Source organism: Panthera onca, chromosome C2 (genome assembly GCF_046562875.1).
Source record: "Panthera onca isolate mPanOnc1 chromosome C2, mPanOnc1 haplotype 2, whole genome shotgun sequence".
Classification (NCBI taxonomy): Eukaryota; Metazoa; Chordata; class Mammalia; order Carnivora; family Felidae; genus Panthera; species Panthera onca.
The window spans coordinates 86,992,504-87,233,723 of NC_138347.1; the positions used below are offsets into that span (position 1 = coordinate 86,992,504).

General features: G+C 37.6%; 1 protein-coding gene across 10 annotated transcripts; it reads left to right on the forward strand.

Moving 5' to 3' along the window:
- The first annotated feature begins 7,426 nt into the window (after window positions 1–7,426).
- PEX5L (peroxisomal biogenesis factor 5 like) lies at window positions 7,427–233,990 on the forward strand. 10 transcript variants are annotated; one of them, XM_060639275.3, is made up of 16 exons: window positions 65,567–66,698; window positions 68,203–68,274; window positions 132,538–132,603; window positions 134,938–135,042; window positions 143,588–143,699; window positions 151,599–151,793; window positions 155,075–155,198; window positions 156,105–156,201; window positions 166,865–166,960; window positions 214,452–214,568; window positions 216,827–216,970; window positions 219,859–219,929; window positions 221,457–221,654; window positions 222,318–222,483; window positions 222,874–223,031; window positions 229,122–233,990. In XM_060639275.3, exons 1-16 carry the CDS (start codon window positions 66,606–66,608, stop codon window positions 229,324–229,326), a joined length of 2,019 nt encoding a protein of 672 aa, XP_060495258.1. In that variant the 5' UTR covers window positions 65,567–66,605; the 3' UTR covers window positions 229,327–233,990. The 10 variants fall into 10 exon arrangements, with proteins under 10 accessions (XP_060495265.1, XP_060495269.1, XP_060495270.1 ...); XM_060639278.3 differs by lacking the exons at window positions 65,567–66,698; window positions 132,538–132,603 and adding an exon at window positions 7,431–7,920; XM_060639279.3 differs by lacking the exons at window positions 65,567–66,698; window positions 68,203–68,274 and adding an exon at window positions 7,431–7,920.
- Window positions 233,991–241,220: the final 7,230 nt, after the last annotated feature.

Sequence of the window (241,220 nt, forward strand, 5' to 3'; positions counted from 1 at the left end):
TCTTCATGAGCTGCAGAATCAAAATCATTTCCATTAAAATAAGGTAAACTTTTGGTCCTATCACATTCCTAAAATGCCTTTGAAGATAGTTAGATTTTCCTAAGTCTAACTATTCATTCATTGCATTTCCTCCCATAGGATACTAATTCATTTTTTTTTATTCAGATATCAGCATTTTGTGGCATAAACTGAACTCTATCACCATTAGTATACTTTGAGTTGATCATACTCTCAAATTCCTTTATGCAGTGTTGAATAGAATTACTTGTTCCACATCAGTAAAAGCACATCAAGAAAAAGACACTTGACTTCATTGGTCCTCACAATCTTTATTTGAGAAAGGAGGAAGTCAGACCACAGAAACTATAAGCTTTTTTCCAGCCTTAGCATTGTGTGATTCTACATAAAATCAGCAGTTTCATTAATATTTTATTTAAAAAAATATATCTGAAATGTGCCTTCAGAGTAAATCATTTTAAAATTATTTTCAAAGATTTTATACTGTTCTAAATACTTCTAAAATAATTTATGTTATTTAATTATTATTGAGAACTTTTTACACTTAACATGTTATAAGTTATTTTAACAAAACACAAAATAAAACAGGGTCCTTGTCTCTATCTGCCTACATCTGATGAGTAAAGAAGCACTGAAATAATTAAACAGGGGAAAAACTTTATGAATTAAGAAAATTTTGTGCTATAAAGGAGTTCCCAGCAAGGGGGTGTATTCAACTGGAGGATTAATGAAGGCTTTATGAAGGTAATGGAATTTGAGACCAAACTTGAAAAATGAATGAACTTTCATTCCAAAGGAGTAGGAAGAGAGAATACATTCTAAGACAAGGAAAGAGTATGAGTATAGCTTGAACTGTTTGGAGATTAATATAATAGTATAGGGGCGCCTGGGTGGCGCAGTCGGTTAAGCGTCCGACTTCAGCCAGGTCACGATCTCGCGGTCTGTGAGTTCGAGCCCCGCGTCAGGCTCTGGGCTGATGGCTCTGGGCTGATGGCTCGGAGCCTGGAGCCTGTTTCTGATTCTGTGTCTCCCTCTCTCTCTGCCCCTCCCCCGTTCATGCTCTGTCTCTCTCTGTCCCAAAAATAAATAAAAAACGTTGAAAAAAAAAATTAAAAAAAAAATATATAATAGTATAGTTATTTAAAAAGTTAGGGAATATACAGAACTGAAAAAAGACAGGGGCCAGTTTATAGAAGACCACTGTATTAATAGTCATTCTTTTGGTTACACATACAGAAAATTCAACTCAACCAGAAAAGAAAACGTATTAACTGAAATAACTAAAATTCAGAAGAAGACTAGCTTTACATATGGTTTATTTAATGGATCAAATTTTGCTCCCAGGAGACTGACTAGACTATTTCTCCCCCACGTTAATTTTCTTTCCAATTTTAGAGTGCTAGATGCTGGCAGATTCAAGCTGACATCATTAGTGCACCCAGTCCAGAAGAATCATTCTGCTCTGAAATAGTCCCAGAACTGAGTCTATTTGCCCTGGTTGACGGACTTGGATCAGATGCCCAGCCCCAGCTGTGACCAGTGGGTATTAAAGGCACTGTTTGCTCAGCCAGGGTCATTTGTTCCACCCCCAACGCCTCATAGTAAAATGTTTTCCACCACACAAATGGGCAAGAGTGGGGAAGAGAGAGTTCCTCAAAGCAGAGACAGTTCTTCCTCCCACTAGAAGAAGATATGGCTTTGGGTGGCAAGCTATATTCCATGACTATGAATAAAAAGCTAAAGTTTTAGATATTAGTAGGCAATAGAAAACCAATAAGGTTTTTGAACTGAGCAGTAAATATGATCAATGCTGGTCTTTATGAAATTGGTCTGGCTGCAATGAATATGACTGGCGTGGGAGATGGGTGGAGGTGATAAAAGTAGCCTTGAGACTGGTAACAAGTTTAAAGAGTCTGTGGTAGGATGGCGGTAGTAAGAGTAAGAGTAAGAGTAGTAAGGAGGAGTCAAAAGCAAGAGAAATTTGTGGGGTTTTTTGCAAATATTTTTTTCACCAGGACTAGGAAATTCTCAAAAGTACATTTAATATTAAATGCAATATTGGATTGCTGAAAGAATATTGTCATAAAGAAAAAACAAATGTAAATTATTTTAGTGTAATTTCCTAAATTGGTTTAATAGGAAGCCCAACTCTGAAGCCTCCAGCTTGTTTATTCATTTGGAAGAACATTGCTATTGCTGCCATCTCCTAGTCACCAGAGTCCATGTACTTTTCTTCCATCATAATTCCCCCTGGCAGCCTGGGGTCTGCTGTGTGGGCTTCCAAAATTCTTTCCAGGTCTAATGCCCTGAACACCAGTTAATCCCATTCAATGTGTCAAAGACACAGAAAGGGCAAGTGGGCAAACTTTAACAAAATGTTCCTCCTTCTGATTGAACAATAAAAACCAATTAGTCATTTTAATTTGGGTCTACAGTTTTTTGACTTTTGTTCTCTCCTACACCATCTTTGAGCAGCAGGGTTTGAATTGTACAGATTATAAAAGAATGGTTGAATCACCACCAAAAGACTATTATTAATGATTTTTTTTAAGTCCACAAGCATACTGACATCATCATTATTACTCAGCTTTTTAAAAGATTTAATAATACTGAATTTTCAATAGGCATTTAAAATGCATGAGGATTCACTTATTAATAAAATTTAACTTGATCAATACAAAATGTATTCTGCTACCACTCAACTCTTTAATTTAATTATAATGATTAAAACTAAAAGCAGTATTAGCACATTTCTTGCTGTAAGAAAGCTGAGCGTGCTATGATTTTATGTCAAGTCCTCTGGCCACTGAAAATACAGTGAGATTATCTTATAAATAGAAGAGAATATGCATTGTGCTTTTCTCTTGCTACTGATGTTGCTCATGACTGTCATTGCAAAAGGCAAGAGCTAGCTTTGCCATACACTTACATCAATAAATAAACCACCTAGGCCACAGTTGCTGCTCAAATTTGATAGTACATACAAAGCACTTGGGGTTCTCGTTAAAACGCAGATTCTGATTCAGCAGGTCATGGATGGGGCCCAAGAGAGTCTGCAGTCCCAGGAGACTGATGCTACCGGTCAGTAGACCACACTTTGAGTAGGAAGGGTCTTTGAATTTAAAATGAGACTTATTTTCTGGAACTGGGACCTGGTATTAAATCATGCGCATTTTAGGCTGCAAAACAACAATGTGAAAGGAATGAGATGTAAATTATCTTTGTTTTCTTCAGATGCATTGCATGCCTTAATAATATGAATTACTTTGAGTTTGAGTTTAGCTGGGCAATCATAGCCCAACCACTTCTAAGTCCGACTGTTGCTAATGGTGGAATTAAGGCCAGTGAATTCTATACCTGTGTACAGGTCGGTTAGAAAAGATTCATTAGTAACCATTCTTTGCACAGTGTGTACAGAGACTTTATTTTGCTTCCTATGATGGTATTGTTTGAGCTTGACACATATTACCAATTCATCTTCAAAGCTGTTTTTCCATGATTCTAATTTTTAATATGAAAACTAGAAAATCCTGTGAAAGGTCAAATAAAGCATTTAGATGTTTAGCAGAGTTTTCCATTTTTATTCAAATATTTCTGGTAATCCAAGTGTCAGACACATAAGTGTCTGCCACTTGTCTTTGTTCCAAAAGAACCACACCTTTTCCAAACTGCTGTATCTCTGGTTTGTTTGCCTTATGTCAGTTTACCTTATGATTCCCTGGAGTGAACAAGATTACACAAAGAGATACTTTCTCACCATTACTGAAATCAGAGGATAGAGAAAGTTATGCATATTTTCTCCTTTCAAGATCTTTTAAAAACCGCCTATTTGCAATTCGTAGCAAAAAAGATTTGCACAAATATAATTATATTATGATTCAGCTTTTTGTTAGGTGTATCATAAAATCCTTAGCGTTCACTGGAATACAGTTCATACCTGATTTATCTTATGGATTTTCTACTGGTATATCTATTTGCACATGAAAGTTTCTTTTTTGCACCAAAACACCATATTACTTAGCCAATATCCTAAATTTGGATGGCAGTTTTTGGTCTAACCAAATAAGATGTATAAATTGCTAGCTGGTTCTGTGAATCAAAAGTATCTTGAAATACTGACACTTGAATTAATAGTCAAGTTTTTGCTCACAAAGCTTTTATTTATAAGCTGCGAAGGAACTTTCTGTGCTGTGAAGAGGATTAAAGTTCAAAAGTGAAGGGGAGGGGCGCCTGGGTGGCTCAGTCGGTTAAGCGTCCGACTTCGCTCAGGTCATGATCTCACGGTCCGTGGGTTCGAGCCCCGCATCGGGCTCTGGGCTGACAGCTCAGAGCCTGGAGCCTGTTTCGGATTCTGTGTCTCCCTCTTTCTCTGACCCTCCCCTATTCATGCTCTCTCTCTCTCTCTCTCTCTCTCTGTCTCAAAAATAAATAAATGTTAAAAAAAATTAAAAAAAAAAGTGAAGGGGAAATATTTGACTAGAAGAGGTTAGATGTAAACTTTAGAGAGGGGAAATGGGAAGTTGTGGAATCTCTGTAGAGGTTTGCTTGTTTATTTATTTATGTATTTATTTATTCATTTAAAGAAAAGTCTAGGTAAGTTTATCTTTCTGGGATGATATGGTCTTATTCATCAATGTATTTCTGCTTTAGCACAGCACTTGCACATACTAAGTTCTTAATAAATATGAATGAAAACAGGGATGCCTTCACAGATTCACTTACATTCCTGAGATTTGTGAATGTAGGGAAAACTAAATGAGTTACTTAGGTTTTTAATAAATTATATACATTTGGGGTGCCTGGGTGGCTCAATTGGTTAGGCATCTGACTCTTGATTTTGGCTCAGGTCACAATCTCACATTCATGGGATCGAGACCCGCATTGGGCTATGTGTGGAGCCTGCTTGAGATTCTCTCTCTCTCTCTCTCTCTCTCTCTCTCTCTCTCTCCCTCTCCCTCTCCCTCTTCCCTACTCTCTAAAATAAAATTTAAATTTTTTTAAAAAAATTTTAAATGATATATTGAGTTTTATCTCCAACTCTAGGTAGTTGCCATGCTGTGATGGCTCCTTGAATCTGTCATTAGATAATAGGAAGCATAGTATGGATTGGAATAGTTTGGCTCCACTATTACTTCATAGAATTCTAGCACCTTCAAATCAAACAGAAGAATTTCCCCAAGATTTTTATACCAATATGCTAGCATTTTACAATAAATATTTCCCTTCTTTTAAATTTGTAGAGCTTGACATCTCAGAAAATGGTCACTCATCTTCTCTGGAATGGAAAAAAGTCTGTTTACATAATCACATATGGTGGCTTATAATTTACAACTCCCTTTGCATGCATTCAGTTCTCAGCAGCCCTGTGTAGTAGGCTGGGAAGATATTTGCCTTACTTCAAAAATGAGGAAGTAGGGGTACCTCGGTGGTCCAGTTGATTGAGCATCTGACTTCGGCTCAGGTCATGATCACAGAGTTGGTGAGTTCTAACCCCACGTGGGGATCTGTGCTGACAGCTCAGAGCCTGGAGCCTGCTTCATATTCTGTGTCTCCCTCTCTCTCTGTCCCTCCCCTGCTCATGCTCTCTCTCTCTCTCTCTCTCAAAAATAAATAAACATTCAAGAATTTTTTAAATGAGGAAGTAGAGAATTAGTATACTTGCTTAAAAAAGCAGTGAGGTAGGGAGATGGAATTAGCATTTCTGCCTGCAGACTCCTATCCAGTTCTCTGTCCTATAAAGAACAATAAGACAGGTGGTACTTTTACCTTTTACAGTTCCTATGAACATGTCTCAATTTTCAGGATAAAACCATGAGTTTGTCATGCAGTGTTTGGATATAAAAAAGCTGAAGTCTAAAGAGGGTAAAGGATATTTCCCAAAGTTAACTATTGGTGGAATCTAACAGGAATCCACATCTCCTGCCTTTAGAAGTCTTAATCATTTTGTGGTTGGCTGGTTGGTTGGTCAGTCAGTCCATTGTTTTTGGACCACAGATGTATTGGATTAGATTAATCATTTCTTTGATTTATGCCACTCTTTCTTCACTAGTCCATGCATAGCTGTGTTTTATTTATATAGCAATTTTTATTGGATAATATACATCCGTGAGTCACCACCCAACCTAATAGCTAAGACATTGACAATTAACCTTCATATAAAATGCCCCCCCCATTTCTTTCCCCTGGTTCTCTTTCCCCAGGATCACCAATATTCTGAATACTATATTCCATATAGTACATGATATATATTTATGTTCTTAGGGAGTTGATATATTTTTTAACTTTATGAAAGGTATAACATACTATATGCACTATTTGGGGGATTATATTATGTTGTATATAACTTGGGGGGCCGGTTGCTGTGTAAATGGAGATCTTATTACCTACCAAAACTAGGTAGTCACAGTATACATATACATATACATATATGCACATGTATATATTGTATATATATTTATAATGTAGAAGCTCCATAAAACTATCCAATGTCTTTAACTTGAGATATATCTAAATGCACTCTACCTGTATATTACATACTAAAGATCCATTCATTCAACAAATATTTTTAAAGTACCAACCATGTGGCAGGAGGTATATTGTGCTGATACATCCGTGCAAAAGCAGATACACTCCTCTCTGATCGCATGGAAATAACATTGCATAAAGAGAGACAGACAATAAATAAAATATGTAAAATACATGGGATATTAGATGATGTTAAGTGCTAGGGAAAAAAACAAATCATGGAAGGCCTCTAGGGACTGGGGTTTGGAATTTTAAATAGGGTGCTCAAAAATGAATTGAGGGTGGGGTGAAGTGGGGCGAGTCTTTATTCACTCAATGATAGGTAACTTGTGAGAGCTAAATCAGAACAGAAGTAAACTCAGGGACACCTGGGTGGCTCAGTTGGTTAAGCCTCCGACATGGGCTCAGGTCATGATCTGAGGACCGTGAGTTGGACTCCCGCATGGAGCTCTGTGCTGACAGCTGGGAGCCTGGAGCCTGCCTCGGATTCTGTCTCCCTCTCTCTATACTCCTCCCCTGTTCGCTCTTTCGCTCTCTCTCGCTCTCTCTCTCTCTCTCAAAAATGAATAACCATTAAAAAATTAAAAAAAAAAAAAAAAAAGAACAGAAGTAAACTCTTCGGAAACCCCCACGCTCAGCCCATTATGTCTGTGCGATGACAGGCTCAGTCGGTATGGATGGCCCTGGAGACACAATGCATTTTCCTCCCACTTTTCTTACATCTGACCATCTACTGTGCCGGAGTCTCCGTGCATGCGGCCGCCGCACCTGAACGCCTTGCGCGACCACCACTCACGGGCACTTTGCCGGCCGCGTGCATGCACCGCCTTCGGGCCTCTCACGGGCCCGCCGGGAACGCGCGCGCGTGCCCGGCCCCGCGGCCTCTCGGCAGAGACGCGGCCGGGAGGGCGGCGCGCGCCCCGCTCGGCAGCTGCTGCGGCGGCTGGTGTGGGCGCTCACGTCAGGGTTGGGAGGAGAAGGGGGTTCGTGACGAAGATAGAGAGACATGAGGCAGCCCGGCAGGAAGCGAGAGAGTTCGGTGGAGGAGTGAGTTTTAGAAACGCCCGGCAAAGCAGGACCTGAGCCTGCGGGTGAGCTTGGCCGCCTGGGCTCCTCATCTCCTCCGCGCGCTCTCCTGTGTCCGCTTTCAGCACCCCGAGCGGAGAACAGTTCCCGGCAGCCTACAGAGCGGCCAGGGGGCCACAGTGGCCGGGCTACCTGGAGCCTTCCACCCGGCTCAGGGGCACCGTCTGAGAACACACTGTGCACGCCGTCTTCTCCCCTCTGTTGGTGTGCAAGTAAACACGAGGGAAAGCATCCGGCGGCCTCAGGGAGCCCTGAAGAAGCCGAAGCAGAATGTACCAGGGACACATGCAGGTAAGACATTTCCACCGAACTGGAAAGAAATCTTGGGGGGCTAATTTAAGAGCAAGGTGGCTCACTAAGTTATTGTGGTCAGGCGCTGCCCTCACACAGTTCAACAAGTGAAGTGGTGCAACATGACCATGACATTTCTGTCCAGTAAACTAGACAGGTTTCTGAGGGTGGGAGAAAGGGAGGAACGACCTCGGAACTTCGATTGGGGAAGTTTGTTTTCTGTGCATTCCCTGAGCCTGTTTCTTTAAACAAGATCAAGGAATCCAAACAGAGGAAACCTGGAGATGACTGTGTTTCCGTTGTAATCCTCTATTGATGCAACTCGGCATGTATGTCAACTGAAGGGCAAACAATAATAGAAAGACAAAGCTTTTCCTTTACCATCTGCAAAGGTTTCTTGACAGTTAGAACACTTTGCCACTTTTGTATAATTTTTTAAAGTGATAATTTTTTAAATGGTTTGTGCTGTATTTTCCCCCTTCAGAGAGTGGGACATTGTCACCTATCTCTACAGTCACAGGATGACTTGGGAGGATGAATTTCAAACATATGTCCAAGAGAGTCTAATGTTTTTCAGGGAAGATGCTGCCTCTGGTTGTTAATGCTCATCTGAGCTGAGCCTCTGCTTCTCTCTGATGCACTCTACTCTCTTGGGAAAAATTATTTTAACCTTGACTTCAGTTCTCATTCACATGGTTGGTTCTTCCTTACAAAGGCAGCTGTACACTTTGGGGAAAAAAAATACTAACTCAGCTTCCTAAAGTATGAACTGAGCTCTTTTTGCTGTTCTAAATGCTTTAGTCATCAGGTTTGATGTTTGGAGTTCCTTTCCATTCCAAAGATGGTCAAATATAGTCATCATATGTGGTATCTTCACACTAGTGTGTAACATGTGTGAATATTGACGGTGTTGCTTCTGTGTCTTTGGAGCAATTGAAAATAGGTAGATATATTATTGCATTCATAATTTAGTATTACCAAATATTTAATTTCTAAGTCTGTGGGGAAATTCTCTTAGACTGTAATTTATTTTTATATAAAACGGTATTAATCAGTGTCATAAGTTTTGTAAGATTTCTGAATCAGCACTATCAGAATTCCAAAACCATTTCCCATATTACTGACATCATCCTGTTTGAAAATTATTAATGGAATTCTATCACAGTTGATGGACAATAATTAGTCACTGAAGTATATTTCTAAGTATATATAATAGATATGGTCTACATGTTTCTTATTAAAGCTACGTTAATTGGAAAGTTTAACAACAAAGGAGCATTCAAACATTCAGAAATGTTGAATTCAGACTGCTGAAAAAATTAACAAAGGATCATTACTATAGTTTTATGTTTCATATGTCCCTAAGAATGATACTTACAATTTTCTATATTATCTATTTATTATCCCTAAGCAGTTTCTTCACTGGAGTAAAATAGGAAGGTTTTACTGAATAGTATCAATCTTCAGAAAATTGCTCATTCACACAAAATTCACAATTGGTTACTCGGGGAATTTACAAAAACTTTTCACATTATTTTTTTGTTGTTTAAAATACGTTTTTGTGAATGAAGAATTGAAGCAACAGTCTGGTAAATCCAGGCACCCAAAAACAATTCTAACCCAGTTTTCTGAATATTTCGAGGGAGGATGTTAGTGAAACTTGAATCACCTAGAGAACAATGTCTGAGGGTTTCATTTTACTTTGGAAGAATAAACAATATGTAAGATTCTGCACATGCTCCCAACTTCACGTTTTTGGTTTTTTTTGCTTGTGCACTACTGTAACAGCAAATATGATGGCTTGCAGTAAAACTCACAAATCTTTGCTGCCAAGCTTAACTTGAAAACATTACTAAATAAAGACTGTAATCAATATGCTTGCCAAAATTTCAGAGCACAATACTTTTTTTCCCTATTTACTATTGACCATTAATGTTAAATATAAAGCTTCTATGGTTTTAATAGTGTAGTAGCTATTAAATGATATATATGATCATCTGAGTGGGATTTCCTCTCCCCCAGAAATAATGCCTATTACAACCTGATTTATAATATTTGCTTACATTTGAAAAGGCCAGTCTTATTCCCAGAGAATAGTATTGAGCCTGTAGACAAAATCTCCATTGTGCTGATATATTCAGGGTAAATAAAGAAGCCTTCCTTATCAGAGATAGCACCATCTTTCTGTGTGTCCCTGATGGTAATCACAAAGGAGCAGACATATAGTCCAAACACTCCAAAATTTTAATTTTTAATTTTTTAATTTGTGATTAAAAATCTGAATATTTATTTGGTAAATTGGACTAGGAATGAGTAGATTTACTAACACTTCTGCCAACTTTGGAGTTCATTTGAAACACTGGTGTTACTTGGCTGATATCTTAAAATGAGAGTGAAAAAAAACATTTGCAATCATTAGCTGTGCCTTCTAATTCTTCTCTTTTCTGTAGAGATTTTAAAATAAAATGTTTGTAAATAGGCAGTCTTGAGTGGGGAAGGTATTCACAAGAAGCCTTAAAAAATAGTTTAATTTAAAAACTCCTGGAGTGCCTTTGTTTTTACAACTAAATGATTTTGTAAATAAAATCTATTAAGACTTTCACATATAGCTAATTTTCCAGTTTACCATAGAACCTGAATTCATTTTAGAAGCCACAGACTTTCAAAAGCATACTCTGCTAGCACCTTTGAAGATAAAAGTTGACATCCATTGTAGATAGATAAAGCAGAGCATGGCAGCATATATTTCTTGGTTTCATAGTAAATGCCACAGGTATATTTCTTAGGAGCAGGGTCCTAGAGTTGCACTGTTTTCCAACTGCCTCACTAGTTATTTCCAAGGGGAATTTATCACCCAAGCAACTTAAGCAAAGCTCGTTTCCTTAGTGACTATTTTAGATTTACTTTTTTTTTTCCTTTTGACCAAGAGGGCCAATGGTGATTAAATATATTTTAGAATCAGTTCAGACCAAACTCTTTAATCCTATTAGATACCCTTCAGTCTTAATCCTTTCAATACCTCTGTATGCTCTGTACTGCAATGCTTATTTGTACATGTGCATGTGAATTAACAGTGCCAATTAGAGCAAAATAATTACATGTCTCTGAATATTTCCTTTGCCGAACTTTTTTTTCTGGGAAGGTATAAATATAGACCAATGTAATTTCAATTTTGAACTGAGGGTTTGTTTTTTTTTTTAATGAAGCATCCTCAGTAATCCTTTTGTTATAAAAGAAAATTATTTCAGAAGGCAGTCAAACAAAAAATCTAATTGTAATGGTAACTGATCTTCATTATGAGCCTTCAAACCAGACGTTTTTTTATTTATTTAAGCTGGCTAAGGAAACATTCCACATCCTTTGGCTTCACAAGACATTAACTAAAGAAAATTGAAGTGACAATAATTGTAAGATTATTAACAGCTCTAAAGTAGCCGTTTTATTTGTTTTCCCCAAAGGATTTTTGTGTTTGTATTTATTTTTGACATTACTTAGCTTTAAAAAAAAATCTTCATGAAGGGGAACAGGTTGGGTAACATGAATTATGCTAATAAAGTAGATCTGGCCACAGGAGATTCATTTAGTTTCACTAGAAACAACAAATATAAGAAGCCAATCCAAGATAAGATTATAAAATGTTATTTCAACATCTGTGATAGTAGTTTGTCATAATTGAGACCCTCAAGCAAAACTGTAAACTAAGTAATATTTGTCATGGGTATTTCCACTTCTCTAGAAGATCCATTTTCTCTTCCTTGATGCCACCATTTTCTATCCTATGTCATTCCCTTTATCAACCTTTTGCTAATAAAGATATAATTAATACTAATACACCACATATACACATACACACACCCTGCAGTGGTATTTGCATTTTCAGAGGAGAATCTTTGAAGATTAGCTTGCTGGAGGGAATGTTTTAAAGAAAATGAGGTAATGCTGACCTGAGACTGGGGTTGGTTGTTTTGGTCAGATGTAGCTGCTGCCTTTCCCTTTCCCCCATCTCAAATGGCACCTGCCCAACCTCCTCAAGGTCTTCCTATGAATGATAATCAGCATTAATACTCATTTATTGAATGAATGTATTGTCTGAAATAGTATTAACTAGAATTCTGCTGAAGGAAATGCATGTACAGTGGGGCTCATGCTCAAATTATGACACAAGCTCCAGCAAGATGTTGAAGTGCTTTCTGATATATTTATAGCAAATATGCTTGATATGGGAGTAATAGTGAGCTTCTAACACTTAAAATTATAATACTTATGGTATAATATTGATTAACCTGAAAACATCATTCCCCAGTCATACTGGCCAACAGTTTATATAATACACTTACTAAAAGACACACAATATGTTCTTCTGAGATTTTGTTTATGGTTTATAAACATTCTTCCTAAAAACACAGGTTTTAAGGAAAAAACCTCCAGCACATGAATGTTTTGATTATAACACATTTTTAAAGTAAAGACTAAGAAAAAGTTAGAAGAGAACTTGTTAATTTTAAAATCTTGAATATCTAGTATTACTACAGCCAACCTAGGAAACATTAAGGTGTGATGTATCATGTAGTCAAAACATCTGGCAGTCTCCTTTTTCACACTTTTCATTGAGATCACATGTTGCCAACACAGGCATAAGCTAGAGCTGTTTAAAGGTTTTATATTCTAGAATTAACTTCTTGATGCACCCATGGAATAACTAGTGTGCATTTCCTACATTACAAGTGAAGGTAAGCCCCACTTTAATGTTTCCTTATTAAGAGACTTAAGTCCAATCTGAGTGTTTTGTGGCATCTAAACATGCTATAATTTCAAATACACTGATAGAGGAAATGGGGTTGCTAAATTTCTGAAAATGTATCACCTTTTTATAATTCAGAATTTATTTACTACAGCATGTAACCCACGTATCAGGTACCAAGACCAGAGTGCTATGAATTAAGGGTTACATTTCTGTTAATGACCCCTTCCTTCATCTCCACCTCACCCATTTCCACCCCTCTTCCCTGTGCCATCTCCTTTACTAAGGAAACCAAATGGAAAACTTCTTTCCCCATTCTATTCAGAAAAATTTTTGTGTTTTATATATTAGCATATTATACAGGAAGATAGTTAATACCCTATTGGTTAAATATCCAGATCATTGCTGAGTGTTGAGACCTCAGAGTATAATATAACACACTGCCAGTGTTGTCTTAGTATGTCATTTTTGACTGATCTTTATAAGTACCAGTATACTACTTCTGTTGAAACTCCATTAGATAAATGACCATTATTATTCTCCGTGTGAAATTTTACTAAAATGATCATTCCTATGTACAATTTTTAGGCAATCACTGTTAGAGATTGCACAGATGAAAAAAAAAAGTGAGCTCATTTAGAGAGGAAGAGGCTAGTTATCCACCATTTCATTCAAGAGTAACATATAGAAGCTTGCCAGCAGCTCTGAAATGGGGGGAACCTGAGCCAAGTGGGAGAGTTTGCATTGAAGGTGCTTACAGAACTCCCCCAAACCCCTGCTCATGCATAGATTCCTCTGAAAAACAATAAAAACAATAACAACAACAGGAAAACCCTGCAAATGGGACTTGGTGTAGTGAAAAAAATTTTTTTTCCAAATAGAATGCCATATGGTGATCTATAAAGTCATGAAGATTCCAAGAGATGATTGGTGTTGTAATGCCAGAAATCTACCTAGGTAACCACAAAATTCCCACTCTCACACACCCTCTTAAAATTTGTGTATTTTTTAAAGCAACTGGTATGGTAGAGGAATTCAAACCATTTTATATGATTAATTATTGAAGGAACTGGAGATGTTTAGTTTGGAAAGTAAAGACTCAAAGAGACCGCGATGACTCTATATAAATGCTTGAAGAATCATCATGCAGGAAGAGGCTAGAATTGTTTTGTATGGTCTTGAGGGTTAAAACTGGTATTGTATCAGGGTGAAATAAAAATCCCTGTGATAATAAAAAGACCCTGGATACATTACCCAGTTGCTACTGAGCGAGATGCCTGTTTGGAGATGGACAAAGCCTAGAACGAAGGGAAGAGAGCTGAAGGTAGGCATGGGTCCCTGTGCACACACAAGCTTCTGTTCCTAGGCCATTATGCCTTGTGGGAAAAAATCCAATAAAAAGCACCATAAGATGGTATATGTGTTTGTGTGTGCATGTCTGTGTGTCGTGCCAAAAATAGTTATAGTCGAAGTAATGATCTAAAATAATCAAAATTCATGATATGCTGGGGGATTAATTCATGGCTGCCTAGAAGTAGACAGAGCCATGCCAGTAGGCAAAATGATCAAAAGTAGTAAAAGGTCAGAATATATGGAAGCTCTTTAAGGAAAAAAGAGACAGGAAAACATTTAAACATCATGAGAAGACGAAGCTGCTGGAGTTGTGAAACATCTTTTTACCTCCTTTCACATGGGTGTTAACTGTAACATGCATGCTTATACTGAATAATATCCTTTGGTCACATGGGAATGTAACATCTGATTGGGCAGGTGATTATGTGCACATGAAACACTTGGGAGTTTGTTGGAAATGCAGAATCTCAGTTCCCACACCAGACCTACTGAATCAGAAATGAAATTCCTCAAGATACCCAGTGATTGATTGATATATGATTAATATATATGTATGTATATATATGTGTGTGTATATATGTATATATATGTATGTATATATATGTATGTATGTATACATACATACATATATATATGTATGTGTGTATATATATATATATATATATATATATATATATATATAGATGTTTGAGAAGCACTTGTCTGAAAACATTTACATGGAGAACAAGGCCTGATTTGTTGCACTGAGACCCTAGCAAAAAGCTTGATTCTTGGGTAGCTTTCTGAGATCACAGAGACATGATGATGTCCCTGACAGAGGGGCTGATAAAAGCAACTATCACAATTATGTTTGAATAGAGTTTCCTCCTTATATCAGTTTCATAACCTCCACCCAGTTGGTTGTAGTTTTTCAGTCTGGAGAAACACAAAAAACCTATTATATTCCACCTGAATAAAACAAACCTTCAAGTAGCTAGAGAATTATCATGTCCTCATCCCATTAAATCTTTTCTTCTCCAAGATAAACAACCCAGTTCACTCAATAATTTTCCATGATGACATTTTTGATGTTTTAATGGCTCCACGAAAGTATGGCCCTCTGAGCAAGATACACTACTCAAGAAGTGACCTGACCAATGCCAAGCCTGTGAGACTGTTTAACTCTTGGGAAAGACATCTATTCAGACAGCTTTACGATCTCTAGACTAAATTGTTCTCCAAATTGTTTTGATGTTTCTATTCTCTGAATAACTTGGGAGTTATCTCACAGTTGCTAATCTTTATATCAGAATAATCTTGGATCCAAATGTCCTCATTAGAATATTCTAGGTTAACAGTTCCTTATGTCTCCAACAATTGCACTCATGTTCAGTTTTGGGGTCATAAAATCCTGAGTTTGAAAGACTCTTGAAAGTGTTGTGTTCAACCATCTCATTTCACAGATGATGAAATTAAGATTCAGAAAAGTAAAAAAAATTGCTCACAAAGTCCCACACAAGTTAGCAGAGCTAGCACTTGAGGGAAAGCTGCCTTCCCCCAGTGTGCTATTTCCATTAAACTATTTTTCTTTATTTCGATATTTATTACAAGCAAAAAAAAATCTAAGTGAAAAATAAACAGTATAATAAACTGCTCAATATCCCCAAATATCTTGGTGTTTAGCATTTAGTCACAAAAATTGATATTTTTCTGCTTTTCAGTTTTAGTCTATTTGATATTTTATATATTCAGTTTGGTAGTCATTTGGTTGACAGTGGAAGAAAGTCTGATCTGTGCATGTGTTTTAAAAGTGGAATGAGGCACGGTGAAAAGTTGTATCATTTGTTAAAGGTGTTTCTCCTTGGACTGACTTGATTGACCATTTGAGTAAACTGGTTGGAGTCTTGGTGGTTTGATAAGTTCTTGGAACTAGCTGCCTAAATATACAAGTTAATCAGCCTTGGGGTTCTTAGCTGTAAGCATTGGAAACCAACTCTGGCTCCTTTAAGCAGAAAGGGGATTTATGAAAAGTATATACTGACAATTAATAAACATAGGAGGAATGATGAAAATCAAAAAATCACCATTTTGCAATCCTCATAGTAAAAATTGATTCAAGCAAGAATGATAAATGGATGCTGAATCTGAGCTGAGGAAGGGGGCAGTTCGAGGAGAAACAGGACATTTATATAACATCAAAATATCAACCATCTAAATTACAAGAGAAAAATATAATAACTTTTCAGTGAAGAAATTGGACAACATCCTAACTAAGTAATCAAAATCAACATCACCAATATGGTAGTCATCTGCATATTACCTCTGGATGTGATGCCCTGAGAAGGACACAATATCACTCATATAATATTACTGCTAAGAATTAGCAACTTGAATCTAATCATGAGAAAATCTCAGACAAACCCCAAATGAGGGATATTCTATAAAATAAACAGATTATTTTTTCAAATGTGTCAATATCTTGAAAAACAAGGAAAAACTGGGGCGCCTGGGTGGCGCAGTCGGTTAAGCGTCCGACTTCAGCCAGGTCACGATCTCACGGTCTGTGAGTTCGAGCCCCGCGTCAGGCTCTGGGCTGATGGCTCAGAGCCTGGAGCCTGTTTCCGATTCTGTGTCTCCCTCTCTCTCTGTCCCTCCCCCGTTCATGCTCTGTCTCTCTCTGTCCCAAAAATAAATAAACGTTGAAAAAAAAAAAAAAAAAAAAAAAAAAAAAAAAAAAAAAACACAAGGAAAAACTGATATATTTACACATTAAAAGAAGACTTAAGAGATATGACAAGTAAATGCAATATATGATCCTGTGTTGGATCGTGGACTGGGAAAGAAAATTGTTATAGAGCACACTGTTGGCATAATTGAAATATGAATATAGACTGGAGATTAGATTAATATTAGTGTTACATTTCCTGAATTTGATAACTAAACTGTGGCTGAGTAAGAGAATACCCTTGTTTTTAGGAAATACATGCTGCAATATAAGGAGGTAAAGGGGCGTAGTGTATGTAACCTACTCTAAAGTGATTTAGAATAATGTAAATAATACTATGTATAATATAATTACATAAAGAGAGTGGAAGAGAGAGAAACAGAGAAAGAGAAAGAAAAATATAGGAAATGTTAAGAATTGGTAAATCTGGGGAAAGGGTATTATGGAAGTCCATTGTTCTATACATGCAGTTTTTTTGTAGCTAGATATTTTTTCAAAATAAAAAGTTTCTAAAAGTGTTTTTTTTAAGTACATTGGGGCACTCACAGACTTCTAGAACTAGGCTTGGGATGGAGAGACCAGGCATCAGGCAGGGCACAGCCTCAGTCAAACCTCAAACCAGGCTAGTGCAGACCCCACTGCTGTCCTCACAGAAAAGAAACCTCAGTTTGCACCCTTATACCCTAGACTTGGGCACTGGTTCAGCTGTTCCTCACTGCTGCTGCTTCCACGGAAACCCCTGTTGGATCTTCAGCTGCTCCCCCACCCATTTCCAGGATGAATTCTCTACTGTGACTGCTTCTGTGTGCCCCGAAAATCCCAATTCAAAGTGGGGACAGATGTGGCTGGTTGGTGGAGCTGAATCACACATCCATACCCTATTTGCAAGGTAGTTTGGAAAAGTTCATATCTGCTTACCACCAAGACTCCAAAGGTAGGCGATTTTCCAAATACAGAGTTTATTTGGGAAAGTTAAAAAAAAAAAAGTCAATGCCCACTATTACATGTTACAGATATTGCTTGAAAGTAAAATAGATGCCTCTCTATATTGACTTGACTAAAGTCAAGTCTGCCTTCAGAGAGAATAGTTAAAAGAAAATAATTTTCTTTAACCTTTTGTTTGGTGCTGCCTGCTATTACATGCAGGCCTATAGAATACAGTAAAACTAGAATATATTGGTTTATTAAATCATGCAGCAAAGAAAAACAGAATGATCCCTCCATCATCCATCAATGTCCATCTACTGCTCACTCCTATTCTTTTTGAAAAATTGGAAAGAGCTCTGTGAAGAATTTAGTAATTAATCAGGGAATTAAAATACATATCATGTACTTTAGTGATAAGAACATTTTTTTCTCCATATGCAGGAATTTAATGTGGAAAACTGGACACGTTGGTGTTTCATATTCATTCAAAGGATGATTATAATAAAAATGTCTTGTGTATTTGAGTCTTTAATTACTGATATGCAATCTATTATATAAGTCTTTAGTAAGATATATGTAAGACAAAAAAAAAGTGTTCTTAAGCTTGAGGCAAGATTAAATGAAAATAGAAGCTTAGAAATATAAAGGTCTTTGAAGTTCATATAGCACAACTTTTTCACTTCATATATGAGGAAAGTGAGGGCTAGGTCTTGATGGAACTAATTGCCTCTCCTCAAAATGGAAAAAAAGTATGCTGAAAGCCTTTTGATGGCATGTATCATACATCACTTAATAATCCTCATACCTGAAGAGGCACAACATACTTGTGCTCCAGGATCAGACAGCCCCAAGTCCAAACCCTGGCTTCCCTAACATATTGTCTGTGTGATCTTGCTCTAATAATGTACCTTCTCTAAACCAATAAATGTACCCATACATTGTGATGACTTACTCAGGATTAGCTCTTTTGTTTTTATGGAACTGGCAAAATGTTTTCTATACATTGTGTGTGAAGGAAGAGGTTCTGCCATAGCAGTGCCTGTCATAATTGGTTGTCTGCAGTAGTGGCAGACGCTTGATTTTCTTGTTCTCTCACTGTGCTGCATGTCTTTTTCATTTCCCCATCCCAAACGCTTGCCTTCTGTACACTGAATATTCACTCATCCTTCAATATTGCACTTAAATGTTATCTCTTCAGTGAGTGCTCTTCTGTGCCCCCACCAGTGTTCTCCCATATTCTCCCACACAATGCAGAATTAGCGATCTCCTCCTCAATGTTTCCTTAACATATTAAATTCATCACTAATACAAATAATTACCATATAGCTTTAATTACTTGTTTCTGTCAATCTCCCCAACTAGTAAGCCTATCTGTGGCAGCGACTATATCCAATATATCTTTGTATTCCTGGAGACTATTAGAATTAGGTACATAGTATTAATGTAGTATTTACTGAATGAATGAATGAATGAATGAATGAATGAATGAAATACTGAGAAGAGTCCCTTACTGTCCTGAATAAGGACTCCAAAGTGCGATTGGGATAGTCTTCCTGATTCTAAGACACACACAGCCCCAGAATCTGGTCTATTCCCATGATTTTCAGGAGTGAATGCATATGAAGTGAAGTTTCCACACACTTGAAAGGGAATCAATTACAGGGAAACCTTATAAACCTTATAATTAGATTGCCACTGTAATTAACCAACACTCTGCTGTCAAAGCAGTCTACGCAATTTAATGGGTTCAAACCCTTTAAAGCCTGAGGACAGTCTGGAGCTGCAGACTTAGAAATGTAATAGATTCTCCTAATGGTTTCTAACTATATCTCTAAGTGACCAAGGTCATTTGGAATTAGAATCCATGCCTCTAAGGTTCTAGACACCTCTTCACCAGCTCAGATAGTTGTCAACAGAGATGTTGATCATAGTGCTAACACACACACCCGTGAGACCGCTGAGATGACAGAACATCAGTTAGAACTGCCCTAGGAGGCCATCATTTGCTTACACCCAGTTGTAAGAGGTTGCTTATACCTCCAGACCTCACCTCCCCATTTACACACACACACACACACACACACACACACACACACACACACATTATTCCAAGGATCCAAGGAAGGAGCTGCACTCACAATGGTCATCCAAGGGACATGTCAATTTTGTAAGACTATCTGAATATGGAGATCTTCTTATGTTTCCCACAGTTATTTTGACATGGGAGCCTGAGATATGTAGGAGCAATTCTTCCCATCAGGTACAGGGTAAAAAGATTCAAACATTACATGTCAAAGCTTTCTCTAATAAGAGAGAAGAAATAACTATGCCAGTGATATGTGTCCCACTTCTGATCAGATTATAAAAAGGGATCTTCCCTGGGGAGCCAAATACATGGACTCTCTTTTTTCCTGGAGGACACAGTCTCACACCCAGTCACATGATTTAGAAAGTGGAGTTAGGGGGTTGGATTTCAGACCTGACTAGTGCCCTCTCATCCAGACATCCTTGTACAACCAATATGTACAATCATATGTATGACTCTGAAGAGGGTCTCCTCTATTAACATTCTAATCTGTGGTGTGTGTGTGTGCGTGTGCGTGTGTTTGTGTGAAGGGGCATGATGAAAGGTGAAGAAGTGAGCTCTATTTTATCAAAGATATTCAAACACAGATTGGATGTGGGTTTACTAGTCTTTATGGAAGATGGTTGGCTTAGAGGATTACTGACTTTCCTTCCAGCTCTAGGATTCTATTTTTATCAAGCCCTTAATTAGTGATACAATACATCTCTGAATGTTGGTCAGGGCAGATTTCCCCAGTTCACTAATAACAATATCTTGGAAAATAAATTAAAAGGCTTTGCTAACATCAAGATACTTGTTATTTCTTATGAAGTCAAAGATCAACCTTCCCTAATTCTTCAAGGGATGTAATGCTTGGGAGGATCCTGCCATACCTCTTCCCCTACCCTTATTCTGCAAATGACAAGAGATATTTTTCTGCAAAGCTATCCTCAATATGGAAGAACTCTCAGCTATAATAGAATACTGATTATCTTTGCTACAATAGTCACATTTTGTGAGAGCCTTATAAAAGTTAATCTTTAGAATGCTTTAGTGAGGTTGGCATAGGATAGATATTTTATCTTTGTTATGCTGATAGAGAGAATGCAACTGACAAGGTTTGAGTGCCTCACCCAAACCCCTACATCAAATCAGTTGGGAGACCAAAATTTGGGTCTATCTGGTTTTTTTACTCTATTTCTTGAGCCTACATAGCAAATTCAGGTCACATCTCTACATCAGTACCTCACCTATTCCAAACTGACTCAACTAACAGGGTACAAAAAAGATTTTGCAAGTTTTCTGGAATATTGCATGGTCTTGGAGGGTAGAAATCTCTGAGGCATTCTTTCTGTCATTTATACAGGACAAGTACTAAATCCATACAGCTTTATCAGTTCTCTGAATTCAGCATCTGCATATATTTATTTAGTACCTTGAGAGTACCTTTGTGTGTGATGGGGTACACTCTCCTAGTGGAGTACAGGGCAGCTGTGAAACATCCATATTTTTGTACAGAAAGCCTCCCTAGAATCAAAATACCCAGCAAGCCACGAAAATAGTGAAGCTGTGGGAATAACCAGAGCTCAGAAGCCCAGTGTAGAGTCCCTCTGTGTTGCATGTATAGAAGCAGAATCTTGGGTTGTGTGTATAAATTAAGCCAAGATGTCCCCCCTCCAAAATCTGTCACTTACCTAAATATTTAACTTTTATGTTTTACTTTTTATTTTAAAAAAATTCAAGGGGCTCCTGGGTGGCTCAGTTAGTTGGGCATCAGGTTCTTGATTTTGGCTCAGGTCATGATCTCATGGTTCATGGGATCGAGCTCTGCATGGGGCTCTGTGCTGTCACACGGAGCCTCCTTGGGATTCTTTTTCCCTCTCTCTCTGTCCCTCCATTGCTTGCATGTGCATGCGTGCACTTTCTCTTTCTCTCTCAAAAAATAATAATAATAACAATAATAAAAAAATAAAATAAAATAAAATAAAATACGTGACTTCAGTATTGAAAAATTAGTCACTGTTTACTTGGGGGAGGTCTCTTATTTTCTTCCTCTCTTAGACATCCGTTTTTTCAGGGAACGAGCAAATTCCAGCTTTGTTGAAAGAGAACTTCTAAATGGCAAGATCAAGATTACTGTGAAGGAAATATACATAGCTCTTACTAATCTCAATTGATGTTAAAATATCTGTTTAAAATGGAGACACTGCAAAGCATAAGAGACTCTTAAAAACTGAGAACAAACTGAGGGTTGATGGGGAGTGGGAGGGCACCTTTTGGGATGCCCTGGGTATTGTATGGAAACCAATTTGACAATAAATTTCATATATTGAAAATAAATAAATAAATAAAAATAAAAAATAAAATAAATAATAAATAAATAAATAAAAATTAAATGGAGTCACTGGTCCCTGATTTCTTGAAATTGATTTTGAACTTTCCATTACTTTAGGAGCAGAAGGTCAAAATTAACATTATAAAAATCAGAATGTGATAGTATTGATCAACTAATTCAATGTAAAATTAAAAGTACCAAAATAAAAGTCATAATTTCTTTCACAGTTGATTTTATTCAAATTAATCTTTCAGGGATCAACTCCCAGCACGTTCATGTAATTTTTCCCTGGTTTCAGAATCAATGATAAAAGAATTTAAATGTTCTGTGTTATGTAAAGGAAGCATTAACTAATGTTCTGTCTTAAGAGTTAAAGTACAGTCTTTTGCACCTAGTTTGTCAAGTTATTTTAGCTGTAGCTTGTACTGTACATAATTCTGCCATTTTACTTACTTTTTAAACTAATTCTTCCATTTTTAAGAAATGGATAGTCAGCCTGTTTGCAGGTAAGGAAATGTTAAAGTAGCTAAGCTGAAAACATAGTTAATCTGGCATCTGTGCTCATCTTAAATATATATCTACAAACAAGTTATTTTTTTCCAACTAAATACCAGTATCACTAACTGACCACCTCTACCTGGTCCAACCCAAAATCAATATGTCTCAAACTGGATGTATTATCACCACCAACAACCTCCACAGTCTGCCTCTTCTCTTGTTTTCCAGGATTGTTTAATAGAACCACCATCTACTCAGTTACCTAAATTAGAAACCAGGAGCCATTCTCTCCTCTTCCTCCTTCATCTGTACTCCTCTTTCTTTCTTACTCCCAGAATCAAATCTAAATGTTCTAGCCCTTGCTTCCTAATTCACTCCTACCCTGCGCTGTCTCTCCATCCTAACAGCCATCATCTTAGATTACTTTATCACCCTTACCTAAAGAGTCACTCTGTGCCCCCCCACCCCCGCCCCTGCCTCCAGCCCCACAGCTAGTCCTTTTGTTCAGGGTCACATGTATTCTACCACTATCTTTGCTACAGCATTGATTTGATCATATCACTCCTCTATTTAAAGTCCTTTCAAGGTGCAGCATCATCTGTAACAGTGTTTTTCCAAATGCAATCTTTGATTGAATTGTTATCTACAATATTTGTTTAAAATCCAGATTCTTGGACCCCACTGCAGCCCTATCGAATCAGCCTCCATGAGAGTAAGGCCTGGAAATTTTCACTTTAACACTGTGCAGGTGAATTTAGTGCACACTGAAATGTGAAAACACTGGCCTCCAGAATAAGATACGACTTGAAGGGCCCACTTTCTGGCCTTCTCATTTACAGCTTCCCCATGAGCACTCTGGACCCTAGTCTTGCTAAATTTTGGTGTTTCCCCAACTGCACCTGTGCTTCCATGTCTCTGGCCTTCTGTAATGATGTTCTCTCTGACCAAAACACTCACCATCTCACCAGCTTGGTTAATCCCTCTTCATCCTTCAGAACTCAGGTCAAGGGTTATTTCCTACAGTGAGTCTTTCCTGAGTTGCCAGGACTGAGGTAGATACCCTCCTCTATGCTTTCTTACACCATGTGCTTGTGCAGACCTGTGTCTTACCTCCCCTCACCCTATTCTCTGCTGAGTTCCCTTGGCTGTGTCTTGTTCATTTTTCAATCCTGGTGCCTAGCACAGAGCCTCCTTATGGTGAGTGAGCAATGCATGTTGGATTAAGTCATGAATCACTGAACTAATTCATCTTTTAATTAGCCTAAATTCATCTATTCAGTTTGATTTAAACTTCTGAAGTTTCTCGTAGACCAGTATAGACTGAACATCTTATCTGGGAACTTTGCAGATAGAATTAAATTAAATTATGAAAATGAACTATAGGCATACCTCATTTTATTGCACCTCACTTTATTGTGCTTCACAGGCATTGTTCTTTTTACAAATTGAAGGTTTGTAGCAATCCTGCATTGAGCAAGTCTAGTGGTGCCATTTTTCCAACAGCATTTGCTCACTTCATGTCTCTGTGTCACATTTTGATAATTCTCACAATATTTCAAACTTTTTCATTATTAGTATATTTGTTATGGTGATTTGTGATCAGTGACCTTTGGTATTACTATTGTAATTGTTTTGGTGCACCACAAACCATGCTCATATAAGACAGTGAACTTAATCAATAAATGTTGTGTGTGGTCTGACTACTCCACCAACTGACCATTCCCCTGTCTCTCTCCTCCTCCTTTGTCCTCTGTGTTCCCTAACATGCACAACAGTATTTAAATTAGGCCAGTCACCCTAGGATGACCTCTAAGTGTTCAAGTGAAAGGAAGATCACACATCTCTCACTTTAAATGAAAAGCTAGAAATGATTAAACTTACTGAGAAGGGTATGTCAAAAGCTGAGATAGGCCAAAAGCTATACCTCTTGCACCAAACAGTTAGCCAAGTTGTGAATGCAAAGAAAAAGTTTTTGAAGGGAAATTAAAACTGCTAGTCCAAGTGAACACATGAATGATAAGAAAGCAAAACAGCCTTACTGATGATATAAATCAAGTTAGAGCAATATGGATAGAAGATCAAACTGGCTACAATGTTCCCTTAAGCCAATACCTAATTCAGAGTAAGGCCCTAACTCTCCTCAATTCTATGAAGGCTGAGATAGGCAAGGAAGAAGCAGAAGAAAAGTTCAAAGTTAGCAGAGGTTGGTTCATGAGGTTTAAGGAAAGAAGCCATGTCCATAATATGAAAATACAAGGTAAAGTAGCAAGTACTGATGTAGAAGTCACAGCAAGCTATCCATAAGATCTAGCTAGAACAGTTAATAAAAGTGACTACATACACCAAATAATAGATTTTCATCATAGACAAAATAGCCTTCTATTGGAAGAAGATGCCATCTAGGACTTTCATAGCTAGAGAGAAGTCATTGCCTGGCCTCAAACTTCAAACACAGGCTTGACTCTCTTATTAGGGGCCAGTGCAGCTGGTGACTTTAAGTTGAAGCAATGCTCATTGACCGTTCCAAAAATCTTATGGCCCTTAAGAATTATGCTAAATCTACTCTGCCTCTCTCCTATAAATGAAACAACAAAGCCTGGATGACAGCACATCTGTTTACAACATGGCTTACTGAATATTTTAAGCCCACTATTGAGACCTTCTGCTCAGAAAAAAAATTCCTTTCAAACTATTACTGCTCATTGACAATGCGCTTGGACACCCAAGAACTCTGATGGAGATGAACCACAAGATTAATGTTTTCTTCATGCCTGCTACCACAACATCCGTTGTGCAATCAAGGACTAATTTTGACTTTCAAGTCTTATTATTTAAGAAATACATTTTGTAAGGCTATAGCTGCCATAGATAGTGATTCCTCTAATGGATCTGGGCAAAGTAAATCAAAAACCTCTGGAAAAGAATTCATCGTTCTAGATGTCATTAAGAACATTTGTGATTCATGGAAAGATCTCAAAATATCAACATTAACAGAGTTTAGAAGATGATGACTTTGAGGAGTTCATGAAGGAAGTAACTGCAGATGTGGTAGAAACAGCAAGAGAAATAGAATTAAAGGTGAAACCTGAAGATGTGACTGAATTGCTACAATCTCATGATGAAACTTTAACAGATGAGTAGTTGAGTAGTTGCTTCCTATGGATGTGCAGAGAAAGTGGTTTCTTGAGATGGAATCTACTCCTGGTGAAGATGTTGTGAAGATGGTTTAGAATACTACATATACTTAGTTGTAAAGCAGTGGTAGGATTTGAGAGGATTGACTTCAATTTTGAAAGAAGTTCCACTGTTGGTAAAATGCTGTCAAACAGCATTGCATGCTACAGAGGAATTGTTCATAAAAAAGGGGTCAGTCGATGTAGCAGATTTCATTATTGTATGATTTTAAGAAATTGCCACAGCCCCTCCAACCTTCAGCAATGACCACCCTGATCAGTCAGCAGCCAGCAACATCAAGACAAACCCTCCACCAGCAAAAAGATTATGACTTGCTGAAAGCTCAGATGATGGTTAACATTTTTTAGCAATAAAGTATTTTTAATTAAAGTATGTACATTGTTTTATTAGACATAATGCTATTTATTATACACTTAATAGACTACAGTATAGTGTAAACATATTTTTTATATGTACTGTGAAACCATAAAATTCATTTGACTCACTTCATTGCTAGCTTCTGCAACCGAACATGCAAGATCTCTAAGTAATGGCTGTATTTCCTTTAAAAAACATTAATCCTGGGACGCCTGGGTGGCTGTCAGTTGGGCATCTGACTTCGGCTCAGGTCATGATCTCGCACTTCGTGAGTTCGAGCCCCACATCAGGCTCCATGCTGACAGCTCAGAGCCTGGAGCCTGCTTTGGATTCTGTGTCTCCCTCTCTCTCTGTTCCTCCCCTGCTTGTACTCTGTCTCTCTCGCTTTTAAAAAATAAATAAACATTAAAAAAAAATTTTTTTTAATCATTAATCCTGGGTAATGCATTCAAATTTCTGTCTGATTAATGAAGAGGGGTGGGGCAGGTGTGAGAAACCAAATAAAAGGAGCCAGTGGGCAAAAAAATTGGATCCCAGGACTCTTTTGGCCTAACTACTATAGGATTTGGGGAACACCTTTGAATCTCTGAGAGTCCCAGTTTTCTCATTCACAAAATAACTAAACAGAATTTTAATTTTTCCCCAGTACTATTATTTTATTATTCTAAACCAAAATTTAGTAAATTAGCATTTTGAAATATTTTAATGGAATAAAAAAGTAAGTTCAATAAATTATATATAGAGTTTATCATATACATATGTATATATATGACATTTGATTTTAGGGAAAAAACTATTGATCCAACTTACCAAAACATTAAACCAATACTATATTTACTTTTTTTTCCTGCTTAGTTATAATATTTTGTCATGTGGGTTTATATTTGCATGATTTACTTATTATATGAAATGATAATCATCTGTTATTCATCTCCATGAATTATATTGCTATGAGTGAAATGAATATCATAGCATTATTTGGCTGCGTAGATGACTTTCGCATTTTCCTTATGGTTTTCATAGACGGGGAAAAATTTTTGAAGGAGGTATTAATTTAAGTTATAGCATTCCCTATCTGTGTGACCTTGGACAAATTTCTTAACCTCTCTGAACATCTCAAAATAGAAAATTGAAACATGCAATAAGTGATACAAAATCTTGATTGATTTCTGACTCTTGATAATAAGAACACAGATTTGTTGCCAAATTCTAATACTAGATTCTCTGTTTAAGAAATACCCTTATATTATTAAGGGTGAAAATGGGTTGTTCACAGTATTTAATTAACATGGAGTGTCTCATTAAGGCAGTGACTAGCACTTTTTAAAAACTCTACAATAAGATTATCATAATGAAAATTAAACCTTAAAACTAATTAATGGAATAAGTTGGTTGCAGTAAAAAAAGTATTTCTATGCCCTTTCATTCCTCTGATTTCTTCTATGAACCCCAAAGAAATGTGGGTATGGTTGTGCTGTTCACCTGATACAGCTCATCTATAATGGGAATGGGAAAGTAGACCCTAAAGCTATGTTTCCACTTTGTATCACTAAAATTGCCTTTTTGAAAATTCAAAATAAGCTGACCTCGTAAGTAAAAAGTAGAGACCAGAAGCTAAAACTCTAACCAGAGCCAGGAGCTCCCTTTTATAGGAAGCTAGCAAATTTAATATCTCAGGGCAGTGAAAGTTTCTGACTAATATTGATTTTATTAAAGAACCAAAAAAACTTGATCAAATAGGAGGCATACTTAACAATCACACTTGTACTCTAAAAACACAGAGACTTTAGAGTTCAAATTCTTCACTTTATTCCCAACTATGATTCCATATGGCCTAACATAGCCTATTTGAACCATTCCATGGCCCTGTCCAGAGCTTGTTTGATGCTATCCCACTTAGTAATGAAAAATTTATTTGTCATTTTTTCCCTCTCACTTCTCACCCCCCATGCACACAATTAAAATAGACACCAATGCATAGAGCTAAAAGAAATGCTTTCTAAATATTGACTATTTACACATGACTGTAAAATGTAATTGGTTGCACCGATCTCTGTGGCTCCAAAATGCCTCTACTAGAGTAGTCCAGAAACCCCAGCCCTACTGTTCTGGATCATAATGAAACTCCCTGACAACTTGAACAAACTGAATTTTTGCAAGTCTCCACGAGCCATCCCAGAGGCAGGGGGAGCCCTTTGAGAAGCATAGCAACTGGATGTCACCAAACAGGACAGGCAGGCGTGGATGACAGGCTTGTTGGGAACTGTCTAAATGTTGTACTTCAAGCCTTCTGTGAATTGCAGTGCTGCTTTTCAGAGCAGCAGCCAATCTCCTGTTACAGTGAACAAGGTCTCCAGGCCAACAGAATCTCTTTTCCTCCTACCTAAAAACAGACCAAACAAAAGGCAAGTTTGGAAATAACTGCACAGTCACAAATGTTTTCATTGTTTTTAACCAGAACTTTTTACTAAAAAAGAAAAAAAATAATGTTCTGATTTATATCATAGTTTATATTCACAATACTGTGGTCAAGTCAGAAGGACAGGTCATATCACTAACAGAGGCACAGATTATTAGTTACTTGCCATTTCTGGTAATTGTCGGTTACAATGGTTAGTGGTAAAGCCAGGACTAGCCTCCCAATGCTTGTATGAGCTACACACTGCCCATATTGGTTCTATCCCACTCAGTAATAAGGTTAGCAGACCTACCAAAGGATAGAAAAAAATTGAAAGTATAAAACTAGTTATAATAACAATTAATGTATTTTTTATTTATGAGAGGAATACAATATACAGGTGCAAAATCAGAACACTACCTTTAGAGGTAAAGGACATTCTCATGTAATATATATGTTCCATACAGCACCTGACACACTATACAACCATAACAAATATAAATCACTGAAATCCAATTTATTTTCTGGCTACACTCCCAGGAAAGCTTATCTGATTTCCAAGCTGTGGGTGCTAAAATAAAATCTGAGAAACACAGAGCAGAATAAGAAATAGATCTCTTCTGCATATCTGATATCCACCCAACCTGAGTCCTCATTCTTCGTCTTACTTTTTCTTTATTTTGAATCCTGATTCCCTTCTCTATACCTAAATCTTTTATGCAAGGTGCATATCCAAGTTTTGTTGATGGAAGTAAATGCCCACTTATTCATTTATTATCAAATATTTTTGAGCATCTTCTCTTTTTATAGAAACAAATCTTTATAATCCCTCTCATGAGGGAATGTAAACTCTATCTGAAAAGATGCAAGAAAACTTGCATATACAAAGATCTGATTTAAATAAAATAAGAAAACAAAGAACATTCACAAGACAATATAATTAAATGTGGAGTATATGGAAAATGAGTATTTAAAATATGACTCAGTTGTGCAGGACGTATAGAAGTAGCACACTCAGTCTGAGAGTAAATTAATAAACTATATATGCAGCGTATTGAATTAAATATCAAAAAATAGTCCCAAGACAAATAGATTAGTTTTTTTTTTAATTCCTCTATTGAAAATGGCAGCTTCTCACATCGTTCATACTGACCACAGCTTTAAAATATATTTTAAGAATGTATAAAAGGAGAGAAACATGTGAAGGCATTCTGGGGCTTGAATCAGTAATCCATATGTAATTTTTTTAACATTATTTCATAGCCTAGATGTTATGTGAAGGAAAATGTCCCTTTCCAAAACCAGAGAGAAAATCATGAAAGATACTACTGTCTGGAGATAGGTAAACATTTCAGTTTGGTAAATGGCCATTTCAAGCTATTCATAAGTCAAAAATATAGTGGTCTAGTGGTTTTCCTGCTATTTTTCATAACAAAAACTTAGACTCAAACCTGTAAACAGATCTTTTATCCTTTTATCATGACATAGCAATTTAGCCACTAGAGAGAATCTTTTATGGAAGTTAACCCAGTATGAAATTTCAGTATGAAAATATAGTTGCTTATACAGATATAACATGTTAATGAACATTATTCACTCTTCACTAAAAATTTTAATAATAATATTTTAAGTTAAATATTTGACTTAATGAATTAGTAATGCTCTATTCTTCAAGATTCCCATTGATTTAAGTGTGTTGATTAGCAAAGCAAACAACCCAGACAATAAATGCAAAATTATGTACATTATAAAAGCATTCAGATATTGATGTGAATAAACCAACCAAAATAATAAATAGCAACATTTAAGAATAATACTTTAAAACTACATATAGTATTTATATCCTAAAAGTGATAAAAATCTATCAGCAATCTTCTGAATCTTTGGAAGCTCAGCATCATTCACCTTGGAGGTGAAGGTCAAGTCCAAAAACACATCACTTCCAGAGCTAAACCTAGATCCAGTTGCTCTGGTAGTATACATCTACTTTCAAGAGAGAAACCAGCAAGAATTTTCTGTGTTGTTCATCCTTGGACAGATAACCCAAGCAGATATATTCAAGGACAAATTAAACAACGATATTAAAGGTCCCTTGGGGATAGAAGTTCCACGTGAGCACCTTTTAAGTCTCATCTATTTTAAATTAAAAATTCCTTAAAGACAGCAGTAGGATCTTATTCACATATAGAGAGAAATAAATATAGATATAAAAAATATTTCATAGCACTGAGCTGACATTTAGTTAATAGGGTGTTAACTTAAACATTAGAGATAGCAGCAAGGATTTATATAAAACTTTGAATCCTATTATCTAATGATCCATCAAAGTCATTCTTCTCCATGGTATGACCTGCCACATTTTCTGTGAAGATAAGATTGAGATGCCAGAATAAAATGAAGGATAGAATTAAACTCAAAAAGATGGAATATTTCATGTTATGTTGGTGATGGTAGTAGTAATAGCATTTACTTCTTGCTTTTTATGGAAAGAAATGCTTTTTCCTCAAAGTAGTCATGCCCATTTGTTGTTGCCTAAATTACGATTAGCCATTATTTTTCTGCCTTTATAAATTTAATCCCAGATACTCCCATTATATTTTTCTATAATTTTACATGTTGATTATTCATTCCACTTTTACTCTTTTATTTATTCATTATACATTGATTGAGTGCCTAGTATGTGTCAAGACAAAAGTCCAGACAATTAATTTCAAAACTCTGCCATCATTGCCTCCCATTTTTTCTAACTTGGGTCCTTTCTACAATTTGGCGTTCTCTCCTGTATAGTGAGGAGATTAGCATACAGTATGGTCTGAGAGAACCTCCAACTCTGAAATTCCGGGTCAGTAAAATAAGGCATCAGGGATTTTGCTTTGATTTAGTTTTTAATAATACAGAATTATGATCACTTTAAGAAAATCTTGCTATGTGAGACAATTATGGATGCTTGTACCATGAATGATGCTTGTTCTTCCTATTCTTCCATTATACTGAGAACTGATAGTATATAACATTACATCAGAATTAAATTTTTTTGTTGTTTTGCTGTTGTTTTCTTTACTATTTTTTTAATTTTTATTTAAATCCAAGTTAATTAACATAGAGTATAATAATGGTTTCAGGAGTAGAATTTAGTGATTCATCACTTACATATAACACCCAATGCTTGTCCCAACAAGCGCCCTCCTTAATGCCCATCACCCATTTAGCTCATCACCACACCCAACACCCCTCCAACCTTCAGTTGTTTTTCTCTATTTAAGAGTCTCTTAAGGTTTGCCTCCCTCTCTGTTTTTATATTATTTTTGCTTCCCTTCCCCTATGTTCATCTGTTTTATTTCTTAAGTTCCACATATGAGTAAAATCATATGATATTTATCTTTCTCTGACTGAACTTCACTTAGCATAATACATTCTAGGGGCGCCTGGGTGGCTCAGTCCGTTAAGCATCTGACTTGGTTTTGGCACAGGTCGTGTTCTCATCGTTTTGTGGGTTCAAGCTGTGGTTGGGCTGTGCACTAACAGTGGAGCCTGCTTGGGATTCTCTGTCACCCTCTCTCTCTGCTCCTCCCTCACTCACACTGTCTCTGACTCTCTCAAAATAAATAAATAAACTGAAAAAAATACATTCTAGTTCCATTCATGTTGTTGCAAATGGCAAATATATATATATATTTACTTATATATATTATATATTTTTTCATATATATTATATTATATTTATATATTTATTTTCTATATATTAATAAATATATATTATATTTATATAGTATATATTACATTATATATATATTTATATATATATATTATATATTTATATATATAAATGCAAATATATATATATATATATATATACACAGATACATACCACATCTTCTTTATCCATTCATCAGTCGATGGACATTTGGGCTTTTTCCATAATTTGGCTATTTTTGATAGTGCTGCTATAAACATTGGGGTGCACGTGCCCCTTCAGTTCAGCATTTTGTATCCTTTGGATAAATACCCAGTAGTGCAGTTGCTGGGTTGTAGGGTAGTTCTATTTTTAATTTTTTGAGGAACCTCCATCCTGTTTTCCAGAGTGGCTGCACCAGTTTGCATTCCCACCAGCAGTGCAAAAGGGTTCCCCTTTTCCACATCCTCATCAACATCTGTTGTTTCTGAGTTGTTCATTTTAACCATTCTGAGAGGTGTGAGGTGGTATCTCAATGTGGTTTTGATTTGTATTTCCCTGATGATGACTGATGTTGAGCATCTTTTCATGTGTCTGTTACCCATCTGTATGTCTTCTTTGAAAAAGTGTCTGTTCATGTCTTTTGCCCATTTCTTCACTGGATTATTTTTTTGGGGGGTTTTGAGTTCTTTGTAGATTTTGGATTTAGAAACCTTTATTTTGGAGGAAACAAGTTGTCTGTAAGTTATAATTAAATTCCAGTAGCTCATTCTCAAATTTGACAAAGGTAGGATTTGAGTCCAGAAAATCTGGTTCCAGAGTCTATTCAATTTGTGTACACTATTATTAAACAACCATGTTTTAAGCATTTTCCAGAGTGTTAGCAGTAAAAGATGCAAAGATGAATGAGGTATGGTCCTTTCCTCAAGGGGTTTACAAAATCAACTCATCTGTCAGCAAAGCATTTCTCTAAGGCCCTGGTAAGGAGGAAGACAGAGCCCTCTCTGCCCAGAATCCCTTTCCTTTCTCACAGCACTTTTACAAGTGGGTTATTGTTATTTGTGTTCACCTCTTGGATCACTTGCTTGAAAGGAATATACCTTATTTGCGATCATTCTCTGTGTTGGCACTGAATAAAATAGTTTTAAAATGATGGAAGTAATACACTGATATTTAGATGTAGTATGCATCTTATGGTAGGTACAGTGTAAGGATGAAATAAGAGCCTTTGGTGAAATAGCTATAATTACAAGATCAAAATCACCATAATAATCCCAGTTCAGACTTCAGGATGATTGAGTTTTTTCTCTACCAGAAGAAAAAATATTTAATGGAAAGAGATTAAGCTTATTTTTCATTAAGTACATCTAAGACAGACCACACTTTTTATTATGCATTTTTAAGACTATTCTTATGTGACTTAAGAGTTTAGCTCCTGTTAAGCGAGACTACTTTCTGTTATCTTGTGTGTGTGTTTTTAATAAGTTCCCAGATTTAAATTTCTGATATGCTTTCTGGAAGATACAACCTCTTACCTTGTTTTTAAAGTTTTAATTAAAGTACGAGCTCTGTATGCCTGTTATTTGGGAATTTTGTGTCTCTTTTCTTGGCCTTTTCTTGGCACGTAAGTCATGTACTTTGCACATTGTCCCTTAATTGAAGCACAGAATTCAGAAGAATGGTTCCCTTCTCAACTGTTTCCTAAGAGAGACCTGCTGACATGTCACAGAAAACATTAAACATATTTCATGAATTTTCAGTCTGCTCTCAGACTCTTCAAGGACATAAGCTTGGGTGCATCATCACATTTCCCATTTGATGATGCTAAGATTTCTCAATGTCATTAGTCCACACTTAACAGTTATGGCAGTTCACAATGGAATATGATAAATAGATGTGCTAAACAAGTTCAACAGAAGTTAAAAAGCAATTACAAAATTGAAATTTGTTTTTTTATCATAAAAGCCTTACATGCTCATTGTAGAAAATGTGGATAATAAAGAAATAATACAAAATCATCCTCAATACAATAGTTATTAATTTTTTAATCATTTTCCTGGACTATTCTTTCCATAAGTGGAGGTGAATATCCCCAGGAAACCATGAAATACCAATTATATTTCCTACCTGGTGTATGCATAATAATCATAATAGCCAAATTTTATAGAATATACCAGGCATTCTACTAAACATGTCATATACATTATTGAACTTATTTCTCTCTGGAAATGAAATTCTTTGTAGCTCCAAACCCCTAGGTAGAGTCAAAACTAATTGTTTCAGTCACAAGTGATCTAAAATTATGGTAAATAAGTATTAAAATGATAAAGATTGGGGCACCTGGGTGTCTCTGTCAGTTAAGCATCCAACTCTTGATATTGGTTTAGATCATGATCTCACAGTTTGTGGGATTGAGCCCCACGTGGGGCTCTGTGCTGACAGCGTGGAGCCTGCTTGGGATTCTCTCCCTGTCTCTGCCCTTCCCCCACCTGCTTGTGCACATGTGCACTCTCTCACTCTCAAAATAAATAAATAAATGTTTAAAAAATTAAATAAAATGATAAATATGAAGACATGCATCTAAGGAATTTCTTTCTGATAAAAATAAGAATTTTAAACATAGTAAAACTTAACCTTATCTATTATTGTTATCCAAAAAAAAATGTTCATTTTGATTTACCGAGACCTAATTGGAAGAAAAATTAAAGTATTGAGAATTTTGAACACATACCTGCATGCACACACATAGGGACTTATACTAATATGTGTTACATTAAGTTAACCTTTAACATTGGTATTTTAGCATTAAATTAGCATTTAAAATTACTAAATGTATTATAGATAGTACATTGTTGTGCATTTTCTTAATTAGAAACCAATCATTTATAGTTTTGTATTTGTATAAAAGCATTCATGCATGTTTAATTATATAAAAATAAACACTAACTTATTCAAAAGAACAAAACTGATAATTTTTCCCAAGATGAAAACAATCTAGCAAAAAGTACTGCTATGAAAACTACAGAAAGCCCAAATGAGAAGCATTTGCAATTTCATACTGAGGATTGCTGAATAATTTAAAAATTTGTAATCGTAACATAATTGTGAACAGAATTCTATTCTTTTTAGCTCATGGAATGAATACTTGATTTTTTAGTGTGATTAAGAGAGATGTATTTTAAAATTAACTGTATCTCAAAGAATAGTCTGATCATATAGTCAGGAAATATATACTAAAATAAAAACACTCAAAAGGATTATCATAGGGGCGCCTGGGTGGGTCAGTCGGTTAAGCATCCAACTTCGGCTCAAGTCATGATCTCACAGTCCATGAGTTTGGGCCCCACATTGGGTTCTGTGCTGACAGCTCAGAGCCTGGAGCCTGCTTCAGATTCTGTGTCTCCCTCTCATTCTGCCCCTACCCCGCTCACACACACTCTCTCTCTCTCTCTCAAAAATAAACATTAAAAAAGATTTTTTTAGAGATTTTCATAGGTAATTTAATTTATTCTTCATATGTATATTACATATTCCATATACTGGAATTTATCATTCTCTTGCATAATATATATTTCATAAAATAAGGACTATTAACCTTTGTATTTTCTCCTTATTGTTGAAATCTTTTGTCTATTACATTATGTCCTTGTCTTAATAAATAAAGTATGTTAAACATAAAATTAAAAACAATTTAACCCTCTTTTTGTAGTGCCTGAACCAGGGCCAACATTGTATACACCTATTCTCCTTGCTGAGTGCTATAAGCATATAATCTTTCTAAGGAAGATACCAGGCTTAAATCACAATGACTTCCAGATAAAACTACCAGTTTGGGTTTGTTGCTTTCCTTTTATTTATTTACTTATATGGTTTAAACGAAATCTCTATTATCAGTTGGTTGTGAAAGAGATTATGGGAAAAGGGATCATTTGCCGCTTTCTCATAAAAAGATTGTACAGAAATACTCTACTTAATTGAATATTGTTTTATGCCAGTGTTCAAGTAACCCTAAATTGATCGTGGTTGATAGATGCTAGCATGAAAATTTGGATAAAGCAAATTATCTGTCTATTATCATAACATTTACAAATAAATAAGGAATCCTCTTCTTCCATGCTCATCTCAGAGTAGTTTTTAAAAGTCTAATTACAGATTGTATCACTACTCTGTGAGGAGCTATTTACCAAACCTGGGGCAAATGGGATTATCATGAAGGTGATGGATATAAAGCCATTAAGGATTAAATTATTTTAGGCTCCATGATTCCTTTCCACTAGGCAAATTGCCATGAGATGATAAGAGGAGAAAATAAAATTAAGAGGGCAGGTTTGTTTTATTTCTGTAAGTGTTCCAACTGCCAAGTTAGATACTGAATTTTATGGTTTCTTCTTAGGTAGTGCTAAGAAGCTATACTCCTCACCATTCTTACCTTGCAAAGTTCAGCTCCTAGTTGCTTTCTGTCTTCAAAAAGACTATTTTTGAAGTCTTCTAGAGTTTAAAACATAGCCCTTTTTTAAAAGTTTATTTATTTATTTTGAGAGAGAGAGAGAGCGTGCAAGCAGGGGAGGGGCAGAGAGAGAATCCCAAGCAGGCTCTGCACTGTCATCACAGAGCCTGACATGGGGTTTGAGATTGCTGTGAGATCATGACCCTAGCGGAAACCAAGAATCAGGCATTTAACTGACTGAGCCACCCAGGTGCCCCTAAAAATAGCCCTGTAGATGTGTTCTGGTGTCATTTCTCTGTAAAGGATAAAAAGAAAAGGAGAAGGAAGAAAAGGATGAAAGAGGGAGGGAGGGGTCACTAACTAATTGAAACTTATCATTCAATAAAGAGTAAAAAAGACTGTATTAGCAAACTATATCTCATTTGCATTCAAAATCTAACATTCTATTTCCTTTAAATTCACTTAAATTATCACAAAGACCTACTAAACAATGCTCTTTATAATCTTCTATGATGGTAAAATATGGGAAGGAGAAGGTCATATCATCAAAATGCTTGGCAACTTCTGAATTATTAAGTATCTTGTGACCATAGTCGCATGCATTCCCCTAGGTCATCTTTTCAGGGGAGGATGCTACTGTTTTCTTACAATATTGCTTACACTGCCCTTTTCAGTAATTAGTGCAATTTGACTCATTTTAAGATAATGAAGCCACCTGCTCTGAATAGCTAAATCACCATTAATGCTGAAAAGCTTTTCTTTCATCAACAAAAAGGTATGAAGCAACTCCTAATCCAACTTTGCTTTTGAAGTTTCATTTCCCAGAGAATTTTTAGAAGCATCATGATGTGGATGTCAATAATACACTGTAATTGACAACTAATGTTTTCTTTAGGTGGAGATTGCCAAGGAAATTTTTCAAGGTGTATTAGTTTCATTAGTTCACAGAGTATTGATGGGAAGGAAGGAAAGATGTAGTGGATGGATGCGGTCTTTTACTACGGCAGGCCCTGTGAGAGGGGTGTCACTTTGAACCTCATTTAACTGGCACATTTTGCCCAAGACCACATAGCTAATCAGTGAAGAACCTTGTATTGAACACAGGTTTCCTATTGGCCAGCACCTTTTCTACAACCCTTTACCAACTCTCTTTTATTATTTATGGCATTTCACAGGGAGTGGTTCTTAAATTTTTTAAATACTTCAATGAATCACACAAAATTAATGGCAATTAATGCCACAAAATGTACACAAGAAAAGTCAGGTGGCAATGGCATAGAGCACAGATGAAAAGAGAGGATATTATTAAAGTTTTTAAAAGAAATGACAGTTTTATACAGTAAAAGCATATAATTGATACTAGGTGTGAGAGAAGTTAACTGAGAAACATGTTTTACCCATATATTAAATTTCAGTTGCCTTAAATGTAAGTGGACTAGAAGAAGCATTAGTTGAGTCATTTGATAAGCTACACCTGTAATTCAGTTTTGCCTCTTTAGACTAATTGTTATCTTTTCTCAGTGAATAAATCATATAGAAAGTCAACTAGAGTTTCTCAACATCAGTACTATTCACATTTTAGGCTGGATACTTCTGTGTTGTCAGGAGCTGCCTTGTGTATTCTAGATGTTTAGTAGCATCCCTCTTGTCCACCCACTAGATGCCAGTAGCACCCTCCCTGTTCTGACAATCAAAATTATCTCTAGACATCACCAAATGTACCTGGGGTGGGGGGCAAAAATCACCCCCTGGAGAGAACCATTGGAGTAAACAAGCATTTATTTATTGAGCACTTACTATATAAGGCCAGGCATACAGAAATGACCTAATCAAAGACACTGTTATCACAGAAATTACAAGACAAAAAGACTATATAATGCAGTGACAAGTGCTGAAAAGAAAAATAAGGCATAAAGAATGATGTAGATGACATTTAGATCAGCCCTCTCTGAGGAGGTGTCTTGAGCAAAGACTTGAAGTGAGATGTGAGTATCTCGGGGAACAGTGTTTCAGATGGTTGGAATAGCATAGCAGATGTAAGGGCCCTAAGACAGGACCTAATTTTAATTTCTAAGAACAGTAAAAGGCCAGTTGTTGCTAAAGTATAGTGAGTAAGTTGAAACGAGGTAAATGATAAAGTCAGAGAAGCAGGCAAGGATCAGATCATGCAGACTTCTAGATCAGCACTTCCCAGTAAAACCTGCTGCTGGATGGGAATGTTCCTTATACTGTACTGCCCCAAACAGTAGCCACTGACCACATGTGGCTAGTGAGTACTTGAAATATGGCTATGTTAACTAAGGAACTGAATTTTTAATTTTATTTCATGTTAATTGATTGAAATGTACGTAGACACATGTGGTGAACTACTGTATTGAGCAGTCTAAGTCTAGTCCATAAGGACTTGGGATTTTATTCTAAATATGATAGAAAACTATCAGAAGATTTTGAGCAGAGGAAAGATATGATCTCCTTAACTTTAGAAAGATGGTAAAAATAATAAAATCCAATATATTTTTCTCCATTTTAGGAGACCAGATCTAAATCTAGTGAGAATTTCAAATAAATAACTTGCATTGGGTTCCTATGATCTTCCACTTCCCTGGTCCTTTTAAATGGCTTTCCTTTTGTTTTTGTTTGTTTGTTTGTTTGTTTTTGCTTGCTTAATTTTGTGAAACTGTTTCAAATCCTTTTTGGAGTAAAGATAAATATAATCTAAATTAATAAATGGTAAATTAGTGGTAAAAGGTGGCCATAAATCCATTAATTAATGATTGCTAAAATTAAGCTATTGTGCTTTATGAGGACATGTAACAGGATAGAACCAAAAATTGAAAGATACTAAAATAGTTAATGAATGTGATCATGAAACAACCCTCTATAGTTACACATTGTAGTTACCTATAATTTTTAAGTAAATGAATCCATTTAAAAAAAATGCTGTCTACAGACTGTTTCAATTCTTATGACCAAAATATGGAGAAGAGAGCCTAGTACATAAAGGTTAAATTCTGGTGAATGGAAAAAATAAATTATCTAAAAACTGGAAATTTTCTTAACCAGTTGGAAATAACAATGATGAGTAAAATTATCATTTACCCATCAACATTATGTTTATTATACACAATGAAATGAAGTTAAATTTCTGCAATTATTTGATTAATCTGAAGTATGCAAACAAATTAGTCAAACATACTATTCTAAAAATCAGCTTTTGAGCTGAGGGAAAAAGTCAGAAAATGGTACCAAAAGAGTCTGGCCATTAGTAAATATGATTTGAGGGTTCATTTTCACTTTTTGTGTTCGTCCCAGTGGCCTTCATTCCTCTTCCCCTAACTTTGTTATTTAAGAAAAAAAAATAGGCACGTCTATCTCTCACAGGCTTAGGACACCCTTTTGACTTTGTATGTTTGCTTACTACTGCATGGGTTGGGTTAATGTACCCTTGTTAACAAGAATAATAAATAAGGAAGAAAGTGGTGAAGAGAATGTAAGACCCTGATATGAATGGAAATTAGGTTGCTGAAGTAATTAATTAAAAATGTCATAGACTGCCATTAAGGGGAGGATTAGCAATTAAAGCAGAGAGGTTTTGTTAATTACTCAAGGTTGAAGCACAGAACAACCTGAGAGCGATGAATCCATTAATGAGTATCACTTCAAGGGAAAACTGGGTAAATGTTTGTGTCACTTGATTAAAGGTGTATTGAATAAGTTTGAATTAATAACAAGAGCAGGAAACTTCTCAAAGATAAACATGAAAAGATGGATGCCCTTATGCCTAGATATTGCGTGTCTAATAGTCACATATCACATTTATAAAAATTTCAATTTTGAACAGATAAGAAAGGAAAGTATGCCTGTGCTAGGAGTAAATTAAGACTCATCAATTCATTTACACTTAGTTATTTTCAATTTTATTTTTCTGTTCTGAGAAGTAGTAATTTAACGCATGGTAATTTGTTAGAATTTCACCATTCTTGATGTCTATTTTTAATACATGATTTCTCTTCCAATCATAAAGATTATACCCTCCTGCTATATATTGTGGGGGGGAAAATATTAGTGTCTTATGCTTAAACATTTACACAATAAGAAAAATATGTTCATGAGCTAAATTTTATTTTAAAAGTCTTTAAAAGCTTTTGGAAGATTTCATAAAGTTACTTTAATATATTCTCGATGCTGTTTTTATAAAATGTTAAGCCAATTTTCACTAGTCAGATTCATATGAAATTCCTAAGTTTTAAGTAATTCTAGTCTGTATTTTGCATTTCTTTTATCCAAATTCTTATAGAGTGATTCAGATCAAGGTCAACTATATACTCTGCTTTGTCAAAGTCAGAGACGTTCAAATTTGAGTCCATCTGGAGTGCTTTTGAAAGCACAGCTCCCTGGGCCCCATCCCGGGGATCTGACTTCAGCATATCTTGGGTACAACCTAGAAATGCCATTTTTAACAAAAATCTAGGTAGTTCTGATGCAACAAGATTTTGAACCTCTGCAAAAAATCAACAAGTTAGATAACTCACTAGTAAGTTTCCATTTCATTTTGTTTGGCATGTGTTTGGGTCCCTGTATATATTTGATATCATGTTCATTCATATTAATATGCCCAGTTATTTTGGATACTATTTCAATATTTTATGAACCATATATAGTTCTCTTTAGCTTGACAAAAAAATTTTATGTTCAGTTTGAGTCTCCTATATATCTTCTCTCCAAATCTTACCAAAAGATAACCATGAAGTAAATATTCTTAATAACTAAAAAATGAATTTGGCTTCCCTGTTATGAATATGAAACTATGAAAATGTGATCTGAAATGCTTTCCCTAAATTTGGACATCTCTACAGCTAGCAAACAGACATCTCTAGAAACATTAAGTTTGAGGACCATAGAAATCTACTGGTAAAGTGTTCAGGATTTAATTTCCCAACCATTTTTTTATTCAGTTTAAGAGCAAAAAATAAATTATAGGATAGCCTTTCTAAACTCTTACTATTCAAATAATATTACTTTCAAATTGGAAAGGCTATTTCAAATAGCACTCTCTTCATAACTGAAATTGTCAGATGAAGGGAAAAATCTAAGATTCCCTATATAGACAGTCAAGGGAGATATGGATGGGGATAAAAGCAGTGATCAGTAGCACTTACTAGAGCGTTACCACACATGCCTCATTGGTAAATTCAAATCATGACTGTGCCTTCTTCACTTATTTGCACAACAGATTTCTGCTAGATTTTAAGAAATTTAATTACTCTTATAATATCACTTTAGTAATCAAAGGGAGCCAAAGTAGTCTTTTAAGGAGCAATTGGTAAGATGCAACTATTATTTATTTGCTTTTGTTCTTCTTAGCAACTTTTAAGTTAAATTCACAACATTTCATGTAAAATATATAAAACTATCTTCCAAATAGAAAAACAATTGTACCACAATTAAACTTGAATCAAAGATCTGAGTCCTCTGGAGCTTTTAAATATGAAAAGGTTCTATTTTTATTGAAGTTTATATTTTCATTAAACCTTTAACAGAATAAATACATATAAACATAATTTTTGAGTATACGTAAGTTTAGATACATTAAAGGATTAAAATATCAATAATATAAATTTGATCAAATAATTATATCTTGGCTTGCTGCAGTTTGGTATTAAAATGTATATGGGTGCCTGGGTGGCTCAGTTCGTTAAGCATCCAACTCTTGATTTTGGCTCAGGTCATTATCTCACAGTCATGAGTTCAAGCCCTGCATCAGGCTCTGTGCTGACATCTCAGGGCCTAGAGCTGCTTTGGATTCTGTGTCTCCCTCTCTCTACTCTTTCCCTGCTTGCACTCTCACTCTCTCTCGAAAATAAACCTTTGTTTTTTAATGTATGGCAGTTTGGGGTTTTTTTGTATTTGTTTTTGTTTTTAGTACATAGTCTGAGGCCACAGAAATAAGACAGTCCTTTAAGCATAGAGCATAGTACAGATTGTTCTAATAATGGATTAAGACACAGATGTTTTTTGTGTTTCGCATGATAGAATAGAGTGAGCTAAGCTCCCTTTGGAGACAGTTTTCTGAATCAACTTGTTTACAGAGCTGCTAAGCTTTCTGGCTTTATTTAGAAAATTCTCAATAGGGTATTTGAAGCCAAGCCCCAAATTCTCACCTGAATTGTGTCAGTTTACATCTCCGTGAATAACCCAGAATGGATCAGATTTATATCACTCTTTTCTCTGTTTGAAAAGGAAAGTCGTTGGTCTCATCTATCATAGTTTCCTAGCCTGTGAAATGAGTGAGAATCTATCTAAAAATAACATTTAGGATCCCCTCCAGATTTCACATGCTATGAAGATATAAGATCACTTAGATCTCTTATGGGACATTCTGTATTGTTATTGCAATTGTTTCCTGATTTAGCAAGATTATTGACTATACTTGTGAAATTATTCTGAAAGGAAGAGTTTTATTACATTGCCATTATCTCAAGTCTTCTCTTATAAAACACTTTGTTAGGTGGTCTCTCCACAATTCTAGGAGAGCTGACTTTCAGCGGTTGAAACTGAAGTACATAAATTTTTTGATGAAAAAGTTAAGAATATGCACCAAAGAAGATAAACATTTGTTAGACAAATACAGGTTTGGAGAAATATCTGCAACAGTTCACAAAGGGTTAATAGCCATACTGTGCAAAAAGCTCTCAGAAATTGCCAATAAACAGACCAACAGCCTGGTTAAAAACTGGGGAAAAGATACAAGGGGACTTTTCTAGGGGAGAAACTCCCAATGGGCAGGCAACAAACGAAAAGATGTTCAAGGAATTGACAGGGAAATGTAATGAAAAACATTTACATCCATCTGTCCAAGAAAAAAATATTAAAGCAATTTATACCTATTTTAAAAAATTAAAAGTATGTATACTCCTTTATTCAGCAATCCCACTCCTAGGATCTGTCCCACAGAACAAAAACAACCAGACTTAAGAAAAAAATGCACAACGATGCTAATTACAGCATTGTTCAGAACTGAAAGAGAAAGGAAACCAAGTGAAATGCCCATTTAAAATAAAGATTGAAGGAGTGCCTTGGTGGCTCAGTGGTTTAAGTGCCAACTTCACCTCAGGTCATGATCTTGTGGTTTGTGAGTTTGAGCCCTGTGTCAGGCTCTTTGCTGATAGCTCAGAGCCTAGAGCCTCCTTCATATTCTGTCTCTCTCTCTCTCTCTCTCTCTCAATCTCTCTCTCTCTGCCCCTCCCCTGCTCATGCTCTGTCTCTCTTTCTCAAAAATAAAATAAACATTAAAAAAAACACCTTTTTTTAAGTTTGAAAAAGTCATGGGCATCCATGCCTGGGATAACATGCAAGCACTGAAAAAAAAGAAAGTTGATTTAGGTGATTGTTTATGAGATGTTTATGTAAGAGGAAAATAAGACACAAAGAAGAAAGTATAATATCATACTATTTGTAAAACAATGACAATCCCAACTAATGTATATATGTATATGATTAAATGTATTTACTTACAAATATGTATGTTTGACTATGACTGTGGCTATGATTGTTAGTTATGCATGAAATGGGTAGAATGATATAAATATATTGGGAAGCAGAAGATGTAGGCAAGCAAGAAAATAAAACAAAGAGTAGACTATAAAGCATATGATATTAACCCATTAAAGTGTCAAGTTACATATGTTACATATAATATATGCTTAAAATATTTCATTTAAAATGATTAAAACTTAATGTTTTCAAATCAAATTTGCACATCATTGCTTGAAAGAATAATGAAAAAGAAATGTAACTAACATTATTTATCAACTGCAATTCAAAGGATGTACATGTGGGTTTAACTACAAGGACATGGTCTGAAGTCTTATTTTATGAACAATGACAACAAAACTTAATAAAAATTTAAAACGTCCACCACTAGTGTTAAACTATGTAACACTACACAGCCATTGAAAATGACATTGTGAAAATACACATATTTACAGGAAGGAAGCTCATGATATATTAAATTAAAACAGTTATAGAAATATATATATATATTACAGTCCCTTTTTATCATTTATGTATCTATCAAAAACTCAATAGAAAAATGGGCAAAATCAGAAATAACTGATAAGCTGGATTTCATTAAAATTAAGAATTTCTGCTCTGCCAAAGATAAAGTCAAGAGTCTTAGAAGAAGCAATAGACTGGGAGAAAATATTGGCAAAAGACACAGCTTATAAAGGACTGTTATCCAAAGATACAAAGAACTCTAAAACTGAATGACAAGAAAACAAACAATTTGACTGAAAAATAAGCTAAAGAACAGGAATTAAGCAAATAGATTTACATTTCAGCTTTAAAACTGACTAGCCAAGAGAACTCATGGAAATGGACCCAGTACCTTTACCTCTCAGTTTTCTCATTAATAAAGGAGGTATAATGAAAGTCCCAGGAGGTTGTTAAAATTAAATGAAATAATGTAAGTAGAGTGCTGAACAGAGTTCCTGGGACAAGGTAGGCACTTAATCAATTATTGGTACTAACAATCAACAGTTTAGATATTATCATAATGATAGAACATAATGAGAAATAGGAACTAATGGAATAAAAAAGAGTTTATTTTGAAATATAAGGGGTATATTTAAGATATGTTATTTTGAAATATAAGGGGTATATTTAAGATATGGCCAGGATCTTTTCTCTATTGAAAATTATTGATAACAGTACCAACATGAGATTTCTAAATGCTACGACCAAAGAAACATTTTTTATTAGCATAGACACATAGACTGCTGGAGCTAGAAGACATTAGAAATAATCTCATCAAGAAGGGCCTGGGTGGCTCGGTCAGTTAACAACTGACTTCGGCTCAGGTCATGATCTCACGGTTCACGGGTTCGAGCCCGCATCGTGCTCCGTGCTGACAGCTTACAGCCTGGAGACTGCTTCAGATTCTGTGTCTCCCTCTCTCTCTCTCTGTCCCTCCCCTGCTCGTTCTCTGTCTCTAAAAAGTAAATAAACGTTAAAAAAATTTTTTTAAAAAGAAAGAAAGAAAGAAAATCTCATCGGATCCAATCCTTTTACATATAAGAAAACCAGGGTTCAAATGCTTCAAGTAACCAGCACAAGGTCAAATGGTATTGACTGATGGTGGCAACACTATGGGTGATGGGGATTAAGGAGGGCACTTGTTGTGGTGAACACCAAGTGTTATATGCAAATGTTAAATCACTAAATTATTACCTGAAACTAATATACTGTATGTTAGATAACTGGAATTTAAATAAAAACTTTAAAAAGACAGCAAAGATATATCTTAATGTATACTTGACATATTTATATCAAGTGTTAGTGACTATATTAATCAATTTTTGTTTCTCATTAACTTTGCCTTATGCATTTAGATTATAAATATTCAATCAAGATATCCTGGTTTCTGTCAACAAAGCACTATCCAATGAAACTACATCTAATGTTTAGCTTAATTAAGCCATACTTAACACTATAATAACTGTCCTCCATGTGAATGTTGGGAAATACGTGGTAAGGGGTTGATTAGAAAGTGACAAAACCAAATGTGATTTTATAATATCCAAAAACATACTCTTAATTTCAAGGCACCTCTATACTGATACATGAGTCACATTTTTATCATCTGAGTTGAAATGTACCTGTGAAAAACAGCTAAGTTTGATTCCTTTATGGCATTCTTTTAGGTGACCACTTTTTAAAACAAATATCATGGAATGATTCAAGTTTACTAGAAAAGTCACTATTCCCCATGAATCTTTTCCGTGATCTAAAATTTTTGAAAATTTTATATATATAGAAGGTCTGTTCAAAGTAGCAAATGATTAGTAGAAAAAGTCCCATTTAAAGTGTTATCATGCTCTCCTAGGAGATTGTGGTTATTGTTTATGTAATTCTATTAAGTATCTACACTTTAAACATTTGCTAAAGAATGCATTTAGGATACCAGGCTGAATATATTGATTTTTATGCTAAGATGACTACATAAAAATTGTGTTTATATGAAGATCTTTGAGTAATTATTCATAGCAAGATGCCATCTTGTTAGGATGTGGAACAGTGGGAATTAAAGTTCAGAACATTTAAAATTTGTGTGATATGGGGGACACCTCATTTATTGACAGTATGATGGCTTGAGGAAAAATGGTAGCTGTGGTACCACTCGGCTTCCATTTAATATTTAAATTGAAAGCCATAGATAATCATAGCCACATCAAACTGGGGCAGCCAGAGCTCAGTTGCTCTGGTGTGATAAGTGGTTCATCCACATAGTTAAAGACAAAGAAATCTGAAAATATCGCTTAGCCCTCTGTGGACAAAGCTGGTCTAGGATACATTGGTCTGTCCAAATATTCTATAGTTATATATAATTAAGGTAAACTCCCTCACTCTATCACAAATTAAAAACAAAACAACAACAAAAAAACTATTGGCCCTGAATGCAAAACCACTAAGTTTTAAAGTTAGCAAAGGCAAGTTTTTGAAAATTGGCCATAGTTCTTCAAATAGGAAACTTATAAGAATCACTTTAGTTCTAAGAAATCTTGGCTCATACCTGAATCCTGAATCCATAACCTTGCCTGTTCACTTGTCCCATTGGTTTTTTCTGATGGTAACTACCTCTCTGTGTGCTCTCTGGAACTTTTTCCTGCCACACAATCAGGCTTTGGCATTCTACCTAAGTTTCCAAACCCCAATATTCTGATCTGCCAACCTGATTTAGTTTACCCCATCCAGGCCTACAATGATCATTATACCTGACCACACCTTATGGTGCAAAAGGTGAAGGAAATCTTTAACTGTATAGCCACACATTTAGAAATTTGTGTCAAAAAGGATTTCAGTGTATCAGTTTTTACTTTACTGGACTGCTATAATACATGGAACAGCTGATTCTATAGACCCAGGCTAATGGGCCATTAGCTCCCTTTTTCCCAGTGCTTCACCTTTCTGCTGCAGACATTAATAAATCTACCCTATATAATTTGGCCAATTACTTAATACAGTAGACTCTTAGATTTCATGGGGTCTACAGACTGATCTAGATTGCCCTAAATTTAATAATTTCTTACACTAGTCAGAAATGCAATTATTCTGATTGTGAAGCACTGCTTAGTTAGGGATACTGGGTTTACTTATGTAGTTTTCAACCTTTAGCTTCACATTGGAATTACCTGAGGAGTTCATTTAAGTAATTATCCTTTTAAAGCAGTACTGATGCCCAAACCCAGTCTAGACCAATTGTATCAGAATCTCTGGGATTGGGACTTAGTTAGGCATTTGTGTAGATTCAAACCCTCACTTTTCCTTGGGAGAGCTACTTCTCTTTTTCTCAGTTTCCTCATCTGTACTATGAAGGTAATAAAGTTCTCAGATGGTTATAGTGAGAACTAGATGAATAAATGTATGTAAAACAGAATAGCCTGGCTTATCATAAATATTAGTTATTATTTCCTAGGGTTATAATGAGAACAAAATGACTAAAAGTGTTCAATAAGTATTAAACTTATGGATAAAAGAATTTTGTAAACACTAATATGCTATTCAAATGTAAAATATTTGTAATATTTTGTATTGCATGTGGTGTATGGGTCTGAATATTACAGGAATTTAAAGTGTACTTTAAACTTTACATTGCTATAATGCCAAGCACAATACATGTTCTTAATTCAAATCTTAATTTGGTTGCATTTTAAAAGATTATAACCACCAGAAATAATTCTGTAATGACTACTGAAAATCTCTTGACAATACAGTGGAATGGGAAATTTTTGGAAATAGTTTTATCTAGATAGTGAGATAGGGTACTGGCCTAATTCATTTCTGTCTCCTGAGTGTTGTACAGTGACTGGGACATATTAGGAACATGATAAATAAAGGAAGAAATTGAGAGGTGTGGGCAGAAAGGGTGCATGTACCTCTCTTCATTGAATGTATGAGCCCAGAGGAAAATATTATGGAATATATTCTTAAGGACATACATTATCTACTTTTTATTAATTTTTATTTTAAACAACTTAACTTTTCTGTGTGATTCAATTGTTTCATCTTTAATATTAATATTAGCATAAGAATTAGTGTAACTATTCAACATGATTTAAAAATTTTGAATGCATTTTGTAAAAGTTTAACTTTTAGTTCAATGGTGGAGAAGAGGACAGAGAACTGGAAGGGCGGGTTGGTTCAGATTAATTCAGTTGGTTTCATCAATACAACAGTACTATTTAAGCTGGGGGTAGGGAGAAGGCCAATCTTTAGCAATCAAATAGTCAACTTTTAGTTTTATTGAGTGCCTGCTCTGTATCAGAATCTATAGTCAGTGCTGGTTGGACAAACAAGGCAAGTATAAGCTATGGTCCCTGGCTGCATGTAGTGGATAGTCAGGCAACTTATTTCTGTTCCATGGCCTAAAACGTATTCCTACCACTGAGTTGCTGGTTTTGTTGGGAGGCCTGTGCAAAAAACATGTCAGTGAATTTAGTCAGTTCCAAGACCAATGCCAGAAAAAGTATTCCAAGTCAATCCTCCATTCTTCATGACATAATATGTCTGCCTTTTAAAGTTTTATCTTGATAATGGTATTTTACTGATTTTTCAGTAAAGAATCTTCCAACATAGCACAAAGAATATACATCCAAGTTTATTCATATATAAACCCCGACAGGCCATGGCAGTTTCATTCCTCTTGCTGATATCTTCATTCAGGCTTGTTACCTGTGATTTGGCTCCTAAATACATTTGTGTCTCCACTTTTCACTCCGTTCAGTGAATTCTACACCTTAGTGGCCTGATTAGTTTTTCTGAGCAGCTGTTTACACATACACATAAAAACAATTGAACACCAACATATTCCTTCTTGAGAAATATATTTTCACATCCAATTTCAACTACTTCTATTTGTTGCATTAGAATAGAGACTCAAGCTTGTTGTAGCCCTTCTAGTTGGTCAGGAAATATTGATTTTGAAAGAAATGAAGGAACTGTATGGAGCAGCTTGTAGAAAGCACTAAATCCCCCTCAGTATTTTGAATTAATGTTATATTTTATTAGGCGTAGCCTCTTTCTTTAATTAACAATTATCCTCTTTCTTAATCACTTTTACTAATTAAGTGACTTGCCAATAGTTTAAAAAGAAATAATAGAATTAACAACATTAAAGATCATCTGGTACAAACCCCAACTTTGAAAGTCAAAAACAGCTCAAAAGAGTTGAGATAACTGGCCCTCTAGGAAAAAACTGATAAAAACAAGGCTAGTACCCAGATGTTGACAAGACCAAAGTCCTTCACTACCTACTTTCCAAATCCATCATCTGTAGTCATTCTTTCTCTGTATCCTTAATATTTTGCACCATCCCTGAAACATACTATAAAAATCCAGTTTGTGTTAAAAGTAGATTTAACAAAGAGATGAACTTGAAAAGGGTTAGCAACCAAGGCTCGCTGCTGGGGTCCTGCTCCAGTTACTTGACAACAGCATCTGAGTTCGGTTTAGTCAAGCTTTTTGTAAGGGAGACATTAGGCCAGAACCCTTCATGTTGCTTGGTTTTAGGTTCACAGGAAAGTGAACCGTCAAGGGGATGTTTTGATGTATCCATGAACTGCAGCTAAGCCATTCAGGGTCTTCTTAAAATAAAGCTCCGCTGGGTTTTCTCAGTACAGCCTTCTAAAAGTTGACACAGCAAGAATTGCTTCTCACCAGGTTCTATTTTTAAATCCCAGTCAAAAAAATTTTTTTTAACTTCAAGATTGAGTTTGAGACATCTTTGGTGAGTCTTACCATCTTGCTAGAAAGATTGCGTAGTGCTTATACACTGTCAACTCAACCTGTTACAAGAGGGATGGAAGAAAAGGAGGGAGGGGAGAGGATGAGGGCAAGAGAAAGAGGGGAGACGTAGGGGAGGGAGAGGAAGGAAGAGAGGAGAAAGGAAGGAAGAGAAGGAGGGAAAGATATCAGCTAATAATAGCTAATATTTATTGAGTGTATTAAAAGTGTCAAGTACTGTTCTCAGCACTTTATATGTATTAATTAATTTTTTCCCTCAACAACTCAAGGAGATAGGTTCTGTTAATTATTCTCAAATGAGAAAATTTAAGCATAGAAAAGTTACATAATTTGCCCAAAGTTATATGGTAGAGCTGGCTTTACCAAGAAATCTGACCTCAGAGGCTGACCTTTTACCTCTTTACTATATGCTCTGAGTTGGAAGTTTGTCTAAAAAAAAAGCACAAAGGGGTTGTTGGCTTTCCTTATTTTTTTCTTTTCTACTTAAGCTGTCAATCAAATGGAAATATACTGGAGGCAGGGAGATGTGCTGAAAAGAATCCAAACTTTTGGATTGGTCAGAAAATCTTATGTTCCGTGTTTGATACTTATAGGTTGTATGACTTTGGACATGACCCTGAAAAATAATCCTAAGCCTTTAGGACATTCCATATCCTTATTCAAAAACTAAGAAAAAATATAAACAAACTCATGGTATTAGTGAGAATTAAATGAGATAACATATGTAAAGTCTTCATTCTGATGGAGAGCAAACCATCCTCCACAAGGTGAATTTATTATAACAAACTGAAACTCTAAATGAGTCATTATCACCTTATTATTGTTACATGAAGTTGTATTTATATAGGAAATAAATCTTCCTAGCAACATGAGATTGTTCCTATGAGAGCTAGCTGTTATGATCATTATTCTTATTTGGTATCAATATGTGCATGTACTGTGTTGGGATCAATATACAGGTAGAATAATACATTAATATTTCTCTGCTAATGGAGGCACCTGGGTGGTTCAATTGGTTGAACATCCAACTCTTGATTTCGGCTCAGGTCGTGATCTCACAGTTCGTGGGATTGAGCTCCATGTCAGGCTCTGTGCTGACAGTTCAGAGCCTGCTTGGGATTCTCTCTCTCCCTCTCTCTCTGCCTCTCTCTTTCTCTCTCTCTAAAAATAAATAAATAAGCTAAAAAATATTTTTTAAAAAATATTTCTCTGCTAATGAACTACTCTTTCCAGAAACTCTTAGCTCCCTTAACTTTCAGAATCTGTCTCATCTTGTATCCCCAGACAAATCTTACCAGCATTGCCCCTGAACATCAGGTAGTTGAAGGGCTCTGCAGGAGCCACCAGGAAGTCTGACTCATGCTGTCATACTGTGGGACTTCTTTTTAGCCCTTTAGTGCTGAGTCCTCCTGCATCTGTAAGTAGCTCTCAGAAGCCTAGGTCAGAAGTAGGTTTCCTTGTTTGCAAACAAAGTGGGACTGAGGTGGAGGCAGAAAGGCCCCAGAGAGACACTAATCAAGACCTACTGCATCTTTCTGAAGGAAGTAAGTAGAGAGGGGATCCAGGTGTAAAACCAATAGGACCAAAACTAGGAAAACAGAGAAAATTGGGTTTAAAGCTAAGATTGGAAAATCTTGCCTGGATTCTCAAGGCTCATCATGTGACTCCAGCAGCCTGAGATGGTGGTAGAAAGAAGCCATTAAAATGGATGATGTCCAGCAGCCATTCAATGCTGGTTTATACTGGGCATGGTAAGAAGAAAACAGATATATTGCCCTATCTGCTCACCTCTAAATTTGAATGCTGAGTTGAGGTGTAGGTCAACAGCATATATAGAATGACCTCTGGAAACTGTTCTGTTGTTGTTCAGGCCTGCAGTTGTTCTGGAGCTTTTTTGTATGTCATTCATCTATTTCTGTCTTATTGACTGAGCCCTTTCATATTTGACCTAAGAGTTGGGTGAAACCCAAGCTACTCTGGCCTTATGCAGGGTAACACTGTTATGCTAAGTAGGAAAAATAATAATAACAGGACCTAATATATACAAAGCACTATTCCATGTGCCTTGGCTGGGAGAAGTCAAGACCTTTTACCAAATTCAAAATACTCAGCCCTTGTTTCTATTGTACAAGAGCTGAAGTGCATCGTCTATGCTGATGATAACCATGAGATATTTTTTCCATCCAAAGATGCAAAAAGAGCACAGGACCAGAAGGTCAACAGACCTGAATTTGATTCTGTGTTCTAGCATTTTCTAGATGAATGAAGCACTTTTTGTCTCTCATTATCCATTTCCTCAGCTTTAAAAAGGAGAATAATACCTACCTTCATGGAATGGCCAAAGAAAAGTAAAGGATATAAGCCACGTATGACTATTTGTAAATGTTAAAGCTATAGCCATTAAGTGTAATTCAAATATATACTAAGTAACACACAATTAAATTTATCATAAGACTAACTGGGTAATTTTTGACATGGTCTATTATGTTTTCCACCAGAATCCAAAAGAGATAAGTTGGCTTTATCGTTAAGAGAGAAGGAAAATAAAAACTAATTTTCCAAGGCCAAAGTGTTTTACCACCTCAAAACAAGTTTCTAGTCTTTCTAATTATAAGTGGTTTTCAAACTTTTGTCTCAGAGTCCCTCTGTATTCTTAAAAATATTAAAGACCCCAAAGAGCTTTTGTTTGTGTAGATTATGTCTTATTGGCATTTATTGTATTAGAGAAGAAAACTTAAAAAAAATTTAACCATGGATTTATTAATCTTTTTAAAATAGCAATAAAACATATTACATGCTAATACCACTAACAATTTTTGTAAAAACTCTGTTTTCAAAACAAGTAGAAATTTTAGTAGGAAGTGTGGTATTATTTTTCATTTTTGCAAATCTCTCTAATAGAAGAGCTTATAGAAAGTTGAATTCTTATACCTGTTTCTACATCTAATGTGTTGCAATTTTTTCTTTTTGGTTGAAGTATAAGAAAAAAAATCTGTCTTCACAGAGATATATAGTTGGGAAAGGAAGTAGTCTTTCCATAGTCTTAAATACTTAAGGATATTCTTTGATTCTGCACCAAAACTTAACAGGTGATATTTCTTAAAGTTTAGTAGCACTGCAGAATCTAAAATGATATCAATGAACTTTTTGTATCTTTTACCTATTAATATCCATTGGTTTTCTTTACACTCTGCATGTATCCTTAACTCATGCATAGTTTTGATAACCTACCATGCATTGGTCATTTGGAAAATATTGGCTCACTGAGTTATCCATATATTCAAGTGTTGCCATACTTCATTATATAATATCAGAAAAATTCTTCATTAGTACCTCTGATCTCATCAGAAATGTCTTTAACTAATGAGAAATTATTAGGCTGGCAGTGGTAGATATGTTTTTCAAAATTCTAGCTTTCATTGAAAGCTTGAATTTTGGCAACAAATATTGTTGTTTTCCTTGAATTGAAAATCTCCTTCATTTATTTTCAAGAAAGAAAGTGCCAGATTTCTAAGTTTATGTAAACATAGTTTGTCCATCATTTTTAAGTAACAATAATTTACATTTATTTTTAAACGGCCAGTCCTGTTCCCAGCTAGTAGTTTGGTGCCACCACCTTGATTTATGCTAAGGTGCTAATGGTTTTACCCCCGTTGCTTTTGCACTATCAATACAAATTTCAACATAGCAAAAAGGTAAATAATGTTTCAATACTATTATGAAAATAGCTTTAACTTCACAGACCACCTGAAAGAATCTTGGGCACCACCAGGATTGTATGGACATACTTATGTGTTATTTTCTTTTATGTGTTAAATGCATTCTTCATTCTAATGGTTTCCAGGATTTCTTAAACTTTCTTAACAAAAACTGTTAATGTAAGCTGGATTTGGTTGTGTAATGTAGATATGGATGTGTGTTAACTTGAAAAGATATTCACAGGGGCGCCTGGGTGGCGCAGTCGGTTAAGCGTCCGACTTCAGCCAGGTCACGATCTCGCGGTCTGTGAGTTCGAGCCCCCATCAGGCTCTGGGCTGATTGCTCGGAGCCTGGAGCCTGTTTCCGATTCTGTGTCTCCCTCTCTCTCTCTGCCCCTCCCCCGTTCATGCTCTGTCTCTCTCTGTCCCAAAAATAAATAAAAAAAAAAAAAAAAAAAAAAAAGAAAAGATATTCACAATATATTGTTAAGTAAAAGGAGTAGTTTAGTATTTGTACTACAATCACATTTATGTCATAAATACATATCTATATATATATGTATTTATGAACATATATTTATACGTACATTCATATCTGTATATGTCTGTAAACTTTTTTTCTTTGGAATGCCATCCACTAAGGAAATTAAGAGGGGCTACAAGTTATGCAAATAATTAATCTTTTTTATTTTTTGTCACAAAGCAAATGTATTTCATTAAATATTTACTGAGTACCAGGGCGCCTGAGAGGCTCAGTCAGTTAAGCGTCCTACTTCAGCTGAGCTCATGATCTCACCGCTTGAGAGCTCGAGCCCCGCGTCAAGCTCTGTGCTGATAGCTCAGAGCCTGGAGTCTGCTTCAAATTCTGTCTCCATCTCTCTGCCCGTCCGCTGTTGGCACTCTGTCTCTTTCTCTCTCCCTCTCAAATATAAAAAAAACTAAAAAAGTAAAAAATGTATTTACTGAGCACCACCAATGTGATAGGCACACTTCTGTACTTTAAAAATAACTTTTTTAGTGTTTCTTATGAGGAGAAGATGTTGTTTTATAAGTTTAAAAAGCTTTTTCCATTTGGGGCACTGTACTATCCATGGCAATTTAGCTGTTCCTTAGTAAAGCATTGCTTCTTCTCTCTTTAAAACCCCCACACTCACCTACCCAGGACAGTTTTACAAGAGTGCAGTAGTTTTTAAAAGACTCTTCATTAAATTCAGTATCTACTTCCAAAGATGTATTTAAAGTAATTGAGGATCAGTCATTCTTCTGTGTCTCAGTAATACATAATCAATATATTATTCACATTGGGACATTAATCTGATATTGCAAGGAGAGTCTTCAAAGGAACCCTTACAGTTCTCTCAATCAAGTTCATGCTCTTCATCATTGATGAACATCAACATCTCTGCTCTGTGTTGTTCAAGAAATAATTCTCATCGTGTCTTCAAAATTTTGTGATGACTTCAATCATAGAAGCGTCTAAGATTTGAGGTTTTATTCCTGAAGAGGAGAAAAAAGGAAAAATGCGAAGATTAAAATTGAAAGAAGACTTTCAGTAGTCATCTGTACTCCCTGGGATGCTGCAGTCTTCTAGAAAGAAGTTCATTCTGTACCTTTTAGGTTTGCTTACACAGCTGAATATCCTTCAATATTTTTTATGTAACATGTTAACTATTTTTGAATATTGAAACAAAACAATGTCTCATTAAGTAGCAAGAGTCTCCAAACTTTGAGCAAGAAGATAAATACTGCAGTTGAGTCTGCCTTACTCTACCTTACCTTACTCCAACTTTCCCCCCATTAGAGTTTTATCCTCTGACAAGTTAAAAACAAGTGAAATGCAGTGGAAGCAACTGTTTTTGTTTTTTTAACCAAGCTCTAAATATGCCATCTCCAGGGACACCTGGGTGGTTCAGTCAGTTGAGCATCCGACTTCGTCTCAGGTCATGATCTCATGGCCTGTGAGTTCGAGCCCCGTGTTAGGCTCTGCTGTAAGCTCAGAGCCTGGAGCCTGCTTCAGATTCTGTGTGTGTATCTCTCCCTGCCCTTTCCTCCTCCCCTCAAAAATAAATAGAAACATTTTAAAAAATTAAATATGCCATCTCCACTCTTTTAAAAGCATATTACCGTTTGATGATATCCCAAATACACCTGAGTAAATATACATCTTTGCAACATTTTATTAATCCCTGGGTGGTAGAGTTCTTAGGTTTGCATAAAGATGTAAAAAATCACAATAAATCCTTTTAGATGTGCTGCAGCACTGAACAATTTCACATTGTATTTTCTTAAACAGTCTCTGTTTTTCTCCAATAACAAGAAACAACAAGAAAAGTTTAGATATTGCTTTAGGACTTTACAGAGTACAAAAATATGTATCCTTTTCTTAGTGCAAAATGTTTTCCTATCTTAGTCAAATTATATTACATCTCTCTCTAGCTATCCATCTATCTCTGTATCTCTCAAAAATCTTTTTTTAATTGGATTTTTTCTAAAATAATTTTGCACATGACCAAGTTAAATGAGTGCCTAGAGTGTGTCACTTGTTGGCCCGTTCACTGTTCATTTAATTCCTGACTACAGAAAATGTAGATACTTCTGTTACTTATAATGGCCAGTATTGAAGAAGTAATCTCATGATACAGAGTGTGATGAATTAAGCATGTCTTACTAAAACTGATGTGTGGTCAGCTAGCTCAACTTATGTTTAAATGGGACCCATGACTATCACACACCAACCTCTTCAGTAGCCCCCATTTGCTCTCCTTGCCTCCAGTCTTCTTTCCTCCAGTCCATTTCCCACCATTTCCCTGTCCATTTCAGTAGGGTGGGCTTCCTAAAGCACAGATACGATAATGTCACTCTCCTGCTTAAAACCCTGCAACTGCCGCACATTGCCTTAACATAAAGGCGTGATTTTTAAGACTCCGCCTTCCTGCCAGCCTCATCTGGCATCCCTCCCCCAAACCTCCAATCTGCGCTAGCCACACCATCCTCCTGTCAGATGTTAGAAGGCCCTTCCATCTCTTACCTTTAGTCTTAACTCTTCTGCACTTGCTTCTTCATCACTCTTACTCACGCTTGCTCCCCAGACCCACACACACAGACCAGCCCTTCTGTTCCACTGGGATGGCCTCTCCTCATTTGGATCGCAGTGTTGTGCAAAGTATAAAACACATGAATAAAATGAACATACTTCGTGTTCATGCTTTGGAAAATTGAAATTGCCATATTTAAGAATCTTCTTATATCCCTTATCACCAAACAAGAGAGGTTTTATAACTGTTATTTTTTTGAAGACCAGTTTCTTTCTTATTAGCTGATAAAGTCATATAAAATTTCCTGTACGAATCACCAAAGTGCCAAGATACCCTGTGTATTCAAATGCATTTGTGCTTGTTTTTTCCAGTAATGGAAAAATGTAATATCAAATTTGGTAAAATGTCAGAAGTAATCCACTACCTATTACCTTTTTTTGTGATAGCAACACATAACTGTATTGAATGAATCTAGCTAGCTCCCCTAGTGCCAAAAGGATGACCATGCATCAACATGAAGCCACCGTTGTTCAAACTAATACAATTCTGCCTAACAACCTCAACAGGTACTTGAATGCCCAACATTGCCACATAATCTGCTTTTTATCTTCTTAAATTATTCTTGCCTTCATGACTCAAATACATAATCTCTAGGCATTAAACTCCTTTTTACTTGAGCCATGATTCACAGAATATTTGAGCTCAGGTGTTTGGTCACAATACTTTATATAAGTGAATTATTTTAACTTTGCCTGTAATTATAAGCAGCTGTGTTTTCCCCCTAATTAGTAGTAACACTTTTTATATCAACCAAGGTTTTAGTTGATGTTTTTCATAAAGTAATGTATGCAATTGGCTATGTCCTCTAGACTCTGCTGTTTTAATTTTTCTTTGATTACCACGTGTCCGGTGGATAAACAAGCTGTCTGTGGCCCCAGATCTTTCTTGTCCCTGTGACTTTGAAGAGCTTCTTCAACAAGTAATTACCCGAAAGCTTTTACCCATGAAGAAAATGGATAGGACCCCCAGACCTGCCCACCCTTTAGGGATTGCCATGTCTTATTTGTAACATTGTCATCAGTGAATTTATAAACCACTGGAGAAAAGGGATGAATTAAAGAAGCCATAGGGAGATTGATGGAGAAATGATGAGAATTGTGGTGTGGATTTAGGATTCTTAAGGTTATTAAGGCCAAGTGGGAGAGCCCGAGATGAGAGTAATGGCTATGCCTCCGGGAAATGTCACTTTCAGGAACAGGAGGGATTTATTCAAAGCTGTCATGTCTGTCATGTCTGTGTGTAGATCCACATGGAGAAAAAAAATCCTCAAAATTCATTTGAGCCATAACAGAAAAGCTACTTATAAATCCATCAGTCACATAGATGTAGCTTTAATGGTAACTTAAATGGTAACTTTAAATGATAACTTTTTGTATGGATTTTATAGCCAAAGCACAAACTTTGGTCTGGCTCTTCTTGGAAACAAAAGTTCATGAAACCAATTATTCTTGAACATGTGTCAACGTGTCATAACAATGTGCTTGTGTAGAGAATGTTTGACAATAGAGGAATAATATATTTAGGGGGCAGAATGCTTATGGGAGCAACTCAATTTTTTTCTTTATTTTTATTAAAATAAAAAGACTGCTCTTTTCCTTTACAAGGCATAAAATCATCATGCTCAGATCAATTGTTACAAAGAAAGTCAGTGGCAGGTGTATGCCAGGTGTGCTGACTACCAGCGAGAGAGAAAAGGACCACTGGAGAGGCTAATGATAAGCACAGCTGTGTTTGAGATTGGGTAACATGGTTCCATCCCATCCACTAGGGCCAATGCATATAAAAATAGGAAATTGTGTCAACAGGGATCAGAAGAACATCAAGTAATAGTTTAGTTTTAAATGGATTATTTCTTTTTTTATTCTTCAAGCGGCAAAGATATAGAATACATAGTTTGCCCTTTTATTCAGTTGTTGTTGTTGTTGTTGTTGTTGTTGTTGTTGTTGTTTTTGTAGGGGGCAGAGAGGTAAATGTTTTAAAGTGATAGTAGTATTCATTTGCCATCTGGGGATCCAAAATAATGACAGTTCTCCCAGGTTCCTTACCTATCTTACACCACACCACTCTAGTCCTGCTGTTTGAGTGATGACAGGTGAAATTGTCAAATGGGACTACTTGTTAGTTTCACCTTGCTTTAGAAAGAGCACCAAGACTACATAATGCCAAGAAATCTAGTAGATTAAAACATATCGTTTTTCAGTCATTGTCTTCAGCAGACGGAAAACAATTTTTTTAATGTATTAGTCATTGCATGCTACATACCACTGCACTTACAGTTTTAAAAGCTAAGTCTACAGAAGATGAGAAAATTTATGTTTGTAGAGACAAGAATCTTCCAGATGAAAGAATTGGACTCAGAATTTTCCTGTGAAGAAGGACATCATATTTTGTTTGTTTTCTCTTTGAATGTAGTTTTGTTTGATTTGGGGACTGAGGGAGGGCTAAGAAGAGTTTACTTATTGTCCTCAAAGTAATGTGGAACATTGCTGAATCTGACATAACTGAAATTTCAAGTTTAATTTTTGTTGTCTGCCTACTTAATCTCAATAAGCCACCGGGACACTACTGTTTCTCAGAGCATATGTAACCTTTCTGAGTAGGCATTAGTCTTCCTAGCCCTGTTGAAGCTTGCTACTTCGGTTGCATGTTCCAGAGGTGAATGCTTGTTGTTTAGCCCAAAGTGAACTTGTTTACCAGAAACATTGATGACAAAAGGATATGAAATTGAGGACATGATGATTAGTATCAACTGGAACTGCCTATCACACCATGAATTTGTCCCTTCAAAAAGTTGAGTTGTTTGATCACTTGCTTTTTACAGAACTATAAAAAAAAAACAAAAAACAAAAAAACAACAGCCTTTTGATCAGAAATCCTCTTTCCTAATTCTGGTGATAGGACCTACAACTAGCATTTAATGCTAGAAATGTAGTTCACTGATTTGCTTTTCATATGAAAGCAACAATTTGCTGTAGAGGAACAAATCCTGAACTTTTAGTGTTCTTAGTTTAGAAGCTTACTGAACAAATGGTTTTGCTTTTCTGAGTTTTAAAAGTAAATTAAATAAGATAAGCCGTGGTGGGAAGAAGGTGTAGAAATGTGATACTATGTACTGTACTTTCAAAGTGTGTCACAGCAGATAGATGAATAGATATGCAAAAAAAAACCCAAGTATAATAAAATGTTAGTGGTAGAATGTAGGTAGGAAGTATATAGGTGCTTGCTTTAAAATTCTTTTAAATTTGCTGTATGTTGGAAACTTTTCACAATAAAATATTGCAAAGGTGTATAAGAAGGTAGATACCTAATACAGAATTTGTGTACTTAAGAAAATGCCATTGCATAATGGTATAAGATTGAGTAGCCTTAATGACTGCTTATGTTGAATTTTCATCTTTGGAAAACTTGGAGAATACAAAATACTTTTAAGAAGCTTTATAAGCTCTTTAGGTTATTTTCTAAAGACCACAAGCCATGCTAAAGATAAGAAAGCCAGTAAGGAGGGACTTTGAGGCTACAGTGAAAATTGTATTGTGCGTCACTGCCATTTTATTATCCAACTATTAAATAATCAGAATGCCTATTTTCCCAGTTAGATTTGAATTAAGATTTTAAAATATTACTAAATATCTGGACATATGCCTATGACTTAAAACATGGTTTAAACTGCATCAACATATTTGCTGTCCTTATATTTCTTTTTTCAGCCAGAAATATACCTTTAGAATTGAGTTTGATTGCCATAGGTGATGTGTGCCCAAACCTGGCCCAAAACTCAAAAACTGTTCCCTGTGGCTATTTTGTTTTACCACATATATGTTTCACCATACCATAACATTGTTTTACCATATACGTTTACCATACCATACTGAGGGTGAGGTAGTGGGACACAACTGTAAATGTCTTTTAAAAACAAACGAACAAAAAAATAGTTTTTGAAAAATGCCAGACTTAAGCCCTCTGCAAATGATTCTCTTGATGATATTTTTCTTTCAGAAAGTTGATTTCCTCCATACTTATAAGAAAAATAAAAGATCTAAAAATCATCCTTTTAATTAGTAATGTGGTTACGTTCTATTTCAAAAGTCTGTCCAGGTTTATGTCCTAATCACAGAAACACTCTCTTATTCCAGGCCTTTGGGAAGAAACACTTCCTTCTCCCTTATTTCCTGTTTTCTCTTTTTATTGTTTCTTTGGCTCCTATAGCAGTGGTGTTTGTGGCTGTGCTGACACTGTGCATCTTTTAAAAAGAAGGGACATGGGACCCAAATGATATCAAAGAATTGAGAAGCTTAATATTATAAAGGAGAGTCAAGAGGAAAGAGGCATATTAAATGCAATAAACAAAACATTCACCATACTACCACACTTGCCACAAGGGACGTAAGCAATAACTGTAGCGTGAATCCCTACATTTTTTTTACAAAATAAGCTTTTATTCCTCCAGAAACATAATAAAGGAAGGGTAAAGCCCTGACCCAGTTGTTTTTCTGCAAAGTAGACTTTAAATGGGTCTTTTCTATGGCAATTTTATGGATCTCTCAAGCAATCACACTTTGTTTACTTTCTTTTTTATAATGAAAGAAATCCATTCTTCTTTCAAAAAGTACTCCCAAGTATAAAGAGAACATATAGATCATGAATAATTCCATTTCCCAGAGAAAAGGACTTTTAATATTTGGTATGTATCCTTACAGATTTCTCTTCTATAAATATATGTCAAATAACTGTAAATTTTCAAAGAGAAACTCGCAGTTTTTCTCCAAAAAGCGTTTGTTCTTCCTTTCTTGCCTCGTGAATTCTAGCCCCTCATTTTCTGGCATCTACAGTTTTACTTTCTTCACTAATTCCTTCTTGAACTATAAATGAACTTAGTACCTTTACACAAAGGAGGGGGAAGCTACAATTTTCCCGGTATTCTTTCCCTCTATTTTTGTCTTTCTACTCCATCTTCCCTCCCACCCTTTTTAAAAATTTTTTTAATGTTTATTTATTTTTGAGACAGAGACAGAGATAGAGCACGAGTTGGGGAGAGGCAGAGAGAGGGAGACAGAATCCAAAGCAGGCTCCAGGCTCTGAACTGTCAGCACAGAGCCGGGCTCGGGGCTAGAACCCACGAACTGTGAGATCATGACCTGGGTGGAAGTGTGACGCTTACCCGACTGAGCCACCCAAGTGCCCTCCTCCCACCTTTTTTAAAAACTGGTAGAATACTTAACACGATATCTACCATCTTAATAAATTTTTCCCTTTCTCTTTTCATTCAAGCTTTTCTAAAGGCAAATAAGTTCCTTTCTCAGTATCTGTACTCCCTTACCACCAATGTAGCCACTAATTTACTCTGATCTTGGTTCCAGGAATTCTTCTCTTCCTTGATGGCTGCTAAAATGTCCAATACAATGAGAGTGTGCAGTATACATCCTTACCTAACCGTTCATCAGCATTTGACAGTAGAGCTCTTTCTTTGACTGTATCCTCCTGGTTCTCCTCCTACACATAGGACCGCTCCTATTCAGCCTCTGCCCATTCTTTAAACATAACAATTCCCCGGGACTCTGGCCTTAGTCCTTATCTCTTCCGCTTTCTTTTTTAATGAGCTCACCCAGTCCTGCAATTTTAGTTATCCCCAGCAATCCATATGTCCTGCCCTTATGTCTCTTCTCAGATATCGACCTGTGTATCCGAGTGACTCACTGCATCTTTCCACTTGGAGGAACTTTCCAAAGACATCACAAACTCAGCATATATCTTTTCAGCACACCATTTCTTTTCCCAATCCTCCTCCCTCTCATGGAGACCCTATTCAGTTGGTGGCAACACCATTTAACAACTGTAATAGTGTAAATAACAGCAAAGACATTTGACACATTTGTCAAATTTGACCATTGAAATAAGTAATATTTACATTTATTTTGACATCTGTAGTCAATCACAAATTGCACTGGGGGCTAATTCATACTATGAGCTCTAAAAACAGACTCCTAGAGAATTTGATAATTAGAAGTCCATTGGTGACTGTGAATACAATTACTGTAAATTGCAACCTGATTGTAATTGGTTTAAAAGTGAAGAGAAAGGAAGGAGCTGTTACTAGTGAGCACAGACCACGCTTTCAAGTTTGACAGTGGGAAGATAAGAGAGATTAAATGAATATCTTTAGGGGAAAGGAGATGTGAGGAAGTCATCTTTTAGAACAAGGAAAGCAACAATTTTGCTAGCTGTGGGAAGAAGGTGGTGGAGAAGGAAGGATAGAAGATAGGGATAATAGGAAGATAAGAATTGAATACTGACAACCATAAAAAAAAGAGAGCAGGGGGATCTTTGTTGCTTTTGTCTATATTATATATTCTTTGTGTAACATTTGTTTTACTAAATTCAGGTCTACTATTTGTCATTAAATAAATAACAGTAAAAAATATTTTTAAAATATTTACATGTAACTTTTTAAAGTTTTTGTTTAAATTCCAGTTAGTTAACATACAGTGTAATGTTAGTTTCAGGTGTACAGTTTAGTGATTCAGCACTTCCATACATCACTTGGTGCTCATCACAAGTGCCCTCCTTCATCCCCTCACCCATTTAACACATCCTCCCACCCACCTCCCCTCTAGTAACCATCAGTTTGTTCTCTATAGTTAAGAGTGTTTTTTGGTTTGCCTGTCTCTCTTTTTTTCCCCTATGCTCATTTGTTTTGTTTTTTAAATTCCACATATAAGTGAAATCATATGGTATTTGTCTTTCTCTGATTTATTTCATTTAGCATAATACTCTCGCTCCACATCGTTGCAATTGGCAAGATTTCATTCTTTTTGATGGCTGAGTAATTTTCCATTATATATAATGGAAATCTGTCTAATATATATATTAGACATATATATACCACATCTTTATCCAGTCATCAGTCAATGGACATTTGGGCTCTTTCCATAATTTGGCTATTGTTGATAATGCTGCTATAAGCATTAGCGTGCATGTATCCCTTGAAATAAGTATTTTTGTATCCTTTGAGTAGATACCTAGTAGTTCAATAATGCAGTTGTTGGACTGTAGGGTAGTTCTACTTTTAACTTTTTGAGGAATCTCCATACTGTTTTCCCAAGCGGCTGCACCAGTTTGCATTTTTCTATGTAATCTTTAACCTTTACATTTATTTACATTATTATTCTGTCAGGCAAAAATTGCAATTGGGGCTAATTTGCACAATTAACTAATTAATGTGTTTCTTTTCCTTTTGAAAATTTCCTTCCTGTATTCCATCCCTAATAAGTATGAAGAATCCTTTTAATTCGACAGATGTCTTTAGGTTAAAACTCTTACTTTTTTTTTTTTTTTTAACGTTTATTTATTTTTGAGACAGAGAAAGACAGGGCATGAACGGGGGAGGGGCAGAGAGAGAGGGAGACACAGAATCGGAAGCAGGCTCCAGGCTCTGAGCCATCAGCCCAGAGCCCGACGCAGGGCTCGAACTCACGGACCGCGAGATCGTGACCTGAGCTGAAGTCGGACGCTTAACCGACTGAGCCACCCAGGCGCCCCTAAAACTCTTACTTTTTAATAAACTCCTATTCTAAAATGAACAATGAGAGTTTCATTTTTCAAGTCTCTACCCCACCAGATTTTGTTGTTTTGTTTTGGTTTTTTGTTATTTTGTTGTTGTTGTTTTTTTTTTTTTTTGTTACTACTTGAAAATTTTTCTTATATAATGCATCCTATATCTGAGGGCATGTATTGTTTTTCTATACAGTTTCCAAGTTTTATAGTTTATCTAATTCAAGTGAGTAAACCCACATTTCTGTTCTACTTTTGTGGATGAGAGAATGAAAGGTGGGAAGCAGGAGGTAGATAAGGTTAAAGAGAGATGGTGGAATGTCTGCAGAAAGGAAAGTTTACCAGTTAGACTCAAATTCTTAAGAAAACTATAGCCCTGATTCAATGGTATTAACAAAGTTATCAGCACTAACAAAAAACTAGGCAGTTCTCCTTGCAGTTACTCAGGAAGGATTCAGAATGGTGTGGGGAAGATGGGAGGGCTACATTGGACACTTAGCCAATGTCAAAGGAGTTATAAGGAGTGAGGCATCCTCGGCAAATGACTATTTTCTTTCTCTCTTTCCTCACTTCTCCGGCCTCAAAGTCCGCACCATTTTAGCTCCACAGCACTGACACTCCCTTCTCAGCTGCTCATAGATGAGCAGTGCACAGAATCTACCATCAGCAGGCAGCATGCTAAGGTTGTGGTGGAGAGGGCCTGACCTTATTGCCTCAGTTGAAATCCTCAGCTCCAGTGTCTGCCAGAAGAGGTGGGAGGGGCACAGGAAGTGACTACCCTCTGGCTTCTCCTCCCACAGAAGCCCTGCCTCCTCACGCAGGACAGTAGAGAGGTTAGCTTTCTTTCTCCTTCTAGTTCAGTCCTTTGGCTAATGTGAAAGACCACGCAGAAGCTTTGGAGTTGCTTTTTGTGCTTGAAAAAAGTGCATAGATAGAAGACAGGGATTCCTGGCTGGGAGGAGGGAGGAGAGCTGAAGATCTCTGCCTGGGCTGGCTGAGCTAAGCAGTCAAAGTGGGAAGCTGAGTGCTTGAAAGAGGATTATGCTCGCACTAGAAATAAGCAGTAAGTGAGCGAATAACCATTATGGTTTAGAAAAGGATTAATCCCCCTGGGGTTATGGGGTGAAGTAGAAAATATTGCTTAACTCTAGAGTAAAACTGTAAGGCTTCTGACTCTGTATACAGTTGTGTGCTGTTTGGAGAGTAGGGGCTTAAATGCAAAATCAGAGCTCTAAATGCCTCCTCCCACTCTTGGAAAATGCCAGCTTCTACTTAGAATAGTTGTGGATATAATCTCCTTCCCTGACCTAGCCTCTTTCCAGGAAAATATATTCCTAAATCAGTAAGGAAGTTGGGATTAAATTGGAAAGGTGGAATTTGGTAGTGGTAGAATTGCAATCTTGAATTATGTTTGGTGAATGCTGACATTGTTATATCAGTGAGCAGTGATTTGTTAATCACAAGGAAGTCTGAGATTGGGGCATTAAAAAGGGAAAATTGAGAGCTTTTATGACAAGGAGGCTGAATAGTCTATATGCGTACGATGAAATATAAAAATGTATATAAGTAATAATAGATGGGGTGTTTTAAGGAGCATTAAAGTAGAACAGCAGTCAGGAAACCTAGAAGTGCTCGGATAAAATTTAGTTAGAAAAGAAGAGATTTTAGTTTCAATGACTTTTTGTGCTAGCCAAAAATTTCACAATGTTTACAAAGTCAAGACAATGATTCAGGGATACTTTGATTATTGTCATACATTATAAATACTGTTGCTGGGCAAGATCTGTGGTTCTTTGGTCAGCAAGTTCTGGCAATGACACCACTGCCGCTGGTGCAAAGAATTCTGGGATGCCTGACAGTGAAATGGATGGAAGGACCCACATTCCAACTCTACTTAATGTCCTTTTGTCCAGAAATCGGGTCATGCAAATGAGCTACTTGGTACGTATATAGATCAATATTCGGAAAGGCATTTCTAAATGTTTTGTATTAGGTCTCTGGACAATATCTTATGGCAACCAGTAGACTAAAAGGATACAAAAACAAAAGTGATAGGAAGGAAGTCAGCTTGACTGAAACCAAACCTGTTCTTTTTGTTTTCCATCAATCCTGAAATGGAACCTCAAATGAGCAGAAGAATAATAGAGAGAAATACTGTGGCCATCTGTTCTGTTCTAAGTGGCTAAATTCATTAATATATGAATGAGAATTTAGATTTTATTTATGCATCCTAATACTTGAAGATTCAGAAATCTCTTTATTACAGAAAAACCCACGAAAATAAGAAGTATGTTTATTGGGGAGGAAGGGGAAAAAATAGACAAGAATTATATCCCACGGTATAAAGAAGATTTACGTCATGTTCACTGAAGGATATAGTTCTTCCCTCAATGAGATGGGGATCTTAATATGGCACAATAGATGCAAACAAATATTTTTAGTTCCCTTAATTCTGGTTGATGCAGTTAATACAGAAAGACAGATGAAGTTAATACAGAAGACAAAGAAAAGATTCTTTAAAAAATAATAACCTTGAACTACAGCTAACTATGTAGTGAATTTTATTTTCCTTTTCTTACTGGTCCTCTACAGAGGTACTATGATTTCTGAAATTATGAAGAAGCAAGCTTCCTTTTCTAGTATTCCTATCAACAAGTGCACTGGGAGAAAGAAAAAAAAATGACTCAGATGTATTATCTTTCTCCTGTAGCACAACAGTAAAATGGTTAAAATGATCTGTGACATTTTCTAACTTTACAACTTTTGCTTTGGGGAAGATAGTTGGGGGTTGGACCTGGGTGGGGGAAGGGAAGACAAAATGCCAATAAAGTGCATTTTTAAAAAATGGTCTATATTCTTCCAACTTTTCAAACTACATAATTTTGAAAACTATCTTACATATCTTTTAAAAATTATTTCTGAGTTATTTTTTCCAGTGTTAGTTTTCATCGGATTTGTAAGCAAATGTAGAAAATCTGTAGGTTCGTTATCTGAGTTGTATAGTGCTTATCTTATTCTTACAAATATAAAAGGGATTAAAATAAAACATTTAATCCTTGAAGTCTTAAGCATAGTGCAATTACTAAATGCAGTTTCAGTCTTTAATAAAAATGTGCTGGGACTCTTAAAGGAATTTTTGATCTATCTCAAATTACTAAAGAATCTGTTTTGAAACTACAAAACTGAAAAAACATAACAATATTCAGGAAAAGATTAAAAGTGTAATTTGGATGGAAGAGGCTAGGCAGAAATACTTGATGAGTAATTATAAGCCTGAAGTTTGACAATAAAAACATTTGCTGTTGTCCACGAGAGATTGATATAAAAAATGATGTATTTTGACAAGTGAACAAGCCTAAGTAAAGTATTTAAAAAGTATTAAGTGGAAATTAACATTATTAATGGAAAGAAACTAAATGATCATTTAAAATTATTCTTTCACAAGAAAAGTAAAGAAAAAGGATATGGAAAACTAAGCAGTGATGAAGACCTCGAAATAATTGTTGATCAAAAGCAGGTAAGTGAATGCTTACATACATTTTCTACTGTTGCACTGTAGATCTTTGACAACTGAGGCCCTTTGAGTGTTTGGTCCTGCCCTGGTGGCTGTATTAGCCTGTCCAGCTGAGGCCCGCTTAACAAGATAGATTTTGAGAGCAGCTAAGCCTCCCCCTATGATCCCTCTGATCCACTGACTTCTACATGATGTCAACATGCATGTTCTATATATAAAGACAATGAAAAATAGAACAAGATAAGAGGACTTTTAGAAAATTACATGACCCAGGGAAAAATGAATCAATACAGCAATGATAATTTGGTTGGAGAAAAAAAATTAAACAAGAATCAGAAAGTGTGTTATTTTGAAAGTGAGAAAGCTAACATTAGTGCGAAACAATGAATATGCTTTAAGGAAAGGGGGGTAAAAGACCAAAAATACTGGGAAGTTGAAAACATATACATTGCCCAATTTACTTTATCAGAATATGTGCAATAAATATAGAGATCTTTTTTTTTAAATAAAAAGAAGAAGGTACTTAATATTCTTTAATACTGCCTGTGATTTGAAAAACATCTAGCTTGGATTTTATATGGGCCCATAAGGTGGAATGAAAGCTGCTTAATAGACCATAAACAATGACATACCAGGTAATGGAAGGTTTCCAACTAATGCCACTGAATTGGCATTGGCCCTTAATATCTCTGTTAATTATTGAGGAGACAAGATAACTGCACATCTATTTAATGTGTAAGTGGCCCTAATTCTGAGGGTGATGTAAGCTCAGGTGGAGACTGAGAAATAATTCAAAGGAGTCTGCGTAGATGAAAAGGTTAGAAAGAAAGCAGTCAGCAAGTTACAGGAAGGCAAGTTGCATTTGGACAGTTTCCTAATTGTGCGGTTTGTTTTGCATCATGACAACTGCATTAAAGGAGCCATTGTGTATATTTCTGAAAAAAAGAAAAATGACCACCAGAAGAGAGCAATCAGGAGCCGTTGAGTTAGAGACCTACTTCTTAGGTCTGGAATAATTGAAGTAGTTGAAATGGTCTTCTGGGAGAAAACTCACAAAAAAAAAAGCATCTCCCCAGAAGTGCAGAATATGTTGATCTTACAGGGTTCACTCAGACTACCTTCAAATTAATGTTTCTTGCCTTATCTTTACTCTCCTGCTTTTGAGTAAATTGGGGGACAAGGAGTACAGGTCGGTGAGGACTTTGGCCATGTATTTCTACTTAGTGCCAAATTGTCAGGTTAGTTAATAGGATAAGTGTGGCTGGAGCTCGAGTGCTCTGCTGGGCTATTGGCTATCATTTTAATTATGCCAGATTAATTACTTGGAGCACACAATCTCCATCTCCCACAGATCCTATTCCTAGACTGACATTCTCATTGAAGGACTGGCAGATGAACTAATGAAATACAATTGAGTATATTATGAGAACACACATACCTATCCATTTCTCTATTAAAATGAAAAGTAAGTTATTTTTTTATTTCTTCCTTGATCATGTATAAGTCAAATGTTTATAATGTTTTTATAATGTTAATGTTAAATGTTTTTTGTACTTTGTTAGTATCATCCTACCCTCAAAGTCTGCTTTTCTTTCTTTCTTCCTTCCTTCCTTCCTTTTTTTTTCTTTGCCTTAAGCTTTTTTTTGTTTGTTTTAACTAAATTTTGGGATTCAGAAAACCATAAATGTATACATTGAGATCTCTGGAGTGGAAAGCCCAAGAGAGTCATTGTTCTTTTTTTCTCATGGTACCTTTCACAACATGTATGTAGTTGTCCCTAAACGCATTTTATTAACTGTTAAGGGAACCGACTTTGCTTCTGTTTCAGAAAATAATGCTATTTTATACCTGGATCAAATAAGGGAGGATTTGATTTGCTCAGTCATTGTTTGCCTCTGTAGTTATCATGTTTCTTCCAGTGGCATTGCACCAGTTGGAACCAGTTGGCAGTGACCCAGCTCTGCTGAGTCATTCATGTCAAAACACGTTTTAAAAGGCGAGTAATTATGAATATGAGTTGGCTTTCATGTTTGCTGTTGGCAGTAAGACTAGTCCTTCCTTTTTGGGAAGGTTTACTTGGTGGTGATGTTGTGAGCAAATCCTAGGTTGAAATAATGACAATGTTGATAACTCAAAGCAAAACATTTAGGAAAACACTCTAATTAGTCTTTATAATACCACCAAAAATTCTTTCTGTGCTTAAGAGATCAACATTAAAAGTGTGTATGTGTGTAAAACACATTTGTTTAATATTGCTTCATCTCATAGATATTATATTGGGGAGGAATCTTTATGCTCAATTTATTCTTCCTATAACATTTTACAAACATGGTAGATATTTTTGTTAGTCAATCTTCATATAACTGCCAAAAGAAAATCTAGAGAAGATAAATAAAATAGTTGGAGTGCTGTGCTGGGCAGAAGTCTTCTAATCTCATTAAATCTGTCATTCAGAAGCTGTCGCTCTACAAATGCTGTGCAAGCTATATGCCATTTTATCAGTCGTGTGATTTGCAAGACTTGTACTTCCACAAAAAGTTCACAATTTTGCTTATATAAGCAAATTAATAACAGAAATAGCACAGAGTGTGTGGATTTTGTTCTCCCTGACTGCCTCCATTCAAGGGGGTAAAAGGTGATTTGTTATTTTTACATGAGAAAAAGTGATTTTGGAAATGTGTAAGGTTTTATTCTTAAAAGGCAATATTGTTCTTTTCTCTTTGTGAAATTTTATTAGAAAAATTTATTTGAAATACATATGAAAATGTTCTAGAGAATTCTTAGACTAGTGCTAATGTCCTAAAGTAACAGGTGCCATATGTAATCACACATATATACACACATATATAGTCATTTAAATATAAATGTATGAGACTGGCATTGGAGTCCATATTTTCCACTAGAAATCCCTAGAGTTTTCAAACTTCAAGCATAGGAAAGCAATCGAAGGAAGCATATTCAATTAAAATCTTAATGGTTCTAAACCCCAGACATTTGACATAAATATATGTGTATTGCATTATTTATATAATCAGTAATATAATTATTAAATTATTACATGTAATTATTAATAAATATATAATTAATAAATTATATATTTGGCTTTCTAGAATAAATATTAAAAGAGAAATTTTAAATGTATATTTTGGATCATTTTTATTATTCTTAAAATATTCTTTCCTGATTGATCTTGTAGATCTTGTTTAGGAATAGGTTTCATGTACATATTAATTTCCTTTTGAGATTTTAGGGATGGGAATGAGGGAGTAGATGGTCAAGTACCTTGAGTAAGGGATCAAAAACATTATCTACTTTGAATAAATAATAAATTCATTCTATTTTAAATTGCTATTTTTAATTAGAATAGAGCCACCTTCATTCAAGGTTTATAACATGCTGGACCAAGATGACTTTTCTTCTAAAATGTTTTCAATTTCCAAGTTAACTTAAAGGACATAACAAAAGGTAACACAAAAGTATAGAATTTATGATTATATGAAGGATACACTCACAGGCTCAAATATTTAAAGAATGGTTTTAACAGTATGTCATGGATCCAGTTGGCTATAGGACTCAGAGTTGCAGCTGCATAGCCTTCAGTGCAGTAAGGTGGGGAAATGTCAAATATCAGCCAGTTACAAGGGGAACAATTGTACAGAGGTCAGAGCAGTGGTTCTCAAATCTTAGCAGCCTCAGAATCCCCTGGAAGGCTTGTTGGAGGTTTTGGCGTGGGGGGGTGGGGGGATGGGGGAGATGCAGGCATCCCCAGAGTTTCTGATTCTGTAGGTAAGAGGTAGGGCCAAGAATTTGCATTTCTATATCCTTAGCTCCCACTGCTGGTCCCAGACTACACTTTGAGAACTGCTGGACCAAAAGAAACAATTATTGTAGTTCTAAAGGGAAAACATAGTTATATAAGGACTTGTAATAAATTCTACACTCTTCAACTGAGCATTACCTGGATACCTAAAGACTAGAATTCATAGACATCCAACATAATGATGCTGAAAACAAGAAAACCACAACCATTTATACTCAAAGGTGCTTTTAAGACCCAGGTTTGTAGTATGACTAAATTCCACTCAATAGCCTTGTGAGCTTGAATCAGTTTGAGGTATTTATTTATTTGTCAAATATTATTCTGCTCTTACCATCTCTTAGAGTTTCTCTGAGAAGATAGAATCTATTAAAATGCTTTATAAACTGTAAATCGTTATGCCATTTTAATTAACTAGTCATTACCACTATATCAGTCTGCTTCACCTGCCACATGAATTATCATAGACTAGATGGCTTAAACAATAGACATTTATTTCTCACAGTTCTGGAGGCTGGGAAGTCCAAGATCAAGGTGCTGGTATGGCCAGTTTCTGGTAAAAGCTCTCTCTTCCTGGCTTATAGATAGCTGCATTGTCACTGTGCTTTCTGTGTTTTCATATGGCAAGGAGAAAGAGCTCTGGAGTCTCTTCCTCTAATTAAGGCCCTACCCTTAAGGACTCATTTAACCTTCACTTCTTCTTGTAGGCCCTATCTCCAAATATAGTCACACTGGGCTTCAACATATGAATTTGTGGGGAGGGACACAAGCACTCAGTCCCTAGTACCCCACAACCCCAATTTAGCAGAATATTGAGATCTAGAAAGGTGAATCAAGTTGCCCTGAGTCCTGATTAGGTACATAGAGAACACTGGAAGCCAGCCCTCCCTCCTGACAGTCCAGTACTCTTTCTGTCACTCCATGTAGCTCTCTACAGTTGCCCGTTACTGTCATTCCATAGGTGGGTCTTAAGAAACTATTTTGTTCCAGTGTTTTAATTGTATAAATATACTAGGAAATATCATAATTGGCCAGTATTTATTTATTGAACCCTCCCAGGGATAATCTTTTCCATAAACACTGCTTAGCTGTTTACTTCCCTCTTGGCCCCTATGGATTTGTTAGGAGAGAAATGCTCTTCAGAGTAAGTGTATACAGAAGTAGAGCTAAAAGGTTGTTGACATTCTGTTACTCTTCCCTTCCCTACAAAACTTCCTCAGAGAGGAGGCATGAGAGCACCATGGAGAGAGACAAAACATACTTTTCTTGGCCCAAAACCTTTCTGAGAGTGTCCTTTTAAATTTATAGGAGAAGCCTGAGCAGAAAGCAATGGAAACTAGAATTTCTGTGATTTTTCTCTAAAGAAAAAGAAGAAACAAAGTATAGCCACCCCCTTGTATTTTCAGTAACATGGAAGCATTTGGATAGGATTGCAATTCTATCCTAGTGGTCATTGTGGGAATGAATCCTAAAGAAGAGAATACAAGCCATCATGAAATAAAAATGGAAGAATGAGAAAAACCAATGAACGGGAAAGGGTACCCAACTTCCCTCTGGTGTTAACAGATAGTGTGGTCGTATCACCATCTAAGCAGCTGACACGAGTCTTGGATTCATAAATGCTAAAGGGATGGGGGTGATATGTGTCACTGCCTTGTACTCAGCACCATCTGGCCAGTGCTTTCTTTGCCATTACAATATGGCAGCTTAACTTAAATATAATTCAGATCCTATTACTCCTGAGGAGATTTTTAAAGTGTGAGACCATGTTTCTTGGTATCATGTGTAAAACTGGCCTGGAATACCTTCTTGGGGATCAGTATTGGTCACCAAGAACAGAAACCCCTCTAGAGTTGCAGAAAAGAGACCATCTGGTCAGCCTGGAGATTCTGAAGCAGGACGCTCTGAGACACTGAAAGGACAAAGCACATTCTGCAGTTGTGGTTGCCCTCATTACTCTCAGAGCAGACAGATTCATTAGTGCTTTCCTTAGGAAAGACTGATAGATGAGAAATGGTTCAATGAAAATAAGGCATACGTATTTGTGATGAGAGAGACTGAAGCTATTCAAATTTGCTGTCTATCTGAAATCAACATTGTAGTAAACAAAGATTCACTGCTGTAGTCCAATCAGTGCCATCTTGTCTGCAAAGCTATTTATCATCATAAATATTGTACAAGAAAGGGGAAAAGTTTTCCACTAGGTTAAGTAGAAAAATTACTGGAATAAAGGCATGATCACCCTGCGTTTTATTCCTGAATATTTCCTATTTTTGTTAAGAAACAGAAAAATCGTTCTGAGTTACTGGTAATTTGGCAAGGGTGGAGTGGGGGGAAGCATAGTAATGCAAAATATTTTATTTTATGTTTTCCTTATAAACTCACAATGGGGAGTTTATTTTTGTTTGTTTAACTTCATGCATTTCAATTCAGTGTACCAATTCCCCTAAGCATCACCTCTGACTCTAAGAAAAACAAAAAGGGTAGACCTAATATCTTAATTTCAGAGTCTTCTGACATGTTACTGAGATCTGAAGGTAGAAGCCCAGAAGATGTAGATGGCCACTCTTTATAGAGTGACACAGAGACAAGCAAGAGAAACCTGAAGTAGGAGACCATCATTCTAGCTTCTAGTCTCGAATTGCTACTAACTAAGCAGAAGACACTAGAGTGAGCAATTTAAGTTCTCTGGGTTTCTGTTTCTTTATCTCTAACGTGGAATAACACCATCTGGCTCAGATGTCTGTTGTGAGATTCAGATGGGGATATCCCTCTGGAGAACCTTGCATTCAGCTCATCCTCTTTTGGTCAGAACCAAGCCTAGAATCCAGGGCCACTGCAGCCTTTCTTTCATGTTCTTTCCACCAGCAGCTCATGCTTCCCTGAACATCAGGTTGGTTGTTGCATTGCAACATTTTTGCCTTGCTTATTCCCACTGCTTCACAAGTGTTCTGCATGCTTTCTGTAAGGTGCCATCAGGTACTCTAGTGCTGGCTTCTCTGTCCCCACAAGCTTTGGACATTGTGAATATATGACAAAGTTGTTACACAGTGGTAGGAACAGGGCTTTCACAGTCAGGAATCTGAATTAAATCTGAATGAAAACAGGGTATGGTCACATAATAGTTTTATTATGGGAAAATTAACCAGCCTCTATGAGCCTCAGCCTGCTATCTATAAAATGAGGAAAATACTATCTATTTCATAAAATAGTTGGGAGGATTAATAAGTTGCTGTATATAAATGCCTAGCAAAATGCATGGCATAATAAGTACTTTATAAATGGAAGGTACAGGAATTAGGGGGGTGGTGATGGTAAAATTCTTAGATTTTTATTGGCTGTACAGTTCCCTTGGATTTCTTCGGGACTGAGTTATAATAATTCTAAACAACCAAGTCTATTCTGGGGTCATAGATACATCCTTCTTGGATCCACTAGGTACAGAAATGAGGAGAATAGATTGTGTATAAGGAAAATAGGGAGTGAGGGAGAAAGCCTCACAAGCTGGCCCCTCTAGAGGCGGCAGCACCTACCAGATCCAGCTAATTGCCATCTTGCTGGAAATTGGCTCAGAGTCACCACATATACTAATTTTTCAAGAGAAGCAATTTGCTGCTTTTTAAATGTTTAAAGTCAATTTAAAGTTGTTACAACAATGTGTAGTCAAACAAAGCAGTCTGAGTCTATATACAACCCTGGGGTTCCAATTTGTGACCTGTTATACTCATGAGATTCTAAAATCAAAGGAGAGTAGGATGCTGACATGGGCCTGGGTGGGCCTCTGCTCTCCCCTTCTTATTTCTCTCCTGCTTTATATCCTCCACCTTAAAAACTAACTTAACCTAGTTGTTGATTTGATGAAAATAATGAACACTAAAGTATAATTGTCAGATGGTTTTAAGTCTTCCAAGAAGTTCAAAAACCCAAAAGGGAACTGAACCATTTAACCTAAAATGTAAAAGAATACTCATCTGATAAAATGAGAAGGTCAGATATTATAAGCAGAAGGCATTGCCGATATTTCCTCCTATTCAGGTCTTTGGCCACCTCTTGGCAGCCTAGCATCTCAGTGAGTACGCAAGTTACCAACATTGTTGGATAGCAAGCATCAGCTTCCCTCTACCAGTCCATCTTCCCCAATTTTCCAGACAGTAATGAAAATAACAGGGCTCGGTTAAAAACTATAATCACCAAGAGAGATCATGAATTGCCACCTCAAGTTCAACAAATATGTATGTATCACAGATCTTTATTTTAAAGTATTAATATACAGTCTATGTTCATTACATACAACATGAGAAAAACCTGGACTTTCCAGTTGGAAAAATACAGATGTTAAGTAATTTTCAAATAGCCCATTTTTTTTCTTTTTAATCGAATGGGGAAAGGTGCTGGCAGCATGTTTAGTCAGTGAGAAAATAAAGCAAAATTGAAATGACATGAGCTGACATGCTGGGTGTAAAAATGATGTGATATATGAAAATAACAGCCAGAGATGGTAATACTTAAAAGCAGACTCAGCCGATTGGAATGCAACCATTCAACCTTTCACTGTGGAAGATTTGTTGTGCTTTTACTGGCTTGTTTCTGGTTTTGTTTTGGTTTTTTGGTGGTTGTTTTTGTTGCTGTTTTAAGTAGATTCATCTGACCAACATGAGAACCGTAGACATCAGAGCTGTTAGGAACTTTAGATAATCTAATCCTGGAGCTTTCAAACTGTGCTCTGCGGGGCCCATTCTGGATTGTGAATTGGTGGGGAGGGCTGTCTGTGATGTGGCACCATCCCTTAGAGAGCGAGTCAGCCACTGGGTGTGCAGACAGGCTTTGTTCAATGAAAGAGTGCTGCTGCTAAGAAATTTAATTATATTATTCTAGTTCCATCAAAATAAGTTAAATGAGTTTAAGAGTAGGGAGATAGCTTGACTGTGTCACCAGGTTATTTTATATCAGGTCTGCATCCTCTAGTCTTGGGTTCATTCATCTATCCTTGTAACTGCCTTTCTAAATTAAGCTGCTTATCCTTTCTTCTATATTCCCTCATGCTGGTCAGCTAAATATACCAACCAAGTCAGAAAAATCACTTGAAAGAAGTGTGCATTTCAAGTGCACAGCTTAATCTATGAAATTTGTTCTGGTAGATTTTTATGAAAGAACGTTTACATGAGATGCTTCCTACTTCATAAAGGGGACCTCACAACTTTATGACAACTTCCCAGTATATATCAGGATTCAGGTATTAAGGATTTTAAAAGTGGAATTTGTATCTCCTAAGACACCCCTAACAAGATGAACAAAATGCTTCCTCCATGCCGAGGCAGACAGTTTCTACAGCTCATCTCAGGTCTTCTCCACCTGGATCAGTTTATCATCTCCTTCTCCATTGGCTGTGCGCATTGTGGGCCGTGTCCGTGGTTCCACATGGAGTGTCCCAGTCCATCCATTTTGAGATGTGCTGCCAGTGTTTCACCCTGCAGGTGAACTCACTGATTACTGGTCGGATCGGTGGCTGTTGCCATAAGGGCTTTGAAAGCCAGGTGTGGGTGGAAATATTTATACTCATATTTACATTACATATTCAAAATCTGATAAATAAAGATAACAAAGGAGCAAACACACCATACAAATATTTTTTTTTCTTATTTTGATATTTAAACAGCAGAGAGAGTTAAGAGTGTAACTGTCTCTTCTTCCCCTTCTGACTTTGGACCCAGATGTCTGTGATCTGCCATGGCCCCGACCTTGTCATTTCTGTGGTTGTGCATTTATTTCTCTCCCATCCAGGCTTCACCATACCAAGGCCTTTCCTTTCTGCTCAGCCCCATTCTCTGATCCCTGCCTCTGGAATGTGTCTCTTACTCTGACACTGCATATATAAGCTTTGACAGAAACGCAGTTCTTGCAAAACTGCTTTTTTTTTTTAATGCTCCACTGCTTCCTTCCCTTTCTCCAAAACAACTCTACAATTCTGTCATTTCCATTTTAAGTCATTAATTTTTCACATGGTCTACCCCCAATCATAGTGAGTACCACTTCCTTCCTATCTTGTGATCTGGGGAAAACACATGCATACACAAATGATCATTCAACACAATTGTTATTTATTCCTCACCATAGTATTTTTTTTGGCCAAATGATCTCATTCTTGAAATATATGAATAAGTGACTTATTACAGAAATGGTGAGAGAATGTACCATCTCGGCTTTGTGTGGGATGTTCTGAATAGAAAAAAACATTCATTCATCACTTTTTTCCAACAAAATTATCTCATTTGTATAATTTGTGAATAATTAATGAATTCTTATGGTAGAAAACACTAAACAGTTTATGGAAGTAGTTTTCTTCCAGACAAAGTTTGTCCAATGATCATTTCCCTAGAGTCTCAGCTTCTATTTTTAAACTTTAAATGTGCCCCCAAAACTGATGCATTAATTTTTGTGAACTATGGGAGTAGTTTCTGAAAAACAATTACTGAGTGATGGTGCATTCGTTGATGGATTTTTTTAATCAACTTGTTTAGTACAGAATAAAACAAATTGAAGCTCATGAACAGGCTTACTCTTCAATTTTTATGCTAAAGATGGAAAACCTTGGAAACTTTCCTTTTGCAGAAAGGGAAACAATTTGTTTTTCACTAAACGAATGAGCAGTCTTATCCTTCCATCCAAACTCCAAGGAACTTGATTTAAAATCATCTCCCTGTGGATCTATGAACCACGGTAGCCCAACAAGACATGCCCCGTGGACTCCAACACTGCTCGGCTTAGTGTAGCCCAGAGGTGGTAGGCACCCAAGACTGCAGACAACCAAGGCTTGTCACCGTCTCCCAAATAAAATGCAAACCCTTCAGTTGAACTTGCATGCTGTGCGTGGTCCAGCCCCTGACCACCCTGTTATCCTCATTCAGTGCTGCCTCCACTCTACACCCCATTCATATTGAACAACTGGAAGAACCCCAGGTGTGTAACGCTCTTCCTCCCTCTTGGCCTTCACCCTCTATATGTATATGTGTATACAGTCTGTATCACTGATCTTCTGATATGCCCCTGGGAGTGAAGGGTATAGGTTGGAGGGATGGAGGCCTCCTCATGGTTCTGACTGAAGCTTTCCCCTTTACATATCCAAATGCTAAGAGAGGAGAGAGAAAGAACAGTCTCTCTTGGCTCTGTACACAAGCAGACTTCTTAAATCCTAAAAATGTGGGGAGAAATGAGGAAAAAATGAAAAACAAAAGTAAAGTCTACTCCTGAAGAGAAGGGGAGCAAAGGGGAAACAGAAAAACCTGAGAGTCTTTTCTTTATAGAAAAGATTCTATCTGATAGAATCTTGATATCTAAATAATTTTGATATCTAAATAATTTTGCTATGTATTTTCAGCGGCTTTGTTGTAGGGGAAAATGTTTAATTATGTTTAGTACATTTATGCCTTTTGTGGTTCTAAAAAAAATTAGAGCTTGATTCTGCCCTCTTCCCGAGGTTCATCCCCCCATGTGATATTCAGGGGAGCAGTGGAGAGAGAGCACAGCAGGACCAGCTCAGGGGATGTTGGCAACATTTAACTTTCCAGTATTCAAGGGAGATAACTAAACAGGGAATCATATATTTAAAAATCGGTTCTAAGATAAACTATGTGAACAAAATTAAATTGTCTTTTATTTTTCTCCATTACGAAGTCACCTAATAAAATAACTTCTGGAGGAAGATACATGTTTTAAAAATATGTGTATTTCAGTGGAAATGATCTAACCTTTTAGATAGATCACTCATTTATTTTACAGAAACTTCTTGGCAGTGCATTTCTTGCTAGGTGTTTGCCAGTTGCTGGGACACAGAGATGACATAAACATACTCATGGCCCTTGAGAAGTCAACAGTATGTTGCGGACCTTCTTAGATACCAACACTTAGCATTTACTATGTGCTACACCCTTTTGTAAAAGCCTTATGTAGATTATATAGATTGATATAGATTAACTCATTTAACCCTCCCAACAACTCCATGATGTAGGTCCTATCCCCATTTCATCATGCACACTAACGCACAGGGAGTTTACACAGGTCTGCTACATTGCACAGCTACAAGGAAATGTGCTGTGTGCAGCAGTATATGCAGCCGTGGGTCCCAGGAGTTCACTATTAGGAGGTTATCTTTCCATCATCCTTCCCTGACTTATTAGGGAGATAGTAGATAGATATATTAGTAATGGTACTATCTTGACTGTGCTAGGAAAAATAATGTAACATGGTAGAATCTGAGAAAGCCTTTCTGTTTATAAAGGAAAGATACATTTGATAAAGAAAAGCATAAATGAATTAAGATGGGTAAACTGGAAAAGAAATATTCTCCCTTCAAAACAAAAGTATTCTTGTGTGTGTGTGCGTGTGTGTGTGTGTGTGTGTGTGTGAGAGAGAGAGAGAGAGAGAGAGGCAGAGAGACAGAGAATGTGTGAATACATAGCCATAAACCCACATACCCCAAAGCAAACCTATGAAAAAGGTCAGTTGCCCAGTCCTAGAAGAAATGCCCACCTCTGAGGCCATGGGGACACTGCACTGCACTGAATGGTGGGACCAGGTGACCAGACTGTCTTGCAAGGGAACCAGTAAATGCACATATTGCATTGCAGTTGCTACATGTGCTTCATGTCCTCCCATTTGAGGTGCTTCTCATGATAAATCCAATCCTTACTTTGTGTCTAGAACTACCTCTGTGCTCCCCACATTTGAAAAATTCCATGCCTGGAATAAAACCAGAAAGTTCGTCACTTCAGCCTTTGTTAAATAACTTTCTGTTATGGGAGTAGATTGCTGTGCTCTGAAAATGTCACTCTGACAGCTGCCCTACAGTGGCTGACCTTTCTTCTAGGGCTGAAGTCCCTGCTGAACTGTTCGGTAGAGCTAGTTTATCCCAACTTGCTGGCAGATCTCCAGTTTCTCTGCATGCCCATTTGGAAAAGTGGTCTAAGGGTTGATATTTTGCCACTTATGACTTTCACCCAAAACACCTCTGCCCCTCTGAGCTTCTTATGATCCCTGTATCCTCCCAAAAGCAGCGCTCTGGTCTTCCTCCACAAACCTTACCTGTTAGTGCTGGAGGGTCACCCTTGGGGTCCCTTCTCCCTGCTTACTCTGCTTATTATGAGTATATGAAACCCTCCTCAGAAACTGTGCATGAGGGGTGCCTGGGTGGCTGAGTCCATTAAGCATCAGACTCTTGATTTCAGCATAGGTCATGATCCCACAGTCATGTGATTGAGCCCCATATTGGGCTCCACACTGAGCACGGAGCCTGCTTGGGATTCTTTCTCTCTCCCTCTCCCCTGCTTGCACACTGTCTCTCTCAAAAAAAAAAAAAAAAAAAACTTTGGATGAGACAGGAAGTCTCACCCTTGCTCCCAGGGACTCTTCATTTTGCATACTCTCTCATTTTTGCATGGTCACAAGCATAATTTTCATTTTTTGCAGAGTTGCAGTCAGTATGCATTCAGTTTCATTTCTGTTTCTTTATGTAACATCATGCCACCCTCACTTTTCCACATTGATATTTAGTTTTTATAAATGTCACTTTAATGGTTGCCTTATATTGATTCAAGGTGATCCTTAGGCATTTTTTTTTCCATGACTTTCCCTGACTTGAGTAGTGACCATCCAAAGCTTTCTCTTCTTCTTTCAGGATGCAGGTTATCAAATAAAAAGAAAAGGAAGGGATTGCCAGAAAATCGTGTACATTACTATGATTAGACATATACGGATTGACCATGAATTATGCATGATGTTTATGGGAATTTGCACAGTGTCATCTTTTAATATCCCTGCTGCACCTTTAAATATCACTGGAGATGCCACCATGCATGTTGCTCTGCTCTCATAAAACCTTAGCTTTAAATCACAACCTACATGGCAGTTATATGGGATTCTGCTTCCTGAGGCTGACCACAGCCAAATTACAAACATTGATTTGCATAAATTTGGCTTGCATGAATTTTTAAGTTTGCTGAGAAGGGAAATTGACTAAATATTGTTAGAGCCACAAATAACTTGGGATATAATTTACTTTTGTACCATATGGATTGAGGACACAGATGTATGGACTCACTAGGATATTCCTATGCCAAAAAAATATATAGACTTAAAGACCCATAAAGTGAAGCAACTTATATGATGGGAGTGCCACTAATTGCATTATAAAATTAAGCCCTATGACTTCTTCATATTGAAAGGCAATGATAAAAATAAATAATTATGAATGCATTTTAGAGTATCTGGTCTTTTCAGTGAGCATTCTAAATTAAAATTTTTTGCTCAGGTCCTAAAATGCAAAACTAACTCTACAGTTGCAAGGGGTGCAGGAAGTTATTAGGTCTATTAGCAGAGCTAAAATACAACTAGGATGCTAAGATTCAAGTTCCTTGCTCTGCCGATGACTTTCTATTTAACCTTGAACAAATCTCTAAGCCTTGACTTTCCTATCAGCAAAGTGATAATATTTTCCTTACTTCTATCTCACAAGAATGCTGGAAGAATTCCTTAAAGAAAACTTAAAAAATAATCATCTGAACTACCCAAGAGGATTACTTCCTGTGAATAAATCCAAAACCGTATCATCTGTAAGGATGCCACTCACTAATGCTCTGGGGTTGTAAATTGACCTCTTGTGTTAAAGAGCAATTTAAAAATGAAATTCCCTGTAGAAAAATGAACACATCCATTATTATTACTTTTAGATCAGTAATGCTTGAGGAGAGAGGCAATGTGGCTTAATTTTATGAATTTGCAGGTGATAGAATTACATTGCATTTCCTTTTGAGTGATTCATAATTTTCTCTCTAATCATAATGAGAAAAAGAGTGGATAAGTTTTCATATTTATGTCTTTCGACTGTCTTGCAAAGATTTATGTTATAGATGGTTCTGAGGAAATAACATCAGTACTGATTTTGTTCTTTTTAAATGAACAAAACTTTTTCCTGGAAAAGTAAAGCTTATGCTGAGGCTTCTAAACTTTACTTAGTGGTTGAGAAATATTACATTCCAAGTAAAAACAACATAAGCTATCTGTTCCTTAGGACTAGAAACAGGCCTCCTAGATTCATTTTAACCCCTGAGCCTTCTTTTTAAAAAAAATGAAAAGCATGTAGAATTCATAATGAGTCTTTAGCAGAAAAGTCACATGATATCTCTCAAAACACAGAGAAACCAAATTAACCTCAGCAAGGTAGGAGCCAGTGAAAGAACTTCTCACAAAGTAAGTTGACATTTCAAACTGCCCTATATAGTTTGAAGGGAATTGGTCCCTTTATCAATAAACTGTCTTCAGAACAGTTATTTCAGGGTACGCTGGTGCAAAAGGTTAGTAACCAGGAATGAGTTCTTATTTAGAAATCTTATTTAGTTCAGATTTAGAAATCTGCTTCTGACATCACAAATAAGGCCTACAATCAGCTTCCACAGAACATCCAGCCTATCAGAATGGGGAAAAAAAATTTTTTAAGTGCATAATCTTAAAGTTCATGGTGGAGCCAGAGTTAGGGACAGAGTAAAGGAGGGTGCAGAGAAATTTAGATAAATCAGTTTGTGCGGAGGTCATTTTAAACACTTGTGTAAGCATTGTAGATGAGATTGTTGGAATTGGTTGGAGCAAACTTTAAACCCCAACAGTCCAGTTTAGTTACATTATGACAGAAGTGGGGGGGAGGCAGTGAGAATAAAGGGAATTCACATTGTCAAGCACATGTGCTAGACAACAACCTAACAGGTATTATTGTTATTATGCCAATTTTTCAAAATGGGGGGGGGGGGGACAAACCCAAAGCTCAGAAGGATCGAGAAACCTTTTTGAAAAGAATGGTATAACTCATAAAGCACCAGAAATGGAATTGAAATAAATTCTTCCTCCAAAGCCCATGTTCCTCCTGCCAGCTGCCTTTCCACAAGCCATCAAGAAAATTAAAACTGCACCACATTTTGTTTAATTTAAAGACACAGCCCTTAGTTACTGTATATATTGCCTAGTACCCTGGGGAGTTTAAATAAAAGAGCCTTCTTTGAAAAAAAGTCACAGATAGCAAAGAGAAAGGTGGGGCTGAGTCAGGGTCAAAGCAAAGCCCCTTCTGATCACCTGCTGGGGAATTGCCAGTCCCTACCTAGAGATTCTTTGGAAGAAGTTCAGTGCTGAATAATGGAAGTAAGCAGGCAGAGGGTTCTAGAATGCCATGTCCTGTTTCCTACTTTGCACATAACCAAGTCTATATTTCACTCATAATTGGCCCAAAGACAAATTGTACTGGAAAAATGGCTCATTTCACCAGGCGTTTCTTCTATTCTGAGCACCAAAGCTTCTATATTCATGACCGATTTTCTTTTTTCACTGAAAGTTAATTCCTAAGCTTAGTTCTTGTAGATCTTAAGTTAGTAAAGCTATCCAAGGATGGTACAAAAGAACAAAAAAGAAATCTCTTTGGAACTTAAGAAGCAACAGGTTCCCCAGTTGGCAGGTGAGATCACGCTTACATCTCTCTTGGGATATGTAGACTAATTATGTTGAGGAACATAAGAGTTAAAATTTTTGTAACTTTTCTAGAAGACTAAAGTAGACAAAGGGGTCACCTACACAGAATATTTCACTTTAGGGGGTATATTGAGTCTCTCTGGCCCACTTTTAGCTTCATCATTCATTAGTTGCCAAACATTTGCTTTCTCACTACATTCATGTTGGTTGACCAGGTCTCCCCTTCCAGCTCTTCTACTTCTCTCATGATTTACTGCATTTTGGCTTTTGAATCTATTCCTCAGAGAGGCTGTCTTCCTTCACTTTTGGTGGAATGGATTTCCTAACATCATTCCACCATTTCCATCCTGAGTCATGGTGAGACCCTCCCATAGCTCAGTCTCTCCATCACTGAGGATGAGTCATTTAGAGACATTCCTTATAGCACTGTGGAAGCCATTTATAAATGATACAGCCTTCTTGCATCTCAAAACAAAGCAAAATGAAATTTTTAACAGTTAAATAGCTCAAGACTTTTTATTAAACAATACAAACCTCCTTGATTACGCCAGCATACAAATATGCCATATTGGATGGCATCAGTAGCAGAATCTTTAAATAAAATAACTGTGAACAGTTTAAGCCACTTTATTTCATTGCTTTTAATTTCACCACCACCCTCATCATCACATATTATTGAAAACCCACCTTGGACCATGTGGCATAAACATTGTCCCTTTTCTCGAGAATTATATGTTCTATGTATATTTAGGCAAATAATGCCTAAACAAAGTGGATTTTAAAAGGCAGCAGTTTGTCTCTCTCTCTCACTTAAAAGAAGTCTGTAATTACACTATTTAGGGTTGGTACAAGACCACTCCAAAGTCATCAGAGATGAGGGCTTCTCCCAGCTCTCTTTTCCACTGTACCTTGAAAGAGGCCCTGTTCCTCATATTCCAAAATGGCTGCTGAATCCCCATCAATCATCTCTGAGTTCCAGAAAGCAGAAGTGAGAGAAAGGCAAAAGAGCATCTACCCCTCCTTTTGCTACTCTCTTCCTTTTCTTTTATCCACTTCTCCTTTTAAGGAGACTTCCCACAATTTCCATAGAGTCCTTTTGCTTATATTTCATTGCCTAGAACTTAGTCATATGATCACAACTGATGACAGGAGAGCCTAGTTCCTAGGAAATATAGAGTTGTTTGCTCCACATGGTAATATGTCCACCTAAAAAGCATGCTACTAAGAAAGATACTAGGGTAGAAAGTTAGCAATCTCAGCCATAATTGTCATTCTAAAACTATCAAAAATTTCACCTCTCAAGTCAATGACAAGGGAAAATAAGCTTTTTTTTCTGATTTTTTTTAGCAATGTGTCTTACAAAATCACAAAGCTCAGTATTGTTCAATTAAGCATGGCAGGAGGGCAGGAAGAACTGTTTTTTGAAGGAATATGCAAAGTATCTGTAGTAAGAGCCTTCAGCATTTAGCAGCACAAAAGGGAATAAACTCATGCATATTCTAAAATAAGAAAAGGCCAGCAACACTTGGATCTTCCGGGAGGAATAATGATGGTGCCATCTGATACCCTTTGCCATTGGGCATCATACATATGCCTCCAGCACACATTTTGCTCTAAGCCACTTCTCATGTTTCTCAATTACAGAATCTTGCCAATTCCATCTCAGCCTTTCCTCACCCCTCACTCACTCCATCAGGAGTCCTTCAGTCTCGCCTGCCCTCGTAGTTCCTTTGACCCGTTGGGGACATGCAGTGTCAATGAGGGGCATGTTATGGTGATTTTACTTCTGTTTCGTACACAGTGTAGTGTATATTTTCACCAAGATTGTAAATGCCTCAACAGCTAAGTCCAGTCTTTACTCCTACATCAGGCCTCATAATGCTTCCTGCAATGTGGTGTAGGTAACGGGCCCTCGGTAGATGCTATTAGAGCAAGTAAAATATGTGAGAAGATAGGAAAGAGGGACTTTCTTTCAAGGCTGCCCCCGTTTTCCAGCAGGTTTGACTGCGAGGCTTGCGGAGACCCCAGCAGCACAGGGCAGTGCAAAGGGAGGAAAAGCGTCCCTGAGCGGCAGGAAGCTGGCGGTGCAATGCAAGTGTCACTAACGGAGAAGGTTCCCGTGGCAGTGGGATTTCAGGCAGCACTTTGTGCTTTAGCCGCAGTCTCACAACACCATGGGGTCAGTTCATGTACGACAGACCTTCAGCAAAGGCCGATGGTTCAGGGAAGGAAGCTGTCAGTTGGTAGGGGAGGTGATCAGGGTCTCAGGCAAGATGATGGCAGGGTCCCAGAGCAGCTGAAAGTGAAACCCAGTTGGACAGATTGGGCCAACATTGCCAGGTCTTATGAGGAAGAAACTGCATGTTATTCATCTTTATGTTCCCAGCCGTCCACACTCTCCTGCTCAGCAGTAGGTTTCTAGTAAATGCTTGTTTCTCCTGTAGTTCCCTGGTCCATGACCACAAGACTACTCCAGACTCTACCTGATGGTGGAATAAAGCTACCCATTCCTTCCACCTTTGAGCACCCAATAGGTCTTACCTTGCATGAGGAGGATAACATATAGTAGCTGGGTGGGAAGGCCATCTGCCCCACTCAGTTTCTTTGTGTTTGGGAACAAAACATATTACTCCCTATTGTAGACGGCAGTCCAGCATTAACACAGGCAGTTTTGTGTGCAATTCTACCAGATGTGTTATATAAAAAGAGAGACTTCATGGGTTCTAAATGCAAAAGATAGCAATTGGTTGGCCTTTCATTTTTTAAAATGGGGAAATAATTTCTGGTACATCCATATTAGAGAATACTACATACTTGACTTAAAATCACGCTGACAGAGTTGATACTGACGAGGCGAAAAATACAGCACATTAAGCAAAACACAAAGGCAAAACAACAATTTGGAGAGATCCAACTGTTAAAACATAATTAGCAAAAAGGACTCGAAGGAAATGTTCTAAAATATTAACCGTGATTATCTCTGGATGCTGGAATAAGTGATTTTTAAACTACTTGTCTGTTCTTTTCGGTTCTGTATTTTGCAATTCATTCATTCTTCCAAGAACAATTTTTGAATATAAAATACCTCAAAACTGACTAAAAGTAAAAAATAATGGGAAAGACCTGTATAATTAATCAGAGCAGAAATAACGCTGTTCCAAACACCAGCCACAGAGAGAGGCACGTGTTTTATGTAAATAGAAGAGACACAATGGAATTAGAACTGGGATCTGCTTACTGTTGGTGTGGCCTTTAATTAAATATTATTAAAGTCTTTTCCCATGAATGTAGATATAATGATTGCTGTGCTTAAAATCAACATCAGCAAAAACGGTTTGAAAAACTTCTTAGTTGCCATTTTATATAATTGTGTTAAAAGCGCATTGAACAATGAGCATTAATAGCTTTAGCTGCTTCAGATTAATAAGCGAGTTGAGTTCTGTGCTTCCACAGAGAGAACATCTGAGGTAGGCATTCCTTTTGTTTATCTAGTACTTTGTTTTTTCAGTGGCTGGTGGGGATGGGGGATTGAGGAGAAGGGAAGAATCACAGCCGGGACCTACCCAGCTTTCAAAGTGATAGTGTCATCTATAATTTTCCAGGAGTAAACTGGTCACTCCAGCAGGGAGGAAATTCCCCTGACCCCTAATTCTCTCCTTGGCCCCACACACCTAACTGTATTTCTCCCGTGCTGCGTTCCTGTTTGTCTCCTCACTCATCTTCTCTGGTGAGATAACAACTCTGTCAGTACCCGTTTCCAATCTCTAATTTCCCCCCTTGTAATTTCTCACCTTGCTGACCACAGTCAAACAGGAGACAGAGAAGCTGAGCTGTTTTTGGCAGATGCTTTAGATAAAGACCAAACACAAGCGAAAATCCTGCAGGAAGGAAGACAGTTTGCTAAATAAGGATTGCATCAGGATTCTTTTGTGAAGTTTGATCATTTAATAGCTTTAGGAGGTGTCTGTGCCTCAAATGCAAAGACCATAATATGAAAATGTGGACTGAACCTCCAGGTCACTTGCTTTGAAATACAAATCCATAAAACTTATAGTTGTGGCAAGTCAAACACATTTTTATTTATTCCTGGATGTTAATTAAGGAAAAACATCTAATTAGTAACAGCATTCTTCCGATTCCTCTTTTTACCATTCACTTTTCCCCCCTTTCAAAATCACTTTTTTTTACTGTTTATTTATTTTTGAGAGAGAAAGAGAGAGAGAGAACCAACAGGAGAAGGGCAGAGAGACAGGGAGACACAGAATCCTAAGCAGGCTCCAGGCTCTGAGCTGTCAGCACAGAGTCCAACGCGGGGCTCGAATCCACGAACCACAGGATCATGACCTAAGCCAAAGTCGGACGCTTAACCGACTGAGCCACCCAAGGCACCCCCTCAAAGTAACTTTTGATTATAACATGTAAAATATGTTTATTGTAAAAAAAATTTGAAACTACAGACAAAGGAAAGAATCCTATTTCCTCCCTACCAGTACTATCTTTATATTGTTTCTGCTTTGCTTTGAGGAATCAAGCTACTGTAACAGAATGAGCATTTCAAACAAACCCGGGTTTTAATCAGAACTCTGCCACTTTCTAGATGTGATTATGGACAATTTCTTAACCTCCCTAAAACTCTTATCTTTGGCTAAAAATGATAGTTATACCTGCCTCATGCAGTTGGCATGAGAATTAGGAGTAATGTGTCCTTGGCACATAGTAAATGGTTAATTACTGGCAACCATAATTGTTATTATTACCTTCTATGTTTAAGAGCTTAAATTTAAACTTTTTATGGCATTTTTAATGCTTAGTAATTGCAATACTGCTTCTAATAGATGACTATACCTATCTGTGGAACCGAGAAAGACCACTACCAATTTCTTAGCTGAGTGCACTTGCCCGGTGCTGCAGAAAAGGATTTGCCACGTCTGCCCTGCTCATTAGTTTGTGAGAACCTCCGTTCAATAGAAAATTACCCGAGGAGAGGGGGGTCCATGTCTCACCCACTGTGAAACACCACACAGCCAGTAACTGCTCAACCCATACCCACTGCTACTGATGTTGTCCCACGGAGCTAACAATACATGTCAGATACTGCTCATTGATCCTTCTCTTTCTGTCCATGCAAAAATCCCTGTATATCCCAGCTCTATTTGATAACATGTAGAGGTGGGTCCTTGTTGTTCAGGAAAGCCTGAACCCACAAAAGCTACCTTCACCAATTGAAGGCCTTTCTGGTGCTGGTATTGGTAGGAGAGCCGCTAACTCCTGGGTTCTCCACCGCAGCCACACACTGCAATAATATGAGGACTTTGACAAAACACCGATCGTGGGTCCCACCCCCAGGAATTCTGATGTAATTGGTCTGCAGCTAGGGGCTCAGCTCTAGCTTAGCTCACCTCATCCCGAGCTCCCACTCTCAGTAGCCACTGAAACCATTACTCTGCTCAGAGCTGAGTCCACGTGTGCTTTGCAAATTTGTTGTTTCATCTTACTTGCTTTTGTTCCTATCACCACTTCTATTTCTATCTTAGTTAATCACCTAACTTCTTCATCTCTGCTATTTCTCTCTCCTCAGCCTCCACATTGGACCATAAACAAGGAATTTCAGTGGGAAAATAAGGGTTGTGTGTAAGGAAGTTGGGAGAGGGAAGGTCTGTGGCAAACTAGCGAATGAGTGCCCCAATGAGAATGTTCAGACGCAAAATTTTCTACATTGTAGATTAACCAGACCCACGTCTTTTTTTTTAATGTTTATTTATTTGAGAGAGAGAGAGAGAGAGAGAAAGACAGCAGGGGAGGGGCAGAGATAGGGGGAACAGAGGATCTAAAGCAGGCTCTGTGCTATCAGCACAAAGCCTGATGTGGTGTATGAACTCACAAACCATGAGAACATGACCTGAGCTAAAGTTGGATGCTTAAACGACTGAGCCACCCAGGCACCCCTAATAAGGGCATCTAAGTGTCCACTGAATTTTGGCTACTTGTAGGCCACAAACTTTTAAACTTTTTTTTTCTTTTCCAACTTTGGAAACTACCATAGTCCTACAATTCCACTGTGCAACCACATAGAAGAGGCAGAAAATATACCGAGCAGGCCTTGAGTGGAATATAGCTGAGACGAATGAGTGTGCGTAGAGGAACGAGGGTTCTGATCTGGACTGTGTAACAGCCTTCCCATCAGAGCTGCCCAGTAGAGGAAGTGGCTGCTGTGAAGCAGCAAGCTTTGCACCAGGAGAACAGGGCACTGAGCTAAATAAATCCCACAGCACTCCTAAGGAAAGGTTTCTTCCCATGGATGGATGGGAGGTATACTTCTGTTAAACATTTACTGAGCCTCTGGTACATGCCTGTCAAGATGCAGAACCTTCGTGGAATCTGCAGTCCTTAGCTAACCCAGAATTGTGCTAAGAAGTTTATATACCTTCTTTCTTTCACCTTTATCATAACCTTGAGAAGCAGGTGCCATTAATCCCCATTGAAAGATTGAGGAAGTTGTTGAAGGACACAAGATAGTGGCAGAGAGAGGACTTTAACTGGGATTAGAAGTCTGTGCTCTTAATGACTATGCCAAATATCCTCTCCCTCAATGGGGACACCAGCTTGGAATCCTGAGTCAGCTCAAGCTTTAGCCCATTGCACACTGTCTAAGTCATATCAAGAAGCAGCAACCTAAGAACCCCCATCCACCAGCTCCTTTCTGGTTACTGGGGATGTGATACAGGGACTGCAGTTAACTTGATTCCATCCAGTCAGATCACAAGGGAACCAGGAGAAAATTATCTTAAATTTTTTTCCTCTGCTGTATCTAAAGCAGACAGTAAGACAGATTTTCTGAGTGCACGCACAGCACAGCTTTTCTCAGTTTAAATGTGACTTTGAGGTTAACATTGCAACAAAATGTCAAGAAATAAATGTATTGAGAGGCAATCAATCTAGCTTTGTGAAGTGGACATAGAAAGCTTAGGAGACCTGAGTTTAAGTCTTGATTTGGCCACTTACTGGTTTGTACTCTTGCATTTCACTTTATTTCACTGAGTTTCAGTTTCTGCATGTAGAGGAATGAGGCTTGCAGATTGTTGTGGGGAAATACATCGCTCCATTAAGTGTTTGTGTTCCTTCCTTGAACAATGATAGAAAAACTGCTAAAAGTGACTTAAAATGGGAATAAATTGAAATCTTACAAGGTTTACAAAAACTGGTTCACAAACTCAATACAGTAGTAACAGGTGATATGGCCATTTTAAACAGCATAATTAGTTTTGTAAAACATATTTATTGTTTTAAAGGATGAAGAGAGGGAGAAGGGAAAGGGAAACTGACATTTGTTAAGCTCCTCATACATGTCAGGCCATGCTAGACCTTTCCAGACAGTTCATTTCATCCTCACAATAGCACTGTGAGATGGGCAGTTTTATCTGATTTTCACAAATGATGAACCCTAAGCCTGAGAGGTTAAGAAAATTGCCTGAGTGCCCAAGACTGGATTTGAACTGAAGTTGCCAGACTGTCTGAGATCTTCTACCAGGGACCACGGCGTCTTTTGATTCTTGTTGAACAAAAGTTTCTTCTCAGGAGGCTGGGTTGAGTATAAGCCTTTCATCTCTGAAGCCAGCAATCTGCTCTCATCTGAGTTAATGGTTGCTCTTCTAACAGAAACTCCTGTGGACCCATATTTCTAAAATTTCTGATATGTTCTCTCTACTCTCTAAGATTTGGAATAACTTCTGATGAAAGATATTGATATCATCCATTTTTTTTGTATGGAAAAGTAGTCTGTGCATCCATAAATGGTCCACATTGTAATTTCAGTGGCTATAACTTGACAAACTTTTTCTACCATTGTAGTTTCTTTGGGGGTGGGGGATATATTCTTCTGGAAATTTTTTGAGACAGTCCCATGGAAATGAAGCATTTTTTGCTCTAATCTTTGAATTACCCAGTTTTACCAGGAAACTTTATTTGGTCCTGCTTCCTTCTGCTCTGCCCAGGGAATTTGAATAGTTTGACGTAGATAGGAAAAGGGAGATGGAGTAGAATTAGTAGAATCAAGCATTGTGTTGAGAATTGTGACTGAGCCCTTCAAGAGACCTTTGTCTGACTTAAGCATCTAAGAATTCAAGCCCTGTTTTTCTTTCTCATAGATAATGACAGCAGTGGGCCACAGATGTCACATGCTTTGTATGCACCACCTTGTCTGTCTTTTTGTGATTCTTCATGTGGTAAAAGAAACCTTGCTCACAGAATTCAGATTGCATTCAGCTTCCCTGAGGATTAGTTTCCAGTGAGCAGAAACTGAGTTTCCATATCTAAATGCTATAGCAGAGAATTTGACTAATTGAACATGAGTTTCTGTTCTCCTCACAATAATTTACTGCAGGCTAATTGTTACACTTTTAAAGGCTTTGAATAATTAATTAAAAGCCAATTTTCATCTTCGTTCATCCAGCTTATTAGATGATTTCCTTTTAGGAAGTGAGGAAGTAGACGTAATTCATTTTGCATCAAATGAGCAATGCACTCATTTATGCAAGGAATAAGTATCAGCTTAGCTATCTCTGCGCTAAAAGATGGGATGATTTGTTCCCCCCCCCACCCCGTCAAGGTGACCACTGGGCACACAGTGAGTGCTTGTGCTCGTGCAGTACAAATGCTGATGGTGGAGATAACTTAGTATAAAGATAGTGCTTTAAGTCCAGGGTAAACTTCATGTACCATAAATAGAAAATTAAGCATGATTCTAAAAGAAAATATAGTTTATAAAAAAAATCAACCCTTGTATAGTACTTCATTTGTGCAAGTGCTTTGGTATATATCATTTGATTGTTACACAACAACCTTGGATGTCAGTATTACTATTATCCCCATTTGATGAGAAAATCAAAGTTCAGATTACACTAGCACATTGCTGAAGGACACACAGCTTTTTTAATTTTTTTTTTTTAGTATTACTTTAATTTTATTTTTTTAATATTTTCATCCAAATTAGTTAGCATATAGTGCAACAATGATTTCAGGAGTAGATTCCTTAGTGCCCCTTACTCATTTAGCCCATCCCCCCTCCCACAACCCCTCCAGTAACCCTGTTTGTTCTCCATATCTAAGAGTCTCTTATGTTTTGTCCCCCTCCCTGTTTTTATATTATTTTTGTTTCCTTTCCCTTAAATTCATCTGTTTTGTCTCTTAAAGTCCTCATATGAGTGAAGTCATATGATATTTGTCTTTCTCTGACTGACTAATTTCACTTAGCATAATACCCTCCAGTTCTATCCACGTAGTTGCAAATGGCAAGATTTCATTCTTTTTGATTGCCAAGTAATACTCCATTGTATATATATACCACATCTTCTTTATCCATTCATCCTTCAGTGGACATTTGGGCTCCTTCCATACTTCAGCTATTGTTGATAGTACTGCTATAAACATGGGGGTGCTTGTGTCCCTTCGAAACAGCACACCTGTATCCCTTGGATAAATGCCTGGTAGTGCAATTGCTGGGTCGTATCGTCGTCTATTCTTAGTTTTTTGAGGAACCTCCATACTGTTTTCCAGAGTGGCTGCACCAGCTTGCTTTCCCAAACACACAGCTTTTAAGTGGTAGAGTCAGGACTGGAACCTAGGCCTCCTGAGGCAATAATGTTATGCCCCTTCCACTGTATCTGCTTTAATTAACATTAAAGGAGAAAAAGAGAGGTCAACTTGAAAGCCGTGCCCTTTGGTTGTTTTAGCTCCTATCACAAAAAGCAGCCTGCCTCGAGGGGCTAAACCAGGGTGTGGTATCTGGGAGGCTGAGTTGAGAGGTGAGCCTTGTCACTGCACATCATCTTCCATGTATGCACCCCAGAGAAGGCAAGAGCTTGGGAGAAACTACCCATCTCACGGGCCTGGGCAGGGAGGGAGAACCTGGATGTAGCTGGGGACCAGAAGATTCAAAAAGAAGGAGATCGCACTGCTCTCAAAGGAGCCTTGGGCACACAGAGAGGGAGTGGTCAGAAGCTTCATCCAGATGATCACTTGATCCCAGAGTGCTTCCATTGTTCTGGCTTCTGTAGACACAACCCTGTCCCAAACAGCCTGGTGATGTGCACCACATTGAGGAGTGGCCCTCCTCAGACTCCATGTGTAAAGTGCTCTTAAACAGTCAAAACATCACAAGTATTGGCCACAGAAAACAGTGCTCAAAGGAAAAATGGGTCCTTTGCTTGCTTGGAGTGATACAGAAAAGGCGGTCACAATTATTTTCAGTCTGGCAGCCACTTCCTGGGAGGATTCCATGGAGTAATAGATGTATTTATGGCAACAGTTTGTTGTAAAAAGGCAGAGTGAACCTTAGATGTACATCCTCTTCTACCTATCAACCTTCTTTTTGAAATGACTGGTTAATGATCTTGTTACTTTCATAGGAAGAGATGTCCTATTCCTACAGCTAGTGTAAACTATATCAAAAAGGTTTGGGTTTTATTTCTTTCCTTTAAATTTTTGTAGCTACCCTGACTCCCCACTGTCACCTACTAGATTAATTAGTGTTATGGCAAGAGCTTGAGCTTTAGCACTCAAGACCAGGGTTCAAATCCAGGCTTTGCTACTCATTAACTGTGATTTTTTGAGTCAATAACTTCTCTGATTATCAATTACTTCATCTGTAAAATGGGGGATATGCTACAAATCTGGCCGAGTTGTTAAGAGGTACATGAAGACTGCATGTTAAATGCTTACCGTGACGTTATACTCAGTGAAACAAGCCAGACATAAAAGGACTAATGGTGAGGGTTGCCTAGGTGGCTCAATCAGTTGAGTGTCTGGCTTTGGCTCAGTTCATGATCTCACCATTTTTGGGTTTGAGCTCTGCATCAGGCTGTGTGCTGACAGCTCAGATCCTGGACCCTGCTTCCGATTCTGTGAGTGTCTCTCTCTCTCTCTCTCTCTCTCTCTCTGCCCCTTCTCTGCTCTCTCTCTCTCTCTCAAAAATAAAATAAAAACATTAAAAAAATTTTTTAAAGGACAAATAGTGTATGGTTCCATATGTATGAAACACCTAGAGTGGTCAAATTCACAGAAAGAGAGAGAAGAACGGGGGTTGCCAAAGACTTAGGGAGTAGACAATGGGAAGTTAGTGTTTTGTGGGTACAGAGCTTCAGTTTGGGAAGATGAAAAGTTACGGAGATGGATAATGATGATGGTTTCACAGCAATGCAAATGTACTTAATGCCACTGAACTATACACTTAAAAATGGTTAAACTGGTGCATTTTGTGTTATGTGTATTTTACCATAATAAAATAAGTAATTTTTTTCAATGTTTACAATAGTACTTGGCATATAATGAGTAATAAATGGTACTTCTACTCCTGTGTCCCACGCTTTGCGTATGTCTTATATGCCACGTTTCACATTGTATTTTATCCACTGTTTGTGTCACTATTGTTATACTTCAGTTTCCCTGAATGTAAAGAACTGCTGACTATATCTTATTCATCTTTCCTGACTCCACACTGTCAGACACATGGTAAGCACTCAATAAATGATTTGGGAGAAGAGAGAAAGTTGCTAAGTGCCCCTTCCCTCCTATCTTTTACATCTTAAAGCCACCAAACCTAGTCATAGTTCACTCATTTATCTTGGGTGTTAGAAGATCTTTATTTGGACTAAAGTAATGAGCTCACACTACTATACAAATGTATTAGGTTCTTTAATCTTTAATAAGTGAGGGGGAAATTTCTCTAAATTGGATCTCTGTGGATTGAATCCATGCTGTTCTTAAGGAGTTATATTTTGCTCTAAAAATACAGGCAGAACAAAAATGGAGCTTAAGGTTGCTATTCCTTTAGAGGGAAATGAATACTAGGTAGAGTTTTTCTTACCTGAATATAACTGAAGCCACACATGGTGCAATCTATATGCTGTGTCATTTCAAAGAAACAATGGCCAGATGTCATAGCTTTGGAGAATACTCTAGATCATTAATGAAGTTTCCTGAAAATGGCGAGTGAGGAGTCGCACAGCACCTCACACAGAAAGCCTCCCAAAAGCCTTCTGTGCATCTCTTCCCCTCTCATTAAACTTTCCCACTAGCAGGAGCTGCTAACATCAGTCCCCCTCTTCTGTCCCTCTCTCTCTCCTTCCCTCCCTCCCTGCCCATCCCATCCTCCATACTTTGTTCTCACCCATCTCGGCTCATCCATGCCCAAAGTCCAGGCTCCTGGGACCTGACCGTGCCCTCTGTGACAGTCCCTGGGAAGTGTGGTCAGGTCCCCTGCTCTGACTAGAACCCAACAAGAATCGGCATGTATCCCATCTCCCTCCCTGGAATTCGGTGAATAAGTTTAAAATCCTGCACCTGATGAAATGCTGAAGAGCCCCAGTGCCAAGCATTTCTGGGCTGCACTGCTAGAGAACGAATTGGGCTATGATCATACCACTCTCATTTTCTTTTTTTATCCACCCTCATTTTATAGGATGATAAGTTGATAATAAATTATATAAATGCATCCTTTCTCTGGGTAAGTGCCTTGCAGCTTTTTTCAGCTGTGCACCATCAGACCCTGCTCTTCCCAGGCTGCTCTCCAAGGAAATTCACAGACCTTGCCTGTGCCCCAGACGCCTGGTCACTTGACAGAGATCAAGGGCAGCAGCTCCTGGCCCGGCTGTAACCCCTTCATGGCTCATGAGCATGTTAGTTGGGCTGCTGGACTCTAGGTGATGAAAGAAGTTTAGGAATGTAAACTGTCAATTCATTGGACTTCTCTGCATGCATATAAATGAAGGGCCTAACTGGGTTGTATGTTCTAAGATCTATTCCAGGCCTAAAAGTCTATGTGTCTAGTTAACACAGAAAAGCACATGTATCAGAACCTAATGCCCAGCCTTCACTTTCTTCAGACTTCCTTTGAAGCTGTAATTTCCCCAAACCTAAACATCCAGCCTCATAAAAAGGAGTCCACATAGGAAACTTAATTTCACAACAAGGAAACTGAAGTGTAGTTCTTAGGTGCAGTGAGTTTCCTGGAGGAATTCAAATGGCATCACATCATGGGGCAGAATTCCAATAGCACAAAGCAGCATTTTCCTTAGTCCATGAGCCATTCATTCATTCACTAGACCAGGCCATCCGTTTAGGGCTTGTGTCTTGTGATCTCCATGAATAAAACACTTCTGACAATTGCTGCATCAGAACTTAACCGCTAATCCAGTAGGTGACTGTACATTGAACTACAGAGGAGATTTAAGACTGGGGTCTAATGGCTTAAGACAGGCCAGCATTGGTCTCACAACCTGCAGGAAACAGCATTTGTAGGTCCCAGGGAATTTACAAGATGCAGCAATGCCCTGCAAATCAGTTTCTAAAATGGAACAATGTCTTCTTTAAATTTGAAACACTCTAAGAAAGGAATTTGAGCTTTTAGCCTATCCTTGCATATCCTCCTTGAGGCAGGTCTAACTTGATAGCTCCTTTCCCCACTTAAAGTATTTACCTTTTCATTGTGTTTCTCTGTGGTATCTTCCCCCTAAAATCTTACTTTGTGGAGATTTGTTAATGAACCTTATAATTTCAATCTCAGTGGATACAGTTTTATTAAACACACTGTTTCCCTTACCCACCAAAGTGTTAAATGATGGTTTAGAAGTTTGAATTCATCATGCTGATCTAATTATACTAGACAGATCTCATTGAATCTTCTGAGTAACCAGATTTGAAGGCCTTTTGTGCAGATGCACAATTCTGAAGCAGACTGAATATCTTCTAACTTCTCCTCCAACCAAGTTAGGAATGAGCAGGAGTCTTCTCTAGCATCTATACTCCACTGAACTTAATGGGAAATATGGTGGGCTGCTAGCCCATGTTTTAATAAGTGAAAGGAGGAATTTCTTCCCTGAATGTCATAAGCTATTTCATCTCTATGGAGTTTTACTTGAAAGGGTTCATCCCCATTTTTGTATTCACCTCTGAAGACTTTATCCCAAAGATTTTTGCCTCTTCAGAGCCAGTCTTCCTGATGTGAAGGGTTCTGACACCATAATCATGTGGTGGTGATGGTGGTGGTGGTGAAAGTAATGTTGGAGCTGGCAGAGGGAAGAGGGCCAGTGGTGGCAACAGTGGTGGTGGATGTGGTGGGAGCAGAAGTGGGGATTCAGGTGCAAGTGATCAGGTGGTAGACAGAGGCAGCAGAAGGGTGACGGTGTTGGAGGTAGAGGAGGAGGTGAGGTGGGGGTGTTGGCGGAGGCTGTGGTAGAGGCGGTAGAGGTGGGGGTGCTGCTGCTATTGCTCTGTTTAGATGTGGTCAAGAGGAACCAAGCAATGCTAGAACTGCTAGACATCACCCTGATTTTCAGATGAAGAAACTGAAACCCAGCAAGGAAACAGCATTATCATTTCACACAAGAGAGGCTTTATCTTCCTGCCCCCTTCCTGTTTCAAATGCGCAAAACCTGGTGGTTGTTGGATGGTCTTGAGAAATGATGCTAACACCCCTGAACTAGGATTCCAGAATGACCAAATACTTAGAACCAGGTATTCAGAAACACTAAGGACACCCTGCTTCTGCCAAGCCAAGAGCTGGCCTGATTCCACCTCATCTTGTTATAAATGTCTTCTAGCCACTGTAAGGGCAACCCAAAACCCACATTCTGTGCAGCTGGGACTTGCAGCTAAAACTGGGGAACACATTGGGCTTTCCCGGAGAAAATAAACTGAGGCAATTGTTATAAGATGGTTATGTAAAAGGAAGCCAGAGTTGACAGATTTTAAGTGTGCTTGAAGGCAAAACTGAGTGCTTAACGAATGGTATTTGATTTTTTAAAACAAACTTTCTCTTTTAGAATAGCTTGAGGTTTACAGAAAACCACTAGGATAATAGAGTTCCCATGTACCCTGCATTCACTTTCCTCTATTGTCAGCATCTTACATTACTCTGGTACATTTGTCACAACTAATGAAACATTGGTTCTTTGGTACATTACTATTAACTAGATTCCACACTTTATTTGGATTTTATTAGTATTTTCCTAAAAGTAAAACAATATGGGCTTTTTACAATTGCAACAGGGTAAACACCATCACACTAATAGCTTAAAGCTCCTGAGGATAGGATCTACTTTTATGCATGTATTTATATTTTTTAGCACCTAGTATATAGTAGGGGCATAATAAGCATGTGTTGGCTGATCAAATGACTATAATATCCCATTAATTCCATTTTAGTATACAATAATGCACTCAGTCCAGTGATCATTTTGTACACCTGGAATTTAAGTGAGTAACCAGGGAAACTCAAGCTGTCATATAGGCTGTCCAGTGTACTCCACTTAAACTTTATTTTTAGAAAGCCCAGCCCAGGGCATATCTCAGTGCTGAAGGCAGTGCTTATAGCCATGGCATATGGGTTAAGCCTTCCAAGGCAATCTTAGAGACAGCACAAGAGAGAAGGTTTGGTAGGTCAAGGATCCTATAAATCACCATTCATCCTGATCTTTCTTCTGGATGACTAGACTCCTGAGAGGTACATGACACCCTGTCCCTTCTCTTATCAGCGGCACCTACACATAACTATGTCCAGCCCTCCTGGCAAAGGCCTAATTTTTTGGTAGTCAAACTTCCTTGGCAGATTGAAAGTTTTTCTTAAAGTTAACAGAGCAAAATTAAGCTACCTAGAAGGGACTAAAAGGGGAAAATCATTAGATTCAAAGCTTAAATTAGAAACTTAGTAACTCCCTTTGACTCAATAATAATGGCTAACATTTCCTAAATGTCAAGTACTGTACTAAGTTTACTAACTCACTTTATCCTTAAGAACACAAGAAGTAGGCTCTCTCTTACACAGACGAAAACTTCTTCATCTCCTTCTTACTCCACATGTTCAAATGAGGAGATGGGTCCCATCTAACATGTGTTAGCATCTTTCATACTAAATTATGGTAATGTACTTTGTCAGTGTGTGAGCCTGATTCCAAAACCCTGAAAATAGTGGCAGAAGAAAAATATCAGCATTCAGAAACTATTTTGCCTGACCGTACCACCCTCAGTTCCCAATTCCCATCCCTCTCATTCTCTCACTTCTCCCTCCCTCCCTCCCTCCCTCTCTCTCTCTCTCTCTCTCATACATATACATGCACAGATGAACACATGGTAGAAGATGGGCCACCACTATGGCTTTCAACATAATCTGTACCGCCTGCTTTAAGTTTTAATAAGGGAAGAATCAGTAGGTTAACTTTTTTTAAAAAGGTGATGCATTTCCTCTTATTAAAGTAATATATAGTCATGGTAGGAATGAATAACAAAAAATATGAACAGGTTTAAAGAAAACAAAAATGACTGTAAGCACATCCCAAAGATAGCCATTACTATTATTTTGTTGCAATTTCTCCAAATCTTTTTTCTGTGTATATATGGTTTTCCTTAATTGAAATCAAATTGCAAATAAACCTTGATTGTGCTTTTTCTCACACGTTATATATTACCATTTTCCTGTGTTATAAATTCTTCAAAAGTACCATTTTTTTAGGGAATAATAGTATATTTAATAATGTAATTTAGGGCTAATGTAAGTCTTTCACTTTCATAGCCTACCCCCAGCTCCCCTGCCTCCACATACACAATGATTTAAGAAAATAATTCTCATATAATAACAAAATCACACAGGACTTTTAAGAAGCTTGGTTTCTTTTCCGGGTTTGATTCACAGCCAGATTACTTCTGACAAAATCTGGTATTCAGAATGCTATAAAATTGACATCTGACCATTTGTAATGTGGGGAGCACACAAACATAATGACTCTTTAATTTACAAGATTTCACTAGTAATAAAATAATGTTTTAAAAAGAATATTAATTCAGTCAAATGTCTACTACATAAGACAGTATTTTAGAGATGGTAGTTTCCAAGCAATTAGAGTATCAGTATTGATCCTTTGTGTACTCAGCAAAAAGGCACACAGTCACAGTAATAAATGGTTTGCAGAATATAAATTGATGTTACATCCATAATACTATTCTCTAATTAAATAATTTTTTTACTTGTTCCATGTTGTGTTGATGAGAACAGAGACAATATAGACTTTGAAATCATATGTAACTGAATTCAAATTCCAGATATACTATTCAGTAATTTCATTTTTCTAGATAAGTTGTCTACCTCTGACATTGAGAGATCTCATTCACCAAATAAGCATCATAGGGCCCATCTCATTGTGCATTGGTGCTAATCATTAATTGAGACACTTTGTTTGAAGGTCCTTAACAGTGCATGATAGACAACAGAGGCTTCATAAATGCTAATTCTCACTGCCCTTCCTTCTCCCTAAATAGCCTGGTTTACCCAGCAGACATTTAGCTTAATTCCTGGTTCGGTACACACAACTTTTTAAATTATATATAATATAATATAATATAATATAATATAATATAATATAATACATAATATATATAATATAATATAACATATAACATAATATATATATATATATATATCTTGCCATATCCACTTACACAGAAATATGCTATATGGAAATGCAAATTTTACTCAATGAAAATACATATAGGATAATTTCCAGAGTAGCAGCTATTCATGTGCACAAATTGTGTGCCAGCCAGCTCAATCTGGAGAGGGTTGGTGCATACTGGATGTGAAAGCGAGCTAGCCAGGGCATCTGCTGTGCTCATCAATTGCCAGGCTGGATTTGGCAGATCTGCCTAGCTGGTCCGGAAGGATATTCCCTTCTTTTGTGTCTCATTAGGTCCTTCTGAATACTGGAACAAACTTCGCAGATAGAGAAGTGATCTTCTTCCATTAGGCATGTCTGAGTGGGCCACAATTCAAACTCAGCGTCAGAAAATGTAGGGAGCAGACTATAATCTGAATCATTGCTACTCAAGGTTGCCCATCAGCCCCACAGACTTACTGAATCAGAATCTCTGGGGATGGGCCTCTTCAGGGACTCTGGTGCTCACAAAAGTTTAATATGAAGTAGAACTACATTCATTCAAAGAATATTTTTTACGCATCTGCCATTCTCCCCTTGCTCACTTGACACCAGAACACAGGCCTGTACCTTGAAATAGGAAGAAGAAAAGACTTCACATTAACTAATTAAAACTCTTAAAATTCTACCTGTGTTTTATCAACATTTCTTGTTCCAAATTTCAGACTGTTTTCCAATTTCAGTTAAAAATCCATTTGAAGTGCTTGCTTTTTAGTAATAGACATTTTGCTGGTGTTGAAATTAGTTTTCTCAAACGAAGGGATTGTACTTGGCTCCACTGCCTCCAGTCATTTCATCTAGGACGAGCTCCCTGAAATGCCAACGTTAGCAGCATTGGCTGGTACGGTGGGCGACAGCTCCCACGTGGAAGGCACATGTGCACAGAGCACTTGTGCAGCAGGTGGCCATAGTCATTTCCATGACTTACTGTAGACTTCCTACTAACAAGAGTCACTGGTTATGTGAGCAGGAAGAATACGCATGGTCCAGAACAGCCATCACTGCTGGAAACAATACAAGATATATGTGCATAAGAGTCTGGGGTCATGAATTATGTCATCAAAGGTGTCCTTATAAAAAAAGTTAAGAACACAAATGGAGCTGAAATTAAATTTATTTTTCCAATTTGGAATAAGAATTAAATCAAATTATATTTGAAACCCTGTCACTTGTGACGTTTAAAATGTCTTAAATGTCTTTGCTTAGTGTATACTCGTCAGAATATCATAAAGCAAAACCAAAACATTCAGCTTCATTTCATTTAAAATACAAAGATAGATCTTTGTTTTTTTTTCTAATTATAAAGTTTATGCCTATTCATGTATAAAATTCATGCAAACATAAAGAGCAAAAAAAAAAAGGCAGCTCAACTTCACCATCCTAGGGTAATCACTTTCAACATTTTGGGGGTTATCATTATACATGCCTACCTATAATCACACACACACACACACACACACACACACACACTTTTACATAAATATGATCATAATATACTTGAGATTTTGAACCTCACTTTTCCCTTCTTCCCTATGTCCTGGAATTCTTTAGATCTTGGTAAATATAGATATGATTTATATTTTTAACAACTCTATAGAATTTTGTTTTATGGGTTAACATAATGTGTATAAATAATCCGAATTCATAGACTTTGGGTAATTTTCATTTTTCTATAATTTTAAATAATATTGGGATAAACATTCTGGTATATGGGCATATTTGTACTTTGTGGGTCATATCATTAACGTAAATAACTCAAAGCAAAATTATTGAATGAAGACTAGGCATTTAATAATTTGATTCCAAAACATAAAAAAAGTAAAAAGTTGATTCCATCAACAAACTGCTCCCCAAAAAGGCTGTTAATTTCCCTCCTCTTGACAGGGAATGAATATTATTTCCTTATACACCAGCCAAAAGAGTGTCACTCTTTTTTTTTTTTTAATGTTCATTTTATTGAAGAGAGAGAGGGCAAGCAGGGGAGGGGCAGAGAGAGAGGGAGACACAGAATCCAAGGCAGGCTCCAGGCTCTGAGCTGTCAACACAGAGCCGGACACAGGGCTCGAACTCAGGACCAAGTTGGATGCTTAACTGACTGAGCCACTCAGGTGCCCCAAGGGTGTCACTCATTTTAATCTTTGCCAAACTCATATACAAAAATTGACATCTCATTTTTATTTCTATTTCTTTTGTTACTAGTGAAATTAAAGAAAATTGAGTTTAAGATATGAACTTAACTGAATATTTCAGGACCTCTCTGATTAGCATTTGAGTTCTTGGGAGCATGCTATATCCAAGGAATTTTTCATGTATAAACTTGGAAGTGACACTTCTTTGAACTTCTTTGGGAGAAAAACACATAGCAACTTTCTCTTAGAAGAAACAGATAAGAGTAATTTAAATACATCAGAGCATAAGGCTTTGGGCATCTCGTCATTTTTCTAAGATATTTTTAATCTTGAAAAAAGTATTTGGGGAACAGTCATCCTTTCCAATGTGATTCTATCATTATAAATAATTGTCAAATGTGATTTCAAATGCAGGCTGAGAAAAAAAATGATAGTCAGAAAGTCTGGGTTCTGTTCTGGTTTGCCGTTAACCAGCCTGATGACCTTATAAAATTGACTTCACCTTTATAGGCCTCAGTTTCCTCCTCTAAAATAATGAAAGGAGTTGAATAGTTGTCCTTTGAAGTCTTTACAGCCTAAGATGTGATTAGGACCTGCATTCTAAGGATAGTAGCTTTGCCAGGCTCTTTATTGACAGTTACCCAACCCTAGCACTAATTTAGGTCTATGCCTCCATCCTGGACACGACAATAGATATTGAGTTTAAATATTGATCAAATCCATGTAATCCATTTTGATTGTGGTAACATTAAGTTAGATAATTCAGAGAAATATACCTTTTATTTTTCATATGAATGTGTGTGTGTTCAGTCATTCATTTCTCAAACATTCCTTGAGCAACTACTTAATGCCTTACAAGCTAGTACTAGACTACAAGAATGAACAAGACAGATTTCCTTCCTTAAGAATCTCAACATGGCAGATGAGGAAGTGGACAAATAAACAAACAGGTATTGTCTGAAAGAAATGTTGAAGTTATTCTTAAATAATACCATTTCTTTCTCAAAAATCACATTTTTATGAGATGGCATTTCCCTTTTCCTCCATTCACTACACACATAAAAATGATGAAAGGTTTGAGCAAACATCAAATGGCTTTTGGGGAAGAAAGGACAAATTCAGGCCTTTTTTGGGATTAAGTTATCCAATTTTTTGTTTTTTAAGTTTATTTATTTTGAGAGAGAGAGAGCATGCTATAATTTGGGGAGGGGCAGAGACAGAGGGAGAGAGAATCCCAAGCAAGCTCCATGCAGTTAGCGCAGAGCCCAACCCAGGACTTTATCCCACAAACCACAAGATCATGACATGAGCCAAAAATCAAGAGTTGGATGCTCACCCATTGAGCCACCCAAGTGGCCCTAAGTTAGCCACTTGAATGACAGATCCTAATACCTCCTCTTATTTTAACACTCAAATATAAACAATCTAGAAAGCATTTACTGTACCTGAAATCCAAACCTGGTTTTTTAGTCCTCATAAGTTACAGAAGGATGAGATGTAGTACAGGACCTTCCCACTAAAGCAGGACGGGCCTAAGGGCAGAGCCCATCCATAGGAGACTCATCTGGAAGGCAAAGCACCAAGTTTATGGGCACCAGGAACTCCAGTTTTAGTTGACACTAATAGCTGGTTTCCTGGAGTTCTAAGACGTAGGCAGAAGCTAACTATTCTGAACCCAGAGTAGGTGATATTAGCGTCCCAAGAGGGTGGCATTTGGCAACTGGGAAGCCATTCCATGCATAACAAGGGCCTACTTCCAAAGCCTGGGATTCAGCTAAACTTTTACACTGCTGGAAAGGAAATCAGATACTGTCTAGGAAAAAGAGCTTATCAAAGGCCATTGGTAACAGAAAAAAATCAAAGGAGAAATGCAGTTTTATGACCTAATCCAATAGTTCTCAAACTTAGGCATGCATCGGAATCACCTGAAGGACTTGATAAAACTCAGATTGCTGGACCCTACCCTGAGAATTTCAGATTCAGTAGGTTTGAGTAGGCCAAGGATTTGCTTTTGCAACAAGTTCCCAAGTAGTGGTGATGCCTAGATCACGCTTTAAGAACCACTGACAGAACAAAGAGCTCACTCAAGGCTCAGCAACTCAGACATAGAAACTCTGTTTCCCTTTGTGGGCTCTGAAAATAAGGAGAGTACTCTTGAGCCTGTGATTTTAGCCACAACTGTATCCTGATCTGATGAGCAGGTGACTGTGACAGCAAGGTGGGTGTTCGCTGACTATGGAGACAGAACAACAAAGTGGGAAAGGGCAGTGTGACCCAAAGTTGAAGAGGTACTTGGTTCTGGAACAGACACCATAGATGGGATGTTGAGGAATACCCATGATCCCAGTTGTGGGGAGCAAGGAGAGGCTAAGGTAGGTTTTCACAAGGACTCACTCTCCCTTGAAACCAACGGCTGTTACTGGTCACAACATGTGCCTGTCCTTCATGTATATTTAAAGTATCTATATCTGAATTCTACTCCAAAGTATTAGATCCAACCCTTAGAAATTGCCAATATTTAATAGCTTTTGACACACAACACACACGCACATACACACACGCATGCACACACACACAGGGCAATTTCATGAGGTCCAACCTAATATAAACTAGACTATGAACTGAAAGTAAATGCAAAATTCTTTATACTTAACTCAGCCATTTAAAAAAAATACATTTAAAATGAGGAATCAACTCCTGGGTTGTCCACATTTAGATTTAAGCCCTTTGAGGATTTTTCCACAGCAAATTTTTCATCCTTGAAACTACTTTCAGAGCCAGAGCTGACTCTGATCGGCTGCCCCCTGCTGCCAGATGGGGAAGCAACCTGATTTTAACTGTATTTAGGAGGCTAGAGCTATTTAAAAAAAAAAAAAAAAATCAGGATTTCTAAATGTCACTCGGGATTATCCTTTGTTTCAAATAATCCTTGCCACTGCTTTTCTCCATTATAAGATTATTAAGACTTGACAGGTTAAGTCATTATCATGTGATCCCTACTAGCCTGACATATTTCCCTTTAGGATATAACCCAGAGTCAGTAAAGACGGTAGAATTACAGTTGGACTCTCAATAACTCACACTAATGACAGGGACAACTGCTTACAGATTTCAGTCATCAGGCTAAAGAGGATGTAGTGAAAGGTAATAGAATAAAGGGGCTTCGAGTGTGGATCTTGGTGATTTTGCTGGAGTGAGTTTGCATTTAATTACCTTCAACAAAAACTGGGGTTTGTGCTCTGGTGGTTTTGTTCTCTGTGTGATAAAACTGAATGAGTATAAGCCAGCTCCAGTCCTTTGCCCTCAATTCTTCTCTGTAACACCAAAGGGGACTGCTGGGTTTTTATAAGAATCACTGAGCTTTAGATTTAACACAGAAAGAACTATGTGCTCCAGTTGGTAACTGATGGTTGCTTGTGGAAAATGACAGAGTGCTTAAAATTCTATCCAGAACTAGTTGGAAAGTTTAGACTGTAATTCAGATACACAACTGTTTAAATGCCGCCCTGTCCCCACCACCATTTTTCTTGTTTTTGAAGGCCACTGTATGCACTATTTCTGAAGCTTAGGGTGGGGAGGGTATGTGTCCCCATGAGGCCCTAGCCCTTCCTCATTCCCTGATTTGTAGGTTCCCTCCCCAGGAACAGTGAGCCTTGGACAAACCAGGGGTCCAAAGGGAGTGTTACAGGTGCTCCCAATTGGGTCACAGGCTGCAAACTTTGAGAATGACTATTCTGAATTATAGTTAAAATTTAATTCGGCAAATATTATTGAATTTCTCTCTGTAATTCAGAAAGGCTCTGGAGACACAGGAATAAATAAGTCCCATCTAAAGGCTCACAATCTCATTTCTTATAAGTGCACATAGGTTGGTTTTACTCAGTTATTATTGAAGTAAAGGAAATTGTCACCTCAGAGTTTTTCCTCCCATGCAAACCATGCATTAGTATGCCAACGACATGAGCATTTGCTGCACTCTACACCTATTTCTTGCAAGATGAAAACCAAAATCTTTAACTTAGCTCATAAAGTTCAGCCCAGAGCTGTACAAACTATTTTTACTGAAGGGCCAGCTTTGTTTTGTTTTGTTTTTTAGCATCTACTCTGTTGCGGATCCATGCTTTTATAAATGTGATAAAGGCTAATTACTCAGATAAGTGAAACAGAAACAAAAAGTCATGCAAAATGCAAGCCCAACTTTTTTATTATTAGATTCAACAAAAATAAACTTACTTTGTGAAATTGCTGTAAAAATGTCTAAACGCATACTTTCAATGTTTAGACTTATTGCAGTGTGGTGACAGACAGTGGAAACAGTTCACAAGTCTGTACGGCCCACTGAGTAACACAGTGTAGCCCCTTCCTCTCCCTGTCATTCTGCAGGCAGCCACGCTGACCTGCTTCCCCTTCTTACATGTCTTACTGACACTGGAGTGCTGTCCCCTCTCCCCAACCCCTTCGCGCCTAATTAACTACAACTAGAACCACCCTTCAGATCTCAAGTCACATGTCTCTGCCTATGCCTGCCTATGCCGACATCCTAGACCTGGTCAGGGCCCCTGTTCTGTGCTCTTGTTGTACCGCGTATCTCTCCTTATCCCACTTACCACCATTTGGGAAAATGTGACTCCCCCCACTAAGCTGTAAGCTTCACAAATGGAGTGCTGTCATCAGTCTTGTTCACCAGTGATCCCAATGCCTAGCGCAGTGGCTGGAACATAGTAATTGAAAATACTTATTCAATTAATAGATAATTAAAATATAACTTGAGTTCATATCATTCAAATCCCCATTTTACAAATGAGAAAACTGAGCTGCAAAGAGATGAAGAGATTTGCCCCAAATTTCCAAAGATATGTATATATCTTACATATATATATACATAAAGATATATGTATATATTATATATATACATAAAGATATATGTATATATTATATATATACATAAAGATATATGTATATATTATATAGATATATAGATATAGATATAGATATAGATATAGATATAGATATAGATATAGATATAGATATATGGATCTGCCAAAGTCCACACCACTCCTTTTTTATGACACATATTAAAATGAGACATTACACAGACATTATGAAAGCTGTTTTGGATGATAGCATTTCTATGAGTTGAAGCCTAGTTTTCAATACTACTCCATTTCCAAAGCTATCCAAAAATGCACAGTTAAACAAATTTTATTTTATAATCCACTTATTCATTCCACAGATGTTTGCCGAACACCTATCATGTGCACAACTCTAAGTGCTATAGATTTAGCAGCAAATGAGAAAGCCCAGGCTCTGCGGAACAACAGTCTCAGTCTAGTGGGAAGGACAGCAGCTAACACTTAGAAAAATACCCATGATTGGTAATAAGTTCTATGAAGAAAACAAATGCAAGATAAAAGGATAGAGAATGGTGGAAGGATTATTTTTTTATGATATGATCAGGGGGGCCACTTTGAGGAGATGACACTTGAGTGGAGACCTAAACATGAAAATGAAAAGGAGCCACAAGGGTCTGGTGGAAGGCAAGAGGGATAGCAAGTACAAAGCCATGGGGGTGGGGACAAGTCTAGTTCTGTTCTGTGACAGGACACAGTGAATGAGCAGGAGAGGGTTAACCTCAACGTTGGAGAGTAATTGGGGGCCAATCATGGTTGACTGAGCCTAAAGGCAACATCATGATCTGATTTTCCTTTTTCAAAATCCCATCCTGATTTTTAAGGAGAATACTATGGGGGCAGGTGGGGAGGTGGAAGCAGGAAATCAGTGAGGAGCGGTCCAGGTGAAAGATGAGAGCAAGGTGCCATCAATGATGGTGTTGAGATGGTGTTCAAGATTTATTCTGAAGGGAGAGTTGAGAAAACTTGCTGAAGGATTGGATGTTGGAGATGAGAAAGAGGATTTTGATCTGACCACTTGAGTGAAAATTAGTGCCCAACACAGGAATGTTAGAAGACTTAAGAGGGGTCTTTGAAGGACAGAGATTGGATTAAAATCAAGAGCAAAGCAGTGTGTGCAATAAATAATGCACAATATAGACCACAGAGAGAAAAGAGTTTTAAGTATAATCCAAGTAACTGAAACATTAACACTCTTATAAATATTGGTATAGTTTTTTGTTTGTTTGTGTCTGGCCCAAAATCAAGATAATTTTTCTAAATTTACAGATAATGAGTTACTATTGCTCCTGGAAAACATATAGCACTATGTTCAAGGTTATTTATTATAGCAATGATTTTAATGACAAAAAATAAGAAATAATCTAGTCATTAATAAGATACCAGATAAGTAAGTTAAGGTATACCCTTGCAACTGAATATCATACACATATAATAAAACTGAAGTAATTCTCTGTGTACTGATATAGAAAAATCTTTAAGATGTATTAAGTGATAAAAGCAAAGTACAGAATAATTGGTATAGTATGTTACCTCTTGTTAAAAAGGCAGGAAAATGAAAATATGTGCAATATCTGTGTTTGCTTGTACAAGCAGAAAGACACTTTGGAGGGATATGTAAGAAACTACTCACAGTGGTTATGTATGGTTAAGGTACTCTGGATGGATGAATTAGGGAAATCAGGGATAGGGGTATGAGGAAGAATTGCCACTGGATACCTTAATTTTTTTCTTTTTGAGATATGTAACATCTATTCAAAAGAATAAATCAACAAAAAAGAAATATAACATTAGGCCGAGTTCCAAGAATGCCCAGTATTATTATTACTGAAAACACACTGCTGCCAATGAAAACTTTTTAAAGCAGGGCACTTCCTCTAGCCTCTGAGCATCTTCCCTGGGGAAGGAGAGGATGAATTTCTAATGTGAAATTCCATCTACTGGACTTTCCATTCCTAGTCTCTCAGGTTTGCACATAGCCTTCCAACTTGAGTTTAAAAAGAGCCAGAATGTCTGGCTTCTAAGACGAAAGTGATAAGTAAGTCGTTTTATTGTACTTGCCTGATTGCTTTCTTCTTATACTGCCAAGGTCAGCACTTTACAGCCCTTCTTTCATTCATGTATTCAACAAATATTGATTGAGCACCTTCTATGTGCAGTGCACTGCACTATATCCTAAAATACAAAGATTAATCTAATTTCTCATTGATTCTCTTAATATATTTAAAGTATAAAGTGGCAAGGAAATTCCATCCTCTTTGCAGCTGTGGATATTTCCATGGTCCTAAGAGATTAAGTACTTAACAAAAACAGGATATGTATTTGCCAATTGGTTCTAGGAAGCAAAATCCACTTGATCCCATTTTTTTCTAGGTGATAATAGGGATCAAATTTGACTTTGGGGGAAGGTAAGATAGCTTGTCTCTTTTCTTATGGTTAGTGCTTATCTACTGTGGTAAGAGTATGAAGTACATTGTTTCAGCTTTGCACTTAGGTTTGAAAACATTCATTCACTCATTCATTGACTCATTCATTCATTCCCAAGACCCTGATCCCATCCCAAGGGCTGATACCATCCCATGATGGTAGGAGCTGAGGGAGGTATGAAGATAACTCAGATTTGGGTCCTGTCTCAAGAAGGTGATCTGGTTGGCCAATAATGGCATGCTCATAAATAACTGTAATACATGGCAGAAGTGATCAGTGTCATAGGAGAGGTTCAGAGAAAGAGTTCTAAAGAGAGAGATCAGCTGAGCTGGCAAGGCAACAAGGAAGACTTTATCCCATAGCCCCACACAGAGGGTTAGGGATAGGTCAGACCTATCCCAGACAAAATTGAAGCCTGTGAAAGCCTCCTAGTCTGAGAGATGCTTCTCTATCCAGTGCTCCCAGTGGATGATAACTTTTGATGATATATGTTAGCTTGGAGGTTCTTTTCTGTGTCTTTGAAATACACTGATAGCTCTGATGACAGTTTTGATATTACTGCCTTCTTGAGCATGATGTCACCCAGATTAGAAGTAAATATAGCCCCAGTTTGTCCTGCAAGTAAACCAAATCAATAACCCATTAGTCCAATACCATAAATGAAAACAGATAAAACTCCATTAAAAATAGCCACCAACACTTTTTAAATATTATGCTTACCTAACTTTGCAAGCATTGCTTCTTTTAATCCTCACATCAAACTTAAAAGTTAGACACTATTATTACTGTGTCTAACATTCTACCAATATTTCTACTACGAAGAGATGGAAGCATAAGGAGATTGTTACCTATAGTCACACAACTACCAAGGGGTAGAGAGCTGGAGCTGTTTCCAGATCTATCCGATTACAAACCCATGATGTTAACACTATGCTATTGGTTTTCAAACTTTAGCATGCATCAGAATCACTCATAGAGCTTGTCAAAACACAGCATGATGCCTTCATCCCTAGAGTTTTTGATTCAGTGGGTTGCATATGGGGCCAGGAATTTGCATTTCTAACAAGTTCCCAGGTGATGCCACTGATGCTGATGCAGGAGCTGCAGTTTGAGAACCACTGCAAATCTGCTACATGTGTATCAATGATAGCTTTCCCACTATTCTTTGGAGGAACTTGAACCCAATCTCACTGGATAAATACTTAGGCCAACTTTCTCTTTATTGGAATAATCAAGAATTCACTTGAAGTCTTTGAACAGACTGACTCACAGAGAATTTAAAGCGAATAACCAATATATTAACTTTCCCAATTTAATAATTCATTTCCTATGAAATGAATATGGAATTCTTTTTCATTAAGGGCAAGGATGATCTTTCTGCATGAATTATGAAGATATTTAAATTAGTTGAAAAGCATTCTAATAACCAGCTTATGATAGTTTCAGTGAATGTTTTGTCCTTCAAACAGGGCTATGATATGAGAAATCAAAGCAGGGAAGCTCTGAATAAATACCATATGATTTCAGTTATATGTGGAGTTTAAGAAACAAAACAGAAAAAAGAAAAAAGAAAAAAAAAAAAAGAGAAAAAAAACCCAGACTTAACCATAGAGAACAAACTGGTAGTTACCAGGGGGGAGGTGGGTAGGGGGATGGGTGAAATAGGTGAAGGGGATTAAGAGTACACTTACTATGATGAGCACCAGAGTGATGTATAGAATTGTTTAATCATTGTATTATACAGTTGAAACCAAGATAACGCTATATGTTAATTATACTGGAAGTAAAAAATACATTTAAAAAAAAATGGGGAAGACCTCAAATTCTAAAGGTTGGCACCGGATAATCGAGAGAGGAGATATTTTCCTGGCACATCTAAATAAAGAAAGAGGTACTTGTCTTACATCCTGCTATTGTCTCTTCCCATAATACCCTGTGCTTCTCCTTTATGGCACTTACCACGCTTGAAAATATTTGTGTAATGTCACTCAGCCCTTCCAAATTGTAAGGATCACATCTGTTTGTCTTGTTTACCACCATCTCCCCAGCCTGTTACAGTTCCTGGCAGTATTTGCTGACTGGCTGACTTACTGCTCTCTAATCCATAATCTTATAGGCAACAAATAATAACCACAGCAGTTACAAACCTGCCTAGCTAGCACCAGAGAGAATTTTTTACAGAATATGTAATAAATACTTGTCTAGTGTAGGGAGTCGAGGAGGGAGAATTGTGTGAATACTCCATAAAACAGAAGGAACATGCTTTTTGTTGCCCATTCCTGAGCCTTTTCCTGAAGCACTTATCTAAGATGATTTCTTCCTGTTCAATGATTTCTGGGCTGTAATATAAAGAAAACACATTGCTTGAGGAAAGCTACAGTTTAATGAGGCAAAAAATAAAAACATCCTATGAATCCAGTCCAGCTGTGTGGATATTTCCTGCCAAAAGGTGTAGGAGTTGGAGTAATAGGGGATGTGCATGAATGTGAATGAGAATGGATGTCTAGAGTCCCAGATGGATTGCAAGCTATATCAGGAAAAACCAGGGACTGTGTTCTCATTGTCATGCTCCAGATGACACAGTAGCAGTCCCTACCCTTGTACACCAAGGGAGAAGATGCTGACTGAGTCATCTCGCTCAGATTCTTGGATCACATATGTCTCTCTTCACTCTCATTGTGGTTGTGATGATACTTGGTGGGTTGCAAAGCACTAGAAGAATCAATCATAAAGGCTGATAGATATTAAAAACTTTGGACGGACTCCAAGCAAATAATTAAACAAAATACATTTGTAACGTAGTTCAAATATGAGTTGCCAGCATCAGAGAGATAAGTACCATCTGTGCAAACTGAGACTTAAGTAAAAGTCTTCATTCTGCTAGTTTTTTAAGCTCATATTCGACTGACATGATGGTGTTTATTGGATTATGCTCTAGTGTGATGCTACTGGCCATTATGGATAGACACAGTAAGAAACGGCCTAATAGAATGCATTCATTGTCACGTCTACCTTAAAGATATTTTTAGAACATTATTCATTATATTTTCCAGTGCCTTTTCCTAGGACAAAATTCCTTAGGAAGGAGAAAATTTCTTTTTAGAAGGGCTATACAGTCTAGAGCAATTAGTTTGTTTCCTGCCTTAAAGAAACTAGATATTGTGTAACTGATTAGGATTCAATGTTCCTAGTTAGAAATAAATATCTTAGAAAAATGGAACTTGGGGTGCCTGGATGGCTCAGTCAGTTAAGCATCTGACTTCAGCTCAGATCATGATCTCACAGTTTGTGGGTTTGAGCCCCGCATCGGGGTCTATGCTGACAGCTCAGAGCCTAGAGCCTGCTTTGGATTCTGTGGCTCCCTCTCTCTCTGCCCCCCTCCCGCTCCCACTCTGTCTCTGTCTCTTTCAAAAATAAATAAATATAAAAAAAGAAAAAAGAAAAATGGAACTCATGGTATCCATTTTAGTACTAGACTTGCTTTTGGCTTTATATTATGCTACCATTGTTTTTCTCCTTGAGTCTATACACATCTATTATGTGTTTTCTTTCTCTATTTTATTAATTTTGAAAGCTAATATATCCATTTATGTAGCAAAGTGCAAATAAGTTCATTCAAAAATACTTTTTGAGCATCTATTAAGTGTGAAGAATTCTCCTAGGTGATGAGGATTCCACATAAACAAAACTGATGTGGTTCCTATCTGTACTGATGGAACTATGTTTGTGAAAACATGAAAAGTTTATTAAGGCATGTCTAGAAAATAGATATATTTTCTCTCAGTGCTCCTGGGCAAATTAACCTCTTTGAAGCTGTCTTCTTTTTATTAAGCTTGGGAATAATAAAACCTTCTTTCTATAAGATTTTTGTAAGGATTATATTAGATCAAACACATATTGTGTGCCTGTCATATAATAGGTTCTCCATGAATGCCTTTCGCTTTTCCCAATTAAAACCATAATATGGGGCGCCTGGGTGGCTCAGTTTGTTAAGCATCGGACTCTTGATTTTGGTTCAGGATTCTTGATTTCAGTTCAGGTCGTGATCTTGCAGTTCATGACATGAGATCGAGCCCCATGTTGAGCTGTGCGCTAACAGCTGCCGAGCCTGGGTGGGATTCTCTCTCTCCCTCTCTCTCTACCACTCTCCCACTCATGTGCTCTCAATCTCTATTTCTCAAAATAAATGAATAAACTTTAAAAAAACATGATGTGTTTTGTTTAAATGCTTCTGGTTTAACAAACTCTGCTTTGGAAAAATGGATGTTTTGGATTCTCTGTTAAAGCTAAGGAGTGGATGCTTAAACACAAGTTTCATTTTATTAAAGACCCAACCTAAAACATAAAGAGGTTAAGAAGGAAGGAGGGCTTAAGTGAGTTTTCCTCTAAAAAGGAAAGGATTAGGAAAGAAGACCCCCTCAGAAGGAGAAAGAGCTGGTTCTGATTAGGAGAGACAACAGACGGATATGACAGAGCTTCCACCCAGATCAGAAGTTGAGGGCTCCCACTTTCCTATCCATTGTGTTTTGCCTCCATGAAATAAATTTGGAGCAGGGAACCTAGAGAAGCAGTTCCTTTTCTTTTTTCCTGACGGACATTTGTCAGGTCTCTCTCTAGGCAGCTAAGAAAGGCAAGCACTTCTAACACGCAGCTATATCAAGGAAGTTACACTTAGCTATTTTAAGGAAGTTATTTGTTGTTTGATTTTTTCCTTCTTTCATTTCAAAGAGAGTTGGGGGAAAGCCCCTGCTAAACTTGCCTTCTCATTCATCACAGGAATGTGCACAGAGCAGACGTCCCAGCCGTGAACCCCTGCTCCAGGCACAGCCACTACACGCCTAGTTAGTGGCAGCCTATTCTGTTCGCAAATTACTCAAAAGGAAATAAACATTCTCCCAAATGCTGACCCTGTAACTTCTACATGTGAAAAGCATGGAGCCTGAGTTCCATCGAGTGTGACTTAAGGTGCCTGTGAGAGAGTCCCATAATCATTCACCAAAATAGGAGACAAGGAGTAGTTCTGACTGGAAAGCTTTTCATAAGCCTAAGAACTGTCTCCATTTAGCTCATGCTTTATAAAGTACCTAAAGGAAGGCAGTCTGCTATAGTCGTAGGAAGATCCTCAGCTTCAGAGTTAAACAAAACCAGATTAAGTCCCACAACTGCCACCTTAACCCTCAGCATTATGAAAGGAAGTATGAGGACCTACTTTGCTGGAGTGTTTTAAGGATTCCATTTGATTTCTGACATAAAGAATTCGACAGAGTGTCTTGTTACTTCCCTGACCTTGCCTTTCCTTTTGTGCTAGTAACTGTGGTGTACACAAAAGACAATCTGGGATTTATAGATGTGAAGCCATGAGCACATAGAATGAGATGGTACTTGATCTGTGGAATGTGCTTCCCAATCCACACTGGCCTTGAGCTGGCCTGAGATATAAAGTACATTAGAGAATTCAGTAGGGCTTGCAGTTGAAGTCCCTGAAAAAATTCTCAAATCTTTTCATTCCATAGGACCCCTTTTCTTCTCTACTGTCTGTGGATAAGTCTTATCAGTACACACAAATATACACTAATTGGCACGGTGCTTATAGCCTTTAAAAATGGTGATACCTTTTGCTTTGTCCAGGAGAAGAAAGAGATGAGAGAGAAAGGAGCAAGGAAAGAAAAGAGAAGAAACTACTGTCTATCAAATGCCTACAGTGTCCACTCCCTTTACTGAGTTCTTCCACACAGCTTTGTAAAGTGGGTATAATTATTCCCATTTTAACAGATGAGAACAGAGAAGCTCAGAAAGGTCACTTTACCCAAATTTGCACCCTTGTAAGTTGGAGTGCTGGCATTTAAACTTAGACTTTCTGCCTCTCTGTCCAGAGGGAGGTAGAAAGGGAGTTCAGTAAAAAGTATCCACTTCAATGACACTGAAAAAGCTGGTTTGCCATAGTGTCTTCAGGACTTTTCACAAAAGTTACCTAGTGCGGTACAAATTAAAGAGCATACACTTGGGGTTGAATATGCCTGTGCCCAAATCCTGGCTTTCACCATACCCTCCAGCTATTTGACCTATGTAACAACAGGAATTTATCCACATGTGGCTACTTGGTATCCAGTGTGTTTGTCCAAGGAAGACATAAACTGCAATAGAAGTTCCTTGGTATCACTGAGTAGAACATGGTGGTAGTAGAAAGGCATGGCTCACAGTGTGGGCCCCTGTGACAGACAGGCTTGGCTTCTAATCGCAGCTTTCTAGTAGACAATAAAACATAGCCGTCAAAAACACAGACAGACTCTGGACTTTTGTCCCATCTCTGACACTTACTAGTTCTCCCACTGACTCTGTCTCAGTTTCTTCATCTGTAAATGGTTATAAAAAAGAAAAATATGGACCCTAAAAAGTTGTTGTGACCTAGGTACTGTTGAAATATATGTAAAGTATTCAGCACAGTACCTGGTACATTTTAGATGCTCAGTAAGTGATTACTGCTCATTACTACTACTGCTATTACTAGAGACCTGTCTTTGGGCAAGTTATTCTCTGTGAGCTTCAAGCGCCTTTTCTGTAAAATGAGGATATAATCATATCCACTTCAAGAAGTGTTCATGACAATTCAGTTGGAAACTTTGTAGCTTGCTTAATATCATTTTGGTAGTTATTTTTATTAGCTAGATGCTCTGATGTTCATTTCTTCTTTGGACCATGACGCTCTTCAGATAAGTTTACAGTTCTGAGTAATTTCCTCCGAGGTAGAAATTGCTGTGTTCATTGTTAGATGTCAAGTAAAGAACTATTTTATTCTTGGAAGCTTTAAAATGAAGAATACATCAAATGCACAAAGCCTTCTTCTTCAGGGGTGACTCTCTAACACTGTCTCTGTGCCCCCTTCATTCTCACATTGTTCAGGAAATTGTTTCACTCGGAAAGTCAGAAAATGTTCTCTTGCCTTCCCCCAGGCAGAACACATAACCACTATATTTCCACGTAATACATCACTGCAATTTTCAACTTTTTCCAGTAATCTTCAAAATTCAGTGTCTTCTCCACATATCTCTCAGCACTAAGTTCATTTGTGTTGGTTTCAAAATCACCGGACATGTACCAGTCCTTCCTTAAGACATCTTTGATTCAAGTTACAGTTTCTTCTCTTTTGTGTTATTTAACCTCTATGCCAGCTGAGTCTCCCTAAATCTTAAGATCAAGATAAGATTGACTCAAAGCTCTCCTGCACTGTGAAATTCAGCACCTCTCCATCCCCGCATCATTTCACAAGATTTCTGCAAATTTGAAGGTTGCTAAATTCTCTGGCTCTAAGCTCCTGCTTCTGTTTTATCAGTCTTAAGTTTGTGGATTTTTAAAAATTTATTCAACAAATATTTAAGCACCCATTCCGTGTCATTTACTGTTTGGGTTCTTCATATATAGCACTGAACAAAGCATACAGCTACTTCTCTGCTTTTCTCTCCTTCTTCCACACCTTGTCAATTTGAATGTGGAATTTGGCTCTATTCCTCAATTATAAGCAAAAGGCTACATCTTACAGAAGATGTTTGTAACTCCAGCAGATATCACTAAAGGTTTGGGGATATAACTGCAAGGGGAGGGAGGTTGAAGAGAGGACTAGCTTACCATCAAAAATTTGTTTTAATTATGCAAGTTTTTTAAGTTTATTAGTTTTTAGCACTCTCTACACCCACGTGGGGTTCAAGCTCATGACCCCCGAGATCAAGAGTCACATGGTCTTCCAACTGAGCCAGCCAGATGCCCCTAATTTTGCAGTTTTTTAAGCCAATCTTCTTTCTCTCCTTTCTCCCTCTTCCAAATTGCTACTATATTTTAATCCAAAGTAAGTATGATTTCCAACCACCCCCACAAATGGCTTTGCAGAAAATATGAAAAGTCCATGGATGAGCCATAAAGTCATAATAGCCTTTCCCTTGGCTACTAAAATGAGATCAAAAGGTTTTAAATTATTACTGCTAAGAATTGCATTACGTTCTTAGCCAGGAGCCATTCCTAGTCTGCCTGAGATGTTGGTGGAAGAGTTTGGGGAGGAGGTGGTTTGGAAGAAACCTCAAGAAGTCTTAGGTAGGCAGGACTATATATCATCTATTCATCCATTCATGCCTTCATTCATTCAACAAGCTTTTCACTTAACACCCCTGTACTCACAAGACTGTGCTTGTAGCAACACAAAACAGAATATGAGTCTCAGTATCCAACTTCAAGGAGATCACAGTCTAGACTTTAACAAAGAAGAATGGTGATTGAGCTGGATATGAAAGAATACATAGAATTCAACAGGAAGAGATGAGGAGATGGGAATTCCAAATGAAGGGAACAGTTTCTGCAGAGACCAGAAACTTGTGTCCATACAGCCTTAACCAGCATGGTGAGTGGTGCAGAAAAGCTACCAAGTGAGGCGCTACAGGACAGGAAGTGATGGAAAAAGATTCTACAGACATAGGCAGAGATACAGACACAAAGTGCTCCCCCCCCCCACCTTCCTGCAAGAACATTCTATGATGCCAGGCAACTCCTACTGTTTGGACTGTCCTCTGTGGAAGTTTGATGCCCTGAGGAATACTGACTTTCTAAAAGCTTTCTAAAAGTTAGTGAGACATCAACTTTCTGAAGCCCAAGTTAATCAAAGGCAAAATCCAGTTTGTGTATTTTTGTAAACCCTTGCTCTTGCCTGTGCAGTATCATATGGAGAGAAATATTATTGATAAAAGATCCCAGAGTCCTGAAGTACCTAATTTCATTGTTCATTTTGAAGAAGAGGAAAGAGATAAAAATATTAATATGGTACTATGTGATTTTGAAATAAAAGTATAAACCTTCACAGAGTTTAAACTGAAAACAGATGAGTAAAATTCTACAGTACTAATTAAGAGAGACTTAAATGGACAATAAGCTCCATAATGGATGAATCCAAGTTAAATTCTTACAAAAACTGTCAGTCGCTTTCTTTCACTGGGGCATAGTTTGTGTCATTGCTGTACCTGAAATCACTATGGTATTAAAATATCCAAAGATAAGAAGCACACTTCTATTTCCAATTAAGTCTTCTCTAAGACAAGAATTTTTTTTAATGAGGGGAAAAATGCAAACAACTTCGTTTTTCCTTTTCAAAGAAAAGGTCAGAGTAACTCTAAGCCTACTGAAATAATTGTTTTTTAAAGTTGTTGGAAAGGTCAGGCAGAAAAAAATATTTCTGGAATTTCTAAATCTTGATGACTTTAACATAGAAAGTTCTACAACAGAGTACATTGTGTTTTTACTGAAATTTAAAATCTCTTAAAGCACATTTGTAGTGAGGTCTGTACACAATTTATTATAAATGGAAATAACACTAGAAAATGAATCTCAATTTTTTTACACTGCTGCATTAAGTTGGCCATGATTTGCATATGGGTATAGATATAAATATGGATAGATATACAATACATACATTTAAGTATGACAGAATATATATGTGTTATACCTAAAAGCAACTGTGATCTGTGATGAACTAATGGGAAAAACAGGAAGTAGACCTTTAAAATAATTGATCTTCTTAGGGCACCTGGGTGGCTCAGTCAGTTGAGCATCCAACTTTGGCTCAGGTCACAATCTCACAGTTTGTGAGCCCAAGCCCCAAATCGGACTCACTGCTGTTGGCGCAGAGCCTGCTACAGCTCCTCTCTCTCTCTCTCTCTCTGTCTCTCTCTCTCTCTCTCTCCCCTCTCTCTTTCTTTCTCTCTCTCTCTGCCTGCTTGAACTCTCTCTCTCTCTCAAATATAAAAATAAAAACATTTAAAAAATGAATAAAATAACTGATCATCTTGATGGTAACATTTGAGGAAAAGCAGTGTTTAAGTATAAGAAATTAAAAAGAAATCTTTGTGTTTTTAATCTAGTGATATACTACAGCGTTTCAATTAACCAGAACACTCACAGCCATTTGAATGTCATATTTAATTGAAATTTTTCATCACATCAAGATTGACTAAAGGAGAAAAAAAAACTTTTTTAAAGTGGCAAATGTTTCTAAAATGTAGAAATTTTCTGCATCACTAAATGCATCTTTCTGCATCTTTCTGCTTCTTTCTGCATCACTAAGTGCAATACACTATACCAAATTCTTTCTTTGAAGAATGGGGATATTACAGGCCTCGGGGCTATTACCCTGGTGCATCTTTCCTGATTGAATAGTCCCCAGGTGTCAGAGATGGGCTGAATGAATATAGACTGACTGTGGTACATAACTTGGAATCTTCAGAATCTTTCAAATGAGCTTATTTGCTTGTAAGTTAATTTTTATTCCAAACATGAAATTTTCTGGAAAAGTTAATTGAGAATGCTGGTTAATTAGGTTTTTGTTTTACTGTACCTGAACAGATTAATTGGCTAGAAGGAAGGAGATAATGTGGTATTGTTAATGTTGGTAGGGGGGGAAAAGAGGAGTAACTGTAAATTTTCAGATAAATTGATTTGGATAGGTGTTTAAACCATTTGGAGCTTTCTTCAATTTAGTGTTTATAGGAGTAGCTTAAGTAGAGAGGCCCCTGGGTGGCTGAGTTGGTTAAGCATCTGACTCTTGATTGCAGCTCAGGTCATGATCTCACAGTTTGTGGGTTCAAGCCTGCTTGGGATTCTCTCTCTCCCTCTCTCTCTGCCCCTTACCCACTCGCGCCTCTCTCTCTCTCTCTCTCTCTCTCTCTCTCTCTCTCTCTCTCCCACAAAATAAATAAATAAAAACTGAAAAAAAAATATCTTAGGTAGAGAATCCAAGACCTCTTATACCTTCTGAGAAACTTTTAAAAGTTTTATAAAATTTGGCATATGTTGATATGGGAACAACTAGGATCTTCATGTTAAGTAATTAACTTTTTTCTGTACATATAACATCAACCTACAATTAGTGTAATTTCAGTCAGTCTAATGAAATATCTGTACCATGTAGTTGCTTTTTTATCTTTGAACTTGAAAGACCATACTGTATTATTTAGCAAGATGAAATGAGTTTAGGCCAAATCTCTTTTAAATGTTAATTTAATCTATTTTGATATATATCTCAGAGTTTGGAGGAAAAAATTTTAGAGGATAGCAGAGAATCTATTTTTAAGAGATTCAGAAAAACTTCATAGGCAGCTTAAAATTAACATTATCAAATTACTCTTCTGCCTATTTATAGTGACTTGGGACACAGATTATGAACATATTTCCAGTATAGGAGACACATACAATCTGCCTGAAGCAGAATGTAAAAATGACCCAACACTTTTGTGAACTAAATGGTTCATCAAACTGTTCTGGTTCTTCAGAATTAGAAACAAGATATGAATATGGTGCCTATTAATAATTCATCAGACAAACCAATGAACTAATTAGTAGAAATATATACTTTTAGAACTGCTGGGAATGTTTCAATAATCTCAAGGTTCTCTGCACTGAATCCTTTCTTAGACTTTGAAAGTTGAGAGTCATCTTTGTTATTGTGATTATATAACTTTGGTTGAATACATTTCCTAATATGGGTCTATATTTGTCAATCCTAGAGCACATAAAACACCCTGTGAATTCTTTAGCAATCTAATGGTACCTTGGAGTTTTGCAGTTGTTGCTTGAATTGGCCAGATCTAGACTAGCTTTGGATTTCTATTGTTAGGGCAAGTTCGTTAACTTTTTCATCTCATTGTAGTGTGGCATTATCAAATTACTCTCAAAATAATAAATAGTTCTTTTAGATACTATAGACTCTCAAATACATATAGAAAATAATTTACTTAACAAATGAGATTTGGCTGATTTATAGAATTGTTAGAGCATACTGAATGCTCACTTTTACATATCACCTAGTTGATTATCACAAAAACCCTGCAGAGTCAGTGAAGCAGTTTATAGTATCATTCCCACTAGTAACCTAGAGAAAACAAAATTCTCTGCCTTAGGTCACACAAGAATGGAAAGGGTAGTTTCTGAGTATTAAACCCTGGGTTTCCAACTTCATGCCCCATGTTCTGTGAACACAGAACCCAATTAATTAGCCTCAGTAGCCATACGTATATAAAGCCATGTTGCCACATACCACTGGGTTAGAGTGTCCCTTGGCAGCTTGGAGTTGATAGATGAGCAAATGGAATAATACCAAAGGAAAGGTAGGAGCTTGAGCCATTTCCTTCCCTTCCCGTTTTGTCAGTTGAAGGAGAACTTCCAAAAAAGGCAACATGTAATATAGAGCACAGGACATGGGTCTAGACACAATAGAGACACTGGCTTCAAAACCACTAGAATACTGACTCACTGAATGGTCCACCTGGTTGTCCTTTCAACACAGCCTCTCGTCTTCATGGGTGTCCATACACAAGGTAAGGGAGAGAATCGAGAGGTTGTTCTTTCTTTTTTAATAGGTCTTTAAGTGGTAACTTCAAGAGCAAATTTCATACATCTATTGATATTTATAACAGTGTCCTACATTTGGAGTTAATCAGGACTGTGATTTTAGCCAGAAAGTTTGACAGAAGAGTAAAATGAACTGTTTTATGTGTCACCTGCATAATAATAGAAATGTGAGTTACAGATTTATGGTGATTAGAAAGAGGAAAACTGACTTCATTTAAAACATTCAGGCACTCCAGAAATCCTGATTCCTTTAAAGTCCCAAGCTGACGTCTTCATACAGAACAGTCCAGGCTATTATCTGACAGCCAGAGACAAGCCATAAGCTCTGCCACAAAATAAACTGCAGAGATATTAGCAAGAGCTTGTGGAAAAGAAAAAAAAAAAAAAACCTACCTGTAATACATGATTACTTCCCAATTATTTTATTTTTTTCAACTGTTCTATATTTATGTACATATCAACTATTTTAACTGATGTACATATTAACTAATTGAAGTCTCTAAGATGTATATAATTTAATAAACTTTTAGCTGGGAATAAATAACTTCCTTGGGCAAGTCAGATTTTGAAATTAAAAGTGAAATGCTTTTTTACAAGAGAATTCTTTTCAAGAAGTTCCAAACTATAATTTGAGGTCATGTGGCCGAAACCTCAATTCAGTTTGAGAAGCACAGCTCCTGCTGGCGCAGGCTGACCACTCCAGGCACGATCTTCATCTGAATTTCTTTTAGGCAATTCTCCCTGACAAGTAGGTCATAGTCCCCGACAGGACACTACAATAGTGGCCAATTGTGGCCACCTGCGTTCAGAATGTCTAGTTTGCAGTATCTAGAAGTCTCTGAGCAGATTAGAAGTAACAAAAGGAATTCTCTGCGAAAGCTTATAAATAACCCTGCTACATACTGACTGTCTTTGGATATTTCTAAACAGTTTTCTGAGGTACCAAAGGAAGACCGCTTTGTAATCAGTAGTTGTTCACTTAATCTATGAGCTTACTGGAGCTTCCATAACAAGTACCACGGGCTGCATGGCTTAACCAACAAAAATTTATTTTCTCACAGTCCTGGAGGCCAAGAGTCTGAGATCATGGAGTTGGCAGAGTTGGCTTCATCTGAAGCCTCTCTCCTTGGCTTCTAGATGGCTGTCTTCTCTCTATGTCTTCACATAGTCTTTCTTCTGTGTCCTGTTTTCCTCTTCTTAAAAGAATACCATTCATATTGGATTAGAGAACGCCCAAATACCTCATTTTAAAACCGTATCTCTAAATAGAGTCACATTCTGAGGTACTGGGAGATAGGCCTTCAACATATGAATTTGGAAGGGGGTGGGAGGGAACAGCTCAGCTCATAACGTTTATTAATCCCAGCTCATTAGAAACTGGTTTCTCGTTATCCACTGGTTGCTAGATTCAATGTCCCAGTCTTGCTTTCTGATCCTTGATTTCTGTGCGTTACTAGTCCCTTTTGGTTTAGGTCATCCCAACCCTGGTGTTTGATTGTTGACTGCAGAGATTCAGACTTAATTTGCTCATGGATAAGACCTCTTATATGTACTGTGACTATTCTCTGCCTCTGTTGCTGTTATGGAAGTCTGTTTACTCTTTACACCTCTATTTTTCAGTTGTTTGTTCCTCATATATTCTCTGTGGCTTCCAAACTCAAATTCATTACGGTGTTTTCTACATTAGCCAAAAACCAGAAGCAACCCTTATGTCCATCAAGAGTTGAATGGATAAATATTCATTCATATGAATGGTGGTATATTCAGATGACGGAATACTGCGCAGTGGTAAGAATGTCATACACTTACTCCATGGATGAATCTCACAAACATAATATTGCATCTTTTGCCATCCATCTCATAAGGACAATTAGGCCATGGAGCCCATGAGCTAAGCAATAACAGTTCATAGTTGACTAATTTTTATTGAATACCTACAATATAACAGGCATTGTGCAAGTGCTTTCCTAGATAATCTTATTTAATTCTCACAAATTTGTGAAGTACTGTATCTGATTTTCAGAAAGTAAAATGAAGGTTTAGAGAAAATAATGTATAAAAGGCAGAGCTGGGATTAAAACTTCTGTCTTCTGACTTCAGTCCCAGTGTTGGTGCCCACATGCCGCATGGCCATCCCTCTTTCTCTTCCACAGACTGTGGAGGCTGCACGGGGTCAATTAACTGGTAATCCCTTCAACCATACCTGGCCACACACTCATTAGAGTTCACAGCTCCAAGGTCTCTTCATTCTTCCCCTAACTCTTATCCACAAGGTGAAAGAGACTATTCATTCCCTTTAAAGGGTCAGGGAGGCATTAGGGAGGAGCCAACCCACACATTACCAATGACTCCCAGAGGACTATCTAGGTAAGCAGAGGTGCCAGAGACTGATCCAGAATTTTAGAATAGGAATTCCCACAGCCTCAGCTTCTCTCTTAGAGCTGTTTCAGGGAAGTCAGGCAGATGGAATACCTTAGCTGAGACTTTCTTGGCTAGAATTGGCCTAGTTTCTTAATTTACTTTTCTTAAGTTATGTCAATAAAACTAGAGCATTTGGTGACTGGGGAACATACTGGTAAAAACACTTGCACCTTCCAGAAAATGAGGAAAGCCGCAAAGAAGGGTACTGGGTGCTTAGGCTCCAAGTCCACTACTCTTGTTCAAAAATTAGCAATAGAATTTACCTGAAACATTAATAAAGGGGACAAATTCCACTTCACTACCTAATAGTCCTCCTCTAGAAAAAAAACAGATGCAGTATAATTCTTCCTTGTGACATCTGGATAAATTTGCTATCTCGAAGTCAATAATTTGGTAGCAATATATTAATATATGGTCTTTCCATCTATTTTAAAAGGGGTGTGAGGACTCAGTCTCTTTGCTCTGAGATAACTGTCAACATTTAAAGGTCTCCAATTTAGTAGGAGGATGAAATTCTTTCTTGTGACTTGTTTTTGACTTGGTATATGGATATATTACTTATTAGGGGCAAGAAGTTGGGGGATGCATCTAATCACTGATTAGTAAGTTTCACAGAAACTGTTTCATGGTCTTAACCACATATTTACCTACAAGGATTCTTATTTATTGTATTTATTTTGGAAAATTTTCCAATCTTAGAAAATCTGGAAAAGACAGAAATGATAAAGAAACCATATTTTATTTTTGTGACATGGTTCCTCCAAAGTTTCCTTCCCACCTACCTTCAACAGTCTAAGATCTTACATACTGCACTAACCTGGCTACTGCATATGCTTAGAAACCAGACCTCAAGACCTCTTCTCCTAATTCTTCTCAGAAAGAGGCCAGGTCTCAACTTCCTTATCCTCAAAGCACCCATGCTGGTGAAGAATAATTATCATACTTTCTCTTCAATGTTGGGACATCCATCCATTTGTGCAAGTAAGATTCAAGCAGTCTGGAGTACTTACATTTGGGGAGACATTTTTCAAAAAGAAAATAATAACAAGGTAATCTTTAGGACTTTGTGTTTTTCACTGGTTTCCTTTTTCTTATAAATAACCCCAGAAAAGTACCTTGTTTTGCAAATCATCTGAGATATTTAACAAGGGACTGAAAGTAACAAGAGTAACCTTTAATTAAGATTACATTTTTGGTTGTGTATTTCTCATATTATTAAAAGTCTCTAAAATATAAATATATTATAAAATATAACTTCAAATAACAAATTTTGGATTTATCATACAAAACAAGAAAACAATACTTTATTCTACATTTACTTCTTAATTACCAAATTTATATTATTTACATAATATATAAATATATATTAAATAAAATATGTAAATATATATTGTTTATATTTATCTCAGTGTTGAGAGAAAATAGGTGCTAAGTAATTTAGAGCCACATTAGTCAGAGTAAACGTGATAGTAAACTTAACCAATTCATCACTGGTTATAGGTGAATGAGAACCGAGTGCTGTCACCTTGACCTTTTGTCAAGAAAGCTTGCTAAGCACACAAGTAAATAAGCCCCAGGGACACAGTGACAATTAGGCTTAGGCGGGAGAATGTTTAACCTTCTCAACAGAACACACAAATGGTAAATTGTGGACAAATGGATCTTATTAATTAAAAATAAGTCTTATCTGTCCTTCAGAGCAAATTTCAAACATATTTACTTGGCAACATATTATTAATATTAATGAATTTTTATTTAGATGCTTGAAACTTATTTAAATGTCTTTAAGACTTTTTATCTAATTCAGAATTCACTTCCTGTCAAAGTTGGCCATATTATGTGATTTCAGTATCTTAAATAACTTGAAAACAGCATCTAATACTTGTATTTATTAAGTAAACTTAAGTGTCTATTTTATACCTAATCGTACAAAATGGTTCAAAAGAAATGAGCATAGTCTCCACCCACACAAGGCAGTTTTTTGATGAGACACAATCAAAAACCATTTTACAAAATAGAGGATTATAACCAGGTCCCTGGGAGGAGCCTAATCTTAATGCACAACTCAGGAATTTGGAGTGCAAGGCAAGAAACAATTCTGTTTCTCTCTTGAGGAACAGAAATTGAAAAAAACAGTGAGGAAAACTTTGGAACCAGTTGGTGACTCTAGTCATTGAGGGCTGTTTTTTTAATAAAAGTAGAGACACAGGGTGACTCAACTTTCTCAGAAGTGCTCCTGGATGGTCAGGAACACACCCTGAGGCAGGAGAGAATGAAGTGCTTAGCCTTGCTGTCTGGTGTGGAGAGATTACATTTTAAGAATCCCATCAATTTTACACAGCAATGTTTTCTGCCTTCGGCCTAAATGTTCCAGATTTTCTGAGTGTGTTTTAAGAACTACAAGATAAAAGCTACTGATTGGGCACCCAATAAGATTTGTAAGTACTGTAGGGGAGTCTCCCTGAATCCTAACAAAAATAGTGATAGCAGTGGCCATAGCAAAGGGGCCTGTTAGGGTGGGAACAACCACAGCCAAAATAGAGCCCCCAAAGATGACAGCAGAGCAGACCTGGGGACGCCACACTGACTCTTGAAAAGACATGACCCAGGCTCAATGTAGGCATTAGGCACTGTGGACACAGTATATAGGGCACTAGATGCTTTTAAGGGCCCATAAAAATGTTTTAATCTCTCTTAAAATCAGAGCCCCCAAAATGACTGTTATAATAATGGATGTGTAATAATAAATCCAGCCTGGATTACGTTTGTCTTTATAACAACACAGTCATAAGATGCGACTTTTGACATTTTTTTTTTTTTTTTTTTTTTTTTTTTTTAATGGAGGAAGGGACCCATGAAGGCAAAAGTGCTAGGGCCGCATGGTAGTCAATATCCCTCTGCACCAATCACTCAGGCCAAGGAGCGTGAATGTGCATGTGAGGGGCTCAGAATCCTGGTGACTTTTGTGGGTGGAGGTTTAGAGTTAACAACCATAGAGATTGTTATCCATGACTTTCTTGAACCCACTCCCTGCACAGCCCCACCACCTGCAGAGTCTGGAAGGGCACAACAGAAAGTGACTGTTAAGCACATCACACACACCAGGGGCACAACCATTATATAGGAGAAATGAAAGACTTTCTAGAGTTCCTAGAATAGGTGATGGCTTGGAGCAGAGTGTACCTCTCATCTGGAAAAACAATGCTGTGGAAGAAAAACAGGATAGTAAGGAAGAACTATATGGAAGCCCTCACTGAACCAATAGTGAATACATTATGATTTGTGAATTCTATATATGAATCTCTGGTTAAGAATCTCTGTCCATGCATCCTAGTTGTTTACATCTGGATCTGTGCTTTCTTCTATATGATTAGAAACAAGGATTAGCCAGTAGACCCAGATTTAGTTCTATTTGTATGGCTTTTAAAATTTAAAATTATTCTGCTGGAGGAGGGGATGGGGATGAGTTAACTGTAACTGTGATAGAACCAGCCTGGTCTAAACCCTCCTCTAGTTTGAAGAAAGCTACAGGAACACACAAAATGGGAAAGGACACAATATGGTAGGCAGGGATCACCAGCATTCAGAGGATACCAGGAAGCATTGTTCTGACATTTTCCCATGTTGGAAAATGACACTTACCATGACATTTACCTTCCCAAGTAAAAAAAGGTTATCCTGTCTCTGCACGTGAGAGACAAGACAACCATCAGAAATTAGCTTTTTTGTGGGTACCTTCTTACAGGTGCGTTTAAGTCCAGGGTCCAGAAGTTATGAGATTTATAATTTTTCAGCATATGCAAAACTGAATATCATTTCATTTGAAACAAAGTTGTTAAACTAATATCAGTGGCAAGTATTTACTTGCCTACATGTATATATGAAGAAATATATTTAATACACTCAAACTTGTAAAGTTGGTGGTAGTTTGCCTATTCTTAAAACATTCATCCTAAAAAACTACTTAATCTCCAATGTTGTAAATATGAAACTTTGGGACAATGCATGAAAATGTCAGGTTTGCTATTTTTATTTTTTATTAGTGCTTTTTCTTAATTTTTGGCAACAGCACGTATTAATTTTTATAATTATAACAAAAGAAAGTCTATTTTTTAAATTCATATATTAGATAATTTGGGGTTAACAGTGATGTTTAGTATTATAGTCTTTTACTTTTCCCCTAACTTACTTTTTCTCCATTTCTACTTTTGAATATCTCTGTTGAAGGCACTCTGGATTATTGTTGATAGATTAAGAATAATAAAAATGATTTTTAAATTACAATCTGCATAGTAGCAGTAATAGAATTTGCAACTACAAAATTGCTTATGAATGGGACATGGAACTTTGGAATTGTATACTTGAAGTATTTTGTGCACCCAAAACCTCAGGACAATCCTAGTAAAGATGGCATTTAATAGCATCAAGTTAATATTTAATAAGAATTAAAGTGATGCTAAAGGTTATAAACCTGATAAGATCTACAGAATGAAAAGAAGTGTATGTACATGAAATCTGTAGGTTAGTTTTCCATAATGATAAAACAAAAACATTTCATTCAAAATATACTCATGAGTGAAGTCATGGATGGCTGATTCTTACTGACCGTTGCACACTGAAGAAAACATTTTTCAAAAATATTTCCTTAGACCCACACTCTGCGATTATACTGAGAAGTGGCTCCTTCTCGAAACTTAAGTGGTATAAACAACCTGCATTTATAGCAATCAGTGAGGGGGATGTGGGAGAGAAGGAAGCACACAGTCTGAGAGGTGGCTGTGCCTTCAGTCCTGGTTTAGCCACATACTGGCTTTGAGGCTTCAGCCAAATCACACCATCACACACACACACACACACACACACACACACACACACCTCAGTATCAATCTGGCAAAGACAGTTCGTGCCCCACAGAGCTTTCATGTGATGGTACAAATAAAAATAGGTAAAACACCTAGCAGAGTACCCAGCACATAGCAGCTTCTCCAAATAATTTAGTTCTCCTCCCTATGAGACCGGCCTGGAGCCAATACCTCCACATCCAAAGATGTCTGGTAGCTTTCACAGCCTGGTGTCCAGCCTGCGAAGATCCTGGGACTTCAGTACTTTGTACTCTGTTGTTTATGTACTATGTTAACACAGACAAGTGAGCCAAAATTAGATTTTCTTAATAAATATCAATGTCACTTGCTGTACTATCTGCATTTCATTCATGTATGCCTGATCTTATAATAGAAGTTAACAAAAAGATTGTTCTCAAGAATTATTATTTGTTAGAAAAGTGATTATTTTATATATATCACTGGTGAGGAAACAAAGTGATAAAAGAAAAAAAAGAATATTGAAAAATTTTCTACAGAAAATCACCAAGAAAAATAGAAATCTCTACATATGGTGATGTTTTCCAAACAGTCAATACCATCTCAAGAAATTAAGAAAGGAAGTGAGGAAAGGTGATTTTGAAGTATTATTCGAAAGGAAATAGGCTGAAATAAATTGCTGGAAGGTGTCCCAATGTGCTAATCAACTTGTAACATTGCACTATTCTTTTCTGTTGTTGCTAAGAATTACACAGAAGCATACAGGCTTAATGTACTCTAAATCCACTTGTATGCTTAAGCATATATTTCATTTTTGCTCTCTCTGTATTGTTTCAGATAATAGATTAATATTGAGTCTTTGGTGTGGTTATATTTAGAAAATTGAGCTTGAAGTCTAGATAATTATGCATACATATTTCTTACAATGTTTTAAGCCACTGACTTCAAAAACGAAAAGACTTGTATGGGTGTATCACTGTCAGCCCTGCACAGCTGCTGATAAGCAGAGTAGTATCGTTCCCTGAATTGCCAAATCCATTATCAGCCAAGTTCTGAATTCTAGAAGTGTTACCCACACAAGATAAATGGACATGTCAGAGATAACACAGCTTGATTTGAAGATACCAGGTGGAGGTGGCAATATGGTCTGGGGGAAATCTTGCTTTGCTATATGAGCGTATTCATTTGATTTGCCAGTGGTTGTATACGCTCTGTCTGGAACCATGGAGATGTCATTGTGGCGGACCTTCCCGTTCTGTTCTCCGACGGTACCACACTTGTAGAACAGTGAGGCTCGTGGGGTAATAACTCAAAAGCCAAAAGGTGTAAAGAAAAAAAGTTGCTAGCAGGCACTAACATGGGTGTCATGACTCTTTTCAGGTAGTAGGTGTAACCTTGAAGAAAAAGTGGCACTGTCTTCAAAAAAGTGACCTGACCCTGGCTTTGGTGGGTTTTTCTGCAAGAAATAAAAAGCACCGCATGTGTTTATTATACATCCTTTCTAGCTGACCACTGCTTTGTTCTAGAGTTCAGCATGAAAGGACTAATTTTTGTTTTGTTTTGTTTTTTGTTTTAGTGAAATGGCATGTCCGTTGCTAATTCTAGCTATAATAGTTGCACATGTGGAAAATATCTGTTTGTAGTTTATGATTGGTAGCATTTCAAATAAATGGTATATTGAAATATTGACCTGAAATTTTTTGAGATGCTTATCAATTGACATCTTTTTCTTAGCCCAAGAGCAGATTCTGAATTATTATTATTATTTTAAAAGTATACCTTGTTATTTTAAATATATTAGGAATTTAAATATAAGCATGCCACTTTGTTTATTGCTATATTATTAGAACTTCTTGGAGCATGGAAAGAATTCTTCACAAATGATTTTGCTCTTTTAAAAAAATAAGCTGCAAATATATTTGTTAAACTATATTTAGTCTACAAATGAGTGTAGCTTTTAAAGCGATATCACTTTATAGTATGTAATGTTTCATCCAAATAATGTTTATAGTTTGAAAAAATGTTAAATAGTTTAATAGAGCCATAATAAATATTTTCCCAGAATTCAGAGTTGTATGCATCTCTGTTTTAGGAAGTTCACATTGCTTCATAAAGAAAAAACCTGGGATCATTATGCACCCCAATTTGTTATGCAGTAAATCATTGTTTTTCTTTATTTTTCCAGAAGTCAGTTATTCTAAGGATTGTGGCCATATAAACTTTCCAGAACACATATGAAAATTGCTACTGTTATATGTGCTAATAAAATCTCTAGTAGTTGATATTCCATCATGGAGATAACACATTATCATTCAGCAATGTTAGTTCTTAAGTCAAAACACACCAAAGAAACTTTCCGCCTTGTAAAGAGATTCACACATGTTAAAATCTATAGAGAAAGTTTTTCTTTGTTTTCATAAGTAAAAGCTGCCACTCATTGCATTTTAGAGAAGCAATGCCTGAGAAAATAGACAGTTTTGCTTCCTAGAGTAAACCTACCTTCTAAATACTTAAAAGCCCTCTTGCAAACCCAAGATAATAATGCATTTCCATCCTTTTTTGCTGCATGGAAACTATCAAGATTTATCAACCTCTGGAGTTATTATTGACCCTAGCTCTTAATTACCTTTCAGATAACAAACCCCCATATGTTCATTTTTGTATCTTTGCCTATGATATCTCTATATGCTACATTTGTATTTTAAGTAGATTTACAGCACAGATATTCATATGTGCTCTTAGTATAAAATTATTTTCTCTAGGGAAGCTTTGCCCAGAGACCTGAGAAAATGGACGTTTTGTTTTTAAAATGGTTAGAGATTATTTAATTTTTACATAGTATAAGATGTTTCTAATTGGGTTGGGAAGGTGATATTTTGTTTTGTTTTTTCCATTATGCCATATCTACTCACAAAAACTTAATAGTCTGGTAAACTAAAATGACAGAAAGCCAATATACCCCTTTACAGTCCCAAATTCTGCTTGTGGGAAACAAACAATGTGGGGATATATATATATATATATATATATATATATACACACACACACACACACACACACACATATATCAGTGCCTCAGTTATCAACCATCCTTTATTTACACCTAGATTTATGGGATTCTCCAATTAAAAGACATTTCTAAACTTGCATTAAAATTCTTCAATCTCAAAAACATTGAGAATTGCAGACTTTTTTCACCAAGGTCATACTATCTCCACAAAATAAACAAGCTGGGTGAATTTCTGTGATGTTAAGCCACTGAAGAATTTTTAGAAGTTTTATGACACTTTTACTCTTTTTATGCCCAATCCAATAAAAAATGACAGACTCCAGGGACCACCCAGCAAAACCCCTCTGTGGGAGTCAGACACTGATCCTAATCCTGATCTCAGATGCAGACTCTGTCATTCAAAACATTTAAGAATGTTATAGGAACAATTTGTAAATTAACATAATAGACAATCCATAGTGTTTTTAAATCAATACTATAAAAATTATGTTCATGTCATGCAAATTGCTTTAAAAAATATTATACATATAAAATACTATGTTAAAATTAAATATGTCAGCTGTAAAGGTGAAAAAGTAGGTAACTAAAAGTTCACAAATAATCTTTTTTCAGATTTTGTGTGTTTTCTCCTCAGCTAAAAGCCTCAAGATTCACTTGCAGCAGCCTACCTCTTCATTTATGTTGGATTGCTCTTTAAACATTAGAATATCTTGTAATAATAAGTTAAAGATTTCTCCTGACACAAGTCATTGTTGATTTCACTGTTATAGGGAAAAGGCTCTAGGGCGGCAGATAAGGCTGTTGCCATGGTGATGAAGGAGATACCGAGGGAGGAGTCTGCTGAAGAAAAGCCCCTCCTTACTATGACATCACAGGTGGGCAGACCCATAGGGTTCCTGTAGGAAGCTGACATATGTTAATCTATCAGACATTGTGATTTCTAACTAGCAAAAAGAAAAAAAAAAAAAAAACATTAACTTGAACCAATTTTTAAAAAACACAGTTTCAATGAAATAATTATACAATATAAAATGAAAACCAAAATTGCTAAAAAAGGAAAATTCCATCATTTAGTCATTTGTGGATATTAATGTTCATTACTCAACTTTAGTTTTAAAAAAATGTATATGCAAGTAAACCATGTTGCTTCTTTATAAAGGAATCTTGTTAACAACTTTGGGAAAGAAATAACAATTAAGCTAATGGTACATTTGAACAACAACCAAAAAAAAAAAAAAATCAAATTCCTGTGAATAAATACAAGTTCTATTGTATACATATGTCAGTTTACCAGTAGAATATCTAAATTTTCTTAAATGTTAAATATATTTATGTTGTGACTATGCATACTACATATATGTCTATACATATTTATGTGGATACCTAATTTACAGGAATGAGCCAGAAGTCCCTGAGTCCCCATGCAGAAAATGGCATTTGTGACCTTTCTTATACTTAGTGACCTTGAAAACAAAAATATCATCTCTATTATACACACATGAGAGCCATTTTCAGCATTTATTATTACAAGTATAGAAAAAAGTTTGCATTTGTATGCAAAGACACGCTGAGACTGTGAATCCTGTATGTCCTCAGGGACTTTTGAAACACCCTGTAAAATCCACATAAATATGTATAGTATACTCATCACCACTCTGTGGAACTATCAGTTTTAAATTTTTAAATGAAAAATATTTTTACTTGCATTTATCTTATAATTTAGATTAGATTGTTAAACATTTCTTTTTTTCTGTAATGCAATAGTAAATGCCGTGATTCAGTTCCAATTATATGAACATGTCTAGAATTAGAAACATGTCCATTTACAGTCCTCATGAAAGGCATTTATATCAAAAGCTAAATTATGGCAACTTATTTTTAGAATATCATCAGATCACATCCCCAGCTGCTGCCAACATGTGTGGTTTTATTTTATTCTAAACACTGTGTTGTAAGTAATGGAAATCATAACAACATACAACAATCAATTTTAAATAATAAAAAAAATTATTAAAGATTCCTAGGACTTTGGGTTAAATTTTATATTGTGAGATTTTTACCCATAAAGAAGAGATGCTTCTTCCCAGTCACACATAGTGGTAGTTACAAAGAAATATGCTTTATATTTACCAACGTCTCCATTCTTTACTTAATTTACATAGTAAAACATGTACAGTTTTACATTGATCTCCTACCCTTTGTAGGATCCATGTCCAAAATACGCAGCTCAGAGTTCCTCAGGTAAATGCTAAAGGAGGTGAGAACTAGTTGGGAGTTCTTGGCTAACGACAGAGCCATATTCATCAGTAGAAGACCTATCCAGATTTGCCATTGGCATAGTTGTACTACAATATCATTTCAGATTATCACAAGTTAGGACAGGCCCCAGGACCTAAGATTCTTTCCCCCAAACCATGCAATGCTATGTGCTTTCCAGTAATCCCTTTCAAAGGTCCAAAATTACCATTATAACCTACACTTGAATTTAAAATTTAACACAAAATACATTTTTTATTTTTTTAATTTAGAAAAGAAATTGTGATTACCATTTTTTCATATTCAGAACATTTGTGTGTAGCAAGTTCCTTCTTTAATCCCTGTCTAATGTTTCATTAACTGTTTTTGAGGTTCTAGTTACAATTTTACTGCATGAAGATTATGTAATGCTTTCTTTGGTGCATCATATTCTTGTTGCATACTGGCTAGTTTATGAATCAGCAAACAATTCTGATTCATAAAACGTAATGCATCTGTTGTGATGATAATTTTATGGAATTAATTTAGTGACAGCTATGATACAATTATTTCTCAGTCAAATACAGCTTTATTAGTTGACATACTTTTTCCACTATACACAAGTGGCTTCTTCCCTGCTATGCACCAGTGGCGTGCACAAGCCAAAAAGCAGCAGAATGATCTGAAAAAGTGAGTACTTCTCATAGCAACCATAGCATCCAATCCGTGTACCATACCACATTCTTACTTGTTATCCTGTGTGAATGTATTAGTGTCTTGAAATATGTCTGTCCAAGCATCTCCTGTATAGCCCCTTCTGACATAGTGCTACATACTACTGACTACATTGACTCATCTTCATCACTGGTATGTCAATGCCAGCTGCCCATTCATAGATTCCAGATGTGTCTGAAACTAATTGCTGCTCTCTCGATAATGTCCTTAGAATAACCATAATTGATAAAGTACAAAATAAGTTCTTGAAACACTGAGTCCTAACTTGTTTACTAACTGTTCAGTCAACAGGTTGTAAGTGTAGAATAGTTTTTATTGCAGCATTTTTTGTATTTTGTGATTATTACAATCACTTTTAGAGAGATTTAACCAAACATAATCCAGTGAAGTCATTTATAGTACACTGAACAAATTGAACTAAAACGTGAGAGTTGGCCAGATGACCCGAATTCAGAAATTGCTAGGCCCTCTGAGAATTCCTCTTTTTGTTTACTTTCATTATTAATTCTGTATTAGCAAACAATATGTTAAGCACTTCATAGAAGCTCAGTTTCATGCTGTCCTAGACTAACACTTGAAGTCAAGCAGTATGTAAACAAGTGTGCATTGATGAAAGGTTTGAAGGAAAAACAGTACGTCCTCAAGTCTTTGAGGGAAAGAGTTTCTCTAGACCTGTGCTGTCCAATACAGTAGCCACTAGCCATGTGTGGCTATTCAGTGTTTTGTGACTACCCATAATTGAGATGTGCTAAAAGTATAAAATACGCACCAGATTTTGAATATTTTATTCAAAGAAAAGTAATATAAACTGTCACATTAATAATGTTTATGTTGATTACACGTTGAAATGATCATTTTTTGGATACATTGGGCTAAAGAAAATATATTATTAAATTTATTTCCTGTTTATTTTCAATGTTTTAAAAGCGGCTACCAGAAAATTTTTAATTAGCAAGTTCTCATTATTTCTATTGCACAGCACTCCTCTAGACTGTAATAGTATAAATTAATCCAATTTGAGGAAGAAGGAACAACTATGTGCCAAAAGATTGCTTATATCATAGAAAAAATTATTATTATTTATGAAAATGAAATTGTTAGCAAATATTTTTTCTCATAAGGAACCATCAGAAATTTCCATTTTAACCACATCCCATAGCACTTTTTTAAGCAAGATATCTATAGAGTATAATATCTGAAAAGTGTGTGTTTCAGATCTCTTCTTGCTAAGGGAATTTTTTCTTCTTTTTTTTTTTTTTTTTTTTTTTTGTTTGGCAAACTCAACCCTTGTTTTTCTATCTGTCCCCACTCCTGATACCTAGATACTGATATTATTTTTGTGCCTTATAAACATAAAAAGAATAATGTCCTTGATTGGAAAAAATGTTCTCAAGGCTGCTAAATATAGCATTGTTTGGGTTTCTATTACCAACTTGAAATAATTGCTTTATGTTCTCCTGCCTGCCTCAATGTTAGGACTACCCAAACTGTAAACAGTAATATCTATTCATTTCCCCATGAACAGATCCACATTTTTTAAGTCTAACTATCCTGTCAGGAAAATATAGTCAGTTGGTTGACATTTAGACCAAGTCAAAGAGTTGCAAGTTATTACATGGTTATCCTTTACTGCGGTGGGGGGAGGAGGCAGAGTAGAACTATTAGTACGATTACTAGCTCACAAGAAATTACTTTGGTCGGGTGTCAGAGTTACCATGACAAAACTCTCAAAGTCTAAATATTTAAAGGGTGCATCCTAATGATTTAATTAGTTGTCTTGGGGTTTCAGTGGATTGAGTCAGTTAACTTAGTTTTGACATGGTCACTATTTTGATGGGCACCACACAAATTTCTAAACTTGCATAGGACTAATAAAGCCATAAACAAGTAGTTCAATTATGAAATTATGAAAGAAAACCTATTTTAAAATGACACATACTTTGCATCAACAATGTCACAAATAATAAATGAATTTTCAAAATGCACAGATATACTTATTAAAATCATATTTATGCTTTTATATAAAACAAAACAATCTTAAATTTTTCAATTTATTTAGATGAGGTAAGATACATGGTATATTATTACAAACTTTTTAAATTAACAGTTCAAATATGAGATACTTGTAAACTATTTTTTAACTTATTAACTTTAACTTTTGAACTTTTAAAATTATTAAGTACTAAAGTGTTTAAAAATAAAAAGAATATTTTACTTTAAACTAAAACAACAGTTTGAGATCAACAATCTGAAGTGTAAAAATTATGGAATAATGGATTATTATCCTTTACAGACATTGTAAAATGTATTTTGGTCTGGTGTTAAATCTTGGTGATATAAGTTATTACAAACCTTTATTTAGCTCTGTACTTTTTAATGAAATACCTAAGCAATATATTGTTCAAAGATAAATAAACATATTTAAGTCACAAAACAAACAATATAAACATACACTGGAGCTTAAGTAACAGGCAGTATTTAAAAGCAAAATACTCTACTTTCATCTTGGTTAAATATTCCCCTGTAGCTTAGATTACATAATAATTTAATTGTTAACACTGAAATTAGAGAAATCAAGTTGAACTAAGGCAAATGCACTTTTAGATAAAGCTTTCCAAGAGGCAATAATTTATTAAAGCTGATATTATTGTCTGCATTCCGTGCAATACTAAACACTGGATGTAAAATAAGAACCAATTTGATCCTGTGGTGGTTAATAGTTGCCACATCAACTGACCAGTCTAAGTCATAAGTTAATTGAAGGCATTTGGCAGAATATTTCATTCACAACCTATGATTACAAGGAAAGTATAAATGTTCAATAGTCTTTGTGAATTCTGGGTGGCAAGGAAACCCCTACATGTAAATGCGCAGCTTTCTTACTTCTGCTCTTTCTTTTTGTTTCTATGTCCATTGACCATGTAAGGTTCTCCCTCAAAATCTTCAAATTTGAATCTCTGAATTAAAATCCCTGAGGGAGGGGCGCCTGGGTGGCTCAGTCGGTTTAAGCGCCCGACTCTTGATTTCGACTCAGATCGTGATCTCACAGTTGTGAGATCAAGTCCTGCTTCCAGCTCCATGGGTGGAGCCTGCTTAAGATTCTCTCTCTCCCTCTACCCCTCCCCTGCTTTCTCTCTCTCACTCTCTCAAAAAATAAATAAAATAATAAAACAGAATATAAAATATAAAATAAAATAAATAAATAAATTCCTGAGTGAGGTAGTAATGTTTTCTTGAAGTATCACTGGCCTCCCATTTGCACTGGGCCATGTCCTTCTTCCAAGAATGGCATGGGGCAGGCCTATGCCCTTATTTTTCTCATTAGGCTTTCAAGCTTTGCATTCTTGACTGTTTGGTAAAAGCCTTGCATTTAGAAATGAACCTTTAGATAACTTTAAGTTTCCAAACATTTAAATGATGTAACCCTGGGAGAAAATGAACTTAGATTCATGGTTTAAAGCCTGCCAGGAACTTGGTAAACATTTCTGAGGACCACTGGCCTGTCTGTGAGTTGATCAAACCCAGTATGAAATTGGGGATGCCCATGTAATCATTCTTTTGTACAATTCACCATTCAGTTAGACTGTAAATCAGTCAATGTTTATTAAACTGCTGCTATGAGATACAAAAGTTACTTGGATAAGGTCTCTAGCTCCAAAGAGGTCATAGTCTAGTAGGGGAAAAAACAGGTGAAACTAAAGTTATAAGACTGGGTAAAACATGGCAAGAAGGAGATGTTCTAAGAAGACACTCACTGCCTAGTGCTGAAGAAGGTTCCCAGACAATGTGCCAGTAATGGGATCCTGAAAGAGAAGTAAGAATCTCTGACCATTAGAAAGGCTTTGAAGTGTTTTAAATATTGAGAAGAGGAACAAAGGAGAATAAGAAATGAAAATTTTAAATGTAAACAAAGTAAGAAGACAAAGACCCTAAAAACTAATGTAGTGGGTCATTTTGACTCAGATCTGATCATCTGATTAATCCAAATTGAAATTACTCTAACTCAATTATTTTTAAAAATGGAAACCTTTTGACTCACCTTTTATTATTTTTTAACATCAATATATTCTGTACTCAAATGATGAAATGAGGTAAGTTCATAAAGTGTTTTCCAACTGAAGGAAGTAACTCTAAGAGAAAGTCAATAAGTCATATCCTACCAACGAATAAGGAGAGAATAGATTGGTCTACAATTTGGAAGCAAAGTTTAGAGGAACTCTTTGGGAGATTCAGTTCATTTTGCAAGTTCCCTTTAGGACCTAAAAGATTTATTCTCAGGTCACCATAGGAAAACCATAAATTTGTTTGAAAATGAGGAGGGGGCATATGAGAAGCTATTCTTATTTATACAAATACAAATAAAATAGGCCTTAGTATGGCTAAAATAATGATTCCCAAATGCATCCAACTGAAGACAAAGTTCAAAATTGGACAGTTTGAGGTAGATATTTTTACATCCTCAGTTTCTGCAAAGTCACTGTCCCATTTGGTAGGCATTTATTGATCCCCTCGTACATGAAAACATTCTATTACAAGTAGTGAAGGATATAAGTATGAGTAAGACATAGCCTCTGACCTCAGAACTTGTAAGAAAAGATTTCGTGATATTTCTTGTTTCATCTTCCCTATCTCCATCAAAACCAAAAAACTTTCAATTCCTAAATTACCTTCCCATGATATCTGAAATCTGGCCCTTTATCCTCTTCACCCCAGAGACCTGCCACCATCCCCTACTCCACCCCCAGAATTTCCCAACAGTTAAACTGTGCCCCATTTTGAAAAACACAGACTCAGAAAGTAGTTTGTTATTTCCTCTTTGATTTGTATCTATGCAAGAAAGCCACAGGAACAGCTCAGTTATGGAAATTAGACAGATGTAACAACTCCATCAGTCTGGGTTTGATGTGTGCTCAGAAACAAGACAGTAGGTGTGGAAGAAACACAGACCTTATGAGGCAGAGGAGAAGCCATACCTCAGTCCTGGACGCCATAGGGTCTCTCTGAACAGCCCCCTCTTTGGTATTTCTTTCTTCTTATGTTGAGAAAAGTCTGAGAATGCTAGAAGTACTTTCTCCAGAAAATAAGTCTGAAGTTTCATGAAGAGAGAGGCTCCAAAAAAATATTTGATAGATAGACTTACCTAAAAGGATAAGGCCTCTCAACTGCCTTTTCCTTTGTTTTTCCATTTAGACATTTTTATGTGGACAAAAGTCTTTCTAGAAATATTTTTATCAAATTAAGACTATAATTTTTAATGTTTACATCTAAAAGTACCTACAGAAATCTAACACCCTGGTCTTCTAAAACCATAGTTAATCCAGGCCCATTTCACACATTTACTCACAGAGCTGTGATATAAGAATTATTATTAGTCCCTGTTTACAAAGGAATTTATATCCAAAATGAAGAAAAAAATAAAGAAAATAAGACTTCATCTTTATTTTATGTGTCTCTGAAAATGCAGACTTGCAAATCAGTATTTAAAAATCTAGAGGTTTTTAGGCACATCTTTTTCTTAAGTAGAAAACTGGATGGTTATGTCCATTTTGAGATAGGCCAATATAAAAACTCCTGAAAAAGGAAAACAGTTAATTTAGGAATTAACCACTTGCATGTCATGATTATATTTCTTCCCTTAACCATGGAAGCAGAACTTAAGGAAGTCTGGATTCTAAGAGGTGCAGAATAACTGAAAGTTAATAATTGGCTGCCACTGCTAATTAGAGACCAACTAAAAATCAAACTGAAGGATTTCTAAAATTAGAGAACAAGCCAATGGGAAAATACAATTGAATTGACAGAAATCTATTTTACATATAGATTTTCAGAAACATATCCACTGGATACCTATATAGTTAATATAGCAATATTTTCTACTCTCCCAAAATAATGTTTGTTATGCTCTACAAAAGCATCCCAAGGAAATGTAAGAAGGATATGTGCCCATAGATGTCTTGAGTTTTTTTAGAGAGAGAGAAAAGAAGAACTTTTATCCACACACATACAGATCTCTGTGTGTTTATCACATAATACTGATGGCCCATCCTAAACAGAATGTGTCACCTCAAAGTCTGGGGCCAGTATATCAGGTCTCAGTAGTGTTTTGTCCAAGTGAAGAGTGGGATTGGTCCTTAGGAACTGTGATTCATTAGGTGTCATTTTCCACATATTGAAATTAGAATTCTAAAACAGTACTAGGAGAAAAAAAAGGCTTGAGCTTTAAAAACTGAAATTGGCTGCATCCAACATATGTTGACAGTGCTAAAAGGCTCATTCCCCATCCCTTAATATCTTTTTTCTTTCTTGCCCTTACCCCTTTATTTATTTATTTATTTATTTATTTATTTATTTATAAGCTTGCTATTCTCATTTTGTTGCAAGGCTACACTTAATTCATCTGATTCTGCAGTGTAACAAAGCCCTTTGATACCTGTGTTCATCTGTTCTCAGCTGGTGAATGAACAGCAAGAAAGCAGACCCCTCTTGAGTCCCTCCATCGATGACTTTCTTTGTGAAACCAAATCGGAGGCAATAGCAAGGCCAGTAACGTCCAACACAGCCGGTAATTCTTTCACTTTTAACTGGATCCTCAAGTAGAGCTAATTTTCACTATAGTGAAATGCATATTTTATTTCTATAATGCATTTTAAGTAGAATAATGTTTGCAACCAATGAAAGCTTAGAATATATACTATTCAACATAAAATGGTAAATCACTCTGTAATATAAAAGAAACTGCAATGTATATTACCCAACCAATTTTGCTGAATATTAGCAAATGAATCTCTTCTGTGCAGATTTACATCTTTGCATCTCAAGTCACATTACAAGGAATCTTTAAAACAAAAGCATCTATTTCAGAGTAAGGTTTTAAAGTTATGGCTGGAAATATTTTGTATGACAAAAGTCCAAAAATGTAGGCAGCCCCTTCAAGCGGATTGAAATGACAAAATTAAAAGTCCTAGAGGCTTGAAATGTTGAAGAGCCGATTTCATTTTTCTGTCATGTAAATGTGTTACTTGTTTCCTCTTACAATGATTTCTTTGCATATTCTTCTGGAATTAAAACATACCCAAACAGTGAACTATCATCTGTGTAGGCACATACATATAGGCACTAATAAGTATTCATCCAATGAGTGGATGCAGGATCCCACTGGTATGAATCACATCTTCTCTAGTACCCTCTGCATTTGCCAATTTTCACTGATGCTAAAACTAAGTCACTTAGGGCCCACCCCGAGGGAGCTACATAAGATGTGACGCAAAAGCTACTTTTCACCTTCTGTATCAGAGACAGCCTTTCTGCATTGATTTTATTCAGTCACCACTCACATTCAAAGGCATCTTGTTCAAATAAGGATGAAAAAATGATGTTCAGAATCAAAGAACAAAGGCTATGTTAGATTGCAGGAAAGAATTTAATGGAGAAAGGAGAGAACAGTTATGTGCTGCCTTGTTAAGTGCATCCATTTCCCCATCATGTCCTCAGCTTGCTGTTTCCTGGTATATTTTCATTACACTTTTAAGTAAGTGAAGAAAATCACGAGTGAATGAAATTGTGGGGTTTTTAAATGCTAAAAATTACAACGGCCAAAGTTAACACAAGATAGAAGCTTTATGCAGGAGTATAGTCTACAGTGTCTGGAGTCACAGTTCACAATGTCAAAACCCAGCTGTGCCACTTAGCAGCTCTTGTCCTTGGGAAAGTTGCTTAACTAAGTCTGTTTCCTCATCTATAATGGTAACATCTCATAGGTTACTTGGGAAGATTAAATGAAGCAATCTACGTAAGAGCTTAATACCATGTAAGCTCTAACAGATGTTACCATTACTGTTAGGTATCAGGTTAGGAAAACAGTATACCCGATGCTTCTCTGTTCAAATGCATTAACTTTCTTTATATCACACCAAAGCAATCATTTTCTAAATTCAACTATCACTTTGAGTAATCAAGCAAATAAAATTATACTTGGCACATTTAAGCAAGAAATTAGTAAGTTCAGATTTTACCTGATCAAATTTATCCTTCTTATCTATGAAACTAGAGCTCATTCCTCCAAAACTGGAGAGGAGCTTTGTGTCTCTCATTTCAGGAAAATCCATGAGAATTGGATGCACTGAGAAGTTCCCATTGTTCTAAAAAAAAAAAAAATCTGCAAAGGATAGAGTTCTCAGATCTTGATACCAGTACCTTATGCACTTTCCAACTCCCACTAATGCTAAAATTAAGTCACTTAGGAAGGGCCCACCAGAGACAGCAACATAATACTTGATTCAAAAGGCACTTTCACTTTGATTTTTCCAACCTATGAAAGAGATATATGAAATATTGGAGAAAAAATTCAAAAGAAGATGTAATTTCTTACAATTGCAATACTACAATATTGCCTTCTGTATACGTTTTCTAGACTTTCATGACAAGATACCACAAATTGAGTGGATTGAACAACAGAAATTTATTGTTTTGTAATTCTGGCAACTAGAAGATCAAAATTAAGGTATCAGCAGGGCCACCCTCTGTCTAAATGTGCTCAGGAAGAAACTGTCCTGGGAAGGACAGAAAGGAAGAAACTTTCCTTTGCTGGTAGTTCATTGGCTTGTGGCAGCATAACTGTAATCTTCATATGACATTGTTCCTGTGTTCATGTCTTCCTGTGTTTGTCTGTCTCTGTATCCAAATTTCCCTTTTTCATAAGAACACCAGCCATATTGGATTCAGCACCTCTTCTACTACAATATGACTCATCTTAACTAATTATATTTCCAACAACCCTATTTCCAAATAAAGTCACATTCCAAGGCACTAGGGGTTAAGACTTCAACATATGAGTTTTTTTACGGGGACACAGTTCAATCCACGGCACCCTCCAAAGTAGGAGTTCAAGAATAATGGTATTTTGAGATTGTGAGGTTTTCTTCTCTTGTCCTCATCACTCAGTGCATCTGGGTCACACAGATTTTTATCCTGAAGGAATACTCTTATTTGATAGTGTGTTTTTTTAATCTTAAAAGTATATCTCAAGGAGGAAACTCCGTATTTTTTAATGCCTAAGAAATACACTTTTTTCTTAAATGTTATAGAACCTACTATTGATATCTCAATATGGAACATTATTATACATCTCTAAACAGGAAAAATTTTAGCATACAAACACTTTGGAAAGAATTCCAATCTGGTCCAATAATTTTATAGCTAAGGTTTCTGGGGAAAAGATATAGTTACTATTTTCTATCTAAATTTTTAATAAAAAAATAATTTGAAATAGAATATTGTTATTTTATAGAATACTATGAAAGTACATTGACAAATCAGGACAGTCTTTGAACATTGTCTGTTACACCCCAAGTATTATGTATATCTTTATGCTTAAGGAATGGATATTAAACAATCTTGGAGTAAAATATGGAAGAAAACCTGCTTCTAGTTTGTACCAAGTCAGTCAAGAAGACTAAGAGAGTCACTTAACACTTGGCATTTTCTTCCAATAAAAAATAAAGTGTGCCACCACCTTGACATTTACTTAAATATTTAAAGAACATAGTTCTTATATAAATTAGCATAAAATAAACAATATAGGAAATATTTATCTCTTCCAAATGTCACTCAAATGATAGGATTTTTTCCTCTACTGATCTTAAAAGAACATGTCAGTCTTCTGTCTCATAGAAGTTCTAAGTTATAATCTTTTTCTAAAGTATTGAATTATCTTTTTTACTTTCTGCTTGTTTCTACTTGTTCTGCTTGTTTAGGATTAACTTTTTGTCATCCAATAATGATAATATCAAGCTGATCAAATAAAAATGTTTTTAATTTTTTTGTCATTAATACCCCAAATTATCTTTAATTCATCTGTAATCTACATGGTATCTAATTCCTTGACCCTCTCAAACTGTATCCCTACATGGTAGGTAAGGTAAGATCATTACTAATATCCTTGATTTTAAAATGACAAATAAATACATATTGTCACAGATGCAAATATCAAATGTTCAGAAAGTAACTAGACAATGGATATTTTAAGATCATGATTACATTATAGAACAACTATTTACTCTAAAATTTGCAAAAATAACTTGTTGGTCTATAATCTCCCAAAAAACCTAACATATGTCAAAGTGCAGGAAAGAGTCTTTTCTAAAGACCAAGAAAAACAGGGGGTCCTTGGTTTGCATTTATCAATGTGCATAATCTAAAAAAATTTTATCCCCAAACTTGAGCCATTAGTTGGATACTATAGAAGAAACATTTTTCATGATTTAAAAAAAATAATTTCAACTCCTTATATGAGACCTGTGTACCTGTATAAGTGACCCATATGTATAAGGGAAGAGCCACCCTTAACAAAGTTCACACTCATGTCACAGCCACCCAGTTAAATATTTTAATTGCAAAGTTAGTGTAATATTTACAAAATATATTTCTATGAAGCCCAAGTAGCTGTGAACCCAATGGCATGCCTCTTGAGAGAACTTAGAAATGTAGGAAGTAGCTCTAATTACATATTCAGATAAAATAAGCAAAAATTTGTTGAATTATTTAAGTCCATTTTATCTATTTGACATCACTGGCAAAATTATTCCTAAGAGACTTTGCTTTGTAGCCACTATACTAAAGAATACCATGTTTCTAGAATAACTGCGTAGCTTACAAAACAGAACAGAGATCTCATCAGCTCCTTGTGGCACATTCTGTGGCTGCACCAATCAGGGTTGTTTCATGATCTGCTCTCTCTAACCACTCCATGTAGATTTATTCCTTAAGAGAAATACACTAGAAATCTGAGCCTCATTATACTGTAGTGGTGTAAATAGCATTGTGCTTACCATCAAAGTATCAAATCAGAGCTTCATAATAGGTGCTATTTTATTCTAACTGTTTTAAGCAGCCTAACCTCCCACAGCCCAAGTAATCTAGCATTCATAAACATCTTCAGTGCCCTGTAGGAGCCTTGCAGTTCAATACGTTGTGATCTTCAATTAGGTATCCTTGAGATAAATGGAAACAAGTACTTACATAGCATCTTACATCTTACATCTTCAGGAAATTCTATCCAATGAAACTAGGTAATTTAAAAAAGAAGTAGGGGTGCCTGGGTGGCTCAGTCGGTTAAGCATCCAACTTCGGCTCAGGTCACGATCTCACAGTTAGTGGGTTCGAGCCTCGCATTGGGCTCTGTGCTGACAGCTCGGAGCCTGGACCTTGCTTCTGATTCTGTGTCTCCCTCTCTCTCTGCCCCTCCCCTGCTCATGCTGTCTCTCTCTGTCTCTCAAAAATAAATAAGTGTAAAAAAATTTTTTTTTAAAAAAAGAAGCAGTTTTTGAGATTACCAACTATTTAAATTCTGCCTCAGACTACCCAAACTGCCAGATTGGGAATAACCAAAAAAATAATCAAAGCCGCACCAATGGAATCAGCATATTTCTTCCAGGTTCAGATAAAGTGTAGTGAGGAGTGGTAACAAACACATGCTTGAGAGTGACAGGGCCTGTGTTTGCATCCTGGCATGGACACTGATCTACAAGCTGTATTAGTTTCCTATTGCTGCTGTAACAAATTACCACAAATTCAGTTGCTTAAAAACAACACCAGTTTATTGTCTTATAATTCTGTCAGTCAGCAGTCCTAAAATCAAGGTGTCGGCAGAGCCACATTCCTTCTGGAGGCTCTAAAAGAGAATTTGTCTCCCTGCCTTTTCCAGCTTCTGGAAGTACCTGGAATCCCTTGGCTTGTGGCCACTTCCTCCATCTCCAAAGCCAGCAACATAGCATTTTTAAGTCTATTAGTTTCTCTCTCTCTCTCTCTTTCTCTCTCTCTCTCTCACACACACACATAAACATATACACCCATTTTCACATCCACTGTAAGAGGTGGTTATCTTCATTTAGACACACAGATTCTGGAACTCAAACTTTAATGTGTCTAAGAGAATCTTTAAAATCTGGTTACAAAAATCAGCAGAACAATACCCCCTTCCATGCCAAGGTATGCCTCCTTCGAAGCCCAGGTGGAACAGTGAGACCCTTATTTCAAAACTATTAACTAAAGTGCATGTGCATGCAACACACTCACACACATGTACACACACACACACTTGCTAAAATGCATTTGTCTTCCTCCAGAAAGCAAAAGGCTGCATCCATCCTTGTATGCTTTTGAAATCGTAGTCCCCAGGGACTCTCTCAGCTTCAAAGCTTACCATTCAACCTCCAAGCCACCCCCTTCATCAAGTGGGTAACAAATAAGGCCTTTTGTGTGTGCCAAGCATTTGTTTCATGTTTGCTGGGAAAAGAACAAAGGAACACAGAGCTCAGAACCAACACAGGAAGTGCTCAGGCCAGTTTGGAGAGGGAAAGAATGTTACTGAGCAAAGTTTGAATATGCGGTTCACTCTTTTAGTAATTCATTTGTTCTGAATGGTGAGAAGCAGATATAGAATTAAATTAATACTCCATCAGTTATTATTCCGTAATAAATATACTTCCTATATACAAGTAGACAAGTCCTATATAATTTACTGCTAAAAGAAGTGTAGGAGCAACTGACTAATTCCTAATTGTTTGTACAATTAGTAAAAAGACATATATGGCATTCCCGAGACTGTTACCCACTTCCTTCCTTCTGTTATAAGGAAATTTTGGTAGGCCTAGAATCTCTGCCAACATAATAGTGGCCTGGAAATTTCTGTTTAAACATTCAAAGAATATGAAATGTGTTACATCCTAGTCTATGTTGGCCGCTTGCCATGTTTAAATTTGAGACACCCAGCCAGGCGGCTTACCTCTAAAAGCCACTTCTTTCTCCTCACGTTGAGGTTCTTGCTAGCCACATAACACTCCTTATATTTCAGAGCATCTCAGCATTGGAAGGGGGTTCCCATCTCCTCCGGAAGACTCAGAGGAGATAAGCTGATGCTCTCAGGCCATTTTATGATAAATTTACTTCGTAGCATCCTCTGTAACCAATATCTTTGTCTCATTCTCTGTTTTATTCCCAGTGATGTTCCCCCTTTCTGTCAGCGTATGGATCTGCTTCTTGCCCAAAATAGAAAAACAACAGGGAGAATAGGAGGAGATTAACAAAAAGAAAAGCGTCACAAGTTGGCCACCAAAGAACGGAAATAACATTTGTTGAGTACCTTTTGTATGCCTAGCACTTCACATATTCAATATACAAATTAGATGAGTTAATCTTCACATCTTATCTAAAAGATAGACTTATTAATTCTGCATTTTTCAGAGGAGGAAACTGAAGCTCAGAGAAGTCAAGAAACTTACCACACAGCTAAGCAGTGGTAGAGTCAGGTCTTTCCACTTCACCATTAACATCCCATCACTGTGATTGTAATTGAAATCAGAAACTGAGAATTTCTCAATTCTGTATTGAGAATACAGCTTGACAAACTATCCTAAGGACGCTATAGGGGTGGTTAGCTCATGAGGACAGTGGTACTAAAGAAACCCAGGTTGTGAGTTCAACTGAGGTCTGACCCACCTTGAGTGCAAGGGGGGAGCAGATGGAAGAATGTTGAGATATCCACAAAAATCCATTCCCTACCAGGAGGACCTGCTGGGAGATCAAAGAAAAGGAGTGGTTCAGTCATAGTTGTAGACAGTGCCAGAAAGGGCTAACACAAGGATTTCTCTGTCACTTTGATGACTTTCCTAAACTAGCTGGGGGTAAAGTGATTCCAGGCCAGAAGTCAGCCTCTTCTGGTACTTGAGCTGGTAGAGAGGCAGGACTGGAGGGACCTTCCCTAATTGTAATTTTCCATTTCTCACAATGAGCTACTCAAACCCTGGTTACTTGCACTGTAAGAGAGAGAAGGATGAAGAGTTACAAAGCTTGCCTTTTTAATTCTCATTTGCCTAGTTTGCATCTGAACAAATGATTATTTCTGTCTTCACTAGAGTATTTAACACAATGTAATCAACCTGCTGGGAAGTTAAAGTGTAGCCCTTCTATGCCTTGTTATGTTGAAATTTAAATTTGCATATTAAACAGCAAAGGCATAACATGTGTACCTATTCATCAACTATGGATTATAAGATACTTCTCTAGTGTGAGCCCAAACAGCAAGCCGTTCTCTGATTGAACTGCTTAATTAAATAAAAAGTGATTAATAGCATTCCTTTATATCCTATATGCTTTAGTAGTTTGAAGTTTAAACACAAAGACATTTAAAAAGTTTTCCAAATCTTCCTCATAACTGTTTTGCAAACTTTCATCCCTGGTAAAGCTGGTCTAAGTCCTATTTTGTGGGTTTGTACTGTGCCAAGTAAAGGAGAACACACGGCAAACTTTCCATTCTAAACACAGACCATCTTTACAAATCAACGGTCATCTCACTTAATTTCATACTTCTGACCACAATATTCTTCTGCACCTAACTGAATCCTATTTTTAAAAATAATTTCAGAGCAGTGAGTGGGCTTATCTTAACCTCTTCCATGTTTGACAGTATTGACCACAGGCTTAGATCTCCTTGACCTGAGTGAACCCGTCTCTCAAACCCAAACCAAAGCCAAGAAGTTGGAGGCCTCATCGAAAACCTCATCCCTCAAGAAAAAGGCTGATGGATCTGAACTCATCAGTGCGGATGCTGAGCAGAGAGGCCAGCCTCTCCGAGGCCCAGAGACTTCATCCTTAGATTTAGGTAAGGTAATAGCATGTGTCGCCTGCTGCTTGCTCCTGCCTTAATACAAGGAAATTCCACAAATGACATTAAAACCATGGGAAAGGAGTAGAAAAGATTAATTCCATGTAGGAAATGGGCAGCACACACTTTTGTTCTTGGATTAAATAGCAGTTGGGGCATTCAATTTTGCATAACTGATGTGGATTCATTCATTTATTTATTCAACCCACATGTGTCAAATTCTTGATAGATGGCAGGTGCCATATGAGGCATTGGAGTTACAAGTAAGAATAACACATGAATCTTGCTCTCTAGGAGAATTTAGTCTAGATTGGGAGGTAGCCAGTTGAGAGAGAGAGAAACTAACTTTAACAAAAGGTCCAGGAACAGCCATCCAGAACATGTAACATGCATGGGGATGTATCTGATACAATAGTAACAGCTACCATTTATTGATGGCTTATAATGTCCAGGACTATGCTTGCATGATTTACATGTATTAGCCCATTAATTCATCATAACTCTGAAATAAGTGAGGAAACAGGTTTTCAAATTTAAATAATCTGCCCAAGATCTCAATATAAGAAAGAGCTAGATAGAATTTGAGGCTAGTTCTGATTAACGTCAAAGCCCATCCTGTTTTCTACTGTATATCTTCCTGAAAAAGGAAAGCTTAATTCATCTCATGCAACCAGTCAAATTAAGGTCTGCTTTATCAGAAGAAAGAAAAACGACAAGTATTTCAGAACATGTCCCCTCTCCCCTGCCATGTCCCTCTCTGAGGCCTTTGTCTTTGGAGAAAAACTTTATAAGTATCTCCAGTACTTCCTCACTATCCATGTGTTCTAGGTTTAGTCAGTTGTACAAATGAATAAATGAAATTTACACACTTATGTAAGGATATATTAAGTTCATAACAATATAACACAATAAACTTAAAAATGAGACTTTTATGTCTCTGCTTTTAAGAAGATGTTCTGTGAAGAAGTCATAAAAATACTTAAAGAACTATGGAGGACATTGACTACCTCCTATCTTTCTATAAATTAAACCTATCTTTCTATAAATTAAAAAACTGGACCCCAAGGCTGTTTAAGTGATTTATTTACAGTCACACACTTATTAATGAAAATGAACCCAGCCAAGTTCTTTAACTGTAAGAATTAAACCACGGGGAAAAAAATTGTTCTAGCATTCTCTTGACTTTCTCCATTGCATCTTTACTTTCTCTTCCCATTATTAATTCACTCCTTTGATGAACTTAATCAGTTTATACAAAACCTGTGAAAAGTGTTCCACTTTCTTCTCACCTCCTTTTAACAGTGAGGCTCATCTCTTTAAACAGATTTTTTTTTTCATTTATTTCTTTTTTTTTTAATTTACATCCAAGTTAGCATATAGTGCAACAATGATTTCAGGAGTAGATTCCTTAATGCCCCTTACCCATTCAGCCCATCCCCCCTCCTACAACCTCTTCACCAACCCTCTGTTTGATTTCTATATTCAAGAGTCTCTTATGTTTTGTCCCCTTCCCTGTTTTTATATTATTTTTGCTTACCTTCCCTTAAATTCATCTGTTTTATATCTTAAAGTCCTCATATGAGTGAAGTCATATATTTGTCTTTCTCTGACTAATTTCGCTTAGCATAATACCCTCCAGTTCCATCCACGTACTTGCAAATGGCAAGATTTCATTCTTTTTGATTGCCGAGTAATACTCCATTGTATATATATATATACCACATCTTCCCGGATATTTGGGTTCTTTCCATACTTTGGCTATTGTTGATAGGGCTACTATAAACATGGGGGTGCATGTGCCCCTTCGAAACAGCAAACCTATATCCCTTGGATAAATACCTAGTAGTGCAATTGCTGGGTGGTAGGGTAGTTCTATTTTTAATTTTTTGAGGAACCTCCATACTGTTTTCCAGAGTGGCTGCACCAGTTTGCATTCCCACCAGCAGTGCAAAAGAGATCCTCTTTCTCTGCATCCTCATCAACATCGGTTTTTCCTGAATTGTTAATGTTAGCCATTCTGACAGGTGTGAAGTGGTATCTCATTGTGGTTTCCATTTGTATTTTCCTGATGATGAGTCATGTTGAGCATTTTTTCATGTATCTGTCAGCCATCTGGATGTCTTTGGAGAAGTGTCTATTCATGTCTTTTGCCCATTTCTTCACTGGATTCTTTGTTTTTTGGGTGTTGAGTTTCATAAGTTCTTTATAGATTTTGGATATTACCCCTTGGTCTGATATGTCGTTTGCAAATATCTTCTCCCATTTCATCAGTTGCCTTTTAGTTTTGCTGATTGTTTCCTTCACTGTGCAGAAGCTTTTTATTTTGTTGAGGTCCCAATAGTTCACTTTTGCTTTTGTTTCCCTTGCTTCTGGAGACGTGTTGAGTAAGAAGTTGCTATGGCCATGGTCAAAGAAGTTTTTGCCTGCTTTCTCCTCTAGGATTTTGATGGCTTCCTGTCTTACATTTAGGTCTTTCATTCATTTTGAGTTTATTTTTGCATATGGTGTAAGAAAGTGGTCCAGGTTCATTTTTCTGCATGTCGCTGTCAAGTTTTCCCAGCACCATTTGCTGAAGAGATTGTCTTTATTCTATTGGATATTCTTTCCTGCTTTGTCAAAGATTAGTTAGCCATACGTTTGTGGGTCCATTTCTGGGTTCTGTATTCTGTTGCATTGATCTGAGTGTGTTTTTGTGCCAGTACCATTCTGTCTTGATGATTACAGGTTTGTAATACATCTTGAAGTTCAGGATTGTGTTGCCTCCAGCTTTGGTTTTCTTTTTTAAGATTGCTTTGCTATTTGGGGTCTTTTCTGGTTCCATACAAATTTTAGGATTGTTTGTTCTAGCTCTGTGAAGAATGCTGGTGTTATTTTGATAGGGATGGCATAAACAGAATTTCTTTTTATAAACATGCCAGAAGTGTCTCAAAGTCACCTCCTTAGCTAGAGGCAGGTAGGATAGTACTCCATATGTTCATTCCATGGGGGTTCCATGGACTCATACACAGAATTCAGAATGCACACAGCTCTTGAAACAAATTCAGGTAAAAGAACTTGATTGTTTAACTATAAGTAAACCAATGTTTCTTAATGAGTCTCATTTTTATTTAGCTGCACATGTTTTAATTAATTTTCATGCAACCTTAAAACACTGGTCTTAGGTTTAGGAGCATCAGTTAAGTGAAGTTCACTTGTATAAAACTTCTTAATCTTGATCTCTCTTCTGTCTGTATCTCATATTCCACTGTCCTTTTACCCCTTTCCCATCTCCTTCATAGACATTCAAACACAACTGGAAAAATGGGATGATGTTAAGTTTCATGGAGATCGAAATAGCAAGGGGCATCCAATGACAGAAAGAAAATCATGCTCTTCTAGAACTGGATCAAAGGAACTCTTATGGTAAGATATTGTAATATCAGAAAATAGCTATTGATGTGTCAACTGTATGGGTATTTCTCCTATGTACTGAAATAGCCAATGAGTTAAATCAATCCAAATACTTGGTGCCATGTATAACCCCCTATGTATCAATGTTAGTTATCATAGCTTCTAAAACTAAGTATTAAATCTGAATTGTCAAAAATTCAACCAATAATGACTTTGGTAGATTCATAACCAGTATTCAATATTTCTTTAATATTTGTTGATAATTTTCTGAATGCGTAACTGAGCCGATCAATAAAAATAGGTTTATGTATGTATGTACATATGTGTGCATATTCAATATATTATATGAATGGCAGTTAAATTAAATCTTTCTGGTTACACAGGTAACCTTTTCTGACTATCTTAATCATCATTGTCAGATAATACACTAATTAAGAACAATCTGTGGATGCTCATGAGAAAAATTGGCCACCTGAATTTTACCATGTTTTTAAGTCTTCCTGAAGGGCAACATGTTTCAGTCTCCTGTTGCCCCTTGTACATCTCCACTTATTGTGACATTTCAAATTCTGTGTAAAGATCAAATCACACCTGGGTCACTGTGAGACACTCCCCTCCCAAAATACTTTTAATAAAGCAGAACTGTTTGTAAGAAAAATGGGATTGCGTTTATTTACTTTTTGTACATAATTGAACTGAATTCTAAATCAATCAGATTTAGATTATGCCTAGCACACTGCAGCCACTTAAACTTCAAACGTGGTTGTGTAAAATGATATAAAAGCTCTCTTTTTCATCAAAACTCTGATGAGAGCTTTGTTATCATGACTCTCAATGATCCAAATTAACTCAGTTTCTTGACTGTCTTCCTAGTTGAATTTGTTTCTTGATGTAATCTCCTTTTTTCATCCCCTCTAGGTCCTCAGAACACAGATCTCAACCAGAACTAAGTGGTGGGAAAAGCGCCCTGAACTCTGAGTCGGCTTCAGAATTGGAATTAGTGCCTCCAACACAGGTCACAAAGCTGATTCTTTAATCCACCCACCTTTTCTAATAGATAATTTATATCATAAATATTTTATTTAAATTTTCCCAAAAAAAAGTTTGAAGTATTTTTTTTCTGTATTTCATATGCTTTCTCAGTAATCTGTCTCAAAGCTTGAGACAAATAATGATATATGTGTCTATTTGGCTGGAACATGTCTCAACGAATTCACTATATATTTAGCACTTTTTCTTTGTTCTACCATTTACTTTTCGATCGTTTTGCAATATAAAATCTCTTCTACTCCAGTATTAGCAAAATTTATATAACAAAACACAAAAAAGAGGAACTTACCTATTGACTCTTCATTCACATGTATGCCCTGTGGACCAAGGTACTTACATATCAGGATCCTGACTGTCACATTAAAGTAAATTTCATGTTGAAGAATTAATAATTACAGTATTAGCAGCAATTATAATAGTAAGAGCTACCATTTGTGAATGCCCACTAAGTATTAGGAACTTTACTATGTGCTTTTAATATGTTACATCCAATACTCAAATAATCCTATGAATTGTTATTAGCCTCATTTTAAGGATCCTTTAAAGAGTCTTGGTAAAGTCAAAATCCTTTTTCTGAGACACCCAACTAGTCACTGATGGAAGTATGGTATGAACTGGATCTATCTGTCCACTACTTGACCCTCAACTCCAGTGTAACTGGCTTGTCTCTAACTAGTTCTCTCCTTTGGGTAATACTACAAAGAAGGCCAAAGTCAGCCTCAATCTTTTCATTGGCACAAACACTCTCTAAGGATGCAGCCTTGATCTAAAACCACAAAGATCTCTTAAGAAATGTGTCTACATTCATGCATTCTGCAATCTAGTTGAAAGTAAGTGAGATGGAGTAAGCAAGAGAAATTTTCTTGAATTTACTAGATCAGACTAAGAGATACTGTGAGGTGAAGTAAAGGGATAATTATGATAATAGCAAATATTATTGATTGTTATGATAAAGTCTTCTAATAATACATGTTAGCTCATTTGATCCTGACAAATGGCTATATGAGGTAAGTTTATTTATTACCCTTATTTCGTAGATGGGAAACTAAGACACAGTGAGATTAGGAAAATTGTCCATGCACCCAGAACTGGTAAGCAGCCTAGAGCAGGAGGACACGGATAAGAAATGTTGAGGCAAAGGAAGACCACTGGAATCAACCACTAAGAGAACCGACTCCTGTCCCCATTTCTAACATTCACTGGAGAGGAGTGGGCATTACTGCTTCCAGGACTCTGCTGGAAAACAAGTCAGCTCACTTCCAGAACAAATAAACCTAGAAAGCTTAATGAATTGTAAATATAGCATAAAAATGTATTTTCATCCTCTGTATTCATTCTAAATGTATTTTTTTAATTGATAACGTTTATTAGAGAAACATTCTTATTAAGTGCATTAGAGATTTAGATTCAGCTAAAGTAATTGGTACTGTTTCATAACCTGGAATCCTTGGAAAAATTTAATGTAGCAATAGAACATTTGTTTCTGTAGAGCGGGAGATTTGGCACAGGTCGGCTGTGTTCTACCCAACGCTGGAGGGGCAGAGGATCAACTGGGGCCCTCAGTTGCCGTGGAGACCCACAATGCATTTATCTTGTTATTCCAATGACTGCTCCTCTCCTGCTGGTTGTCTGATTTCATCCCACTACAGCATCCTTCCTCTTGCTCACTGGTGTGCCTTTAAGCAAACACAATGTGCTTTGGAAAATTTGTGTGGGATTCCCGATATTGTCCTCCAAAACATAATTTAAAATGCACCATAACAGTTCTGTCTAGATAAATTGTCATGAATCCTTTACAGGCTCACCAATTATATGTAAAGAATTTATCCCTTAATTTGCTTTTTTTTGTGTTTGTGACGTTTATCCATTTTTGAGAGACAGAGCACAAGCAGGGGTGGGTCAGAGAGAGAGAGGGAGACACAAAATCTAAAGCAGGCTGCAGGCTCTGAGCTGTCAGCACAGAGCCCAAAACAGGGCTCGAACTCACAGTGAGATCATGACCTGAGCCGAAGCTGGATGCTCAAACGACTGAGCCACCCAGGCACCTCCCCCCCTTAATTTGCTTTTTTAAAAACACTGCATGCTTTTCAAGATTTTTCTAAACTAGGAAAATCATAATCTCCTAGTTTTAAGTCTACCGTATGGTTAAATGAGGACAATTTCATGAATTGGGGAATTTAATCATCTGAAATACTAAATCACTCAAAGCAGCAAGAGCATAGGCTGATTAACCTAATTGTAATAAAAGACAGGAAGGTGTTTTAACTGTTAGAAACATACTGCCCTTAAATATATGATCTTTCTAGGTAGATAAGATGATGAAGGTGATATAAAAATTCAACTTAAAACTGGCTTGCAGACTATTCAAATAAACGATTTCAGCTTACCAAAACTTATTTCTGCTCCACTATCACACAGATAGCTCATGGGAAAATCAAGGAAATGTTTTCTTCTCTCTCAAACCAACATAAATTATCTTAGGTTCAACAGGTAACAGGTGAGGAGCTATTTGCAAGCTTTATTTAAAAATCATATTTCAGGGGCACCTGAGTGGCTTAGTCAGTTACGTGCCAACTTTGGCTCAGGTCATGATCTTGCAGCTGATAAGTTTGAGCCCCGCGTCAGGCTCTGCACTGACAGCTGGGAGCCTGGAGCCCGCTTCAGATTCCATGTCTCCCTCTCTCTCTGCCCCTCCCCTTCTTGCACTCTCTTTCTCTCTCTTTCAAAAATAAATAAACATTAAAAAAATTTTTAATCATATTTCAAAAAAATTATATTTCAGAATCACAAAGAAAATGGAGAATTCTTATGTCTGCTCCTTTTCTTTTCAAAATGGAGAACAGGAAAAGCATACTCTGGTCTCTTTCAAATAGTGTTTTGAATACACTAATCAGTGGCAGGAGATTATGATAAATTATATAATCTCTATGTATTTAAGAATAAAGTTTCGGGGCATCAGGGTGGCTCAGTCAGTTAAGCATCAGATTTGGCTCAGGTCATGATCTCGTGGTTTGTGGGTTCGAGCCCATGTCAGGTTCTGTGCTGATAGTTCAGAGCCTGGAGCCTGCTTTGGATTCTGTGTCTCCCTCTCTCTCTGCCCCTCCCCTGCTTATTCTCTCTCTCTCTCTCTCAAAGATAAATAAACATTAAAAATTTTAAAAAATAAAACAATAAAGTTTCTTGACACGCAACCATGTAATTAGTATTCCCTGAAGTTAATTGTTTAAAGAAATCATACAATCTGAAAAATTAGAAAACGCTTGAAATGTTGAGGCAAAACACAGGTAATGATGTAAAATTAGCTTTTTCTATAAGTGGGTTGAGATAGAGGTGGGGCAAAAAAAAATGAACCCAGCTTTTGCTGGAAAGTGACAGTTAAGCATTTCTTTGCCAAGTCTGGACACTGGAAGGATAGCTCCGAGACGGGTTCTTGCCAATTGAAGTTGGACTTAAGCTGCAGGAACCAGGCTCTCCAGTACTTAGTCATAGTTATGCTGCTCTCTGATTTTGCTGACCTCCACATAGAAAATGCTTCCTTCCATATAATCATAATTCCATCAAGTTGGCAGTATCCCAAACCAGAACAACTGCAACGTTTTTTTAAATTTTTTTTTTGACATTTATTATCTTTGAGAGACAGAGACAGAGCATGAGAGGGGTAGGGGCAGAGAGAGAGGGAGACACAGAATCTGAAGCAAGCTCCAGGCTCCGAGCTGTCAGCACAGAGCCCTACGTGGGGCTTGAACTCACAAGCTGTGAGATCATGACCTGAGCTGAAGTGAGACGCTCAACCCACTGAGCCACCCAGGCGCCCCTGAACAATTGTAACTTTAAGACACAAGTGCAGATATGTTTTCTAAATTCTTAAAGGAGCAATACAAACAGAAATGCATTCTTAATAGCTGTCCTATTACACACCTCATGTGTATAAATGAAATATTTCAAACATATTATTTGAAATTCTTGCAATAATCTTGGAAATCAATATCCCCATTTCTCACATGAGAAATTCACCTTAAAGAGAAGTAGCAAAGGGAAGAAGAGCCAGCCTTCAAATCACCCATCAGCTTCTAAAGCCCTGTTCCTACCCACAAGCCACCTCATATCAACTACACCAAGCTTATTCACCCGAGAGAACTCACAAACCATCTATTTCCCTTCTCATTGCAGTCCCTGATTATTACTTACATTTCTAGGATTAAGATGAGTTAAGGGATTTTAAAGAATATCACTTTCTTCCAGAAGCTTTGTAAGATAAATTAGGATTGCCATTGGATCTGAGGCCATGCACAATTTTGTGCCTCCCTCCCAAATTCATTCGGAACCTCTACTCTCTGCAATACTAATAGTTTGCATTTAAGCCCATTTCAGTTCAGCAAATGTGATTGAATGTCAACCCTCCAAAAGCTACAAGTAAGGCAGTGAAAAAATTAGAAAAAGGAGTTCAGTTATAAGAAGTATCAAGACCTTATGTCTATTAGAAACAATTAGATGGTACACTATGTAGTTTTGCTTGTTGGAAGACAGTGCAGGATCCACATCAACATCCCTTCTTCCCTCTTGACAGCACACCAATGAGGTGTGAGTGAGCTACCAATGAGGAAGGAAGCAAAGATAGAAGGAAGGAGCAAAGAAAAGGCAGAAGGGCAAGAAGAGCAGGAAGGCAAGAAGGAAGGAAAGAAATATGGAAGATCACTTTCAGCATAGTAGGAAATCTGCACATAGTAGGGACTCAACAAATACTTGCTGAAGTGGAAAAATAAGAGAATACTAACAGAGGAGAAACAACTCTTGTCAAATTTAACAATTCAAAAGTAGTGGCTAATTATTGTTTAACTAAAGAGCAGATCAAAATAAAAATAACATAACAAAATTTTATTCTTTTAGCATTTCGGAAGCTAGTTTTCAAAAATAATTTTTAGTTACTCATGATAATAGACTATCCCTCTCTTTTCAAAATCAGCACTGATTTGCTTCAATGTTCTACAACATAGAATTTCATAATGGTACGGAGATGGGAACCATATGTGCCCGCCTTGCACAAAGCTCTAGAAATTTGCTCTGACACATAAGGTACGACTTTTTTGTGTGTACCTTCAACAATAAATATCTGTTGACTGATCAAGAAAAAAACTGTGACCATCTCAATGAGGCAAGAGTTTATCTGTTCTGTGTAAGGAACCAATTAGTCTCAGGGCACCTGTGTGGCTCAGTCAGTTAAGCGTCCAGCTCTTAATTTTAACTCAGGTTATGATCGCACAGTTTGTGAGTTTGAGCCCCATGTTGGGCTCTGTACTGATACTGTGGAGCCTACTTGGGATTCTCTGTCTCCCTCTCTCTCTGCCCCTCCCCTACTCACATGTGTGTGTGTGTGCACATGCTCCCTCTCTCTCAAAATAAATCAATTAATTAAAAAGAATCTAACTAGTCTCTATTAACCACTAAACAAAAGTGCTCTAGATACAGATAATTTTTAAATGAATTTCTAAAGCCACACCTGACAAGCACTAACCAGAAAGGTGATAACAAAAGCCAAGTTTTATAGCACTTACTATGTACTGAGCATTTTGTGTGTGCATTTACATGAGTTATTGTACTCAATTCTTGTATGGACTCTATAAGTGAATATACATTTTGCAGGTGAGAATACTGAGGATTATAGAGATTAAGTAATTTGTCCAAGGTCACGAATTACTATTAAATCCAACCAGGATTTGGCCCCAGGCAGTCTGACTCCAAAGATTATGCTTTTAAATACTGTGTTATGCTGTTACCCAAAGTCTGCTAGTGGTTATAAGATATTTTTCCTTTCTACAGTTAAGCAGCTCCCATTCCCCATCAATCTCTTTTGAAAAGATACTGAGATTTTTAAAACTGTGTTTTGCTAGGAAATCTCTAGCAGTAATGTAAAGGCAATTGTATAAGGAGTTACAAAAGACTGACATAGAGGTTAGCCAACGGTTATTATGCTAGGACAACCACAGCTACAAATACAGTAATTTTCAAATCATGATTTTGAATAAAGAGAATAAAACAATATTCTTAAAGAGTTATTTAATTCTTCTTATCCTTCACCCAGTGCTTATCATTCAGAACAAACAGCAGCTGGGAGAAAAAAAAAATCCTTTTTCTTTAGAGAGTGTAATACCTTAAAATCCAATTAGCTTAAACCAATTAAAATACTATTTTTAAAGCCAAGGCACTTCCAGGAGGTTGTTGTAACTGTGGGGCATTTTTCAAAATCAGGCGATGATGCAAAGTAATGCCGACATCAGAGTATATTTGTAAACTCCGGAGTTCCACTTGCCTACACGGAATGTCAGCATCTGATCAGTTCTCATCATGGGGCCCTACATCAGCAGTATCAGCATCACCTGGGAACTTGTTAGAAATGCAGATTCTGGCCCCCACTCCCACACCTACACATACTGAAGCAGAAACCCTGGTTGTGGGGCCCAGCAATCTGTGTCTGGACAAGACTTCCAAATGATTCTGATGCCCACTCAAGCTTGAGAACTACTAATATAGCCACTGTGATACCAAAACAGCCACAACTCAAATTTATGGCTATCATTGTTTTGCTGACCATTCCTCTAGTCAAGTACTAAACAATATCTGCAGCTTACCAGCATTGCTTATCTGTTTTCCCAGACGACAGTTTTTTGCCTGTAAAGAAATTAGATAAAAAAAAAAAAAGTCTTGGTTGAAAGAAAGGCTGATCTTTAGGTGTTAGAATCCGTATTTCACTGTCAATTCTAAACTAGCATGTCTGGGGCTGAAAAGTTTCAGAACCTTTTTAGTTGCATATTACTCTTGGCTTGAAAACTGCCTTTGTTTGCAGTGTTTTTCTATATTTTATAACATTTAGCTTAGCTTCCTTGGACAAAATAAATGGCTTTAAGATGTGAAGTAGACAATAACTTGTCTTAGTAATGACTTAAGGCCTTTCTAACTAGGTGGAAAATAGCACTTACCTAAATAGTAATTGTACTACTGAAATAAAATTTCATTTGCACAGTAGGATTCTGTTTACACTTGCTGTTTTAAGCGGCAAAGAGAATATAAACTGCAAGTCTAGAATCCTGAGAGAGAGATTTTGCCTCTTCTTCCTGATATATGGTGCCCTTTGCATCCTGTGATTCATAATCCACTTGGGTCGTGAAACATTGATGAAGGGAAGCCAGTGACAGTAATGGAGTTCTGTGAGGTCAGGCTTCACAGGCAAGACAGATCATATTTCACTGGTAAAAAGTGCCTCTAATAAAAGGAGATGCCTTGGGACAAAAGTATTAGTGCTTTCTCTTTCTTCTCATGCCATTCATGGGTCATTTATGACATTATTATATAAATACACAGCTTATTTCTCACCATGTGTCCACATTTTTAAAATTTATTTATTTATTTCATTAATGAGGGAACCAGCAGGAAGACAAAAGAGTTAGTTCCAAAGTAAAGGAACAGAGATGGTTGGGAAAGAAATGCCAGAAAAAGATTTCCAAGTTTGATACAAGATTGGTTAACTTTCTACAAGACAATAAGATCATATCATCTTTGGTGTTAACTTTGTTACCAGGCTATACCATCCTAACGACTTACCAATTTTAAAAATTTACAAACCATCTGCACCTTTATATTTGTAAAGTGACTGAAATGTATTGTGACCCAAGAGTGTCAGATAAGGGTGGTAGCGGGATGAACAGCCGTCCCCAAAAGATCTGTGTCTGCATCCTAATCTCTGGAACCTGTGATAGTCAATCCCACTTACGTTTTTGGAGCTCTCTCCCCTCAGCCCCGCCTCAGTTATCTGGGTTGAGAGAAAGTAGTCGCTTTCACAAGACCCAGAGAACAAGAGAAGGTGCTTGTTCATGGTGGTCATTGAGCCTGGCCCGCCTGAGAATGAGGCACTGATGCCCATGCAGACTTGGATGTGTCCTCATCGCCCTCCCTCTTCTGACCACACACACTATTCCAGAGGCCTTACCTCTGTGTTGCTAACAGGCCTAGCTCTTTACTAGGTGTTCTGCTAAGGCACCCTGCAGTCATTCCCCTTCCCCAGAATCAGGGCACAGGGCCTTGCTAACACAGACCTCTGCCACTCCAGGCACAGAACCAAAAAATAAGTCCCCTTTCAATTTCCTACAAGTTCCCCTTAGCCTCTTGGATTTATCAAGAAACCTTGACTGAGAACACATAGTGTTCTGGGAGTAGGAAAGAGAAATACCTTTAAGTAATTCATTCACATATTCTCCAACAGCATATCTTCAACAAGTATTTACTGACTGCTTATGGAGCAGCTACTGTTTGTAGGAGATACCAGGGGCGCAGCAGTGAATATATCGAGGAGAAAACATGAATTAAGGTTTCAATAAATTAACCTTCCTTGTTCATTAGTGCGAAACACAGTCTAAGACTGTTATTTATGCGTAACAATTTACTTGCGCATAACAATTACATCATTATTGTTTTCAGCCCACCATATTCTTGAGGACTTCTTGGTTGATTCCCTCAACCGTGAATGAACCTCTGAGAGAGTTTTCTGTATTTTGCATCTTTCCAAAATGGCCACTTGAGCACAGCCTCCTGTGAGAGGCAGTATAGTGCAGTAGTTATGAACATGGCTCAGAGCATCAGCCCTACCACTTACTAGCTGTGTGATGTTGGGCAAGTTAATTCACTTTCTGTGCTTCAATTTCATGGAGTTGGTGATAATACCTACTTCACAGGTTATTGAAAAGACAAAGTGAGTTATAGTATCTAAAGGACTTGAGGCAGCATCTGGCATGTAGTGAGCTCTGGTATTACAACTGTGTGATAATAAGGGGGTGGGGGTCCTCTTGAGAACCAGCAATGATGGAGAAAAAAATGAAAAGCAGCTGAGCTATATAGATGGTAAGTGCTCAGTGAAGGGCAACGTTTTGCTGTGGAACAATGGTTTTCATACATGACTGCTTTTCAAAATCACCAAAAGAGCTTTTAAACATTTAGTGCCCAGACCCTACCCCCAGAAATTCTTTAACTGGTCTAGGGTGGGGCCCAGGCCTGTTCAAGTAACCCCCATAGAAGCCAAGGTTGAGCATCTCTAAAGAAGAGTAATCAAACACCTGGGTAAAAGGCAATAAAAGGGTGTAGAGAGTTTCATTCCACAAGCATCCCTCTTCCTGTTCCCCAAGGTCTAGCTGCCTTATCAGGACAGTCCCTCATCCTGCAGTTTGTAGGCATCTTTAGGGTACACATCACTTGTCAGGCCCTAGGCTGGGTACAGGGGAGAACAAAAGTTCGCAGACAAAATCCTACCCTATGGATCACACAGTGTAGCAGAAAGATAGACAAGAAAATAAGCAATTACATGGAGAAAAAATCACACCCTGAGTTCTCGTGGGGAAAGGTCTGAACAAACCACAATATATACTTTACTAGGAAATCCCTGGGAAAGAATAGAGTGGATCTATAAATACTAAATATGGACACTCTCCAAGATATATTGTTGAATGAAGAAAAGTAAGCTACAGAATAGCATACCCTTGATGTCGCCAAAATTTTTGTAACACGTTACTGTCTAGGGTACATAAATATATATGCAACCAAAAAGAAGTTCTAGAGGTACACCTCTTATCTTCCATGATTTTGAAAACATTAATTTTTTTCAAAAAGAATGTAGTTTTTGTGAAATTAAAAATTAGCAACATTTAGGGGCACCTGGGTGGCTCAGTCGGTTGGGCGTCCAACTTCGGCTCAGGTCACGATCTCACGGTCCGTGAGTTTGAGCCCCGAGTCAGGCTCTGGACTGATGGCTCAGAGTGGAGCCTGCTTCCGATTCTGTGTCTCCCTCTCTCTCTCTGCCCCTCCCCCGTTCATGCTCTGTCTCTCTCTGTCCCAAAAATAAATAAACGTTAAAAAAATTAAAAAAAAATTAGCAACATTTAAAAAATTCCAGCAGATCTTTGTGGGGCTGGAGGCTGGTCTTCTGAATATTTGCATTTAGCTAAGTGAAGATGTCTTTCACAATGTCTGTTAATTGTGACAAACTTGTTGACATTAACAAACATGATTTTATCTAAGTGACTACCACTTAACAGAGCAATGTCCTGAGGATATTGGACATGAGGCAGAGTGTGCCAATAGAGGGAAGGCAAAGGAAAGAGAATTCACCATGAGGATCTGCTGTGTATGTAAGGAAAAAGGTCTAGTAGCACCTTCCATCTCTGCAGCTTAGTTTTACCCGAAGCTAGTCCTAACTAACTGGAAGCCTGAATATCAGTTTTTAGGTCTAGGCTTCTAATGGAGATTCTCCATCTTAGCTGCATATTAGAATCCTATTGGAAGGCTACTAAAATATCAATGCCTAGAACCATGACCAATGAAAGTAAGATCTTTGGGAGGCTGGGCCTGGGCTTTGGTTTTAACATGACCAAGGCTAAGACCCACTCTTAGAAGAATCATGCATGCAGGCTCATACACATTTTGGTACCATCCAGTTTGGGTAACATCATTCTTGCAAAGTACTCCAAAAATAGCATCCTTTGCAGATGCTTCTTAAACTGTAGGGAAATATGAGAAAAGGAAAAATATTTGTACTTTTGTATTCAGTAATTCCAGTAGTATAACACCATGCGTTTGGTTTATTTCAGGCTCGATTGACCAAAGAACAGCGCTGGGGAAGTGCATTACTTTCCAGAAACCACTCCTTAGAAGAAGAATTTGAAAGGGCAAAAGCAGCAGTGGAGGTAACTTTCTTTTTAAATTATTTTTTCCGTTTCATGTTGCTGGGAGTGGAATTCAAAAACTCAGACTTCAGCAGGATACATATGAAATGAGTCTTACTTTAATGACACGAAGTAACTATGATAATGATTATTAGAATAAGATCTGTTACCAGAGAACTTCTGACTTGGATGACTAATAAATGCTAATTCCTGTGCCAATTCTGTGATAGCTTAACAATCTGTCTGAAGTCCTGGGTCAGAAAGATCTCTGAGCCTCATCTGTGTTCCATGATGAACCTATGCAATGAATTTGCTATGCCTCTGTGAGGCCAAGTTTCATGCTTGATATTTCTGTCTCTCTAGCATCCAGCACAATGTCTGAAAGGCAGAGAAATTCATGTTCCTCCTGAAATATACATTTTTCTAACTGAGTGAGGTAAAAAGCAAGGCTTAGGTATTCTATGAGATATTCTAGCCAGTGGATATCCCATCTTGACTCGAGTCATAAATTTTTACTATTAAGATTGTCCAAAACAATGGCAATTGTTGATAAATCAAATGAAATGCTTCATTTGAATATTTATTTCTTTTTTAAAATTGTTCTAATGTTTATTTATTTTTGAGGCAGAGAGCAAGCAGAGGAGGGGCAGAGAGAGAGGAAGACACAGAATCTGAAGCAGGGTCTAGGCTCTGAGCTGTCAGCACAGAGCCTGACGTGGGGCTTAGACTCAGAAAACGTGACAGCATGACCTGAGCTGAAGTTGGACGCTTAACCAACTGAACCACCCAGGCACCCCCCTTTTTTTAGCCTCCTAATAAGAAAAGCATAAACAGAAAGAGGAAGAAAAGGGGAAAGAAGGAAGAGAAGCCCCCAAAGAAGCAACCTTTGCTGTCTTTTTATCAATTTCCTCCCTGGTTGGAATCACAAAGAGTACATTACAGACACCATCTATGATACTCATCAAAGCTTTGCTAGATTGCTATGTAAGAGTGGAGCTTTTCACCAAACCCAAGTATGAATTTTTTAGGATCTCTATTTCCATCAATGATTTGAAATCTTGAAAATTTAAAGTATTCTTGTGATATGGTTCATTTATGTGGCTATCTTACCACTAGGATTTGGATGAAATTATTATACTATGAGCAGTCTTTCAGTAACTCCATACTTGAAGTGCAATTAAATCATATTTGCAGTTTCATATTGAAAGGTTTTATAGTCTAGGAAATAATTCTAGCCATAATTTAATATCATCATTCATCAATAAGAACAACTTTATCTCATCACAATACAATTCACCAAATTTCTTCTTTTAATTTTATCCCTTTTTAGTTTAAAAAAAGTTAATGCATTAGTGTTCTTGAATGTGATCAATTGATATATTTGACTGAGACCAGCTGAGTGCAATCAAATTGTTCAACTCATGGAGCCTGTAACTCAATTTATCTTAAATGTAGATTTTTCCAGACTTAAGAGCTAATTTAAATTCATCTTTTGAATTCCTACTCTGTGTAGCACACTGAATTATCACCAAAAAGATGATTTAGAACCATAGAATCTTGGGTCAGTAAAGACATTAGAATTTATCTGGTCCCATTTATAATGAGAAACACAATGGGTTCAACTCAAAAGACCTAATTACAAAATAACATATCAATAAGGAAAAAATTATTCATTTATCCATCTGTGTGTATGTGTACATATATTCATAAAATCATTTCACCTTAGTTTTGGGGAGGCCTTAGTAGTTATCTATCCCAACCAGGCACATGGAACAAAAATCGTTTCTTTTCAAACACACTTAACAAATTATTTATTCAAACATACCCTGTTTCTATTTGAATACTTCAAATTAGGGGCAACTTCTTTTCTAGAAAATATGTTTCTATTTTGGACATTACTAACCATTAAAAAGCTCTTCCATGTATTATGCTGAAATTGGCCTACCAGCAACTTCCATTTCTCTTTCGTCTTGGCTTTGCTCTCTGGAACAAGGCAGAATTAGTTTAATCCCTTCTCTACATGATGTCCACCTGACCCCACAAAGCCTTCTCTTGGCTTCTCCTTGTCTCTCCTGGGAATTGAGAAACTGATGTGTTATTCCAACTTATCACTAATAGCTAAATGACAACATACATTTCATCAACCAATATGGGCTTCAGTTTCCACACTTCTATGGTCCTTTCCAGTTTAGAATCCTTGGAGGCTGTAAGTCACTTCAAGTAGTTATTCATTCACCAAACACTGACTGTCTGCATGTGCTAACTTCTGAACTAGGTATTAGAGATAAAGAAATGAGCCAACCCAGCCTAGCTGTCTAACAGCATGGACCAGAGGACCAACTTGGACAAATCACTTGCTCCGTCAACTTTAGTTTCCTCATCTGTGAGATGAGGGGCTTGGATTTCTAATATACTAAAATCCTATGAGTTTATGGCTTCAAGGGAAATGAATTTGTAAGTAAAGAATTCCCAGCAAATCAGAAAATTGTAAGCAGATTGGCTCATCTGGAAGCCTGGAACTGAGACGCTTTCTTAGGGAATGAGGAAAGATGTTGTTGATCAGAAGGTATGAACAGGTGTGGAGAAAAAAGGCAGGGGATAGAGGGGAGTATTTCACTAAGCTGATGGTAAATCAGACCTACAAAACTTCACATGTATGTGGACTATTTACTTCCTAACATTATTCTTATCCAACGGTATAATCTAATTCATGGAGAGGATATGATGAAAGGCATCAAAGTATACGTGATCCAGCCTTTGACCCAGCCACTGAGAATTTATCCTAGAGAAATAAGCGTGAAATTTTACAATAATTTTTTAAATAGTGAAAATTTGGAATCAGCTTAAGTGTCCCAGAATAGAGAATTAGCTAAATTATATCTCTATAGTAAAATCCTGTGTAACCATTAAAAACTACATTACGGAAAATATTTAAGATCATGTAAAAATGTCCAGTGATGATTGGAATAATAATGTATTTTACTGACAGTTTTACAATATGATCCCAACTTTGTAAAATGAAAATGGCATAATGCCTAACATGTTAAAGTGCATACGGTGTGCCAGTCAGGAGAATTATATGGATGATCTCGTTTAATCCTCATAGTAGTCTTATGAAGAAGGTATCATTACTATTCCCGTTTTGCAGATGAGAAAACTGAGGTTTAAAGAGATTTCAGACATTTCTATAGCATTTTATAAGCAATTACGATCGATTGAAAAATGAGTAACACTCATTTAGCAAGTTTCTAAGCCATGGTTTTCACCCAGACTCCAGGGCCCATATTCTGAATTACTGCAATTTATAAGCATAAAGAGAATCTGTTAACAGCAGTTATATTGGCAGGCTGGGTTTGGAGTGATCTTACTTCTTCCATTAGCTTATCTGTATTTTCCAAATGTTCCATCTTAAACATGTATTATGTTGGTAATCAAGGGAAAACTGGTAAGTTGTAGACAGCATGAGATTCTTAAAAGAACGAAAAGTGCCTCGTTCTTCATTGCAAAACAAATAAAGAAAGGTGCTGTGGATTGGCTTTATTAGAGACGGTTCTCACACTAGTAAGACATAGGAAAATCATGCCTGGAGCAAGCTGAATTTTTCCGAAGTCTCTATCTTATATTTTTATATCATCTGTTTCTCTGTTTCCAATATTCCTTCTATTTCATGTTTTATTCCATCTTTAAACCCTATTTTTCTGTCGCCATCCTAGCTCTTGACCTGATACCGGTGCCCTTTCCAGCTCCTTCTGCTCCTCAGTCCCCTGATGAGCCTCAGGGGCTTCCCTCTGTTCCTCTCACACGACAACCTCATTGCCCTGCTCTGTCTTCTGACAGACAGAGGAACCCACTCCCCCCAGATCTTCATGTGGCAGTTTTCTTCTTGTCATCCAGATTTTAGGTTGAGTGCCAATGCCTCAGAAAAGCTGAACCTGACCACCCAATTGCTATCACAGAGCCTAGAGTTTTGTTTTTCATCCTTATATTTATCACCGGGTCTTTTCTTGTTTGTTTCTGTCAGTTTGTTGTCTGTCTTTTTACTTTAAAATGTAACCTCCATGAGAAAGGGGAACTTGTCTCTTATTTACCACTCTACCCTGATGTCTAGAACAATATCTGGTACCTAGTAGGTATTCAGTAAATACTTGTTGAATTAATGGCTGGCTGGCTGATTGTTAATCACCTAATGTGGTCAGCACTTCCTTCTCTCTGTTGTTGCATGTAAAGTACCATATCACCTCCTAATATAATTCAGTATTTACATTTTCATTGCTGATTGGAGACAAACAATTCTGTCTATGGCATATAGATTTCGGCCAAGGCTATGCTGAAGTGTCTTGTGTGGTTGTCCTCATCTCAACATCAGTCAGTGAGACACATTTATAACAATGCAGGTAGCACTGACCAGTCCTTGCCATGAGTAATATTAGGCATGTTTTATATTTTACATGGTACGAACTGGTTTTTGCTTCCACAGCATGATACATGACAATGTACAAATCAAATAATGTTTGAGCTAAAATGCTCAAAAATAGTCTCTTCTACTAGAGAAAAGACATCTAATGCCACATGCACATTTATTGCATATCTTAAATGAGCTGGGAATCTGTTTATGTGCAAAGGCTGACATTGCTTAGGCTCAAGCTGAACTGTTAAATCAAGTAAGGCTTTGTACGGTGGAGGGGAAGGATGCTTTTGCCTCTATATCTTCCATTTTATTGAAAAATCACCAAAACTTCATCTCTGTTCAAAAGTGTTGTAATTTTAGGACATAGAACCAAATATTCATATTCTAGACTTTTTTAAAATTTATTTTTTTTTTATTTTTTTTCAATATATGAAATTTATTGTCAAATTGGTTTCCATACAACACCCAGTGCTCATCCCAAAAGGTGCCCTCCTCAATACCCATCACCCACCCTCCCCTCCCTCCCACCCCCCATCAACCCTCAGTTTGTTCTCAGTTTTTAACAGTCTCTTATGCTTTGGCTCTCTCCCACTCTAACCTCTTTTTTTTTTTCTTCCCCTCCCCCATGGGTTTCTGCCAAGTTTCTCAGGATCCACCTAAGAGTGAAGCCATATGGTATCTGTCCTTCTCTGTATGGCTTATTTCACTTAGCATCACACTCTCCAGTTCCATCCACGTTGCTACAAAACGCCATATTTCATTCTTTCTCATTGCCATGTAGTATTCCATTGTGTATATAAACCACAATTTCTTTATCCATTCATCAGTTGATGGACATTTAGGCTCTTTCCATAATTTGGCTATTGTTGAGAGTGCTGCTATAAACATTGGGGTACAAGTGCCCCTCATATTCTAGACTTTAAAAGAAAAATCTTCCCTGAACAAGAAGGGAAAGTAACTTACTTTCCTCTTGGATTTTCTTTCTAGCCAGCATCTAGCTAACGCACTGTCAGCTACAATGGGTCTCTAGGAAGGATGCACAAGGAGTCTCAGAAGTGAGAAGCAGGGAAGGAGCCCTGGGAGCTCAATGAGGCCTGAAGCTGCCTCCCAGGAATGGAGATCCCTAGTGGGAACTGTGTTGCATCTGTGGAGGAGAGAGAAGTCACGTGGGCAGTCAGCACACTTGCAACCACACATGAAAAGTAAATCCTTATCCCTATTTAGCAGGGAAGGAAATAGCCAGCATCTGGTAGTATTGTATTTTGCTGGTTAGTCTCTCTAGGTGCCCCAGCCTTCAAATTAACTGGATTTAGTAACAAATTCGTTCTTAGTAACAAATTAAGCTCCTTCTATAGGCCAGGCACTATGCTGGGCGCTAAGAATACAAAATTGAATAAGACAGCCTCTGCCCTTAAAGAGCTGGAAGAATCACAGATATATGCACACAGCTCAGGGGATCACTCAAGTATAGCTTATCACATGATGTTGCTACTATGGGTTTACATGGCCACCTCCACACTAGGCTTTGACTTCTTCCAGGCAGGACCATGTTGCATCCTTCTTTATGCCCTCAGCACCTTTCAGAGAGTCTGGTGCAGAGCTAGGCCCTACAAATTTTTGCTGGATGCATAAAGGAACAAATTAGCAATTGATTCCTCAAATGCATGTATTTCATCCAAGCATCTCTTCATTAGTGGGTGCTTAAGAAATGTCACAAACCTACTAACAGAAGATGAACTTTGTATCCCTGGAATCAAAGTCACATTTCACTTGGTCCCAATACTGTCATAATGCTTACTGTACACGTTTTAATCAATGTTTTCACAGCTCTAATTTTACCCAGAGGGAGGGATCCTTGTGAGCAGATTTTGAAAAAGAATAATGACATGTGTGAATAAGGAAAAATGAAGATGCACACACAAAAGGAATATAGTGGTCAGAAGCAAGAAAAAGAACAGGAAGTGTAATTTTAAATCCTCTTGGCTAATTAATTGAGTCTACTAAAACCTTTAAATTCTAGAAATCTGATTTCTCCTCAGGCCCAATTCTCCTGTTGAGCCTCACTTGTGATATTGCATGTGGTAGTTTAAAATGTCCACAAATTCTTTGACATTCCCTTCAAAACATGGAGCTTAGTTCTCCTTCTCTTGAGTGTGGGCTGGGCTTAGTGATTCACTTTTCATAAATAGAATAAAGTCAAAGCCATGGTGTGTGACTTTGAAGATTAGGTCATACAAGCTACTGTAGACTCGTTCTCGCTCGCTCTCTCTCTCTTTCTCTCTCTGCTCACTTGCTCTGGAGGAAATCCAGCTGCCATGTCATGAGAACCCTTGGCAGTTGAGAAGCAAAGCATTCTACCAACAGTCAGGGAGGACCTGATGCCTCCTTTCGACAGCCACGTGTGTGAGCCATCTTTGAAGTGGATCTCCCCAAACCCCATTAAGCTTTTAGATGACTGCAGTCCCAGCCAACAGCCTAATCCCAACCTCAGGAGAGACCCCAAGTAAGAGTCACCCAGCTAAGCTACTCCCAAAGTCCTGACTCCCTCAGAAGCCGTATGACATAGTAAATGTTTGTTTGTTTAAGTTGCTACATGTTGGGTCAATTTACTAAGCAAATAATTATTGTGTTGTTCTACTCCTCCAAGCCCCATTCTATTTCATACTCTTCCTCATCTCCATTCCCAATCCATTTCAGTACTTCAAAAATGGAAAAATTACCCTTATAGAATAGAAAGAAGGTATTCATTCACCCTAGAATGCAGTCTTTCAAACCACCCCCTCCCATTTATTCTGGTTCTCAATTTATCTTCTCTGATCCCCAAGGGAGTATGAACAAAGACCGTTTAGTGACAGTCCACGTTCCTTAGGGACATATTCATCCCTTCACCATGGATCTGGTCAGGGTCTTGCCTTTTCTTCTTCACAGTGTCTACACATCTCTTCATGACAAGTCTCATTTTTTCCATTTCTATGTCCTATCACAAAGGACATGGCCCTCAAGATAACTTCCCTTCAGGCATCAGGCTAACTTTCCTTCTAGCAGAGCTTTATGAGAAATCACAGGCAAATTGGTAATTAGTGTTAACACTAATGAACATGGATAGTAAAAGAATTCCTTTTTCTAGAAATATGGGTGACCTTCTTTATCTCTCCATATTCAAAACAACCCAACAGTTAAATCCAGTTCTAGTGACATAAGCTAAAAAGTTCTTTCCATATAGAAATTTTGTTTTCACCTGAAGTTATTCTGTGCATATCTACCATGGATCTGATAGGAATCTCAGAAATAGTAAAAGATTGAAGGAAATTGGAGACCATCCTCCAACTGTTTTGATTAATATAAGATTATGTAAAACACTACTGACTTGGGTGTACTCCTACCATGACAATTATCTGCCTTTATCACCCCCTCATATTTCCTTTTGCTTTCTATGACAGTGTCACCTCTTTGAAGAATGTAGAAGAGATTAATGGATTAAACAGTACTTAAATCATTCTGACTTAGATTCAATATCCAAAAAGGAGAAAATCTTTTGAAAATATCTGAAAACATTCTTTGGGCAATATTGAAGGAATATTGAGATTAACTACCAGGATACAGATATCCCAAAGCTTATAATGTCATGTTAGTGAACATGCTTCCCATGTCAACTTGTAGATAGATTACATAAAGATTAGATGTATTCTGCAAACTTGGGATACTGTGCATTGGGAAGCTGGCAAAAGTTCCTTTTTTCTCATATTGATTCATTTTCCTTTCATTTTACACAAACAAATTTCCAAAATAATATGAAGCATAGAGAAGAATTATTGCAGAATAACTTGTGATAAACCCTCATAGGTGATATGGATGAAAGTATAAAGAGGTGTAAGATGGTCTTAAATAAATGTATGGGCAGATGATCTATTTAAAGGAAGAGGGTTATTTAGAGTCTGCCTGTATTTTTTTAAAGTCAGTGCTATGGATGGTTATCATATTCTTCCACTGTGTACATGCTAAAGTAATAAAATCTTTAACTTGACCCATTCTAACAAAACCTCAATTATCCATGGATTGGTCTTCTAGACCATCATATTTGTATACTAGCTTCAGACCAAAAAGTAGCTTGGATATAAGCTCCAGACCAAAAAAGACCTTAACTCCAAATCAGAGAAATATAGGATCTGCATTCTGGACATGATCTAATCAAGAGACATTTACTAAGCGAATTGGTGCAAAAGAAGGTGAACATGAAAAGATACACACTCCATCTGAGCCAGCCTTGAGCGGTTACAGACTGTTCTGTGCCCTGTGCATTGACTAAACCTGGACAATAATTTTTATCCCTTCCTCTTCAAAGAGATTCTCTAAAGATCGGTCAGACTGTAGTTGAAAGTAATTTAAACCATTTGTTGGAAGATTCTGTACACAGGAATCACATGTTAAACTCATCTGGAAAAGGTGAGATAGCATATAATGTACATGGGAAAAGTCTCAAATTAGACGTGGATCCTGGTTCTACCCATGCCAGTATCTTACCATTTGGGCCTCAGCTTTCTCATCAGTAAAATGAGAGGTTTGAATTAGATTGTGTTTTATGTAGTTGGTCTATAAGATTAGGTGGAAAATGGATGAGCATTTTAATAATTATGCATTTATTTTAACATATATTAGAAAAATATAACTAGAACTTCAAACTGACGACTTTGTGGACATAATTTAGACAAGGATAGAGTAGACTTCACCTATTTAAATAAAAGAACTGTATCAATTACAACATACATTAAGTAAATAAGATAGAATATGGAAATGATAAATTGTAGTTAGGATCAAATGACTCAAGTTTCAGAAACACTGGGATTGATGATTGTGAGACCCGGTATTAGTTAGGGTAACACTAGCAGCCATACAATATTCCTCAAAATGCAATTGCTCAAACAAAATAGTTTATTTCTTCTGTTAAAAATAAAAGTGCCAGACTAGCAGGCAGATCTGCTCCATGCCAAAATTCACCCCGGTTCCTTAGGGTGTTATCCTCACTTGCACGGTCAAAACCAAGTCACAAGTGCTTTCTTGTTCCACCCCCAACCAGGGGAAAGAGACGTTGGAGGAGGCAGGCCCACCTTCCTAAAAGCTCCAGCCCAGATGTCATCTACTCACACTCTATTAACTGGAGCTTAGTCAAACACATCACATCACCACCACCACCCATTCCCCAAACTATAAGAGAGGCTAGGAAATGACCACAGTGCTATCACCACAGAAGAAAGGAGAGGATATTTTGACTGACAGCTAGCAGTCTCTGCCACAGGTACCTTCCAGTTCTGATATTTGTAGGAAAATTAGAATGCCTCTCCCTCTTCTCTTTATCTTTTTTCTCTCCCTCTGCCTGTCTCCCGCCCTCCCTCTCTCTCTCTCTCTCTCCTCTGGATTTCTTTTACTTTTAAGAGCAGTTATTAAATAACTCTCTAGGAAGTTTGTGTCTATAGGAAGAATAATGTAATTCTATTTCTCTAGAATATTCCAAACTCCATCTCTTGAATAACAATGCTGCCCCATATAAACCAATCATTAGTATTCTATAAAACTTCCTATAATGTTGAATATTATTATTCCCAATTTATTGAAAAGGAATAAAAATAAGATCTATAGGTTAAATGTCTTATTTCTGTCAAATAATGGGAGTCAGGAATAAAATAGTTCTAGTCTTCAGTTCTATATTTAATTCAGTAGAGCCATTTTGGCTTTGAAAGGCTTTTTATAAAATAAAATCAAAACACTAAATGATGAGAGACATCTCTTTTCTGATGACACTTAAGCTGCACATTGGTTTAATAAGTAGAGCATCAAACACACAACCAGAGAGAGTTCAGTGGAGAATCAGTAACCTCTCTGTGGGCAAAGTGTCATCTTGAATCTCCTTTATTCATTTGACTAAGGTATATGATATATCATATAATACTGGATACATAATTGATGTTCAGTAAATAAATATTTCCTATTGATTAAGAAAGCAGTCCTTTTCCATGAAGGTAACGAGTTCTATCTCTTCTTCCCAAGTGATCAATCATCGGTTTCTTAGATCTTATATTAGGATTCTCCAAAAAAGCAGAATCAGTAGGCTATATAAAGACAGAAGAAGAGGGAGAGTGATGTATTAGAAAGACTTGGCTCACACAGTTATGGAGGCTGAGAAGTCCCACAATCCACTGTCTGCAAGCTGGAGACCCAGGAAATCTGGTAGTGTAGCTCCAGTCTAAATCCAAAGACCTAGGGACCAGAAGAGCTGATGGTATAAGTCCCGGTCTGAGGATAGAAGACCAATGTTCCAGCTCATTCAGATAAGCAGGGAGGAGGAATTCTCCCTTCCTCTGCCTTTTTGTTCTGTTCAGACCCTCAACAGATTAGATGATGCCCACCCACATAAAAGATGGCCATCTGCCTTAGTCTGACAATTCAAATGCTAATGCCATCTAGAACTGCCCTCACAGACACACCCAGAAATAATGTTTAACCTTGACACCCCATGGCCCAGTCAAGTTGACACATAAACTTAAGCCTCATAGATCTTAATGATGGTCCCAGAGGTCCCCAGTCTTCTCTGGAAGAGGTTACTGTCCTACAAGAGATGTCACAGGCCATGTTAGAGTTGGTACCTCATACCAAGGATTTATAGGGCCCACTCCATCACTGCAGAGAAAGGGTTGAAATTCAGGGATGCTAAGGGACTCGTCCAAGCACACACTGCTGATTACTGGCAAGCAGAACTAGGGCCCATGTTTACACATTCCCTTGGAGCTAGTTTTTTTCCTGGCCTGGGAGGTATTGATAGGAGGAAATTCAGAATTCAGATAGTAAATAATATTAAAAATTATTTGAACTTGAAATTTAGTTTGGAGGTGTATTTTTTTCTTACATCAGATTTCTTTTATTAATATGTTTATTTTAATTTATATTAAAACTATTTGTTATTCTTTGAAATACACATCAGTCCCTGCCAAGGGCAGCCATCTTTTTTAATAGAAAGGCGAGAGGCAAGGACAGAGAGTAAGTAAAAGGCAGAAAGGTATTAAAACATAACTGGAAATTATCAATACCACACATCCAATTTATTCAGATGAATTAGATTTCCTGTGAAATGCTGAATTGCATGATGAAATCTGAGAATAAAAGACTTACAGGGAATTCTTAGTTACTTTGCATCCAAAGAGTAAAAATGGATAAGTAAATAACCTTAAGTCAGGCCCTCAAATCAGAATGTCATGATTATTAAACACCAGTTATGTACTACATCAGAAAACTTGGGTAATCATAGTAGAGGGATGAGTGGATGAGCTCTCCATGTTTCTGAAGTGTTTCTGAAATGCGAACATAATACAATATAGACTGACTACCTGATCTGATGACAGAAGGGAAATAAGTAGATCACTCTATCATTAAACCTAAATGTGAAAAAAGATTTCATTTTCATAGAATAAGTAAAACCAATCAGAATTTGTTTCCCCCGGTTAACCTCAGGTGTGTTTCTGTGATAGGAACAGGATGTTTACTGAAATCATTTATGCAGCCCCCAAAGTAAAGGGGGCTTGAGAAAATTACATTTGAAGTTAACCACTGTGAGAAATAAACCCACTCACCCAAAGAGGGGACACAGAGACTCAGAGCACAAAGAAGTGAGGCTTTAATCAACATTCTTGCATTGCAAGAGTGGGTGTCTGATGGACAAGCACACACTGGACAGTTACACCAGGCAATTTATCTCCTAGCATGCAAGTCTCTACCCTGATTCTTCATTAGCTGAGTACTACAGAGGTTAAAGCCTTACCCAGAAGTCGCCTATGCCCATGTAAGGCAAAAAGTGCATTCCTTGAGGTGACACAGGGACTTCTGTTCTTTAGTGCATGCTCATTGCAAAGCTAACGGAATGGAGAGGGGAAGAAGAACCAGGAAGTAAAGTGTCTAATGGTTTGGGACTCCATTTTGGGAGGGTGGTTGTGTTTCATACATATTTCCAATAGGTTGTAAACCTATTTTAACTAAATAGCACAACTTTTATTTAGTATTTCTGAAAATGAATCATCTTACTTCTCACAACCACTTCCTTTTCTAAATCATTTAAGATTCATTTGTCTTCAGCGAATTGTCTTCCTTTTCAAAATGAGCTGTTTTAGGATACTAAAGCATTTATTCTCTACTTATAGTAAATAGATATTGGCTTGTGAGCATCAGATTTAAAAAATCACATCATAAATTAGGTTTTAGTTTTAACTGGCCAGGTGGCAATAATACAGTATGGCCTTCAAAATTAGAATTATATTTTTTATTAGATAAGTTTGATGTTATGGATCCACCAAATCACAGTGATTATTTTGATCAATAATAAGAATGTACCTTATTCAAAATAATAATTTTGCATCCTTCAGGTTGTCTGGAATGTTTGAGAACACACACAATGTGTGTTTATGCACACACACACACACACACACACACACACAAATTTACCACTGTAAATTTAGGTAGAGGTCCTGATTTATTCAGGCAAGGACCCCACGCATAATGGAACTAAAATGGCCACATGAGCAAAAGCAGACACAGTTTCTCAATCTAGCTTCCTCTAGCCCCAGAGTCCCTAACCTAGGTGTGCAGCTGGTGATGACACTACCTACACAAGGCAGTCTTCTTACACTTGGGCTTTGCATCATTACTCAGGAAGAGCTTACATGGTCTGTCCTGAATCCGTTTGGTCCTCAGGCTAGATGCAAGTGTCAGGAAAGATGGGGCCTCATGCTATGTGTCCCCTGAGGGAGGGGGAGAAAAATAGCAGGGATATGGCTCAGTATCCCCAAACAACCTGTACCTCTAGTTCCGGACTTTCCAGAAAGTCTACTGTTATTCTCAGAAACATAATCCTAACTTTTACAAAAGTTTAAAAGTGTATATGGACCTTGAGAAAATAGCAGAAGGAAATGCAAAGATATCAACAATGATTAATAATTTATCTCTAGATGGTAAAATTGAGAGATTATTGACTTCCATTGGCAATTTCAATGTTTTTTCAAGTTATCTATAATGATAATGTATTGATTTCATAAACATACAAAAAGGTTGTTTGTTTTTGTATCAGATCAGGGTCAACAAACTTTGGTTATAATTCTCCTCTTCCCTAGCTGCCCTGGCAGGCTGGGAAATGTCTCTTTCCCTCTGGGCCTCAGTTGTTACTTTTGTAACATGAGACCATGTTATAACTGGGAAGCTTTCAAAAATCCTGATACCTGTGTCCCACCCCAGAGATTGTGATTTCCTTGGTCCTGGCTATGATCTAGGCTTTTTGAAAAGATTCCCAGGTGACTCAATGTGCAAACAAGCTTGGGAATCTCTGGATTCCAAGATTTCTAAGCCTTTCTTCTGTTGAGATGGTCTTAGAGTCTCTGGTTGTCCACTTTTGCCTAGGGCTATCCCTGAGCATCAGTTCTATTTTAGCAATTTTAGCAATTAGTTAATTTAGTTCAATTTTAGCAGTTGCCAAGAAAGAAAGAATATTGCAAAACTTTCCTAAGTGACCCATTTTGATGTCTTGCAATATTGCCAGTCAGAATATATATTTTCCTTGTGTCTACTCTAAATTCCTGCTGCAGCAATTTAAGCCATGATGGGAAAAAAGAACATCTAGTTAGGATGTTGGATTTGTTGTTGAATTCCTTGCATGAATTGACATCACCAGCTTGGGTCATTTTCACTGCTAACAAAGTTCTCTCATTACCAGATCTTTATCTAACAAGCTCTTTGTCAAGGTTCTAATAGAGGGAAAAGCAAGTTTACATACTGCTATAGTCCCAGGCTATATTTTCCAGTTTCTTCCAAAGCCATTTCTAGATCTGTGTTGCTGTGAAGTTCTTAGGGACAGTGTATTTTTAATCCTTTAATGTTTTATTTGACCTGAGAATAATAATTTCAAAGAGAATATATCACTAGGATTGAAGCATTTTTTAAGAGATAAGCAATCATCTTCCTCCTTACCTACTGTATTTATATCTGTCTTTTCAGTTTCTTCCCATCTCTATCTGGCCTTCTTCATTGTCTTAATTGGCCACTGAACTATATATCTTATCATATTTTTACATTTTATTTTAATATGTTTTATTATTGGTTGAATATTCCTTTAATGTTTCTTATTGCCTAGCCTTCTTCCCAGATTTTCTCTATCACTCTTCAGTGCTTTTCTCTGCTTTATTAGTATACTTACTGAAGTTAACACATTTCAACAAAACTAGTTACAAGGGACACGTCACAAGACACAATCTGGGCAAATGCTCAAGGTTCAACTAAAATGGCTAAAAATACTGTGCCATTTACAAAATAATTTTATCCCACACTGAAAAAATGCAGGTTGATGTTCTTTACATTTGCACCAGAATTCAAGAAGGATGAATGACATGAACATGAGCCCTCTTTTTAAATTTTTTAAAAATAGGTTCCTGTTTTAGCTCTTAACACTAGCTCCAAAGCTAACTTTGTTCTTTATATATTTATGACCATTCAACGTGAACCTTTCTTACGTCTTGCCATACCCATTCATTTGCGAATGAAACTAGAAATAGTTCCCTGTCCTGGTTACAGAACTCTGGTTGCAGAGTCCTGGTGAAATCTGAACCGCATGGAAGGGCTTGGATCCACCTCACAGCTGTGTCACATCTGTGTTTTAGCAGCAGGCTAAGATGCAGCGACTCTAAAAAGTTGACGGTGCGTGTGTAGTATTGCCTCATTGTTAAACATGAGATAGAGCAGCATTGCAATCCAGTAAAATTTTTCCAGTTCCTTGGACTTCTTTACGATTTTTAAAGGATCTTCGAAATATCTTCAAAAGAACAGGAGCATTTTACATAAACCCATTCAACAATGCTGACTGCTAAGGAAACTTTATGATATGATTTTAACCACACTGTATGCTTTTTATTTTATTTTATTTTATTTTTAGTTTACATCCAAATTAGTTAGCATATAGTGCAGCAATGATTTCAGGAGTAGATTCCTTAGTGCCTTACCCATTTAGCCCATCCCCCCTCCAAAACCCCTCCAGTAACCCTCTGTTTGTTCTCCATATTTAAGAGGCTCTTATTTTTTGTCCCCTTCCCTGTTTTTATATTATTTTCATTTCCCTTCCCTTATGTTCATCTGTTTTTTCTCTTAAAGTCCTTATATGAGTGAAGTCATATGATATTTGTCTTTCTCTGACTGACTAATTTCGCTTAGCATAATACCCTCCAGTTCCATCCACGTAGTTGCAAATGGCAAGATTTCATTCTTTTTGATTGCCAAGTAATACTCCATTGTATATACATACCATATCTTCTTTATCCATTCATCCATCGATGGACATTCAGGCTCTTTCCATACTTTGGCTATTGTTGATAGTGCTGCTTTAAACATTGGGGTGCATATGTCCCTTTGAAACAGCACACCTGTATCCCATGGATAAATACCTAGTAGTACAATTGCTGGGTTGTAGGGTAGTTCTATTTTTAATTTTTTGAGGAACCTCCATACTGTTTTCCAGAGTGGCTGCACCAGCTTGCATTCCCAACACTGTATGCTTTTTATCTCCTCTACACCAGTAATATCTAAGTTGTGTCTGTAGTGCAATGGTGATGTTTCTAAAGCCTTGTCAGTGGAGGTTTCTCTCATATAAAATGCGGATGTGATATGTACAGAATGGAAGGCATCTTCTGTTTCAATAAAATAAGCACATGTAGAGAGCTCTGAGCCTGTTGTGCTCCCTTTTTCTGTGGGTTTGATAAGCTAACATAAACCTGCCCATGGAAGCTGAGGGAAATACATAAGGCAGGGAGAACAACTTAAAGTCATTAGGAAGTTGAATTGATCCTCACAAATTGAATTATACATTCATTTATTTGCTTAAAAAGCATTACTTTATTTATTTGTTTGTTTAAGAAGTGACTATTATTGTCAGACCCTACGTTAGGTACTAGCTAGAGATATCAAAATGGGAGACACTATCCCAGCCCTCAACTTACTCAAAATCTGGTGGAAGATAAAGATAACTGAGAATTGTAATATGGTGTAATAAGTACTATGATACATGTAAGACCCTGGTCCCCTGAGGGCATACGGAAGGGAGACTTACCTTGTGTGGCAAGGACCAAGGAGGTTTCCCAAGAGCAGGCATACCACTCACAGTTGAACCAGAGACTGGGAGTAGAAGGAAGATGGTATTCAAAGAAGAGAGAAGAAAATGTGCAAATGCGTGGATGAGTGTCTGGTGTACTGAGGTCCTGCAGGTGTTACTCTATTTGCTTAGATTGGAGGGCGGGATGCAGGCGTGAATGGGAGATGAGATGAAGAGGCAAGCAGAGGGAACAGAAGGCAGATCAATCATTTATGCTTTTCTTCAGCAGATTGTATGGAATATGTACTGTGTGCCAAGTGATGCATTGTACTAGCTAGATCCTAGTTTTTTCCTGCCTCAGAACCCATGCCTTCCCAGTCTCCTTTGCTGGCTTATCCATTTGTATCTTTCTTCTAAGTAGTACATAGCCCAGAACACAGCCCTTGCTCCTCCTCTCTTCTCCATCTACATTTTTTCCTTCTCCATCACTTTCAGTCCCATGGATTTAAATTCCACTTATAACCTAGTGGCTCTCATCCAATTTTTCACCCTTGATGTCTTCCCAGAGATTCAAAATTGAATATCTGTTGCTTACTGACACTACCACTTGGGTTCTAGTATCCATTATATACTTAACAAGTCTACAACTGAACTCTTGATTTCCCATTCCAAACCACTCCTTATCCCAATGCAGTAACAGCACCACAATCTGTTCACACCAAAATCCTGGAAAATGTTCTTCCTTTCCCTATTACTCCACAGCCAATTCAGTGGGAGGTCCTATTGAAGCAACCTCCAGACTAAAGAAATCACATTATCTCCCATGCTCAAACCTTCCTTCACACCAACAGCAACCCTGGCCCAAACCACAGCCATAGCCTCCTACCTAGTCTCCCAGCTTCCAGTCTTGCTCCCCTAAAGAATCACATATTCTCTTCTCAAGGGAGTACATCTGATCCTATTATTTCCCTGCCAATACTGCCAGTTAAAATATGCCAAAATAAAATGAGATACAAAGTTTTTATTTTATGGCCCATGGACATAATGGGATCCTGCTATCATTCCTTCTCATCCCTCCTCCCCACACAATAGGACATTCCAGCCACACTGGCTTTTTTGCCCTTTCATGCCTCCAAACTCATTTCCATCTCCATATTCTCTGCCTGGAATGCTCTCAACCAGACTGTTTAGGTCTCAGCTCACAGGTCACCCTCTTTGAGAGGTCTGCCTTCATCATCTTTTCTAAAACAAATCTTCCAGAATTATCCTATGTAACCATTTCTCTAAGAGCTCATAACTATCCAAAATTATACTATATTATTTATTTATGTATGTATGTATATATGTATGTTTTTTCTGTTAGTATATCCCTTCACCAGACTGGAAACTGCATGAGAATAAAGAGTTTGTGTTGTTTACTGTTGTATCTCCAATCTCTAGAATGGCACACAGATATATAATCACAAACTGTGATTGCAAGTGAAGGAAAAGTACAGTAGTTATATGAGTTTATATGGCACTGGAAAATAGAATTCAACCTTTTATTCAATGTACCCAGAAAATCCTGTTTATTCTCTTCAATATAAGACAGTAGCACAAGAGCATAACTTAATAGTCTAGCACTCATTTGTACATTTCTGCCCTATTTTCTTTAGGAAACCTTGATCAAGTGGCAATGTTTATGATTTTGCAAAAGCTTGACTGAGGAGGTATCCCACTTATTTTTTTAATGTAATATTTAGATGAAGAACATAGCCAGTATTGTTTGTCACCATTTGAAAAACATTATGCTGAATTACAATATATTCAAAGAAAAAAATTACAAAGGCCTAGGAACAATTAAGTCTTTACTCAGAAACTATTAACAAGCAATTTATGTCAATTGCTTTTTAATTTATACCTGATTTTGTAAACAAATTTGAATAATCTTCTTGAAACTGGAATTTTTTCTGAATTTAGAATTTTAGAGTCAAACACTTATGTTTCCTTACCTTAAGGCAAAAGGGAAAGGAAAATCAGTAGCATTACATCATAATATATCACCTGCCATAATGAATCCCCACCTCTTCTACCAGAAAGAGTAGATTTTTCTCTTCTCAAAGGCAAAAGCCTCTCCCTTGACATGATTATCAGATTCTAGACTTGCTGAGTAGTGTAGAGGCTATGGTCTCCATAACAACCAATATTAACAGCCTGTGTTGGAAACTTTTTCTCCTTAAAAGCCTGGCATTAGAGCGGCGTCTGGGTAGCTCAGTTGGTTGAGCGTCCAGCTTCAGCTCAGGTCATGATCTCGTGGTCTGTGAGTTCGAACCCCGTGTAAGGCTCTGTGCTGACAGCTCAGATCCTGGAGCCTGCTTGGGATTCTGTGTCTCCCTCTCTCTCTGCCCCTCCCCCGCTCATGCTCTGTCTCTCTCTGTCAAAAATAAACATTTAAAAAAAAATTTTTAAAGCCTGGCATTAGAAAGCAAGCTACATCAGAACACTGAGGGAGGAAAATAATATTTTAAAAATACATATAGGGTGTTTTCTTCTTAGTGGAAAGAATCAATACACTGATTAAATTATTTAGTTTTCAAATCCTTTATTCTGAGATATCTTTATTTGCTGTTGTCCTACCATGCCATAACTTATTAAGCATCTATTATTTGTCAAATTTGTATTAAGCTTTGCACGTACGCTATCTCACTTAATCATCAAAGTAATCCTAAGAGTTAAATTGTAATAATCCATTTGCAAATGAATAAATTACCCAAAGGCATGCATTATACATTAGTAAATAACAATAGTCAGGATTCAAACCCAAGCCTTGTGACACTAAGGACAGTGGTTTTTCTGTGCAAAATGTTGCCTTCTCTAGAAATTTTGAGCAAAATTCCCCAAGTTTAATAATAGAAGTGGACCTAGAATCTAAATATTTTAACTCCCAGGAAATTTATACAACTTATCAGAAGCAAATGAATTTATAACTTCAAGAAAAGACATTGTTAGCATTTCTTCAAGAAAAGATATAGCAAAAATCTCCATTATTCTTTAATACAGTTGAAGTTGGATTCTTGTGTTTTAAGGATATATCAATATGTAGAGGCAGCTCTGGTGCAAGCATCCAAATTAAATGCAATTTAAGGGAAATTTAGTCTTCTGAATTCTGAATTTTATTTCTCTGTTGTTAACCTGATTAATTCCCCTGTCTCAAACTATTATTAAAATAATCAAAGAAACAAAACACAAGTGGAAAAAACTCTTTGAAAGTACTGGGTAATAAGAATGAATGCCACTAAAATGCCAGAAACCTTGAAGAATTTCTAAAAGTATTTTAAGACTATTCTTAAAATAGACTACATATTGTCTTTATTAACAATCTAGGTCTGAAAACTTGAGTTTTTCCAAAAAAAAAAATGAAACCTTGATTTTTCAGTAAACACAAGAAGGACAAAGTAGAAGTAGAAAGGAGTAAAAGGGATAATAAATCTCTCACCTTAAATAAAGGAATTCAATGTAATATTTATTTTTGAATCAATAGTAAATAAAAGATCAAAATTGTTTTTAATTGAGTGGTAACTATGAATACAATAAAAATTAATGTAATACTTTCAAATTAATAAAGAACCAAAAAAGGAGAAAAAAGCTTATCAATAGGGCTAATGATGAGGGGAAAGAGCAATAAATATAAATGAGTTAAATTCTTCTATTAGAAAACAAAGATACTCACAGTGTTAAAAATTAAAAAAATAAGTGTTTTCAAAAGAAACACAAACAAAATTATATGGGAAAATTCATAATACTGAAATGGGCAAAGCTATACCAGACACACTACCAGTTAAAGTAGAATACAAACCAAAAAGAATTAAGTGGAATATAAAAGACAGATTATATTGATTAAAGGTAAATTTTACATTGAAGATATAATACAAAATACAAAAATAGAAGAACAATGAAAGTTCTGCAATATAGTAGAATAGATACCCTCTGGCAATATGTATTTATATACATATATAAATATGTATTTATACATATTTACACATTTAATATTTACATATAAATACAGATATTAAATATTAAAACCATCTTTTTAAATTTAAGGTTAGTTTTAAAGAGAATAAGAGAAATCCTTAGAATCTAAAACTATGAAGTAGGAACATAAATTCAAAGTATAAACAAGCACTAATACTAGCAGCTACCCTAAATTATCTGCTAATCCCTTTTACCTACAGCTATGGATTTTGACAGTCACCCGGTGATAATTGACAAAATAGTGAGCAAAAAAACATGGGAAGTAAAGTTTTAAAAATCCAGAAGCCTTAAAAGACCATGCTTCAATAAGAGGGGGAAATGTATATGTTATTAATAATAGATCAGGATGTATTAATAGACCAGAAACTTGAGGAATTCTAAAAAAATGTAGGGCTAGTTGGGGAGTAGTCCAAGACAATTTGGAACATTGAGCAGTCTTCATGCACATTAAGCTATAATTCGTACAACCTGCATGGTCCTAAAACTGTCAATCCAGGAATTCAATTTGAAGTATCCCCTCATGGTACCTACAGCTGCCAAACACTCATACACAAACACACATGCGCGCGCACACACACACACACACACACACACATATAGACATCAACACACATACATGCATAAACACATATATACATAAACACATACACACATTCTCCCTAAAAGAACACTTCTTAAACCAAGCCTCAAGACATTGTCACAGAAGAACTTCCAAAAATATAGAAGTTCAAAATCAGATATCTCAAAACCCATAAGAAAGGAAACCATGAGTGAAAGTCAGCACAAACAGCAAACAGAATGATCAGACGTCAAAGACTTGAGATATATCAGACATAGAATGTAAAAGAATGTTTAATATATTTAAATAAATAAAAGAGGGAATTGAAAACATGAGAAAAGACAAATGACTAGCAAAAATAACTGGGAAAATTTGGAAAAATAGAACTTTCAGAAAAAAATATAATAAAAATTCTAATTGGAGTCTAAAGTTTTGTGTTGTTCAGGGGAAAGATAAATATATTTATTAACTTTAGACTTTTGTTAATGAAGTATGTTAAATTTATTTGTAAAAACTCACTTAAAACATAAGGACACAAAAAGCTGAAAGAAAAATTTGGAAAATATGCCAGGTAAACCAAAAGTAAGCTGGAATAGCTATTGGTATCAGATTAAAAAAAAAAAAAAGGGGCGCCTGGGTGGCTTGGTCGGTTAAGCGTCCGACTTTGGCTCAGGTCATGATCTCACGGTCTGTGAGTTCGAGCCCCACGTCGAGCTCTGTGCTGACAGCTCGGAGCCTGGAGCCTGTTTCAGATTCTGTGTCTCCCTCTCTCTCTGCTCCTCCCCTGTTCATGCTCTGTCTCTCTCTGTCTCAAAAATAAATAAACGTTAAAAAAAAATTTAAAAAAAAAAAACTTAAAGCTAAAAGGATTTCTAACTAATATAAAAGATTCAAAAGATTCAATTTGCAGGAAGATAAAACCATTCCAAACTTGTATGCAACTAAAAAGAGGTATTCCAAATATATAAAGAAAAAATGGACAAAGCTATAAGGCAAAATGAATAAATCTGCCATCATGGTGGATATTTTAATATGCATCTCTAAGAAATTTATCTTGATCTGAAAGAGATTACTAGAGATATGAATATTTAATCTAATAGATATATATAAAATGCTGTGTACAAAAACTACAGAATATACACTCTTTCCAAGTACACCTGGAACAGTTACCAAATTCACTCATGCCATATAGCAAGTCTAACACATTTCAAAGGATTAGTTTCATGTAAATCATGTTTTCTGACCACAGTGCAAAACTCCATATATTTGGTCATTTAAGAACACACTTTAGAATAAGTTACTCATAGCCTCGAAAGAAATTATGATAGGGAAATTAATAAATTCTTACAACTGAGTAATACTGAAATACTATGAAATGAAAACATAAAATATAGATAAAGCAATATTTCAGGAGTACTAGATACTCTTAAATTTTTTTATGATTTTTTTTTTTTGAGAGAGAGAGAGAGACAGAGCGAGCAGGGGAGGGGCAGAGAGAGAGGGAGAGAGAGAATCCCAAGCAGACTCCACACTGTCAGCATGGAGACCGATGCAGGGCTCAAACTCACGAACTGTGAGATCATGACCTGAGCCAAACCAACAGTCAGACACTTAACCAACTGAGCCACCCAGGTGCCCCTAGATACTCTTAAATATTTAGATTAGAAGAAAAGTCTAAACATTGTAGATTAAACATCAACCTAAGACATCTAAAAAACTAGAGAAAGAACATTAACTCAAAGAAAATGGAATAACAAAACAATAACCTTAGCATAAATTAATAAACTAGAAAACAAAGATATAATAGAGAGGAACAACAAAGCCAAAGCTTAGGAGTGCTTTTTTTTTACTAATATAATTGACGAATTTCTGATAATGTTGATTTTTTTTTTAAAAAGAAAAGGACATAGGGGCACCTTGGTGGCTCAGTCGGTTGAGCATCCGACTTTGGCTTAGGTCATGATCTCACAGTTGGTGAATTCAAGCCCCACATTAGGCTCTGTGCTGACAGCTCAGAACCTGGAGCCTGCTTTAAATTCTGTATGTCCCTCTCTCTCTTTGTCCCACCCCTGCTCGCACTCTGTCTCTCTCTCTCTCCCCCCCCCTCAAAAATAAATAAAGATTAAATAAATTTTAAGGCACATATAGATACTATTAGAAGTTAAAAGAGAGCTATATCTAAAGATAGCATATACTTAAAGGTAGTAAAGAAAAAAGTCAACAGTTGAAAAATTTAGACAAATGGAATAATTCTTAATAGAATATGATTTACCAGTGCTGACTCAAGAAGATATATGCAACCCAAATAGCCTTATGTCCATTAAATAAATTGAATCATTAAAAGTCTTCCCATCAGCCGGAGCAGGTTTTACAAATTTTCTACCAGGAATATGTATGTAGGGAAGAAAAATGTTCAGTTTCATTAGTTACCCTTGTGGGAAAGAACTATTTACAATGATAATGCTCAGAAGAAGCATGTGCAATATTTCTGAAAGGCAACTTCACAATACATATCAAAATCTTCAAAATGTTTGTGCCTTTGACCCAGCAAGTCTTTAATAATCCTAGAGAAATAGTTGCTCATGTGCAATAAGGATACATGCCCAATTTATTTGGTGCAAATTTTTACAATAGGAGAAGGTGAAATGTATTAAAATAGATCCATATAATGGGATACTACAGGGCCATTAAAATGATGCAATAGTTGTGCATCTAATGACATGTAAATATGTTCATAATAAAAGGTTACACAACCACACGTACAGGAAGGTTTCATTTCCACCAGTAAATAATAAAATAATTATAATTGCTAATGCTTATTGAGCATTTATTATGTTCCACTCTGCTATGTATTTTATAAGTATTATAAAATCTATCCCTCACAGCTATCTTTTGAAGTAAGTGCTTTAACTTCTTTTTTTAATATTTATTTATTGTTGAGAGAGAGAGAGAGAGAGAGAGAGCTTCAGTGGGGGAGAGGCAGAGACAGAGAGAAGGAGAGAGAGAACCCCAAGCAGGCTCCGTGCTGTCAGCACGGAGCCTGACAGGGGGCTCAAACCCATGAACCATGAGATTATGACCTGAGCCTAAACCAAGAGTCAGACGCTCAACACACTGAGTATCTAGGCACCCCTAACTTCTTCTTATAAATGAGAAAACTGGAACTCAGAGAAGGAAGTAACTGGCCTGACAGTTCATGCACAATTGTTTTTATAAGTATACATAGTGGGAAAGCCTAAATTAAAATATATCAAAGTACTCCCAGTTACTATATCTAAGTAATAAATTTAGTAAGATTATTTTTCTTTTTATTCATCCATTTTTTGTCTACAAGAATGACAATTTGTCTACAAGGAGGACATTTTTTTTTTAATTTTTGAAGCATTTTATCAAAAACTATCAACCCAAATACAAATACCTAAGAGAAACAAAAGGCCTGTCCTCTCAAATTTTGAATGAGTTTAGGAGGTCTCTAAAAATACACTCCTAACACTCACTTACATCTACTTTGAAAGATTTAGGTGATCCCTAATTTAAATCTGTTTTAATCCTTCTATTTTCTGCCATCTGGACAGTTAATGGGCTCTGGGGAGTTCACCAGATGAAAACAGAGCATGTTTATAGTTTATTGTCATTAAATACTTAGTTAAATGTGGGACCACAATTATCTCTGAAAACAGCCTTTTAATTATTCAAATGTCATGACAGCACAGCTTAGATGCAACAATTGACCTTTACATTTCTCTTGAGTCAGCAGTGTTCTTCAGATTCTAAATATCATTTTAAAAAATAAATCACAAGCTCTGGCTCCAAGGGGGAAAAAAAAAGCTCCTAATGTGGTTTTGTCCTCACAGAACTTAAACAGGATTGTTTGTGCTTGGCTAGTTAGCCCATTCATTATACTGACTGATACATTGTGTCACATCTCTTTGGACATTTAAATCATACAAGAAAAGTATTTTTATAAAAACAATAACACCACCTGACTCTAGTGTAACTCTTCACAGTTTACAGAAAAAGTTACCTAACATTTGGAAATTTAAAAAAAGGTTGTTCGATATGGCTGATCACATTCTTGGGGAGTGATGGTACCAGGAGAAGAGTTCACGTCTTCTAACTTCTGGTCCAAAATAATTTTCAACACCCCCAAAAATTCCTTCCAGGCAACTGTGAGCTACTTGAGGTCAAAAACTGCCTTTTTCAGCTCTGTAGGCCACGAACATAACACAGACATAGAGTCTAGGTTTCAATCTATGTTGAACTGATTTGAACTACACAACCTATTCTTTACATGTTTTCCTATAGATAGACTTTTCAATTAGTCGTTTTAAGAACCAAAATTGCTACGAAAATAGATTCTTGCATTCTAAGTCTAAGAAATCTTTTCAAGTGAGGCATAGTTCTCTGAACACAGGTCATAGGGACATCTACCCAGTTCTTTCTGGACTAATCTGATAGTGTAGTGAAGCACCACTTACTGGAGTCAAGAAGACCTACGTTCAAATCCCAGTTCTGCGGCTCTATGCCATTTTCCTTGGACAAGTTATTTAATTCCTGTAACATCAACATCAACTTCATCATTTATAAAAATGGAAATAATGCACATAAGCTCATTTGAGAAATTAAGTGGCATTAGGGTGTGAAAAAGGGTGCATCTCAGCAAGCTCAGGAAATGATTCATTCAGAACTATTTGTTGAGCACATATCAGGCACGAGGTCTCTTGGCTATCATTTCATTCATTTAATGGCAGAACTTGACAGAGTGAGAGTAAAAGAAAATTTTATGCTATCTTCTGCCCATTCAAACCCATTTGTGAGCTAGTTTTATCCTAGCTTCTGACTGAAATCATAGATTGGTCCTTTGTACTCCTTTCCCATGTCTGTTGTAACAAAACACCACAAACAGGGTCACTTAAAACAACAGAAATTTATCATCTCAGTTCTGGAGGCTAGAACTCTGAAGTCCAGCTGTTGGCAAGGCCCTGCTCCCTCCCAACCCTACAGGGGAGGATCCTTTTTTGCCTCCTCCAGTTTCTGGTTGCCCCAGGCATTCCCAGCCTCTGCCTCAATCCTCACATGGCTGTCTTCCCTCTGTGTCTGTGCCTTCACATCGTGTTCTCCACTCTGTGTGCCCCTGTGGCCAAATTTCCTTCTGCTTATAAGGACACCAGTAGGATTGGAATGGGACTCACCATAAGAACTTCATCTGGACTTGATTACATTTGCAGAGACCCTGTTTTCAAATAAGATCACATTCAAATAAGATACCAGAGGTTAGGACCTTACCATATCTTTTGGGAAAACACAATTCAGCCTATAGTTTTTCCAGTCACTTGAAGATAATAAAAAGTCCTCCAGACACTTTCAGCCCCAAAAGCAGTGTTGTTTCAGTAACTAAGACACACAGTCCTCTATAATAATTACAGGACTCCTTCCATATTCACAACATAGAGCTTCTCACCACCCCCACCAAGCTAGGAACACCATTAGGCCCGATCCTCTGTTGTTGGGAAGCTGCCAGGTAGATCTTCTGGCTTCTGGCTCCACTTCCTCCCACTCTGTTCACTAGTCACAGCCTCAGAGCCCTCCAGGGTGGGACCAGAGCAGTGAGGACTAGGGGAAGGAACCCAGCCTTATGTGGCAGGTACAATCATAGCCTGACATAAACACTCTCTGGGCTCAGTGGGATATATAACATGAGTATATTCTCTCATGTTCTGCTTTCATGGGTCTCTCAGAGATTCTTCCTGCGAATATCCCACTTCAGTTCCAGTGAAGTCACCAATCCTCACCCTTCCAGGAAGTCCTCTGGGGTAGAATTCCAGATAGCTCCAGGATGGCTCAGCCCTTGGTGGCTGGGTAGCTTGGTAGATGGTCATACATCCTTGACCACTGCCTCGAAATGCTCTCCTCTGGTGCCTCCAGGATTAGCTCTTTGATAATGAATATAGGCAAAATTTTAGAAATATATATGTACATATATACTGTTCTTTTAACAAACCCTATATATATAGTCAGGCACCTATTATTCATTCTTTTTTCTTTCCTTTTTTCGGAATAGCGGCCAACACTTAAACTGAAAGACTCCCATTTTAACATTCCACTGTAGTTGCCTTCATTCCTGATAGAAAAGAAGCTGAGAGCAGTATCAATGACCTTGTATTTCTAAACAGAATGAACTTGGTTTGTCTCAGAAAATTAAGTGACAAGAGACAAGCAGAAGGGCTTTGTTCTGCTCTTTCCTCCTATCAAGATAGTATTTACCAAGCAACAACATTGATTGATCCTTAAAGCTAAGGATAGGTTAGAGCTGCAGAGTAGGACAAGGCAAACAAGACTGCATTAATGAAAGGGTACAAGAGCAGGTATTAGAAGGTGTGGGCCTGGACCTGGTTCACTGATTAGCTATCTAGTGACCTTGGAAAGTTCACTTATGAAGGTCAAATAAGTTAATGCACTTGAAAGCTCTTTAAAAATTATGTACATTGAAGGTGACAATATTATTGATCTTAGAAGAAGCAATGCAGTTTTGTTACTAAATCCTCTTATTTCTTCACCTAGAAAATCTCTGGTTCACTCCTTCCTCTCTGCTTTTGTTGCAATCACCCTGGTCTCAACCCAGATTCATGCAATAATCTAATTTATCTCTTCTCTGCCCTACCCCCACAATTCATCCCCACAGGAAGGAGTTGGACTAGATGCTCCTAAGGCCTCTTCCTTCCTGATACGATGTTCAGATTCTATGAGACAAAGAATAGGAAAAGAAAACATGGCTATTCTTTTCCCTAGTCCACTCACATCCTTAGCCTTGGCTACGATTCAAATAAGGCATTTGGCTTATCAGTTAAAGTTTAGATAAATGGGGGTGCGGTGGGCGGGGGCGGGGGGCTACCTGGGTGTCTCAGTCAGTTAAGCGACCTGATCATGATCAGGTCATGATCTCACGGTTCGTGATTTTGAGCCCCATGTCAGGCTCTGTGCTGACAGTTCAGAGCCTGGAGCCTCCTTCAGATTTGGTGTCTCCCTCTCTCTGCCCCTCCCCTGCTCGCTTGCTCTCTCTCTCTCTCTCTCTCTGTCTCAAAAATAAATAAACATTTTTTAAAAAATTTAAAAGGCATGAAATTGTCAGGGGAAAGCCAGTTAAATGAAGATCAGGATTTTTCAGATACTTCATAGTTTCACTATCTCCACAAACACTCCAAAGATGGTTGTATGTACTATTACAATGTATGGCAGTGTCTTTTTATTCTTATTTGCCCTCAATCCATGGCAATCTGGCTTCTACCTCTATTCCATGGGTGTTGCTCTGGACAAAATCATCACAGCTCCATGGCTGTTCATGCTCACAGATGTGCTCCAGCCACAGCCCTCCACACTGATAAACACTTTTTCCACATAAGGATTCCCTTACTGGGTTTTCTCTCCAGTGAATTCTTCCTCCTCTATTACTTACTGCTGATGTTCCCCAGAGTACAGCTCTGAACAGTCTGCTCTCCCTCCTGATGTACTCTCACTGGTTCAACAAATCCCTTCATGTGATTCCAGTCACCACTGCAATCAGAAAATCTACAGCTCTGGCTGTCATTTTCTTTTTGAGACCAAACCCATGTAGCCAATAGCCTACTAGACATCCGTGCTCCAACGTACACTAAAAGCACCTCAAACTGCACGTGTCCACATCTGAGGTCTTCACCATACCCCTACTTCACCTTTTCTGTTATATCTGTCAAATGCAACACTGAATTCCAGGCACCATCTCTTACACAGACAACTCCAACAGCCTTGTAACTTGTCCTGCTGCCTCCCGAGGGGATAGAATGCCCAGTTATTCCATTCTTTTGATTTCAGTCAGAGTAGTCTTTCTGAAGCACAGATCTGCGTCATGACTTCCCACTTATCCTTAGAGTAAAGTCCAAATCATTGACCTAGTCTTATAAGGTCCTTTGTGATCTGGACCATTCTTGCCTCTACATCCTCAGCTCTGACTCCTCACCTTGATGTCTACATTAGCATCATAATAAATCACCAATTCCCAGAATAAGCCATGTAATCTTCCTCCTAGCCTTTGCACATGCTGTTCCTCCCATCAGAAATGTTCTTTCCTCACCCCATTACCTGGCTAACTTCTATTCACCCTTAGAGTCTCAGTTGGCTTTCACTGTATCCAGATCCCTGAACTCCCAAGTCTAGGTTGAGTTCCCCTCTTCTTTGCTCCCAGAGCACCATTTCTTCCCTTATCTTACAGGCCTGGATTGCACTCAGCTATGCCCCACCACACTGCACACTCCAGTGGCAGGATCAGCATCTGTCTTATTTATGCTATACCCTGTATACTTTATAACATTGCCTGCTACATAGTAGACCTCTTAATAATTCTGCTAAATGAGTGTACTATGTGTAAGTATATAGAATAAACTATTTTGAGAAGATTCTACCCTTCAAATTTTATGAAATACTTTAATAAAAAGGGTTCTGTATGAAAAAAAATCCACTTTATACAGACATTATAAAAGCACTACTATCTTGTACATCTAAGTATTTCTTTTTAAAAGTATTGCATCTGGCCTTTCAAAATGTGTTTTAATTATAACATAGCTCCAAATACCAATATAGGTATATGTCATTTGTAAAAGTTAGCAAATTTTGCCAGTACAATCTAATAATCGAAAACAGAGGAATGTCAATCCATCCAGAACCTCTTTTCCATTTTTTGTTAGGTTCTGTAGAAAAGAGTGCTCCAATGGTGGATTTTTTTCCAGGGCCGATGGAGTCTCTGGCCTGGTATTATATTGGTCTTCTCTTCTGTGTTTTGATACTGGGAATGAGGCAGCCACTGCCAGCAAGCTAGATTCAATGCCTAGTATCTTTGGCAGAGAAAATATTTCTCCATTTCTATCCAAATTAATCCTCACAGGCCAATAAATCAATACACAAAGAGCATGTGTGATGATTTTGACCATCTGGAATTTTTCTAAGGCGTTGGTGGTCATAACAGAAACTACCTGGCTCCACAGTAGCTATGAGTATCTAGTTATTAGCTCAGACTAGCATGAGCACATCCCCCTTTCCATGTGATAGCACCACCTGATCCAGGGCAGGGGAGCTCCTGGCAGCTTTTCATTATCTTTGCCTGATCATTCAGTCAGCTAGTTTGATTCCAGCATCAAAGAAAACAACTTTAACCCATTTCTCCCCAATACTCTCATAAAATAACAAACTGGATCTAGACTATCTTCACACCTGGTCAACCATTATAACAATCGGGTAGTCAAAAAGAAAAAGGAAAAAAGTCAAAATAGCAGTACAGTATGATCAATATACCAAGTGATTTTTTAATCTAACTTTTCCAAAACAACTGACCCAATTTTTTTTCCTTAAATACGCCCAAAGTGTGGGAGGAGGAAGCTTTTCACAGTGTAAGGCAGTGTCTACATGGTTATTAGATATAACAAGTTAAATTCTTTATCACCAGGAAAAAATGCTACAAAGGAACTGCTTCTAAACCAATGGCTCTAGTGGCCTTCCCTGCAGCTAAAGGAAAAGCTAAGGAAAGGAGAGGAGGAAAGAACCTGTTTCCATGCTCAGACAGTCTAAGGTTGCTTTAGTTGTACCAATAAATGCTACCCCTGGTGGGCTCTCTGTCCTAAATCCATTCATTATTTCACTCAGTGCTCACAGCAGCTCCAAATCACTCCCATTTGTCAGTTCGCAAACTGACCTCTGCATACGGAGGGCAAGGAGAGACTGAAGAAAGAGGCAGACCACTCCAGATTGGTAGGAGACAGGTTTAATAAGCAAGGGAACTTAGTTACAGGGCTTCTGTTGGGCAGCAAGATGAGTGTATCTCTACACCAACCTGCCAAATCTTAAAAATTTATCTAGAGACCTTAACTGGGTTCAGTCACATAATTCGCTGCATACGGCTGCAATAAAATCGTACTATCTATAAAGTCTACATCCTTAAAAATGGCTCCAACAATGGGAACTGTAGGCAGAATGTATATGCCAAGGACAAGGGAAGGGGTGAGGAGCCTCCAGTTGCCGGGGTCCAACTGAAGAATCAACCAGCAATCACTTCCTCTTAATGACCTCTTCTAATGTCTTACCTCTCCTGATTGGCTCTTAGAATCTTATGTGTCCCCCTCTTCTGCAATGTGCCCTGAGTGGTCAGCAAGGGTGTTAATAACATGGAGGTGGCTTGTTTGTTAGTTGTCTGACTGCACTGGAGGCAGATACTACAGCAACAATACAGGCAAATATAAAAGAAAATAGTTTAAGATGATTACCAAAATAATAATTTTTTCCATCAAGAACCCCATGATCCAAACCCCTGATTTACTTAGTCCCCTAGACTGGGGTTCAGATCACTCAGGGCATTCATTATATTTTTATATGATTAAAATAGATGATACATACTAGATTCATCAAGTATGAACACATAACATTTTCTTTGGATAATGGCACAGGTGCCTCCCCACAAAGCAATAATAATGCTCAAGGCTATCCTATTTTGGAGGACAGCTTTTTTCATCAGAGACATTTCAGTATTCATTAAGGACAGGCTTTGCTGGCTATCAGTTAAGGTTTGTTGGGTGAATTTAGTAAGAGCTTCTGTGTGTGCCATATCATCCTCCAGGCCAATGGAGAGAACAAAGAAGGCAGCCAAGTGATTTTATCAGTGGAAAACAGAACATACCCACCTGACCTTGAGGAGAGGGAGGTTGGCAGCTTTAGGAACTTGACCCAGTTGTACATACCATACATGTTAGCCAAAGGAGGCAGCGCTGTCAGGCATGAGGAGATACAGTGGTGGTGGGAGATACTAGACCAAAACCCCTCTCTCGGTGACACATGTTCCATTCCATGTACCGTGCATTTCAACAGGTTCAGCTTGTAGCAGGACAGTGGAATCTCAGTGGAGATTGAGTAGTTCCCCACACTTAGAGGTGTAAAATAATCTTCCCATTCCAGTGGGACGTCTTATTGCAAATTCCAGTAGATGACATCTTTCCCAGGCACGATGGGGTTTGGTGTTCTCAGCAGCACATCACATTGATTCATGGTGAGAGCTGGGCAATGGCTGTTTACCATGACTTTTTTATCTTTACAACATCAAATGTCTCAGCAGCAGTCCCCAGTTTGGCATACAGGATAATAGTCCCTACTGGTTGATTATTCAAATGAAGTAAAGCCTGGGACAATACTTTAGTCTATCCAGCCAGGGTAGTTTTACCTGATAGTAATTTAATCTGTTGCTTCAATATTTTATTTTTTCCTTTCTTTAACCCTACTGCTTGTGGGTGGTTATAGGGGGCATGGAACCATGGAACATGGTCATGTTCTTTTGGCCAGTCTTACACATTATCACTTTTGAAATATGATCCCTGATCACTGTATTTTTGACAAGGGTGTCTGTACTCAGCTTTTCTAATTCTTTAATGGTAGCAGCCTGGTTTGCACAGTGATGGGAAAACTTGGGTTAGGCCAGATACAGTGTCCCCATAAACCAAGGCATATTTAGAACCTTTGCTCTTGAGGGCGGGGCTAATATAATCAATTTGCCAATCTTTCACAGGTTGGGAACTCCCATGGATGTCCCCAGACTTCTCTAGCAATTGTCTTGGGCATTATTAAGAACACACAAGATAAGCTTTTAATGCATTAACCAAGTCAGTGTATTTCAAGGGCAATCCTGCATCCTGCATCCCACCTGAGTGCTAGTGGACGTTTATTCCTATGCATCCAATCTTTTGTATCTACTGAAGAGTCAATTGCTAGCACTTGTGTACCCAGGCTAAGGCATCAGCTTCCTGATTGCCAGGAAGGATCAGTGTCTTATTATTTAAGGCATGGAAAATAGTGAGGACTGCCTCAGGCTCCTACAGATGAAACTGAATATATATCTTGGAATATGGAAACTGAATTTCCATATATCTTGACCACACAAGGGCATTCATAGTTATCCATCTTTAGGCTTCCCATTGTCTAAGCCATAGGGTTAATCCCTTTAGAACAGCCCAACTATATGTAAAGGGTTAACAGCCAGGGCTCCTGAGCAATCACAGACAAAATTCTCCGAGTTCAGCCCACTGGCTGCTGTGATTCATTCTTGTTTCTAGGCATCTGTATACTAGGCTTCCGTGAGAATTTCCCCCATTCTCTTTCTACCGGCCACAAGGGTCCCATAGGAATAGGGGCAGGATATTTATAGGATCTACATATCCTACAGGGTCAAGTAGCACCTGCAATTCCAGAGACGGTGGGCTAGCAGACAGGGTGCTCCTCTGTTGCAAATAGGCATACCGTTTAGCCAAAGTGGGAGTTTGATCCATGGCAGAGGTAGATCAGTGAAACATATTTTTAATTCATCCATTGATAGGAGGGGAAGTTCTTATCATGACATACTGTTCCTTTGTGAGAAGCTCTACCTAGAGGAGCACTGTGTCCACTGCTAGCAGCTGTTGCTCTGTGGGGTACATCAGGTTTCTCTCCGCTTCCAGAGCTGGGACAAAAATTTTAGGGGTCTTCTCTCCTTCTGTTGTCCCTGACATAGTACCCAACCCATACCTTCTGGAGTCACAGACACATCTAATTTAAATGTTAGCCCTCTGTGGGAAATGTCCAAAGCTTTAACCTGCCTTACTAGTGTTTTTGCCTTCTCAAAAGTGACTTGTTGTTTTGACCCCCCAGTTCCATGTGTACCCTTTTTCTTACTAGGTGGTATAAAAGGCAGAGGCGCTGTGCCAGGTGGGAATAAAAGTCCTTCTAAACCCCTAAATCTCTACAAAGATTTTCATCTCTCTCATGTTTTGTGGGAGTGGATAGGCTTGCATCGTGCCAATTATAGCTTTGGGGACAATGTGTGTCTTATCCAACCAAACAACTTCCAAAAACTTTATGGCAGCACCTGGGCCTTGAATTTTCTGGGGTTTATTGCCTATCCTTTCCTCACAGATGTCCAGCAAAGCCTACAGAGTATCCAGCAAATCTTCATGTGTTAACATTATATCATCAATGGAATCGGGCCATTGTATTGGGCTACCATCCCATGACATAATGTGAAGCTTTGCACGTAGCCTTAGGGAAGCACTTGAAGGGTCCATTATTGTCTCTCCCACATGAAGGCAAATTGATCTTAGTTATTAGAAAACTGTACTTGCCAGAGTCTTTTCCATGAATCTCTTTGAAGATGAAGCACTTTTGCAGGAACATTTTTGCAAAAGCATCAGAGTAAAATAATAACTGTCTATAAATGACAAAAGACTTTAAAAATGGCCATAGTTAAAGATCTGATGAGAGTTCATTATAATGCAATTGACAAGGAGATTTAGTTATTTCTATGACATACATTTTAAAATTGCGACTGATAACATTATATACCAGGACATATCAGATTTTTAGGAATTCCATATAAATATACCCTAAGGAAAGCTTATCTGATATGCACTCTTTTTAATTTAGCATATCAAATAAGCCTAATTAGTTTAATATCTCCCTTTTATAAGGAGAGAAAACACATCTTTTGAGATGTTCCAGGGATCTGAAAAATCCCTAAGTTAGGACAAGGTCAACAAGCCCTCATTTAAATTTGATTTGGTGAATTTTGTCAAAAATATCAAAAGATTTAAAACAGTTGATTAAAAAGGGTCATAGTTCACCATGAAACAATACTTACTTATCATTTTAACCAAACTGACAAAGACTTGAAAGGCAAATACAGAAAGTCATATAGTTGTAAAAAAAAAAACTTAGCTCTGGGAGACTTGGTGGCTCAGTCAGTTAAGCATCCAACTCTTGACTTCGGCTCAGATCATGATCTCGCGGTGCAGGGTTGGAGCCCCGCATTGGACTCTGTGCTGAGAGAAGGTCCCTGCTTGGGATCCTCTGTCTCCCCTTCTCCCTGCCCTTCTCCCACCCTCACGCACATGCACACGCAGTCTCTCAAAAATAAATAAACTTAAAAAAAAATTATCCATTAAATAAAAATCTTAGCTCTTTTAATGGAGAAGACTCAGTTTTTCATAAGTAATCAAAGACCTGATAAAGACCATATGACGCAAAATGAAATTATTTTGATAAAACATAGAATCTTTGTTTTCTAGGCAGATTACTTAAAAGATAAAGGAAAACCTTTCATAATCTCATCAAGGACAAACCAATAGTCCAAGAAAACTTTGTCCCTGTAGCAGATGAAAGAAAATAAAGTTTCAGTTTTACATAAATACACCATTGATGTTAAAGCTTACTTTTCTTTAAGCCAATTAAATAGAGCTCTTTGCAACTTAATTTTGGTAATTTTGGTAATTACCAAATTAAAAAGAAAAACATCACACATGTAATATATGTCCATGGACATACATAACAGACACACAGACACAAAAAAAGATCCCATAGCTTTCCTTCCAAAACTCTAGCCATGAATTCAGTACAACAATATAAAATTCACTAGTTTATAAAGCAGTTAAATCCAAATGTGTTTCTGGCAGATGAAACAAGTAAATGTTACCCACTCATATGGCTAAAGTTTTTTATTACTATTTGTAGAGAAGACTTTTAAGATTTGTATGTGCCCTTTAATAGTAATCTTTTGGAGGCTGTGGACTAGATTTGGGGCAAGGGAGTTTCTATAGCAAACTGTATTTTAAAAAGCGTCTTTCCCCCTTTTCTCTCTTCAGTCCCAGGCAATCGTGGGCAGGGTTTTAGTTGTCTCCTGTGGTATTTATATTTCCAGGGCATGATAAGACTTACAACTTCAAGGGACAGAGAAAGAATGCAAGTTTCTTCTAGGAGTTTTAGGGGTATATTTCTTCATTATTGGAAATCTAGAGTAGTTACTATTTAAATTTTCCCGTTGTGTTAGGAGTCAAACTTCACGAGACTGTCAGTTGTCACTGTCAGTTGTCACCATAACATCCTCCTCTTTTCTCTTGGCTCTCTTCACTTTCCTAGAGATTTCTCCTCTCAGTATCCCAATCAGGCTTTGTCACAAGCTCTTGGATCTTAACCCAAGGCATCTTGTACCCTTTTAGCTTTGCAAAATTGACCACCAAGTTCCTCAACTTATTATCCTCCTCTCCTACCTTTTCTGCCAGCCCCAAAGCTAGCAAAGTAGTGGACAACTGCTTGTCCTTCTATAGCTCAGCTCTTCCAACTTTCTAACTCAACTTCAGCCTCTAGTTGGGCATCAGTGACCAGCCAAGCTGCCCACATGAGAGGCCAGCCCACTGTGGCAGCCACTCATTTCCCTTCTTTGCTGCAATATGCTATGTGTAGTTTCTCAAACACGTATATCAAACCTGCTAGCATTTTCAGGGTGTCCTGAGACTCACATGGTGGTCCAAGAGCATCTAACATATGTGACCACCTCTCCTCACATAGAGATCGGTGGCCAACATAGGATTTCCCCCGTGAATGCCTCTTTCCCAAAGCCCATTACTTTGGTCTACTAGCTGGCTCACCAACTGTTGGTTCCTAAACTGGGCCCATACACAGAAGGCAAGGAGAGACCTACGAAAACGGCGATCACTCTAAATTGGTAGGTGGCAGATTTAATAAGAAAGGAAACTTGCATACAAGGCTTATCTTATGTGGCTGCAAGAAGAGATCTCCACACCTGCCCACCAGAATCTTAAAAAGTTTATATAGAGGCCTTCACTGGGTTCAGTCACATATACCATCCAGATGGTCTCAATAACACCTTCCTCTCTCAAGGCCGCATCCTTAGAACAGCTTTTGCTATGGGAACCGTAGGCAGACCATACATTCAAAGGATGGGGGAGTACGTGAGGAGCTTCTAATTACCCAGGTTTAGCTCTAGGACCAACTGGCAGTCACATCCTCTCAATTACCTCTTCCAACAACATCATTTTAATTTGGAAAAACTGGGACATAGACTTTGTAACTTATTCAAGGTCACACCACAGTTAAGTGGCAAGAATGAGATTCTGACCAGGTCTAACCCCAAAACTTCCACTCTTAATCACTATTTCTAATACGAAAAATGTTTGCATGTTTTGCAGACCCTAAACCAATCATAGAATTTAAACATTGTTGGTCACCAGAAAAAAATAATTTCTTTATCAAGGATTTTCTCTTATTGAAATTATTTTAAAAGAAACAACAATATGGGAAATCAGAAAGTTGGGGGAGGAAAGGCTAGCTAGGAACTCCTTAGAATTCCCATGACATTAATAAATTAACTGTTTTCATTTTTTTCATATTCCTTCCAGTCTTTGTCCAATCTGTATATGTAATTATATGTATTTTCAAAGCCATTTTAAATGAATAGCTAGTATTGAAATGATAAACTCATCAAATGAGTTGTCTTCTTAAAAACAGACAAAAAGCATTTTAATTCTTCCCTCCGCATTCTGGGTTTCATTTCCTCTTCTGGAACAATAACAATGACAGATTCTTGAAGAATTCTGATTCACACAGCAGATGTGAGGATTAGAGAACCTGCTGGCTAATTGGAGATAAGTTTCACTGGAAAAAGTCACATGAAAACAAACTATATGTGGTAAATTCCTACCCCTGAGCTTCTCAGGATATACCGAATTTATCCCACCAAAGAGTTCTGTTTTTGTAGAACTTCAGATGCCCTGAGTCTCTACATCAGCATTTTCCAAGCTGTGTTCTAGAGAACCCTAATGACAGATGCACACTTAGAGTTTCAAGGTAAATACATTTAGTGACTACTGTTTACATCCCCGCTGAGAGATTTAAAATGTACATTAGCATATGAACATCCTGGGAAGTCATGCAGTAAGAAATGCGTTCACTTTTGTCCAGAAGTTGCAAACAAGCTACTTCCAGGAGCCAGGTGGGTAAAGATAGTGATCTGGTGGTGGCTGTGATGAAGTGGAAACTACATGTACCACCTGACAGTTGCTGCTTCTGGTCCACGTGGGCCTAATATTAGCATATCTTCATGAGATGTCTGAAATCTGGGTTTTGATGGAAATTTTACATCCAGTTTGAGTGGGGAAAAAAACATGTCTCGTGGCTAGATTGGGCCCCTAGGCCACCAATTGGCAGCCTCTGGGTTAATCTAACGTTTCTCCAGCTCATTTGACTACAGAACTCTTTGTTTCTAGAATACTCTTTGGGGAAATGCTACCACACTTCATTCTCCTGCCAACCCTTTAAGGTCACTCTCTACATCTAGTCTTCCTCCTGTGCTCCAGTCTTCCAACCTAAAGTATGTTCCAGTTACTATGATTGTGTAATAAATTACTCCAACACTTGTGGCTCAAAAAAAGCAATATTTATTTTGCTCAAAAGTTGTAGTTTGGGTAAGTCTCAGAGAGCATGATTCATCTTTATTCCACTGCATGTCGGTGTGGCTCAAAGCTTCGTGGAGATGGTGAGGGGTGGGAACCATCCAATGGCATTCTCAGGGCACCTGGCTCGTTCAGTCAGTGGAGCATGCGACTCTTGATTTTGGAGTTGTGGGTTTGAGCCCCACATTGCATGTAGAGATTGCTTAAAAATAAAATCTTAAAAAAAAAACAAATAAACAAACAAAGGCATTCTCACTCAAATGTCAGGCTTATGCCAATAGTCACCTGACACCTTAGCTGCAATGGCTTAGAACATCTACATGTGACCTTTCTTTGAGGCCTGGGCTTCCTTGCTAGATATCTAGCCATCTAGATAGCTAGATTCCAGGAGTGAGTTGTCCTGACAGGGTTACAAGAGTGTGGGAGAGGTGCTGGTCCTTGTCTCACAGAGTCAAAGAGTGAGTTTCATGGACAACAGAGTGAGCGAAACAATAGAGTTTATTGAAGAAAGTACAAAGCTCTCAAGAGTGAGAGGGGTCCCAACTGGGTAACTGCCAAGGATTTTTGTCTTTGACTTTTATTGGGCCTTATCAGAAAGTTGTGACACTCCACTCATGCACCTAACCCAGGCAGGTCTAGAATATGTTTATCCATTTTTTTTCCAAACCCTGCCACAGCTTCAGCCTCCCACTTACAGCTGCAACCTTCCCAAAGAGTCCCTTATCTCCCTGACTAACGTGAACCCTTTTCCTTCCCAAGAGGAAAAGGGAGAAGCAGGCAGAACCTGCATCACCTTGTAGGATCTAGCCCCAAAAGTCACAGCACGTCATCTCTGTTGCATTCTATTTGTCAAAGCAAGTGTTCAAAGACAGGCAAGTGACTCCACCTCCTTAAAGGAGGATGGCAAGGTTCCGAAGAGGATGGGAGACCGGAAATACCATTTTAGCCAATTTGGAAGATGCAATCTTCCGTAAAAGGAAAGAATGAGGGGCACCTGGGTGGCTCAGTCGGTTAAGCATCCAACTCTTAACTTCAGCTCAAGTCATGAACTCATGGTCCTGAGGTCGATCCTGGCATCAGGCTCCATGCTGGATGTGGAGTCTGCCTGAGATTCTCTCTCCCTCTCCCTCTGACCCTCCCCCACTCGCACATGCTTGCACTCTCTAGCTCTCTCTCTCTTTCTCTCTCTCAAAAAAAAATTCTGGCTCTTTTATTTAACAAAAATAATGTGATTCGAGCAAGTGATTTTATCTCTTTTTGCACCATTTGTTTACTGTATCCTGAATTACAGTTGCCTCTGCTTTTACTTAGACTGTAAGCATCTTGAGAGTAGCACTCACATCTAAGTTTTTTGTTTTATTCTTTAATGCTGCTGTAATGCAAAGTGCAGACACTTACTTGGAGTTTAGTACATATTTCTAATACCTTATTTTATTACAGCTAGTAGGGAGGTTCTCAGTAACTTTTCACCGCTTGTAAACATGGTCGAAGGAGACGAAATGCCCCCCCAGAACTGAATTACACTGCCTTTAGTTCATTATTGTTCTGTGTTGGTCTCAGCTTATCAATGACCGGTGCTGTGGCTGGACCAGCGCCTGTGGTTCTTATTATGATTTCAAGATGCTCTCAGCAATAACCACCAGGAAATTTTGAAAGAGAAAATGTTTCTTATAAGTTCTGAAAATTACATGGCCCACCTGGAGCCACACAGTGAGGTCATGGATAGAGAGAAAGAGAGCAGACCCAGGGTTCTGCTTTTATTGGGGTTGAGGGCAGGGGACCTAGAGTTTTGAGGGCTCATTCTTCATTGGTTTTAAACCATTCACTCATTTAAAACAGAAGTGCAGGAATTTAGAGACTGGGAGGAGGAAAAAACAACCAGCCCAAATGGTCAGTTACTGAAATCAACCAAGCTGTCTAAAACAAAGTAGCCTTGGGAGTAGGGGTGGGGGAGGGGGCGATGCGTGACCTGGCTCCTGATCTAACGGCAAGGTGTCTTTTATCAAGATAGCCATTTTGAAGTGGATGCCTCATCAATCAAAACTTAAGTCAGGCATTTGCCTTACAAAAAGAAAGCCAACTGTCAGGGCTTGCACTGCAACTATCCATCCACATGCCACTTCCTTTATCACAGGACTTGTGACCGTATGGATGTGAGGCAAGGCTCAAACCCCAGGGCCCTCCCATCTTCTTTTTTAACTGAGCCAGCCAGGCTTCCATGCTCCCATCTCCTTATGCCTATCACAAAGTAGCCCTGTTGTCCTCTATCACCAGCTGCCCAAAGAGCCACCAGGAAGCCTGCTGAGAAATCGGCCCCACAAAACCTTATGCCCAAAGCAGCAGCAAACCCCAGGTTTGGTCTGCAAACCTCCAGGCCCAGTGCACCTTTAAGAGTAGTTCTTTGCTGTGAATACAGATACCAAATGGAGCCACAAACTGATACAATCTTGTCAAACTTTGGCTCCACAAAGGGATTCATTTGCTAATGAATATGCTAAAATCTCTTTCAAAAATGACCATACCCATTTGAAGGACAAGTTTTCCTCATTGCGCATTAATACTCCATTCCTCTTTGCAGCTTGCCCTGGGAGGAAGACTAGAAAGAACAGGAAAATATCTTAGATTCTGACATCCTGCTCAAGCTTGTGTTAAATTATTTCTTACCTCCTGTGCCCTTTCCTCTCCTTCCCATCATTTCCAATTTTTTCTCCCCACATTTCTGCAGCCAGCCTGCTACCACATTGTTTGGTGAAAGCCTCAGGCTATTTGCCATGTGCCTGCCAATTTCTGCAGTGATGGCCGATTTCATTAAACAAGGAAGCGTGTCTAACCCAGAGGCAACCAGAAAATCTATGTTGAGTGCTAGTACCAATATTTTTGTTTTTCAACGTTTCTGAACCACGCAATTTACAGGTTATGCTATTGCACCCTCGCTATCCTGAGAAATAATTTTTTTCATTTATGAATATAAAATTACAGTAACTACTGATTCCTTTGTTCTTAATGTTACTAGTTTTAAGCACTTCACATACATTGTTTCACTTAATCTGCACAACCACTTCAGGAGACTTTCTACATTTTACAAACGAGAAACTGAGTTAAAGAGGTGAGCTGAATTGCCAAAGGTCTCTTGACAAGGAACATAGCCAGTTTTGCGACCTGTTTTACTTGATGCCAAAGCCCATGGATTTTCTTCCCTATACCATTTAGGTTGAGAAAGGGGCATGCGTGACCCTTTCTTATCTCAGAGATTTTATTAATTTTGAGCCTTCCTGTTTGACTCAATTTGTCAGTTCATTGATAATGTTGCGATCAGACACACTCAGGGTCCTAAGAGACCATAGAATTCATTAGGTCAAGCTAATCTGTGAATCGTCTTTATAGCACTTCTCACATTGGTCATTGCACTTCTGTTTAAAGACTTCTAATGTTGGGGAACCCAGTCTTCTGAGGAGGAAGCAGCCCATCATTTTCGGGCATTTGATTAAAATCTGCCCCCCAAGAACTGCCATTCATTCACCCTAGTCCTTCTGTCTGCAAGACAAGGCTAAACCTACTTACTCAGCTCCATCACCCTGTGAACGTTGCTTTACCAGTGAATTGTTTCATAAACCAGGTTACTCCTGCCTGCCTATTCACTCTTGCCTGAATAGATGCCAGTTTGCCGATGCCCCTCACTACATGGCCCCCCCAGGACTACACCCAGAACTCAAACTAATTCTGACCAATCAAAATTCTATCCCATCCTCCATCAGGATGCTGACTATCTATTCTTGCAGCCCCAGGTTGAGTGTGTTCTTTGGGCAGCCACATGGAATCTTGGACTATTAGCTTTTAGTCAATATGATATGTGAGTACAGATGTTTTGGCCACATTTTGCTAACCTGGGCTGCTAGATCCCAGGGCAGTAAGGTCTCTAACTGATCTGCACATAATTTCACGTTAACAAAAACTGTTTGTGGCAAATATTTTACCCAAGCTTGCACAGTGATTTTCATTTCTTGTCATGCCTCTTTTCTTCTGCATATAGATAATGGATTGCTTAAGTTTTGATCCAGTGACAGTTAATCAATAGATGTCTAAAGAAAGAAGAAGAAAGTCAGACTCCTCACAGACACAATGGGCATTCAATCTTATATCAAACAGTTCTTTCACAGCACAACCCCAGGATCCTTCTAATCAACAATTATGTTTGACTACAAAATTGAAAGTATCTCTGCTTTAACTCAAGGATGACCAAAATAGGGTGGTGAATGGGAACTGGCAATATGCTGTTCTTCCTTAAAAGTCCCTGGTTCTAAATTAAATTGCTGATTTTTTTACTCTTTATATTTTAATTTCATTAATATTTAACTTTGTCATGGTTCTTATAGAAATTTTTATTTTCTAGTTTTACAATCAAAAAGTAAAGGGAAAATGTCAGCTTTATTCTTGGGAAAATGCTTTAAAGTATAATTTTTAGAGATCAGTGAACAGACTAGAAGCCTGCTTCCCATCCCCCTTATTCTGATCTTTTGAGTCAATCTGCGTAAACAAACCTGAGTGTCTAATCAATTCAGACTTCTTACCTTACAGAGGACAAAAAAAAAAGAAAAAAAAATGTACAGGTGACTTTAAATGACTTGTTCAAGTTTACAGGGTTAGTAGAAACACACAACTCTCTTCTTTCCAACCACTGATACAGAATATTAATTCGAAGGAATGCGAAGAAGCAAGAGATGCCTCTAGTGTAGGGTCTTTTGGAGAAAGACCATGGAGGAATTGAAATTGAAAAGAAGTATTTTTTAACCAAATCTTACTTTTTCACAAAAATAACGTGCTAGCAGGGCACCGGGGTGGTTCAGTTGGTTAAGTATCTGACTCCTGGTTTCGGTTCAGGTCATGATCTCACAGGTGCGTGAGTCTGAGCTCCACATCAGGCTCTACGCTCGGTGCAGTCTGCTTGGGATTCTCTGTCTCCCTCTCTTTCTGCCCCTCCTCTGCTTGCTTGCTCTCTCTCTCTCTCAAAGATAAATATATAAACTTTATATTAAAAAAAATAGGGGTGCCTGTGTGGCTCAGTCAGTTAAGCGTCTCACTTCAGCTCAGGTCATGGTCTCTGGCAACTCAGAGCCTGGAACCTGTCTCAGATTCTGTTTCCATCTCTCTCTGCCCTTCTCCCATTCATGCTCTGTTTCTGCCTCTCTCTCAAAAATAAATAAACATCAAAAAATGTTTTTTTAATAAAATAAATAAAAATAAATAACATGTTAGCAATAGAAAATTTTGGAAATGCTGTAAAATACAAGGAATGGTAATGGGACAAATTACTCACAACCATGAAAGTAGTACTGTGGGTACATTTCTCTACAGTCTTTTTTCCCCAACACAGTATTTGTTGCTGTTTTCTATCATTATGATCATACTACTTATAAAGGCCCAAGGCCTGCTCCATGCTGTAATAACTCTTCATAAATACCATTTTATTTTTTTTTTTAATTTTTTTTTTTAACATTTATTTATTTTTGAGACAGAGAGACAGAGCATGAACGGGGGAGGGTCAGAGAGAGAGGGAGACACAGAATCTGAAACAGGCTCCAGGCCCTGAGCTGTCAGCACAAAGCCCAACGCGGGGCTCGAACTCACAGACTGTGAGATCATGACCTGAGCCGAAGTCGGACACTTAACTGACCAAGCCACCCAGGCGCCCCCCTAAATACCATTTTAATTGCTACTTAACAGTTTTTTTTCCATAATCTCTTAACTTTGCTCCTATTTTTGAATAATTAGGTAGAAGGGAAAGATTTACATAGAAGAAAGTTATCTAGAAGAGGGTACGTATTTACAGCAAATTAAAACACCAGGATACTCATAGATGTATATTTGGGCTTTGAGGTTATAGGTGAGATCTTTGTTTTATTCTTTATATTTTTCTCAGTGATACAAAAACACTACTAAACACACCTACACTTATTTAACATTTACCATGTACTTCATGCCACAGATATATTTTCTCATTTAATCCTCATAATAACTAACCAAGATCACTGTTACATGTTCACTTTAAAAATAGGGAAAATGAGACCTAGCGGAGTGAAGGGTCTTGCAGAAGGTTAGTGATGGAGCCACATTTTTTTTCCCAGTTCCACCTGAGCAGAGAGCTACCCTTCTCAACCACAATACCACATATCCCAAGCTTTTCATGAATATCAACCACTGTTATAATCATTTTTAAAAATGAAAGTAGATTGCAAATAGCTCATTTCTGATGTAGGCAGATAACTTATTACCTGTAGAATATAAAAAACAATCTACCAAAATCCCAGAACAGCTAAGAAAATCATCAATACATAAAATCCCTTCAGTCCTATCTACAATGGTTAAAATTCAAATATGTTTCAGGTTTCTCTAAAACTGATTAGAAATAGAAAAAAAGAAGCAGTGTTAATTGCAGTTACATGAATGAAATCTGGATTCTGAGACTGGATGAAAATTGTGCTAAAAGTAGTCGTCTGTAATTAAATGAAACTGTGCTGTGCACTTTAATTAGTCAGCATAATTTGTTCTAAGTGGTAAGTCCTGGAGTATCTCGTTAAATAAGAGCCTGACAGCCTCACCTTAACTGAGGTTCTGTTTCCTATAGCAGTCTTATTTATACATCCACAACTCTAATTTGAACCTACAGGAAAGGTGATGCATCCTTTTGTAAACCAGATGTACATGTTACAAAATCTTCTTCATTATTTCATTCAGAAGACTTGGGAAAATCAGTAAACATTATAAAATTCACTTGATAGATTTATCTTTGTTTCTATGCAGAGAAGCTGAACTACATTTTTGAAAAGCTATTCAAGAAAATGAGTCTGCAAATTTTTTTAAGTCTATTTATTTGTTTTGAAAGAAAGAAAGTATGAGTAGGGGAGGGACAGAAAGAGAGGGAGAGGGAGGACCCCAAGTAGGTTCCACGCTGTCACCTGAGAGCCCACTGCAGGGCTCAATCCCCCAAACTGCAAGATCATGACCTGAGCCAAAATCAAGAGTCAGATGCTTAACTGACTGAGCTACCCAGACCCCCAGGTCTCCGAAAATTTTTTCAAATTCCTCAGGACTTAGATATTCAGGTTTGTGGTATTTACAAAGGTCAGATAGTTGTTCTTCTTCATTGTTGTTTTGAACCTTTAAAAAATTATAACAGCAATGCATACTTAGAAAATTCAGAAAGTGCAGAAAAGTATAAAGCAGGAAAAACATCACCCATCATCCCTTCATTCAAAGACAGATTATTCTTAACATGGCAGTGTATGTCCTTTTAGTTAATTATCAAGCCATTGCTTTTGTATATTGGAGATCAATCTGTTTGCACAATTTGGAATTCTAGTAAAAAGACTTGTTAAAAAATAAATTTTGGATTTTATCCCTAACCTTAACCTGGATAAGTGGTGGCCATTCCATGTGCTTCTAGCATCTCAGACACAGATTGTCAAGGTGCCTGCTGCCCTGAGCCTTCGTCAAGGGGAGGCCTCTGCTGAAGGGACAGGACCCATTCCTGTGGTAGGAAGGCACAGTGTAGACATAATAAAGGAGAATGACAACACTGACTACTTACTTAGAAGCCTTGGATTAAACAGGTTGGGTTGGCCCTTAATCCCCGAACATTTACTTCCGGAAGAAATAAGCTTAGAATTATCATTCGGAGCAACTCTGAAGAGTTCCCACCAGAGAACAACCACTATCAGACACGAGGGTAGAGAAGATGGTAAGATAGAAGGACTGAAAGGTGAAGGGCAACCCTGAAGGTGTCAGCAAGTCACAGGACTTAGAATCATAGAAATTGAGATTTGCAGGTAAAGAGCGTGCATGTCAGTCCCACACTCAGATGTTCAAGGGAAAATCCCTTGTTTTCTTTAAAGAAAATTAAGTGGTCTCTAAGCATCGCTCTTACCAACTGGAAAGTAACATAGTCTCAGGCACCAAATATGGAAGGATTATGGGGTGTCAGAAATCAAGGGCAGAGTCTTCATCCTCCATCTGTTCATGCTGATGGCTAACAGCCGACAAGCCCCAAGTGGTTCCTTGAAATCCAGTTTCTCTCTATGTCCCTGCCATGTGGAAATCAGAGTTCAAGTCAGCCCCCCAGCCATACCCTCTAGCACCCTCTTGGAGGTCAGGCCAGTTTGCAGGGAAAAACCTAAAAGCTAAGCACCAGTCTCCCATTCATCTCAGAACCCACCACCCTCCTTCTATTTTCCCACCCCTGAAAATTTCCCCTTCCTCTCTTAGGTTCTCTAAAATATTTGCCCCTTTCCCCTCACGCCAGGACACCCAAAGTACTCTCTCCAGGCTTAACAAAATAGAAGCTAACCAGGGGCAGATCTTGCAGAAAATTTCTGCTTCAGTCCTCCCCTGAAGTAAAGGAGAGCCAACGTCCTGGTTTCCCTTTTGGAAGACATGAAGGAAATTATAAAGAGAAAAACACAAAGTAATATTTTCCAAAAAATCATCCTGCCATTGGTAAGACCTTAACTAAAAGGACTCCATTAAGTTCACACCAAAAGACAGTCTCCTTAATGTTTTAGCCCTACGAGGCCATGCTTGCCATAAGGTGATGAGCATGGGCTTAGAAGCCAGACCGAGGTTCTGATCCTGTGCAATCCTAGCTTTAGGACCATAATCCTCTAGACTCAGTTTTCTCCCAGCACAGTGCTTGGCACAGAGTAGGGTTATCTAATGTTATTTTCCCTTGTTCATGGCCAGCTGCCTCCCCAAGTCACTGCCCCTCCAGTCCCAAAGCCACTGCTCTAATTCCTCATATCCTGAGAGCGACTCTAAGAAAGACCATCCTTCCTAAAATATGTGGCTGGTACCCACACTTGAAACTGCTCAAGTAATGGATTTTTAGTTGAATTTGGTATATATGATATTGGTCCTTCAGATGGTAACTATTTTCCTGCTGGAGAAAGTCACAACTAATCCAGTTCAACACTTTGACCACTAAGTACCCTCCAGAAGCTCTTCAACCATGAGTATCATTGGAGGCGACCAGTTTGAACATTTTATTCCTCCTAAGAACTCCTTTTGATCTATGAGTAAAACTGTCTTCCTAGAAATAACCCAAGTGACATAGCATGTTCTTAAATCCATCTGTCTTCATTTTTACTATCTCCTAGTCAGATACAGAGTTTTGGGATAAGATGCAAGCAGAATGGGAAGAAATGGCCCGGAGGAACTGGATATCCGAGAACCAAGAAGCCCAGAACCAAGTTACAATCTCAGCTAGTGAGAAGGTGACCAATTCTGTTCTTATATACGCTGACCAGTTTTCTCAACCTCTTTGCATCATATTTTTATAAATTAGTTAATAACTATTTTGTGAAAATGTTAAGAATTAAACAGACAATTTAATGTCAATCTGACCTAGAAGAAATTCTGGTAGATGAAAACAATATAATCATCCAATGTGTGAAGACAGCAAAGCTGGAATGGAATATCCTTATTTTTATCAATGTTAATACAGTTTGGCAGTCAACAAGAGCTTGGATCCTGACTGCTGGCAAGTTACTGAACTGACTGACATTGAGGGTGGGTTGGAACAAGAACTGGTTGATCCCACAGTGTTTTTTGTCAGTCATTCATGTGAGCCCTGTGGATGAGCTAACAGAAATTGTATCAATGGACAGGGGAGTGAAGTGGGGGCTTAGGGCTATATTTCACAGGGTCCTCACACAGCTCACGAAAGAACTACATGGAAAAGATACCCTTCACACAGCCAGGTCCAGTCCCAAGGGGATTCCTCAAAGATATTCCCCTGATAGGAGCCCCAGCAAATGTGAGAGTTCAGTGAACAACCAGCCAAATTACCCATGATGTCCCAGTTGCCCTTGGATTTATGCTTTTAAAAACATTTTCAAAAATAAATTGAAATGATTCAAAAGATAGGAAAAAATATGGAATTTTCTAACTCAAGGGATACACACACACACACACACACACACACACACATACATATATATGTTTGTATTATGGACTTTTTATGGTAGAGGAAGTCTCAATAGTATTCAGTTCTGGATAACTTCCATTTGTTCAATCCAACAAATATTTATTAAATGCCTACCTTGTAGTAGATATGATGATGAATAGTCTCCAATCTTAGGGGATTTTCAACCTACATAGTCATTCATTAAAACGTCTTCCTTACCCCACCATTCTCTGTCCCTCGGTAGGCCAGGCATTCTCATAAAATCCGAAGAACTATCTTATTAAAAATAACTCTTTTCCACAATGAAATCAAAACTAAGCAAGAAGAGAAGACATTGATATAGATTGTCAGACTCTAGGCTATAATTCGTGCACCTGAGGCATGGCTGGGCCCTGAGATTCTCATCCCCAGGACCCCATATCTGTTATACCACTACATAAACTGGTCATACCCTGTGGCTTTGATAAGGGGTGTTATCTTTCTCAATGCCAGTGGAGAATGAAGGTCTCCATTTAATGTATTTTAAAACCTTAGTAGCATCACCAACAGACTAGCTTATTTGTATCTATCAAATTAGAAGGACATTATGATAATCTATGCTGGTAAAGTTGCAGCAAATCATTTCTCTCAGATAATTCCAATAAGAGTTTAACTTGAGATAAACTTTCTCAAAAACAGTTATACACATCAAGGGCTCCAAAATAGTTCATAGCCTTAAGTCTAATGAAGCCCTCTAGAAGTCCATCCTAATGTAATAATCATATGCAGACAAAGATTTGAGCATGAGATCTTCACTTTAATCTTATTTACGATAATAAAAAAATTGAAAGTAGCCTGAATGTCCATCAGTAGAAACTTAATTAAATAAGTTTAGGCACAAGATAGATAATTTTAAAAACCAAATGGGGCACAAGCTACAAAACTGCATATATACATAAGCTTATTTATTTAATTTATATATTCATTAAAATATTAGATTATTTATAAATTCTGTATTTTTTACATTTTTGAAATAAAAAATCTATAGCTTTAAAATATGCATTTTCAACGGGGCAGTATGGCCCACCATGGGGCAAAAACTGGTTCAAGGAGCAGGAAGGTAAAAAAATATCTCAGATATTGGAATGGTTTGTAGACCTCCAAAGGGCCAAAGCATATACACAGATGTACAGTATGTGGCATTAACATTTGAGGGGAACGGATGGTAGCACTTAGCAAAAATATGTCCAAAACTCTGTATTTTTTAAATCTTGGGGAGAAATGATTGAAACAAAAAGAACAAAAGAGCAACAGAGAAAACAAACTCCAGGATATCAGCAGTGATATTTAGGTTGTAGCATTATGGGTAACTTTGCTTCTTTTTATATTATTCAATAACAAAATAATACCATCTAAACTGTATACAGTGAGAATGTACTACATTCATAGGAAGGAAAGAAAACCAGTCATTTAAATTTAATTTTAATTAAAATAAATACATAAATTCAAATTCAAAAAGAGCTTACTGAACGTGAGAATGAAGAGATAAATCAATGGATCTTGTATTGGCCCTTCTCTGCGTTGTAGGGATATTACTTTCACACCGAAAATCCCTTCAAGGACTGGCCGGGAGCATTTGAAGAGGGCTTAAAAAGACTGAAGGAGGGGGACCTGCCCGTCACCATACTGTTCATGGAGGCGGCAATTCTTCAGGACCCTGGAGATGCAGAGGTATCCTATCCCCTTCGTCCTGCCAGGCTCACAAAGTGACTACGTGTAAATGAGGGACACAGGATGCCACAGAGTTCTACTGGGCTGCATTTTCTTCAGTTAAAGGTTCCCAAAGGAGTTAACCTGGTTTACTGTGCTGTGTGTTTGAAAGTTACAAATAGGTATACCTTTCTCTAACCAAATCTGCAGTATCTACAGTGCCCAAAATAAAAGGATGGGGACAAGAAATGAAAAACCAAAATTGCCAACCTAGAGGTTCAGCAACAGTTTTCAGGGGCCAGTGTATAGTTCCATCTAGGATTAGAGCCATACCCTATCTCACCCTTGATTTTACTCACTCATTGTTTATTGAGCACATACTATGTCCCAAGAATTGTGCCAGACATGGATTTCAAATATTGAGGAGCTGGAAAAAATGGAACCATTGAAAAGACACACTTGTATTCTATTTGGAGAGACAAGTAAATAAATCAATGCAGTGTAAGAAATGCAGTGTTAGAGTATGTACAGGATGGTAGGGGAGCAGAGAGCAAGGGTCCTAAGCCAGTCTTCTCCCACAATTAAGTCCAAAACTGAGCTTTGAAGGAGGGAGATTAATTAAAGACAGCAGGGGAGTAGAGATGTTAAGAGGCAGTGGTCTGTGAGTGGGCAGTGAGGCATGAAACATTGTGCCGGGTGGGGAGAGGAGAGGAGACAATGCCAGGAGAGGAGGTAGGAAGAGGTGGGTAAGAGTCTGAACTTCATGAAAGCAGGGGACTCTACTCAGCAGAGGGATATAATCAGATTTGCATGTTTGAATTGAAAAACCCCTTTTGCTGAGGTGTAGAAGGTGATGGAGACCGAGGCCAGGAGACCACCCAGGGAGGCTTCCATCATCCTATTTTGGTCCACCATGTTTCCAAACCTGTGAAGGCCTATAATTAGATAGCAGCAGGTGTAAAGTTTTAGTTCATGAGTAATTTTCAGGAATTGTCTTATAAAGAATCTTCCTTATAAGAAATTCACAGAAAGTTTAGGGAGGGGTATACACGGCTCTGAGATGGCAGTATACAATAGTGGTTAAGCTTCTAGGCTCTGCTGGCCTAACTGTGTGGGTTCAAATCCCTGCTCTACCACTCATGAGCCATGAGCCATGTGATCTGGGACAAGTCATGTAAACCATCTCAGCTTCCATTTCCTCATATGTAAAATGGAAATCACATTACAATAACTATCTCACTGGGTGTTGTGAGGATTAAATTAGGTCATACAAATAAAGTGCTTAGTTCAGTGCCTGACACATCAGTAATTAGTCTTCATCGTTACTTTGTATTTGGGATTTTTCTTGTATCGTTACTATTGACTGTACTTAAAGTCTGTATAGGAAGGACGAGTAAACTGATCACTAGGTTAAAGCCCTGGTGTCTTGTTAGTCAAAACGTTGACAGTGAAATGAGATTGAACTGAGAGTTGGAATTGTGAACCAAAATATTGAAACCCTGGAAGGTTAAAAAAGATGTATATACATTATTATCTCAGATTCATAAATGAGAACATTAGGGCACTGATTAACAAATGGATCCCAAACAAGGCCCCAGGGCCTCTGAATCTTGGAGACCCCTAAATTAAGATAATGGGCAATTTGTGAACAGTGAAAGTGACACCCTGCTCAAAGGCTAACAAGAAACCCCCAGAGAAGAACTGTTTCATCAATCTTAAGAAGCATTCTAAGATGTATGGAAGGTGAGCTCAAAATAGGGGCTGCTCTGTGTACGTCTGAAAGATTAAAGAGAAGTGCCGATATTGGGGGGGGGGGGGGGGGAACAATCAGTATTTTTTATGAGTTGATATGGCATGGGTAATAGTAACCCATGATGGGAAAAGCCAATATAATTCTTACAGCATTTCAGGATGAGTGTAGGTATTTTCATGAATAGTCTTGCTTTAAAATGTCTGTAGGTGGGAGAACTATGCACTCTCCAAACCCTTTTAAATTCCTAAGACTCTAATACACCCCCATCCCCAGTAAATTTGAGGACAGTGTCGGCAATGAGAGGTTGGTTCATGTAGATTGCTCTTGTAATGGTGCGAGAATTATTGTTCTTATGAGTATATAGGGAGAAATTTCTTATATTAAAAACTTTCATTGTCGATATGAAATATGTGACCTGCTTAAAGACATTTGTCCCATTGTTGACAATAACACAGGGTGGGAGCAACCTTATAGCAGTAGGGAATTGGTTGAGTAAATAATGGAATATCCACTCAACAAAATTTAAATTGAAAATTCTAAGTATCATGATTTTGTAAAACCATTAAAAACATTTATGATGCATGATAAAGTATAAGTGTAGGCTATAAAATTATGTCTGTATTATATTGCATTTTATATGTGCCTTATGCATTTTAACAGTGATATTAGAGCAGTGAACACATTGGAGTGGAAGCTTTTGTTTTCTTTTCCCTAGTTCCTAAATTTCTTTTACCTCTTATAATAACAGTCAGACTTGCATTTTTACAAGCTGATTTCATTTGGTACATCTTGAGATTCCTTACTATAAACTTTAGACTCTTCAGCTACATTTCTGGGTTATTTTTGCACCCCTTTTCCTGACAAATGCATAATTTTATATGTTTATCTGTTGGTTTTAAGACACCTAATATCATGAAATCTCGGATATTCAAATGTTTCCATGGGTCACAGGAGAATAAATCCTGAGAATTCGTAAGTAATAACAGAGGATCTTGACCCAGATGTCAGAAGAGCCTTTGGATAAAGAAATGCATGTGACATTTTTCCCTTTTACAAGACTCTCGCATCTCAGACAGGTTGCTCTGCACTGAGGAATCTAAAGCACAGGAGTGATTCTGCTTCCTCTTCCAATGTTGACCTTGGTTGTTTTTCGTAGGCATGGCAGTTCCTCGGGATAACCCAGGCAGAGAATGAAAATGAACAAGCAGCTATTGTCGCCCTCCAGAGGTACATGAAACTAAGTGCAAACTCACGGGCCTAGTGGGCCCTGGCTAATGGACTTCTGTTGTTTCAGACTTGTATTTTAACCCTTAGGTACATTATGAAGAATTTGGCCAGGATAAGTGCTGAGATGCCTCGTATTACACTTAGCTGTGGGAAACAAGAATTCATGAAGAAATGATGTTCCTAAATCACAGTGTTTTGTCACCTGCAAATCAGTTGACCATCACTGGCATGAAAGTATCCATGTCAAAAGCAGTCATAAAATAGACTTATTAAATATATAGTTCCTCTTAACTTTGTAACCTTCTGCAGCATTTGAAGGTTTTCCTCAGGAGAAAATATACTCAAAATAATCTCAGTGTAATTTTAGCTCCTTGTGTCTACAGAGAATCTCCCAAGATAGTTTCAATGACCTATCAATACCAAAGTATCACTACCGAGCCCCTGAGTAAAGGTCTAGGCTACTTTGGCTGGATGTAGCATCACATTTTACTTGATTAGAGCCCCTATTTCAACCCTGAAAAAATAGCCCTACCAAATAGACTTCCCCTTTCCCTACTTAATATATAACCACCCCGCCTATATAATCTCTCGCTGAAGCACTGATGTAGGTACTGGGGGTTGCTACTCAAAGTGTTCTCCAGGGACTACCAGCTTCATTATCACCTTGGAGTTTGTCAGACCTGCTCAGGCTTGGGCCCACCCCAGGCCCACTATATTACATAATCTGCCTTCTGCCAGCTCCCCAGATGATTCTCATGTACATCAAAGCTTGAAAAGCCCCCACTAGAGGCCAGTGGAATAGCGTGAGGGGAGCAACTGTAGCCTATGCCTCCTGCAAACCCACTTCAGTTGTCTAGAAACACAGGATTCTCCCTCTCCTTTATAAAACACTGTACAGCCTTTCATCTTTGGATATCCAAATTTAGCTCAAATCAGTTTGCTTTGTGGGTAAGATACGTTTACTATATTAATAGTAGAGCAGCACTGAAACAGTGATATCCCTGCCTCATGAAATAAAATCCTAAGAAATTTTGTGCAAGGATTAGCCACCTTTTCTATAGTTTTTAAAACCATTTAGGGGAACCTGGGTGGCTCAGTCAGGTAAGTGTCTGACTCTGGATTTCGGTTCAGGTCATGATCTCACAATTGTGAGATTGAGCCCCATGTCCGGCTCTGTGCTGAGTATGTGGAGCCTGCTTGAGTTTCTCTCTGTCCCTCCCCTGCTCGCATGCTCTTTTTCTCTCAAAATAAATAAATAAATAAACATTTTAAAAAACATTTGTTAAATTACCAGATCTAGCACTCAGCAAGATGAGTTTTAACTTTCTTACAAATATACTTATGTCCCAATTTTGACATAGATAAATATGGTATTTTCCAGGGGCTTAATATAAACTTCGCAATGCTCTTGCACCATTTAATTAGTAAAGGCTTCAAATTTCCTAAAGAACTGTTAGAGTCAGTCTCAGAAAAAAATCTGAAATAGGCTTTTTATTTATTTACTTATTTATTTATGCCTTGATGCAGGTGCTTAGAATTACAGCCCAACAACTTGAAAGCTTTGATGGCTTTGGCTGTAAGTTACACTAACACTGGCCATCAGCAGGATGCCTGCGAAGCTCTAAAAAACTGGATTAAGCAAAATCCAAAGTACAAATACCTTGTGAAGAGCAAGAAAGGATCTCCAGGCCTTACCCGGAGGATGTCCAAGTCTCCAGTTGATAGGTATGCTTCTAACTAAATGACCGTGGGCAGTAAACACCCATATACACAATTAGTCACCTTAAGGGTAATTAACGAGCCTCACCACCAGCCATTCCAGAACGATTGTAGGACAACATCCTGCTAGAAGAGCATCTCTGATTAAAAAGATTGATGCTGAGAGCAGAACCAACAATTGGACACATGATCAACGTTGTAGTCACGCATAGGCGTTTATCTGAGTACCATAATTCAAAGCAAAGTGCTGTGGACATATAATTAACCTAAAATAAGTTATAAAATGCACCACATTTCATAAAGACTGAGAATTGGATATGAGTAAAAACGGAAGTCCTTTCTTCTAGGGTTTTGTTTCTATCAGCAATAAATCATGATGTTAAATTCTTTCTCATAGAGCCTTGGGGTTTTCCACATTGGCTCTCACAGGGTCAATGAAACTCTCCTTGGGAAGACTTGACTTAGTACAGTCTTGTTTCTGTGTATGACAAAATACTTCATGAAAATCAGCAGGTATTTTTTAATGTGCAGTATTAGTCCTCTCATTAAGGGAATATATTTTAAGCAAGATTTTTCCAGTTTGTAATGTTCTCTTAGAACAGTGGACATAATAGTAAATAATATATGTTCAGACTATTTGGATTATAAATCTCATTTTTTCCCTTGCAGCTCTGTTTTGGAAGGAGTTAAGGAATTATATCTGGAAGCTGCCCACCAAAATGGAGATATGATTGACCCAGACCTACAGACAGGTCTGGGGGTACTGTTCCACCTGAGCGGAGAATTTAACAGAGCAATAGATGCATTTAACGCTGCCTTAACTGTTCGGCCAGAGGTAAGTGCCCAACAAGAAACCATAAAGTTCTCTGTTAAAAAATAAGTTGCCGCAGGCTACACTTTGCACATTTCTGCTACACCTTATTTGCCTGCATCCAATGGTTTAAAAATTATGAGTACTAATGATATGCTTCTGTGGCTGTTAATACTTGAGTACCTAAAATAGAAACATGAACTACCTGACAGCATCAAATGATAGCTGCTCTTTGATGAATGAAAGTCATTTCACAAAGCTGTCCGTAAAATCATTTGAGTAATTTACCACTGTCATGGTCCCCATCCATGAGCACTGGATAAATTTTTTGCCACCATCCTTCTTCTGCAAGAAATATGGGAGTACTCTGTCACCGTGACTCGTACTGGTTGTTAGTTCTAATTTTGTCATCAGGACTATTCATTATGGAACCGTCTCGGGGCAACCTTGGCGAATGGAGACCGCAGTGAGGAAGCTGTGGAGGCCTACACACGAGCACTGGAGATTCAGCCAGGCTTCATCCGATCCAGATACAATCTGGGAATAAGCTGCATCAATCTGGGCGCCTACAGGTGAAGTATGGTCACAGGCTGAGAACCATGAGCCACATGCAGGGCTGAGGTGAAAGATTGTTTCCCAGTGAAAATACCTCCTTTTGTAGGAGTAACCCTCCTCCTCTTGTCAAGGGAAAATTTGAACCCTCGGATCCTGGGGCCTGTTGCTGCAGGAACAGTGTGCTTCAGTGTTTCTCAGCCTGTGGCGAACAGCGATCATGGAGGCAGCTTGTGAAATGTAGATTCCCAGGCCTCTCCCCAGAGATTTCCATTCAGTCAGCCTGGGTTGGGACAAGTTAGTAACACTTCCAAGGGCAAGTGTTTGAGAAACTTGAACATTCCAACCCTTCATTTCCCAAATAAGCAAAAAAGAGAACCTTGGGGGATAGGGACAGGGAAACCAACAAAATGAGTTAAGAAGGTCCAGGGTCAGTTTTTGGCAAAGCACAACAAAAAGTCCAGGTTTTCTAAAACTACTTTGCCAGTAAAGTTGGCTAAAAAATTATTTTAAGAAAAAATTTTAAATGGTGCGTTTATGGTTTAAAATGTCTTGTTCTGTCATGATTCCTCATCATCAGGTCTATATCATATATACTATTTTTTATGCATCTACAGGGCCCATAAATGACCTTTATTTTTTTTAGGTAATGAAAGTATAGGTAATTTTTCCTTCTTTAGCTTTCTACTTTTTCGACTTTCTAAATAAATAGGTATTATTTTTGTAATTGGAAAAAAGAGAATTGTTAGTTTTAAATCCCACAAAAAATGTAACCCTTTCTCATTCTCAGAAAAAGCCTGGCTTTTAGAATCAGACAAGCTCGGATTCAAATCACAGCTCTGCCATTTACTGGTTTTGTGATTCTGGGCACATAACTGTGAGCCTCAATTTCTTCACCTGCTTAAAAACAAGTGGTGATAATATTTATCCCGCAGGATTATTATGCAGGTTAAACGTAATTGCCTAGCACAGAACAGTAGTCAGCATTTATTATTATGATTCTGATCATTGCCATCATCATCAGTATCCTTATTATCTATTCGGATAAGTCATCAGAGAGCTACATAACTGGCTTGCAATCCCTTTGACATCTGAAAAATTGCTGTTTCTGAACTGCCTTGGGGATTGTGCCATTGGCAAATATTGACGTTTCAGAAATTGGTTGCTACATTTATACTAGAAGAATCTTAGAACATTAGTCACTGGATTATACCCATCCTCCAAGAGGACCTTGTTCAGGTTAAAACCAGGAATAGCTGAGTGACTCTGCAACTGGTTTGCTTTATTTCATGGGCACTGTGAAGTGTGCGACTGCAGAGACCCTCCTTACATCAGCTCTGCAAAGGGTCACGGGAGAACCTTTGCTGCCCCCTCGCACATCAGCTGTCAAAGGCCTGGCAATGTCCATTTTGTATATGAAGTTCATTCTGGTCTCATCTGATTTTCCTAACCCGATTTTATCTTTACCCCTTTTAGTCACTTAACTTTCTAACTATGTCATATAGATGTATTTAATAAGATACCTTAGGTCCTTTGTTGGAACAGGGAGAGATGTAAATAAATATTTATGTACATGTAGTCATATTAACTTCTATCAGAGGAGGCTTTTACAAGGCTTCTGGTTGAGTAGTTCTTAACTGTAACTCCTTGTTACAGTGTAGAAAACAGTACTTGAGATGCCAATAAAATACTTTCTTGGCACTTACATGTATAAGCCTCAGTAGGGCACCCGCTTGCAGGAGGCCTTGAAGGTCCATGATAGGTAGAAATGGGCAACTCTACCGGGAATGGATTTTTAATCCTCAAGCAGAAAGTCACCTGTACAAGAGCAAGTCAATTTTAGAGTTGCCATATAAAATACAGAATTCCCAGTTAAATTTTAATTAGATAAACAGCAAATATGTTTTTAGGGTAAGTATTTTCCAAATATTGCATGGGACATGCTCATACTAAAAATTATTGTTTATCTGGTATTCAAATTTAACTGTGCATCCTGTATTCTTACTTGGTAAATATGGCAACCTTGATCAAATGGCTACCTAAAAATTTCAAAACATCTCAGCTAAGCTCTGTGGGTCCTTTATCGTCATGCTAGATGTGGGAAATTTTTATCAGTACTAAATATTTTGGGGTTTTTTTCCCCCTGAGAAAAAGAAGACCACCAAGTGAGACATAAACCTTAAATGAATTCTGAAAATAAGTTTAACTCGAGGTGTAAGTGGATAGTTAGGAAATAATAACCCTCAATAGAGATGTGGCTGAGAAAAAGAGCCAAGAGCTGGTTCAGATACTTCCATACCCACCAGAGTCTTGGAACTTCTCCCTCAAGGGCTGCAGGTGTCTATGTACATAGCTATGACACTTGTTTGTCATCACACATTTTCTTTTTTGTTTGTTTTTTAGAGAGAGGGAGAGAAAACGTGAGTGGGGAGAAGGGTAGGGGGAGAGAGAGAGAGACAGTCTTTTTTTTTTTTTTAACCTTTATTTATTTTTGAGACAGAGAGAGAGCATGAACGGGGGAGGGTCAGAGAGAGGGAGACACAGAATCTGAAACAGGCTCTGGGCTCTGAGCTGTCAGCACAGAGCCCAACGCGGGGCTTGAACCCACGGACCGCAAGATCATGACCTGAGCCGAAGTCGGCCGCCCAACCAACTGAGCCACCCAGGCGCCCCGAGAGAGAGACAGTCTTAAGCAGGCTTCATGCTCAGCGCAGAGCCTGACGTGGGGCTCAATCCCATGACCCTGGGATCATGACCTGAGCTGAAATCAAAAGAGTGAGATGCTCAACTGACTGAGCCATCCAGGCACTCCTGTGATTGCACATGTTCTATAAAGAGTCAAAGCAAGTCCCCAGTACTTTATACAATTGAAATAAGGAAAGGAAATTGTTGGCGTGAAATGTGTAGCTCAAAATGCTACCCCTCTGTCAGTAGGAGCTCCAAAGGATCTTAAAATTATCAAGAGTGAGGACTCTTTTTAGTGAAAACATAAATCACATCCCCTTTCATGTTAATGTTTTTAGTATTAATATAATGAGGGAAAGATATTATAAAATGAGGAATGCTTTTAAATGAATGCACTTTATTAATCAAGACATACATGAACAGCTTATTCATATATATGTGTGTGTGTGTAAACCATTTAAAAACTATTCATACATATACATGTACAATCTTCTAAATCCCCCAGAAGGACTCTGTGTTCCCAAGTTGGAGAACAGATTTAGACTATCTTCATGGGGACCGCTTCACGTTGCCTGGCAAAGTTAGCATTTAGACTATTCTGGTACTCTCCCTGTCCCTCAGAGACCACTGCCACACATGGGGCAGCTAGGAACAGCCTGTGCATGAGGAGATTCTGGGGTCTTTCTCCCCCAGAGCTCTTACGAGCCTAGGATGATGAGAGGAAATGGAATTCTTGTCATTTGAGCTGCCATCCTGGAACAAGGAAGCCAGAAAGGGCCTCCAAAGTAAACCCCACATGTGCATCTGTTTATAAACCCTCCTCTCTTGCTTGATTACTAAACATCCAAAAGAGAAGATGATTAGAATCCCAATCCCTTCCATTAGCCAGGTTGCCAAATACAGTGGAACCATTTCCCAGTTGCCATTTATTTCCAGGCAGTCTAACAATACAGATGAACCAATGTCTAGATCATGTTCATTGGAATCAGAAGTCCAGCCTCACTTCAAAGCTTCTTACCAGATGCTTAATAATGACCTTGTGGGATTAAGTGGGATCAAATGTGTGAAAAGCTTTTAAGAAGAGTAAAGCAGATACAAATTAAAGCAGTGTCATCATTCTTAGCAAAGACCAGTTTGTCTGATACAGAATTCATGCTTCTGGGGACAGAGGTCCTGAGAGTGCAGACAGAAAGCACACTGGGTACATGAGCAAGAGAGCAGTTGTGGACAGAAAGAGCTGGAAGGTTCACAGACTTGGTGTTCTCAGGACTCCTTTGCACTTTTAACAATTATCAGGCACCTCCAAGGGCTTTTAGGTGGGTTGTATCCACCAATATTTACCATATTAGAAGTTAAACTGAGAAAGTTTATAAGAGTCATTTAAAAATAATAATTAACTACATGTTAACATAAATTAGACATTTTATGAAAAATAATTATTCCCCAAAACAAAAAAATGTTTAGCGAGAAGAGTGGCATTCTTTTATCATTTTTGCAACTTTTAAAAATATCTTGCTTAGGGGCGCCTGGGTGGCTCAGTCAGTTAAGGACCAACTTTGGTTCAGGTCATGATCTCATGGTTCATGGGTTCAAGCCCTGTGTCAGTCTCTGGGCTGACAGCTCGGAGCCTGGAGCCTGCTTCAGATTCTGTGTCTCCCTCTCTCTCTGCCCCTTTCCTGCTCGTGTTCTGTGTCTATCTCAAAAATAAATAAAAACTTTTTTTAATATCTTACTTAATAGAAGACAGATTCTCATATCTGTCTCCACATCCAATCTATTGGGATTTTACATATTGTGTAATCACTGTACAATTCCATTGTACATTTGTGAGAAAATGAGAATAAGGTAAAATAACATCTCGGAATTGTAAAAATAATTTTGACCTCACTGATCCTAGAGTTCCCCGGACCACACTTGGAGAACTAGTGATCTGATTTAATAAAAGATTTCACATAAATTGATCCAACTGTACCTCACACAACAAGATTTTAAAATGACTTCTTGGGGCACCTGGGTGGCTCAGTCAGTTGAGCGTCTGACTTTGGCTCAAGTCATGATCTCACAGTTTGTGAGTTCAAGCCCTGCAAGGGGCTCACTGCTCAGCGCAGAGCCTGCTTCAGATCCTCTGTCCCTCTCTGTCTCTCTCTCTTTCTCTCAAATAAATAAATAAATAAATAAATTTTAAAATGACTTCCCATAGAACAGAACAGAGAGACAACAAGGGCTTCAACTACATGTGGCCGTGGGAAGGACCAAGTGGGGAAAAGACATTAGAGAGTGGATTCCACGTGGCTCAGTGAGATGCTGGGGCAAGGGCAAGAATAGTTGAAGATGGCATTAGGTTTTGGTGCTGGTTGGATGGTGATGCCATGAACAGAAATCAGGAGAACCAGTTGTAGGTTTCCCCCACCCCCATCCCATTTTCCATATTCTAAAATGAAGCATCTTTTTTTTTAATTTTTTTAATGTTTATTTATTTTTGAGAGACAGAGCACAAGCAGGGGAGGGGCAGAAAGAGGGAGACACAGAATCCAAAGCAGGCTTCAGGCTCTGAGCTGTCAGCACAGAGCCCGACACGGGACTCGAACTCACAAACCACGAGATGATGACCTGAGCTGAAGTCGGACGCTTAACCGACTGAGCCACATAAGCGTCCCTAAATACCAGGTGTTAACAGAACTTCTAAGTGGAGATAACCAACAAATTATTAGAATCAGAGTCACAAAAGGGAAGAACTGGAATGAACTTATATCACCTAGACCATTTGGAGATGAAGAAAGTGAAGCCCTGATAGTAACTTGCTGACATCCCCAATCCCTTCTGGAACAGGGTGGGGTATTAATAAATGCATATGTTTAAAAGGAAAAAAAATAAATGAATAAAATGAGTTCTATTATCCCTATTATACAGTTGGGGAAATAATAAATTTGCCTAAGGCTAAATGCTTAGGATTCCAACCCAGATGTTCCGAGAGCAAATCAATTCAGCCCCAGCCGCCTCCCATATTACTATCACTAATAGGAATAGTTAAGCCACTTTGTTTCTGAGTAGGGCCAGATGCTTCCTCTTCAACCCTAGTTGTATAATTCACATTTGCAAATGGATTCTGTCTTTAAATTACCCCTGAGGTAGGGGGAAAAGGAATGCATTAATGAGTTAGCAATGGTTTTGCTATTACTCTTTCTGTCTCACATGACATTCTTAAAATAAAATTCCCTTTTTCTTTCTGGTTTTGCTATACTGAACAATGATTTTTCACAAAAGAATAATGAGACAACCAGAAGGTTGTTCCTCTGATGATCTAAAACACCTCAGAGAGGTGATTTAGGGTTTTGAACTAAAAGAAGTTAATCCATTTTTGTTTTTTAAGTTGCTAACTCTGAAATTTGTTGCATTTTTAAATGTCTGTTTTTCTACCCTCTTAGAGAAGCGGTCAGCAATTTTCTCACTGCCCTCAGTTTGCAAAGAAAAAGCAGGAATCAACAGCAAGTTCCTCATCCTGCAATCTCTGGGAATATCTGGGCTGCCCTCAGAATCGCACTTTCTCTGATGGACCAACCAGAACTCTTCCAGGCGGCTAATCTCGGTGACCTGGATGTCCTCCTAAGAGCTTTCAACTTGGATCCTTGAAGGAAAAGAAAAAAAAAAAAATTAAAAATGATAAATCCTTATCTGTGTAATTGTACTAAGAAATGCAAAACTATTTTATTATGAATTCCAAAAAGGATAAAACCAGATGTCCAAAAGGCCATGGTGATATGACACAAGGGAACTCCTACAGACGATGCCCAGTCTCTGTTCAGATTCAAAAGCACAAAATGTTGTACATAGAGTCAAGGTTGGGCTCAGAAGAATAACTGAGAGACACAAAGACAAACCAAGATAAAGTAACCGTGTGTGAATACTCTTCACAAGCTGCAAGCATATTCAAAACACGTCCTTTGGGGTTTTTGTCCTCACTTTTGCAGCTGATGACACACCTAAGGAACTTGCTCATAGGACACCTGGAGAAAGCACTGCCTCTGATCAGGGAATTCTGACTGTTTCTGAACTACCCCCTGCAATTCCCCCTTTTACAACGTAGTTTGGGCCAAGGTGCATGCACATATATTAACCCTTGACTAAAGAGAGGCATTGCTTAGACCTGTTCCGATTTTAACTTTTACTGTAGCCCTTCGACTCCAGAGAGGGAGCTTTGCTGGCAAAAGCAGTTTTTGCACTAGAAATTTTTGCTGTTCCCAATCAAAACTTTTCTGGGACTGTATATACGCACTTTAATATCTTATTTATGCCTTGCTGGAGTTTTGTTCCGTTGCTCCAATTTTTAACTTAGGGGTGAAAGATTCAAGAACTCGGCCTTGTTAGATCAATGGACCAAATAAAAATTCCTGAAAATAGTTTTTCATAGTGTAGAGTTTTGAAGGAGTTTTTCTCAAAGCAGATAGGACACAGGGTGTAAATATGTCAAACACAGATCTTATTCACATGCTTTCTGGGACCGTATGAACTTAAGCAAGAGACATTGTACTGTCCCTTCATGCATTCTCTGCAGGGAGGAATTTGGATGATTATGGGATTTCTATAGAGTTAACATTAACTTGCTTAAATGTCATACTTTACTTGCTTTCTGACTGCCCTGCACACCAATATTCCTTTTAAACTGTTAATATTTTAAATAGTATTTCGTAAGAGTGATACATTTTTTCCTAAAAATTAAGTGTTTTCTTAGTTCCATAATAATCTGCATTGCTCTCCCTTCTGCATTCTAATTGATAGAAGATCAATATTTTCTAGCTGAATCTCACTGAATGTCAGTGGTTTAATATGAAAGATGCATGCTCCTTTGGCTCTCATTTGGAACATTTATCAAGTATCAGGAACCTTCTGTCGGTAGTGGTGTTTTATTTCATTGATTACATTCTACTCACTTCTGCAGGGTGTGTTGTGCCCTGTTGGGGCTTGGTGATTATTTGGATTGACATCATTTTTTAAAGAGTTAGAAAAATTGTTTGCAAAATGCTAACCAAAACATAAGATCGCCAGTGTCCAATTCTAGCAAGTTGTTCTAATAAGTGGTCCCATTCTTCTTTATTGTTTCTCCTTCCTTTCTTCCTTCCTTCCTTCCTCCAGAATCTTCCCCAAAGCAATCTGATCCCAACTTTTTCTTCGTGTTCTTTGGTTAATAGTAGCTGGTTACTCTCATGATTATAGTTACCAAGCAAACAGCATTTGAGTCAAGACAGTTTAATTGACTGGAGAGTTAGCTTCTCCTGGTGAGGGCGGTGGAGGAGGGGAGCGGGGTGTGCAGGTAGAAATCCTCTCCTCTATTACCTTGGAAGTTCCTCAGGTAGGAAGGGGCCTCAAGGAAACAGGAAACCACAAATCCTTGAAGTTCACGTGTGTTATAACGACAGAGAGTTTATAAAGACGAAGAGTTTATAAGGTTTATAAGGACAAAGAGTGGAGAGCCCTGTGGTGTGCCGGGCTTTCATCTTCACTGTCGAAGCTCACTTGGGCAAAGGTGATGCCCCCAGCTGGACAGCAGGAGGCAGAGGCATTAAGGCATTCACCATTGGGCAGTAGTGACAACCCAGTCTTTGCCTACTTCCTTCCAGTCTCAGCAGCAAATAAAGCTCAACAATATTTTCAAGAATATTCTTTATAATTTTAGAATCCTAGAATTCAGTCTAGAAAGGACTCTCAGGGCCAGAGTCCAAGTTCATAGCAGCTGCCTGCTTGAATATCCCTGAGAGAAGAACATCCATTCCATGCATGTCGCTCCCGCCAATTCCCGTGCGTTCACTGGCTGACTAGCTGATTTGCATCCATCGTAGTCCATTAGGAGCCTCTGAACACAGGATTCAAAGCCAGCTTTGCAGGTTTCTGTTTATGATGCCACTCTATACTTTCAACAGTAACCGAATTTGCAGTAATAACAATAGGCTGTTTTCTTAGATTTGTTGGCCCTACATGCATGACATCAGTTAATAGTTTAAAGCCTGACAGTAGGGTAAATGCAGGATACTTTGATTTAATTTGATTGTTGCTAAGTGGTGATAAATTTTTCAGCCCAAGTTTGATTTTGCAGTCAGAATACCAAGTGAATTCAGAGGAGAGTAGACAGTTTTCCATTCCCATCATACTTGGATAATTTCAGTAGCACTTTCTTCAATATATCTAGTGTCCATCAGAACCAAGATTTTCATAGTCTGTTGCCTATCAAGAAGTGCAGAATTATTGCCCAAGATATTTTTCAATAGTATTTTTAAACAAAATTAAGTAAAAACAGTTACTAAAAAATAAGTGAAAGTTTATAGAAATCAGAGCACCACCAAAAATTAGTAAGATTTTAGAATGATCTTTATTGTATGCATTTTTCAAGTATATACACATTTTTTTAAGACAGAACTGGTTTTGGTATCTTACCCTGGTGGTATGAAATTGTCATTTATTCTTTCCATTTCAAAAGGCAGGGTGTCCTTGGTTCCTGTCTAAGGCACCCTGGGAAGGCTTTGAGTTCCTTTTTTCTGAGAGTCTTACTAAGTAAGCCTAAGATCTCTTAGAGGATGGTACTGGTTTTCTAGAATGGCCCTTCAGTTGCATGGATGTAACTTTTAAGAACTTATTTTCATTGGCAGATTGGATGAGAATGCAGAGAAATCCAGTGATCACTGCTGAATTTCAAGATATGTTACACCTATGTCTAGTGGGCTATTTCTACGTGCTGTTGTACCTTGACAGTGGGGATGAGGCTTCCTCTTAAGGTCATTCCCCATGACACCTAAGAAAGGCAGATATTGTCCATCAGGAAGCTTTTAGCAGACAGCTATGAGCTGTGCTTTCTCAGCCAATCTGTATTTGAGCTAGAATGGCAAATTAGAGACACTTCACTGGGCTAGAATGTGCAGGACATACTCACCTTCAGAGTTGGATGCCACTCTTCTCCTTTTCTTTAAAGGGAACTATTATGTTGTATCTTGGGTCCATGTCTAGATACTCATACTAGGTAAGTCTTTCTAGTATATTCCTGCTATACAAGCAAGACTTGAACACAAGTATAGCTAGTCCCACATACAACAGGAGTTCCCAAAATCTCTTCCATACACTTTATCCATGAGCTCTTTGGGAATATAGAGAAAGCAAGATGGTCATTTTGTGTCCCTTCCTCATTTGCCCCTGAATCAGTTCCACAAGACTAGACTGCACTTTAAGTTAGTGGTTGCTATCGTTTTATACCTTGAAATGATTCTGAAAGGATTCTAGAAACAGGGTATTCTGAAGGTTTCATTTGTGTACCAATTTTTTTGAGTCCTCATATTTTAGAAATTATTAAACATGCACACACATGATTTCAACTTTGTAAAATGATTTCAAATTCATTCCGTCTCCAGATTTTACTGCACAGTTTCCCTGTCATCTCAGTATTTATAGAACTGGTTGAAATTAAACTGTTTTGAACTAAGAAGTAGATAGATAGATATATATTTTTTTAAAGAGTGTTCATAGATGAACTCTGGCATAAGGTTTGTAAAAAGGCAATTTTTAAAAAATAAAACGTATAACCTCAGGTAAAAAATAACGCATGCATTAGTACTTGCAAATCTGCCTACTCAAATATTAACCAAAGCATGCAAGATAACTGTACTGAATGTAAATTTACCCAGTGCATGGTTAAATCTCATAGGGTAGCCTATTTTTCCTTGCTTCTGAGCAAGGAAACATTTTCATGAACTTTGCGTTATAGTTTTACTATTTGCTTTTAATATCTTCTTGTCAAGACTGTTTTCCTGCTATCACACTACACTGAACTTTACAGATATTCACACATCTGGCTTATGCAGTGTTGCAGCCAGTGCCAAATGAATCTACTGAGGAATCCAGGTACTTAGACATCTAAACAAGTTTTAAACCAGTTGAGGCACAACAGATCCAAAACTCAAACAAAATCCGTGTGTCTGAACACTACTAAATGCAATTGTGTTGATTGCCTCCACAGAGTTTTGGGTTCAAAATTCTGAATCGTGCATTTCAAATATTTTCTAAAATGTAGGAGTAAATTAGAAATACTGACCTTCTAAATAAGGTGGGAAGGTTGGGGTAATGTCAGGCACATGAAAACCACCATAAGGCAAAGTGGACGTGACGGCTTAATTTGCACAAATGTTACATAGTGAGTGTGTGGGTGTCACACCATTGTCCTCAACATGGCCCTATTTATTTGATAAGTGAGTGAGCTACGTGGGCCACATCCCTTAAGAAACTGGACTTGGTCTGTATGTCTAAAAACACTGAAAGTCAGAGATAATGAGGTGATTTCATGGTCACTCAGAATAAACTTGGAAGTCCTCTCACTGCCTTTTTCTGTAACCCCTGCTTCATGAAAAAATAAGGGCAAGGAGACCAGAAATGGAGGGAGCAAAGCTCACTAAGAGAAAGCTGGGGGTGAGTCTTATGTTGCTAACAGCTTTGTCACCATCTCACACACCGCCAAACACACACATATAAGCTCAAAGACGGAAATCCTCAAACTCCTAGCAAAGACTCATGTGTGGAGGCATTAAACAGTTAAAGAGGAGAAAAACCAGAAAATCAAAAGTGTGAAGTTTAACAACCTCTCACGTGGTATTTTGCCTTGAATAAAGTTTCCACTCCCTGTGACCTCTGCATACTTACCAAAATAACACACTCTAGAAACCAGTGCCCCAATCTCAGAACTGTTGTCTCAGGACCTTCTCTACAAGAGAAAACTAACTTGCAGTGTTGCAGGGTGTGCATGCAAAACCCTGACAGGCTCTTCAGGACACTTTTAGAAACCCGCATTCAAAACACTATGAAGATGAAAAAACAGCAGGCAGTTCTTTGCTCAACAATAAAATGTGTGTCGTTTTTTTTTTTCTTTGAATTTCTTGGAGAGGGGAAATGGACTGACAAAACAATAGTAAGGGATATACATACACACTCAGCTAGATAGTTTGGCATTTTCACTGAGATATGTAAAAAATTTGCCTAGATACCATAAAGAATTGCACAATGCGAGAAATGGTTCATGATTGAATATGTTGCCAGTAGTTAAAGGAAATAAAGCAAACCTAAATTTTTACCAATGTCCCCCCATATCACTTGACTCAAACCCTCTTCAACTTTCATTGCCCAAATTTGTTTACATTAGTTGAAAAAAAAAACCTGATTAATTTAATAAACTTTTTACAAACTATAACAGGCATTTATTAACTATTTAGAAAAGACGTTTCTATATATTTTGTATATCTACGAATATTGCATATCTAGTCTAATCTAAAAATATTAAGACAAATGGCAAATTCTTCTGTGATGCTTCTCTATGCTCAATAATGTTTAAAATCTTGGGATTTCATTTTTAAGCTGAAATAGATAACAAAAAATTTAACTTTAAATGTTTACATTGAGTTTTTAAGTTAAAACCAACCCAAATTAAGTGACCTATAGTAAATTAATGGCAATGGGGTGAGGGTGTAAAAGTTACGGGCATACTATGTGATAATGTATCTGTATTTAGTGAAATATTATGTATCATAGCACAACTCTGTTGGATAATAAGGCTTCATCTTAGTATTTCCCTGCATTGCTCTTTGAAATAAAACTACTACCATAAAAATAACCTATCATATTGATGTGTTAATTTACTCCTTTGGCTTATAATTTGCAAAGTACCAAGATTAAGGTAGTATTTTTGTACTATTATTGGAAGCATGCCTTCCCTTTTTCACATTACTAAATTGTATTTATATTTGTGCAATTTTAAACTATGTTTTCAAATAAACTTTGTCTGTGGCTTCAAGGTCTTTTGAGAAATCTTTCAAAATGGGATTTGGGGGTCAGAATTGCTTCAAATCATATATAATCCAATTTGTACTATTGGTAAAAAAGGTCTTTTATTGAATACCACCACATATGATGTTGCATGAGCTATCTGGAAATCAAGAATGCATTTTTACATATAAAACAAAACTGTAAAATCTTCTTCCTTTGTTAATTTTTTAAGAGTAAAATATTTAACCTGAAATTGGATTTTGTGATTTTTTTTTTTTTAGAATAAAAATATTAAAATATATTTCAGTTTTAGGGTCTGGTTTTTTTTTCTTTTCTTTCTTTTTTTAATCAGTCAATAAATATTTGAGGTTCTATTACGTGCACGTACTGTTCTAATTCAGGAATGGTAAGTAAATCAAATCAAACTTGCCCTTGAAGAGCTTAGATTTCTGTGAGGGATCAACAAATACTTTAACACATAAGGATGTCATGTGCAAAAACTGCTAGAAGGACAAGGCAAATGAGGTATTATGAGAGAAACTGGGGGCTCCTTTTTATCCATAGATGGTCAGGAAAGATTTCTCTTAGGTGACGTTTGGGCTGAGCTTTGAACACCAAGAAGCCCACCAAGTGGCACTGGGAACAGCTCTTTGAAATATTCTCAGCAGAGCCAACAGCTACCATAAGACACCAAGGCAGGAATGAGCTTGGTGTGTTCAATGAGGAAGGAGCCCAGGATAGCGAGCGCTGTGAGCTGGGGAGACCTTAGGAGATGCCCTGGCAAAGCAGGAGATTGTTGGTGGCCTTCCTGGAGCACATAAAGGGTGGATTTGCCCTCAAGCAGAGAAGGGATGCCACCAAGACAGATGTTTCTGTTTCCAGAATGTTTACTAATGAAGTCCTTGAGTGGTCAGGTTGGTGATGCAGGAACAATAGGCTTGGATGAAGAGAGCTACACAGGCACACTGAGCCCCCCTTCTCCCTCTTCACTAAGTCCTCTTGCTATAAGCCAACAACCTGGTGGAAGTTCATTTTCTCCTCTATCAAATCAGGCTGTACCTCCTTCTTTCCCACTTCACGGTTATTTTACCCAGCGGTGAATTGTGGCTCCTCTCCCGACCCCTTGCATAACTTAAACCTTTTATTATGTCTCTTAATCCTTTTTAAGCGTGAATTCTACTTCCTCAAACAGCTGCTTCACTCCACGTGTATACATGAAAGCAGCCCAAGGTTTGAAATGTTTTTCACATTCCTTTACAAGGCTCCTCACAGTAATGCCTTACCTATCCAGTACTTTAGGGCTCACAAGGACGTATGTATTTTTTTTCCTTACTTATACCTCATAATAAATAATGCTGCCTGAAAGGAGGTTAGAGGGGGAGTGAGCCAAAGCATAAGAGACTCTTAAAAGCTGAGAACAAACTGAGGGTTGATGGGGGGTGGGAGGGAAGGGAGGGTGGGTGATGGGTATTGAGGAGGGCACCTTTTGGGATGAGCACTGGGTGTTGTATGGAAACCAATTTGACAATCAACTTCATATATTGAAAAAAATAAAAAAATAAAAATAATGCTGCCTGGTTATCAACTTAATGAATCAGAACCTTGGAAACTGACAGTTAATTTTAGTATTTTGATCTATGGAATTAAGCCATTTGATTCTTAGGAGGCCCCCTGCTTGAGTTTGCTCACCTCAGTTTAGAAGGGTGGAGACCAAGCAGTGCAGCCTTCCCAGGCCAAGGTCTTTGAAAAGGAAAAAGAAAGGAAGCTAACACTGAAACCTGCCATGTGCCACATTCCTACACCATTATTTCTAACGCCATTTTAACCCTAATGCACACTCAGGTCCTCTGCTTCTCCCCTCCTAATAATACACACAGTCCATAATTAATATTATTACAAATGATGAACATAATAGCAAAAACTGCGCCAGGTGGAAGAAAAACATCTTACCGATTAAGAACTGACTAAAGATCACATCTACTATTAAAAACTGCAAAAACTGGCCCAGGAAAAAGTAAGCTTGAGAGAAATCTTACCAAGACGGTGGCTAAGAGTGCTTACAGGAAAACTGGCTACTGATTCAAAAAAATGACAAAAGAACAAAATCTTGACAAAATCTAGAGTGGCAAAATTTGACCTGGTAAAGGTGGACCCGCTGGAAATCATGGCCACAAAAGGGACTCTGCAATAGGAAAAGTTCTAATAGGGAAAATGTGATGAGGACCAAAAGCTGAAGACTCAGGCTGTCTTCACAAAATTTACAGAACTGAGGGTGCCCGGGTGGCTTAGTTGGTTAAACATCTGACTCTTGGTTTGAGCTCAGGTCATGATCTCGGGGTTTTGTGAGTTCAAGCCTTGCATTGGGTTCTGCACTGACTGTGCAAAGCCTGCCTGGGATTCTCTCGATCCCTCTCACCCTGCTGCTCCCCCACTCGTGCTGTCTCTCTCTCAAAATAACTTGAATTGATACCAATTAAACTAATTTCATTAAAATAGAAAGGAAAATATAAAAGCTTGGAGAGAGTTCAACTGGATAACTGTTTCACACCTCCCCTCACCTCGAATCTCCAATCTCCCCCACCCATGGTCCCTCCAAGCTGAGGATCTCACTTCTTACTTCCCTGAGCAAATTAAAGCAGGCAGGACAGAATCCCCAGACTCTCAGTGCTCCCACTCCTCACAGCCGCATCTGGCGCTCTTATCTCTGCCTTCCTCCTGTCCCCAAAGACGGGCTCCCCAGCCGGTGCCTAAAGTCAGCTCCAACTGAGCACGAGATCCCGTCACCTCTTGCCTGCTCAAGGGCAGCAAACAGCAATTCTCACCTTTCTGTCCTACATCCTCAGTATTGGGCCTATTTGACCATCTTATTTCCCATATTTAAAAACAAAAACCTCTCTTGTTCCCAGCCCACGTCCTGTCAGCCACCATCTCTTCTTTGCTTCCCTTTGTGGCAAAATTCCCCAAAGAGTGGTTTGCATTCATCTTCTGCAAAAAGTTTAGAAGGGTGGAGACCAAGCAGTGCACCCCTCCCCACCCCCCAAACTGTCCCCGTGGAGATCACCCATGACCTCCAACTTGATCAATTGTGTAGTCAACTCATCTGACTTAACCTACCACAGTTACTTGACAGTTGATATCTGTTGCCTCCACTTGGCTTCCACTTGCATGCACTGTTCTCTTGATTTTTGCCTACGTTGGTGTTCTCTCCTCTCAGAGTCTCCTTTGCTGGCTCATCTTCTCCTGGACTTCTTATATTGAGCCTTTGCTCAGTCCCTGGACCAGTTCCATTTCCTGTCTTCCTCCATTGATGATCATACCCAGTCCCTGGTTTAAATGCCATCTTTAGTTTTTTTTTACTTCAGTCCAGACTTTTCCCTCAAAATCCGGAGTTGTATATCCAGCTTCCCACTCAACATCAACCACGGAGATCTAACAGGCATTTCAAATTCAACACATCCCAAACTTGCGATCATCTTTTCCCATCAATACCCCCCAATCCCACCAAGCCTTCCCTATCTTTGTTGATTGCAACTACATTCTTTAGTTGCTCAGAGGAAGAACTTTGGGGTCTAGCTTGGCTACTCTCATTCCCTCACATGCCACGTCCGGCCCATCAGGAAATCCTACTGGCTTTACTTTCACATGTATCCAGAATCTGACTATCCTTGCTACCTCTACTGCTACCATCCCATTTATGTGAGCCATCATCCTAGCTCACCTTGCTTACCACAGTAGCCTCTACTTCTATCCTTGCCTCCTATCAGCTAATTTAGAGAACTATCTTCCTGAAACTTTGGTCAGATCAGATCATTGCTCTACTTAAGAGCCTATAATGACTCCCAATGGCACTCCAGAGTCAAGCCCTTCCAATGCCTCCTGGCTCAGGCAATCTGGCCCCTCTCCAACATCTTCCCCTACTCCTCTTCCCCTCATTCCCTTCTCTCAAATCACACTGGTCCCCTTACTGCTTCTCTGACATAATAGATTATGTTCCCACCCTTGAGCCTCTGCTCCCATGAGTCCCTCTGCCAAGCAATATCTTTCCCCCCCCAAATATCCATTTAGATGACTCCTTCACCTCCTTCAAGTCTTGGTTCAAATCTCACCTCCAAAAAAATGCTTTCCCTGCGTACCATATTTAGTAGCAAAATCCACACCTCCCCCCATTCTGCTGTTCTTTTTTTCCATAGCACATAGTACCTTTTAACATATTATATAATTTACTTATTTCTTATGTTTAGCATCCGGCTCTCCCTGCTAGAAAATAAACTCAACAAGGACAAAGAGTCTGGTCTGCTTTGTTTACTGATATATTCTAAGAAAAGCAATGCCCAGCACATAGATATTCAGTATTTATTGAATGATGAACCATGTCATATACATTAACAAAATAAATTGGCTTAATGACATTATCTCCAGAAAAATACTTTGGGGGAAAAAAGTCATCGATGTTGGTATAATTCTGATTCTTTACAAAAAAAAGATTTGCTAGACTGAAATAAAGGGTCAAAACCTCCACAGGGTCAAAGTGCTAGTTAAAATAGTGATGTAAAATAGCACAGTAAAAATATACTATGCCACCAGACTGTGAAATGTTCGACGTAACTTATCTCATGTATTATTAGGCCCCCTGCACAGATGACAAGACTGAGTTTCAGAAAGTCAAGTCTCTATGCCTCTACTCTTGCCGTTCTATCTGCCCCCTACCTCACTGAAAGACTTTTCCTAGTAAATTTTTAAATAATAGGTTGCATGAGAATGAGAATAACTTACTGTTTCCTATTAAATTTCCTCACTACAAATGATTTGCCACTGACCACATTTGAAAAGTGGGACCTTAGATTCAAACAGTGCATACACACCATGGTAGACTCTCCCACTGGGCACAAGGGGACAGAGCAAAGTGAATGTAAGCAGCATCTGACTTGCAAACATTGTCCTAAAAACTTTATAACGTGTGAGTCATAAAAAAAATCCTCCATCCCAATCATATCCTTCTCCTCTTCTCACCAAAACATTATGGCACAACACTGATGTTGGTCATTTTACTTGGATTTTTAAAAATGTACAGATTCTTTTAAATTTTTTAAATATTGAGGGGCACCGGGTGGCTCAGTTGGTTGAGCATCAGACTTTGGCTCAGGTCATGATCTCACAGTTCGTGGGTTCAAGCCCCCCATCAGACTCTGTGCTGACAGCTCAGAGCCTGGAGCCTGCTTTGGATTCTGTGTTTCCCTCTCTCTCTGCCCCTCCCTGGTTCATGCTCTGTCTCTCAAAAATGAACAAACATTAAAAAGAGAAATTTTTTTAAGTATTGAATGGACATGTTTTAAGTAGTAATAAGCATACCCTATATGGTAGGCAAAACAATGCCTCCTCAAGAATTTCTATATCCTAATCCCCAAAACCTGTGAATGTGTTACCTTACATGGCAAAAAGGAACATTGCAGATGTGATTAATTTAAGGATCTGGAGATGGGAAGTTTATTCTGGACTATCTAGGTGGGCCCACTGTAATCATAAGGGTCCTTATAAGAGGGAGCAGGAGAGCCAGTCAGAGGCCATAGGACAATGGACACAGACACTAAGTGACGTCCATGTTGTTAGGAGGCCACAAGCCAAAGAATGAGAACAGAAGAGTTTCTAGAAGCTGGAAAAGGCAAGGAATGGATTCTCACAGAGAGTTTCCCTGCCAACACCTAGATTTTAACCCTGTAAGACCCATTTTCATACTT

Excerpts from the sequence above, each read along its gene's own strand:
- PEX5L (XM_060639275.3), top strand. The coding sequence starts at position 66,606 with ATGCCTGACAGTGAAATGGATGGAAGGACCCACATTCCAACTCTACTT. Across the intron at positions 135,043-143,587 it reads TCCTTACTATGACATCACAG|CTGGTGAATGAACAGCAAGA; the intron begins GTGGGCAGACCC and ends ATCTGTTCTCAG. Across the intron at positions 219,930-221,456 it reads GCTATTGTCGCCCTCCAGAG|GTGCTTAGAATTACAGCCCA; the intron begins GTACATGAAACT and ends GCCTTGATGCAG.